Here is a 243,166-nt window from a genome sequence, read left to right as displayed (position 1 = left end):
CATACTTAGTCCTCCCCTCCCTCAGCCACGCTCCTCCAACCCCATCTGAAACCCCTATTGTAAACGTGCCAGGTTTGGGGTCAAGGGTCTTGTTGTATGAAGCCTAGTTGCCTGCCCCATTTCCCATTTGAACAACCCGCTGAGTTTAATTAGGGTCTCTTGCATGTGCACGTTTGTGAGGTTCTATTGAATCATGGCCAACTTCCCATTCTTTACACCCCCAAAGAAAACCGACTCCTCCTTCCCCCTAAAGAAGTATAAGTCACTCCTCAGCTAGGGTTAGAGCACTAACCCCTACACCATGCATTCTGGAATACTGAAGCACTCCCCCTTGAGAAGCTTTAGTGGAGACAAACACAGCTGCTGGGTTTTCCTGAGTGCAAAGCCCTTGTCTTGTGTAGAAAAGAGGTTTTCACAGTACTCCTCTCCAGCTTCCACCTCTTAAATTGTTTCAACGTCATTTTACAGCATGCCTCTGAATGGTGATGGTGATGGTGATGGTGTGTGTGCATGTGTGCACGCACGCACGTCATCTCATTTGGAACCAAACACTCAACACTTTTTCTCAACCATTTGACAAGTAAATGATTCAACGTATTAACCACTCCCCATGCCAAGAAGCTTCTCTGACCAATGGGAAAGCAGTACTAATCTTTCGACATATACATACGTATTTGGGAGGCAGTTTGACAACATGTCCATTTAGAAAAATGACAGTAGCATGTTTCTCCATGGGCCTCTTTATGCCACAGTGTGGTCTTAGCACTAGAAATATGGCACCCACATGAATTACATTCTGGGAAGAGGCCAAATACCCAACCAGAATGTGCTTGGTTATTGTCATAGCAATAGTGCCATGATTGTATCTGTGGCCACATCATCTGCAGCAGGTCAGCAATAAAGTATGTAGAATGCATAGTTAATCAGAACACTGATGCCTACTTTCTCCCAGCACTATGTATAACACCACCCTGCACCAAAAAAGCTAGGTAGCACAGAGGAAGTTTGCTCGTCAGTTTCAGCTGATCTCTATGTGCTAAGACCAAAAGGTGGTGTCTTCAACAGCAGGGTCTTACCATCTACTATTGGTGTGCAACCAAGAGAATTAGTACTAGCCTGTATTGTTTTAGAAGCCTGGGGCCTCCCTGACTAAAGATGCACAGGAAGTATCTCACAGCGGGGACTTGAATTTTTCTGTGATAACCCACGAATGTGGAAGCAGCATGAGAACACCATACAGGTGTTCTCTAATGTGAGTCTTCCTGTTTGCTGTCTTTTTAAGGCTTGGGATCTTCCTCTTGGGCGTTGAAACCTTTCCAGAGTCCCAGATTATATCCAACTTAATGGTTCAGTTACCTAGACACCCACCATGCTGCATTTGCTTGTTGACTCCTCCAGGACCAGACCTAGGATGGTCTGTGAATCTGCAGGCAATACTGACATTTCTTTATGAAGTCTAGAAATTAGTGAAACATGACTGGAATGAATACCTTGTGTAGAGAATAATTCCTGCTGGGATCCTCAAGTGCAGCCAGGGGTGGCAAGCATTGCCCTAGCCATTCCTGCATGAGAATAGTGAGTCCTCACCCATTTCCACAAGTCAACACTCAACAAGTGGATCTTACATGGAAGCCATACTGATGACCATTCCATCACTACAGTGCATGGCTTTTTTTTAAACCACTGGTTCCATGGATATCTGTGGCTAGATGAGTGCAGGAAATTGATCTGTAGGTGTCCTCTTTGTATATGCTTAGATTCCATCCCACCCCTGCTCCAGAAACCCTTTCTTTAAACTTCTCCATTTCTGTTCTTCCCTATTGTACACCCCCCCCCCCTGCTGCTTGCTGGTCTGGCCTAAGTGAAGACAGGGGTTATATCTTTTCCCATCAGAGCTGGCCCTGGAGACACAGACACCCCCCAACACCCCACCTTCCCCCCCCACAGCCAACATGCTGCAGGCCAGTGCATAGTTTTATAGTTTTAAGAGAGGTTGCTCTATTTGTACAGGACTGGCCTGAGTGTCCCAGAACATCCCTTGTACATTCTCCTAGATAAACAGACCAGGAGGAAAGAAAGCATTCTGATTTCCAGTGTTTCCTAGAGCATCACTCACTTTAATGAGTGTACACAGGGTTTGATAAGGCTCAGCGCTGAAGAGAATTGAGGTCAATCATGAGGTTCAGAGTTTGCATCTCAAGCACCCACACGGTAGGTCACAATACTCTGTACCCTAGTTCTAGGGTATCTAACTCCCTCTGGTGACCTCAGCTGTCACCAGAAATGCACATACCTAAATGAAGGACAAACACTCACACTCATAAAATAAAGCAAGGAAAATAGAAACCTGTAAGCACAGGACTCTTGAAACTTGTACCGGTGCTTATGGGTCTTGCTAGGTGTGCTCAGTCTTGAGGAAGGTCCATCATTCTGCATTTCCCAGCATGGGGGACTGGCAGAGCAAGTCCAGGATGACAAACTGTAGAGTTGCAGTTCTAGTTGAAACTTAAGACAATTGTGGACCACAAGGCAGCAAGAGAGTGGGGAACATGGAATTTTTTAACCAAGTGCATATGGACTTTTTCCTCAGCCATCAGCTCTCCCTGATTTTCACCAGACAAACCACAGTGACACTTTTTTTGTATGCACTGCATGAGGCTTCCAGGTAGACTCTGGGGTGGCAAACAGAGGGTCTGATGAAGAAAATGGGAGACAGGAAGTCACTGCCATTCTTGCTATAGTTTATTGTCCTGAAGCACAGCCCTCTCAGGCCTAGCACTTATTAAGCTGAAGATGAATTGTGTTTATAAACACATGACCTTGGCTTAGGTCATTCTTAAATGAAGAATTTAAGCAGTATTTGAAGGCTCTAAGCTCATCATGGGATGAGGAAATTCAGTGATGAGGGAGGAACAAATGTCCTGGGTTTCCTGAAGTTTTAGGACTGAACAGTAGCTAATGTCTTCTCCTTTGTTTTCACTGACGTCCAAGGCAATTTAGGTAATTCATTCAAAAGACAAAAAGAAAAAGCTTGCTGGGTTTGCTGGTTCACACCTGAGTTCCCTGTACTGGAGAAGAGAGGCAGTAATGTACCATGGCTTTTAGCCTGTTTGGAATCCATAGTGGGAACTTATCTCAAATAACGGCATTCGAGAGAGGAGGGGGGGCACCTCCTGAGATGCTGTTGCTTGTCCATCAAAAAGTGCAAAGAACCACTCATGTGCTGTCCTTAATACAGGTGACCATGGGGCTGTTTCTCCTCCCTGCTGCTGCTGCTGCTGCTGCTGTTTTCTTGTTAGCATGGTAAGTGACATTAGTAGTCTCTGAGAGGTGGAGGGTACTGATATTTCTAAATAGACACTTAGTCAACCTTATTTTTGAGGTAGAATCTCTATATAAGGCAGTCTAGCAACAGATATTTGGTGATTCTCCTGCCTCAGCTTCCCTCAGCTTTGAATGACAGTGATATTGACGATCTGTTTAGGTCAGAGCTAGATATTTAGGTTGCTGACATTCTGGAGTAGCAAGGAGCCACAAACATCACTGTGGCTACCAAAAACCAAAAGACACTGGCTAAGTCGGGGAAGGTACAGGTGACTATGAACAACTCATTGCAGCTTGCAAGCCAGGGTCAGTGCTCTTATCTCTCTGGCCACTTCTCCTTTACTGGTTGACAGAGCCTTAGAGGGAACAGTGGTATGAAGTTCTCCACAGACTGACTGGACCCACCTGAGGAGACAGAGGTCCTCAGGTAGCTGGGAGAAGTAACATGCCTATCATTAATTCTTGAGTGCCTGGCCCCCATCTACCCGAGGTATCTTCATGCATCTGCCTCAACCTGTGATATGGATTGCTAAGCAGCAGTAGCAGGCTGTAACACTGGCCAGGGGTTGTGCTGTTGGCATTCCAGGGTCCCCAAGCCTTCTCATCTAGAGATTTCTGAGAGTGAGAACATGACTGAGTAAGTGTTGGGGTCCCACACATTGTGATGGGAGCCCAAAACAAGGAAGAAGCCACAGATCCCACAGTTTTCATGAAGTGACAACTGGGCCTATTTTTTCCTGGGGACAAGGGGCAGTTTCTCAGGCATAAGAGAACACAGTGGAGGAATAGCTCATACCCATTACAAAAAAGCCTGTTTAAATGTTTGTATATCTACATGTATGTTCATCCCCAGGGACGACTTTTACATTTGTGTGTGACACGTGAATGTGTATCTTTATGAGTGTAAGGATGTACTTGAAGTTGTGAGCATTATTCATGTGTGCTAGGGCATGTGTGTTCATATTCATGTGTGCTTTTGTGTATGGATATCTATGGGCGCACGCGCACGCGTGTGTGTGTGTGTGTGTGTGTGTGTATGTGTGTGAACATATTTCTTTATAGGTGCCTCTTTTCAGGTCAGAGGACGTGTTTGGAGTTGGTTCTCTTCATCTGTCTTTACATGGACTCATTTCCTCAGGCTGGAAAAGCAAGTGCCTCTATACATAAACAAATGTCCTGGACTTGAACACCAATGTAGGGATGGGGAGGATTAGCCGATTAGAGGAAAGTGTAAAATATTCCATCCTCTGATCCGTCTTCTCATCAATCCTCGATACACTAATTCATTGCTACATTTTTTTTTTTTTTTTTTTTTTTTTTTTTACCAATTCTTGTATTCGTTCCCAGGACCATCAGTCTGTGCCCCTGTACCCTCACCACACCCAATAGATTGACACTCCTATGGAGTCTTCCCAAGAGCCAGTTATCAATGGCTCTACTGCTGCCCGGGGGATCTCTAACCATAGGACAAAAGGTACTAGTGCCAGAGAAAGGAGAGCAGAGTGCAGGCTGCACTCGGAGGTGGGAAGGCCCTGAGCCCTGCCTCCTGCTTCCTTGTGAACCAGGAAGTCAGAGAATGATCTGGAGTCAATTCTCTCCTACTACCAATTAGGGTCCAGGGAGGGAATTAGAACTCATCTTCCCAGACTCAGGTGTATAAGACCCTTGTTTGATTGCAGACTTCCACATGCCAGCTCCACCCTTTCCTGCCCTCACTCAGCCTTGTAGACCAGGGTACAACACCTCTTCACCATGGCCTTTCAAGGGTCTCTTCTTCATCTGCTTTGTCCCTGAAGGTCCACCCTGGCCATCTTCCTGTAGCTTAAAAAGATGGGACAGGTGTAAAACCTCTTGACCATAACCCGAGCTTGCCACTCCTCCCTCTACCTTGTTCCGTTGTTCAGAGTGGTGGTGTGTACATATAGTTCCATGCAGATGGCATCATCCACTGCCAACATATTGCTAGGAGATCTGTTAGAAGAGTGGTATTTGTGCAAAGCACATGAGTTCCCTGTTTTCTATATGCCATTGAGTCTTATGAAATTACAATTCTTACTGTGAAGCAATATTGCCTGAGAGTTAGCAATCAGTGATTTAGTTTATTTTTCATTATTCAGCAATTGACCTGCTTCACAGTTTTGGAATTTAACTTTACACCCTGTATGCACCTATCCCTGTCTATAATTCAATGGTTTCCAGGCACATCTTGATTTCTGCCTTAAGATACAGGCTTTAAGAAGTCCGTGTGTTAAATTTATAATTCATGAGACAGTGTTTAATAAAAGTAAGATGGTGACATGAATAGAAAATCACACAACAGCATCAAACACTGTTTTTCCAGGTATTCTCTGAACAAAATACATGTTATGGTGTCAGGTTTGGGGGCATTAGGTAAAGTCACCACCTGGATGTGCAGTTCAGAGATGAGGCCAATTTGATCTAATGCATTCTCAACACCAGGATAAAGGGATACAGTTCCATCTCATACATCTTTCTGATTGCTTACTTTGGTGTAGTGTGATTCTAAAATTGATCTTTCCATCTGAGAATGTCTTCATAATTATTTTCTGTTATGAAATTCTTCTTACTCTTCAGGGCTAAGGTGATATCCAGGGAAAACACTCTGATATCTTTCACAAATACCTGCTTTTCTTCAGTACTCCGCTGTTCTGAGTCTCCATCTCTACCACACACTTAAGATGCCCACCTATGCAGTGCTCAGTTTGGATACATCTGCCTAAATCCCTGAGGTGACCCACCCTGTGCTATCGGGTCCTCTGTAGACAGACATCAGGAGATGAAGTATTTTAAAGACTCCTCACATGTCTGCCTTCTGTTTGTTCTCTCATTTCCCATTTCTTTTTGACATACTATTACTGAGAGCACTTGAAATTCTTTTGAAGAAAAGTCTACTGCAATGGAAGGTGCAAGCATTTACACAACTGTATCAAGTATGTAATAAGCATCATTATTTTGGAGTCATTATTATATAGAAGATAAAAGCAAGTAGGAAGAGATATCAGTGATTTTCACTGTCAGTCATTCCCGTTGCTAGAGAGGGTATCCTCCTTGTTAAAGAAATTAAAGTTAGACCAGGTGTGGTCACATGCACCTTTAGTCCCAGCGCTTGGGAGACAGAGACAGGTGGATCTCTGTGAGTTCTGACCAAACTGGTCTACAAAAGGAGTTCCAGGATAACCAAGACTGTTACACAAAGAAACTCTGTCCCCAAAACAAAACAAAACCCAGCCAAACAAAGAAATTGAAGCTAAAATCTATTAGTATTAAAATTGAATTTGAAAGCTCACTTGAACTCAGCAATTCAAATATGTACTTTTAGGAGTTCTTTCTACTGAAATGGCTCAGAATTGACATCATTCCAGTAGTCATCAACACCCCAACTCAGCAGCATTCTTTCTTAGTGTCTCCTAAAGTAGAGAACAACATGGAGAAGGGGCCAATTTTAGGTTTACTTCTTCCAGCCATTCTATGTTAAAGGATCCCAGGTCTGTATGTTCACTTCTGCTGTCCATTGGTAACTCTTAAGAAGAGAATTTTTGTCATTGACAACTTCTATGCTTTCCACACCCGTATTTCCGTGTTTCCTCTGCTAAGAACTGCTACAGGTATTGAATTTTTACTATATCAGACACTATGTTTCTCAGATACCAAAGGGAACTTCTCTGATTCAGTTTCCCAGTCCACAGCATAAAGTGGAGAGTATTTCATTATAGCAATCTCACAGCACTGTCACCTAAGCACTCGCGAGGTAGAAGACTGGGACATTTCTCCCTAATCACAGAGTTTATCAGGGAACAACCAAACAACCAAACAGAATCCTTGCAGGGATTTGAGAAATATTGGAAGTTAAACAGAGGATTTGAGGCCTGAAGAAAGCAAATTCACACATTGCTGGTGAAATACACATGCACTGTAGTCCCACTTTTCAGGACAAACTTCTTGACCCCAGAAGTTCAAGGCCATCCTAGGAAACAGAGAGCTGTTTGCTCATATATCAAGGAAAGGAGAGGACAAGATTGGATGAGTAAGTCAGTGGCAGTTTGGAGAGAGGAGAGAAGAAGGAGAGGAAATAGGATGATGACAAGAAAGGAAAGAAGAAAAGAAAGAAATGTCTCCCCTCTACTGATGTAGGTGTAGACCACAGATTTCCTCAAACCTGAAACATGCTTTTTCATATTTATTCTCATTTAACTCCCCTGGCTGTGTAAGAGGCACTTCATATCTTCAATAAACTTTTAAGTTGTTCAACAATTGCACCTATTCATATACTGTCTGTCCCCACTCTCTTTCAAAGTGAAAGAGAGAGAGGGGGGGAGGGAAAGAAAATTTAATATGGGGTTTTAAAGAGTTTTCTAGATACACTCCTATGAGATATTTTTTCTTTGTTATAGGAATTCAAGACTGATTTCTGTGTTTTATAAAGGTTCTCTTTCAAAACACAGGCCATTCCGACACAGGCCTGTGCAAGGCTTGTAGATTTGCCTGGAAAGATCATTCTGGAGAACAGAAATCAAGTTGCTGTAGATGTTGAACTTAACTTCATGTTCCTCCCTTTGGTGCCTGGCAGGTAGCTACATGGAGCACCAAAGACTCAAACAGATAAATCAGTCATGACAAAAGAAATAATCTTAGTTAAAACTAATAAGAAAGAGAATTATAGTCATTTATCTTTATATTAGATCCATTATTACAGCAAAGATCTTCTGTGAGTGAAAATGGTCAAGGTGTGCATGTGAATAAAGAGTTCATGACCCACGGTGTTGCTGAGGTAAAGATGTAGAAACAGACCTTATATTTGCTAAAAAGATCCTGAAGAAAATATCAGATGAAATATACCACTCTCCTTGTTTGCTATAGTAAAACTATATGCATATATATGCTCCATTATATATTTAGCTGAGCTCCATGACTTATTTGTCCTTTTGGGGACCATTTCTCTTTAAGTATTATTTTTAACATTTAAGTCAAAGATGTTTTTTGGTAGGATTTAGTAGATATTGCAAAAAATAAAAGTAAACTACATTTCATAGGCTTTGTTTAATGACACTTTTACATAAAATAAATTTTTTTCAATAATTTTTCTTTTTAAAGAATATTTCTTTAAAGGTCAAATCATGATACTTTGACAAATAAAATATTGCCCTCCAATTTTTGCCTTGGTTTATTGAATAATAAATAATAAGTGACATCAGAGATTACACTGTCTGCCACGTCTCATACCTGACACATTACAAAGGTCAGATTTAAAGGAGCCTGGCGATGCCCAATGCCAAGGATCTGGTCTCTATATATGTCAGGAACACAGCACATCCGGGTGTTTTGCAGAGGGCTGAGGCTATATTGGAAAAGCATGTGGGAAAGGGTGTTTAAAGGGAAAACTAATGAAAAATCTAATGATGAAAACAATGATAAAGAATAATGAATAATAGAGGGAAGTTGTTCTGGGCCATGGATTGTGAACATGTAATGATTATCACACCATCCCAGAGTTTTTAGCAGTGAATTTAACTGACTTAGCCTCTTTTATTTACATGCTTTCTGCAAAGTAATATCTAATTTCCATTGGAATTGAAGGCCATGGAAGATGGTCCATTTTAACTTTGATTTTACCCTGAGGTTGCTTACCAATAATTGATCTTTGTTTCACTATGCTAGCTTTGGAAAAGGAAAAGGCCTTTCTTCATTTCAAAGGAAAAACTAATCTCATTATTTAAGGGTCCTTTGAGTTTCATGTTGAGCACTCAAGAGTGACTCATTTCTAATTCAAGTTAATACTGTACTTGTCTAGAGGCTAAAAAGCTAAGAGAGAGATACTTCCTCTCTGTGGACTGTGTGACAGATATCTCCACATGTTAATTAAAGTAGAATAGAATCACTTGCCATATAACTTACCATTTGAGAGTTGGTTCTACTGCTGAAGTGCAAGCCAAGTCTAGTAAATTAACTGTCAACTTTGACACCCTGTCAGTTTGGCATCCAAACTTATTTCTTTTATCCATATGATTTAACTACTGGCTTTTATATGATCATGGCCATGGCAAAATACAAAATGCATCCAAATGGAACTAAGGAGTCATGTAGATAACAACATTTGAAAATGTAGCTGAACGTTTTCCTGTGTCCTCCTGGTCCACAGCTGCTCAGACCCAAGTAAACACACAGAGGCCTATATTAATTAAAACTGCATGGCTATTAGCTCAGGCTTACCATTGACTAGCTCTTACACTTAACTCAGCCCATTTTTGTTAATCTATATGTTGCCATGTGTTCCATGGCTTTACCTGTGTGTCATAACATGCTGCTCCCTGGACAACAGGCTGGTGTCTCCCCATCAGCCTTCCTCTTCCCAGAATTCTCCTTGTCTGCTTATCCTGCCTATAATTCCTACCTGGCTACTGGCCAATCAGTATTTTATTTATCAACCACTCAGAGCAACACATTCACAGCATACAGAGCAATATCACCCATCATGAAAATTCCATTCTCCTCTAAGACTCAAGGTTGTCTGTTATCCATGGGCCTTGCAAAAGCAAGAAGTTTGAGCCATAGGCCATGGTCATGCAATTTGTAATTGATATAAGCCTCTATATATTTACTTGGGTCTGAGCAGCTGCAGGACCACATAGGACAAGGAATTTTATAAGTGGCTGTGGGCCCTTGATGCTGGGCAAGACCAGGAAAACTTCCAACTATAGCCTGGGAACTCAGCGTGTATATTATATAAAGTTAAAAGAAAAGGTGGGATCTGGGCGGTGGTGGCACACACCTTTAATCCCAGCACTTGGGAGGCAGAGGCATGTGGATCTCTGTGAGTTTGAGGCCAGCCTGTGCTACAGAGTGAGTTCCAGGAAAGGTGCAAAGCTACACAGTGAAACCCTGTCTCAAAAAAACCAAAAAAAAAAAAAAAAAAAAAAAACCAACAAAAAAGGAGATGGGTTTATTAAATACAGCTGAACAAGGAGGTTTGTCATCTCATCTCTGTAGGAGAACAGTCTCAGGATGCAGTCAGTAAGAAGAGGAAGCTACACTTGGTATTTTGTGTACATTCTATTAGACTCTGTACTTGGATCACTGGGAGGTCATTCCATTTTACCTAGCCTGACCTGGGGAAGGCTTTCTCATTTCAATGAGTCTGAGACTCTGATGTCCTTGACATGCCACGCTCATGCCAGCAGTAGAAAGTTACTCAGGATCTCATCTACTCTCCTGTTGATTATAAGCAGCATTGATCAGGAGGGATGAACATCAGAAAAATCTGCCTGGGTTTGCATACCTTGGGAAATTTTGAAAAATCACAAGTCTAGAAGCCTAGGGAAGGCTCCCAGTCCTGTTTAGTCTTTTGGCATTGCAACACCATGTTATCACTCATACTTGCAAACCATACAGTTGAGTTATAAAACAAAATCTCAAATACAAAATCATAATGGTTTAAGTATGTTTGTAATTTTGTGTTGTGTCGTGTTCAGTGCTGTCTTGGGGTAAATGGATGCTGCTGGCTGCCAGGAGGATTCACTTTTAATGTCCTTCCAATTTTCAATATTCCTGCAAGACTTTAATATTTTGTTAAGTTGTAAGCATATGTTTTGCAAGACATAGCAACTGTGCCAGAAAACCAAGTTAAAAAAATGGTTGGTTTATGACTAAGAGATAATGAATTGATACCTGCTAGAAAAAAAAAATCCCTGAATATTTATAAACTCAAATTATGTAAAGTATATTACTCATCTATGTTACTTTAAATAAAATAATACTATAAAATTAATGACCTTTGACAATATTTAGATTTCCCTAATGGCTAGGGAGTATGTTGGTACCTTTATAATAACGCTTGTACACACGTCATGTATCATTTTAGGCGAATGTGTGTACATGACATAAGCACATATCATGTAATTTGTATTGGACAGTGGGGTGAGAGAAAGATTTCTGCCATTTCAGAGTGTGGAATATAATCAATGAATGCAATCCTCATAAAAATATTCCCATCCAATTCTTTAAAATTGATCTCTGGGAATGACTTGGGGTTAAGACTTTACTCTTTTTTGCAGAAGATGCATATTTGATAGCCAACACTTGTTATTGATTGTAGTATTAAGGCAACTCCATGTACTTAAAAGGGAGGTTTATTTTGTGGGGTAACTTACAAGTAAAGGGATAAGTTACAGGGTCCAGAAAAGGTGTAGTGCAGTCCAGCTATGTTCTCTGGAAAACTCTGCTCAGTTTACCTCCAGCATCCAAAATCTAGGAACCAAGAGAGCTGGCACATCCAGATCTCAGGTCTTAAGGGCTCCTGTCTCGGCTCTGCCTTGTAGGCATGACAGTTACCAAAGGCTCAATGGGTGTAGTACTTCCAGGTCAAAGCTGGAACAGCTACCCACTACAACCCGTGTCTGGCTGCTCACAATAGCTTTTAACTCCAGCCTTTGACATTTGCCCTGTGTCCCCTTGGTGTTTTGTGTATTAATTCTTTAGTTTAAAATCTCAAATGTATTGCAGCACTTTGGAGCAGCATGCCTTACTTGAGGCTGCACTTTTTTTTGTATGAAATATATCACTACTCCAGTCATTTCCACATGCTCATTGTTTAAGTATAGAGTTTTAGAAAATGTTGTGTGGTTTGGAAAAACACAAATAGACCAACTTCATGTTTTATTCCTTTATTATTTTCACTATCATGGTTTCCTTGTTGCAGTATCTTGTTATTTTATATAATTTTTAAATTTTTATTCTTTTATTTTCCATATAGGTTTTACTCACATCCTCTTTCTGGATTCTTCTCATTCCTTCTATATTTTACTAATCATCTGAGCAAAATGCCACATAGGAAGTAGAAAATGTCCCTATTGAGAACTCTCCTGCAGTCAGGGCTTCCTTGCAGGACATAGTCTCCTCCTGGACCTTGTTAGGACTTTCTTTTTAATGCAGGGATTGAGAGCTGTGGCGAAGGAGTAACTGCCTGGGGTGTTGATGCCAGCGACCGGGCACATGCAGCTGGAAAGGTGTGGGGACTTCTCTCTAGAGTTCAGAGAGTCCTGAGAGTTTTCACAATGAGTTTGTGGAGAAAGCAAAAGGATTTCTTTCCTCTACCAAGAAATTCATACTGCTGAGTGATGAGAGAAATCTTTGGTGGCCAGAGGTTCATGTAAGAGAGCTGACCCTGAGAGAGACAGGGATCCTACAGGCTATAGAAAGCCTTTCTGAGCTCTGTGGTAATTGTAGTCTGGCTTTTTGGTCCTGACAATACTTGTGCACATGGACTTGCTCTGAATTGTGTCCTCTTGAAGGATTTGGTCCTTTGCTTCACTTCCATGTTAATCTGCAAACTTTCTGACATTAGAACTTTTTTCTTAAAAATTTAAAACTATATTATTTATATGTGCTGGGTGGTTTTTTGTCAGTTTGACACAAGCTACAGTCACCTGACAGGAGGGAACCTTGACTGGAAAACTTCCTTCATAAGATCAGGCTGTGGACAAGCCTTCAGAGCATTTTCCTAACTAGTGATTGATGAGGGAGGGCTCAGCCGATGCCCTCCCTGTTCTGGTGATCCTGGGTTAAGGAAACATGCTGAGCAAGCCCTGTGAGCTAGCCAGTAAGTAGAGTTCCTCCCTGGATTCTGTATCAGCTACAGCCTCCAGGTTCCTGCCCTGTTTGAGTTTCTGCCCTGACTTCCTTCAGTGATGAACAGAGATGTGGAAGCATAACCCAAATAAAGCGTTTCCTCTCCTAGTTGTTTTGGTTATAGCATTTCATCACTGCAATATTAAAAATAACTGCAACAATATGTTTATTTTGTACTCACCTGTGTGTGCACATAGCATGTGTGTTGTCCCATGATATGAGGGTGCAATTCACAGGACAAATGTGGTTCTTTGCATCCACCATGAAGGTCCTGGGGATTGAAATCAGGTAATCAGACTTGGCGGCAGGCACCTTTACTCAGCAAGCCATCGCACCAGGTCCAGACAATTTTTAAACTATGTTTTTTTTTTGTACTTGGAAGACTTTATTCCCATCTTCACCTCTTCATCACAGACTTTTTATTTTATACCTTGTCTTAGTTAGAGTTAATATTGTTAAGATGGAACACGATTGCCAAAAGCAAATGGGGTAGGAAAGGACTTATGTGGCTTATACTTCTGCATTACTGTTCATCATCAAAAGAAGTCAGGACAGGGAATCAAGCAGGGTGGGAACCTAGAGATAGAAGCTGATGCAGAGGCCATGGAGAGGTGCTGCTTACTGGTTTGCTCTTTATTATGGCTTGCTCAGCTATCTCTTATAGAACCCAGGACCATCAGCATAGGGTGGAACCACCCACAATGAGATGGGCCACCCACAATTAATCACTAATTAAAAAGATGTTTTACAGGTTTGCTTACAGCCCATTCTTATACCAACACTTTCTCAACTGAGGTCCCATCCTCTCCAGTGACTCTAGTTTGTGTAAAGTTGACATAAAACCAGCCAGCCCATACCTCTACCATGAGTGTATGGTCTCTGAGTCTGTTCTGGCTTATCCCAGCCAACAATCATGGAAAGAGGACAGAGTGGAAGCTCTTTGAGTGTTGACTCTAGGCTAACCAATGGTAACATGATATAAATGTGAACAGATAGGAAGTGGAAATAACGTACTGTTTTTGATAATTTTACATGATTGCATTACCAAGTTGTGGAAACAAGGAAGGCTGAAAAATAAAACAATTCTATTTCTCTTTGCATTAGGTATGGAAACTGACCTTCAAAGTATAAAGTGTTAGAACTTTTTGTATAAGAGTAAACTAAGAATTTAAGGATTATTAAACAATTGAAAGATGAGTGAAGACATATTTTCCACAGCCCACACATGGTCACATGGATGTACATTTTTCCTGAAAGGGCAAACTTGTCAAGATTTTAGACAGAACATTCTGTGACTTAGCATCTGAAAACATGACCTTTACACTGCATTATTAAACATAGAATATATTCCTGAAAACAAAGCTATTATCCTGTTCAATTTCCAAGTTCACATGCTTGGAGATGCCATGCATTCGTGTCTTCTGAGGAAATGAGGAGGCTTAAGATATTTCCATAGAGCATGTTTAAAAATCCATATTTGTTAAAAAAAAAAAACAACAGCAATCCAGAAGGCCAGTAAAGGTGATCAAATACACTTGTGCACCTCGGAGGCTTATATATTAAAGCAATTATCAGCTAATTACTACCATTGTGGACTGCAGAGGTAATATGTCTGCATAATCTTTGACAATACACACACACACACACACACAATATTTGTTGCTTGTTGAAACCATCTGCATTTCTTTTTATACATTTTTATTATTTGTTTTATAAAATGATAATCTATCACTTATCCCTTCCTTTTCCTCCCTCCAAACTCTCTCATCTATCTCCCTTTGCTCTCTTTCAAATTCATGGCCTAGTTTTTCGTTAATTGTTATTACAAGTATTTATGCATATGTATATACATATAGATTCCTAAATAAAACTTGTTCAGTCTGTGTAACATTACTTATATGTATATTTTCACACTAACCTTTTGATATTAGATAACCAAGTCATAATACTCATTCCAGGAAAGACTATTTCTCCCACTCTCAGCATCTCTTAGTTACCTGCAGTTCTTTGTGTGGAGTTCAGGACTCACAGCTTATTTTTAATGAGCCAACCTAGTAGAAACCTTTGAAAGAATCACTTTTTCTGACTAAAATGGTATGTTCATTCATAAATTTGTTTTCATGAAGCAAGAGACATAGCTGCTATAGAAATAAAACATGAGTTCCTAATTACCAGAAATACATTTTGTATATATGCCTTAAACAGCTTCAGAAATATGGGAGAGAGTTATGTTGTAAACAATGTACACTAGGAGAGACTAGAATTAGCATATGAAAAGTAATTATAGTAAAGGACAGCTGATTAAATTCTAAAAGCAAATTCAAATGGGAACATGGTAGTAAGACTCAAAGGAGGTGACACAGAGAGACACATGCCAGACATCGAGACAGAGGGATGATAGAAAATGAATAACAAATGCTAGAAGTGTCATTTACAGATAGAAGGTAGATAGAGATAGATTATAGATAATAGGTAGGCTGTAGATGAAAGGTAGGTGACTCTAGATCATGTATAGAAGATAAATACCAGGCTAGACAGATGGTTCAACAGTTAAGAGCACTGGCTACCTTTCCAAAAGTCCTGGGTTCAATTCCCAACAACCACATGGTATGGTTCACAACCATCTGTAATGAGATCTGGTGCCTGCTTCTGGTGTGCAGGCATGCATACAGGCAGAACACTGTATACATAATAATAAATTAATAAATTTTAAAAAAGAAGATAGATATTAGTAGATGGTAAATTATAGATGACAGATATAAGATATAGATAAATAGATAGATAAACCATTTAGCTTAATTTTCACGGTAGTTTTTAACAGGAAAAAGCTTTAATAAAACACAAAAGATTGTGATACATCAAGGCAAGTCCTTGAGGACAGATCCTGAGTTTAGTTCTGAGACCACAGGAAATTTGCAAAAAATTGTTGTAAAATGAGGCGACTGTGTTTCTGACATGCCAGTAATATTTTTCTTGAATAATGCAAAATTGTGAAATATAATGCTTAGAACAGCCCAGACAAAGCTCTTAGTTCAATCTCTAGTGATGCAAAAGAAACATAGTCTTCAATGTGTGTTCATTTATGACAATTGTAATTCATGACTGTATGAAGGTGAATTCATGACTGTATGAAGGTGTATGAAGGTGAAAGGTCATAGCTAGGTTGAGTGAGGACAGAAAATTGATCAAAGATTGTATTCCACATGAATTACAGCTCTAACTTGTGAATGTACTTGTCTGTTTTTCATTTCAGCCTCCTGAGTTTCTGATGAAACCTGTAGCTAGAAACCCTTTGACTAATGACTTTTGCTGGCTAATACTGTTTGTATAGAGGTAATTTCCATGAAAAAGGGATGCATTTTACTTGAGAAAGAAAAGCACAAAACACAACTTTTTTTAGCTTCTGATGTTAGGAATCATTTCCAGATATATATGTAGATCAAAGGAGAGAAAACACAGGGTCACATATTTTATGTCAAAAAGGTGTAATAGTACATCTAGAAACTTGATGGGATTTCAAATATTTAATGAAGATTCTTATCATTGAATTGCAGAAACTTGATGTTAGGATTTGAACATGACTGAGGTCCCCATTTACCTCGAGTACTACATAGAACCCACTCAGAGACCACCAGCTGGCTGATCTACCATTTGTTCTTAAATTCATCATTACCATACCACCTCTAATATAGCAAAGCAAAATGAATTTCCATCACCCAGATATGTAATCCTTTACACTAATTTTGCTGGTGTGTGCACATGTCCAGTAATACAATATTTCCCTACAAGAAACCTTACAGTATAATCTTCATCTCCTTAAAAAGGATCATCAGTTATAATATTTATATTTATTTAATTTTGTCCTCACATGACATATGTGTAATTGCTCTCTTTCCTTTGTAAATTAATTATATGGTTTATGAAAACTTCAGCGAGTTTTTCAGCAGGAAATTCTTTTTTGCATTTTATATTCATATATTATAAAGAGCATTCTAAATTTAATTTTCCACATATTAGCCCAGTCATGTTCCCCACTCATCTTATTTACAAATAGCTGCATTTAGCTTGTTTGCATTATGTATATATATAAGTGTGTTCTCATCTCATTGTGCTTTAATTTAAATTTTAATTGTTTTATTATGGTGAAAGGCTATAACAATTTAGGTATTCATAACTTACTGTGCTTAAAGCATATCTCCTCTTCTAGAAAAATTTACATAATCAAAAATCATACAGTTCGTACTAAGGAATAATAAACTACTAAGGAAATAATAATACTTTATGAATGAATGGTTTCTTCCAATGAGAAGATAACTAAGTAAGAATACTTTAGCTCCAACTCTGCCTGTTGTTTACTTGAATTCTTATGCATCCATGGGTTGGAAAGACTGATAGCATATCCAGCACTGGGGAGGACAAGTAATGGAGAAAGAAGAACTATTAGTTCTTGATAATGCCAGTTGACATAGTTCAAACTCTAAATCACATTTATAGATTTTTAAGACAATATTAATTAATGGGTGATCAATAATAAATGTACTTGGGAATTCACTTTTCTTATTCCAGCTGGCACACCGTACCATCCACTCAGTCAAATACTGCAGGTGGTAATGTCAGTCTGACATTGCTCAGGTCAAATTCAAGTTCATAAAGACCCTTGTTTCAAACAGCCATCTTGTAAACAATGCCATTGTCCTCTTTATATGTTGCCTTATTCATCTCAATAATCATGTCATTTCATCCTACATTACTAATTGTCTTGTTTCACTTGCTTACCCTCAATGTTCTTGTTTGTCTATGATTGCATAGATTGAAATGTACAATGTGCACACATATACAAAAACACAAATGCACATGCACACTGTATACTCATGAAGTCATACAGATAAATACATAAGCATATTACTAATGCATAAATATTTATACATATATACAGATAAATGTGCAAACATGAATATATACATATATATGCATGTACATACAGAAGCATACATATGTACACGACTCAGAAAATAGGCAAAGTCACATACACAAATATAGGTGTCTTCACTGGTATATATACAAAAATGCAATCATATACATATGCTTACACACAAACACATATACACATTCACACAAAAAATATACATGATCTATACTGTACACACACAAGAATGCACGCACATACACATACATACACAATACACAAATATACACATAAAAACACATGCATAAATTTACAAAAAAACTCATATAGAACAAACTCATATGTACAATTACACACACATACACAAGCACACACAAATGCACACTTAACACACATATACATGCACACACATACAGATATAAATACACACAAATACATACATATGTACAATGCACACATACACATGAACATACATATATGCATACCTAAATACACATACATGTAAATAAACACAGAACACATACATATACAATGCATGCATACACAGGCACACACATACACACATGCACATGCACACTTGCAAACGTACATATACACCTGCACACACAGATTGAACTAGCTGCTGAAGCCAGGCTGATGACCATGCCCCTGTCCTCACTGACTTTGATGCTTTATCTTTGCAATAGTTTATTTTCCCTCCTCACTCAACTGTGAGTCTGTTAAATACTGCTTTCAGAGGAAGATGGGTTCATGGTTGTGTGAAATCACCACTCCGTTTCCTGATCTTTGGGTCAGTAATGATCTTGCTGGAGACTAGCAGAATGTGTCCTGTCATCTTTAGCGTTTTGGCCTCCTCCACACGAATATTATGTATTTATGCCATTCCATCTTCGAGAGGGACTCACATCCCAATCACATGTGAAAGGAGGACTTATCCCTTATACACTCAATGGCAGAATTATTAAAGTGAGGTTGTCTTTTTTTTTGTTGTTGTTGTTGCTTTCTGTTTGATGGAATGTGTGTAAATGCTCATGAGAGATTATCATTACTGGTAAGCCTGGATGTTTAGCAGCTCAGTTTTAGCTCACAGACTGTTAAGACTAAACCTCTCTAGGAGTAAAGTGAACAGATGCCACAGCTCATTTGCATGAAGATGAGAGGATTCTGAGTGAAGTGAAGTGGTAATTAGGTCCATGGAAAGGAATCAGCAAAGTGATGGTGCCTCCCAGTTTATGCTTGAACTTGCTGAGCACCTGACAATTGTCAATGCATCTTTTTCTTTTTCATGGGAACTCCTGGGTCTTCACAGCCTTTGGGCATCTGGAGAAAATACATAGTATTTTCAGTTCTTGGGGGTGCAGACTGTTCTCTGAACAGTAAGCAGATTATTAATGAATATATTAACTTGATGTTCTTTGCAAATATTTATTTAAAGGCTTAAGGGGATATGAAAAACAAGGCCTTTATAAGTTGAAATGAGTCTTGCTACCTATGCAAAAGTCTATTTGAACCCATTGTTTATCTTCTGTGTTATCTTTCACAGAAGCATGGTGTGAGAAGAAAGGGACTGTTGTGTAATTAATTGAGATATTTAAAAGGGAATTTTCATGTGATAAAAGCCTGGAGTTACATATCAAGTGTTACCTTAGGAAGATCTTCAACTTTCCATCAAAATTATAATTTCAGAGAGATGTTTGAATATTACATTTCCCATTGCACACTGAAGAACAGAGTCAAAGAGTTTCAATTTTACACAAGTAAATCTACAAAATATGTTAAAATTCCAGCATTAGAGATCCACATTGCCCAATATGTGTGAACAATAATTCCACCAGTAACATATGTGCACACCAAATTGTGAACAAAGCGCCCTTCCCTTTACACATTCTAGTCAGAAATGAGGAAAAATATATGCCTAAGGAGAATCACCTTGGTAAAGACACCAATTTGAGAATGATTCATGAAGGAGCATGCACACATCCCACCCCATCCCCCACTCTTGCCAGTTAGAAATGCAGTTAACAGTCTACTGCTTGTGACTGTGTCAGAGTGGAGGGAGAGCTTGTGGGACTGACTCTGTAGTCCAGGTGTAACGTGTCATGTGGGACTGAATTAGAGGACCCCCGTGCTTTGGCAGTGGGGAATTTCTAACACATGGAGACCTGCCCCTGTCAGCAGTGACTGTGTTAAGAAAGTAAGTGTGACAGTTTGGTTTCTCTTATCTCATTAAGAGAGTGTTTGAGATTTACTAAAGAAGATATTTCTACCATCTAAGATCTCCAATGCTTCAGGGTTGAATTACAAAACTGGGAATAGTGTTACTGGAAAAGGATCAAAGGGTAGCTGTGGTGGTAATCTAATTGTACTGAATTATTATTTTGATTGTATGTTAATAAATAAAGTTGTCTGGGAGTCAGAGCTATTAGAGCCATAGCAAGAGTGTGGCGGTGGTGGCACACGCCTTTAATCCCATAGATATCTGTGTGTTCAGGGTCAGAGCTATTAGAGCCATAGCAAGAGTGTGGTGGTGGTGGCACACGCCTTTAATCCCATAAGATCTCTGTGTGTTCAGGATACAGCCAGCATTGGAGACATATGCCTTTAAGACCTAGGGGGCTGTACATTCAGACAGTGACGAGGCAGTCATGTGTTTGGGTTTACAACCAATGAGAAGGCAGAACAACATACTTTAAAAAAACGAACCGACAGGAAGTAGGTCTCTTTTCGCGAAGCTGGGACAGCAGGAGGAAGGGTGAGATTTTAGCTCTGAGCTCTGACTTCTCGGCTTTCTCTTTAAAAAAAAAAAAAAAGTCTGCAGGAAACCATGACCATGCTTAACAGCAACTTTGAAATCTTCAAAAGGACTATGGTAAAACCATTAAGCTGATTAACACCACGGAAAGATCTGCTTTGGACTACAAACTGGTTAGGACAATTCTGAGATGGCTAGCTGAGATGAACCAGCCTGACAGACTACTCGAACAAGGACTTGAAACAAGCCCTGAACTTTCCTATTATGCAGAGACTGGACAAACGATACAGGACTTGATGATTAACCCCCAAATTTTCTTTTCAAGATTCCCTAAAGATATCTTCACCCCTAGAAAGCAAAAAGAAAAAAAGAATATAGATATGAGATAGATCATCGAATCTACTCTGAGAAAAAAGATAAAGAAATAATAGGATAAATAGGTAGATCACTGAATCTACACTGAAGAAAAAGGGGAAGATATAAAAATGACAAAAGGTAGACTACTGAATCTATTATGAAAAGAAAGAAGAGAAAATATGGATATGATAAGGTAAAAAGGGAGATTATGGAATCTACTTTTAAAAAGGAACTACTTGTTTTAAATAAGATAAGTAATGAAAATTTTTTGGTCTGAGTTTATCAGATGTTACTGGACTGGACATTGTTAATATATATAATGGAGTTTTTTATCTGAAAAATGTTAATGGACTAGACATCATTAATGTAATTTTGGCTGTATATATTGTATATACTTATTAGATAGTTTTTCTTGTATTAGTTATAAGCTTTTTTAATTTTAGACAGAAAGAGTGGAGATGTGGTGGTATTGTGTTCACCAAAATATTGTGTACCTTAATAAACTTACCTGGGGTCAGAGAACAGACAAGCCACTAGTTAGTCAGTGATAGCATACGCCTTTAATCCTAGCATTCCAGAGATAGAAATCCCTCTGGATCTCTGTGAGTTCAAGGCCACATTGGAAATAGCCAAGCATGGTGACACACACCTTTAATCCCAGAAAGCCAGCCTTTAATCCCAGGGTGTGGTGGTAGAAAGTAGAAAGATATATAAGGCATGAGGACCAGAAACTAGAGGCTTTTGGCTGGTTAAGCATTTGGCCTGGTTAAGCTTTCAGGCTATGGAGCAACACAGTTCAGCTGAGATTCATTCTGGATGAGGACTCAGAGGCTTCCAGTCTGAGGAAACAGGACCAGCTGAGGAACTGGTGAGGTGAGATAGCTGTGGCTTATTCTGTCTCTCTGATCTACCAGCATGGACCCCAATAACTCGCCTCGGGTTTGATTTTATTAATAAGAACCTTTAAGAATCCTGCAACAGGTAGCAATTAGATATGTAAGAATACAGAAATGGACCTTGAGAGGGAAGGCTAGACAGCTCTCAACAGACCTCTCTGGAACAGCAGAACTTAACCTGATTTATTAACTTATTTTTCATGGTGGAAATTGAAGCTAAGATCCAGTGCATGTATTTTAAAACATATTTATTTTTTTGAAAACTTACTACAAAATATTTTGATCATATTCACTCTCTATTATCTCAACTCCTTCAAGAGCTCCTTCAACCTCCCTACCGTCTCAACTTCATATTCTTTCTTCATTTTGTATAATAAGTTTTCTAGGCCATTTAGTAGTCCTGCATACTCATGGTAATGAGGCACTCCAGAGCAGCACCGTAGATTTACCAGAAGCCACACCATTAAAGGAATCTGACTTTCTCCCTCCCATTACCTATCCATTGTACATTTGAGCAACGCTTGATACTCACAACCCAAACTCATGAACTTTCTTTTCAGACTTCACTATGACTGTACATAAATCAACATTAATTTTATGACTTGTCTATTCTTCAAATTCAGACAACATTTTCTATTTGTAGGGCACCTACAGCCCAGTCAGTCTTTATTAATTGAATGTAATTCACCAAGTCCAGGATGGCCTACCTTTGTATCAAAACACACATCTCTTCTACTTCATGAAATATCCTTCTACTGTTCCTTTATTTGTTTCTTTTTCCTGTTGTTGAATTAAATTTATTTCTTAACCAAAGACATCAGATATTTTCTGTGGCTCTAATACATATGGAAAGCTTCTTTCCCTTTGCTCAATTTCATACTATCTTTATATTTTGGTTTATATTTTATATGAATTTCTTTTATTTTGTCATGTTTAAGGTCTTTTTTGTATATAAATAAAAGAGTTTCTGGCATGTAATACTACTGAGTAAATGGATAAATTTTCAGAATTGATATAATTGCCATAGAAAAATGATGAAAGCAATCTACATATCAGCCCAAACTAAGGTACTCTCTGCCTTTTTTGTCTTAATATTCCTGCCTACACCTTTTGTTAAAACACCACAAAAAAAGACTACATGGAGATATGTCTCCTCTCCATGTCAAACTCTTTCAGTGAACCACAGAAAGAGGAGAGGAAAAGTGCAGGACGATATTTTCAAAGCAAGATGAAATGAGTTACAGCTTCAGAATCACAGCCTAGATATTCACTGCTGAGACTGATGAGACTGTTTAGAATAGGCAAGAAGAGGCCTGATTCTTCAGGACTTTAGAATGCTACAAACCTATAGTCAGAAACAAAGTCACTTGAGAATGCTTACACTAGAAATTCTCCTATTCATTGTGCTCAACTATGTGAGCAATTATTCTTATTAAATTATGAACTTAATTCAACTTGTGAGCCCTAACTCTGGCAAGACATCCAGCCAGGTAGAGCCACCTTTCCCTTTTTCCCTTCTTCTTCTTCTTCTTCTTCTTCTTCTTCTTCTTCTTCTTCTTCTTCTTCTTCTTCTTCTTCTTCTTCTTCTTCTTCTTCTTCTCCTCCTCCTCCTCCTCCTCCTCCTCCTCCTCCTCCTCCTCCTCCTCCTCCTCCTCCTTCTTCTTCTCCCTCCTCCTCCTCCTCCTCCTCCTCCTCCTCCTCCTCCTCCTCCTTTTGTAGATCAGGCTGGTTTCACACTCACAGAGATCTATCTGTCTCTGAGTGCTGGAATTAAAGGAGTGGCCCATCACACCTGGCTTCAAGTAGAGCCTTCTTATCACTATTCCAGGAGTGTAGTTTTTCTTATTAACATCTAGAATTAAGTAAGCTCTTGAACAAGATAAGCCCCATGTCCAGTATCATGATTGTGAGATTCTTGTGCCAGTTGCAACTCTTCACACTTCATTTGACTGAATTTCTAACTCTTTAATTATTTTTATCCTTCTCTATCCATATTTCTACTGTCTTTACTTCATATACAACTGGATTTTATTTCCATTTCTTTCTGAATGTTGTGTATGTCTTTAGAACAATATCTTTCTACTTAAACTAGATATGTTTGAGGGAAATCTCCAATTTAAGAGAGTTCAAATCTCTTGCAAATCACCATCTCTTTCACCATTTCATTCATTTTTTTGATTTCCCATATGATTGTATAACTGTGCCAAGATTTCAAGTACTCCTGATACTATTTCTAAAGATGCCCAAACTTGTTGAGATCCCATGGGAGACATTCTATTCTCACAGCGTGTGTAAATCACATGGACAGCCTGTCTCCAAGAAGACATTACTTTGTTGTATGACACAGTTCACCAGACCTTCAGATTGGAGATTATTAGCAAGTAGCAGGTTAGCCACTAAAATTGTCTCTTGGTTCAGCAAGCATTTACTATACATAGAAAATGTTGTTCTTTATAATACTTTATATTAACCTGATGTCAGGTAGTTATGGACTATTTCCTGTGTATTAGTGATTTCTTACATGTTTATCTGTGTATCACAAGCATGCATGGTGGCCTCTGAGTCCAGAATAGGTTGTCAAATCCCTGGCAACTTATTACCTGTCATGTGTGTGCTGGGAATCAAACACAAGTAACCTTCAGGAGCAGCGAGTAATTTTAAATTTTGAATCCATCTTTGACTCTCTTGAGTCTTATTTTGAATCCATCTCTTCAGCTCTAGTCATTGATTGATTTATTTATTTTTTATTTTCTTATTTTTTTAAGTCATTGATTTTTTTAAAAGAACTTATTTTAAACCTAGGCCATTGCCAAGATAATAAGTTGCCCTCCACAAACTGATAGCAAGTTCCCATTGCTGAAGACAATACCTATACATGAAGAGGTTGAGCTGGTGGCTACATAGAATCTGCTCACCACCATGTTCTAGTGTCTTTGACATGGAAGCATACTCTGTAGGCTACCAAAAGAGAAACAACCTAACCACCAAATCTTTGATCTACAAGGATATACATATACATGCTGGTAAAATATACTAGGGCAATGGTGGCACAAACTCTGTGAGAATAACCAACTGATGTCTGATTTGACTTAAAGCCCACTCTGTGAGAGAGCACCCATACCAGACATTGCTTGTGACCAAGAAACAGACTAGATAGCTCAGAGAACTAAGAAAGAACCAAATGTTATTTCTCTAAAAAAAAAGTAACAATAAAATGACTAAAATGACACCTAATGATATTTTACTATACTCCTAAATCAGTGCCTTATTCAGTCATCATCAGAGAAGCAGATGGAAACAGATGCAGAGACCCCCCAGTCAGACATTTTACACACACACACACACACACACACACACACACACACACACACACACACATATTGGAACACACAGCTTTAAATGAGATGTCTCCATCAACTTTCCCCACCTCAGAATTCAGGGAACCCCACAAGAGAGGAATCAGAAGGAACAGGGGTAACAGAAGGTATGGAGAACACCAAGAAAACAAGGCCCTCTAAAACAACTGAGAAAATCTTGTATGAACTCACAGTCTGAAGCAAGAAAGCACAGTGTAGATGTAACCAACCATCTTATTAAATAAGAAACACAGAACCAAAGCAAAGTAGAAAGCCAAGAGGTCAGAGCTAAGAGCTAAAACCTTACCCTTCCTCCGGCGGTGGTCCTACCTCTCCAAACCAGAGCTACTTCCTGTGTTAAAGTCTTTATATAGAGTTTCTGTTCTGCCTTCTCATTGGTTGTAAACCCAACCACATGACCTCCTCGTCACGGCCTGTCTGTATAGACCTCCAGGTTTTCTATGATTGGTATTGAGATTAAAGGCATGTGTATCCAGTACTGGCTGTATCCCTGAACACACAGAGACTTACCTAGCTCTGCCTACCAAGTGCTGGGATTACAAGCATACGCCACCACTGCCCTGCTTTCCCATGGCTTGCTAATAGCTCTGACCCCCGGGCAACTTTATTTATTAACTAACAAATAACATTTTAATACAAATAAAATGTCACCATAGCACAGGGCCTACATGCACCAGGTCTTCTGTATATACACTATAGCTTTCGTTTCATACTTTATGGAATTCATGAATGTGAAAATGAATGGGTCTCTGATTCTTGTGCCTTCTCTTTTATTTTTCTGTTGGCTTGGACTATCCAACTTCAGTATGATTTTTTTCATCTTATTATATTTTATTTTGTTATGTTTTTTGGTATCTCCTAGAAGCCTGTTCTTTTCTAAAGAGAGACAGAATGGGAATGGATCTAGGTGAGAGAGAAGGCAGGAAGTAACTGGAACACGTAGAGGGAGGAGAAATTGTATTCAGATTATATTGCATGAGAAAAGAATCAGTGTATAAGAAAAGGGAAAACTCAATACATTTTAAAAAGAATATAAAGAAAATGTGGTTATGAATTTGAGTAGGAGCAAGGTAAGTAAACATTGGATGAGTTTGAGGGAGGAGAAGAAAAGAGATGTTTCATTTTTTTGCTTTTTGGCTGTTTTTGGGGGACCTGCCACCCAGCTCCCAAATAAATCACACACAGAGGCTTATTATTACTTATAAATGTCTAGCCTTAGCTTAGCTTGTTTCTTGCCAGCTTCCCTTAACTTAGCCTATCTACTTTTTGCCTCTGGACTTTTCCCATTCTCTTACTTCTGTAAATCTTACTCTTACTCTGTGGCTTGCTGTGTCATCATCCAGCTGGCTGCTGGAGTCCTCCTCCTTCTCTGGCTACTTCTTTTTTCTCCTTCCCAGATTTCTCCTTCTATATAGTCTCTCTGCCTGCTAGCCCTGCCTATACTATCTCCTGCCTTGACATTGGCTGTTCAGTTCTTTATCAGATCATCAGATATTTTATCTAGTCAAAGTAACACAGCTTCACAGAGTTAAACAAATGCACCATAAACAAAAGTAGCACACCTTAAAATAATATTCCCCAACAGGGATAAAACCTATAAAGATAAATAAGAATAATAAAATAATTTATTTTAAATCTTCTCATTCCCTTCTCAGGGATCTATGTTGTCTATGAAAGTTTGTACATAGACAGTTGATGTTTGTGAGTTTTACCTTTCAGACATACCAGATATCTATCAGAATTTTACAATTTAGAGCTAATACATTGTACTTTAAAGGTGTTCTGACCACTGAAGAGCTGTAGTTTCTAAAAGATGAGCAACAATCAAGCAAGGGAGAACAAAGCCTTCCCCTTAAAGCATATCAAAATGGGTACTTTCAAGGGGGTGGTGGGACTAGAGACAATGTCTCTGCATTTCTGGATTTCCTGGAGATGACTGTGTAGATCAAGCTGGCCTCTAGCTACTGAGATCTTCTTGACTCTGCCTTCAGACTGCTAGGGTTAAAGTTGCACATCACTATGCCCTGCTACTGGTTTTGAGACTGTACAATCTCTAGTTTAATGTTCTATTTCTGTCCTACTGTAACCATGTAAACATGGTTGAATAAGCATGAAATGAGTGCCTTTTTGATGAGAGTGTGGATTGGTTTTGAACAGAAGTTTAGAGTCACTGACATACAGAGTTTGCTCCTATAAACACTTTCTCAAGCAACACTAATGTTTGTTTAGATTACTCTAGACAGTGCATGTCTGATTCTAGTCCATCCTTACCACAACTTCCTGTCTCAAATAAATACCACACAAGTATAAAATATTCTGAAAAAACAAGACTCAATATGGTTATTCCACAATAGCTCTGCGGTTGTGCTGTGGATCTAACAGAATGACCTCCCAACTGGAAACAAAGTATTTCAGGGGGAGAAACTGATCAGTGAACATGGGCTCTCATTCTCATCTTAGCCTCAAACCTCACAAGAAAACAAAAGCAGTTTTGGTCAGTCAAACATAAAACCCTCCATGAAGCCTGTGGGTTTTTTTTTTAATTGATTGCTTTCCAATAAGTCTGATTCATTGTGTGTTGAGATGAGGAAACTACAACCTCAATTAGCCCAGCTCACCCCTTCAACCCAACAGGCAATTAAAGAAAGACAACAAGCACTTTGGTATACAGTTTGTTGTAAAGGGCAAGACTTTGAATTTTCTCTTAACTCACCAGACAGATATTGGAAGTTTTAAAAAAAATAAGAAAAGGTAAAGAATAAAGGAGAGATGCAAATATGCATTCAAAATAATAATCTCAATGTATGTTTTAATGGGAAAGTTTCCATATACTAACAGAAAATGATAACAAATTCATATATAACTTGTCATAAGTAGAAGTTATATATAAATGTGCCACAAAATAAGAATATAAATATAAAACTGAAATTGTCAATTAAACATCATCAAATTACCAAACCAGGGATTAGTAAGCATTTAGGAACAAAACAAAAAATTAAGCTTATAAATATGAAAAATATATCTGAGTGAACATGCATTATGTAATATTTCTCCAATTTGGAAATGCTGAAACAAAGGACAGATGATGATAATTACAAGCTGAGAAGAAAGAAAATTAGAAAAAAATGAACTCAGTAGTATGGAAACCCTACAGACAATCAATGCAGAACATGAAATGAACTTAAACCCAGAACGGGTTTACACATGCAGAAGGTCTGATTTGTATCCCTGACTTTGATGCTGTTTTTGTTCTGCCCACTGCCCTCAGCAGTGTTCACCTCTACTGCCTTGCATGCTCAGGCTGTGGTGAGAAAAACCCATAGCCTGGGTGACTTGAGAGCAAACACTTATTTCTCCAGGTTCTGGAGGTTTTTGAAGTCTAAGATCAAGTTACCCGCAGACATAGTGCCCGGCGAGCTATCCAGGTTTCTTATGCCTTCTCAGAAACAGGCATGGGAGGGATTACGATGTTTTCTTATTGGGGTATGACCTTCTCATGAGGGCTCTAGCCTCATGACCAGATTATCTTGACAAAAGCCCCACTTTCTAGTATTTGAGTACTGTGAAAGAGGATTTTATTTGTATTTATCAGGGAGATGTGAACAAAAACGTTTTCTTCCAAAATAAGGCATCAAGGATACATTTAAGAAACAATTCTAGGCAAGTTCAACTTGGTGAAACAGTGAGTCTGTGGGGGTGCTTTACAGAGGCATTATTTACAGAGAATGGCTGAGGGGTTTCTTGCAGAGCATGGATGAGGCAATATTCTATTTTTTATTTTTATTTTTTACATATGTCACATCCTAACCTCGGTTTCCCTTTTCTCCACTTCTCCAAGCTCCTTTACCTCCCTCTGCCCAGATCCACTCCTCTTCTGTTTTTCTCAAAAAAAAAGAAAGAAAAACAGGATTCTCAGGGATAGCAACTGAAGATGGCATAACAAATTACAGTAAGGCTAGGCACAAACATATCAAGGCTGATTGAGGTGACCCAGCAGGAGGAAAAGGGTCCCAAGAGCAGACAAAAACACCAGAGATAAGCTCCCCCCTTTCACTGTTAGGGGCACCACAAGAACACCAAGCTATAAAACAATAATGTATATGCAAAGGACCTAGCTCAGACCCATATAGGGTCTGTGATTGGTGATTGTCACATCAATCTCTGTCAACCCCTATGAATTCTGCTCAGATGACTCTGGGTTGGTGTCCCCAACTTCTCTAGTTCCTAGAATCTTTCCGGGTGAGGTGTTCTTTATAGGAAAAATGGTTGAAAAATGGGTGCTTCACCAGAAATCCCACTAGAGTACTTGGCAGCTGCATCATTGGAATGAGTGCCCAGTCAACTGTCAACCTTCTCCATATTCTATTGTCTCTCTCATGACCACTTTCATATAGTAGGATACATGAAAATGGGGTGGAGAAAGGGAGAGGCTGGAAGTTCATGGTATATTCCTTGCTAATAGGTCTGGTCTTTGGTGGTGTTGTGTGTGTTAACTCAACTGTTGTGATTTCAAGATTCCAATAAGCATGGCATGTCTGAAGGAAAGGGTTCCACAATAAAATGCTTTAGCATAGTTTTTGGGAGAATATAATTTCATATCATAACATTGTATAATATCAAGTTCTATGAGGAAAACTATTAAAAACCTGTATATCTAATGTTAATGCTATGTAGTTAGTATGTGTTTAAAAGTAAGTCTTGTTTGTTTAGGTACTGATGAGGTTAAAGCATAAATTCTCTTATAATCTATGGAACACAGAAAAGGGAACTAATAGATGGATAAATAGATGCCTACTAGAAAGACATGATTTGGAAGGGTTTTTTTCTAAGTAAGACAAAAGCTGTGTTTAGCCCCACAGCTTTCCATTTCCTTAACAGCTAAAACAAAGACAGAAGAGGAGAGATTGAGGCTGTTACAGAGCAAAGATCAAAGGATGCATTGAAGGAGGCTGTGAGAAAGGAGAGCTTATACAAAAGAACTGAAGGACATTCTAAGTCTAGAAATGGTATAGATGGATTGAAGATGCCCATGAGGCAGTAGTGCTGGTGTTTAATGAATTCTGCAGAGGTTTTATGGCCAATAAGAGTGTGAATTACCATGCCAAACAACTGACCAAAACAAAGTGAAACTAATTCAGGAGGTTTTTAGCAGATACTCTTTCATGAACATATTTGGTTGCTGGATGTGAAGAGATAGTACCCAATCCTGACAAGGGAAGCAGTTCTGGCACAGGATAATATGAATGAAACCTTCTCAGGGTCTTAAAATCAGTCAGTCATACAAACAGAATGCATAGAGGGTGAAGTGAAAAGAGCCTCATTTATTTACATAGAAAATAGAACGTTACTCACTCAGACCTGGTGGATAGGGGGTAGAGTAACTGAAATGTAATCTTTGTGGAATTCCAGTGTTATCCTTTATGATATACAGAGTTTTGAAGGGAAATGATGATGATAACTCTTGATAAGATCATTTTACTGTCAGTGAATTACACTTAGAAAATAGATATGTAATAGTTGCATTCCTCATCACTGTAAGAAAATATCCAACTAAAAGTAAATTAAAGAAAGTAGAGATTATTTTGGCTCTCAGAGAAAGGTTCCAGCAGGGAAGTCATGGTGACAGGAGGGTATGAGGTAGAAGTTGATCACATTCCTCCATAATCAGGTAGTAGAAAGAGATAAATTGTTCAGCTCAGTGACCATGTTTTATTTTCCAAGGATCCATGAATGGTGCTACCCAAGGACACTATCCCATGAATGGTGCTGCCCACATTACAGGTGGGTCTTCCCACCTTTGTTAAGCTAATCAAGATAAGCCCTCCCAAGCATGTTAGAGACTAGTTTACTTTACACAATCCCTCCCAAGCATGCTAGAGACTAACTTACCTTAGACAACCCCTCCCAAGCATGGTGGAGACCAGCCAACTTTAGATAATCTACTTTATAAATGTCAGATCCCTTGGGATTAGAGTAATGTATCTTTCTAGCACTCAAAAGGAATTCTAGGAAGCAAAACAAAGTCCTCTGCATGAGTAGTAAATAATCTTGATGATTGAGCCGTCTCTGCATTTTATTTTATATAAATATAAATATATTTTTTACTGAGATTAAATATATTTTAAATAAAACATAATGAGTGTAAGAGCCTGCACTTACTTACTGAGCCAAGATCACCTGGATATAGCCTCAAGGAATGAAATCAGGCCAGGTTGGAGAGACCACAGTAAAGCTGAGGCTGTGACAATTTTTTGAGAGAAACCAGACTTTTTATACCTTTATCAGAAACAGAATATAATGGCAATTGCCAGGATCAATACAATTGTGGCTGCCAGGACACAGTGAAGTTTGCAAATCATACAGGGTACAGAAGATTACTGTCTAAGACCAATTGTCCTGTGAAGCCTTAGTGTTTCCTTGACCACTAAGGGAACATACAGAGAAACACCAAGTGAATGCTTCACTGCCTGGGGGAATGCATCAGTCCCTCAGGATCTGGAAGTCACATTGTGCCCAAAATCCACGGACTCTAACCTGAAAAACCTATGATGGATGCCTCTCAAGGTAGCTAGGGCAAGCCAACTACATGATTCCCTGAAAATGATGGTATAGGTAGACTATAGAAAATACATGTTCTGCTGGGTGGTGGTGGCACACACCTTTAATCCCAGCACTTGGGAGGTAGAGCCAGGTGGACCTCTGTGAGTTCAGGGCCAGCCTGGTCTACAGAGCGAGATCTAGGACAGGCACCAAAACTAAACAGAGAAACCCTGTCTCAAACAAACAACAAACAAACAAACAAACAAACAAAGCTAGTCAGCTGATGGATGCACTGGGTGGGTGAGTCTTTGGAAAGTATCCAGTAAAGGACCAGAGAGAAACAAGTTGTGAAATCAGCAAACATGATCTATTGAGTAAGTATCTTTATTATAGCTACATTATGCACCAGAATGTTATAATCAGTAAAGCCTTCTGTTGGTCAGCAGTAGGAGACCATTTTATGATTTCTGAGGCTGTAGTGAGGAAGGTGTGAATTACAAATCACAGTTGCTTAGAAACACCAGGCAAAGCCCATACACTCTAGTGAAGATAAATACAATAATTCAATAATAATGACTGGAGATGGCTATGGCGTATTTCATTCCTGTGTAGTTTTTTACAAGACATAATTTGACTATACTTTTGGAATCACACTGTTCAACTTATTTCAATGTTTAGCATTTCTTACATTTCTAGTGCAATGTAAGAAATGTTCTTTGATTACTTTGCAGATTGACAGTTACTGCTCAGTATGTATTAACTGTAATTAAATCAATAAAATGTTTCATGACAGACATAACATTGCACATTATCTCATTAAAAGACACTCATAAAGACCATGACCTCTCTTGTGGTCTTTACTGGCAGCTTTCAAGACCTATTCTTCTTTATTTACTTTTACTAAACCTCTGGGCTCACTCAAAAGAAACCCAGAGTCAAGGTATCAAGTCTTTGGGACTGGTGGGACACAGGAAGGAATCAACTGTTAGTCCTACTTTCGAACCACAGTGAAACCTAGAGTTTCCCAAATGACCTCCAAGTGCCTTCCATCACACTTCTTGTTGTTTTAGTATAAATGTGATCCCATGGGCATCATGGCAGATGCTAGTAATTCTAGCACTGATAAGGCTGAGGCAGGAGAATTTTGAGTTTAGGCTGTCATGGGCTACAAAGCAAGACACTATCAAAACAAGCAAACAAAAGACAAGAGGACTAATATAGAAAATACTTCCAAGAAAAGAATCTGACATATGATGTATATGCTTAGAAAAAAATAGGATCTCCCAACCATGTGTTTTAACCTTTCTATTTTTGTTCCTTGATTTGATTTGAAGTCAGATTTGTGGCTACTCTAGACCTGATAGCTTCAATTGCACTCTGAGATCTGGATTTCTCTCTGCTGACATGACTCAAGCTCAGGTTTAACTGAGTATGCTCTTGCCCCTTGCTTTCTCAAAGTGGTAATGCTTTTCATTCCTTCTATTGTGAGTCCTTTATACACACAGCTGGAATGATCTCATTCCCAGATCACTGTCTCCCAGTCTTTCTTGGCACTGTCTTCTAGCACCCATGATTCCGCCCTCCCCAGTCCTCTCTCAGATTGAGGTAATTTGGCAACCCCGGTGTCTCATCCTCTGCCTTAGACTTACTCTTTCAATACACTGAGTGTGTCTCTCTCCAGTGCTTGCTTGTTCTACTTTTGAGTGAGAATCAGTTATACGACCAGTTGCTTGTGGATGGGGATCATCTCCATGTTCTTATGCATATGGTGCAGGCACTGAACCACTGAGCTATATTCTTGGTTTTCTTGTATGTTAATGCTTTAGATAGGCAGTCTAGTTATGCTACCCAGACTGGCCTTGTGGTTGTGATACTCTGTCTGTAGCCTAGCTAGTGGCTGGAAATACAGACATGGGCTATTGTACACAGTTCACTCAGGAAGGTTTTAATCAGAGATATTATTATCTCTTAAGCAATGTTTGTTATGCATGTTCTTTTAGTCTCACATTAACAGGTCAAATATGATTATCAATAACTGCCCATCCTTTGCTAATTGTTATATAAATTTTGATACCAGAAATACATGGTCATTAAAATGAAATGTGTTCCAGTCTTTAAGAATTAGCAGGCCATTAAGTTGCAGTAATTATGTATCCACAGAATTAAATTGAACCAAGGTTATTTATAGGTGAATGATAATAGACTTGGAATCAACATAACAATCCACACACTAAGAAGAGCTGTTCATGCTTGAAAGAAGTAAAAATTATGTTTGAGGACATAAGAGGATACAAAGATTTATTTGGCTGTTGTTTCCAGGCAGATTTGAAGCCACTCAAAATGCTCAGGCATGGAAACACTTTTCCTACTTAACTATTCTTCCAACTAAGGAAAAAGAAGTGGTTCTTGAGAGACTGAGAAGCTAAGTAGAAATCTTAAGTTACATCAGAGAATAAAAAATATTCTTTCATTACTCTCTGGAGATAAAATAAAACTTGGAGTTGCACTCCTGGTATTTTAAATAGGATTAGCGATAAATGGTTAAGGCTTTCTATTAGAGCCTAAAATAATCCACACAAGAAGTGAAAGTAGTGGAAATATACCACTGCCATTATTATGTATAATATATGTATATCAACATCTATTAATGTGAATATACATTAATAGAAAACACTCCTAATCTGGTTCTTGACAGAAAAAAGAATCAGAATTATCATGTGTCTATAAAGGCAGGAAGAAGCCAGATCTAGTTTTTTTTTTTAAATCTACAGATTACTACAAACCATAAGCAGAAGCTTGAAGTTTTACATAGCAGGAGAAAGTATGCATGAACAACTAGTAAAGTAGGATCAGTTCTAAAGTCTTTTCTCAAAGCAACTGAAGTACCCCAAAAGCCACAAAGCTAAGCTGAGTCAACACAGAAGAATAACTTGTTTGAAGTGCATTGAAGGTGAACAACAGTGCCTGCCCATCACCTGACTAGCACTGATTCTGTATGGAGAGGAACGGGCTTCTCCAAACAGTCCTCTGAGGAGAGGAAGAAAACCCAGCAATGTGTCTAACAACATAGGAAGGTGGAGACATGTGCATTTATTTCTATAGCCTCAGGTTCTATATCAGTTTGAAACTGACTTGTTCACAACACTGAGAAATTAGCTGCAATTGATAAATAGAAGAATTAATTATCATTCTCTCATGGCAAGGGGAAATGTAGAAACACAGGTCAACCAGTCAGCCTCAGTCATGAACCAAGAATCTTTACAAATACTTTGGGAAACTGAACAGCTGATTTTGAAGACTTTGAATAAGAGATGCCTGTTATTATAGGGCTATGGAGAAGGAAAAAAATATCCAAGTTTGTAAAGATTCTGTGTTAAATCAGTCAAAATTTAGATGCCTACTAATTTTCTGAAAAATTAAAAAAGATACAAGAAGCAAAAGATTACTAATTTTAAAAGGAAAGTGGAGAATATAATATGGCATGTGTGGCAAGTTTATATTGAAGTTCAGAATACAATATTCCAAGAGATAGTTGAGTTATTCTAGCATGTTAATGCACATGCAATTGAGGTTTCATAGGAAAAAGACAAATAAAGGAGAAAAGCTAAATATAAATCTGAATCTTCCAGTTTTCTAACATTAATAGAGGGCCTTAATGCAGATATTCAGAAAGATAAGCAAATGCATCTGGCCTACAGACAGAACATTTTCATGTAATAGTACAAGTGCAAAAGCAGAAAGAAAATAAAAACCTTGAGAGTACACAGAAAAGAAAAAAAAAACCCACACAAACAAGGAACTACCAGTGGATATGTATATTTCAACAGTGACAGAAGCCAGAAATAATACAGAATCATTAAATAAAATGAAATAAGATAATAAATAAGTGGACATTATAAAAATCATTCTGTTCATTTAAATGCAGTTTTCTATATGTAGAATTTTACAAAGAAGTCATCAGATAAAGTAAAAAACTGAATCTTTTTATGTTATTTGAAGGTAATTACATAAAATCTACTCTCATAGAAAACCAGATGATGTAATGGAATGATTCTAAAACATTTTAATAAAAATTAATATAAATATTTCACAAAATATTAATTGTGGAAAGTTTCCAAAATCTCATGGTATAAGACACTTGACCCCAATACTTGGAGAAGTGAGATTTAAAAATAAATATTCTCAAATACGCATATAACTATAAATTCCTTTATAAAAATTTGAAAAGTGAAACACTGATATAAAGAATAAATCAACATCATTAGAAAAATTTTCTTTCAAAGACAGAAACACAGCTTGTCCTCACATTAACTCATGCAATTTAGACTGTTGCTTTAAGGAAACATGATCATTTCAGCAGGTTTTTGCAGAGCTAGTGAGTAAACTAAACTTTCTTATGATACACTCTCAGCAGAGTTGAACTTGAGGAAAATATGCCTCTTTCAAGCAAATTCAAGAACAAAATCACCCTATCAGAGTGAAACAAAAGAACCCAACACACCCGACTGAAGTCACAGAGACTCTGGCCCATTGTAAAGTGCACATAGGTAAGAAGCAATGAATGTGAAGTGTGAATGCCCCTCAGCACCAGGTCTACTCTGGAAGCAGAGAAAAGGGGAAGAATGCCAGAAATGAAAGTTATGGATGGTGAAGCTGCTTCAAAAACAAAACAATAAAAAATTAGCAAGGTGGTTTACAATAAGATCTCTTCAGAAGAAATTTATTTGATATGAGCAAAACAATAGCTATGCAAAGCATATTTACAAATTGGTTCATTTATTTTTGTGCACTTGAGAAATGTGTAGAAAATAGAGCAGCTACACCGAAAAGAGAAAAATGAGAAAAAGAATATAGAACAGAGCTGAGCGGTGGTGGTGTACACCTTTAATCCCAGCACTCAGGAGGCAGAGCCAGGTGGATCTCTGTGAGTTTGAGGCCAGCCTGGTCTACAAAGTGAGATCCAGGGCAAGCACCAAAACTACACAAAGAAACCCTGTCTTGAAAACAAACAAACAAACAAACAAAAAAAAAAAGAAGAACAGGTCGATGAATGGAGGGGTGAATCACTTACAGAATGGAAAATTGAATTTTAAAATCAGGCCAATAGCCCTCAGGTGAACTTTATGTAACTTAGAATCTCAGATAGAGATAAGATTTCATAGTTATTGAAGACTGAGACATTTATACATAATATCAAAGGGCAACATGTAGATAACATACCAAAGCTAAACAGTGTGTTGGTCCCTGACAATCAGTTGTGAAGATCACTGTAAGTGTAGCATATCCATGCCCTTGACACAATGAGTGATAAATTCAAAATACCAGGAATAATGTCACTCTCAAGGGATGCACCATTCTGTTAATATGGGATGTTTTCGTGCAGTGAAGGAAGGATTCTCTTTATAGGAACCTGGATGAATTAGCTATCGATATAGGACAAATATTCACCAAAACTAATCCAAGAAAAATTATATATTAAAATATCCTACATCAGAAAATTTAAAATCCTCAAGTGTGTTTTTATAGATCAATGTATAAGATAGAATCATCATAAAAGTGAGATCAATCAATAAATAATGATGCTGTGCCCACACACTTAAGGGGTGGGTGTGCACACAGTTTGGTCAGCAGATTGCAGAAAGGAATGTGGGAGAAGAGTGCTTTTGTAATTTTACAAAGACAGAGGAACATCAGTGTGCACTTGTGCAGGGATGGGGCCCAGTAGGTTCTGTATCTCATTACTTTTCCTTCATTCATTTCTATCTTCCTCTCTCCACAACAGCAGAGATATTCTTGTAATGCCCTTCTCAGAAAGCCCTAAACTTTTAATTAGGCATGATCTGGCTGGCTTATTTCACCAGTGGAGGAAACCACTTTCAGGGATCCAAAAATACTTACCACACACATCTGAATTCCTTATGCCAAATTCCTGCGAAACATTAGATCCAAATTTTGTCCCCTTTTAATTCAAACTGCTTGTGAATGCGAGAGCTTTTGACCTCTGAGAGCAGTGGGTGAGACAGGCATTGATTCAGGGTAAGGGTTTTTATTTTTATTATTTTTATTATTTCATTGATTAACTGCTTGATTGAGTTTTGAGACAGGGTCTAATTAGCCCAAATTATTCTCAAGCTAGCTGTGTGGCTGTTATGCCCAGACCATGACTCCAAAGAGAGCACTGAAGACCGAGGATGTCCAGAATGCAACAGCAAGGTTTATTCTGTAGATACAAGCCTAGGCAGGGAACTCTTTCCTACACCCAATACAGTGAGGCAGAGAGGAGTTGCTCTTTCTTTTTAAAGGTAAAAACCACAAGCCCTTCAGGGCAGTTGCGGGGGTTGGGGGTTTGGCACGGTTGCAACTCAGATTGGTTTATTTTTATTTTTGAAGGTCTCTGTTCTCTTTTAATTGGTGAGGGTATGTAACTTTTGACTTTACTGGTTAGGGGTTATAATTATCATTTTGGGGGAGTCCAGGACAAGTCCTGGGCTTTGTTCTTGAGCTACCATAGGGGCAGGCTGGCCTAGCATGTTCACATTGACCCATGCACGCAGCTCTAAGTTGGTGAGGGGTCCTAGACAGTAAACAACGGGTTGAACCTTGAACAGTCAGGGTACGTGCAGAAAGGGAGCTACTGCAAGGACTATGTCTTTTGTTCATGGCCTTCCCAGAAACTGCTTGCTTAAGCCTCGGGAAACTGAGGCCTAATCTTGAGAGAAGACTGAGCAGCCTGTTATGGCATCTGCTTGGTCATTTCATAGCCAAGGGTGAACTAGATAGAGCTTTGATTCTCTTGACTCCACATCCTGGGTGCCTGGATGATAGGTGTGCAACACCACAATTGGACTGAGAGTTTGTATGTTGGGCGAGAAACATGTACATGGCCCCTGCCATGTAAGGTGTGAGGGACTAAAACCCCTGCTTCATTTCCTGGTAGGGAGAGGGACAGCCCAAGAAGAAATAACATCTTCCACAGAGAAAGTCAGCATGGACTGGTTCTGCTAGGGCATGAATTTGTGTTTTTCACAGCAGATCTGAATAGTTGCTGATGTCAGAGCCCTGAATCCAAAGGTAAGGAGAGTGAATTTGTGCTTGGGGACTGTTTCTCATCACCTGTTAGGAGAGCTAGTCCTCTACAGTCTTCAGTGGAGGCTGTCAGTTCCTTTAGCTCCTGTCACTTCTGTTGCCATGGTAACAACTCAGATCTCCCACTGTTAAGTTCACCTGGGAAAAGGTAACACTTTAAACTTTTCTGACACAACTTGGAGCTCTGGTTGTACCGTCATAGTAGGAAGTCTGGTAAACCAGTAGGAATCATGTTGTAGGGCAATTAAAAACACCAATGCTTAACTGAAATTTTCTCATATAAGATTCTGCCTTCAGGGTTGTGTGTTGACAGTTTTCCAGTATGTGAAATTTGGGCATCATTGCAGTTCACTAACATGGTCTGACTCAATAAGCACTTTGTGTGACTATGGAAAAGTGATATACTGAATTGTTCAATTCATATCCAAAGAACTGACCTGAACACTCACCCAAGGAACTTGTGAGGCAATGGTCCCTGGGAATGTATGCATCCACACAGGCAAACTGAGTTTAGTTGGCAGTAAGGGCACCGTCAGCAGCAAGCATGAGTTCCTAGTGAAAGTAAAATCTGCAGTGACTTTTCCCACCATGACTACACTAAGATTCTGAGGGTGCTGGAAAGGGAAGTTGTAAGAGATGATCAAAACCCCCTTTGACTTTCAGAGTAGCTGTGGACAGGGTGGTTGAAGTAAAAACTGGAAAGGTAGGTAGAACTCATTTAATCATATTTTATATCAGCACTCAAGTAATTTAATAATAATAACAACAACAACAATGACAATCATAATAATCGAGCCACTTAGGATGGCTCATACACATAATCTAACACTTGAGGACTGTCTGGTCTACATGGTAAAGCCCTGTCTCAAACAACAGCAGCAGTAAAGCTGAGTGTGATAATTTTATAAGTTAACTTGTGAAAAGGTACTGAGAAATTGTCTAGAGCAGATTATGCTGTGGACCCGTCAATGGGGATAATCTTGATTATTAGTTGATCTACCTGACTCTCTACAATGGGCCCTGAACTAAGAGTGAAGAAAAACAACCAAGAACAACAAGCAGGCAGCATGGGTGCCTGTGTTTCCAGTGCCCTTGATTGTGTGTGTGTTGACACTGACTCCTGAGTTTCTACTGGGCCTTACCTGAAGTGACAGACGAGAACCTGGAACCCCTTTTACCTCTAAAGTTGGTCTTGTCCAGTGTTTCATCACAACAGAAATGAAACTAGAACAACGAATTGTGTTCTTTGCATAGGATCTATTATCAGAGCTAGATATGAATATCAATAACTATTGCTGATGTTGACACAAGCTACCTATCCTAATATGATTCTTGTTCACAATCCTACATGTGCATATTATACACATTGCACAAGTATACATTACAGATATGCACGCATGCATTACATATTACCAGCTATGCGTCCTGTGCTCCATCTTTAACTGATTTCTCCTCTAAGCAGTGTGTTGACCCATGAAGTCATACACTGTCTTAAGCACTGCTTTCATGGGTATTTAGCCCATTATTTCTTAGATTTAGCTTGTGTATTCTGATATTTGTCCCATTTTTTTCATCAGTGATCTCTACTTCCCATCGCCTTTTCCTAGTTCATGTCTGGATGGGATTACTCTGTGTGAACTTCTTTATCTGATAGTCATGTATCTACTTCTGATCAGTATCTCACAAGGTCACCTAGGCATTTTACTAAAACTCAAATAGGATTATACTATGTGCCTGTTTAATATTCCATGCTCCTTCATCTCTATTTTTATCAACTTCTAAGCTCCAAAGTCTACGACTTAAATGACACCATACCTAGGAAGACTAAGATGTGTAAACCAAATGAAAAATCTGGGTAAATTTGTAGTGAGGCTAGAGCTTCCTACCTCAGAATGTTGAGCTATGACCCACTTCCCTGTTCCTGACCTCAAATGTGAGGTGTCTCTCTGATTTCTAAGAACCTACACAGCTGATTTTGAAAAATCTCATTGTCATAACAAAGACAGAGTGTCCTGGGATGACCTTAGGCTATGAGAGTGGGACATTTGTCCTTTACATCATGAGAGAATGTCATTGCTGTGTAATTGTTTTTCTCTCTCTGAGACTCAGGGGGGCTTTTGTGAGACTCACAAAATGCAAAAGACTTGTGAGGAGCCTGCCTGCGGTTTTACAAATGTTACCACTATAGGAAGGAAGACTCTTGAGTGGAGTTGTCTGCATGCTGAACAGGAGAGTGCAGTTGAGTGAAATGAGGATGTGACTGCTCCAAGGTGTGGTTGAGAATGTTTTTATTGTAGATATGAGGGAGAGTACAGCCAGAGGCATCTGGAAGAGTCTAGAGCAGGGAGAGAAAGTAATAGACTGAATGTGGTCATGAGAGGAGAGGGAGACTGGGAGAGTGAGATAGGAAAAGAAGAGCAAGGGAGCAAAGAGAGGGGACCAGGAGCCAAGAACAGAGGCCAAGAGAGTGAGAAGAACCAAGAGAACAAAGAGAATGTGTGGCTGAAATGGGAGTTTTTTTGTAGGAACCAGAAGCTGGAGGAAGGGAAGCGAAGTTCAGGGCTGGAGAGGTTTAGAGTAGGGACAGAGGACAGGGGTGGGAAATGCTGAGAGGAGCCAGGACTCTGTAACAGGTACTTGTGATGCTCAGAGATCCTGGCTGCTGGTGTGCATCTTGGTAGATTGATTGGGCACCACAGTTAGCCATTTGTCTTGAATTTCTTTGGGACCTGATAGTAGTAATGCATATTCCATGAGTTGCAACCATACTGGAGTGGCCTTTCCCTAATGCTGCTATCCAGGTCACCAAGGTCCTGCCATATTCTCAGTAAGTACATTGGCTCATCCAGCTTGGCTTGGATTAGATGGTGTCCTAGGCCTGCCATTATCTCTTCCTTCTGGGAATAACAGAATAAATTCCCTAGGAAAATATTCACAGAGCCATTACTTTAAAGAAAGGGCATGAAATAACAGCATAGTTCTGTAAGAACGGCTCTGAATCTATATGCACCAGATTTTCAAAAGCAATGAAAAAATAAAATGTTTCCCACAGAAAATTTGCAAAGAATTGAATTGAATTGTTAATAAATTAAAAATTGATTAGTAATCACAACTTTTTGAGGCTCTGGAAAATGTGATTTTTTCCTGTGAACTATCTTTTCTTCATTTGCCCTTCTGGAAAATTATTTTGTGTTTAAGTACAAGAGATTGAAATTTTCATTCTAGAGACATGTGTTCTCAATCATCTGAATATTATGTGGTAGTTCAAGTTGCTAGAAATATCACTAGGAATTCTTTCATTTTAAATAAGATTTGAATTGTATTGAGTCACAGAAACACTTTTAAAAAATTAGATCAACATAGCATGGTAGAGGGAAGAAGTTCAGAGGAGAGCATCCACTAGCCCTCACAACAGGGAAGCTCACTATTTCAATATGTCCATCAGGAGCTCAGTTCTCTGCTTCTCTAAGGAAGGGTTCAATCTCTGTTGAAAGACTTTCATGTCAGTACAACTTCTTCTCAGGACAATAGCCTTCCTGATTAATCCGAATCATCAGGTTTGTGACCCTGCTAGGAATTTTTAGATATCTTCACTTTTGTCAAATAACATAAAACACAAGAGCAATAATGTCCCATTGTTTTGGTGGGTCCAGGTGGCCATCCAAAGGAGGAAATGTCGAAGGCATTTATCAACAGGACAGGTGTCATAGAAGCCATTCAGAATTCTGTCTGTAGAAGGGCCGGGAGGAGCTCCCACTGCTGCTCTGCTCACCAGTACCTGAGGAGACACATGAACCCAAGGGTAGGCTTGGAAAAGTGAGTCCTTGGCCTTATGCATCTGCACATCCTTTACATCTTAGATGGTGTGTTGTTCTGAATGAAAGAAATAGATTCATCAATAAGAGAAGAATACTCTTGTTTTCAGTGGAGAAAAGAAACTAGCTAGCAAACATACATATATTACTAAGTATTTGAAATAAACACCTACGTGGGGACTTACTTGTTTAAAAGCATGAGGGAGCATTGGAATAAAATTTATTAAATCAAAACAAATAGCAAATGACTTGCAAAACAAATGGTTTTGTTGGCTGGAAAAACACATTACATTTTGGTGTTATTTATTGTACTGAAGAAAAGAATATGTAAACGATTACCTAGAAATATATGTGGATTACTGAAGATTTCTTACATGCACAAAAGATGGTCAAAATCAACATAAATTTTACTTCATTTTCATATAGCTGGCAGTTTGTGTTAAAGGAGATTGATGTTTTGTTATTATTCCAACTACAGTATATGTTTTTCATACACCTGTTATTAAGCGATACCAGCAGTATAGACACTAAACACATGAACAACTATAATTTGCTATTTCATGTCATTATTTTTAATGAGATAAGTGAAAAGACTTTGCATGACACATAACAGCTGCTAAACAGTAAATGAAACCAAGTGGGTAACTGTCACCTTTACTTACTAACATGAACTGTGCAAAATCTTAGCCTTCAAGTAATATTCTCTGATCAGAAATATGGGATACAATTATTTTTACCCTTTATCAATACCAATTCACTATTGCTTATTGGTGTGAAAGGAGGGAGGTGAGGAAAAGGAGAGAGAAAAAGAGAGAGAGAGAGAGAGAGAGAGAGAGTGAGAGAAAGAGAAACAGAGAGAGAAACAGAGAGAAAGAGAGAGAGAAAGAGAGAGAGAGAGAGAGAGAGAGAGAGAGAGGGGAGAGAGAGAGAGAGAGAGAGAGAGAGAGAGAGAGAGAGAGAGAGAGAGAGAGAGAGAGAGAGAGAAGAAAATGTTGGTTCAGGATATAAGCGAATCCTATATCATGTATGTGCATAGGAACTCAAACACCTACTGAAAAAATCAGGACCTGTGCCTTTTCCTCTGAACCAGTGGTGTACATTTATTTATAGTATTAGGTTATAGTTTGATCTATGAGCAAACAACATTAGTGATCATTTACATGTTTGCTACCCCCATAGTTATCTAAATGCTTGTAGGATAAGTGGTATCTTCCCCTGGAGTGTGAGTTCTGACTAAAGCCTCTTAGACTCCTTCTGGCCATGAAGGTATTCCTACTGAACAACCTTCTCGCATCACATGTTAGTACTAGCTGTCTTTCTGTTGGTGCAATTAATTTTGAATTTGGGGACTTTCTTGAGGAATCTAATGTTATATCTTTGAAATTTTAAATATTTCCTGGATGTTAAATACTCTGACATGTTTTCATATTGAGGAATTTTTATCTATGAGTATTTCCATTTGCTGGGATTATTTTGTGCTTTTTATCTTCAATAATACTTCTTATGAAAATAAATGTAGGACAAAATTAACAGAATTTGAAAGTGAAAGTAAATATTGGCACTACTTAGATGTCATGAGGGAACCTTTAGTGTTGGATGGATACACTCATAGCAAAGTGTAAGGTTTTATGTGCATGGAATAAAACACATAATCTTGTACTCTACATAAAATAATCATGAATATAAATGATTATAGGCTCCAGTGGTTACCATTCCAACTATGTCCACACGAGGTTTGCTGGTTCACTGGTGGGTAACTAAGCAGAAACAAAAAGACTTGGAAGTGGGTTGGGAACACACCCTCTGTAGCCATTTCCAGCTCAAATGATAGACATTAAAGGGGTAGAGATGATAATGAAATGGCTTGATGGTTGGGTTTTTAATAACATGAGAGTTTATGATGTTACCATGTGACCATCCAGAGCTACTCTGTCAATAAAATAGTCATTCTATTTATTCTATATAATTAAAACTAAACTAAGGTATTGGAAACATTTTTAAAAATTTAAGGTGGCTTTTGGTAATCTTAAGTTATTTTCTAAAGCCTATTTTCCATGCCATCTCATTTCCATCATTTCTCCCGAACAGTTCCTTAGGACCTCAGGACTTCTTTGATGTTAATGTGTCTTTATGAGCAATTGTTTTGTTAATTCCGTCTCTGGTTTTAGTTTTAGAGTTCTTATTATAACAGATGGATGATGATTTCTTGAATTCCTTTGGCTTGTACTTGTTATAACTTCGTGAATTTCTGACTTGACTTATTTTCTCTATTTTTGAAAAATCTATGTATGTCCTCAACTGCTCCCTGCCCCCCTTTGCTTTCTGTTAGGACAACCCAATGCCTGGAGAAGACCTTTGCCATCAGACTGTAGTCCTTTAATAGTTTCTTGCACATTTCACCTCCTCATTTGTTAACTATTTGTGATCATCTGACTTATTTTACAGTGCACTGTCTTATTCTTTATAAATATTCTGTTTAAAGATTCATTTTGGTTTCTTTTTTCACTTAACATACTCGGTATATTTTTTTAAGTATTAGTTTACTTATTAAGAAATGACTTCCATTCTCTTTACGAAATTCTAAGTTCTACCATTTATTTTCTTCACATTTTACAATTCGTATTTTAATGTTCATTTCTGAAAACTGCAGAGACTGGTTCATCTGTGGCTAGGTTTCTACCATCTTTTCTCTTGTCATTCAACTTATTATTGTGTCTGGGAGTTTCTAATTGAAAAGAAAGTAGGATTTGTAAATATGGAAGACTGTGTCTGAGGAGATGGCTCAGTGGATAAAATGCTTGCCATGCCTCATGAGGGCCTGAGTTCAAATCCCTAGAACCCATAGAAAGGCAGTGCATGATGGGAGTCAGAGACAGGAGAATCCCCTGAAGCTTTGGGCCAGTGAGCCTGATGTCCAAAAATAATGACTATATAATTTAGTCAATTCTTACTGCACTGAATGGTTGAACTCTCCCAATAAGTATTCACCTTGAACCAGCATAAAAGTTAAACTTTTATGTTTACATATACACATTTGTGTTTCTATATAAACTTATAAATCATAACTGTATGCATCTCTACATTTGACATTAAATTATTTTTCTGACCTATACCTGATCTTCTAAATGAGTTATTTCTAGCCCCAATACATTACAATAAATGAAAAAAAATTTATTTCACTCACCTAGTTACCTCAGAAAACTGGGACAATTGACTTAATAGCCTTTTTCCATGGTTTGCTACTGTGTCTAGTGAATTAGACTATTGAGTTCAAACTATGAACCTTGAAAAGAGCAGATGATGACTAGAAATTCCTCATTGCCCATAACCATGTAGGGTTTGATGTTCCAGCACATCAAAAGCTAGAAGTATAATCTTAATGAAAAATATTCATTCTACATGGAAATGTATCTCATTAAAATTAGAGCACACTTAAATATTTAAGAGGTGTTTATGAAAATTTACATACATGTTCAAAGCAAATTTTAACAGTATTAAAGCAAATAAGATTATTTTGCCATTGCTTATCTTGTTCTGTTTTCCCATAAAAAATTCCACTCTGCCAGATATTCAGTTGTTAATTAGGATATCACAGCAATGTGGCTTGTGGCCAGACATTAGGTAACTTTTTCATTTAATTGTAAACATTCATTACATTGTATAGAGTAAATAAAATTGTACCATGTTGGAAAATAAGTGCCATTAATTAAAATAATCATTCTGTGTTAATTGGAAAATCTCTTTCTAGGCTATGAAGTAAGGGATTTGCCTACATAATTTTAGTTTGACCTCACAATTACCCTGATCTATGAGGAACTATTTCCTCAGAGTTGCCACTACAGAAGCAAGGAGATTAACTAATTTGCTCAAAATTAATAGCGTTTTGTTTTGTTTTTACTCACTGAGTGGGTTTTCAGGACAGGGTCTCAAGTAGGAGAGGCTGGCCTTGAACTCTGGAATCTCCTTATGTGCTTTTGATTAAACAGGTGTGCCACCTTGCTGGTTGCTTATTATTAACAGCAGTCAGACTTACAAATTAAATAAAAAGATCAGTCTTAGCCTCTCCCATAACTTGAGTATACCTTAGACAACTTCTGGCTGTGGCTGCAGGCTTTCCAAACAGATGAAAAGCAGAAAATATCACACTTTCTTTATGAAACTTGTAGGTGTGATTCTGTTCTTTGCTTTTGTGACATGCATGTTCATGTTTTTTTTCAGGAAGTTTCACACTTAGAGCTGCCTTCCTCAAGGCACAGCATCCTCCTGTGTGGACCAGGCTGTGAAATTGAATCAGACAGAAGATGATGCTTCTGAAAGTCTCAGTGAGAAGTGAGCAGTTGATGGCTACATGCTGTAATTTGTGTTTTGAAGGTAAATGTTGTGTAAAAGAATTCGATTGGGATATGAACTTGTATTTTCCTTTTTCTCTACGTTATAGACAAACATTTGCTCTACAAGGTACAGATGTAGAGCAGTGTGTGTGTGTGTGTGTGTGTGTGTGTGTATGAGTGTATTCAAAACTCTCAAATACACTGTGTAAGTCTATTGGTTCACATTAACAACACCTCTACTTCCATTCAACCATCTAACTCTAAACACACACACACACACACACACACACACACACACACACACCACTCACATACATCAAATAGCTAGCGGATAATAATATATAATTTTTTCCTCTGTAAGATGTTATTTTGGATGCTGAAAACATTGGTAGAATTAATGTCTGTGCTTTATGAGGGGGGTAGTAGCTGTATTCTTCATATCAACAACACCTTCCCTACCACAACTAAATATGTCTCACAGGAGTTAGTTTTGCCTTTATATACTCACACATTTATTCACTATGACAGGAACCTAATAGGAAAATCTTAAAGAGGTGGTGACTTTACTTTTAGTTCAGCATTTGGGGAATGTAAATTTGAGGCATGGTTCTGTGTTTGAGAGACTACATTATGTGATGCATTGTAGCAGAGCTATGTGGCAGGATAAGCTACTCATCTCATGTCAACCAGAAAGATAAGAGAGAGAGAGAGAGAGAGAAGATATACACCTGCAGGACAAATCCCCAGTGACCCACTTCCTCCAACTAGACACTTCTAAAGTTGCAACCCCAGCTACCTGTCCTAATCATGAGCCTATTAGATATCCTTCATATTTAAACTCAGTAAGCTTCTTAGTAAACCTCAAGACATAATAATGAAGAGTAAAGAAAACTGCTACAATTTTTGTAAGCTCAAAATGAAAATTCACTTTGTGTCCAATTAAAGAGATCCAAGGCTATGACTAGAGTCCATGGTAACTTGGAAAACAAAAATTGCATCTAATCAATACAGTATGTTTATTATTATTAATTAAATTATTCTGTGTTCATTTAAATAATAAGATGCCAAATTTTTCATTTCCATTTAAATTATTGTTTTAAGGAATTCTCATTGTCAAATGTTTCACTGACTACATCTGAGTGAAATAATTCAAATTTGATTTAAATCTAATAGTGAAAATTAATATTACCAGTTCTCCTAAAATATTAAATAAATAAAAAATTTATTATGTCCTGTATTCTATTTCACAGTTGTCATGGTTTTATGAATCACACATGCTAATGATTATGACAACAGAACTCTGAGGGACAGCTTCTAATACTGATATTTGTAATTGGAGCAATGTAAGTTTACTTGTCCCAGTGGGAAAATATTCAATGTGGAGATGCAATATTATTTTTTATTTTCCTCAGATCTACACCTACTACTTGCCTTTCTGATCATTCCATGCCAAATATTTCTTCCAAACTCTCATTTCTTGTCCCAAATGTGTACTTCATTTTGAAGGATAGTATGTGTTTTCAGACTGTTTCCAGAGAAGACTGAAAAGTTGCAAAAGGTTCTATACAGGTATAATGAACCATCCTCTGAGCTTAAGAACCTCTGTTGTCACCAGAACAGCTGTGACTACTTCAAGATACCCCTGTGGTTGACTGCGGAAGTTCCCTTATAGGGCAACAGTTGGCCAAGGTCATTGGGCCCTCCCCCTGATATTCTTCCTTCTGCACCTCCTGGTCATTTGTCATTCTGCCCTGATTGCATGTGCCTCATGATCTTGGGAGGTGCTACACTATAAAGACTGGAAGAGTTACTGGGGGGTGGGGGGAGTCTTCATCTATGCAGCTATGGGGAAGTCATCTTCTATGCTGGGGGTAAGACTTTTTATTGTTATTGCTGCTTTGGTGTCCATGTTATTGAAAGTTATCCCTTGTCTATGATCTGCAAGTAAACCAATCAACTCATTGTCTACCCAGGTTGGACTTTGCTAGAATTATACTTGGGTTTGTTGGTGGAGCCCTATGAGTAGTGGCTTGCTTATGTCTTCCTACAGATCAAGATCCTTAAACAACTGGACACTGGGGCTGGCTCTCTCTCTCTCTCTCTCTCTCTCTCTCTCTCTCTCTCTCTCTCTCTCTCTCTCTCTCTTTGGTTTTTCGAGACAGGGTTTCTCTGTGTAGCTTTGCGCCTTTCCTGGAGCTCACTTGGTAGCCCAGGCTGGCCTCAAACCCACAGAGATCCACCTGGCTCTGCCTCCCGAGTGCTGGGATTAAAGGCATGCGTGGGGCTCTCTTTTTGTCTTTTAAAATAATTAGATACAAAGCCAGATATTAGTTTCTTATTTCTGGATCTCATTCTTTATATCTGAAATTGATAGTCCACAAGAGTTTCTCCCTGACATTTTGTATATATTTAAAGTACAATGTTCTATTGTGTTGCCATAGCTAGAGGAAATTCTTGCTATTAATTTGTTTATTTTGTAACTCAGAACTTTAGCTGTGCCCAGGTAGAAATCTGAACATTGTATGAGGAATAAATTTCTTAGCCATATGATCCACCCTTCATCTAGAAAGAAATAACACTTATTTTAAGAGAGAATTGCCCTGACTTTAAGGATTTAATATTGGCACATAAAAATAAGTCAGTCATTTGGATTAAGGGAAAACATTTCAAGGCCAGTTTTTACTGGAGAAAGTGGGAGAAGAGGTAACAGCTGTCAACACTAGGGGAAATCATGTGATAGTGTAGAGGATGGGTGGCGTTCAGTGACATATGTATATATATATATATATATATATATATATATATACATATATATATGTATATATATATATATGTATATAAAACACTTCAATGTGTGATTGTATTACCCTCTGTAATGGTGATCACATTAACTAAAACTTGCTAAGACAATAGGAACATAGCAAAGAAAGTCATATATAATCTTAAATACAGCAGAAATTGTGTTAACATAAAAATATGAGACAATCATCATGCTGGTAATAGAGAGATCTCATAGTTTTCCTCTTAGATTTTCTGGTCTCCAAGTCAAAAGTGGAATGCAACACTTTAACATGTTTGGAAGGAAAGCTAACACCATGGACCTCAATTTTTTGATATGTTCTGCTTACATGCCAGGAAAGCAATATACCAAGGACTTCTCATTTGATTTCACATCCCCAGCTTTACTCTGGAGGTTGAGGACATGGTGTAAAGAAAATAAAGCAATCTTTGGCTCATGAAGTCTACTTTGCACATTTAATATTAAGACATAAAGCAATTATGGGGAAATACAACATGAAGCTTGGCCAGTTGACTAACTTGGTTTAGGATGGAAAAGATTCCAAGAGTGACCATGTAAGTAGAGATGGTAAGAAGGACCACCCACTGGGCTCTCCACTTCTCTGTGCAGATCAACATGGGATTGGTTCTGAACTGAAAGTGACACCTTGCTAGATTGTGTCCTTTTCACAACTTTACAGATCTAAGGGAGAAACATATTTACTCTACTTTAAAGAGGAAAATAGCTTCAAACCTTAGTATTGGGGAGAATCTATTGCTTTTATGGTTCTAAAAAGTTCACATATGATAATAGTGTTAATATTATATTCTATGTCTTGTGTTTGAATGCACACTTCTGCTATAAAAATTAAGAAAAATAACAAATGTATGGGAGTTGCCAAGACCACAAAATGTACCAAAGAAACTTTGAACTCAGAAGGTTAGACTGACATCATGTATCATTCTTCTTGAAACAACTGACCCCCTCACTGTGTGGTAGGAGTACTTCAGAATCCGTGTTTCCTGTGGTCCCTCCATTGTATTTCTGTTGATAGTGTTTTCTTAGGCTCAGCTTTCCTCACTCTAATCTTCTTCCTCATCTTTAACTCTCACCAATAATGTGCATTTTTCCACCCAAGGATTGCACCCCTGCCAATTTGTTTCCTGTATTTCCAGGGAGAAATTTTTTTCTGTGATAATGGAGACATTATACATCTGCACGTTGAAAGAGCCACAATTCTAATTTTACTTTTGTGTGATTATTTGTTTAAACCATATTGTAAATTGCACATGGAGAGAAAAGTCTTTTGCCTCTGTAGAATATTCTTCTGTGTTTTTATACTCAAAACAGCATTTAGTCCCATGTTTTCCAATCAGTTTCTTTGTCTAAATATATTTCCTTATCACACAGGGAGGTGAAATATATCAGTTAAATAGATTGGATTCATTATAGTCTTTTCTATTATAATGTTTAGATCATAATTGTCAGTCTAACATATATCATGCAGTCAGCATTTGCAAAATGACAAGATTTAGAAATTCTCAAAATGTGTATTAGCATCTACAGACTCCACGAACATTCACATTTCCCTGCTATTACAAAACCCAGCCTATAAAGAACCTATAAATGCAGATCTGCTGAGGAATAAAGTTGACATATCTTTTTTTTCAATAATCACTCTAAACTTTGTTTTCCTCAGGGAACACTTTTGCTCAAAATACTTGTGCAAAGGCATGAACATAATCTTGACTCATAATGACATGTGAGTTAGGACCAGAGGCTGGTCAGCCTGCTGAGGGATCATCTTGTGGAACCAATGTCTCTAGTCTGTGTACCAGCTAAGGACAGAGTTAGAACCCAGAACACCTTAACCCTTACCTCTTGGAGTGACATCCAGTTTCCCACTGTAGCCTCATTGTCTCAATGTCTTCCTTGATGAATTCAGAGAAACATATGGAGATTGAATCACAGACTGAAAAATTAACAAGCAAATATTTGCCCATGATGGGTCCCTTATCAAGTTGTGTATGTTACTGTCCTTACTCTAACAAAATCTGACCAAAGAGACTTAAGAAAGGAAGCACTTATTTTGCCTTATAGGTACAATGAGGGTGCAGTCCATCATGGTAGGAAAGTCTTGACAGGAACAGGAAGAAGCTAGTTAGTAACAATGCATGTAGAGTGAGAATGTGGGAGAGATGAATCTCGGCACTCAGTTTTCTTTGTCTTTTTCATTTATTTCTGTACTTCTGACAATTGGATGCTCCTACCAATAGTTAATGTGAGTCTTGTCACCTCAAGAAGCCCAATTTAGAAAAGTCCCATAGATGTGCCCAGTGGTTCTTCCCCTAGCTTATTCTAGATCCTGTCAAATTAGCCATGACTGTGACTGCTGGCTTTGCCATATGTGGTAATAAGCCCTGCATGCTGAGGCCCACATGAAATGACAGTGCTGCATAGAGTTAGCTAGTCTTTAAAGAACATTTTTACCCGTTCAGCTTTGTCCTTTTCCAGGGGTGGTAATCACGAGTGTGGCTCCAAATTGGTTACTCAGCCTAAAACATTTTTTTATTATTTCTAATCTTGGTTCCAGTTTCTTCTTATGTTGATGGAGAAGTTGCCTGTCTTTTCTCCAGTGCTTTGAATCTTTGTGTAGAGTATATAGCCATGCAACTATTCTGAATATTATCTTGGGGTCTTCTTGGACATCCTGTAGAAACAAAAAAATACTCCATAGGCAAAAAAAGAGCCTCAAAACAGCTGCATAAAGGGATAGGGGAGCCAATGCCTAGAGCTCATAGGAAGCCAGAGAATTCAGGAATGAGTTTTCAAATCATTATCTACCTTTAGTTGACTGAAGAACAGAGGCAGAAGCCTCATTAAGATTGTGAGTAAAATTTGATGATAAGTAAAGCTGCACAAAGAGGAATCATCTTGGGTCTCCACCAGTCATCTGAGTTTCTAAAACTGGATGATCAGACTTGCTTAAGTAACAATTCTTATTTTTGCTTTAACTGTGTTACTGAGTATTTTAGTTTTAATGTAATAAATTTAGTGGGTATTTTGGTCTGCATATCCCCTGACATTAATATATTATAAACTAATAACTAAATTGAGCTGATGATACTGTAGATGCAAGCTTTGGAGTTAGTGTATTTCTCAAAGTGACCAGGAAGATGTACTTTGACGCATTGATCTCATGAGGATCCAACTACATGGAGCTTGCTAGCTTCCAAGTGCTGGGCACATGTTTATGTACAGGAGAAGTTACTAAAATAGAGACTGTGTCTGCATTTGCTCACTTGCCCTTGTTAGACCTGACAATGGGCACTGTAGATATCACATACAGATAAATAATTAGGGATGATTAAGATTAGTAAATGAATGCCAATTCATTTTTTGCTTTAAAGTTTTTGGCAAGACTAACAGTATTTAGGTATTTATTTCACTTTACTGTATTTTTGTTGAGGCGCCATTATTTGTTTTTCTTTATTGAAAATAGATTTTTTATACAATATATTCTGATTATGGTTTCCCTCCCCAACTTCTTCTAGCTTCTCCCCACTTCTCCAACCACCCAAATCCACACCTTTTCTTGCTATCTCTCATTAGGAAATAAACAGGCATTTAGGAGAGAGGGAGGGGAGAGAGAGAGAGAGAGAGAGAGAGAGAGAGAGAGAGAGAGAGAGAGAAGAAGAAGAAGAAGAAGAAGAAGAAGAAGAAGAAGAAGAAGAAGAAGAAGAAGAAGAAGAAGAAGAAGAAGAAGAAAACAAAATAAACAAACAGGAAAAAAGAGCCAAAGGAAAAGCACAAGAAACACATATACATGCAGAAATACACCTATTTGCACACACAGACATCCCATACAAACACAAAACCAGAAACTATAAACAAAAACAGAAAAAACACCCATATAAAACATTATGAGACAAAAAATAAAATAAAAAACCCTCCAAATACCACTGAGTTCATTTTCTGTTGGCCATCTACTTCTGGGCATGGGACCTACTCTTTTTTTTTCTTCTTCATTTTTCTTTATTAAGAAATTTTCCACTCACTCTACATACCACCCACAGATTCCCCCCTCCTCCCTCCTCTCACCCTCCCTCCTAAGCCACCCCACGTCCCCCAAATCAAGGTCTCCCATGGGGAGTCAGCTGAGCCTGGCACGAGGCTAGGCAGGTCCAAGCCCCTCCCCACGGCTCCAAGGCTGCGCAGGGCCATGGGACCTACTCTTAACTATAGTTTGTATACCCAGTGAGACTCCCTTGGAGAAAACTAATTTTTCTTTTTGAGTAATTATCATCTTCTGGGTTGGGGATGGGGGGCTTGTGCCATTTCCTCTCACAGTGTTCAGGACCTGTGTACGCTGTCACAGCCACTGTGAGTTTATATGTACATCAGTTCTGTTGTGTCTACAAAGTTTTATTTCCTTAGTGTCCTCCATTCCCATTGGCTCTTACAATCTTCCCACCTCTTCTTCCTCAGTTTATTGAGTCCCAAGGAAAGAGACTTGATGGAGACATCACATTTAGGACTGAGTGTTCCGAAGTCTCTTACTGTCTGCACATTGTTCAACTGTGGATCGCTGTATTTATTCCCATCTACTGCAGAGGGAGCTTCTCTAATGATGGCTGAGGATGACAGTGATTTGAGTACAGCAGAATGTCATTAGGAGTCATTTTATTGCTGCACTCTTTTAATAAAAAATGATATTTGGTTTTCCCCTAGATCTATGGCCAATCTGGTCTCAAAGAGCAATAATTTAGAGATGTGTTGAAAGTGGAAATTTATAAATTCATGAGTAAAGGGTTAGTCTTCTCAAAAAAATTTTAGTGTTCTCTTTGTTGCCTGAGTGACATGAAGCTTTTAAGAAATCACATGGAGCTGCACTCAACTTTCTCTGAGTTGCAATTTTAAGGGTGACAGAATCTGAGGACTGAGTTGAGATGTCAATGGATGTTCTGTCAAATCTTATAGGACTTATTTAACTAAGATCTACTGAGCTTAGGATCATACTGTAAAATTTTCATTAGAACAGTAGAAATATTTCCCAACCCTTACCTGAACATACGCTATTCATTTAAAGATACTATTACTAATCTATCTTACTAGAGAAGATACTATATTAGTACATTGGCAAATTGATTTTCCTGAAAAATTATCTAAAGATTTTTTTCACTGTGATGAACTGTTATTGTCTTCTATTTCCAGAATCTTTGGGGAATGTTGTTTCTTCCATGAGAAAACTGCTTAGAATTGAACTCAGGAATTATAGTCAGCCTGGCATAGCTCTGGAGTGAAGCAGATATGAGTTAACATTTTCCTATGAACACTGCTTCCCCAAGGGAAGAATATTTGTCAGGTCATAACTGATTTAGAATTTGGATGACAGTCTGAACTGACTAAAAAATGTTGCTTCTAGGGATGTTTCAGACTAATTTATAGTGAACAAAAATTCAGGTAATTATGTGTTTTAACTTACCACTGTGATGGCATACCGTTTTCTGTTAAAAGTATGTGTTGATTATAAAACAATCAGGTTTAACATTGTAAACATTTGGAGTGTCACCCATGTCATTTCAACATTGTAGCCACTTGAATGAGAGAGTCAAAATTCTTGTAAACCTATCTCTAACTTGCACATACATCCTCACATGTATTCATTTTATTTTAGGAATATATATATATATATATATATATATATATATATATATATATATATATATATCTGTGAGAAACATTTTTTTTAAAGCCTACAGCACCCGGTATTCCCAGGCGGTCTCCCATCCAAGTACTAACCAGGCCCGACCCTGCTTAGCTTCCGAGATCAGACAAGATCAGACGCGTTCAGAGTGGTATGGCTGTAGACGAGAAACATTTTTTTAACTTGATGTCTTTTGTATAATTTTCACGTGTTAAACCATGCAAATCTACTGCAAGTATTTTAATTGAATCCTGGTGGATTTGTAAAATCAATTCCTATTAATAAACACTCTGCTTATGGATGTGTCTCCTATGAACTTATGTCAATCAATAGTTGTATTTCCAAAGCTGATCTAAACCTTGGATTGATAAAATTAAGTCATTTCAGAACAATGGTATGTGAAGATGTATAATTTGTAAGTTAATATTTCCCCATGTGTTTTGTTTGCTCATTTCATATTTGAAATTCATTTCATATGTATAGACAGACAACCATTTCTGGTGGACCATTTACTCATTTTCCTTGGGGAATATTCTAAAGCTGAATCAGCCCTTAGCTATCATTTGATATTTCTGTTGAAAATTCTAAAATGATACTTAAGAAATGTAATCATAAATATGAAATCCCTAACAAAATTAGCATTTGCTAATTTTAAGTTTCTTTTTCCAAGGATTGTTTTAAAATGACTAGTTGCCCTTTTAATTTTAAAGTCATTTTGTGTCTCTTGGCATGAGATATTATTTTATAAAGCATAATGTTGTTACTGGCATTTGATAGTTAATATGTAATATTAACTATCTCTCTATATATAATAATCTATTGATTACTGTAACCCCCATGAAGGTATGTTTCATGCAAACCTTGTCCACATTGAAATGAAGTGTATGTCTCTCAGAAACTATTCTAAATCTTTTCTCTTCAAAACATTATATTCTACAGTCACTGGAATGTTTTTGTCTAAGTCATGATGATATGCACTTAGGAGTCTACCATTGATTGTGTGTGAATCATGAGACCAGACTTAGTATAAACACTTGGAAGAGCACTTCTCAGCTTCAGGTTTCACTTAACTGTACCCTTCAATTCTTATCTCTGACTGTGGTCTAATTGAGCATCCAAAATCAATACCTGGGAAAACTATACAGCAATTTTACATATTGATACACTTAAGATGTATAATTTTAGGGATTTATTTTGAGCTAGGTGAGGTCTTAAAAATGGAACTCCATGAATAGCATCAGGGTGTTCACACAGGAGGAAGAACCAAAGTTAGCCTGTGTGCTCCATCTCACCCTGACACACCCTACACCATCTAATGACACAGCAAGGCCCTCACTTCAGGTTGACAAGTACTGGCACAATGTGCTTGAATTCACAGGTTCAGAAATAAGTCAAATTTCTGAGTTTCATAAATCCCCTGTTTTCTAGGAATTTGGACTAAGACATCACTAACACTATTAAATATTGAGATTTCAATAACAATTACTACAGAAATAAAGACTGATAAAAATAATTACAAAGAACCTATATAACAGCACCCATAAAAATTTATTACATATTCGTTACACTTTAATGACCTTCCCACCTAAATTGCATGGGAACATAAGATGCCATCCATTATTCTGTTACATAAACTTTCTACCAGGAACTCTTTATTTACCTTATGGCACCATTTATCCTGCAGTTATTAATGTCTAATATAGTAAACTTACCTCTTTTATAGGTGTTATGAGAAAGTATCCCTTTATTGTCTATTGATGAGCTCATTATTTCTCAACACCTGGAAGCCTCCTTTCTCCTTCTTCATGGCAATTGTTCCAATTCTATTTTATGCACAGTGCCTTACCACTTTAGCAGAATTTGTTCCCATGGTCCACTTGTATCTTTCATTGGACATTTTAACTTGACCCATAGTATATTTTTAAATTATCATGCATAATGGCCATACATTGTGCAAGAGTGTGCGCATGTTTGCTTTTGTGTGTGTGTGTGTGTGTGTGTGTGTGTGTGTGTGTATTCCATCCCATTCAGGAAATTTAATTCTCATTTTCAGGGCAGAAGTGAGTATATTTAAAATGTGCAAGGAAGCCCTGATACCCTCTAAGGAATGCTCCTCACGACCATGACACTCCTGTGATTAACATGTGACATTTTCCTAGCACCTCCTTGTACATGTGAGCAGGTTACTGGCCTTCTGGGCTATCTTTTCCCACCTCACTCAGTTACTGGCAAAATGAGCACAGACTGTGTTCACCATCTTTACTGAGTTAATGAAGAATTTCAGTCCCCTGCCTCCCAGTTCTTGTCTATAAGTCAGATTTACTAGGTGCTCAGGAGGTACTGTGGTCAGTGGGAAACCAAGGAATACTACCATTTCTGTCTCAGATTCTATGCATGTATCCCAAGAGAAAATCCTGTTCAAATCACCATGACATTTATGATCTAGCCTTAATTACTACCTGCTTTTTATGTTTTATTTTATTCATGTCCAGTAAAAGAGACACACCCTATTTTAGAAAGAGAAGTAGAATTATTAGATTTGTTGCAGAATGAAAGGGAGACAGCCCAGTAATGAATATATGTCCCTGGTGATTTTTGCAAAGTATGATATAACACAATTTATCCTACTAGTTAAACCATGTCTCTCTAGGCAAGCTAAACAAAGTGAAGAACTTCACAGCACTCTATATTAAGGATCAGACTTGAGGCCAGCAGCTATAGAAAATATCTGTTTGTAGATAAGACTTGTCCGGGAAAGTCTTCAGGTCAGCTATGGAATTTAAAGAATGAGCCAAGGAGAGAGTCATCTTTTATTCTTTGTGTATATCCCCCTGACACACAATGGTGGGGACAGACTGAGAATCTGCAGAATATGTTCTTAAACTACTGGACAATTGGAGGTTCCAGAAGTCACAGATTTGTTTTGTTTTTCAAAATAAAGCATTTGGAATTCCTTAATGAGACTTCAGTCTCACTGCTGGGGAAGATTTCTGAAGGCTCTTGTCTTCATTTTCAGGATTCCATGTTTTTTGTCCTACACAGTTGTCTAATTTCTATAATGAAGAATGAGTTTCCAAAGGTGAAGCTGCTTCTGCCAATATTAATCTTGGAATCGAAGACCTTTTAAAAATGTTGGACTTGGCCAGTATCTGTTTTGTTTGAGCATACAGCACAAATATAATCTCTTAAAAATCTGGGTTTCATAAATTTCATGGTGCCACAGTCCTGCCAAAGCCTAGGTTCAGGTTCTGAGACTGGGAAGAGGTATTGGCATGAAGAAATGAATTGTCCAACCACCAGATGAGTTTCACACAAGTGGCCAGCCTCGCATAGCTCCAGCTGTCTTTACGCATCAAAACAAGCATGTTTTTCCATACTAACAAACAAGTTTTTCCCATCCTCCAATGTTAACCTCTGACAAAAACAAATATGTTAAATATGTCTTCTTCCAATTTTCACATCAAAAACATCTTCAAACCCCAAACAACACTTATCATTTTGCTAGCTTGGCCAAATATCAAGCTAGGTACATCTTGTTTTTACAAAACTAAAAGGTGGTAAACATAGGCATACACTTTCAAGAATAATAATATTGTTCAAAATTTACAAAAGCATGTTTACAAAAACAGAGGTGAATTGCCCCTGATCCTGTCAGCACTGAATCAGGAGAGTTACCAGGGTCTGGAATAACAGCTGGCATCCCCAAAGAAGAAACCCGAGAAGCATCCGCTCCCAAAGTATTTTAGGGGAACATATTCAAGAAAAAAATGGGTTTCCAGTAGTGATCACATCTGTCCCATGTGTGATGGACAAAGTGATACTAGAAACCACCAAAAGAATAGTCAACATTATGAGAAAAAGAGGGTGTAGGCCCTGCAGTCCCAGCAACATTCTGTGCTGGCCTGAAGTCCACGGGTTGTTGCCTAGTAAGACTGTCCCTGTGGGCTTTGCCCCATCTGGAGACCCACTGGACAAGCATTCATATGCTGGTCTGAAACTAGGCTGCATGGCTCCCAACCACATGGTTTTCTCCACTGAGTAAAACACATATTCACAAATCTGAGTATTTGATCAAGGTAATTCAAGATGTCTTTTTTGAAGTTCTCAGTCGTATCATTTAAGAGAGAAGATAGCAAGATATAGTATTTATGAGCATCAGATGGAGTCATTTCCATGTGTGGCACCTGTATAAATCTAAGGTGGTACATATCATTATGAGGCGGTGTTCTTTTCATACAGTATATTAGACCTATTTTTCATGATTGCACTCTACTATTATAGTTTACAGGTTATTCAGAAATGTTGACATGAACACAAGACAAATTCTTTTAAATCACTAAAGATATGACACATTTTCAATTATCAGTTATCTTAGTAACTTACTTTTCACTTTGTTATAGACAATTAGAATTTCAGGAGCATTTTCAATAGTTTGCATATCTTGTTTGTTGTTAATAGGGAGGACAGGTATCATTTCCATACCTTTATTTCCTTCCTTTGAACACTTTCAGTACAAGAATTTCTAGAAAAGTGGGCCTGGAGAGATCACCAGTGCTTAATTTACCATCCTGAAGACCAGAGTTTAGATCCTAGCACCCGGGAAATAAGCAAACAATGTTACTCTAAGGCACAATGAGACGAGAACATCTGAGGCTTGGTCACTTTCCACTAGCCAAGAAAAAACAGCTCTAGATTCAGGGGGAGACCCTGCTTGGGAGAAGCAAGTGGAGTGTGGGAGAAGAAAATACCAGAAGCCTGCACACACAGGCATAGAAAACACATGAACACACACTCACATGGACATACACATAAATAAATATGTAAATGATTCGTTAAAAGATAATTACTAAAAAAAGTATGAGTAACAATTTTTGAGGAAACTCTACATTATTTTATACTAATTAACATTGGCACCGACAGTTTACAATACTTTTTAAGACTCTTCAGCCAAAAAAAGTTTGCTTTTTTTTTTTTTTTTTAAATTTTTGATTGAATTAGTGCTAGTCATTCTTGGAGCATGGTGTTATTTATTGTGGCTTTTATTTACATTTCTCTTTTGGTTAAGGATACTGAATAAGGAAATTTTGGTATCATGTGTTTCCTGTATAAAAATAACTATGCAAGTCATTTGTTTTCTAAATGGATTTTAAAGAATTTTTCTGTGGTGATATTTTATTTGTGCTTTAATAAATTTTGCCTGGATATCAGAGGAAAGCCAGCCACTATATTAGACATGGAGGTCAAGTAATGGTAGCACATGCCTTTAATAATATCACTTGGGAAGAAGGCATCTGTCTGGATATTTGTGAGTTCAAGGCTACACCGGGAACAGAGCCAGGCATGGTGGCACATGCCTTTAATTTCAACACTATTTAACCATGAAGTCTGGAGGTCTGTACAGACAGACAGGAAGTGACAGAACTGGGCAGAAAGAGGAAGGAAGTGATGTAGCTGGATGGAAAGAGTAAATCAGAACAGCAAGGCATATAGGTATGGGTAGACAGGAAGTAGCTTTTTGGAAACTGCGGAGTTGGTGAGGTGAGGTTGGCTGGTGGCTCTTCCTATTCCTCTAATCTCTATCAGCCTTTAACCCCAATTTCTGGCTCCGTGTTTTTTACTTAATAAGACCATTTAGAAATTTGTCCACATTTTTGTTAATTTATTACTTCAGTTTTTTTTAAAATTACCCCATATTAACTCATCAGATCTGTAAATTGCAAACGCTTTTATCCGTTTTGTAGGCTGTCTCCTTGCCCATTACTGTCCCCTGAGCTATGCAAATGTTTTTTACTTAATTATAATCATATTTATCAAATTTTGCCTTTTCTTGCCTAGAATTTCTAGGTTTTTTTTTATTACAAATCTTCCTTTTCAATCAAATATGGATCATTTTCTCTAAATTTTTTTTGCAGTAGATGGGGAGTAGAGGGAGCAGATGGGGGAGGTTTTCTTCAGTGAGCACAAAGTTACAGTTAGAAGGATTAAGTTTGTTCTTTGAGTGTAGTGTGTTGTAGCTGAGCCATCAAGATGGAACTGTGCACTTCAACATATCTGGAGAGTGGTTCTTTTAAAGATATTTTTGAGTTTTAATTGTGTGTATAGGTGTAGGTATATATGTATGTGAGTGCAGGTATCCTCAGAGTTCAGAAGAGGATCTTAAATCCTGTGGAACTGGAGTTTCATGCAGCCCTGAGCTACCAAATGTGGATTTGGGGAACCAGGTCGCCTGGAAGAGCACCAAAGCTGTTAACCATTGATCCATCCTCAAGCTCCACACAGTGGGTTGTGAACATTCGAGAACACAGAAATGATAAATTGAGGTGAAAGATCTAATAAATAATCTGATTTTTCTCTTTATATGGCTTATACGTATATGTGAACCTCATACTGCATTTCATAAATATTTGTACTGTGTGTCAATTAAAATAAGATTCATTTAGGAAGAAATGCCCATATACTTAGCAAGGGCCACACCCATACACAAAAGTGCATGGTCCTTTCCCAGCAGTCATCAGCTGTTTCTCAGGAAGGGGTTGGGACTTGTGAGCCTTGCCCCCTTCCATGCTGCAATGTTGACTGGCTTGATGTTGCACAGGAATTAGGAGAAGAACAGCAGCTGCCCATTGTCCAGGTAAGAAGTGGTCTTGTCATGTCCAGAAGATACTGTTTTACCTTGGACGTCCCTGACCTTTGACTCCTACCATCCTTCCATCCCCACTTACCATTCATCTTTCAACTTATTGCCACAAACTGGTGGAACCAATTGGAAATAATTGTAATACGGGCTACTTTTGCAGAGATACTCCATCTAGTATATGGGCAACACTGAGTGGACTCTGTGGATTTAAAACAAAGAAAAGAGACCCTAAAATTGGGTGTGGAGGGAAGTGTAAGAATGTAGCAAGTAGATGTGGAAGATGTTAGAGGATAAATAGGTGAATATGACCAAAATATATGATGTATATATATATATATATATATATATATATATAAAATATACAAAGAATTAATAAAATATATATTTTTAAAAGAAAAAAAGAAATGCAAAGTGGATTACCAATTAAATCCATGACCACCCCTCCTGTTCTTCCTGGGTGTTTCAATGATTTATGGTTTTTTTATATTAAAATTAAAACACATTTAGACATGTTTGAATTCATGAGAAAATCTGAGCTCAGAGAGAAATCATCTCTTCCAACTTTAAATTTTCTTTTGTAGCTTCCATTTTCATGCTTTCATTCAGGCTTGGAATTTTTTTCCTTAAAGAAATTTATTCATATTATAACATGTAATAGATGCACTAATTTGATTTTTCTGTAGTAACATTTATGTATTCCAGTGTTGCTATATTTATAGTTAAAAAATCACGAAATTTCAATCCTAGCTGGGGCTTGGAATTTCATCCTCTCATGTGCCTGTGTCTTGATCAGGAAGATGGAAGCATCTCTTGTCTTGGAAGTACTGAGAAGGATGCTGCTCTGTCTTTACCTCTTCCCCTCAGCCAAGCTTGTATTTGCTGGCTCAGGGGACATGGTTCTAGAGCCTCTTTTGCCTTCATCCTGCTAGTCACTCTCTTGTGGTCTAGGAATAGAATTTGTCTGTATAGAAAATCCAGGAATCTGCCCTGCTTTGGGTGTGAATGGGCAAGTTGTCAAAAGTTCATTTTGTCCCTCAGTCCTGCCATTTCTGTAGTGGAATTACAGCAGCAAACATTTTGATCTCTATCTGCCTCCATCCCTCTCAAATTGTCATCCCTCAAATTTCCCACTGAATTCTTCCAAAAATCACAAAATTCCTCATAGTTATTTGTCATTGTATGTCTAACATTCACTTTGAAATGATCCTGTCTTTGTAGCATTTTATAATAAACCAAAATGTTGGGAAGTATGGCTGTTAAGGGGCTTTAGAGGAGACAGACATGAAGGGGTGAAGTAGCCCACTTGTCCACAAGGGTGGTAGATAGCAGGGCAGAGGTCAAAGTCTAGGTCTGGCAATATAAAGCCATGCTGCAGGAATCTGAAGACTCCTAGAGTGCATTTGGGTTATTGAACTGAAGAGATGGCACATTAACCCTGGGAAATGAACAGGCAGCCTTAATTCTGCAGGTGGCAAATGTCAAGACTTTGACATTTTGCCATTATTGAGATCTCTTGCCTCGAGGGATTAAGGGCCCTGCATCTCTCTAGACCAAGGACACTCATGCAAATGGTCCACTAAAAATGAATCAGGAAACTTTCCCCTATGTGTTCACAGGAAATTTGAAGAAATTGAAGTAGCAATGTGTGCACAATAAGAGCTCTGGCTGTCTGAGCAGCTAAGAGTCCTTCACAGCTGTAATTAGTTTTTAATATTCTTCCTCCTTTGTTGTTTGCCTGGCTTGTTCCCTATTAGCAGCTCTTTAGCCAACATTAGAGAGACCTGGAAATGGCAGGGAGAAACTCCCATCCATTCTGGTAAAAGTACTCCCAGAATGATTTCAAAGACTCTGTCATTATGCTCCCATGGTGCTATACCTACCATAATAATCAAAAGGGTTCTAACACCTATTTTCAAGAGAGAAATTAGGCTAAAGTTAAACACTGGTGGAATTACATTTTATCTTGAATCCCTGGAATACAAATGTTTAGTAATGATTTTCTCTTTAGTAAAGACCACATTAATCAATGCATAATTCAAAGAAGGTCATAGGAAAATTAATTAGTTATAGATATCAGGAAGTGTATACAGAGATAAAAGTTATTAGGATTGATTAATTACACAAAGCCACATTTGTTTCATTTTGCCTCAGACTTGTGTTATTCATTGCTTAAGGCTTACAGATGTGCATTCATCAGGGCAGCTGTGCAGAGCATTGCTAAGTAAATATGTCAGAGCACAATGTCTAAAAGTAAGTTGAAAGCCTGACTCAGTTGTAAGGAAAGTTTCTAAGTACTACTGTCATGGGGGAATGTGTGGTAGTTTGAATAAGAAACATCATCTGTAGCCTCAGATATATGGACACTTAGTCCTCAGTTGGTGGCACAGCTGTTGGAGGTTTAGGTGGTGAAGGGTTGCTGGAGGAAGAATGTCAGTGGAAAAGGTCTTTGAGATTAGAAGCCTGGCACTCCTCCCAGTTCACTATATATTTGCAGTCTAAGATGTGAGATTTCAGCTTCCTGTTCTTGCTACAATGCCTGCTGCTTGCTGCCATTCTTCCTGGCAAAGGTGGACTCGCCCTCTGGAACCTTAAGTCAAAATAAATGCTTTCTTTTATACATTGTTTATTTTTGTGGTGTTTTACCACACAAAAGAAAGGTGATGCCAGGCTTGCCTTTAATCCCAGCACTCGGGAGGCAGAGCCAAGCAGATCTCTGTGCGTTGGAGGCTAGCCTGGTCTACAGAAGGAGATCCAGAACAGGCATCAAAACTATACAGAGAAACCATGTCTTGAAAAAAACAAACAAAAAAAAAAGAAAGAAAGAAAAGAAAAGTGACAATTACCAGGGGAGGGAATCAGTCTTTTGGGGAGATGTATCAGCTGTCATATTGGCAGGGACACAATATAGCCAGGTAGGAAGGGACCAGATGGTAAAGTGTGGCATAAAGGCTCAGCTGAAATTCATGAAATGAGCTAAAACCCTAAAGGTCAGGATAAAATGGTCAGTTGTACCTTAGACAAAGCAGAACCTTGGGCACAGAATGTCATTCTCATGTCTTCCTTCCCACTCATTTACTCCCACCCACATTTGACCCTCCACTCATCACCATTGCTGTGCTTTCCATCCTTCCTCTTCATTATTGCCATGTGCCTATCACAGCTGGGCTAGACCATGCCCAGTACTAACAGGATTTCTGCCCCATGGGGGCTTGGGGAGCTTAAAGCATGTAGCTCCATGCTTTCTTTTATAAAACATTGAAAAATAATAACATTTTCTCTGGTGAGTATGAAAAGAATTAGGCATTTGAATTGGGAATGAGACTTCATTATAAATAGTTGATTAAAAGAAATGAGCCACTGTAGAATAATGGAGACTTCCTTGAATCATAATCAATGTCCTTAGTTACATAAACTTTACACCACTCAGTTGTTCTCTCAGCTCCCCAGTACACACTGAATGAGGTTGGAAGTACGTTCTATTTCAGAGACAGTGAAGGGCTTCACCCCAACTACCACTTTGACTTTGACCTTAGGAAACCGAATAGTCCAGGTATCATGCGTAACAGTTTGGATTTGTTTTGATCTACCAGGACTGTGACAATTACATAGCAGCACTGCACCTTAACGTGAGGCTGTGCTGCAGGTTGAAAACCGTGAAGCTGGTGCTCCATGTGGCTGCACCATTCTTCTGATAATGTCTGAGGATCTGGATTGCTGGGTGTCCTCAGCAGGGCTTGGTGGAGTTTCAGTCAGTCTTTTTATGTCTGTTGGTTTGTTTGAAAATACTTTTCTTTGTAAGGAGGACACACACAAGACCATATTCTTGAGATTCTTAGTGTGTTTTTTTCCTGACAAGATATTACTTAATCCCCCTTCCCTATTTAGTTTTGATCTTTAAGAAATAAACAGTCTCTACTAGGGACATTGGAACAGAGCCAAACTTGGTGAGGACATTTGGGACAGAGCAACAAAGGGTAAAAAGATATCAGTCTGAGGAAAGACTCATGCTCTAGGCCTTCAGCAGGGGCGTGGACAGGAGGAGCTGGGACCATGGAAGGGGTGGACAGCAGCCACAGGGAAAGTGTAACAGATGAGAGCACCTCCTGCAAGCTCATGAGGCAGCCAACAGTGACTGTGGGAACAAGTGTCACCAGGGTGAAGAAAGATGAAAGGATTAAGTTCTGATAATAATATCCTATGTTTACAGAAATGTGAACTTCAAGTTAATGAATCCACATTATCAAAACTTGATTCCCTTAAGAGTGGAGAATTACTCATTGACATGGTAATTCAAGTGCCAACATGATAGTTTGACAATGAAAACATGAACAAATAACTTAAAAACACACAGAATTATCTTCCTACATTTGAAAATAAAATAAGTACATTAAAATATTCCTCGTTGTCTCTAAAGGAATGTTGTTGAATACAGAAGGCAGTGTTTTGCATCAGAGCAGTTTGAGCACATTGTGGAAGTGTTGGGGGAGGCAAGAATTAGATAATTGCAAGAGATACTTGTGCATGTTTAAAGCTGCTTGGGCAACAGCATTTGCAAAGGCTAGGGACTCTGAGTTATTGTTAGACATATGCATGTAGCTGGTCTGAACATAAGATCCTGAAAGAGTTTCTTACCTAGATTATCTGACAGTGACACATTACATATTATACTACTCTCTCAGTAGCTGCAGGTGTGTGTGTGTGTGTGTGTGTGTGTGTGTGTGTGTGTGTGTATGTGTGTGTATGTGTGTGTGTGTTTGCATGTGTTTATGCATGTGTATATGTGTATATGTATTTGTGCATGTTTGTATGTATATGTGTGTATGTATGGGTGTGTGTGAGTTTGTGTACACCTGTTGAGGTCAGAAGACTTAGAACCCTAACATTGTTCCTCTAGAAAATCAGCATGTACTCTTGAATGCTGAGCCATCTCTTTAGCTAAAAATTTTTAAAACTTGAGTGTTCAGTTTGTTGAATTTTGATTCTTGATTTTATTATTATTTTATTTTATTTTACAATACTATTCAGTTCTACATAACAGCCACACATTCCCTTGTTCTCTCCCTTCCTGACCCCCTCCCCTTCCCCCCAGCCCAACCCCCATTCTCCCCTTCTCCAGAGCAAGGCCTTCCCCGAGGACTGAGATGGACCTGATAGACTCAGTCCAGGCAGGTCCAGTATCCTCCTCCCAGATTGAGACAAGCGTCCCTGCATAAGTCCCAGGTTTCAAACAGCTAACTCATGCAATGAGCCCAGGATCTGGTCCCACTGCCTAGATGCCTCCCAAACAGATCAAGCCAATCAACTGTCTCACCTATTCAGAGGGCCTGATCCAGTTGGGGGCCCCTCAGCCTTTGGTTCATAGTTCATGTGTTAACATTCGTTCGGCTATTTGTCCCTGTGCTTTATCCAACCTTGGTTTCAACAATTCTCGCTCATATAAACCCTTCTCTTTCTCCCTAATTAGACTCCCGGCGCTCCACCCGGGGCCTAGCCGTGGATGTCTGCATCCAGATTCCTCAGTCCTTGGATGGGGTTTCTGGCACAACTATCAGGGTGTTTGGCCATCCCATCACCAGAGTAGGTCAGTCCCGGTTGTCTCTCGGCCATTGCCAGCAGTCATTTGTGGGGGTATGTTTGTGGATTTCTGTGGGCCTCTTTAGCACTTTGTTTTTTTCCTTTTCTCGTGTGGTCTTCATTTATCATGGTCTCCTATTCCTTGTTCTCCCTCTCTGTTCTTGATCCAGCTGGGATCTCCTGCTCTCTTTCCCTTGACCCTCGTCCTTCATTGCTCCCACTCATGTCCAGGTTGTTTATGTAGATCTCAGCCATTTCTCCATCATTGGGCAATCCTCATGTCTTTCTTGGGGTCCTGTTTTCCAGGTAACCTAACTGGTGATGTGAGTAGCAGTCCAGTCATCCTTGTTCCACATCTAGTATCCTCTTATGAGTGAGTAATACCATATTTGTTTTTCTGAGTCTGGGTTACCTCACTCAGGATGATTTTTTCTAGATTCATCCATTTGCCTGCAAACCTCATGATGTCATTGTTTTGCTCTGCTGAGTAGTATTCCATTGTGTATATGTGCCACAATTTATTTATCCATTCTTCAGTTGAAGGGCATCTAGGTTGTTTCCAGGTTTTGGCTATTACAAACAATGCTGATATGAACATAGCTGAGCAAGTGCTCTTGTGGTATGATTGAGCATTTCTTGGGTATATGCCCAAGAGTGGTATAGCTGGATCTTGGGGGAGATTGATTCCCAATTTTCTAAGAAAGCGCCATATTGATTTCCAAAGTGGTTGTACAAGCTTGCATTCCCACCAGCAGTGGAGGAGAGTTCCCCTAGTTCCACATCCTCTCCAGCATAAAGTGTCTTCAGTGTTTTGATCTTAGCCATTCTGACAGGCATAAGGTGGTATCTCAGAGTTGCTTTGATTTGCATTTCCCTGATGATTAGGGATGTTGAGCAATTAAATGACTTTCAGCCATTTGAGTTTCCTCTGTTGAGAATTCTCTGTTTAGTTCTATAGCCCATTTCTTAATTGGACTGTTGGTCATTTTGATGTCTAATTTCTTGAGTTTCTTATATATTCTGGATATCAGTCCTCTGTCAAATGTGGGATTGGTGAAGATCTTTTCCCATTCTGTAGGCTGTCGCTTTGCCTTGTTGACCGTATCCTTTGCTCTACAAAAGCTTCTCTGTTTCAAGAGGTCCCATTGATTGATTGTTTCTCTCAGTGTCTGTGCTACTGGTGTTATATTTAGGAAGTGATCTCCTATGCCAATGCGTTCAAGACTACTTCCTACTTTCTCTTCTAGCAGGTTCAGAGTAGCTGGATTTATGTTGAGGTCCTTGATCCACTTGGACTTAAGTTTTGTGCACGGTGACAGATATGGATCTATTTGCAGCCTTCTACACGTTGATATCCAGTTATGCCGGCACCATTTGTTGAAGATGCTTTCTTTTTTCCATTGTACAGTTTTGGCTTCTTTGTCAAAAATTATATGTCCATAGGTGTGTGGGTTAATGTCAGGGTCTTCAATTCAATTCCATTGGTCCACATGTCGGTTTTTATGCCAATACCAAGCTATTTTTATTACTGTAGCTCTATAGTAGAGCTTGAAGTAAGGGATTGTGATGCCTCCAGTTGTTTTATTGTACAGGATTCTTTTGGCTATCCTGGGTTTTTTGTTTTTCCATATGAAGTTGAGTATTATTCTTTCCAGGTCTGTGAAGAATTGTGTTCGTATTTTGATGGGGATTGCATTGAATCTATAGATTGCTTTTAGTAAAATTGCCATTTTTACTATGTTGGTCCTGCCTATCCATGAGCATGGGAGATCATTCCATTTTCTGACATCTTCTTCAATTTCTTTTTTCAGGGACTTAAAGTTCTTGTCATATAGGTCTTTCACTTGTTTGGTTAGTGTTACTTCAAGGTATTTTATGTCGTTTGTGGCTATTGTAAAGGGTGATGTATCTCTGATTTCCTTCTCAGCTTCTTTGTCCATTGTATATAGGAGGGCTACTGATTTTTTTGAGTTGATCTTGTATCCTGCTATGTTGCTGAAGGTGTTTATAAGCTTTATCAGTTCCTGGGTGGAATCTTTGGGGTCACTCAAGTATACTATCATATCATCTGCAAATAGGGAAAGCTTGACTTCTTCCTTTCCAATTTGTATCCCCTTAATCTCCTTATGTTGTCTTATTGCTCTGGCTAGAACTTCAAGTACTATATTGAATAAGTATGGGGAGAGCAGACAGCCTTGCCTCGTTCCTGATTTTAGTGGAATTGCTTTGAGATTTTCTCCATTTAATTTGATGTTGGCTGTTGGCTTGCTGTAAATTGCCTTTATTATGTTTAGGTATGTTCCCTGTATTCCTGATCGCTCCAAGACTTTTATCATGAAGGGGTGTTGGATTTTGTCAAATGCCTTTTCTGCATCTAGTGAGATGATCATGTGGTTTTTTTCTTTGAGTTTGTTTATATGGTGTATTACATTGATGGACTTTCATATGTTGAACCACCCTTGCATCCCTGGATTGAAGCTTACTTGATCATGGTGGATAATTGTTCTGATGTGTTCTAGGAGTCTGTTTGCCAGTATTTTATTGAGTATTTTTGCATCAATGTTGATGAGGGAGATCGGTCCGTAGTTCTCTTTCTTTGTTCTATCCTTGTTTGGTTTAGGAATCAGGGTAATTGTACCCTCATAGAAGGAGTTTGGTAATGTTCCTTCTGTTTCTATTATGTGGAACAATTTAGAGAGTATTGGTGTTAACTCTTCTTTGAAGATCTGGTAGAATTCTGCACTGAAACCATCTGGTCCTGGGCTTTTTTTGTTTGGGAGACGTTTAATGACTGTTTCTATTTCCTTAGGGGTTATCGGACTATTTAAATAGTTTATCTGGTCTTGATTTAACTTAGGTATGTGGTACCTATCCAGAAAATTGTCCATTTCTATTAGGTTTTCCAGTTTTGTGGAGTAGAGCTTTTTGAAATATGACCTGTGGATTTCCTCAATGTCTGTTGTTATGTCCCCCTTTTCATTTCTGATTTTGTTGATTTGGATTCTCTCTCTCTGTCTTTTGGTTAGTTTGGATAAGGGCTTGTCTATCTTGTTGATTTTCTCAAAGAACCAACTCTTTGTTTCATTAATTTTTTTGTATTATTCTCTTAGTTTCTAATTTATTAATTTCACCTCTCACTTTGATAATTTCCTGGCATCCATTCTTCCTGGGAGACTTTGCTTCTTCTTGTTCTAGAGCTTTCAGGTGTGCTGTTAAGTCACTAGTGTGGGATTTCTCCAACTTCTTTATGTGGGCATTTAGTGCTATGAATTTCCCTCTTAGCATTGCTTTCATAGTGTCCCATAAATTTGGTATGTGGTGTCTTCATTTTCTTTGATCTCTAGGAAATCTTTAATTTCTTTCTTTATTTCTTCCTTAACCCATTGTTGATTCAGTTGAGCATTATTCGGGTTCCATGCGATTATAGGTTTTCTGTAGTTTTTGTTGTTGTTGAACTTTAACTTTAAACCATGGTGGTCTGATAGAACACAGGAGGTTATTCCAATTGTTTTTTATCTGTTGAGATTTGCTTATGTGGCCAAGTATGTCATCGATTTTAGAGAAAGTTCCATGGGGTGCTGAGAAGAAGGTATATTCTTTTTTGTTACGATGGAATGTTCTGTAGATATCTATTAGGTCCATTTGTGTCATGACATAAGTTAAGTCCTTTATTTCTCTGTTAAGTGTTGATTTGGGAGATCTGTCCAGTGGTGAAAGTGGGGTGTTGAGATTTCCCACTATTAATGTGTGGGGTTTTATATGTGGGTTAAGCTTTAGTAATGTTTCTTTTACATATGTCGGTACCCTTGTGTTTGGGGCATAAATGTTCAGAATTGAAACTTCATCTTGGTGGATCTTTCCTGTGATGAGTATGTAATTCCCTTCTTGATTTCTTTTGATTGACTTTAGTTTGAAGTCTATATTGTTGGATATTAGGATGGCTACACCTGCTTGTTTCTTAAGACCGTTTGATTGGAAAGTCTTTTTCCAGCCTTTTTTTCAAGTATGAATAGATTTCATAAATGATATTCCCCAAATAAGAGAAATTCCATAATAGAGAACAGTTAAAGCTGGTAATAACCCCCACACATATCATGAAATGTGTCTTTGGTGTGCTCTTTAGTATGGACCAATGCTGGATTCTTCTGGTAAATCAGAAATCCAAGTGAAACATGACACTTGAAAGTAGGTTTCAAGGGTCATCAAGGTTTTTCTGGTCTTTGCTCACTTTGGTTTTCTCTCTGAGATAAGCCAGTTGTCATTAGACACATCAATGATCCCTAGGAAGAGGCAATGCTGTGACCATCTGTGTCCCACCATCTATATCCTGCAAATGTCCATCTTGATATGATATGCAAGACCAATCCAGCCCTTTAGATGACTGAAACCTTGCCAAACGTCTTAACTGCAAAGACATAGGGAATTGAAACCTAGAACCATTCCAAGGTCTTACACCAAAATTTCTGTATGATATTGTGTGACTTTATCTTGGGAGACATGAACAAATGCCTATCCACCAAAGATACAGCACCAGTCATAGACCAGAGAAATAATTTGACAGAACTTCAACTTAGTAAGCAGTCTCACAAGTATGCAGTGAACCATTTATGTGGGTGAGAGATTGCTTATAGGTGGCTTTCTGCATGACCCCAAAGCAGCTGTGTCCCTAGAAAGTCCACTCAGCATTGGTGGCCACTCAGAAAAATTCATCTCTGGATCTTCGTCCTTTACAACCATAAACAGGGGCTTTGAGAATCTTGTAATTTTATGTACTTTCTAAGACTTTAAGTATCAATGGCATCTGGAGTCTTATGAGCCTCTTACAACTTTCCATGATGGAATGTGTCAAGTGGGAAGAAACAGCTACACAATGTATTCTACAAGTATTCTTATTGCTGTTTATAAGAGCAGTGTGCAGAGAAGATGATCAATACAAGTCTTGAAAGGGGAACTATTTAACAAGTTCCAGAAACCACAAAAGAACTACATTAAATTAGTAGATTGCAATGGTTTGAATAGCAATGACCCTATAGGCTGATATATTTGAATATTTAGTCACCAAAAAGTGGCATTATTTGAAAGGATTAGAATGATTAGGAGATGTGGCCCTGTAGGAGGAAGCATGTTCCTGGAGGTGGGCTTTGAGGTTTCAAAAACCCATGCCAGCCCAGACTGTCTCTCTCTCCCTCTCCCTCTTCCTCTCCCTCTCCCTCTCCCTCTCCCTCTCCCTCTCCCCCTCCCTCTCTCCCTCTCCCTCTCCCCCTCCCCCTCTCCCTCTCCCCCTCCCCCTCTCCCTTTCCCTCTCTCCCTTCCTCTCTCTCTCTCTCTCTCCCTCTCTCTCTCTCTCTCTCTCTCTCTCTCTCTCTCTCTCTCTCTCTCCACCTAAGGATCAGTATGTATCTTTCAGCTACTGCTCCAGCACCTGGCTGCCTGCCACCATGTTCTCTGGCCTGATAATAATGGACTCACCCTCTGAAATTGTAAGCCCCCAATTAAATGCTTTCCATGGTAAGAGTTTCCTTGGTCATAGAGTCTCATCATAGCAATAGAACAGTGACTTAGACAATAATAAAGATTAATTATACATGAAGACAGTTATATTGACAGATTGTCCTCAGTTAAGTATATAGTTTACAGCAGATTTTAAAAATCTTATAAACAGCTGCAGAGTTATTTCTCCATATTAGCAACGTGTCAATTTCTGAAAGAGCTGGATACTTTTGTGAGATTTAGAGTCAGCCCTCCATGATTGATAATGCTCATTTACTCAAGGCAGGATTGCATAATTACAGTTTTAGAGAGCTATTTTGTGCAAACGGAAACAGGCTGGAAAGTTTTCCCAGGATGCATTTTGAGAGTAGATTCTATCAAGGCTCAGTGGATCAGGTTAGAGAGCAACTGGCATGGTGCTGCTGTTCTTGAAGGAAGGAGAGAAGGGAGAATGATGTTTGATGCCTGAGCTTTGTGGGACCTCCATAGTTTAGAGTTCCACTGTAATGACTGTAATGGTTATATCAAGAACTGCCAATGGGGGTATCATAGAATGTTAAAAGTCCATCCTTTATTTGTCCTTTCAAAGTGACCATGAGATTCATTATTAAAGGAGCACGTGTACAAAGCTGGGATGAAGCAGGTTATCATGGACATGAAACCAGGCCAGGGTGGCTGCTTGAAGTAATGACATAATGACCTGGCATTACCCTAGAGATGTTGGGCCTTTATCTCTAGGCTAGCCTCAGACTCTCTAGGAAGCTAAAGATGATTTGAACTCCTGACTTTACCTCTGAATTTTTGCTAAGATTAGGTGTTGTGATTTTAGGATATTATATTATATCTTGTCTACCTAAAATGGTCCCTTTTTATTAAAATAAAAATATGAGTACACAGCTCAGAGAAATTCTTATACATTAAAAATTAAGGGTTAAAAATGAGAATTATTTCTTTACAGAATATGAATGCTTCATCAAATAATAAATAAGTCATTTGATGGGTATTTTCCTCAGTTGATTTCCTTTTTCCTCTCTTCATACATGAGAGAAACTTACCCTGGAACACTTTAAATCTATCAGAAGTCTCCACAGAGCCTCTTAGACAAGTTCAGTACATTGATACATAATGTATTAAACTTTCAACATTTAACAAATTTCATACAATTTAGGAATAATTGTGCTTGAAATGTGTATCTATGCATGAATGCATTGCACAGTTGAGAATAAAATTCTTGTTTACTGAAGCTACACAACATGCAACCTGAACGAAGCAGAGTTGGATATGGAAAGTCATTGTTGCTGTTGTTGTATGTGTATGTATATATATATGTGTGTTCCTGAGTATATGGATTTATGTATTTACACCATGTACACATAGGAGGCAGTTATGGGTGGCCATGTGGGTGCTGTCTCTACAAGAGCAGCCAGAGCTCTTAAACACTGAATCATTCCTCCATTCCATAGCCAATATTAATGCAGGCTTAGAATAATTCTCCAAGGCAGGTTTTACTCTGGTAAAATTTACATTGACAAAATCTTCTAGGGACAGGTCTATGGCTTTTGTCACATGTAGATAGATAAATCCTCCCACAAAAAAGATGTAAAATTACCCCCGCCCACCAAAAAACGTTAACTTTTAGTCATTTTAAACCAACATAACCCCTCTTTTTTTCCTAAAAGTCATTGGTCTGAGTTTTTTTTTAATTTCAGTGACTCAGCATTTTCTAGAATGTGCTACATATGCTATCACATTATGTAGCTCTTGGATTTTCTTTCTCTCACTAAAACAATAAGTAACTCTTTAGGTGTGCTTTGTATATTTCTGTGTGTAGTCCATTTCACTGTGTAGTAGTTCTGTTTAAAGGCAATATCTCAATATATATACTTGAATACCAGAATTATGAAAAACATGGATACATAATGTATTAAACTTTCGACATTTAACAAATTTCATACAATTTAGGAATAATTGTGCTTGAAATGTGTATCTATGCATGAATGCATTGCACAGCTGAGAGTAAGAATCTGAATGGAACTTTAAATATTTTCCTGCTTCCTTCTGTCTCATGGCATCCTGAAGCAATGCCCATTTGCATTCTGACTCTACAAAGAAGATTTGTATTAAGAATTTGCATAATAAAATTATCCTATTATTATTATTATTATTATTGGAAGTCCAGCATCTTCCTTTCAAAGGAATTACTTTTAAATTATCAATGTTGTTATATATGTATGTACATATGCATATATGTGTCTGGCATAAGTATTCAATATCACTGTTTTCATTGCAACAATCCTTAGTATTGCATTTGCCCATCAGCTTCCTCTAAAACACATAGTTAGTTCATTTTGACAGTTTCACACAACAATGATGTTGAGAATATTGCATGCATACATAGACATGTGCACTGCATTTCACTTGCTTAAATATGCTTCAAAGTGCATTGTCTCTGCCATATAATACAATATGACTTTCATGAACCTAGTTGTTTCTCAAAGTGTTCCGATGATTTTGTATACCCTCATGAATCTTGGAATTGTCATAGTTGCATGCCCTTGACAAAGCCAGATGTGATGACAGTTTTTATCTTTATCCATTGTAATAATTGTGTAGAAATACATTGTCATGGCTTGAATTTACATTAAGCTGATGACTGACAGTTTCTACATGCGTTTCTTTTTTGCTATCCCTGAAACTTCTTTTGCTAAGTATGTATATAAACCACTCAGTTTAGCATTTCTTAACTGGATTGTTTTCTTATTTTAATAATGATATATTACAGTTTTATGTTTCCATGTTGACTAATTTCCACTATATCCAACCAGTCTCATTTAACCCTTCTTATAATATAAAAATACTGCTGTGAATTCTTGAAAACAAATAAGTGTGGCTCCACTGTATTTACACAAATGCTTATTAATTCTATGAGTTTTAGCTTTAGTTTCTGCTATTGTATTAAAACATGTTTTTCAGTTTGCAATATTTCTGATCAGGAACAACTATTTCACTTTATGTAAGTCTGAAAACTTCTAATAAAGTACCTGAGAATGTAGCCTCTTACTTTTTCACTGTTTTGTTTTATGGTTTTCATTATTTATTTGGCTCTTGGGAGTCAATTATCTTTTTAAAAATAATTAAAAGTGTAAAAATATATTACATAGATGCTGCTAAAATTATAGTGGAGTTATGTGCTAATTATATATTGTAAAATGAAAAGCATCCCAAATTGAAAATGCTTTTCTTTCCTATCAAGTTAGAGCTGAGCCTAACCTTACTCATATTTGCTAACAGAATTTACAGCATCCAACAATGGGGCCAAGTGGAACACAGAAAAATAGTTCATAGATACACAGACACTGGCATCTGGGGACATGCTGGGGTCCAGAACACAGAGCAGAATATCCAGACTGCCCTGGAAAGACATTCTACTGTGGGATACAGGCTAACTCTTCCTGTGAATACCTGTCATGCCTTGAGCTTGGAGCCACTGCCCTGCCCAGAATCCAGAAGCAATCCCCACTTCCTTCTCCAAACCCAACTGCTCCTCATTGTCCACCAAGAATCCCAGAGTGACACTCACTGCTCCACACTCACATCCGAGTATCCTTTACAGCCTCAACCCCAGACTCTGAATATACACCTCACTGTTTCCTCACATGTATTTCTTATTTCTATAGCACTTGGAAAGAAAATAATCAAAATTCAGTATGAAGGATAATTTTACTGAATGCAACTTGCTTTTAGACTATAACACCAAAAACATTGGACAGTTTTATAATCAGGTACCTTTGCACACATGTTAAACTTGGTCATTGTTGAAGTAATACACTTATTTGTGTGCATCTAATTATCTTGTATCATCAGTCCTTTTCCTGGAATCTCTTTTATACTGTGCATTCTAAAAATCCATGATCTTTGCTTATATTTAGTTACTCAATCAATTAATTAATTTACCCTTTGAGACAGCATCTCATATAGCTCAAGCCCAGGATGGCCTCAAAGTCCCATGGCTGGAAACAGCCTAGAACTTCCAATCTTCCTGCCTCTATACAAGTCTGGACACCTTGAACTTTCACCCTGATTTATTTGGTCTTTTTAGAAAAGTTCCTTTTTTTTCATTTGTAAAATATATCTCCTCTTGATACATTAATTTCTGCTATATATCTCATTATTTCAATACTTTCTAGTTAACCATTTTATGGTAAAATAGATATAATACACACTCTCATTTTCTGTTCTTTCTCTCTTTTTGAGCACTTCCTTATGAACACTGAATCTTAATCAATCCCATCTGCACTTGTCCCCACATCCTCCTTTGGGCCTCTCCTCTCCCTTACAAATTCATGACTCCTTTTTTCACACACACACACACACACACACACACACACACACACACACACACACACTTACACATACAGTCATGCACACATCTACATGTATGTATGTATATACAATCTCCTGAGTTCATTTAGCGTTGTGCTTGTGCATATGAGATTAAAGCAGACCACATGGGATTGGATAATTTAGTAAGGAGACAGTCCCTGAAGAAAACTGATTCTCCCACTCTCAGTAGCATTGAACTTCCTATATCTCTTTCATCATTCACTATTTTATCTGAATAGCTTCATCTAAGTCTAAGTTAGTCTTTATGCAGGGATCTCTATACTGGATGTGTTAACTATGTTAGTGTCGAGTTGAAACAGCTATGAAAAGAATCCACAGGAGACAGAAAGTAATTAAATACAAAGAGAAAAGCACAAATTAAACAGGAAGAAAGAACAACTAATCCAAGTGCTGTGGAAGAATATCAGGTTACTGTGCGGAGTATTTTGGGCTCTGCATCCACTGGTTTGGCATCCTCAGATTCAACTACCTAGATTCAACATATTTGAAATGCTAATTTGCACTGAATGAAAGCAAGGAGTTTTTCTCACCATTCTTAACTGCAGAGCAAAGCATCTGTGTTGTGAAAGGGTGATCTACATGTGACTGACACACACAAGGGGACATGCACAGGGAAGAGCAGTGTCATCATGTACGGAGATTTGAGTGTGCACAGGGTTTGCTGTTCTGGAGACAAACACCCCCAGATTCAGAGTGGCAAGTCAAGAGCACTTATGTTGCATGTATTGTTTGAAACTTTCCATCTTTGCTTTGGTCATATTTGACAATTGGAAGTTTTGTCTAGGGACACCTTAAACAGGTTCTCCTCTCTTTCCTCACAGAGCTGTTGCAGCTCCATGCCCATCAGGGGACTGGATATCGCTCTAGAGTTTTGTTCTGATGTTTGTGTACTGCTTTTACTGGTGGCTTTTTAGTATTTTACTTTTTTCACTTCTTTAGTTCTGCAGTTTCTATTACTTTCTCATCCCTTCAATCAATTTAATAGTTTTGAAAATCCACTGCTCTATAATTTTCTACACCTCTTCAAATTCATCCTTCTTTTTCAGAAAAACACTTTTCACTTGATATTTTCAAAAACTAACCATAATTATTTTAAAAGCGTATCTAACAGTTACAGCATCTGAAGTAGCTCCCAATATGTCTGTTTATTGTTTAGTGTCAGACCATGACCCAGTGTTTGACACAAACTGTGTAAGAATGGCCTGAAACACTGGTTAACACTCTACACACTGAAAAATCTGTGTTAGGTTTTAGTGCCTATATTAATTACTTTTCTTTCTTGTAATAAAATGCCATGAAAAAAAGCAGCTCAGGGAAGAAACAGTCTATTCTGGTTTACAATTTCAAAGGGGACACTGTCCACCAAGTAGGGAAGGCCTGGCAGCTGGAGCCCTGAGCATGCCTAGCAATCAGAAAACACACTGATCACATTTCATCCATACATAGGAACCAAGAGACAGAATAGGAATTGTCAGGTTATAAAACCACAAAGCACAACCCAGTTATGTCCTTCATCAAGGCTCTATTTTCAAGTGGTTACAGAATCTTTTCAAACAGCACCACCAGCTAGGGACCAAAGTGTTCAAACAAGCCAGCCTGAAGGGGGAATTCTCATTCACACCACAACAGTGTGTCCTTCTTAGGTGACCAAGAGAACTTAGAGCTAGAAACAAATCAAGACATTCCAATTTGTAATTCTTGAATTCATTCCAATCTCATAATTCACTTCTAAAATTGATTTCAGAATCTTCATATGGCAGAATGATTTGTAATGTTAGTCACATTCATAGCATTTTCTACTGACTTCTCATGATGGCTCAGTCATTACATCTCCATTAAATGATTATTCCTTTAGAGCTCAAATAATTCCTTTAGAGCTCTCTGAAAATAGTACTATCAGTGGGAAAGAAAATAATTAACAATTTTCATTACCTCTTTATTTTTTGTCTTTTCATAATTCTGCATTTTTATAGGCCAAACAATACCAAGAGGCCAGTCATGAATATTTGTAATTCCAAGGGGGAAATTATCTATGTATATATGTGTGTATGTATGTATGTGTGTATGTACATATTTGTCTGTCTGTCTTCTATTTATCTGTTTATCTCTCTCTCTCTATCTATCTACACATCTATATATCTACATATCTATCTACTTCTAAGTATTTAAAACTTACTAATGAAGCTATGCCCTTATTCTGCTGAGTTTCTATTCACAGTCTTTGAGTTATTTTCTGGAAATCAGTTCATGTTCAAAGGTTTTCTGAGGTAAAACTCATAGCCTGCTAGTTCCTATGCAGTTAAGATTTGCTAAAGGATGAATGCTAGAACCTTCCATAAAATGCTAAAATATGAGTGATGAGACTTACTGAAGAAAATGTGACTGGCAATCAGGTTTTCACTATTTTTTTCACAAAGTTTTAAACTCAGCATTTTCTGGAAAATCTAATTACTTCTGAAAATTATGGAAGATGGCAGTGCATGGCTGATCAAACAGGATTCATCTCAATAAGGCAGTTCTCAGAAGGAGTATATACTTATATGGACTTTCATTTAGTCAAGTGGCTGTAGGTATTCAGCTAGATAGTTTTACAATGCTGTAGATAAAAGATGAAATACATTCAGGGTAAGATATGTTGATCACTGTCTTATATATTTTTACAATTTTCAAATATTCCCTCTACAATTGCTTTCTCAAACTGCTCACAGTTACAGAGGATTAAACTGAAAGTAGAATTGTGGCATATATTATATATACTAACTGCCTTGAAATAAAATTTTGTGCCAACCATTGTCTCTAAAATTATAATAAACCTCGTGGTTTTTATGACAGAAAGGATTTGGAAGAGTCTGGAGAACTATATTGACATTGGGTATGGTGACTTCATACCTTGGTCTTCATATTCAAGTTAGCTTTGCTGTCTGTATTTCTGAAATAGACAATACGACTGCAATAGACCTCATATGGAGTCATTCTGCACCCATGTTTGAAAGACCAAGGATACTGAATATTCTTTATTTCACCATTCATTCAAAGCTTAGGGTCTCAGCTTTGAAATCAGACAATATGTAACTCATAGCTTCACCCAGGCATGAAAGCCTCACCCTTGTGTGTCCCTGTGTTTAGTTTTTGAAATCAGTGAATTAACCCTTGAACATGGTGTCTTCAAAGACATCAAGTTCAAACTCCTCATTCTAGGTACAAATAAAATCAATATTAGAATTATTTGGATATTTATTGGTGCCATTTAATTAATTAATAGTAAACTAACAAGTTCAATATACTTACTCCCAACATAATTATTAAATACAGTCTTATTATGTATCTCTCTCATGTCAGATTCCATCTCCTCCTAAACTGTTCTGTCACAAAGAAGTGACCTGCTGCCAGTAAACAGCACCAGTTTTTGTCAAATTTGAAGAGCAGAATTTTAATACTAAGCAGTAACAAGGTATTAGGAATTCATGAGTGCTGTCTTTGTCCAAATTTTTTCACAGTGAAGAACTGTCATGGTCTGACAGCTGAGGAAATGCTTTTCCTTTAAGTTAAGTTTTGATACCATGTACACTTTCATGCTGGTAATTCCACAAACTATGCAGAAAATGAGCTATTGCCTTTACTCATAAAACAGTGCTGTAGAGCAAAGGTATTCTGATGCTCATTGACCTTGATATGGATGTCTTCATAAAGTTGCTATAAGTTTGATAAGGAGTGGTTGATTTTTTTCTAATTTCCTTATTTCTTGTACTCTATTCTTGCATGAACCATATATTAACAAAAATCTAAACCCACAAAATATACAAATTAGGTATACAATAGTGACTCATACCTTTAATCTCAGTGCTAGGGAGATAAAGACAGGCAGATCTCTGTGAATTTGAGGCCAGCCCGGACTATAGAGTTCCAGGACAGGTAGGACTACACAGAGAAACCCTGTCTTGAATAACAAACATACAAACAAACAAACAAACAAACCACAAACAAAGCAAAACAACAGAAAAGATATAGCAAGAACATAAAATAAAATGGCAATCTTGCCAATTTCATTATTTTTATACAGAAAACCCACCATACAGTACAAGAAATGCCCTAGCTATATTTTAAGTGCAATCAAGAGTTGTAAACACAGAAGTAAACATGTTACATCATCTCCAGAGAAGCCACTTGGGTCCTTCTCTCATCACCGACCTCCTGTAGGGGCCCATGTGACTCAGGGCCAATTCATGACTGATTGGCAGGCATGAAGTTCACCTCCCATACGGAGAGCCTGGAGGTCAGCTGTAGGTGGTGGGAAGTAACCCTGTTATCCACAGTGGAGGATTCTGGATCTTGTAGTGTGGTGTGGTGGCCATGATTATCTGCATTCCAGGCTTTATTCATCCACCATCTGAGTCCAGTGAACTGGGACACTCCAGAAATGGTCACAGTGGGAAGGACATCATGGGAGCACACAAACTGTGCTACTTATAGGAAGGTGTAGTCTCCCAGCCCACCATCACTTGTCCTTCAGAGGTGGACTTTGAGTCTCACCTTTCCAGTGCCTTCAGCCAAAGGCCTACCCACAGCCTACAGGATAAAAGAGTGCCACTGTATTTTACTTCAACACTGTGGGAGATGACTACTCGATGTAAATAAAGTAACAGAACATATAGATGCTGTTGCTGAACATGGCTGGATCCAGAGAAGGCTCTTCTCTAAATGCACATATGAATTTATAATGGGATAATTTCAAACAAAAGCCAAGTTGAAAACAAAACAAAGTAAACAGGTTATAACCATTGCTTTCAACTGATGGGCTTTGTACTGAACACCCTGAGAACAGAAAGGAAGAAATGGTACTTGACCTGATCCTTGAAGAATGTGCACATAAATGTAAGGCCAACATGTAAGATATGAGATTATTTTATTCTGAACTATTTAGATAAATTGCCACTTCCGACAGAAAGTGCTCCCTGTGCACCTACCTAAACATATAAAGGTGAAAAAAATGCTACCATCTACAGCAAATTCCTTCACTTGAACACTGGGTACATGTGGTTTTATTCTATTTTAATTATCATTCTTTAATCTTTCTGAAGGACATTTGCAGTAGCATGCAAGGTTATTTATGTATATCTCTTGTTAAAGAGAATTTGAGCCCTGCTTTCATAAAGCTTGAATTCCACAATATGGATCTCCTGTAGAAAAAAATATGTAGAGTTATCTAAATGAGGCATCTAACCCATGATTTTTTATTAGTTGCAGAGCTGTTTAACATTCCTCTCCACCAGTAAAAATAAACCGCACAAATTTCATGATCACCACTAATTGTTCTTCTATAGGACTCAAGTTTAGGGCCCAGTACCCATGTAAGGCAGCTCATGAGCACCAGTTCCAGGGAATCCAATGCCCTCTTCTGTCATCCATGGGCACCTGCATACACATTGCAAACACATACACACACAAATAAAAATAGATTATTTTAAAAGAGGATTCTTAACCACAATAACAAAACCCTGGCAGTTGGCTTCACATGGTCTGTGTATCATTTTCTGTAGAATGGAATTGTTAGTATAAGAGGTGTGGAAAGGGGAGGTCCATGGAATTTACATTTGTCCTGAAATGGTGATTAGACTTCATGTATAATAAATGACTATAAAAGTTTTGCATTTTATCATATATGGTATGCGATGGAAATATCTGATACACAATAGGGATTCAGTTTAAGAAACAAGGTGTAAATGGAACTAAGATTAATGCAGTGCACAATTCTGACAGTGGGGGGGGTCTTCCTTGATGGATATGAACAGGCAGGCTGCCTCCCCATTACTGATACAATGCTGTATGTGGTAACTAGCTCCTAAAGGACCAGAAGAAATGTTGGGAAACCTGGATATAGATTATGTTAGAAACCTGGTGTGGATTTGACATGCCTCTTTTTAGTATAATCTTCAACACAACATTTATCCTCAAGTTTATATCTATTTCAACAACACATTAATTCTGAGTAATGTTGCTCCATGAATATATTAGATTCCAGAATGGGAAAACACTAGATCACGCAAGCAGTTGTCCAATTTTAACACCCGGTCAGTTTTTAGAGATTGTTATTCAGTGATGCTTAACAAGCACTCCCACTGAGCTGAGCACACCAATTAGTTTCTGAACCTTTTCAGTATTTTGCTGAAGTTCTATCCCAGAATGAAAAGATTGATTTATTACCAATTTTTCAATAAACAACTCACAAACAATAAAATGAGAATATAATTGAAGAAATTTAACTAAGATTAAGAAGCTGCCAGGTGGGCTGGAGAGAAGGCTCAGAGGTTAAGAGCACTGGCTGCTCTTCCAGAGGTCCTAAGTTGAATCTCCAGCAACCACATGATGGCTCACAACCATCTACAAAGATATCTTGTGTCCTCTTTTGTTATGCAAGCATACATGCAGGCAAAATACTGTATACATAATAAATAAAAAAAATCTTTAAAAAAACTCACTAGAAGCTCACTCTATTACAGACACTAACTTGAGGCTTGCACATATCCCATTGACTATGATATTGTTATCTACTCAAAAGGATGGTATAGTAGGGATAAGAAGATATGTCATTTAAAGACAAAAATGGTAACAATGTAAGTATGATGCTGTGTGCTTAGAAATGTTGACATGTGGTTTAATCTCTAGAGCAGGAAAGGGTCTGTAATATAGAGGGAAGAATATGAGCTGGGTATAAGAAAGGGTTTAATTTCAATGAGTTTACAGAGGACACAATTAAGCTTATATCCCCGAACAGGCTAGATCAAGCTGAGATCACTTTTCTCAGATACTTTATTTTTAATGCTGATACAGCTGAAGGTCCAATGAGCTATGAACCTCATCCAAAATCTTATTAGCATGCTGAGAGAGATTGTGGATCACTACCCAATCCTGTTCATGGATTAATAAACTTTGCATTGCATAATTTTACACCCCTGAGTGTGAGGGAGGAATGCTTACATTTGTGGCATTTTTTCCTTTTTATTAACTATTTAAAACTCTACATTTATTCTTGTTCTGTTCTCCCCCACTCCGTGTAATCCTGTCAAGAAATGGAAACTCCTTTATTTTTAATAAAAGTTACCATTGGAAGAAACACATGGTTAATTCTACCCAGGCTAGAGAGAGAAAGGACATTTTGTGTGGATGCATTTGGTAATGTTTTTATTCCTGATGGGAAGATAAATACAATGGATCAAATCAAGTTCAACAAAAGAAAGATGGCAGAACCATAAAAACACACAAGTAAAGATGTGTTGCAAATGTTTGGATTATACAATTTGGGTTTTCTAGGAATGTTAAATGTCTATGGGAAAGATACTCAGAACAGGCGATTGGAGCCCCTGTGTATGAAGATCCTAACTGATGCTGAGACCCTCTAGTAAGGGTGCAGCCACTCAGACAATCTAGTTTATACTCAATAAAGTTAATTGATTGTGGATGTTAATAACATTAAGAAAACACCTTCACAGAAACATGTACATTTTTTTTTAACTGTTCACCATTTGGCTTACAAAATGGCCCTCACATGTTACAGAAGTCATGCTGATGCAAATTCTCTTGAGCTGTGGGAGGTCAGCTGTCATCCTGCAACCATTGGGTTGATTAAAAAATGGCATATTGAAGATCTAGGGAATAAATACAGGAAGAATTTGTACCTTTGGGGACAGGGTTCAGTCACTGACACATTAATCTTCATCTACTTTATGGGTGTATTTACATGTTTCTGTGCTCATGAGTGTACTGTATGCGTGCTTGACCAGAGGCAGGAGACCAACCTCAGCTCTTGTTCTTAAGGAACTACAAAAGCAAATAGTATTTGAGTGAGGGTCTCTAAATAGCTGGAGTTCACTAAATTGGCTAGAATGGTTTCCCAAATGAGACACTGTGATCTGTCTGTCCCTGTCTACCAGTGCTGAGTTTAACATCTTTTTTTTTTAAGATTTATTTATTTATTATGTATACATTGTTCTGTCTGTACGTATCCCCACAGGCCGGAAGAGGGCACCAGATCTCATTACAGATGGTTGTGAGCCACCATGTGGTTGCTGGGAATTGAACTCAGGACCTTTGGAAGAGCAGGCAGTGCTCTTAACCTCTGAGCCATCTCTCCAGTCCGAGTTTAACATCTTTTACCTACATGCCTGGCTATTGTTTTTTTAATGTAGGCTCTGGTTGACTGAACTCAGGGCCTCATACTTACAAGTTCTTCTCTACCATCCCAGATTCTCTAAGTCCTTTTATAGAGTAAAAATAATTTCTTTAGTCAAGAGACCCTGGTGCTATTAAAACCTGGTGCTTCATGCAGTGAACAGAGTTCACTTACAACCCATTCTAGGTCACCCAGCACAAGCAATTATAAAAAGTTTTAAACTAGAAACACTAGTAAAATTACTATGATTTCACATTTATTTTTTTACCCATGAACATTGCTAAGAGCTATACCAGGAGAGAAATTGGCATATGTATCATTTAAAAATTTGACTCAACAAAGTACTCTTGTCATAATTGGCTTGATATCAGGAAACAGCATACTTTTCAGCACATTATTCCATTAGTGTTCATTGATTTGAGGTCTCTCATTAAATACAAAACTCTGCCTTGGGAACATCTTAATTAGCTAAGTCCAAAGCACTGCTAACAGTATGTGGGCAAAACTTGACATTTAAATGCAAAAGTTGGATCTACAGATGAGAGAAAGGAAGATGTAGTGTTTCTCTTTCTGTGTTTGTGTTACCTCACTCAATGATTGTTTGCAGCTCCATCCATTTACCTGAAAAATTTTCATTTTAATTTTCCCTTATAGCTAAATAAAATTATATTGTGTATATGAATTATATTTTTATTACTCATTCACCAGATAATGGACATTTAGGCTACCTCCATTTCCTACATATTGCTAATAGAGCAGCAATGAACATGGATGAGTGTTGCATGAATCTTAAAATGGTCTTTTAATAAAGAACCCCAAACCAGATATTGGGGTACATGCTGAAAGATCAGAGAGACAGAGGAACAAGCCACTGTCACATCTTACCTCTAGGACTCCTCAGCCTGAAAAGCCTTCAGTTCCTGTCTCCTCATGCCTTATATACCTTTTTCTGCCCAGCCATCACTTTTTCTAGTGCTGGGATTAATGGTGGGTATGCTTCCCAAATATTGGGATTAACAATGTGTGCCACCACTGCCTGGCTCTGTTCCTCTCCTAGGCTGAGTCAATCTCATGTAGCCCAGGGTGGATTTGAATTCACAGAGATCCAGACAGATCTCTGCCTCCTGAGTGCTATGATTAAAGGCATGTACCATCACTGCCTAGCCTCTTTTTAATCTAGTGGCTTGTTCTGTTCTCTGATCTTTAGGCAAATTTATTAGGGTACACAATATATTACCACAGATGAGTAGGTATCTCTGCACTAGGATAGAGTCCCATAAACAGTACATGAAGGTTCTTATTTCCCACATCCTTGTCAGGATTTGTTGTCATTTGTTTTCTTAATCTTAGCTATTCTGATGAGGGTAAATGAAATCCCAAAATATTTTCATTCCTAATGTCTATGGATATTGACATGGATTGCACTACACCTATAAGTTTCTTTTGATCGGGTGGCCAATTTCACAGTATTTCACTCTACCAATCTATTAGCATGGAGAATTCTTTCAATTTTCAGTATTCCTCCATTTCTTTCTTTAGAGAATTAAAGTTTTCATTGTAGAAGTCTACATTTACTTCATTTAGTTTGTTCTAGTGTTTTTGTTGGTTTAAAACTATTGTGAATGGAAATGTTACTCTGATTTCATTTATCCCATGTTTGTTTTTGGTATATTGAAGAGCTATTGATTTTTGTATGTTGATTTTATATTCAGCCACTTAGCTGAACGTGTAGATCAGTCTTTGATGTTTTATGGAAGAGTTTTGGAAATTCTTATAGAACTTACTTTTAATAGCATCCTCTAGACCAAAGAAGCATGACCCTATTCTTCCCTGCTTGTCCTTTGTTTCTGTGCACTCTAACAAGAAAAGGAAAAAACAGAACCAAGAGCTGGCTTGAATTACAGTGTGGTAAACCAATGAGCTTGCAGGAAATTACAAGCCTGTCTCTGTCTCCTGAGTGCTAGGATTAAAGATATGTGTATCACCACTCTATCATACACTTTATCATATAATGTATCATACACATTAAATTCCAATGATTTAATCACAACGGCTATCATTCTAATTTGTTTATCTGATTTCATTTATCCCATGTTTGTTTTAACATTTAGAATACATTAATTTCTATTTTTCTTAGATACATAAGAACAGTCATTATTCCAGTGGATTCATTTTTCTATGTTGTATTTACACTGAAAACATACATAAGTTGAAATTCCCATAAACATATCTGTATTTCAGCCATCAGCCAGTAATTTTAGGAGAAAAATAAAGTTAATAGTGCTAATACAATTATTTATTTAGTTTTATTTTCTGTGTCAGTCAAGCTGCTGCCTGAATCTACCTGTCCTGCTACGATGTATGAACAGACAAAGTTGTGAGAACTAAGGTCCTGAACCGCATGCTGTCAAAGGTAACGCTGTTCCTTTCACTATATCTCATCTTAGATGATCTCTAGGAGATGAAATCACCACACATCAACCAAAATCATTTAGATTTATGTTTTAAAGTGCAGGTTTATAGGGCATCAGCTTCCCAATACTGACTCATGTGTGCTATTATTTTATCATGTGGTTTGTGGGGATTATCATTCAATTGAGATGGGATTTATCTACATGTGTGCAGAAGGACACCAGTGTCTATCACTGAGGGATTCTCCAGTGTTTCTATAGATGTTTTCTTGGTTTGCTTGTTTGTTTGTTTTCTCTTTGCTTTTCCTTGATGGGCAGAGTCTACTTCTTGGCAACAGAGAATGATTTGTTTGTTCATTATTTATTTTATTCTTATTTACATTGTGAATCACTGAGCTAAGTGTCAAAGCAAAAAAATATCTCAAGCAGCAAATTATTCAGGGAGTAAAACTAGCATCCAAAAATAACATAATGTGATAGATAAAATAAATATAATAAAAATAGTAGGTGCTTTGGAAACAGAGGGGAAGCCAGTGGGCTGTGTTTGAGATGGCCAGATTCCAGACAGCAGAGTACAACTTGCCCTTTTGCTACATGTACAAGGGAGGCCAGTTTTCTGGCCCAAAGCCAACATTTGCTTCATAAAGTCCACATTCATGTTCCAAAAATCATTTATTTCCTAGGCACTGTAACAATTCTCCGATTACTGAAGTCTTGTAGATGAAAGCCAAGTCATCACTGGATTGTGTTCTTAAATAATTTAGCAGATCCTCATCTGACCAATCAAGTTGTGAGCAGCACCTTTCCTCTGATAAGGAAATCAATGAGTCCCTGGTAGCTGGTATAGGGTAGAGTTTCCACAGCAGAGCACATGGTAGGAGACTTCACAGAGAAGGAGATTCAGATAACTAAGCATGGCCATCCTGAGCTGCCAAGTGATAAATGGTCCATGAAGGTGTGAATTCGCAGCCTGGAACCCCCATCTAGGAAAGCAATGCCTATGACCTGACTGTGCCATGTGCCAGGCAGTGCTTAGCTATCAGAGACTCTATTGAAAACCAACAGCAACAATAGACCTCCAAAATGCAGAAAATAAAGAACAGAAAGACAGCTTTGGATTTTAGTGGTAAGACCAGGTTGTAAAGGCACCTCTAGTGATGGCATGCACTGCTCAGCTTCAAACTTTTAAAGAAGCAGAAATATTGAGGGAAATGTTGAAAGGACTGGGGCAGTCTCTAAACCAATTTAGAAATCACAGGTGACAGAACCTATTCTGATTTATTATGATATCAAGTTTCCCTTGATGCCCAAACCAGAGAAAGATAATACTCTAACACTGTCAACTAATATTCTATATATACTTAGATGCGAACACTCTTTCTAAGGGAATCCAGTTATATTTAAATTCAATGGTGTGTTGGGAGTCCCTGCTGGTCAGAGGTTGCAATCTACCATGGCCTGGCAGTTTTCTCCAAGATCAGCCACATGAAGGACTGACTACCTCCCCAGCAAGGCTGCCTGCTCTCTACCTATCCTTATCTTGAGGATATCATCTGTAGACCCGGATGCCTGATTTATCTCATGGATTACCCTTGACATGTTCTCTGCAAACATTTTTTTCCACTGCTGACCACATGGTAATTAAGTAACATGCTCTTAACTACTTTTACAGGGTTGTGCTGCCATTAACCCAGCATTATTATAGATAGGATCCTGCCACTTAATGCAAATTGGGGTTTGTTCCCAGGCTTCTCAATATTATATATTTCCTATACTCTGGAATAAAGTTGTGTTGTCTCACTGAAGTCATCTTCTGAAGGGCTATCACAGCTGTCTAAATCTTGCTTCCTGCTTCTTCTCCCTCTACCCTCATGGATCCATGGTCAACGATCCCAAGCAAGGAGACCCACAATTGTACATCATGACTAGGGACATTTTATTCAGAGAAAACTAGGTTGAGAGTTGGAGGTGGTGGCCTTTAATCCCAGCACTCAGGAGGCAGAGGCAGGCAGATCTCTGTGAGTTTGAGGCCAGCCTGATCTACAGAGTGAGTTCTAGGAAAGGCGCAAAGTTACACAGAAACTGTGTCTCAAAAAACAAAACAAAACAATCAAACAAACAAAAAAAACCAAGGTTGATTTAACTGATAAAAATCATTATTTCACTATGAGTTTAAACAAGCTCTTCCTCATGTGTGCATGCTCATCTAGACATCAGTATTGTACATAATTTAGGAACAATGACCGTGACTATTAAATGAGCAAAGGATCTAAAAATGTAGCTTTCCTGGATTTAGGATGAGCCCATGTTCAGTGACTGGTATTACTAGAGAAGAGAAGATGAAAGCGACTTAAACACAGAGATGTACATGGAACATGATCAGTTGTGTCCACTCTTCATACACTTCACAAAGCAGTTCAAACAGAAGGGTTCTGCACTTGAAAAAGGGGTGCAGACAGGATGGCTTCTATAAGCCTGGTGACACCAGGAACTTCCAGGAGCTAGAGTCTCCCCCCAAATGATTAGAAGGATATATCCCCCTAAATACACTGACTTCAGAATTCCAGACTCCAGGAAAGTGCTCTAATAACACATTGACTTCAGACCTCAGGCTTCCAGATCTACAGGAAAATAACATTTTTTTTTGTGTGTGTGTTAAGACACTTGATTGTCCTGGGTACAGCTTCAGCTACAATAACACAATAGAAAACAAAACAATCATTGAAATACATTCAGAAGATTAATAAATGGATCACACATCTATAATAAAAAAACACCCAGAAAATAAGAAAAAACAGAAGTTTCTCAATATATGATTAGTATCTTTAAACAAACAAAAACCCTAATAGCTTCTATGAAATTTAATACTGAAACAATAGAAATAGAAAAACATTTCCCCCAATGTCATGGAAATTGTTATACATCTTTTTTTTCCAGTGTATTCCATTGTATGCATTAATTTTGAAGAATTAAAATGTTTTACTTACATATTTAACATTGTCTCTGTTAAGGTAAAATTATAATTATCTAGATAACATACATATCTAAGTGAAGTTATATATTATTCTAATAAAATCATTTAATTCTAATGAATTCACAATACAAAAACCATTACACATTTTAAGGAAGCCAGTCAAATACTTACCCACTTCCAAACTCTACACATATCAGTTAAATTCCTTAGGGTTGGAATGGCCATTCTGAAGTCATGGAGCTTCACTTAGGGATTTATACTTTCACAATCAACTATAGTTTTATTCATTCTTTATTTTTATGGTTCTTGTTATTCCAATATTAAAAAAGCTCTATTCCCTTATTCAAAAAACAACACAACAAAAAACTATGATGGATTTGAAACTAGAAGAATAATAGCTTTGTAACCTCTTTCACAACTCATCTTTCATTTGGCCAACATTATTAATATTTGAGATAAGTGAATTTATTTATGTCACAAAAGCATTACATGCATTACATGCTTTACCATTGTTTTGAGGTATCTCCTGTAGCTCCAGGAAGCATTTAAAAACATTTGCATACAGGTTTTCATACTGCTATCACAGGCTTTCTCGTTTTATAGATACCCTTAGCAACTCAATATGCACAATATAAAATATTTACACAACATTATTTGTGAGGTACTATATTAAAGTAATTAAATTAGCAAGGGGTATTTAACAGCTCTAAAGATTAGCAATTGACATGACTTTGGGAACTGGTGAGGCACAGACTATAATTACTGTTAGGAATAGGAAATAGTTATGGTCCCTTTGGAGAACAATTTTATAACACATACTAACAGCTATAAGAACTTTTATGGCCTTAGGGCTATGAAATCTAAGCAGGACTATACAGTCTAAAGAAATTATTATGCATATACTTTTATTCTTTCACAAAAAAGGAAATCAGTTATATAATATTATACTGTTTTTTTATACTAGAAATAACCTGGAGAGAAACTGTAGGTCTCATGTTCTTGTTTACTGATGCATATGATGGTTTTTAAATGCTCAAATATTATATAGTTATAAAATATCAAAACTCTATGGACTCTGTTAATGACCAGAAAAGAATGATGAAGTAATTTGTGAATAGGCATATTAGTAATACTATGAATGCTTTGACTTTAAGGAGGAAGATGAGGGTGGGTTAGGGAGCAATATAAAAAATTCACCTACCATGTGCAAGATCATGGGTTCATTCCTGGGTGCCTTGTGTAATATGAAAGAGTCCAACAGTTTAGAGCCATTCTTGAACATTTCCAGATTCATGGGCAGAAGACCTTGCAGAATGTGCATTGGAGTAGTCTTTTCTTTAAAATCATGTGCAATCACTTATGGATTCATTAAAAGTAACAGAAATAACCACAGACTCTTGATACATAAATAAGGGTATAGGTGCTATTATTGATCAACAATATGATACAAGAAGATGAATGCTTTGTGCTTTAAAAATAAAGAAGTCAGAGGATGATTCTCTCTGCCATTCTAGGGCTTCTGTCAGCAGCCTCTATTTCTTATGCTCCACACCTCAAAAGCTTTATGCATGAGGTTTGCCTAAAATATTTTTCTCTATATGGGGAAGTTTTATGGTTAGTGCAAAATGGACAATGGCCCACTGAGTCCTCTGCACAAAAGGTTGAACTTTTAGCTATTATTTTTGTTTTTACTCAGTTAAAAGGACTCCTCTTTAATCTTTACATGGACTCTCAACATGTGGTTAGGTTGTTCCCTCATATTGAAACTGCACCCTTACCCGCTGAAGGTACTACTATTTTTACTTTACTACATAAGCTAAGGAACCAAGTTTGTAAAAGAAATCCCCATTTCTTTGTGGGTCATGTCAGAGCCCATTCCACCTTGCATGGACCTATTCATGATGGCAATCATATCTCTGATCTTCACACCAAGTAACTTGTTCTTAGGGCTATAGAAATAGCTAAGGCAAGCCATAATCTACACCATCAAAATGACTCGGTTTTAAGATATCAGTTTAAATTATCTGTAATTAGAGTTTGTGATACTTGTCCTGCTCATCTTTATAGCCTCCCTCTGGAAGTAATTCCTAGGGAGATATGCCACAACGACTTTTGGCAAATGAATGCCACCCATTTTCCTTCATTTGGAAAGATGTCTTCTGTACATGGATGTGTTGACACTTATTCTCATATCATTGTTGTTTCTGCCCATATGGGAGAGAGGCCTATAAAGACATTAGACAACGTTTGTTTTTTTAGCTTTTCATACATTGACGTACCAAGAGCATTAAAGACAGAAAATGTTCCTGCTTATCCATCAAAAACCTTCAAATCTTTTTGCAATACTTCTCACTCTCCTACACCACAGGCATTCCTTATAACCCCCAGGGTTAGGCCATTGTAGAAAGGTCCCATCAAACATTAAAAATTCAAATTATAAAATTACAAGAAGGGGAATTCAAATATAGCTCTCCCCATCATCTTTTGCCACATGCCATGTTCGTGATTAATCACTTAAATATTGATGTTAAAGGTCAAACTCTGATGCTTTGTCACTGGGGCTTGGAAAATGAAACAAACAAACAAACAAACAACAACAACAACAAAAACAAAAACATTGGTTAAGTGGGAAGATCTATTGACAGGAAGAGGGTATGCTTGTGTTTTCCCACAGGATACTCATTCACCCATTTGGATTCCAGACCTCCTCATGGTAAACTTCCCCCAGCCAACATTTTAACCTTCCCGGTTCCGGCTTTTGCCACCCTCTTATGAAGAAGCCTCTCTACAAAATAGTACACTGCACACAGCTACTCAGCTGCCCAGCCAGCATGATCCCTCTGTATCACAGCTTGTTCCATAACTCCAACGTCTCAATCTGAGAGGTCGAATTCCTAGGAACCTTCACTCTGCATGGCCTCCAACCTGGGGCCAACTAAAAAATGTCGCTGACCGTGCTCGGGGTATGGTACGACAACAAGCACTTCCTCCACCAGCAGACAGCCTTTTCATCGCTATGCTTGCGATCATCGCTGCTCAGGTACTGTTTTTCCTCTAACGTCCGGCTGCCGATCCTTACTGGGCATTATGTTCCTCACCCTCCTTTTTTTCATCCAACTACATGGGACTTTCAAAAGATAAAAGTTGTTACTAACAATACTAAGCTTATGAGAGGAGAAGGCAGTGTCTTTATTTTGCAAAAACCTTTTACTCTGTGGAAAATAGTTCAGATCTAGTAATCAGGATCTCAGACTCACCTCCCACAGATTCACCACCCTGTAAAGATTCAAAAATATTAGAAACCATGTGGGATCATGTAAGCAGGACTTCTGGGTTTACTCCCTGGTTCTTCTGTGGATTTCCAAAAAAGGATATTTATTTCTCACCACAAAAGACAAGTTTATAAGTATTTGAATAATCCTTTTCCAATCCAGTTTATAATTATAGACTCTATTTGAACCATAACAAAATATTTTTAACCTGAATGATTCTTTTATACCTAAATCTATAATCATTGACAAATGGTGTTCATCTGTCTGGGCCTGCTCCTGTATTCCTTGCTGGAGGAACTAATAATAATCAGTTTTCATTGATTATTGGTAAGAACCAACTTTGTTCGCTTAAAAAGTCCTACCTATAAAGATCCAGAGATTTATGGTGTACATGCCTGTGTTCTTACTCCTTTTGCTCTTCTGAAAGAGGGCCCTTTGGTAGGATTAATATCACTTTTGCCCGAGGGTATTCCTGTTGTTTCTTGTGAAAAATGTATTATTGCTAATTGTATTGTTGCATCCAAAAGTCCAATGTCCCCCAAAGACCACCAAGAGACCAATCTGAATGCAAAATCAGAGTCTTTAATTTGAGAGTTTAAACTTGGGCCCCTTGTCCATTTGTCAGAGCAGTGGAATGAGCGGGACTCCAAGCAGTAGCAGGATAGGATTTTTACAGTGGTTAGGTGTAGATGTAACCAACTGTCTTATTAAATAAGAAACACAGAACCAATATAAAAGAGAAAGCCAAGAGGTCAGAGCTCAGAGCTAAAATCTTAGCCTTCCTCCTGTGAGCTCCTAGCTTCCCGAAAGAGAGCTACTTCCTGTGTTTTTTGTCTTTTCATAGCCTTTTTTGTTCTGCCTTCTCATTGGTTGTAAACCCAAACACGTGACTGCCTTGTCACTGCCTGTAAGTACAGCCCTCCAGGTCTTAAAGGCATATGTCTCCAATGCTGACTGTATTCCTGAACACACAGAGATCTACCTAGCTCTTCTACCAAGTGCTGGGATTAAAGGCATGTGCCACCACCGCCACACTCTTGCTATGGCTCTAATAGCTCTGACCCCTGGGCAACTTTATTTATTAACATACAATCAAAATCACATTTCAGTACAATTAGAATACCACCACAGTTAGGGTCGGGGGTCTAGGATAATTCCAACTCTATATAGTTACTAGCTCAGGATTGGTGTTTACTTCAGGTTAAAGATACTTGGTTTGAACTGATTGGAGAGTTGCAGCAGCAAGGAAATTGCCATATCCTTTAGCAGTTTATGTCCTAGCATCTATGTCACCAGTATACCCATTTCCTCTGATAGTTAGACATCCCATTTTTATCTGCAGGAAACTCATTCCCCCTGACAGTTATGGTATACAATCTATAACAGCAGAGAACATCCCACAGGACATTCCTGGTGCTTTGTTTATTATGCCAGTTATACTTTATCATATCCTTTAGGTTATGGCAGGAAATGTCTGAAACTCATTTTTGTATAGTTCCTAATTGTCTGGGTCTAGGGGCAAAGGGGCAACACACCCTCTGGTGGGTTTTTTAGAATAATTTGTCCAAGGGCCTGCTGCCCCCTGTCTGACCCTTCTCTAAGATGGCTGCAACCCTGTCATCCTCTCAGTATAAATTCTTATGATCCCAATACTTATATTGTAACCAGACAGCCTTCATATGTACTTTTGTTAGTTAATCTTAGCTAATAATGATTTTGGTGTTCATGGCATAGAACAACTCACTAACGCTCTTAGTAGGCCTAAACAATTTATTGCTGTTTTAATTTTGGGCATCAATGCACTCATTAGTATTATAGGATCTGTTGCTACATCTACCTTAGTACAACAGGAACATGGTCCTGACCATGTTAATCAACTAGCTAAAAACATATCTCTGTGTTATTTATTAAGCAGCACTGTTTACTGAGAAGCCACAAGGCTCAAAAACAAAACAAAACAAAACCCTGAGATCCAGGATAGAGGGTTGGGGATTTAGCTCAGTGGTAGAGCATTTGCCTAGCAAGCGCAAGGCCCTGGGTTCGGTTCTCAACTCCAGAAAAACAAAATTAAAAAAAAAAGAAAAGAGATCCAGTATAGGCACCAAAACTACACAGAGAAACCCTGTCTCAAAAAACAAAACAAAACAAAACAAAACAAAAGACCAAAACCAAACCAAAACAAAACCCACTATAAGAGCTTATTAAGGGAAGGGAAGAGGAAAGGTGTGTATAGGCCTAAGGAATGACCATGCAGGAAGAGAGAGAAGGAATAAGTGTAAGCCACTTTTATAGGTCCCCCCTCCCTGCCGCCCCACTCATGCATATGGGCTTCCATAGCTACGCCATGTATGTGCATAGATTATGTGATCATGCAGCACATGGATTGCATAGGTTCCAAGGCCCTAGGTTGACTAAACATCTTGCCTGGCTACTGGACAGCGCATGTGCAGTCATGTAGCTGGGGGAGTAGCTAAGAATTCTAGCACTTTGGACTTAGTTACACAAGAACAGATAGATAAAAAGCTTGAAGATAGGGTTAATTCTCTGGAGGAAGCAGTCTTGTTCACAGGAAATCAAATTCAAAACATCAAGGTTAGCCTTCCCACCTCTTGCCATTCATATTTTAAATAGACTTGTGTCACTCCTCTTCCCTATAACTCTTCAGGAATTACACGGCTTCAAGTCCAGGCTTTGGGGCGTACAGAATAATTCTAATTTCTTCATGGATTTACAGCCCGTATGTTGTCAAATGATTGCAACTAGTCAGGCTAAGTTACAATCTCTCTCAGCTTCTCTGGTGGTGGAAAGATTTATAAATTCCTTGAATTCCTTTATGACAGGAGAAACCTTCTGATCATTTATTATCAATCTGGGCATTATCCTAGCCCTTGTGCTCATTCTTGTCTTCCTCCTCCCAATCATCCTCCAAAGACTGACAAGCTCTATTAGATCTCTTCAATGGGATTCCCAGACTTCTAAATTAAAGAGTAAAAAGGGGGAGATGGCATGGACAGCATGGCGAACATTGCTGCTTGACAAAGTTCCAGCATTTCAATATTGCAGACCACACTTTTCCAGCATTTTTTTACTTTTATTTTTAATGATTCTCACTACTAATGCCTTTCCTTTTAAGAAATTTTGTGGGGACTTTTGTAAAGGATAAAAATGTGTACAATGTTAGCTCCTCTAAATTAAATAATTCTTCAGAAAAAAATTCTTGCCACAACAAAACTAAGAATTCTGTTGTGCCTTCCTAATTACACCAAGAAAAGGAATGTTTCAGATTTACTAGACACACCTGATCCCAAGGATGAAATGCCTACAGTTCAGATCCAGAGCCTGAGTCCATTAAAGGCAAAAGTTCAGTTTATAAATACAGAATGGTACAGTATAATGAGAAAATAAGCCTGAAACCCCCTGCTGAAGAAAATCTCCAGCATGCTTCCATTCCCTACCTCTGTGAAATCAGATTTCATCTCTACCTCAGTGAAGTCACAAACATCTGAAGGCAATCCCCCATCTCTGTGAAGTCAGAGACTTCTTCCATTCCCACCTCTGTGAAGTTACAGACCTCTGCTTCCCATTGTCATCTCTGTGAAGTCATAGACTTCTCTTCTCTCCCCATCTCTATGAAGATGTAGATCTCAACTTCGATTTCCCATCTCTGTGATATCATAAAATTCTGCTTCCATTCCCATAATTCTCTGAAGTCATAGACTTCTGCTTCCATTCCCACATTTCTCTGAAGTCATAGACTTGTGCTACACTCCCCTATCTCCCCCTATCTCTGTGAAATCATTAATTTCTGCTTCCAAATCCCATCTCTGTGAAGTCATAGACTTCTTCCATCCCCACCTCTATGAAGTCACAGACACCTGCTTCCCTCCTCCATTTCTGTCAAATCATAGACCTCTGTTCCATCCTCATCTGTGTGAAGTCATAGACCTCTGCACCCATCCCTCATCTCTGGGAAGTCACAGACACTTGCCTTCATCCCCCATCTCTGTTTCCATCTGTTTCATTTTCAGCTTTAGGGTTAAAAAAATGCAGCAAATTGCTTTTTGGTGAGACATTCACTCTATTTTGTAGACATTATCTCACCAATAGATGTTTCAGCAGGTGAAAAAGTCCAGGGAACAATTTATGCCTATCTTTAAAGGGTGAAGAGGTTAAATGACTCATTTATGGAACTGAAAGCAGAGCTTCAGCATCTACAACAGGCTCTGTGCATAAGAGCATCAGCCAAATGTCTTCCAGAAAGTCAGTGAGCTAAAGGCTATTGAAATTTTGTCAGACATGAGTTTTTAGAGACGTCATTTATTGTAAAGTAAGAACTCGGAGATGAAGGGCACTGAAGATAGTTTATTCAAGGTACAGAACATGTGCGTTCCTTTGAGACATGATTCTGTAACAAGAAACTAAAACTGACTTTCAGCTTTCAGTTTCAGGGGATTGTCTATACAGGCATGTATAGAAGTGTTTGTTGTGTTTAGCATGATTTATAATAGGCATTTTCACAGGCCAGTCTGTGAAAATGGATTGGGACAAGTTCAGAGGTATTTTGTGATGGTTTCATAAAGCCCAACAGTGTCGGCTTTGTTCAAAAGGAATTGAATTTTGAGTCTTTGATCCTGCTTCTGTGAGTAGTGTATAAAAACCAAAAAAAATCCATTCCAAGTGAAGAAATCCTTTGTGGGGAGATCACTCCATCTTTGTCAGATGATAACTTCATCTTTTCTCAAAGTATTCTAATTATTTCCCCCTGTATTTATTAGTTTTTATGTAGGTCTATGTGTTTTTGTATGTCGATGTGTGTGCGTGTTTCCATGTACATACCATGGCATGCGTGTGGTGGCAGAAGAAAAGTGAGGAGAGTAAGCTTTCTCTTTCTACAGTGGGGGATCGAGGGATCAATGGAATTCATTGGGCTTGGCAACAAGAACCTTTGAGTGCTAAGATATCCCAAAGCCTCATCAAAGTATAGTTTATACCTTTTCTTAAGAATCTAGTCATCTGATTTTATTATATTTTGATGGTTAATTGTTGACCTATATTTCTCCGAGTACAGATGGCATTCCAACTTGTGCTCAGTTCCCCATGATCACCCAGTGTCCTAGGTGAGCTCCCTTACTCCCCATTAGCTCTCTTGGGCACATTCTCTTTTGTCTACACTAGCTCCCTTCCCCGACCAGGCAAAGGCTCTCTTGACATCTGCTTTCTCTTCTGTCTTCCATGGTTTTCAAGAGACAGTCACAATAGTTATTACCTCAGCACATGTGTATTTTCCTGTCTCCAGAAAAAGCCTTTTTAATCTGTTTTTCACATTTCTACAAACCTACCTTCCTCCTTGGCTTTATTCATCTTAAGTGAAATTGTTATTATTTGACACAATGCACATAAATTTAATTTGCTTCATTCATTGTCTCTCTCCCCCCTGTATCATGTCCCTTTGTACCGCTCTATTCATCAGAAAGAATATTCAATACAGGTTGAGGCATCATTAAGTGAGTGAAGGTAAACTGCTTTTACTATTAGTAGAATTATTGAAAAATTAAAAAAAAATACTGTTCAGAATTTAACAACTTATCTTCATGGAAAACTCCCATTATCTTATAAGCCCATAGAAAATCTTTCATGTGTTTCATCCATAAGCCAAACTATGTGAAACTATCTATAACTGATTGACTTTGAAGTATGAAAACTTTGGTTTAACCTCAGTGCAAAAGTGATCATAGGAAGAAAAATGGACAACTATCTAGAAAATATTTTATGGATAAAAACATTATTTTGTGACTTATTGTGTGCTGACTTTTTCCACATGTGAATGTCTGATATTTCAGAGTATGGTTACCTAGTTATGAAATTAAAATCAAAAGTGGGTTTATCCTGTCTTCCAGTTAACCAAAACCTCAGTGACACAGCCATGCCTGGCAGATGCAGGCTGAGACCTGGCTCATGGACCTCTCAGCACATCATCCTAGGCTCATCTGTGCATTTAGATAGTTCTGGAAAGAGAACAACTAACATTTTTTTTGTTTGTTTCCTAGAGAAAAAAATACCAAATTTACTAAAAGTTTTAAAATATTGTGTTGCTTCATCTTTTTTGATAACATCTCCACACAGATCTTTTGAATAGTCTTCTAGGAAAATTTAACTCTTACATATTATTAAAACTAACTCCCACATTTTTTTTAAGGAGTAAAGTGAAGAAAACTAGACAGAAAAACAAACTTTCAGTGTTACCCCTGACCTGATAATAGCACATTTTAAAATGTGGTAAATTTAAACTTACTAAACTCTCTGGTACGCATTTTCCCACTAAGCACTTGGTCCTCTTTATCTTATTCAGTTGACATCACTCATTATCCTTTCTGTGACAGCCACACACTGATGATGCTTAAGGACCCAGAGTGAGATCGCCTGCTCATGTAATAATTGGTGAAGATTTTTAAGGCTTCAGTGCTACTTTAAACTTCTGCTTTTTATTTTATTTTTGATATCCAGCCCGCCTCCATCTACCACGACCTTCTCTGTTCCTGCCTCTAGATTGTCATGAATCCTTGCTCCAGATTCTGTCCCTGGGGATGTTTTCTAAGTTCTGCATATTCTGAGGAGCATATCTCACTGCTTGCTGTAGATGTCCAATGAGTTAGCTCCAGTCACCTTGAATATCAGTTGACACCATAATGTCCCCCATAGTTTAGAATCCATTTCCTGTTTCTCCTTTCTGAAGATAGTTTTATCCCCAGTATACGGTGTCCAGTCAGAATCTAATGGCACATGCACCTGTGGGAGGGGATGGGATTCTAATTAAGACTCATAGAATGTTTGAATTGCAATATCTTTTTGTTTTGTTTTGTTTTTTGTTTTTCGAGACAGGGTTTCTTTATATAACTTTGGCGCCTTTCCTGAAACTCACTCTGTAGCCCAGGCTGGCTTCAAACTCAAGAGATCCGCCTTCCTCTGCCTCCCAAGTGCTGTGATTAACACGGCATGAGTCACCACTGCCTGGCGAACTGCAATATCTTAAGGCCACTCTTCAGCTATGTTTTTATTGAATTAATGGGATTATTTCTGAAATTTTCGGGATGCTGGCTTCCATGAATCATCCGTGTGATAGTTGACAACTTTCATTTATCTCAATGGTTGTGCAATTAGTTCTCAGCAGAGGAGGAAGTACGAACTCCCACATGACCATGCAGCCCAGCTCCGGGGAGACTTAATAAAAAAACCCTTGCTGTGCCTTAGTTGGTTCAGTGTTTCCTCTACTCATCAGTGTGACTTGGCCCCTCCATTTGTATCACATGTGTCTCCTGAGACACAGTGGTCCAGGCACCTTTTCTGACCTCTCCACACACTCAGTCTGGTTGATACAGTCATCTAAAATTAGTTGTTCAAACAATGGAGGAAAATGCTCTTACTAGATGCAGAAATGACACTATTAATGAGAGCCTACTGTCTGCACTAAGGGATGCACACAGATGTTGTTCCTTTAATCCTTCTAAGAGAGCAAAAGTAAAAATCTTCAGCCTATTTTGGAGATGAAAAACTGGGTTCAGGGGAATTTGGAGTAATTGGACTCTAAAGTGATCAGATGTAAGGACTGTATGCAGAACACCAGGTCCCAGTACAGCTCCCCTGGAGGGATTTCACTATTTATTCTCTCCTCTTATAACAAAATTTATTGGTGCGTTTTTCCTTTGTTCTTTTTATTAGCATATATTATATTGACTATACAAAGCAATGTTTTCACTATGACATGTGCTTATCTACGGAATATTCACATTGTTCACATTGACCCCAATTGACCTCTTGATCCCCCAGGCACTTCTGTCCGTCCTCTTCCTCTTCTTCATCTTCCTCATTTTCTTTCTCTTTCCAGAAATGGACTTTTCTACTTTCACGAATTTTAAGAATCTATATTAAGTGTATGAACAAAAGCTGGAATATTTGTATTTTATAAAACATACAATTTTTATACACAGGCTTTCAGGATTATTTCAGTTATAAGAGAATTGAACATCCTTATATGTTAGTTCAAATTAAGGAGGATATCTCCCAGTGACCATCGTCACAGGAAAGCTTCTTTAGGCTAAGCTCATCCCCCATGTCTCATGGACAGCAAGGTGGGGACATGAAGGAGGATCATGCAGACATCCTCAGGTACTTCTCCAGGATGTGCCCACATCGTCAGTGTTTTGCAGAAAGGAAAAACCTTTGACAACCCTCACAGGTATAATTTTTTCCTTCGTGATTAGTTTTGATTTGTTTTTCATGTGAAATTTACCATTTAAAAAAATGTCTGTGTCATAATAGTTAATGATTACTTTTTTCAGCATAAATCATACTTTATTCCATAATGCTTTTTAATCATTATTCTGATGTTCTAAACTAAGTCAGGTTTATAATACATACCTTGTTTTATAATAAGCCTTTGTAAGCCTCAGAGCACAATTCAGCCATGTAATAAAAGAGATGTTGCTGTGTGGAAGTCATTTTTTCCTAGCATTAACAAGCTGCATCTTCTCTAAGTAGCAGTCCTGATTAACAAATGCCTCCCAACTTATCTATAATGAGCTTCTGTTATAATTTCTCACCTTTAGAAATCATGTGTCAGTCTCTAGGAGGCTCACACCTGCCTCATTTGAGAGGAGCCGGCTGGTTCACCTTTCCTGACAGTCATTTACACTGCCTAGCAGCAATCAGCCCATCATCAGTGTTATCGGTGCTTTGGGTTTTTTCAAGGTCAACAGCAACGTCACATGATTCAGGATGGGATGTAGCTTCATGATTTCCATCCATGCCACAGTTTGTGACTTCCAAATGATGTGACAATAACATGTTTACCGTGTTATTTTAAGTGATTGTAATTTGTCATAATGGTGAGTACCATTTACCAAGCACATACTATGGGCTGAATGGAATCTTTATCACATTAACAAACTAATGATCCTCACAAGCCATGTGATTGCACTAGGGTCAGGTTCAAGTCACATCCGCGGACAAAAGGAAGCACAGGACAATGAGCTGAGCTGCCCAGGCCTGCATTTCCCTCTGGAATGTATTCAGGGGCCTCCACACAGAGTAGTTCTGCCCTAAATCCCAGGGCCAAGCACTGGAAATCTCCCTTTGAGTTGTGAGCTAATGATGTCATAGAGACTCACAAAACACCAACTATTACTGCAGCTGTTTGTTCCCTCCCACAACTTGACATTAAGACCCTGCTGCTGAAGACAGCACGCACTCCGGACACAAACACAGAGGAATTGAACTTGAAGTGACATGTGTCACACTTTGATTCATGCTTTAACATATATTAGGGTGCAGTGAAGATGGCATGCGTATAAAAACGTAGAGATGAGCCTAGGTTGCATCAGATGAATTTGTGTAGGGCTGTGTAACCCGCATGCTTTATTGCTTAACAACAAAAGTTTCTTCCCTCTGCAACTTTCTGACATCTTTCAAATCTGAAGCCTGAAAGAAAGAAAGAAGGAAAGAAAGAAAGAAAGAAAGAAAGAAAGAAAGAAAGAAAGAAAGAAAGAAAGAAAGAAAGAAAGGAAGGAAGGAAGGAAGAATGAAGGAAGGAAGGAAGGAAGGAAGGAAGGAAGGAAGGAAGGAAGAATGAAGGAAGGAAGGAAGGAAGGAAGGAAGGAAGGAAGGAAGGAAGGAAGAAGGAAGGAAAAGAAGAGAAAGAAAAGGACAGTAGGGTTTATTTTAGCTTATAGTTCTAGAAGGGATACAGTTGATCATGGCAGGGAAGGAATGGTAGCAGGAACATGAGGCTGTCTGGTGGTCAGGAAGCAGAGTGATCACATTTCATCCATATACAGGAAGTAAAGGGTGAGAATAGGAACTGGGGTCAAGTCAGGTTCTTTGATCTAGAGCTCACCTTTTGCAGGTTCCTTTCTCCCTCCCCTTTTGTTAAAAATAGATTCTTTTATCATACAATATTTTCTGATTACAGTCCCCCATCTCTCTACTGTTCCCACTTCCTCTCTACCTCCCCTCCCCTCTGGATCCACTCCCTTTCTGTTTCTCATTAGAAAAGAACAGGATTCTAAGAGATAGCAACCAAACATAACAAAATAAAAAAAACCAAGAAAAAACAAAAGCCATCACACTGAGTTTAGACGAGGCAAACCAACAGAAGGAAAAGAGCCCCAAGGGAAGACACAAGAATCAGAAATCAACTTGTTCACACACCCAGGAGTCCCATAGAAATACTGAACAAAACCCATAATATATAGACAGAGGACCTGGTACAGTGTCAGCCTTATAACTGCTGCTTCAGTCTCTGAGTTCATATGAGCCTTGCTCTGTTGATTTAGTTGGTTTTGCTGTCCTGGTGTCCTCCATCCCCTCTGGCTCTTGCATACATTGCCTCCTCTTCTGTAGGGTTCCCTGAGCTCTGAGAGGACGGAATTCATGGAGACATCCAGTTTAGACATATGTGTTCCAAGGACTCTCTCTCTATGTAATGTCTGGCTATGGGTCTCTATAGTTGTTTCCATCTGCCATAGGGGAAAGCTTTCTGATAAGGGCAGAATAAGCCACATAACTATTCATATAGCAAAATATCATTATAAGTCATTTTATTGTTATGTTTATTTATTTTTTTTAGACCAGTAGTGTTTGGTTTTACCCTAGGTTTCTGAGTTGATGGTTTTTGGTCATCCAAATTGTATCCTGTATAGGTACCATATCATTGAGTGGACCTTAAATCAAATCGGGCATGATACCATTTTTGAGCAGTCTACTCAAAGGTAAAATGCACCCACACAAATTCAAACAAAATGGTCTCCAAAGGCTCAGTGTGTCTGCGGATCCCTGTATCCAAATTAAACACTCAATAACACATTGTAGACTCAACCCTAATCTGAATCACTTTCATTCTTGAGGAGAGGTTCATGTAACAGCTGTACTGAGACAGGAACATGGAGACACAGCTCCTACATACTTCTGTTTGTTGTGCACATATTTAGACATATTTATGTCTGCTGGTAGAAAACACAGAGATGGAAAAGATAGAATTTCTGTGGAAAGTTTGTTAAAATTTCTGCTCCAGAAAAATTGAGCTCCTTAGAGGAACTATTAGATTAACTAGCAGCTGTACATTCCTGGGCTTTCTCCAGCCTGGTTTAATGACATCGTTACCAGGCAATAGCATGTCAGAGTCAAATCCTCTTGTCAAATCTTCCCACCTTGGGAAGTAATACAAATCCGTTTCTCTGTTGAGATCATTTTTGTTTGCCCCTAAGTTAACAGAGATAACTATTTTCTAGAACTCAACCCACTTACCATTTTAATAGCCCATTAGTGTCCCCGTGAACAGCCATGAGGATTGATGGGGTGGCATTTCTGAGCCACAGTAAGCTTGTAAAATGAGAAGATTTGTATAAATGAAAGCCAGTAATTCTAACACTGCAAAGGTTCCCATTTGGATTTCCATTTGTGCTCACAGAATGATCCTGCAGGCCTTGCAAAACTCCCATAGCATTGTCTTTTCCTACCTTACTACAATGTGCACAGTAGCAATTTGAAACCACAAAGCATCTCAGGAAATCTATGTCAACACCTGAAACAGAGACTTATACATGAACCCTAAAGTGGTAGGTAAGCCATGGCTGTATATGATGCTAGTGAAATGTATGCTTTTATAGGAACATGAAACTAAGAAGGGAGAATACAGTGGCCATTTGCCTGTCAACTTGATTGCGTTGAGAAATACTTGGGAAATTGGTAAGGTACTCTGGGTGTTCTTGGGAGGGCTCTGCATATAGATGGTAAATTCAGTTGTACTCTGAATGTGGTCAGTGCCATTCAACAGCTTGAACTCAGATGGACCAAAAGAGGAATAGGAGGAGCCCATTAGCTCATAACATTTTCCTGCTGCCATGAGGAGAGATATTCTCTTTCACCACAGGCCTAAGGACAATGATCCAGGCAGCCATGCACCAAATAAATCTTTCTCCATTTAAATTATTTCCTTTGGGCCGGGCGGTGGTGGCGCACGCCTTTAATCCCAGCACTCGGGAGGCAGAGGCAGGCAGATCTCTGTGAGTTCGAGGCCAGCCTGGTCTACCAAATGAGTCCCAGGAAAGGCGCAAAGCTACACAGAGAAACCCTGTCTCGAAAAACCAAAAAAAAAAAAAAAAAAATTATTTCCTTCATGTACTTGTGAAAGCAACAAAATTGTGAGCTGTACATGGACACTGGACAGGACACACAGCTGCACATCAGGGACATTTTGTTTAGGATCCACATGCCTCATCCCACCAAGCCCTACTGAAAATCTTTGTCAATTTTGAACTTAAAGTGTCATATTTCATATGAACTAAAATAAACTGCACAGAGCTGATTTTCTTCTCATAAATAATACAATATAAACAATATAATATATAATTGACTCTCTATTCGGTGTTTTAGTTCCAAGAACACCTACAAATACCACAACCTAAAGTTGTTTATGGTGTAGAATTTGCATATGTCTTATGTACTTCATCCTATAGGCTTTCATTCATTTCTGTTGATATTGAAACCTAATCAATGAAACTGTTTGCAAATGCAGTATTGCTTAGGGCATAAAAACAAGAAAAATAATCTGCAAATGTTTAGACTCTCTTATTTTAGATATTTTCAATTCATTATTGGCATGTCTCATGGATATAAAACGCATGTACACACAGAGCTAAATGTATTCCCTGATAAACTTTAAAATACATTTTTTATGAGTTTTCAGGGTTTTCTCATAAGGAGAGAGTATTGAGTTACATAGATTGAAGTGTGTCTTTCCCAAATCCATGAATATCTGACTCCAGTGAAATTGCATTGGTAAGAAGGTAATCAGGAATTAGTTAGGGTAAACTGAGGTCAGAAGGGTGGAGCCTTGTTCTCATGAGGCTAATATTGAGTTTTTCTCTGCCTCCACTACTTAAAGGCAAAAGTAGAAGTAGGTAATTGCATTCCAGCCAGGAAGGGAGTTCTCATAATAAATAAAACTCTACCAGAATCATAGCATGCAGTTTCCATTCTTTTATAATAAAATTAATTGACTCTGCCAGGCACATCAGTGTGAAGCTTTATTCTTAGAAACTCTGGAGAAGCGGAGACAGTGAGATAACTTAAACACAGGGGCTCCAGACTAGTTTGGGAAACAATGTGAGGCAGGCTCAAGGAATCCAACTGCTGTAAATCCAAGTTATTGGAACTGTGATCTGTGAGATGTTCTTCATGTGTACTTAAAATAGTTTCATTTACCTTCATAGCTACAGACAAAACATACCACAGAAAGAGAATACACAGGGGACCTTGAGCAAAACATAAACATCAGAAAACATAATGCAGATGGAGGATTGGTAAACAGTGGATTAAAGTGCTAGGTGTTTTCCTGTGTTTCCAGTTAGTATTTATCAAATGAGTCCCATGCAGAGTATGACAGCTTTGGGTAAGTCACTTCTGCAATGTTGCCATAGTTACCACTGGTGCAATAATTTCTGATGTCTTTGCAGACAGAAAAAAACACTGCACAGATTGGAAGAATTGAACTGATGATATATCTTTAAGTTTTTAAAATAGTCTTCTTGACTAAAGGAAGTTCTGGAAGTCTGGAAGTCTCTGTAGGATCATACTGTCCTCTATAAAGCTTCTCTGATAAGTGCACCTGCCAGTGCTGTTTGGCTCCTGAACTAGTGATGTCTTCAAGCCAACATTAATGGCAACTTTAAATACATGCCATAGCATAGGTTTCTCAAGTATTTGAAATATACTTAAAGTAAAGACAACTGTTTTAATACAATGATCAAACGCTGAAGGTTTTGCTAGGGCATTCAGCATTAGCCAAGTCTTCCAGACCACAGCAACCCACTAGGTAACTTGAGGGATCAAGCCAAATAATTGTTTGACAGAAGCAAAGAAAACTGAGAGTCAGCAAAAGCTTATTAGGAAGTAGACCTTTTGGCTTTAAAGTCTTCAATCCCAGTTGTCTCCTATGAAGTAAACATAAGGGGACTGTAGACAAATTTCTAAATGGTCTTATTAATAAAAAACATGGAGACAGATATAGGAGTGAAAACCTGACCCAGAGATCAGAGGAATAGGAACAGCCACATGCTAACCTCACCTCACCAACTCCACAGCTTCCAAAGGTGAGACTTCCTGTCTACCCATGCCTCTCTCTGTCCAACTACATCACTTCTTCTTCCTGCCCAGCTTTGTCACTTCCTGTCTGTCTGTACAGACCTCCAGACCCCCATGGCTAACTAGTATTGGAATTTAAGGTATGTACCACTACACCTGGCTCTGTTCCCTAGTGTGGCCTTAAACTCACAGAGATCCAGACAGATAGATCCCTGCCTGCCAAGTCATAGGATTAAAGGTGTGTGCTACCATTGCCTGACTTCTATATAGTGGCTGACTTTTCCCTCAGATCTCCAGGCAAGTTTTATTTTATTGGGAGACACAGTATATTGGGGGACACAATACATCACCACACATCAGCTTGATTTCTGTATATTCAGTGAGAGATATATGTGTTGTCTTCAGCAATAAGTCCTTGCTGTAGTTTGTGGAGTGAAACCTGCAGCCTTGGCAACAGCTTGGGTTGTTTGGGGGCTTCCATGGGACCCCTAGGGCCAACAACTCAATTAGATGCAACTCAGTCTTGGTACTGGAAGATTTATTTGGTTATTAGAAAAGGCTGTAGGGGTTCTATCCTCCCCATTATTTAGTGATTTTATTTATCTAACCTTCATATACATATACATATACATATACATATACATATACATATACATATACATATACATATACGTGTGTGTGTGTGTGTGTGTGTGTGTGTATTTATATATAAGCTTATACTGTACTAGGTTTCCATACTACCCCTCAACTGGTCCTTAATTTTAGCTGTGTCTCCCTGTATTCCCTCCTCAGTTACTTCTCTCCCCCGCTCCAGACTTTATCTTCCCGTTCTAGCATCCCATCCATTTATATATATATATTCTATTTTCATTTCCTAACATGATCTCTGTGTAACCCCCCAAAAACACACATGCACACAGTCCCTTACTCTATGCTTAATCTCAATGGCTTTACAGATTGTAGCTTGGTTATCAGTGACTTAACAGAAAATATCTACATAGAAGTGAATAAAACCATACTTGTATTTCCGAGTCTGAATTACCTCACTTACAATTATTTCTTTTTTTAGTTCCATCTGCTTACCTATGAATTTCATGATTTCATTTTTTAAACAACTGAGTAATATTCCATCCTCTAAATGCACCACATTTTCTTTATCCATTCTTCTGTTGAGGGAAATCTATGTTGTTTCCAATTTCTGGCTATTATGACTAGAGCAGCAATTAACTTGAACCACCACATTGATATCCATTGTGGCTGTAAGGCTTGTATACTCTTACCAGCAAATGAAGAGTGCTCCTCTTGCTTTAAATCCTCCCCAGCATGAGCTGTCACTTCTTCTGTTGATCTTAGCCATTTTGACAGGTTAATTGGACAGGTAAAGATGAAATCACAAAGTAGTTTTGATTACCATTTCACTGGTGGCTAAAAATGTAGAGCATTTCATTAAGTGTTTCTCAGCCAATTGAGATTCATCTATTGAGAATTTTCCCCATTAAAAAAAATTATTTACTTTACATCCTGGCTGCAGTTTACCCTGTCTCCTCTCCTCCTAGTCCTTCCTCCTACCACTCTACTCCCACCCCCAAATTCACTTCTCCCCTGTTTCTGTTCAGAGAAGGGCAGGTCTCTCATGAATATCAACAAAATATGGCATATCAAGTTGCAGTAAGACTAAGCACCTTCACATGTATTAAGGCTGGGAGAGACTACCCAGTATGAGGAGTAGGGTTCCAAAAGCCAGTAAAAGAGTCAGAACTCTACCTCATTCTAGAATTCATATATCCTGTAAATGCCTTTATTAATTTTAAAATTCAAATTTTAAAATTGTTTTAACAAATAAAACAAATCTTAATCCCAAAGAGACACATTTGGAGATCTGTTAGTGATGATAAAGTGAGAGAAATAATTTCTTTTTCCACTGGTCTTCAGCTTACATGTCCTGTTTCATTTGTTGCATCCTGTGAGATACTCATCTCACAGGTTAAGAAATAAGAGGACACTTTAGAACAGATACACAATTTTAGAATTATTGACTCCTTCTCTAAACCCAGAAAAATATACAGAACCTAGTGTTTCCTGCATGAATGAACAGTGATAACTTGTGAGAATTAGAGCAGAAGAGATCGCAGTGTGGAGCCAAGAGTTGCCCCTATGGCCTTTCGTAATTGCAAGTCTCACCTGTCATCAATGGGTTTCTTCTGCAGCACAAGATTGTTGTCAGAGTTCAGAGAACACGTGACTGTGGGTGCCCATCTTCAAGTGGGTATGTACCACAACACACACTGAGGCTCTGAGAGCCCAGGTATATCTTGGACTCTGTAGAATATATGGTGTAAAATTACTTATCGAGGAAGAAGTGAATTTGAAAATGGAGTGTTTTGAGAAGGGGACATTGTGGGGACACAAGAAGAGTTGCAAGGAAGAGAAAATTCAATGGCCTAATGTATAAAAATCCTCAAAAAAAATTAAAAAACACACACTGTGGTGGATGTGTGCTAACTCCTGCTGTGGCCAGTCATCTCTTTTAAAATCTGACGTTGGCTGGGTAACAAAGCTCAGCAGGAAGAGCGTCTTGACACACAAGCCTGATGATCTTTGCTTGATCCTCAGAACTCAAGGTGGAAGAAGAGACCCCACCAAGTTGTCCTCCAGTTTCCACACACACCCCCACACACATCATCCACACAGAACAATAATAAATAAAATATTATTTAAATTTGATACCTTTCTCAATCATACTTTCTGAATTTTGCATTATAATTGATACTTTTAAAAAATGTATCTGTAAAACACAGTAACAGTAACCATCAGTGGCCACAAAGGAGCATGTCTGATGTCTCTGCTGTATCAAATGGCGTAAAAATATCTTAAAAAAATTTTTTTGGGGGTGAAAAATACTCATTTTATAAAGAATAAACAGATGGAAATTCACTTAATTTAATTGAAGAGAATTTTTAGACTTAATTATGTGATTCTTGTGAACAAGAGGGTAGATATTTGCAGTTAGTATAAGAAAAGGTATATTTTATTATGCTGAAGGTCATCACATAAATTTCTAACTAGTGTCCTGAGCCTCCCTTCCCAAGGCTGCTCACCTGTGTGACGTATCTTAGTTGAAGGTCAGGTCCGGCCTCTAACAGTGTCTTTGAGGGCCAGGATCCTGGGGGAGACTCTACAGATGCAGGGCAGATCAAGGTGGGATCTCTCCAGATGTGCAGAGCAGAGCGTTGTATGTTGCTTATACATTTTTCAGGGCATCATGGGGTTCTGGGCCTGTGTCTGGTTATCTTGAATGAGTGATGTTGCTGGGTTCTGGTTATCAGGTGCAGACTTGGGTATACTAGAGTTCCTGACTAAGCTATTTTTACTTGTCCAAAAGGCATTTTTTTACTATGCTCACTACAATGATATTATTTAATTTTATTTTATGAGAAAATACTTATTATTCATCATATATCAGAACAATATTTTACTATTTCCCATGTTAAATAAGAATTATGTACTTTAAAATAAAATGTGAAATAATGTTTCCATATCAAAAAATACCTTATAAAGTTCCCTGAGAGTGAGGTGTACACATCATGATTTTCTTTTTTCCTTTTTTCTCCTCCTCCTTTTCCATTATTTTGTATGTCCCTGTGTGTGTGTGTGCGCGTGCACACGCACATGTGCTGAGTAATTAACAGAACACTGATGTAAGTGAGGCTTTGTTTCATTTTCAAGGACAAGGCCCACATACAGCACTAAGCAGTTGAGTGAGTAATGGTGACAAATGCTGGAGACTAGTCACATGACACTTTATGCTCCACCTGATAACTTTCAGTAAGACAGAGACATCCTGGAAAACTGTACAATGTCAGATAAATTATAGCGCTAATGTAAATTTCCCTAACTTTTATAAAAATATTTTTTTATTCCAAGGATTCAGCACTTTTAAAGTCTGATCCATAAAAGATTAAACTAAATAATAAAACCCACAGAAGACAACAGTTATCTCTATGGCTATTGATCCTAAAAAATATTGGATTAGAATAATATTCTAAAGGTTGGAGAGACAGTGATTAAGGTTAAGATAAAGGTTTTGAAATATTTTTAGCTATTTTTCTCATAGGTGAAAGAAAAAGAGAGACAGAGATACACACAGAGAGAAAGAGAGCCAGAGAGGGAGAGAGGAGGCAGAGTTAAGACAGAGAATGAGAATGAGATGTGAAGTGACATTTGAATTAACCAAATTGAAGTAATATGAAATGAAAGAAAACAAGATCAGAAATTGAGTATTACTGATGATTTTTTACTCTTATTTTAGAAAAAAAATCAGTGATGCTTCAAAAAGATATATAGATGGACCCGGCAGACCTAAGGCAGAGTCCATTCTAGTGTCATGTCTTCTGTGTCCGGGTCCCATTGAGCATCACCAAAAGTAGGTAATCTTTGTGCATGGTTATCTCAAAGCAAGGAAACAGATATAAAGGAAAAACAAGGGGGCAGACAAAGAAGAGGGACGAGATAATCACGCCCTGGACGTGCACAGGGTGAAGAATCATTGAAAGCTCATGTCGGAGAAGGAACTCGCCTCATTAAACTCACACTCTAAAGCTGTCCTAGCTTCCCATGCAGCTGTGCTACACTTGCTGAGGAGGCAAAGATGTCAGATGCTTTAAAAATCTTTTTAAAAACCATCACCCCAGGACTCCCTTTCACCAAGCAAGATATAAAACACTTGACTTATGCCTTGCAAACCTGACTCACATCCAACTGGTGTCTTCAGAGCCCAACTTACTCCATAAGAGAAGAAATAGATGGCCAATACAACACCAGTGTTTGAAGCTGGACAGGGAATGCCAGTGGTGGAAGCAGTTTGCAGTCCATTGCTGTTTTGCCTGCAGCATTCCTGGGGTCAGAGTTTCCAACGGTGCTTGGTGGATATTAACAGAAAAGTCCTCTTTCAAGGGCATTGGTTATGAGCATCTGTTTTGAAAAGGAAAAAATGACTGGGGGCCACAAAACCTGCACAGCACATTCATAATGCACATATATATTAACTCATGTTATCCTCCAACAAAAACGGAAATTAGAGTTAGGAGACTATTAGTGTCAACTCTGTCTACCTGACTGAAGCTCATATGCTCCTTACATATATCCCACTGTTGAGAAGTAGAACTTGTACCTTAGACAGTAAGAACCCACTTCAACACTCCAAGCACATGTAATTATATACTCTTCTAAAATAATGTAATCAGAAGCCTTCAGATGCACTCATTCATACAGGAAATTATTCTATTTTTTGAACTGTTAAAGAGGTGGCTATGGTTCTGCACTCTGAAATTTTTTTTTTAATTAGAGGGTAAAGAATTTTGACTTTTCTATATTCCATGTTTATAAATGGTGGTGAGAACATCCATATATATATATATATATATATATATATATATATATATATATATATATATACACATGTACTATTGGCTTGATAAACTGCAGGTGATAAATGATGCTGAGAGCATATGTATGTGTATATGTACATGTATATATGTGTACTGTGCTGTGGGATGGTCTGTATGTCAAATGCTCTGATTGGTCAATAAATAAAACACTGATTGGCCAGTGGCCAGGCAGGAAGTATAGGTGGGACTAACACAGAGGAGAATTGAGAGAACAGGAATGTGGGAAGAGATACTGCGAGCCGCTGCCATGACAAGCAGCATGTGAAGATGCCGGTAAGCCACGAGCCACGTGGCAAGATATAGATTTATAGAAATGGATTAATTTAAGCTATAAGAACAGTTGGCAAGAATCCTGCCAAGGCCATGCAGTTTGTAAGCAATATAAGTCTCTGTGTTTACTTGGTTGGGTCTGAGCGGCTATGAGACTGGTGGGTGACAAAGATTTGTCCTGACTGTGGGCCAGGCAGGAAAACTCTAGCTACAGTACTGTTGGGTTGATAAGCTGCAGTGATGGGCTCCCATTACACATTCCACCTCTGTCCATAGCATGGTGTGATGTCTAGTCACATGACTGTGCCCTGTGGATCCCCAGCAAACAAAATTGAAACAGAGCTTGCGTAGTGCTTTCAGGTTGGGGTTTACTCCCTTGGAAAGTGTCTGGAATTTAAGAAATCCATGCAGGATTGACCTTGAGTCAAGGAATCTCTGTTAGACAGCACCTACATGAGAGTGAGAGCACTCTGGGTGTTCCCTCATCATACTCTTAGAAACTACAGCTGCAGCTGGACCTGGAACACTGAGAGCAGAGTTACACACTCAGAGAAATGCATGACGGTTCCTTAAACCGTTACATTTCATGGTGGTTTATTGCATGACATGAGTTATTACTCAAATGTGTTGTTTGACTTTTAAAAACAACCTTGTGACTTGTCTTAGTCAGCAACAGTGAACCAGCTTCCCTACAGTCAGAGCCAATAGCCTGACCAATCTTTGTCAGCATGCACATAACATTCTTAATAGATAAATGCCACAAAACCAATAAACTCTCTTCTGTGCATTTATGCAAAAGCTGTATTAATTTGCTCCCCATAACAAATTGTAGCCCTTGAAAACGGATTTAAAAAAGACTTCTTACAATAAATTGAATAATTTAAATGATAATACATCAAAATTTAATAATAGCTATTTTCAGTTCAAATGCAGAACATCTAAGTGAAAATAGAGCTTTGATGTCTCCCTTCATCAGGTTGATTCTGAGGCAATCCACCTATGGACTCAGTCTGTCTGCCTGTCTATCTGTCTTTCCATCTATCTATCATCTATCTGTCTACTTCTCTCTGTGCCCCCCATCCCTCCCTCAAACTCACACTTGCAGATCTCTTGCAGATTCTATATCACTTATTTGAAGTCATCATTATCTGCTGTGCCTAAAAATTGTAAAGATTTATAGTAAAACCAAGAATAAATTTTATCTGTTGTTGATCTTTTCTAAGCACTATGTTCTTTTCTTGTTTGTCTTTGTTTGCTATTGACATTCCCCTCCCCTCTACTCCACTTCCTTCCCCTCCACTCCTCTCTCCTCCCCTCAACTCTCCTCCCCTCCACTCCCCTTTACTCTACTCCCTTCTCCTCCACTCTGCTCTCCTCCCTTCCACTCCATTCCCCCATCTCTTCCCTTCCCTCCCTCCCCTCCTCCTTTCCTCCCTTCTCCTCTCTTTTTCCCCCTCTCCCCCTCCTCTTTTTCTGTTTTAGAGACCGACCGGCTTTCCTGTAGTTCAGGCTGGCCTCCAACTCACTATCTATGCAGCCCAAGCTGAGTTTGAACTCCTGGTCCTCCTACCTCCACCTGAACGAATGTCAGTTTGTTTGAGCAGGCTTGGCACACAGGAGAGTTAAAGACAGGATAATGCTATCTTCTCAGTTTGCCTCCTGCACATCTTAGGAAGAAGTAGTTGTAGGGCCCAGATTGAGGTAGGGTACAAAGTGTGAATATATTTAGTCACAGCTCCATCATCACACCAGGTTATATTCACAGTCTTGTACTGGTCTTTTAAATTAAATTTATTTTTAATTTTGTAGATGTGTACTGCAATTACATAATTTACACCTTCATCTCTTTCTTCCAACACTCTCATGTCATCTTCTACCCCAATCCCGTGCTCAATCTCAAATGCACTGCCTCTTTTTCCTATACACACACACACACACACACACACACACACACACACACACACAAATGAATATATAAATATACCCTGCTGGGTCCACTTAATGTTTCTGTCATAAATGTGTGTGTGTGTGTGTGTGTGTGTGTGTGTACAGATACAGACACAGATACAAAATCAATATATCAATATCTCTATCTCTATCCATCTATGTATGTATGTATGTATGTATGTATGTATGTATCTATCTATCTATCTATCTATCTATCTATCTATCTATCTATCTATAAATATGTGTTAGATAACCAATTAGGATGCTCATGCCTGGGGTAGACAGACTAATTCTTCTCTCAGTAGCCATTTACTATCTGTATGATTTCATCTAAAAGTGAGATTCTAAGTGACTTTTAGTTCTGTTAAATTGACATTAAAATTAACCAAAATAACCACCTATCCAACAACTATTAGAGCTCTCTTTAATGTCCCATAATTCCTTCTGCTCAAATTTAGTGCAAGTAGTTTACAATGCCATCAAACTTGATTTGAGACTTTCAAGACCCCTTCTTTTTTCCTTATAAAATATTTTTTAAAATTTATTCTTCGCTTACATTACATCTTGAATGCAGTTTCTCCCACCCACTTCCCTTCTCCCCCATACCCATCCCTCCTCTGTTTCCCTTCAAAAAGAGCAGGCTACCCAGGGATATCAACTGAACACAGCATAACAAGTTACAGTAAGATTAAGCACAAGCCCGCATATCAAGGCTGGAAGAGGCAACCCAGTAGGAGGAAAAGGGTCCCAAGAACAGGTAAAGGAGTCAGAGACATTCCCACTCCCACTGTTAGGAGTCCCACAGGAACACCAAGCTATACAACTGTAACATATATGCAGAGGACCTAGCTCAGACCCATGCAGGCTCAGTGATTGACACTTCAGTCTCTGTGAGCCCCTATAAGCCCTGCTTAGTTGATTCTGCCTGCCATGGCCTCCTGCTGTCCTTGGCCCCTCTGGCTCCTATAATCCTTACTCCCCCTCTTCTGAGGGCCTCCTCAAGCTCTGCCTACTGTGGGTCTGTGCATCTGCTCCCATCAGTTGCTAGAGGAAGCCTCTCTGATGATGATTGGGCTAGGCCATGGATCTGTGAGTACAGCAGAATATCATTAGGAATCACTTCATTGACTTTTCTTTTTTTCTGGGGGGTGAGGTGGGCAGGCAGTTGTGTTTGGTTCTGGTTCCTGGCCACCCAGGCAATGTCAGGCATGGGCTCTCTCTCATGGTGTGGGCCTCAAGCTGGAGCAGTCATTGGTTGGTCACTCCTACTAGTTCTATGCAACAATTACCCTGGTACATCAAAGTTTCAAAATGAAGTGTGCATATCTAATGGCCAATTTAAACTATTAGAGGGATTTTTACTTTTCACTCAATCTGTAAGAAAAGTTTGTTATGTGTTGTATGATGAACCCTGAAACAAAAGGAAAGGTAGAGCATAGCCACTCATTAAGAAGACACAGCTGGGCACTAAAATGATGCAGCCATACACTAATAGGATTGCTGTCAGTAATATAATCTTCCACAGTTACATGCCTTGGAGCTTTGGGAAATATGGAAGGGTATTTGCTCCATGCACACAGCTCATTCTGCAGTGGGCAATATTGAATGTCACTGCATCCTCAACAGCCGAAGGAGATAGCAAGGGAAAACAAAATACCAGTTTTTAAAATCCTAAAAACAAAATACGTTTGTTGTAATAGAACAATTAAAAAATTAAGTTAATTAAAAGAGAGCCTACAAAGTAAGCTTTATGAAGTTAAGAATCACAGTGTTTTGCCTCTCAGATACCTAACACATTGCTTACACACAGTCAGTGCAATATTTTATATCATAATTCTGATAATTATTATATGAGAGACTATGATGTTTGCTCACCTATGTGGTGGTCAATTAAATAGAACTACTTTCTATTTCTATGCATGCATTTTTTGCATGTGTTTGTGTGTGGGTGTACAGATGTGTATGTTTGTTGGCATGTGTGTGGCACATATGTGTCTGTGCAAGTATATGGATGCAAATGCTTATGGGAGATGTCAGCAGTCTTCCTTAGTCATTCATCACCTCATCCACTGAGGTGTAGTCCCCCTGAAGCCAGCGCTCACAGATGTGGGTTCCTCAAAGTAGCCATTCTGCTCTGTTGGTCTTCTGTGTTGCTTGACCTTCACACTGGAATTTTAAGAGGGATTTTTGTCCTTTGACTTTAATTGATTCTAGCATCCAGGCTCCAGTCCTTGCATGATAAGAGCTTTATTTACTGAGCTACTCCCCTACCTCCCAGTCTGCACATCTTTATTAATGGAATTATTCATACCTACTTTTATACAAAACCTACTGTGTCTGAAAAAAATATATACTAATGTGAAACATTCTAAAACCTTATTATATACCATATGGTTTAAAGAAAGCACTGTTTCTCATGTAACTTAGTTACATTGACTTATGAGTTATGCTGGTGCTCTTGGATATAAAGCTAGTATCTTGCTATATTCATTGAGGATGCATCCAAATCATCAGTTAGAAATGAGACACACCTGACAAACATCTACAGACAGTGGGATAGCTCCTAGAATATAATGGGGATTGGGAGAGAAAGCTTGTATACAAAGTGTACAATATTATCATAGAAGAAAAACAAGTTGGCACAGAACCCTACATTTATGCACCAAGGCTAAGATTTAATAGACAGTGACTATGAGATTATTGTCTGAGGATGTAAGCTTATTGTTCGGTAGTTGTAGTGACAAGCACCTCCACTCTCAGCATATGGAAGCAGAGGAAGTACTTCATTGAACATTCCTGGCCACCATAGTGTATGGAGTGTCAGCCTTGCTATACTGTGAGAACTTGTCTCAAAACTAACAGACAAAAAAGAAAAAGAAAGAAAGAAAGAAGAAGAAAGGAAGAATGAGAGAAGGAATGAAGAATGAAGGAAGGCAGGAAAGAAGGAAGGAAGGAAAGAATGAAGGAAGGAAGGAAGAAAGGAAGGAAGGCAGAAAGGAAGGAGGGAAGGAAGGGAGGAAAGGAAAGGAAAAAAGAAGTTCCAGGCACAATCTCTTTTTCTCACATATGAAAATTATAGAAAAGTGTGCTTAAGTAATATTAAGTAGACACTAATATTTTCATATCAGAGAGTCTATGGTCAAGGAAAAGAAAATAATAAACACATTTTACTATTTATGAATTTATTTATTTATTTATATTACATTCTGGCTGCAGTTTCTCCTTCCTTCTCTCCACCAGCCCCTACCCCAGCCCCTCTGTTCCCACCCCCAATCCACCTCTCCTCCATTTCTGTTTAGGAAAGGGTAGGTCTCCCATGAGTATCAACAAAATATGGCAAATCAAGTTGCAGTAGTACTAAACACCTCCTCTTGTATTAAGAGTGAGCAAGGTGACCCAGTATGAGCAGTAAGATCTCAAAAGCCAGTAAAAGAGTCAGAGAGGGCCACTGCTCCCATTATTAGGAGTCCCATAAGAAGACCAATGTATATAATGTTAATATATGCAGTGTGCCTAGATCAGACCCATGCAGGCTCCCTGGTTGTCAGTTCAGTCTCTGTGAGCCCCTATGAGCCCAGGTTAGTTGATTCTGTGAGTTTTATTGTGGTGTCCTTGACCCCTCTGGCTCCTACGGTCCTTTCTTCCCCTCTTCTGCAGCATTCCCTGAGCTCTAGCTAATGTTTAGCTGTGGATCTGTATCTGTTTCCATCAACTGCTCAATGAAGCCTCTCTGATGACAACTGGGCTAGGCACCAATCTATGAGTATGGCAGAAAATCACTAGATATCATTACATTGACATTTTTCCCTTTAGTCATGTTTGCTTCTATTCTAGGTCTCTGGGTCATCCAGCCTCTGAGTTCCAATGTTCCAGGTGGTCTCAGGGTTGGGCTTACTCTCCAGGCATGGGTTTAAGGATAGACCAGACATTGGTTGGCCACTCCATCAATTTCTAGGCCACCCTTACCTCAGCACATCCATAGGCAGGATAGACTGTAGGTTGAAGGTTATGTGACTGGGTTGGTTTCCCACTCCCTTCACTTGAAGTCTTGCCTGGTCACAGGAGATGGCCAGTTCAGGCTATCTGCTATTTCTAGGAGTCATGGTTGGGGCTATCCTTGTAGATTCCTGGAAGATTCCGTTGTGTCAGGTTTTTATTCTGACCCTGAAATGCCCCCCCCCCATTTCTAGTAGTCTCTTTCAATACTCTTCCCCTTCCTCTCTGCCCCTCCCCACCTGATCACTCATATTCTCATTCCCACCCACCTGCAGTCTACTCACAAAAACCCACAGAGATGCAGATGTCACCCCTTAAACCCTCCTTGTTACCTAGTCTCTGTGTCTGTAGATTGTGGCATATTTATCCTTTATTTTATAGCTAATATCCACTTATGAGTAAGTACATACCTTATTTGTCTTTCTTGATCTGGGTTACCTCACTCAGGATGATCTTTTCTAGTTCATCCATTATAAGGAAAATTCATTTTCCTTTTTAAAGTATTCTCTTTCTCCCTTTTCTGAAGTAGCAAATAGCTCCACAATTTAAAGGCAGAAATCTTAGGTTCTGTTGTTAGAGGTCACAATGGGATCACTGGGATGTGCAAAGAGCTTGGGTCCTGAGCCCTGGGTGTGCACCCTGATGGTTGTGGCATTCAGGTATAAGAGGTTCATTGTCCTTAGCACTAGGACTCAGACTTTTAAAACTAATTCCTATATCAAGTGTCTGGACAACACTTTTGAAAATGTTTAGAAGTGAAGTTAACTTAATGGTCCAGTGACCATATGGAATCTACACACTCCCTGGTACACAATGGCTTACCGTGAGTCTTCTCTTACTTTGTTATTATTGTCTGTATTATTTCTCCAAAGAAGATAGGAACTGAAAGAGGAAAGGAAGGAGGGAGGGGAATCTGTAATCAGGCTGGGGAAAATTAATTAATCAATTAATAAAAGGAAAAAGAAAAAAGAACATCCATGAAGTGTCTAAGGTAATAAAACACACAGAGGAACAACATGCTTCTTTTCTGTCTCCAAAGTCCAATTCTCTTGTTTCTTTTCTATTTATCCAGCTTCTCCTTTGCATTTGATATGAGTTTGGCAGTCAATCCTCCATGCATCCATTTCACTCTGCTCTGATGCCTTCAGTACAACCGCACTGTAATAAGGTCCAATCAGAATTCCAAACTTACACAGGGAATCTGGGATTCACAAGAAAAGGCTCTATCCATTGGTAAATTTAGTAAGTTAGTATCTTATGAGAGTTGACTATTTCCCCTGAGCAAGCCTGTGTGATAGTGAAGCCAAAGGTGACAAATCAGACTGGACACCGGGACTGTTCTCAGAGAGCCAAGGAGAACAAACAACATTAAAAATCATCAAATGCATTTTAACATTCAACTGCTACAATACGAAAAACTTAAAAAAAAATAGTAGTTCAACCAAAGACCAGAGCGAAAAGGATATCTGATTTGACGTGGATGGCACTTTTATAGTTAATGTTTTATGCACATAGAGATCCAAACTTTCATTAAATCATCTGTGAGTAATCCTTACTAAAACTATACAGAACAGTACATATTAAAATGTGTGTTTATTTTTCTTTTACTTCAGTTCTCCTCTTCATAATATATAACTTCTTTCTCTGGTACTTCAGGTTGAATCATCTACTTTATTTATTTATTTATTTATTTATTTATTTATTTATTTATTTATTAACTGAGCTGATTTCATTATTCAGCTTAGGTATTTTAAAAACAAATTTCATTAGTAATTTGTATTGTCTCAAATTACCCCATTAAGTAAAACTATTTTGTCTCACAGGCAAGATGTCATTTTGTCTCATTGAAGCTGTCAACAGTCATGGCATACAAGGTTGCATTTTCCTTTTATTTTGAGTTTTCTTATTTTTTTATGATTCTTAATTTGTATTCTATACAAGCTTTGACTGGTTATTAATTCTATGCTTTTATTTGAGGATTTCCTTGTGTTTGTTTCTTCATATTGTCTCAGTTGTCATAGTCTATATTTCAGTTGTGGAAAATACACTCATAATTTCTGTGTTGAGTACAAAAAAGGGAAATATGTCATTTTACAGGTGTCCTGGTTATTAGTGATTTATTTATTTTTTCTTGCTGGGTGGATGGACAATCAAAGCCTGGCCCCAAGCTATTATTGACACTAGAAATACAGCTTCCATGTCAGAGGGAATAATAGAACATAAGTGACTATGGCCTGGCAACACAGATTCATGTTATTCTAATTACCATGTTCTGATGTGGTAAAAGCTTCATGACACTTTTTATAATACCAGGGCAAAGGCAATCATAAACCAAGAAACATTCCAGATATATTGGTGGAACCATCAGTTAACCAATTTACAGCAAAGGGAAAATTTCTGGTATCAGTCTTAGCTGGTATTTGATTATATTCTTAGCTTCTGGGTTGCAGGGAGGTAGCAGAGAGTTTGTAAACTCTGGAAGAGTGTCTTTGAAGGGCAAGGATTTTAGGTCATTCACAGAGGTAGTCCATTAATAACTATTTAGGGGAGACTAAAACAGTCCATGATAATTTGGTTCTGGACCTGAAGTAGTCCCTCTCCACAATCATTGAGCTGATCAGCATTGTGGTAAGTTTAGTGTAGGTGTGGCTTCTTTTTTCTGAAAATTCCAGTTCATACTTTGCATCTTTGCTTTATAATTTTGTGTAAATCATTTCCTCACACAACAAAAGAAAGGTAAATTTTAATGTTGTTTAAAAGGATTTTGCAAGCTTCTCATTTCAAATGCTTCAAAACACACAGAAATTTGGAATCCCTGCACTAAGACATCATGGAAGTCTGTCTTTTGTCTAAATTAATTTATGTTATGTCTCTTTGTGGAACCACTGTTGAGATATGTAAACATAGAATACTAAGGGTCCATGAACCAAGTCTGGTCATCTGCCACAGAGTACAGTGGTCTGTGTACATGTGATGATGCAAAAAAGAAACTGAATCATAATCTCCTGCTGTACTGACAAGGACATGAAACAAGGACAGGGCATAAAGTTCCCTGCATGTGACTATGCAGCTCAGCTATATTGGGCTATATCCCACACTAGCATCTGTCTGCAGACAGTTGAAGGCATCCCACAGATCAAAGACAAGATCATGTCAAAACCACAGCTGGTGTTACAGCATCTCAATGAAGTTTCACCTATCTTCACACCTCAGCATTTATAAGATTTCTCTCCAAATTGACAGTCACTTGACAATGAGGCCAAATCATTCAAGTGGAAAATTTCTTAGATTTAATATTCAATACTGGTCCAGAAGGATTAAGATGACAAAGAATGTTGTATTTTTAGTATTTTCCAGTATCAACTTTTTCCTGACATGCCATTCAAAAACTTTAAGAAGACTGAAGTCATTTTTATTTTTATAATATATCCAAACATGGGTTCATTATTAAAATGTGTGTTGTCATAGAGCTCATATGTTTCCTCTTACGAGGCTATGAATTCCTTGTTTTAGTGAATGACAGAAATGTATAGTACATTTAAATGATGTGAATGTTATCTAAGATAATTAATTCCCTATTTATAATCCTATAGAAGAATATTGAATATTCTAATATAACAATAAGGAATATAAACCTGCTAGGACTGTATTTATATCTCTGATGGACGAGCTGTAGGTTTTTCTTAGACATATGAATTTCTATTCAGATCTATACTTAAAAGATACAATTTCTTGTCTCTTCAGAAAACCATAAATAATATTTATTCTGTAGAAAAGTGAAGGTTGTTAACATACCCTGAAGGTTCTAGATGTTTCACTAGAGAGTGTGAAACAAGTACTGCCTGAAATAGCCTATTGGCTAAGTGAATGATTCCCAGATAACCGAGGTTACAGTGAGAATTATTTCAATTAAATTTAGGAAGTCTGAACAGAATGTCAATGAGTGATCTTCAGCACACAGGAATGCTTCACATCAGGGATTCCTAAGTCAGAGTCCTGTGTAAATATCAGGAGACCTGTAAATTTGTATATAACTTCTTTGTTTCAGTAACCTAAATATTTAGTTTTCTCCACAAAGACGCATATAGCAAATGCTGTGACTGAATTACAGTTCTTGGGATTTAGTTCTCAATATAGATCAGAGAAATTTTCCCTTAAAATGTGATGTTTTTGAAGTTTTCTCTAAAGATCTTTTACATGTTAGCAACTTGAAATAACAATAGTGAATATATCTGGTTTATATCTTATTTAAACTGTTTGATGATGAGCTTATCTCAAAAGTTTTAATTTTGTATTTTATGTTGCTTTTTTCTCTGAGAAGAATCATTAGGCTTCATCAAACTGAGAAGAGTGATCTACTTACTGCACAGCACATACTTAAGATGTGTTGTTCTCAAATGTTCTCAAAACTGTCCCTTTGGTCACTCATCACACTGGCAGGCCCTGTCTCCTTGACTTCCAGTGTATGGCTCAATACAGTCTTCTTTTAGGCTCTCTTCTATTGCTTTGGAGCTTTCCCATATATCAGAATACTATGTCAGTCCTGTGCGAGGTTAAGGTTGGAGCTAGTGTCAGTCTGTGTCAGCTGCAGGGACCTGATTTATTAGGAGCCTTGAGCACTGAAGCATTTTAGTATCTTGTCCTGAAAATAGCTATACTTAAAATGTATGTTTATATAAATAAAGAAGATTATGATATTTATAAATGTTATTTCATGTGGGTTTAATAATATAATCAATTATACTGTCCTACTTTACAGGATAAAATTTAAATTTTTTTCAAATAATCATATGATGTTTTAAATATTGCATTTTATTGACAAAAACATGGTAACAAGCTCCTGTTTCTTTCAACTCACTGAGAAAGCTAAGCAACAGTAGACCAGAGAGGTGACTCTGTATTTAAAAACACATCCTGCCCTTGATCCATGTGTGTCAGCTCCTAACTGTCTATAACTTCAGCTGCCAGGGAATCCTATGCCTGTGGCCTCCTCAAGTACCTGTATATACACATTAACACACACACACACACACACACACACACACACACACACACACACACACACACAAATACACCCTGAAAATTTAAAGAAAAGAAACCAAGAATGCACTTTCCTTAACACATTTACTAAAATTTTTATTGAGTACCTGCTCTGAAAAAAAATCCCTTTTTAGGGTCAAGACATATAGCAGAAAATTAGGCACACAGTGCTTCAGGGAGGAGATGGAATGTATGGACAAGGAAGCATTTTAAAATACAGATAGGTAAAGATGATTGGTTGTAGAAGGTGTCGTTCCAAAAGAAACCTAAATGATTTGCACACTTGACATAGCTGGAGAAATTTTTTGTAGAGCCGAATTTACATTAAATATCTTGAGTTTGGCTATTGCCTCTTTGTACAATATAGTTCTTATACAACAAGAGAAAAATGTTTCTAGGTACCTAAATAAATGCATACATCGTCAGAGAACTGCTGAAAGGCTTAGGCGGTTATCTGGAGGGAGTGGAAGTAATGTCAGAAGAGTGAAGGAGCCCGAGCTCATATTAAACTCATCAAACTGCACTCAGGGTGAAATGGAGTTATATAGCATTGGTTAATTTAGGAGATTCTAATGCAAAACAAGTTAAATAATGACACGTGAATTCATTAGGTTTTAAAATTGCTGATATTCCAATTTCATTTTTAATGACACAGAAACTGATTTGAAAGTATTGGTTATTTTTTTTAATTGAAGCTCATTGTTCTGTGAGAAGATAGTACCACAAATTTCTGTAATGACACAAGAATTACTATTTTTTTCTACAACAAAGAAAATATGCCCTTGAAATGCCCTTTAGGTGTGATGTGGTTTAATGAACATACATGATTGTCTATTCTCCACAGGCTAAGTAAACTGAACATGGTGACTCAGGCCTGCAAAGCACACACCTTGCTGGAGGTTGAGAATGAAGGTGGGAATCCAAACAGCTTGGAGGTCATTTGACATCCTGAACCTTGGTGGTTTGGGACAGATTAGTTTAAAGATGAATGATACAGTTTGAGATGTTTGACATCATAGTCTGGGGCATGGGTAAATGCTTCATGATATATTTGAAGGATGCTCAAACCAGAAACATTTGTGGAGACATGATTCTCAAACTTCCTCTAAACGAAGAGCATTCTATGTCAAAAAAAAAAAATGAGTAGTTTATACATCAGCTCCGGAACAGAATGACATTTTTATCAGTGTTTAGATTTCTGACCCATGCTACCTGAGGACTGAAGGCTTAAAAAATGTCTCACTTCTTTTCAGTGGAAGTGATTCTTGCAGCTATTATATCTGACAGGAAGAGTAACTCTGAGACTACTAGCTTTAGAACTTCAGACAATGCTTGACAAAAATACTGAGCAGCATCTTCAGCTAGCTTTTGCTCACAGGTTCTGATGCCAATGCTGCTGTAATTGCATTATGATGGGCAAATTCCTTATAGTGAGCTGGAGACCCTGCCTCAAGGAAGACTGCACCACTCTCCCTGCACACAACATCCACAGCCCTCCTTGAAGTGTGTCATCCTGTCCACACAACACAGCATTGCAGCATGTGTTGTCGTCAATACACCATAGGTTTGAATGTTGAATAGCAGATTCAAGATATCCAAGGGGCCAGAACTAGGAGACAGAAAAGTACCCTAGAGAAGAAGACAAATGCTCTGGTCATCCTTTATTAGAATTACCAGGATAGTTTATAAAGTCACAATCAGCATCAGAGTGCAGACCTGAAAATTCTTTACAATTCTTTTTTTTTTAAGATTTATTTATTACATATACAGTGTTCTGCCTGCATGTATCCTTGCAGTCCGATGAGGGCACCAGATGTCATTACAGATGGTTGTGAGCCACCATGTAATTGCAGGGAATTGAACTCAGGACCTCTGGAACAGCAGCCACTGCTCTTAACCCCTGAGCCATCTCTCCAGCACCTCTTTACAATTCTTGTGTCCTCAACTCTGACACTTCCTTGAAAGTTTTCTTAATTATTTGAACTAAGAAGTAGGCAATTTTTTGCTGCTTAGCCCAATTGTCATCAGAGATGGTTTCACCCAGCAACGGATGGACACAGATGCAGAGACTCACAGACAAACATTAGGCAGACCTCAGGAAATCCTTTGGAAAAAAGGGAGGAAAGATTGTGGGAGCCAGAGGAGTCAAGGACACCACAAGAAAACCCACAGAATCAACTAATATGGGCTCACAGGGGCTCACAGAGACTGAACCACCAACCAGGTAGCTTGCATGGGACTGACCTAGGCCCTGCATATATGTCAGAGTTGTCTAGCTTGGTCTTCTTGTGTGACTCCTAACAGCAGGAGCAGGGGCTGTCTCTAACTATGTTACTTGCTTTTGGAACTCTTTCCTCCTACAGGGTTGCCATGTCTATCTTTAATAGGACAGGGAGCATAATGCTGCCTGGGGTACCAGCCTCTAGGAAGCACACAAGGCACGAAGGGAAAATCCAGTGTTGGCCTGTACTGGACTTTTCTATCTGAGGGAGTTAGGAAAAAGGCACTCACCCATTCTCTTGATAGTTCTCTTCTTTATTCATCAACCTCTTCTGATGGATTGACTGTGCTGGATTTGGCTGCCTTTACTTTGGGTGAACAGCCATACAAAAGTGTATTTACAGATTGTTGCATGAAGAATTTCCTCATACCAAGGTCCCTAACCTTAATTTACATGCCTTACTGAAGGGGACCATCACTTGCTCCCTTGACTCTAATCCTTCATTCAGCATTGTGTGCAATACACAATAATATAAAAGCCCCAGGTGTGCCTGAAGTGTCTTGTGACCAAGGTTATGGGATGGCCAAAAGGCACCCTCAGCAAAAACAATCATTGTTTTCTACAAGGAATCTTCAAAGTCAAGGTACTTCTTAAAAACATGTGTCCATCCTAATCTCTATACCATACAGTGATTTTGCTAAATTCCCACAGAGTACAGGTGACATGACTTTCATCTCCCTACATGATTTTTTTAAAAAACAAGTCATCCCAATACCCCATATATACATCTAAGTAACTTATTGTGGGTCAGCAGAAAATGAGCAGAAAGAAAGCATCTTTTCATAGCCAACTTCCTTGCTGGCAGGCCACATACCAAGGCTACCAAGAAAAAATTTTACTGTCTATCTTGAAAGTTAATCTTACAAGGAATCCTAAAGGAATCACAAACCTAAACTTTTGTACATAAAAGACAAACAGTCAGCTGTACTTTAGATTCTCAGGATGCATACTTGTTTATCAATAGCCTCTTATCAGGAGGTCAGGGGGCAGGAATGGGTACAAGGAGTTGTTTATCACCTTTGATCAACAACCAACCTTAACATTAGACACTTTGTATTTTTAACCTTAGTCATCTATCCTTATAGACATTTATAAACAAAATACATTGTTTTCTGTATTTTTTGAAGTTATTGTCAAAACATCTGATCTAACCTGAAGTTATTACAAGGCTTTGTTTCAACCAAATGACGTACACTGAGACCTGTAACTGTGTCTTTTTAGCATTAAGAGAATTGGGGCCATCCTGGTTTTCAGAGAATTCAATTGTTCTCCTAATCATTGACCTGAGTTGTGATTTAAATATATATATTTATATCCTTGTTTATACTTTTATTCATCAAGGCTTTATATAAGATGTAGATGTAACCAATCATCTTATTAAAATAAGAAACATAGAACCAATGAAAAAGAGAAAGCCGAGAGGTCAGAGCTCAGAGCTAAAATCTTACCTCCTGCAGTGCTCCTAGCTTCCCCGAAAGAAAGCTACTTCCTGTTTGTCTGTCTTTAAATAGTCTTTCTGTTCTGCCTTCTCATTGGTTGTAAACCCAACCACATGACTGCCTTGTCACTGCCTGTAAGTACCACCCTCCAGGTCTTAAATGTGTATGTCTCCAATGCTGGCTGTATCCCTGAACACACAGAGATCTACCTAGCTCTTCTACCAAGTGCTGGGATTAAGGGCATGCGCTGTTGCTGCTGCCGCCGCCGCCGCCGCCACCACCGCCGCCAACGCCGCCGCCACGCTCTTGCTATGGCTCTAATAGCTCTAACCCCTGGGCAACTTTATTTATTAACATACAATGAAAATCACATTTCAGTACAAATAAAATAACACCATAATAAGCTAATATTATCAACTGGACAGTACAGATTAGGGAGGAAGTCATCTTCATGATAATTCACAGGTAATTGGATGTTTCCATAAGATAAACACATTGTCTTTCAGGCAGTGGAGAATTTCCCCACACCCAATTCAACTATGCCAGATATCAGAGAGAGATAGCACCAGTAAACATGTAAAGGCACAGCAGAAGCAAAAGACATTCTGGGGTCTGTGGTCTCAGGGACCTTGCCTACCCAAGAATTATCCACCAGGGGGTTGCCTCCTGGTAGACCAACACCCTGAACCTCAATTGTCACCTGCTGTCCCCACCCCACCCGACCCCCGACATGGCTACTGGCAGAGTTGCCTAGTCTTACTGCAAATTGATATACCATGGTTGGCTGGTATACATGGGAAGCCTGCTCTTTTCTGGAGAAAGGAGGAGGAGTGTATGGGGGTGGGTGGGAGAGGGGAGGTTGGGAAGATAAAATGGGAGTAGAGGAGAGAGGGAGGGGAAACTGATCAGGCTGGAAAAAAATTAATTAATTAAAAGGTAAGCAATTTGGTCAGTTACATAAGGGGAAAATAAAATAATTAGACTTTGTTTACTATGAAAGTGTCTTTTAAACGAAAGAATTATGTATTTATTGAGCATTCAACATCAGAAAGTACCAAGTCAATGAATTGGCTATTGTCTATGACTTTATCATTTACCTTGAGTATTTATTCTTTCTCAATGTCATTTGGTAGATCTCAATACCATTGTTTTAGATGCACTGGGAAATCTAGTTGACCTGGTCACAGTGAAAAGCAACTAGTGGTAGACTAGCATGCTTTGTTGTTAATTTACATGTTGTATTATGAGTAGGATCTCTCATCTCCCATCAAACCAGTAATTTTTCTACAGTTGAAAGCCTACATCTGTTTGATGTAATTTGTGTTTCTCCACACACTTCTATGTACACATAATAAATAACTATTGAAGATAAAGTACTGGATTACCTAGGGCTGTAAGTCTTCAAGAGATGACTCACATTCTATATTACAAAGGCTTCTCTTCCCCTTTCCATTTAATTTTGGTCTTGAGTAACTATTCCACCTTTGACTGGTACAAAGCAATTCTCCGTTAATGATAATTTATTTTCAGGGATTCTTATTTGTTTTTTTTTTTAATTTTATGCTATTTCTGTGGAATGATGGGGATCAGGTTTTATTTGAATATTTTATTAAACATAAACTCAGTTGCTACTATCTTGTCAAGAAAAAAAATAAGCCAATTTCTTGTAGTTGATTTTTTTCCCCTCAAATCATCAAACTGTACCTTGTGAGTCTGAAGTGGTGGCTCAGTGGTTAAAAGCAAGTATTTCTGTTTCAGAGGATTCAAATTTGGTTCCCAGAACCCAGGTCAGGGGGCTCATAATTGCTTGTAACTGCAGTTCCAAGGTGTGTGATATCCTTTTCTTTACTTCGCCTGTGTAAAATTTTATATATGTGTATAAACTACCACTTCATTCCCCCATATATATATGAACTAAAATATTGAGTTAAATTAAGAATATGTACCTTTCTATTTATAAATAAAATTTATATAATCCCAGCATTGAAAGAGAATCAACATTGGACTCCAAAGGGCATCATATTTTAAATATCTTATTTTGTATCATAATTTAAAATCTGGCAATGTGAACTTAAGAGGGTACTTAAGTATTCATGGTGCTTACATTTTGTCATCTGTAAAAATTGTCTTTACATCATGAAATTGAGCTAAGGACAAATGTGATGCCACACAAAACACTGCTGCTATTAACCTCTTGCCAGAATAAGGGGGTATGAAGTCCCCTGGGAATTAAAATTAAATCTGCCCAAGGCTTTCTAACCAATGGAAAATAAGTCTCAAAAACAAACGAAGGAAATTTGGTGCACATCTAGTAAGGAACTAAAGATTCAGGGAAGGCAGTCTTGGCTCTAATCCCAATGTTTGTTCATTCTTCCTTTTCCAAAGTCCCAGCTACATGGGTCCAATTCTGCTTACATTAATGTGTCATGCTTCAACTCTGTTAATGCAACACTAGCTACCAAGAAGCTTCCAGGCACTGTGGAAAATAATGATGTGCATTTCCAGTATAGCATGTGCCTACCTATTTACCAGTTCCAGAATGGAAAAAAAGAGAATATCTTTTCAAAGAAAAAGGGAGTGAGTCACAGTGAACTGGGTATAAAGTACACTGAAGACAAGGGCCCTGTCAGGTCACCCTGCATTTCTCCTCAGCTTTGCATTAAAAAGGAAAAATATGAAAATTACTGAACGGTTGGAAAGCTAATTAACTCATTTTTTTTACAAAAGCCTTTTTATCACATTACTTTTTGTATAATTCTAAAAGTGTAGCTGGCAAGATTTCAGCAACTCGTTTCTTTAAAATGCAGATTGGCCCTGCATCCTTTAGACCGTGGACACTGAAAATAGGCCATGGCACCTGCCGTGCAGACAGGAGAGCAGCTCTAGCTCTGGAGAGATCTGACTGTTGCTGTGTTTGAGTGTTTCCACACATGCTGACTTCCAAAACCAAAAGAAGCAATTTGTTCATTGAGTGCCATTGGCAAAGTGCCCGGTAATTGGTCTTTCTGTTTTTAAAATATTGTTACTTTTATGTGGGCACATGCCACATGTGCATGTAGATATCAGAGGACAACTAAGTGAAGTCAATTCTCCTTCCACCTTTAAGTGGATTCCAGAGTTTGAACTTGGATGCTCAGGAATGTATGTTGAGTGTCTTTATCCCTGTGAGACATATAAGCTGGCCCTAGTGGCTTTTTTAAAATTTATTAGTATATTCCTTAAAGTAGCATTACTGAAAATTTATAACATGTGTGGAGCAGCTACCCACCAACCCCTAGACTTTTCTTGAGTGAAAGTAGCAGGAAATATTAGATAGAGGGATTTAGATTGTGGAGATAAACAGATAGAACATACAGAATAGCCTCTAGAGGGCCTGGAACTTATTCCAATGGGCCCTGACTGTCTGCCCTTGGGTATTTATAGAAACACCAAGGGGTGGAGCAAAAGACCTACCCCCAGCACAGCCAAGTGCAGACCATCTCAGATACCTGCACTCAGGCCCATGGTCCAATCATCCCCTCTATGCAGACCTGCTGGGTAAAGTGACTAGGAACCTGAAAATGGGCTTTCATAAACATGCCTAAGTCATTCACTTTGAATTCCATTATGTATAAATTTGTCATTGGTTCGTGAATATTCCTGAGATATTAAGTAATAATTAAATATGAATTTCTAGAATGATGTACAAAAATAAAGCTGAATTTAGTTTGAACATGTGTTCAGTGCAAATTTCCATTTTCCTATCTTATGTCTTCAATCTTTAAGAAAGCAGGATTTGTACATTGAATTTCTATATTTTGGACTTTTGAATTGTGAATAAAACAATGGATCAGCAATTCTGCAAAACAGAACTGCACAGATTAAAAACAGCAAAAAAGCAATCACATTCATCTTCTTCTGCTTCATTAATTACCTCACTTGCAGTAACTTCTTCATAATTTTGAACATCAGATACAATACACATTTTAGTCTGTGTATTGTATGATGAAATCTGTGGCAGGGGTCTTAAATAATATAAATTTATTTCTGTTGTTCCTAATACCTGGGAAAAGCAAGATTAATTCAGTATGCAGAGGGACCTGATCTGTGCTACAAGCTGGCACTTTGAGCCTAAACCCACTGTGCCAGAGGAAGAAGGGCTGTCTTTATATGGAAGGCAGGAAGAAAAGCTTAGATGCTGTGTGAGCTATTTTCTATAAAACATTCATTGTGTCCTAAAAACTTCACTTCCTAATATGACCACATCCTTAAAATTTGGCTTATGAATTTTGAAATGGATACAAACTTTAATCTTTAAATCTTTGAATATATATATATATATATATATATATATATATATATATATATATATATATATATATATATATATATATATATTTCAGATTTTTAATGACTGTTGAAGATGTTTTCTTTTTTCCATTGTACACTTTTGGCTTCTTTGTCAAAAATCATATGTTCATAGGTGTGCAGATTAATGTCAGCATCTTCAGTTCGATTCCATTGGTCTGTGAAGAATAGTGTTGGTAATTTGATGGGGATTGCATTGAATCTGTAGATTGCTTTTGGTAAGATTGGCGTTTTTACTATGTTAATGCTGCCTATCTATGAGCATTGGAGATCTTTCCATATTCTGACATCTTCTTCAATTTCTTTTTTCAGGGACTTAAAATTCTTGTCATATAGATCCTCCACTTGCTTAGTTAGTGTTACCCCAAAGTATTTAATATCATTTGTGTTTATTGGAAAGGGTGATGTATCTCTGATTTCCTTCTCAGACTGTTTGTCAATTGTATATAGGAGGGCTACTGATTTTTTGAATTGATCTTGTATCTTGCTATGTTGGTGAAGGTGTTTATAAGCTGTATCAGTTCCTTGGTTAAATCTCTGGGGTCACTCAAGTATACTATCATGCCATCTACAAATAGGGAAAGCTTGAATTCTTACTTTCCAACTTGTATCCCCTTAATCTCCTTATGTTGTCTTACTGCTCTGGCTAGAACTTCAAGTACTATATTGAATAAGTATGGGGAGAGAGGACAGCCTTGCCTTGTTCCTGATTTTAGTGGAATTGCTTTGAGTTTCTCTCCATTTAATATGATGTTGGCTGTTGACTTGCTGTAAATAGCCTTTATTATGTTTAGGTATTTTCCCTGTATTCCTGATCTCTCCAAGACCTTTATCATGAAGGGATGTTGGATTTTGTCAAATGCCTTTTCTGCATCTAGTGAGATGATCATGTGTTTTTTTCTTTGTGTTTGTTTATATGTTGTATTACATTGACGGACTTTCGTATTTTGAACCACCCTTGCATCCCTGGGATGAAGCCTACTTGATCATGGTGGATAATTGTTTTGATGTGTTCTTGGAGTCTGTTTGCCAGTATTTTATTGAGTATTTTTGCATCAATGTTCATGAGGGAGATTGGTCTGTAGTTCTCTTTCTTTGTTGTATCCTTGTTAGGTTTAGGAATCAGGGTAATTGTAGCCTCATAGAAGGAGTTTGGTAATGTTCCTTCTGTTTCTATTGTATGGAACAATTTAAAGAATATTGGTATTAACTCTTCTTTGAAGATCTGGTAGAATTTTGTGCTGAAACTGTCTGGTGCTGTGCTTTTTTTTTGCGGTTGGGAGATTTTTAATGACTGATTCTATTTCCTTAGAGGTTATTTGACTATTTAAATAGTTTATCTGGTCTTGATTTAACTTAGATATGTGGTACCTATCCAGAAAATTATCCATTTCTTTTAGCTTTTCCAGTTTTGTGGAGTAGAGGTTTTTGAAGTATGACCTGATGATTCTGTGGATTTCTTCAATGTCTGTTGTTATGTCCCCCTTTTCATTTCTAATTTTGTTAATTTGGATGCTCTCTCTCTGTCTTTCAGTTAGTTTGGATAAGAACTTGCCTATCTTGTTTATTTTCTCAAAGAACCAACTCTTTGTTTCATTAATTTTTTGTATTGTTCTCTTTGTTTCTATTTTATTGATTTCAGTTCTCAATTTGATAATTTCCTGGCGTCTATTCTTCCTGGGAGACTTTGCTTCTTCTTGTTCTAGAGCTTTTAAGTATGCTGTTAAGTCACTAGTGTGAGATTTCTCCAACATCTATATATGGGCCTTTAGTACTGTGAATTTCCCTCTTAGCACTGCTTTCATAGTGTCCCATAAGTTTGGGTATGTGGTGTCTTCATTTTTGTTGATGTCTAGGAAGTCTTAATTTCTTTCTTTATTTCTTCCTTAACCCATTGGTGATTTAGTTGAGCATTATTCAGTTTCCATGAGATTATAGGTTTTCTGTAGTTTTTGTTGTTGTTGAAATCTACCTTTAAACCATGGTAGTCTGATAGAATGCAGGAGGTTATTCCAATTTTTTTGTATCTATTGCGATTTGCTTTGTGGCCAAGTATGTGGTAGATTTTAGAGAAGGTTCCATGGGGTCTTTTTTGTTAGGATGGAATGTTCTATAGATATTAAGTCCATTTGAGTCATAACATCAATTAAGTTCTTTATTTCTCTGTTAAGTTTTGATTTGGAGGTTTTATATGTGGTTTAAGCTTTAATAATGTTTCTTTTGCATATGTGGGTGCCCTTGTGTTTGGGGCATAAATGTTCAGATTTGAAACTTCATCTTGGTGGATCTTTCCTGTGATGAGGATGTAATGCCCTTCTTGATCTCTTTTGATTGATTTTAGATTAAGGTATATTTTGCTGGATATTAGGATGGCTACACCCACTTGCTTCTTAAGACCATTTGATTGGAAAGTCTTTTCCCAGCCTTTTATTCTTAGGTAGTGTCTGACTTTGAATTTTAGATGTGTTTCTTTTATGCAGCAGAAAGATGGGTCCTGCTTTCATATCCATTTTGTAAGCCTGTATCTTTTTATAAGTGAATTAAGGCCATTGATATTAATGGATATTATTGACCAGTGATTGTTCATTCCTGTTATTTTTTGGTGATAGTGTGTGTGTGTACTTCTCTTCTTTGGGGTTTACTGCTGTGGCTTTATCTATTGCCTGTGTTTTCGAGGGTGTGTCTGACTTCCTTAGGTTGGAATTTTCCTTCTAGTGCTTTCTGTAGGGCTGGGTTTGTGGATCAGTATTGTTTAAATCTGGCTTTGACTTGGAATGTCTTGTTCACTCCATCTATGATGATTGAACGTTTTGCTGGGTATATTAGTCTAGGCTGGCATCCATGGTCTCTTAGTGTCTGCATTACATCAGTCTAGGTCCTTCTGGCTTTCAAAGTCTCCATTGAGAAATCGGGTGTTATCCTGATGGGTTTGCCTTTATAGGTCACTTGGCCTTTTTCCTTTGCTGCTCTTAATATTCTTTCTTTATTCTGTACGTTTAGTTGTTTAATTATTATGGGACAAGAGGACAGTTTTGGGGGGTCTAATCTGTTTGGTATTCTAAAGGCTTCTTGTATCTTCATAGGCATTTTCTTCTTTCAGTTGGGAAAGTTTTCTTCTATGATCTTGTTGAATATATTTTCTGTGCCTTTGAGTTGGTGTTCTTCTCCTTCCTCTATCCTTATTATTTGTAAGTTTGGTCTTTTCATGGTGTCCCAAATATCTTGGACATTTTGGGTCATGACTTTGTTTGCTTTAGTGTTTTCTTTGACTGATGAATCTATTTCTTCTACCATATCTTCAGCGCCAGAGATCCTCTCTTCCATCTCTTGCATTCTGTTGGTTATACTTGCATCTGAAGTTCCCGATCATTTACTCAGATTTTCTATTTCCAGCATTCCCTCTGTTTGTGTTCTTCATTTTTTTCTATTTCCCTTTTCAGGTCTGGGACTGTTTCCTTCATCTGTTTCATTGCTTTTTTTCATGATTTTTTTTCAGGGATTTATTGTTTTCTTCTGCTTTATTTGTCCCTTCCTCTAGTTTTTTATAGAGTTCTTCCCATTTTTTGTTTGTCTTTTCCTCGATTTCATTTTTGATTTCTTCTATATAAGCCTCTACCCTTTTTATGATGTTATTCATAAGGTTGCTTTCTTCTGCTTCTTCCATTTTGTGATGTTCAGGTCTAGCTGTTGGAGGAGGGCTAGGTTCTGGTGATGCTGTATTGCTCTTTATTTTGTTGTATGTACTTCTGCCTTGATGTCTGCCCATCTCCTTGTGGATTAGTTCATGGTCTTTTCAGTGCTCTTGGTCCAGACAGAGCTGACAGATTCAGGAAGCCTCCCTTCATTCCAGATGGAAGCTCTGGGCCAGATGGGAGCTGGGGACTGGTCTCTTAAGTCTCAGGAAGTGGCTGGGGTCTCAGGAGGATGAGTGTGAGGGCAGGGCATGGAGATTATAGGGTCTGCCTGGGGTTTTGGCAAAGGTGAACCTTCCCTCAGGGCCCACCTGATGGCCAGAACCTGGGGCCAAGTTGGTCAAGTCTTTCCCCGAATGGCTGATGCTCAGGGATGGGACCTAGGGGCAGGCCTCTCTGGGTATGAACCCAGGCACTCATATCTTGTCCAGATGGGAGCTCTGGGGCAGCATCAGAGCTGGAAGCTGGTCTCTGAGTCTCAGAAAGTGGCTGGAGTCTCAGGCAGTTGGGTGTGGTGGCAGAGCATGGAGTTTGCAGGGTCTGCTGGGGGTCTTGGAGAAGGGGAACCTTCCCAGTGTGTGTGTGTGGGTCCCTACCTGATGGCCAGAACCTGGGGCCAAGTTGGGCAGGTCTTCCCCGGAGTGGCTGGTGCCCAGGGATGGGACCTAGGGGCAGGCCTCTCTGGGTATCTATTTATTTATTTATTTGCATATTTTTTGTCTCTGTGTACATTTGCACACCAGAAGAGTGTGTCTGATCCCATGGGACTATAGTTACACAAGGTTGTGAGCTTCCATATGGACACTGGGGATTGAATTTAGGATCTCTAGAAAAGCAGACAGTGCTCTTAAGCACTGAGACATCTCTCTAGTGTCCTAAAACAAATTTTTAACATTTTTTTGAGCCCCAGGTTCTATGTGGGTTACTAATGTCAAACTTGGAATATTACCCTGATAAATGCTACAAAGGACATCATAGGCCATATTTAAAAATAGAAGGCAGCTCCTCTCATTCTTAACCTCCACTGGAAAAGAACAGATACAGTTTTTGTAGAAAGTTAGCATCCAGTTTAAAAAGAGCCATAGTAACGACATACTGCTCCCAGTGATACTTGCAGCGGGTAGAAGTGTGAGCTGTCATTTCTGCACCAGAACAATCAGCTCTGGGATAAAACACTTGCTTAAGAACAGCAGAAAATGGGTAGCACGGCCTGTCCACCATCACGTCTTAAAACACATTCAAGTGGAGTTAAAAGGACTGAAAACTGCACTTTCTCCATCAAATGTTTCTTTAGTTCCTGGAAGACTTGTCTCAAGTAGAATCTCTGTTACATAGTGGTCAAAATAGTCATGAGAGTACCAGTTGATGCAATTTCTAGGTTTTGTGAACAGCATGGTCAATCTCATAACTCCTAACCTTATTCCTTCTGCCCAGTTATTTGCAAATACATGACAAGGGTGGAAAGTCTCTAGCAACACGTCAGCAATGACCAGGAGCTATAACTAGAGAGATACAAATGGCTTTCAGTTTTTCAAAAATAGTAAATGGATTAGAAGTCTTGATGCTAACTACATATATGCTTCACTTTGTGATGGCTGATGAGGTGAGAGGCATGATTCAAAGTATAATTAGGTATGGGAAAAAATGTGGGAAAATAGGAAAATTCTATTTCATGAACTCTATACATTTTGTTACAAGGTGGTAATTTTTTTTAAGCAAGAGGAAATTGGCTTTTCTTATCTTATCTCAAGATTCATAATCTTCCATCAGTTGGTGTTTTAAAAACACATTACACACTGTTTTGTAGATAGATATTTATTTTTTCAAAGTCACATAATCACTGTTTAGAAGAAAATTGGTTGCGTACATTTTAGTTTAGATGGAGTTGATTAACTTTGCCACATCGTGTTGTACTAATATTTCCCTAAACAATCTGTTCTCTGGGAATCCCAGATACATGGGTTCTCATAGACCTAAATTAAATACACAGTGGGGTTTTGGGGACTTTGGGATGTTTTTCTTGTTTAATATGTATACAAAAAAGAACTCAGTAAGTCACATTGGTAGATAAAAATGACAAAGTAAGTCACTATGTCTCAAGGCTCATTATGCATTTTGTGCACACAGATACTATGAACTTTTTCCTGAATTTAAGGAATGTGGAGATTTTATTATTTTAAATATTTTAAACAATATTCAATTTTTAAAAGTAGACAGAGTAAGGGAAACTGCAATCATCCAGGCAAGATGCATTCAGGTAAACGTTACTGAAGAATGGAAGTGTCCTTGAGATGAAGAAATATTTTAAGACATTAATAATGAAAACATAATTCAATTTTTCCAAAGCTGAGTTCCCACCTTTTATTAAGTGCTCCCAAAGGTAAACAACAACTCTCTTTGGCATGAATGGAAATTTTTGCTCTATTGTGATAGCCTGCATGGAGGTAGCAATGTCCACATTTTTTCTCCTAACATAATTCATTCAGGCTGTCTCACAGGTAGCTCCCATGATATCTTGTGCCCAAATCTTTGTTGAGGGGACACATAACCACATCCCTAGATATGATTGAATTAGCAATTAACATTAGCACTATTCATACCCAGATACTGTCCAAACCATGTTTGGGTTAAAACAATGAAAAAAAATCAATGTGAACATTCTAGCTCACTTTAGTTATGTTGGCTTTAAGACTGGCTATTCTAATTTTTTTCAGTTAGCTTTGTCGGAATTGTACCAAGTTTGTTTACCAAGTTAGAAAAATTTCAATTGATTGACTTTTATTTTTGCTTAGATGCAGCAGCCAGCCTTAAACTGACTCAAGCCATGATAATGACTTTGCTGCTTCATGTTGGAGGATGAAAGACACACAGTTTCTCATCTCATGTTATTGAATACCAATACATCATGTAATCATAAGTTTGTGTGAACAGAGCAAAAAATCAAACCTTTTCAAATTCTACTCACAGAGAATCTTCCTCTATAAACACTAGTTTTATTAAGATTAAGTCATGCTGAGTTTGTAGAATAGTCAAGCCCTTATGTATTTTTAAAATATCCCTTTGCATGGTGCATACTGTCTGACTTGATCACATTTGTATTTTATTTTATTTCTTCTCTTTTGGAAAAGATGTCACTTTTCCTTCAGTTTGAAAAGGCAGCTGGTGGCAGTGTGTTCTGAGCACCATCAACATGTTGTAGAACATTTATTTTCCTCTAAATTTACCATCAATATGTTTTAGAACAAATCTGTGAGAATTTATTTTGAAAATAGTTAAGACATAATCATCAAGTAGAATTCTTTTGAATGAGAGTGGGACCTCTAAGAAACAGAAGAGAAGAGAATTTTATATAAGAGCTTGATATTTTTTCATAAATCATATCAAACAAAGTTTCATAACAATAGTTGTATTGCCAGTCATTGGAGTGACTTTTATCAAAACTATTTTTCTAATAAGTATGTATGAAAACATTCTATGCAATTTATAGTTATTTATTTTTTGAGCATATGAGTGTTTTGTCTGCACGTATATTTGTGTACCACATCTGTGCCTGGTTCCAGTAGAGGCCAGAAGAAGGTATTGAATTCCCTGGAACTGGAGTTATATGTTATAGGCCACCATATGACCAGGTCCTTTGTAAGAGCAGAAAGTATTCTTTGCCTCTCAGCCATCTATCTAGCCTCTCTTATAAATTATAAACACCTTATCTCAAATTTACCTCTGTTTGGCTTATGCTTAGAATTGACCAAATGCTATTTATACAAAACTGTGTGATTCAAGTGTAAGATAGTCCTTGTTGCTTTCATGAAATGTTCTTTCTTTGGAAAAAGCAAAGATCAAATCCACCAGCTTCAGGACCAAATCGAGTCTTAATTTGTTCATCTACCTCATCTTTGGATGGAGTTCAGAGGAGTTGAAAGTTGAAAGAGGGTAGACACTGATCAGTGAGACCATTAGATGTTCGCCTATATTTCACTGTGATGGGACTCATGGAGATCCATTTAGTTCAAAGAATGAGACTTGGGTACTGCTCTAGGAATATAGGTCCAGGGCAGCTTTACAGCCAGTGGGGAGCTCAATAATGTGGTCATTCCAGAATTCTGTGGACTATGTCAGAACCCAGCACCTATTACAGATGTGCTGTCATCCACCAGATAGAAGCCAAGCCTGGATCCCTACAGTAAGGTGGTTAGCCAGACTATCCGAAATAACCATGGAATGCCACATTCAATGAGAGATCCTGCCTCAGGAAATCAAGTGGAGAACTCATGAGGAATATATGCAACATCAATATCTGGTCTCTACATGCCCACATGTGTATGCACTCACACTCATGAGAACACACATACACATAGGCACGCAAACCAAACATACGCATACTCACATACACAACTTCACTAGTTTACAAAAGTATTTAAATTCACAAATTGAAATTAAATGCAAGCTCTTATGTTAGTGATGGTGTCACCAGGCAGATTGACATCCAACGAACAGGCTGGCAACCCAGCGATTCTTTCTATTTATATTCTATATCTTCAAATGACTTTCATACTATCAGAGGCAATCGTCATATTGACATGGTGTTGTAGAATGTATGGGAACTCATAATTTGCATTCACTCTTGAGTTGAGGTGTTCTGACTCTGTATCGCCAGTAACTAAGGAGGCCGTGATTATTTTATCACTGCATAATTGAGGAACTGGGGACCTGGGAGGTGAAATGTATTCTGACAGGTAAAATGGAAAGTTCTGAGAAATATATATGAAGTAAGAATTTAAAATGAGGGGCATATTCATAAGTACTCTCATTCCCTTCTTAATAATTACGCACTGTCAGGAAATTACCTCCCACAGGATCTCTAAGGCATATGAATTATATCCTGCATCTCATCTCCAAAGCTTATTTTCAATATGTCATTTTAATACTGAGTTGAAGAAGTTTAGAATTTAGTGTGGGAATTAGTCACTAAAATCTGTTCACAGTGACATTTTGACCCCAGGATTCACACAATACTTTTGAGTTTAAGAGAAGACAGGATAAGGGTTGAAACTGACACCAACAGAAGAATGTAACTGAGATAATTCTGCACTTCAGTAAGCTTTTAAACAAAGGTTTATATTGCCTTTTTAAAAGTGACCACTTCAATTAAATTCATTAGGGAATTCTGGAGAACTACATAGATATAGACATTGCCTTGCAATCTCAAGTAACCAGTCCTGTGTGCTACACACATACAAGAGAACACTGTGGAAAATATTACAGTTGAGGTTAGAGAAAGATGCATTTGAAGAGAAATCAAAAATGAAGATATTGTGGCTGTGCTTTTTAATAAGGCATATTCAGGAAACATCCTGGGAAACTTGCTATCTGTATACATTATTATAGAATAGGAATGAACATATACCTATCCACTCATACACACACAAAGGAGTGGAGATTAAAAGTCTAATAAAATAATTGGTTTAATAAATTTTGATAAAGTAATTATATTTAAAAACCTGGATACATCATAGTACAATTGGTTTAAACTACATTAGTCATAAAATAGAGGCCAATGGTACAGTTTACCAACCGCAAGAATAAACTTTCTCCTTAGCTTATAAATCACAGTTCAATGTATGTATCCACATGCCAAAGGTCAAATGAGATCATGTTGGACAAACTGAAAGATGGGTACAGTGTATGAACAAGAGAAGCACTAGAGGGACCGTGGCAGAAAGTGAAGTAGAAACTGCCCTAAATAGTAAACCAGCAGAGCATACGTTATCATTATGTAGAACTTTACACCGCAGTAAGAGAGAAAATCCCTTGTTCTTGTTGATCCAGGCAGCACTCATAGGAACAACACACAGAAGTGTCTGGTGAAATATTTAAATACCGGTTATTGCAATGAGGTAGATAGATTAATAGAAAGCATAAAAACTTGGAACTAGAAAGTTAATTCAATGGTTGCAGAGGACCACCCCTGTCCAGTTCCCAGTACTGGGAACTCACAATTTTCCGTAACTCCAGTTCTTGGCGAGTAACACCCTGTTCCTGACTCCTCAGGCACTGTGTGCACATGCACATACCCACACACAGACACTGAGACAGAAGGCAAACAGACAGAGACATACACACACACACAAATCTAAAGATTTATTAAAACTTATTAAAAATGTGAAATCACACATGAGAAATACAAACTAATAAATAATAACATCAAAAGTAATAAGATATCTCTTGTTACATTGCTTCTTTATCTGGATTATTCCAAAATGGATTTAAATGATTTATGGAGCCCTCAGTTTCTCCTTCTGCTTGATTTTGTGAGACTTGTGCTCATGGTTATTGTAAATTGTTGGCTGACATGTGCTCTTCTTGTGGTCACTTAAATAAGTTCATTGTATCCTCCACAATCAAGGCTTGTTTCTAGTGCTTAAGTACCTTCTTGACATTTCTCACACCTCCAAATTTGTCTCAACACCCTTCTCCTATGAAGAAAAAAAATGCACTCAGTAAAAGTGTTTTCATCACATAATGAGGGAATCTACCTCCCTTTGTGATGTCCTGAAATAATTTTCACTGTAAAGGCAATGAATGGTCTAATCCAATTGGATACAGAAGGGGAAATGCACTATTTGGCTTCATATCAAGTATTATTTCTTGCCAGAAAACCTGGCCAATACCAGAGCCCATGTAGCTTTCACTAGATATATGCTTTTGTCAATGGAAGCAACCTGTCTAATGTCTCACCTCTTTTGTCATTGTTTACTACTGAATTTCTCAAGCCTGCTGGGGTTTTAAGTATATTTGAAGCCATTCTATAACTATGTCAGAACTCTTGGTAGTTTTCCTATAATAGGAGAACAAACTCTGGGGAGTTGGTTTCATTTAAAACAGCAGTCAGTCTTTACAGGATACAGATTAAAGTCCATTTTCATAAGACAAAAATGAAGAGCACACATTGTTCATACTGTACTTCACTGATAAGTAACCTCAGAATGGATTGTAAATACTTCTCCTGAAAGCCCCCTTTCCTCTCCCTCTCCTCTAGACATATAGGACAGACATAATTGGATTTCATCATTCACCAGGTGATAACTAAAACATTTTTTAGGACATTTTGCTTACACTTTCTTTGTAAAAACACAGAATGACATCCAGACAAAATTGCCTGCACACTATTGTGGATAAAGAGACTGTACTCCAATGGACAGTCATTAGAACAAGTTCAGCCATCATGTCTGTGTAGATGTAACAGTCTTATTAAATATGAAACACAGAGCCAAACACAGAGTTAAAAGCCCAAGAGGTCAGAGCAGTAGCTAAGAGCTGAGACTTAAAACTTCCTTCTTACCCTTCACTGCAGCTGCCGTCCTTCCTTTGAGAAAGAAACCTACTTCCTGTGTATCTGTCTTTTTATTGACTTTCTCTTCTGCCTTCTCATTGGTTGTAAAACCAACCACATGACCTCCTGGTCACTGCCTGTCTATACAGACCTGAAGGAAGGTCTTCTATGGTTGGTATTGAGATTAAAGGCGTATGTCTCCATGCTGGTGGTGTCCTTGAACACACAGAGATCTGCCTGTCATGTAATCGGGATTAAGGGCGTGTGCTACCACTGCCAGACTTCTGCTATGGCTTGTTATTAGCTCTGACCCCCAGGTAACTTTATTTATTAACATACAACTAAAATCGTATTTCAGCACAAATAAAATATCACCATATGTCTGTCTGTGTAGGCAATATCATTTGATACATCTTTAAAGCTCAATGCATACTATGCCAAAGGTGACAGCATTCATTAAAACACAGCTTTGAACATATTTTCTTCCTGTCTCTAAAATGAACAATTGCATTTTGACACAGTCTATTGCTTATAGTGGACTTATAGTTATCATAAATATATGACTAAAGAAAATAACTCCCAAATGTCAACTGTAGATATGTTTCACAGGCATTACCAATAGCTAAGTGGACAGTTATTCTGTTAAAATTTAACACTAAGAGTTTTAGTAACCTAAATCTGGAGTAATCTTCTAGGGTTAATGAAGAGGAATGCTACTTGTTGACAGTGGATGGACACACAGTATGGCCAGCACAGTCCAGTGCATTCGCCAGGAGCTCTTTGTTTATCTGTCAAGCACTCACCAGGGACATTGCAGAACACTAACAATTTTCTAGAATGACCCTTAATGAATTCTGGCAGATGTTTGTTTTTAATTAAACCCTATCACACTCTGGGTAGCAGATGCCCAGATGTCTTTAGGGATTACATGGGACAGGAATACAGTTTACAATTATTCTGTTACTTTTATTACAGGTGATGTTGCTTCCCTCAGAGCACAGCATGCTCTGTTGATGCTGCTACATCTGACCTCAGCATTCTCAACAGCTGTCAACACTTATATCCTGTTTTAAAAATGGAAACAGATTCTGAAAACTTAAGTGATCTGGAACAGCAGCTACTCTTGAGCTACTATGCTTCTTATTAAATTAATGAAAGGGATCAATTAAACAGATGGCAGAGAAGAGATCCTTGCACTTTTAGTGACTATTGGATTGAGTTCTATTTTACAATATCATCTAATTTCAACTCCCTTGAAACAAGAAGATTGAGAGCTCAGTTAGCCCTTGTCCAAGTTCTTGAAAAGCTGAAGGCACAGCCAGACTGAACCAGGTAGTCCTTCCTGTTTCCTTTTGAAGACTCATCTCTACCACCAGGAATCACTTGTGGCTTTATTAACAGAGGACTCTGAAGGTAAATTAAAAATCAGATACCTGTGTTTGTGATAAGGAAAGTTAGAGATAATTGAAATTACAGATAGGCAAGTGTTTGATTTATACTGTTTAGTCTACAAAGGCAGCTTGCTTTGGGCATTCTAAGGACATGTGTGATACCTCTACCAGAGTGCATCACAGTCTCCATCCTGAGACTAGAACAGGGTCTTCTTTCCACATCAGATTTGAAGACCTGAATCCCTCAACCTATTTTTTCAAAGGACAAGTGATTAGATAGACACATACCTCTGTGTCTATAAAATTAGAATCTAGACACAGGGTGTCCTCGTTTTGTTTCAGAAGCATATTAGGGGAAGAAATGTGTTTATCTGGCTTACAAGTCCTGATCACAGTCTATCATCAGGAGAAATCAAGGCAGAAACTCAGCAGGAGCAGAGGCAGTGGCCATGATGGAACACTGCTTCCTGGCTTGCTCTCCAAGTCTTTCTGAGCTTGCTGTTATATAGCACCCGGCACCACCTGTCCAGGGGTGGTACCACCCACAGTAGGCTGGCTCCTTCCATATTGATCCTTAATCAAGAATATGCTAAGCAGACATGCCCAAGGCACAATCTGATGGAAGTAATTCCTTAATTGAGATTCTCTTTTGTCAGGTATATCTAGGTTCTGGTCAAGTTGACAAAGACTAACCACTACACGGAATTTCTGTTATGGCAGTTCATATAAATCTTCTCCTATAAACCCTGGAGAAGGCTTGCAATCAAAGGTGCAGGACTGTAAGCATTGCTATTCTTCACGCCTTTATTGAGAGGGCCCACGGGCAAAGTGAGAGACAATCCACCCATCATTAAAGACGTAGATTGTCTTTTTACTTCTATCATATAAATTACTGAGAAAAAAATGATGGAGAAACATGAAAACTTACACACAGCCCCTTACTCCGCAATTAGTCAAAATCTGATCTGCAGATTAGTAATCTTTCACATGTCAGAAAACAGATATTTTTTCCTAGAAATAAGTTAGACACACCATTTTCAAATATAATGTCAAATACAACTCCAGCAAAATATGAAAAGTTATACCACTTCCAACATTTTGTGGGAAAATATGAATTAGCTAAACTTTCTGTGCTGTTATTATTTACAAGAAATGGAATAAAATGTTAGGATTTTGTAAAGTAGTTTTTCCATATACAACTAAGAAAAAAATAAACTGAGCTGATAAATATGGAAACTTAGGGCTGGAGAGATGGCTCAGAGGTTAAGAACACTGACTGGTCTTCCAGAGGTCCTGAGTTCAATTCCCAGCACCCAGATGGTGGCTCACAACCATCTGTAATGAGATCTGGCTCCCTCTTCTGGCCTGCAGTGATACATGCAAACAGAACACTGTATACATAATACATAAATAAAAAAATGGAAACTTAATCTTGGTTCTAATTTCTACCTCTGCAAAATACAAAGCTTCAACTTTATAGTAAAATGTCAGGTTCATCTTTCAGTCAGTTTAAGCTCACGTTATTGATGGTGCATTTCTTTCCACCTGCACTTTCATTTTAACTACCACTGAAAGTGAAATGAGAAAAATATCCCAATGAAAATCATGCAGACTGCCAGCCCCAGTCACATCTGCATAAACCTACAGGAAATGTATGTTCACACCCTGAAACACATGAAATGTGGTGTCTTAAATTTTAGCAGGAATCTTGATGAATTTTATATATTCTATAGGTGTCAGAGATACCTGATGTGCTTTTAGCAAATTAACACACAGAGAAATGTGAAATTCTGGCTTTAAGTCCGTAGAAATCACCTGTTCAGCTTGAACAGAGGTGAAGGTGGGAAGTGAGGATGTTTTCTATCTCTGACCTTGCATGCAGTGTGGATGGTTGTCTCCCATCTCTGAATATGGCTGTTCATCAACAGGGCAGATGAAGAAATGCTCTGTTTTATGGCAGTGGCTCCAGGGAGTGCTTAGAGAGGAAATATATACACACTTATATGCAAATATATTTACATGAAAAAATATAGCAGGTGGCCAGGGCCACTAACACCCTCTTTTGTGTCCTGACATTGGTAACTACATCTTATTCTTTGAGGATATCAATGTCTAATGACAAAACCCAAATATATTTGAAATTTTTAAAAAGTAGCTTCTTCATGGTATAAAATGATTAGAAACATTGAAATAAAATCTAATGTCAGTTTACCAATAAAAATATTATATTTTTTCTATTATTTCTGTCCCTCTAGAATAAAGGAAAAAGCAAATCAAAGATTTGTGCAACCAATAGTTTCTGTCACAGAATTTCATCTGCATCAGGTAGCTCAAGAGTGAAAGATACTAAAATAGCCTGAAGTGTTGACATGTATTTTAATTGGGTTCTGTGCGATCATTTGACATATGATTCCCAAGTGAAAACCTAAGCAAACTGAGGTTTCCATTTACATCTCTTACCTTTTTATATAGGGCAGTTGCAGAGTTTAAAAACTTACCAATGCATTATTATAAAGTAAGAACTTAACACGTACTGCAGAAAGGAATTCATCTGTCCTTATTTGCAAAGCACAGTATCTTCCTAATGTAAACCATTCTGGAAATGCAACTTGTTATAAAATAATATGAAATTATAAAATTAAAATTAGACAGGTCATTAAGAGCTGCATGTCATTCCAAGGATGTACAATGCTGAATAATGCATTATTTATTTAGCATATCTGCACTCCCTAAGAACCAAGCAAATTGTTGAGCTCTATCTAATTAAATCAACTGAGGAGGTTCAGCAATACTCTACTGTATACTTAGATTAAGCGACTGTCTCATTGAATTAAATAGAATGCATCTATCCCAGATACTTTCTCAGCCAACTTGTTTGATACACCATCTTGTGTGGAAGGAAAACGAATCTCCCTTGGATAGGCATCAGCAAAGCATTATGATCTTGCCTTAACTAGCTGATCTAGAAGTCTGTAACACCAACCATAAGTTGTGCTGGACTGTAACAAAGCCTGATTCAAGTTTTCTCTCATTGAGCTGACCACCCTTGCACAGCTAGATAGAAGAGCTGTATGAATTGTGCTTCTACACATTAAGAAGTATTCAAGCATCAAGATCAGCAGATATGTTATTTCTTACATTATACAAATATAATAAGATTGAAAGGAATTGGCCTGTCGTGATCCCTTTAGCTACTGTAAATATACATCTGCTCAAAAAGTATTATACAAATATGTGAAAATATTTATTTATTAGATCACCGATAGTTTCCTGATTATTATCAAATATCCTGGGAGACAAATGCCACTTGTTTCAGGTCATTTCTGAGAATGTTTAGTATGAACAGAGTAAATGTGAACTTGTAGCTGTAATTTAGAATCTGTTAAGATATACAGAGTTGCTGACTAAAAGAAAAGTGGTGGCAGCTACATAGAGGGTGAAGCAGTTAGGAGCTCTTGTTGCTTTTTCAGAGGTCTAGGGTTCAGTTCCCGGTACCTGTGCAGCACACCTCACAACCATCCACAACTCCAGCTCTTTACTGGCCTCTATGGGCACTTCTCTCTCTCTCTCTCTCTCTCTCTCTCTCTCTCTCTCTCTCTCTCTCACATACACACACACACACACACAACATTCACATAAATAAGTACTAAAGTAATTTTTAAAGAACAAAATTGTACTTTAATGCTAGAGATGAGTAAAGAGGATGACAGGGCTGTAAATTTCAACACATTTTAAATACCCATCATTGTTTAATGGCATCTTTTAAAAGTGAAACATTAATAAGTGTTTTCTTCATTTTTGAGGAAATCACTGTATGTTGATTTTCTAGCTGCCAAACCCCTAAGAGACAAGTAATTTTCCTTTGAGTCTGTTGTCTTCAGTTGGGATATAATCAGCTAACTTAATTACAGGTGGTTACTACTTGATCTTTATCATATTTAATAATATATCATGAATTTCATATTAAACAGCTAGAAGGGATCAACACCCATCATTATATATATTTTCAGGAATAGGTGATAGTTATGCAAAGTGATCAAATGATGAACCTGTATTTGGAAATATTATTTAATTTACAAAATTAAACCTTTTCTTGGGTTATTGTACAGAAATCTGTTTCCATATTCCCAAATTACAAGGCAGGAAGGAATCAGTCAGCATTGTGCTCTTAGATGTTATTCCATACCCCAAATACACCTTCTGCTACACCGGTGTTGTGCATCTCACCTATTTTTAACATTCCACAATGGTTTTTGGCAGTTATACTGCAGTTCAGTCAAGTAAAGTAAGCAAGCATGTCGTCAAAACATTCATCAAGTTTCCACTAGGATGGTAAACTAAAATGGAGAGGCTCCTCATCTGCTGTTACAACTGAGCACACGAATAAAGCTTTCTCTATAATCAACCTGTCTGTGGGTAGACATGTTTGACGTCCATCAGCCTCACAGAAGGTTGCTCACTGTGTCACTTTCTGTGGGCTCTGTTGTCTGTCTGAGCTTTTCATGTGACCAAGGCTAGACAAATAGAAATGCTCTGGGTTTATGGTCTATAAACTTAGGTTTAAATCCAAACTCTTCTCTTCTTTATGTGTATTCCATATAGGTTTCAGTGGCCTCAAAAGCTGTTCTCCCATTTGTATAATTATACAGTTGATTTGTCTATGCTAGTGAGCTGTTCAAAAAGTGTTGTATTTTTTAGCCCCTGTTTGTGAACAAGCCTGCTTAGGTTTTAGATAGCCAGCTATTGATGCTCTATGAGAAGTGTGAGAAAGGGATTTAAGAATGTATATTAATATTGGAAAGTAACTCTGGAGGCAAAACTCCTGGGATCTAGCTTTTTCTTATATTCTGCAAAGGGAAGGGAACTAGAATCTGTAGAAGCTGTAACCATAGTGACTATTAAGGAATGTTTACAGAGCACCTCTCAATATAGACTCATAGAAACATCAAAGTACAAAATCCTTGTTTCACCAGGATGTCACTCTCTGAACCCTGAAATTCTTTCTTCCAAATTTTAGTTCATGTGTTGAAAACAGAATCACTATTTTAATTACCATGTATTTGGCTTATTCTTTTCAGTGGACACCATTAATAATTAATAATAACACACTAAGCTAACCCTACTGGACACAATATTGAATACAATCAGGTAATCTGAAAATTAAGAAAAATAATCTCTATCCACAGAAAGAGTCCATCAATAATTACTTTAATAAGTGAAGGAATCAAATAATAAAAGGAGATCGAGCATGCAGATGAGTGTTTCCAGGGAATTCAATATAAATGAACCAAACTGATACTGTTCTACTACTCAGGGGGCCAAGTTTCAAATCCATTCTTTTTCCCTGTGCCCACTATGAAGTGAGATTATACCTGATAAATAACCAAGGCAACCGGCTAACATCACGATAAGGTATGTAAAATTACAAAAGTTCACATCACAGCCCTTGCCTTTGGCCTATTTCATTGTTATTCTGGACAAGCATTGGTTACCTGAACTTTGGGTAGAATTAGTGCAGCTGCTTTGTGGGCACAGATGAGTGTGCACAGAGGATGCACTGCTTCTAGAGTCTGCTTTGCCAAAACCTGTTCCACATTTTAACACTTGAAATGTCCATGACTGAGCAGGCCTTCTTTGGTTGGATTGCTAGGAATGTTGCTTTACACAGAGATAGGAGTCTTCTTTCTATAAAGGCAGAATCGATCAGTGATGATAAAATAATAAAAAGGTTTTATTTATAGCTGGCATTCATTTCCTTTCAATGGATGTTTGGCTTTAGTGTCAGCTCCACAGAATTCTGTGAGGCACATAGCTGTGTCCACCATAGCATCTGGCATAGCCTCCACTAACATAAGATACTTCCTAATATCAGGCCAAATATATGACAGAAACATGATTTGAGTCACTTCCTTCCTCAGAACCTTACCAAGGTGACTTCTCTGTAGTAATATCTTAAAATTGTTCTCCAAGATGTTTCTTAGAAGTTGAACAATTGTTTTGACTGAATCATTTCACCTGGAGAAAAAGCATAGGCATTGAAAGAATTTCAAGAAGTAAGTGAGAAATGTCTTGGCTTGTTTAACTCCAAAGGATTGTTAAGAAAAATATAAATATTTTTTTGTGATTCTAGGACAACAGAGGCAGAATAAACCAAGGAAGGCATTGCTACAAAAATTAACTAATGGCAAAGATAACCCTTGTTTTAAGGGAAATGGGAACCATTTATTTTGAACTGTGCTCTGTCATTTTATAGACAGTAGAATTTGTGAAGAATGATATCACATAGGGTGTTTAGCTGAGTAAGTTTCTAAGTATGGGACGTCCACCGTCTTCTGTCCATCACTTCACAGTGAAGCATCATCTTCTTAGAGTCATCTAATGTGGATTACATTATCAGATCTCCTCTGATACTCTGGCCTAGACTCAGCTTTCCTGGGTCTTTGTAGAATTTGGACATCCCTAACTCCATAGTATTTAAGCTAGTTCCTTATAAGCAAACCTTGATATATGATTGTATGCATGTCCATACGCATCTGTTTGGAAGTGTGGTATTTGCATCTCTTAGCTCATTCAGGCTATAAGAAATTACCATAGTCAATGACACTCAAAAGCAAAATGAACTTGCTTCCTACCACCCTGGAGAGAAGGTTACTCATCAAGGTGCTGGCAGATTTGGTGTTTGGTGACAGCCTCTGTCCTGTGTCATAGAGGACTGCTTTTTACTTGTGTTCTTGTGTCAAAATGGAGAGGGAGAGTTCTGGCTTCTCTTTTGTAGACACCATTGATGTGAAATATGTATAACACTCCTGAATCTCTGAAGATAATATATATCATCTTTAAAATCAGGGAAATACTACACCAGGAAGGGTTTTAACAGTTACCTGGGCCCCCTTGTCCTCAGTGTCATCATGGCATCAGGTCTTCTCTATATGGAAAAATCAGACCTCACCTCCATCTCGATTCATTTAGTAGCATAGTAGAAAGCAGAATATGCCACACTGAACCATGACTACAAGAGAAAATATGGTAAGGCACCTAAAGTTTGCCAGGTGTCCCTAGTGATTATTTGAGGTGCAAGGCATTTAAAAGAGAAAACAGCAACAACAACAACTCAGAGACATTTTCTCTGGCCTACCTTTATCTTCCCAATTGTATGTCCTACAGGAAGGGCACAATTCCCTGAAATTTGCCCTGGAGTTTCATCTTTCAGAAAAAAGAACTTATCAAAGGTGCAGGGAAGAGGATCCATTCATCCACAATCTGTCTTCTCTCCTGCAACACCCATCCCCTTTTTGCTCTGGGATTAAGACCACATACAAACTCACAAATCTTCAGACTTTGTGGGCATTGAACCCTTTTCCTATGGTCCACTAGTGCTTTTGATATTGAATCTAGCTTGTGTGTATGTGCTTTTTCCTGACAAGTCTGTTGCCAGTGTATTTCTTTGATTAGCCTACAAAACTCAGAAGGGAAAGCAATCGGCTCTCACCAACAATTGCACTTTTGCCCCCGAGATGCCTGTATATACAACATCTTTTATTACCTAATCCCTGTTTAAGGTGCCACATCAGCAGCTCATAAACTACTATTCGGGCATGATAAAATGTGCTTAGAAATACCACAGCAGGCAGGGCTTGAATTTACACTGTGACACAGCAAGGCCATTGTTTGCAGACAGCATTCTCTATAATGAGCTCACGGCTTCTAATTTTTGACTCTCAGATCACAACACAAGGGGTTATATTTCTGAGAAGTATTTTTTTATCTTACGGTTTCCAGGCATAACACAAGAAGCTTAATAAAATTTGAATTTCATGTAAATAATGAGATCTATTCAAGTACACAATATGACACAATGGCAGCAGTGTCTACCATATGAAATTTTTAAAGCTGAACTTTCAAGTGTAAGTGTGTAGCTGGAGGTTTTTTTTTTTTTTTTTTTTTTTTGGTGGAGACTTGAGCTGTTGGGTGCCAATTTTAGCTGGAGATTTTTGGTCCTGCCTGGTCCACCGTCAGGACAAATCTCTCTCACCCGCCAGTCCCACAGCTGCTCAAACCCAACCAAGTAAACATACAGAGACTTATATTGCTTATAAACTGTATGGCTGTGGCAGGCTTCTTGTTAACAGTTTTTATATCTTAAATTAACTGATTTTTTTTATTAATCTATACTTTGCCACATGGCTCGTGGCTTACTGGTACCTTACATCTTTCTTGTCATGGTGGCACCTGGCAGTGTCTCTGTCTCAGCCTTTTACTTTCCAGAATTCTCTTCTCTGATTGTCCCACCTATACTTCCTGCCTGGGCCAATCAGAATTTTATTTATACAGAGTGATTCCACAGCAAAAGTGGCTAGCTATCATATATTTTCTTTTGTTAAAACAACATCTCATCGCCTTCTACATTATCATTATTGGGATCTGCCATCTCTGTAAGGCATATGTCCATCTGCAGTGTGCCAGCCCACAGTAATTGTTACAGCATACACAAGCCCCATGTAAGCTCAAGCAATACTAAATAAGTGCACATTAAGTCCCATGCCTAGCTGAGTATTGCAATTGATAGCTTCTGGGAGACAGATGATGCTCTTTAAGATTGTTGTTCTTGGTAAATTGACCACACTTCAGTGAAGGCTGCATGAAGAGGAATATGCAGGCAATTCAAACTGGACTTGATTTGTGAGGGGCAAAAGTAGTTTCAATGTTCACTGAGCAATAAATGAGAGTTGGTTCTGGAAGAATTTCAGGGAGTGCTGAATGTAACCAAAACATATTGGACAAAATTCTCCAAGAACTTAAAAGAAAAATATTTAATAATAAATTGCCTACGAGTAAATACATTATAAAAAATATATGTAACTACTTGTGTATGCTGTTACAATTACTGTTAGTTCATATATACAGCTTCCTTGTGTCTGGATGGTAATGTTCTTGTGTATTCATCCATAATCACTGGCTCACAGAGTCTTTCTCCTTGTTTCTTTCACAGTGATCACTGAAATTTGGGATATAGATGTCCCACTTATGGACTTAGCATTCTACAAATTCTTATGCTCTGCACCTTTGACCATTGTGGGTCTTTGTGTTAAGCACTAAAGCAAAGTGAAGCTTTTCTGATGAGGGTTGAGACCTGCATTATTCTCTCAGTCATTAACAGTCAGTTTAATACTATCTCTGTTTATCAGAATAGCAATAGTAAGTCTTCCACGAGGGTCTATGATCTATGTACGCTCAGGTTTGTGACCCAACATTGCTGCCAAATATGATTTTATCTTGTGAAGTGTTACATAAATGCAATTATAAGTGGTTGGTTAGTCCTGTGATGTTTTTGCCATTATACATCAATGACCATTTCGTGTAAAACTGGCAATTGTACTTTACAGGGTTAAGAGGTGGGTAAGATAAGAGACTACTTTTCACAATTGATAGTATGCATATCATCTTGAGCACTATGAAAGCTACTCAGTAGGAATGAGGCTTGCAAATCAGCATCAGCTTGAAATCTCCATGTTCTATGACTCAAGTATGTGGTGTCTTCAGTAATAGCATCTTGTAGTCAAGCTATGAATGGTAACCTGGAGTATTGGTAATAGATTTAATATTGCAAGCTGATGGGGCTCACTGGCAACATCTTCTAAGATGCAACCCACTCCTGGAACTGGGCATTTTTAATTGTTAGGTTTTGGTGTCTAGTAAGGCACTGCCACCTATTACAGGATAACTCCATTTTAACTCTATCTATCTATCTATCTATCTATCTATCTATCTATCTATCTATCTATCTCTTCATATATATATGTGTATATGTATACATATACATACCCATATATGTATATGTATACATACACACACACACACACACACACACATATATATATATATATATATATATATATATATATATATATATATATATCCATAGTTGTATTTTCTTAGAGAAGCCATATTATAAGATGATTTTCATAGAGGTGAGAGGAGTGAACAAGAGAAATTGCTATTGTATCATGGAATCAAAAGAAAAGCAAACAAGATAGCAACAGGTTCTGTTCAAAGTCATAAAAACTGTCACACAGAAAGGTGACATGCAGGAGTTGCTTGTGTGAATGGTTGGATTGACACTATCAGGCTTGAGTCCAGGCTTGTTACTCCATTTACACAGAGGGAATTTCTGTTTCATTTCCTGAAGATCAGACTGCTGACTCTACATAATGGTCCATGGTAATTCTCCATTGAAAATCCAAAGAGAAACAGTTAACACACACAAGCACACACACACACACACACACACACACACACACACACACACACACACACCACACACACACACACATTGGAAAAATACCAGTTTGGGTGGGTTGTTAGCAAGTATCTGAATTCATAATATTATGGTATGGACTACTGCTGTGGGATGTTCTGTATGTCAAATGTGTTGCTCTGATTGGTTAATAAATAAAACAGTGATTGGTCAATAGCCAGGAAGGAAGTATAGGTGGGACAAGTAGAGAAGAGAATTCTGGGAGGTGGAAGGCTGAGGCAGAGAGACACTGCCAGCTGCCGCCATGACAAGTGGGACGTAAGGTACCTGTAAGCCACGAGCCACGTGGCAACTTATAGACTAATAGATATGGGTTAATTTAAGACAGAAGAACTAGATAACAAGAAGCCTGCTGCGGCCATACAGTTTGTAAGCAATATAAGTCTCTTTGTGTTTGCTTGGTTAGGTTTGAGTGGCTGTGGGACTGGCAGGTGAGAGAGATTTGTCCTGACTGTGGGCCAGGCAGGACTGGAGAAAAACTCTAGCAACAGATTACATAGGTGGAAACGGAGTCTGCAGGTGGATTTCAGATGAGCAGGGACAGAGGCTATGTATGCATAGTCAATTTAAAACAGAGAGGGTCTACGGTGTGTGGACAATATGCAGAAAGAAATTTTCACAAGTTCACATAAAGAGCCAATTTCAGCACAGTTTACTATACATTATGGTAGGATCATAGTATAAACATTGATTAACTTGAAAGCTTTACATATTGAATGCAGCATAGTACAGAGAGAGAAGCCAGGAGCAGAGACAGAGAGAAGACACGACTTGAAAAAGTCTTGTTTATTGCTGGACACTTTGCCAAGCTCCAGCCGGGGTTGCGAAGCCTGGCAAGAGCCCAGTGGTTTTGCTGAGCTGAGAACAAAGAACAAGTTTCTATGAAAGTCAAGGAGACAAGAGATTTCAGTGACAATACCACACAGAAGGGAGCAGCATGGGAAGAGACACAGAGGCCACTGGGGCTCTCCCTATTCACAGAGCTGAGGAATGATGTGGGCGTTAGTGGAGAAAGCTGCCTAAGCCCAAGAAAGAGATCCTGGTGAACCCTGTCACTATTCAAATAAACGGATCAGTGCATAAATGACTTCTGGTCCCCTGCTGAGAAAAAGACTCACAATTCATGAAGCCTTACACGGAGGTTTCCGGAGGCCACTGATCAGTGTGGTGGAAAAATTAGTCTTAAACTAGTGGTTCCTTTTATCACATTTAAATGTCAGCCTCCAAGAGATCAAACTATCAATTGAAAAATAACTGTTGTTTTTATCAAATATTCAAGAACATTTAGAGAGAGAAAAAATTCAGCATCAAAGAACATAAAATTTATGGTTGCTTTTGGCAGACAATTATTGTCTGCTTGCAAAGAAACAAGGAGAGAAAGATTTAATAAACAGAAACAAACTGAGAAAAGGCACAGACGGATGATAGATTTAATTAATGATGTCACATAATTGTTATTACTAAACACGGAGATACATTTGTCTAGTGTATTGTTTAAGAAGGCTGACGAGAACCTGGTCATGCTGATTAAAGAATACAGAAAATATCTCAAATAGTCTAACTCAAACTTCTAGAGATGGAAAAACTAGAATTATCTGAAATAGAAAAGAAGATGAGATGGACAAAGTGTCAGCTTTTCTTTAGAAGAGGGTATCATGGGAGGTCTTCCAAGATCTAACAAGGTAACTGATGTAATTTGCTGGAAGCCTGTGACACAAAGGTCTCCATCCTTACCATGCAGTCTCAGCATAGGTACACTGCCACATTTTTTCCTTTGACTAGTCCATTATAACATTAATTTTTAATTTGTCTGTATACACATGGGTATAGATAACTCTGTTAGGTGAACAAGGAGGTCAGAAGGGATTGTTTGGACCCCTGGGGCAGGAGGTACTGCTGTTGTAACACACCAGACATGGGTGTTGGGAACCAAATTCAAATCCTCTGGAAGAGCAGTTTATGTTCTTAATCACTGAGCCATTGCTCCACCCCCTTTTCTTAACATGATAGAATAAATAAATTTTAATCATTATTTAATACTTTTCTTCAGTTAAAATATGTACTCAGTTTCAGATTCGCTGGTGTAAATATAAATTATTGTTTTCTACAAAGGCACATACACAAACATACAGTTTGAGGTTATTATATTTAAGTAGTATTGTGGTTATCATATGCCTAAAAATAATTTGACTGAATATTAAGTGATTGGAATAATGACTTTAAATCAATTATATCAGTTTTAATTCATTTAGAGTTAATTGCATCTATGTAGTAAAATTTCATTATTCATTGCATTACAGTAAAATATTATTTACCACTAAAAATAAACCATATTTTCACTTAAATAGGGCCTTCCCATAAATCAGTGCTCCTTTTTTATTTTTAACCCATCAAGTCCAATTTGTACTGCCCATATATTCTTGGCTGTGTGGACTTCCTTCCACTGGAGCAGACGACCCTCCAGAGGCTGCAATTGTGAAGAAAACTGACTCCCTCTTTCAGCAGCTATCAGTTGCCAATAATTCCCCAGCCAGAGGTGGGGCATATTGTAAGAGCCAAAGACCTTGTATGGCTATAAGTAAACAGTGTTTTCCGGACACATCATGGAAGTTGCACATATTTACTCACAGTGATTTTAACAGCATGCACCAGACCTGTGCAAGCTCATGCCAAACAAAACCCCACCACGGAGGGCGTTAAACTCAAAATAGTATTTCCTAATATTGTCATTATAGAACTATTTCGTGAAAAATCAAACATTTTTTTGGAATTTTTCCCTCTTCAGTCAGGAAGATTGACAGATACAATTGCATATTTAATATAATCAGAAATAATTTTAACTTTGATTCTGCCTCCAGAAAATTAAGAAAACATGCATTCTAAATTAAAATAATCATGCATATCAAAAAGGTTTGCTTTATTGGACCATTGGTTCCACTTTTTCCTTTGTATGTTGTCGTGAAAGCTTGTGTTCTGATGAAATTAATATCTTGGAAAAATTAATATTTTCAATACTATAAAATAGAAGTAGGATGGAAAGATGGCTCAGCAGTTAATATCACTTATAGCTCTCTAAGTGGACCTTAGGTTTTGATCGTCAAAACACAAATTCCAGGTTCAGGGAATCGGACACACTCTTCTGGCCTCAGCAGGTACAGGTCTACACATGACACACACAAACACATACTATCTATAGGAACTAATGTTTTAACAAATGGTAGGAGTGATTTTTCATATGCTTTCTGTAAGCCAGTTGTGATGGCAAATGCCAGGAATCACAACACTCATGAGACTGAGACAGGAGGATTGGTGTGAGTTGAGGCCATGTTGTCCAACATAGTAAGTACAAGCCAGCCTGGGTTACATAATGAGATGTTGTGTGGAGGGACACACACGCACACATACACACAGACACACAGACACACACACATACAGAGAGAGAGAGGGGGGGGGAGTGGGGAGAGAGGAAAAAGGAGAGTTGTGGGTGTACAGAGAGAAACACAGAGGTCAACATGTCGGAGTTTGTTCTCTCCCAGCATGTGGGTCCTGTGGACCAAACTAAGGTCATCAGTCTTGGCAACAGATGGATTTACCTGCTGGGTCATCATTGAGTGTTTATATGAAAATAACTCAATACATATGGAAGCTCTAAAAATGTATTTTACAAAGTTGTTTCTAAATTTAATTAAGCTGTCTGAAAACATAGTTCAAATTAAGCAAATTGGTATTTTAATTTTTTTTAGTGCTTTCAAGATTATTAAGGACAATTTTGTATGTGACATGAGAAAGTATTTTTTAAATCAATATATCCAGTATCTATCAACATATCCATATCTTTTTGTTCATTCACTACAAATGTCATTTGTTCCAAAATAATATCTGCATTAAGGACAAATTAAAACAAAGAAATAAAAATCCTTAAATTCCTCTATGGAGAATGAGCGTGGTTTTAAAAGTAGAGAACAGTGAGATGTCTTTGTGGTGACTCATATCTATCCTCATCTCTGTCAGCTCACTAGTCTATATAGTTCCTTCAGACCTGACACTGATTTATGATAATGCAGGAAATGACATCATCATGATCACTCTTTAAACTGGCAGGACTTTTGGACATTTTCCCTATAGTAGAGATCAGTGTTCACGAGAAGCATCATATAACAGTTTTAGACTCTGAAAAATGGATGCTTCCTGTTTGGCAAAGAAAATGAAAAGACTGTTTTTTTTTTCCCAAGGTCATTTTAACATTCTGAAGTTTCTTTTAAAAGAATGTTAAATCCTAATGTTCTTCATTAAATGAAGATAAATGTTTGTAGTGCATGGGAACATCTGCAGATATTAACTGTGTTGCACAAACTCAAGAAGAGAAGGACTAGCACACACAAGGTGACATATCGACGGGTGTATAATGGGTTTTTCTCCATTAATGATGCTGACTGAACCCAAGTCAGACAAGATTTCTTGGGAGCAATGGTCCAGGTTTAAATAAATAAATAAATAAATAAATAAATAAATAAATAAATAATAAATAAATAAGGAGTAAGAACTGAAGAGAAAAAATTAACCAGGAGATGTTTCCCAGTATGATTATTACATGGATGAGAGAAACACAGTAGGGCGAGCTGAACCCTAACTACAGGTCAGAATGGTGTGGAGGACTGCTAATGTAAAAGCTGAAGATCTAGAAGGAACAAGAAAGAAGGAGTGAGGAGAACATAGGAGAGAACATTGCTTCTTAGACAGAGCCTCCCAGAGTATGATCAAGAGACTCAGAAAACCCTACTGTAAGCATCCACAACATTCTCCCAGTTTAGTATAACAAGAAAATTATACTAAAAGTATAACCAGCTAGTTTAGTTAAACCAGAAAGACACTGTATTTTGGAAGTGTTGTGTGTTCTGGCATCTAAGACAGGATAGGAACTGAATGTCATCAGTTAATACAGATAATTTGTCTTTTTCAAAAAATATGTTTTAAGTATTCATAGCTCTAGAAAATGATCCCTGATGGATATAGTGAATGCTGTATTTTCCTCCTGAGGAAGCCATGCCTAATCTGCAAACTGCTTCTTATTCCAGATGCATAAGGCTTGATCATAGACACACAGTACTTCATTGGAAGAAGCAAACACACTGGGTGATGTGAAGCTGATGTCTGTTCTGTTTGCTCTGAGACCGCAGAGAGTATAAGGTAAGTCTATGCCTTCCTCCATTTCACACTAGCTTTGGAAGAAAACTTGATCCAAGCATTAAATTGCTGTTTTAATCTGTTACAAGATAGAAATGAAAACAATCATATTAAGTATCATGTGCCTTAGGTGAACTTTAATTGCTTCTATTATGTTTTAAAATGTGAAGTGATTATTTCAACTGATCAAGAAGACAGATAAAAAGAAAAAGAAAACTACATTCCTAAGAACATCTTGTTATCAAAAGGGACCTTAAGTGATATGTTTGTGTCTTCTGAATATAGGAATAAGTCTTCCTGGCAAGGCTCTGAGAACACTGCAGAATCTATAGGGGAGTGACTAGTGTCCATACATACATGTGAAGCAATGTGCCACAGCCTTATTGTATGATTATAACTGGGGTTAGGAACTCAAATCCCCCTGAGATTATTTCAAAGAGGTTAAATTTGAACAGTTTCTAAAATCTGATTTATTTCTTTGAGAATAAATGTAGACTGAGGTACAAAAAGAAAGAAGAATGGCGCACAACAATGCAGGATTTCCTAGTAATGCAAAACAAGGCCATAGTGTGGCTGCTTACCATCAAATGTCCCAGGACTAGACTCAGAGATCACTTCTAAAAAATAGCTACAGGTTTCAGCTTGAGCCAAAATTCCCTATTGCTGGCAGAAGTCCATTATTTTCCAAACTTACTAAAAATACAACAATCTGCAGGAGGAGTGGGACCCTCGCTGAAAGAAATCAGGTAGAACATAGTTACACAGAGGAATCTTCAGGTGCACAGCCTCTTCTCACTCAGACCCATTGGAGAAACCCCCAGGTTGCTTTCTATTGAACTTCCTGACTCATCCATTTGTGAGTTAAGTTCTGGCTGCCAGTAATGACAGTTTGGGAAGTGTAGGCTCTCTATGCTGCACAAACAGCCACCTGACCCTGTAGATAAGATGGTGCATGCAATGGCTAGGATATCTGTAACCACAGTTGACACTTGTCATTAAGAAACAGTATTGCCAGTTCCGGCTGTCTCCCGATCATTGCCAGCCATCTATTATAGGGGTATCTTTGTGGATTTCTGTGGGCCTCTCTAGCACTTTGTTTCTTCCTTTTCTCATGTGGTCTTCATTTACCATGGTCTCCTATTCCTTGTTCTCCCTCTCTGTTCTGGATCCAGCTGGGATGTCCCGCTCCCACAGGCTCTCTTTCCCTCGACCCTCGCCCTTCATTACTACCACTCATGTCCAGGTTGTTCATGTAGATCTCAGCCATTTCTTCGTCATTGGGCGATCTCTGTGTCTTTCTTGGTGTCCTGTTTTCCAGATAGCCTTCCAGTCATCCTTGTTCCACATCTATTATCCTCTGGTGATGGGATGGCCAAACACCCTAATAGAACATGAAAATACTCACATTTACCATATGGACATAAATGACAGAAGAGAAAGCAATCTCTAACAGTCACTTTGAATGACCATCAGTGAGCTGAAACTGGCATAGAACAAAAGAATCCAATTTACTGTTACTCAGTAAATCGTCTACAAGAATTCTTTTTAATAAGTAACCCTGTGTGTTATTCATTGCATTAGCCATGGTGAATAAGATTTGCAATCAAACAATGCACCAAATGCCTCAGATATTTAGACTGATCATCCTCTATTTCTTCACTGAAAATAAAGTAATTATTTTAAAAGCTATCAATTAAGAAATGTGGATACAATTTCCTCTTTGCTCTGTTTCTGTTTGATAAATATCACAATCCTTATAACAATGTATGTGGTGCACATATCTCTTTTTATAAAGAAGCATAATGTCACAGGAGAATCAAGAGTGTGCTTGGGTTCAAGGTTACAATACTAACAAGTTCAATGTGTAAATATTCCGCTCATGTATATAAAATAAGTTTATGCTCAGTTGAGTTCTTATTCTTCAGTATTTATTACAAATTAACACCAGTACAAATTCACTGATAATACACTTGTGACTTAAGGCACATTTTCACTTATGAGTAACTCCATAGCATCTTTTGAATCTCATTTATACCTTCAAGTAAGAAATATAAGGTGACACAAAGTTATTCCTGTAGAGCTACCATTTCAAGGCTGTAGAACACATCACAAAAGACAGATCCAAGCCATAAGCTAACACCCCATAATCAAACCAGCTGCAGAGAGCTCTGCAGGAACACTTGCTACACATCAAAAGAGGGAGAAGGAAAGGGGGAAGGAAGAAAGAGGGAGGAAAAGAGAGAGAAGGGAGATTTCAGTCAACCACAACATATACCATGGTAATCCCATTAGAGGGTAATGGAACTGAAAACTTCCTACGTTTGACTGAAGTCTTTGTGGTACAGATAGAGAACCATGTATTATATTTGTGATTGTGTTTGTTATGCATGTAAATCTGCTGTGGTTCAGATCTTATAAGTTAGGTATACTCCACAGTCCTTGACAATAATAATAAGCAACAATGTTACTTGTGTGGGTCACTGGAAACACCAAAGCCAGCAGAATAATGATCCACATGAGGCAAGAAAGAAATCCTAGCCGGGCGGTGGTGGAGCACGCCTTTAATCCTAGCATTTGAGAGGCAGAAGCAGGCGGGTCTCTGTGAGTTCGAGGCCAGCCTGGGCTACCAAGTGAGCTCCAGGAAAGGCGCCGCAAAGCTACGCAGAGAAACCCTGTCTCGAAAAACAAACAAACAAACAAACAAACAAACAAAACCAACCAAACAAACAAAAAGAAATCCTTTTCAACACAACTCAGTTGCCAGTGTTGGCTTAAATTTCAGGAGTCTGACACTGGGCATTTTAAATTTTAGGCATTAAAGTACAGTACAATTTTGGAAAAAAAGTTTCTTGGTAACAATTTTCTCAATCTCATGTGTACAATAAAGCTTAAGACATGATTACATCAAAACTCTTTTTGCAAAGTACATGTGACCTCTTCCATAAGAATGGGTTCTATAGCTTAAGAGCCCCGAGGATGATCTGGTGTAGTCTTATGATTGTGTAGGTCACTAAACTACAAAGCACATGTGACTGTTCCCTAAGTATAGGTTCTATTGACTGAGGAAAAAAAAGCTCAAGATAAAGGTCTAGAGAGGGAAGAACCTGGGGTAAACATAATAGTCTGGGGGATTTGAGTGTGGCATGGCCACTCAGATAGCACAGATCACCTGGCAATTAACAACATCCACTCCCAGCCTTCTGCATAAAAAACAGATATATAGCTCCTCTATTGAGAAGATAACTCTGAATATTTAACATACTGGGTTTTCTAGTACAAACAGTTACTCATGTGCTCTGTATGAATTATTACATTATTAGCTTTTAGTCTTTCTTTAGTTATGATGTTTACTGTAATAATTACAGGTTTATGTGAGAGTCATATGAGCACCAGCCTTATGGATCCTGTCTATAGATTGAAATTTTCACTTGTATTTGCTTTAATTTTATATTATTTCATTTCCTGTATATCTAGAAGCAATTTGTGACAGGATATATATCATATAGTCATGTAAATATATATTTGGTGTTTGGCATGTTGTACCATACAGGACTAAACAGAAAATCTCTATAATGCTTCCACAGTAATCACCTTACATTTAATTTCCTAGATAATATTAATAATTGAGTGGTAATCACTTGTGTATATAATCTGAGTGTGCAAGCATTTTGTTGAGAATTGAAGAGAACAAGTGAGAAAGAAAGAGAAGTTCCTCTAAATCAAAGTGAACCAAAAATAATCATTTTCTAGTGTCATTGAAAGAAATGGCAGAATAATATTGTAAAGGAAATTGCTCTTATTAAACATAGTTATACTTTTCTCAGTAAAAAGAAAACTTTCAAAAAGTTATATTGCCATTATACAAGATTTATAAAAAATGGAAATGGATATTTTTGTGTGATACCAACACAGAGAGTTTGATTAGACTATACAACTGAGATTCTGTGGATGGTGGCAGGTTGAGTGGCCAATCTCACCAAAAAATTGACAATATTAATTTTGTATTGTTTTCCAAACAGTTCAAAATTGTTTCTTTCAGTTGTAAGTTTTACTATATCATTTTTTTCATGTATCTTGGTCCAAGATTTCAAGTTCCAGCATTTATTCTAGAAGATGATTTCTATTCTCACACAAGACATGTGGATGCTACTTGGGGTATATAGCGAGATGCTTTGTATTTGATTAAAATTAATAATCTTTTATGCTGAATTTCATTGTGAGATACATTTATACCTCACTACTGCAAATCCTCAGAGGAGAATTCCAATCATTACAACAGTTCCTTGAGTGAAGTTTGTGGTGCTATTTACTGCTTAGCACTGTCTTCAGAAAAAGGAGAAATAGATACTACTAAACACAAAATTTACTTATTTCATGCACTACAATTTAAATATTACTTGGTGCCAATGTGTATGCAAAGTATGGTAGGAGAGATTTTTATTTCTGATCTATCTTGATGCAAATGCCTTATTATGCACATAATTTATATCAAATCAAGGAAGAATACAAATCAAAGTTTGTATTTCCTTGCATTATAGTGATGCTGTGTGTTGTTAATTTGAGTCTGGGAGGCAACTGTTGACAAAACACTTTAAGAATTTACTGCCAGCTGCTTTCAAAGATGGCATGTGTGAATATAGTATGTAACTTAACTAGATTATACATGTACATAAAGTTTAAAATTGAATAAATTTATATTTGCAGAAAGTTAACACAGCATATATTTATAATTAACTTTAAAATGAGAATTGATAAATAACTACTTTTCCTAATTTGTATACAAAGAAGAGTTATGTACCTTATTGCTAATTTCAAACATTAAATTCTGAATTGTTCAATAAGTTGTATGCATTAAATTTTCCCAAAGAACATCAGTGTAGGATCCTAAAGCCATGAATCTACAATCAGTTTCAAAATAATCATCTTCCTGGCAGGTGCAATCCTGATGTCACTCTCTCAAAGATAAAAGTGACTCATAAGGAATTCAAAGATGATTGTATTGGGGTTTAGTCTGTGCAAGTATCTATCCTAGTAATAATCTCTTTCCAAATTTGGCTGTCCAACTATTGAAATAGTAGAATCAAGAATTTGTGATTTCCCTCAACCCTCTAGTGGAAACTGAGCGACTGTCTCTGGACCTCTTTGTCCCGCGTCCCAATGAGGCTTCAGTGGATTAATTCCCTTTTTCGGTGTTTCATTTTGCCTCTTCTTGTCTTATGGAAGAAGGGTGGCTGAGCCTGGTTCAATAGGGTGGTCAGATCCTAGGTACTGACAGGAACGGATCTGGTAACAGCTGCTGGGAGGAAGGACATGGAAGAAGAGGGGAGATTTTCCCATTTCAAAAATGACTTTCATTGATTGAAGTAAAAATGATGGTCTGTGGAGTACACGATGAGGGATCCTGGAATACAGAGAGGTGGGTCAGGAGCCAAGGGCCTTTCCTTCTGCTAGCTTTTTATTAAGAAGCCCAAAATTGCCATCTTTCTAGGGTGACATGGAGCTAGAGTGTGAAATCTGAACTTTGTACTTTCAGGAAGACCAAGGAAGAATATTAACCTCAGTGCTATTTGCTTTAACCTTGCAGTCAGCAGGAGTTACTCTGGGTGCTGTGGAGCACAGTATATATATAGTATTTATATATATATATATATATATATGTGGTATTTATATATATATGGTATTTATATATATGGTATTTATTGTCTTCCATTTACCATTTAGTTTTATGTTCAGAGAGGAAAAATGACAGTCTTGACTGCATTTTGACTACTTTTCTGTTCTGCAGGTTTGGATCAGGAAGGCACAGCTCATTGTGTTTGTTGCCATTAGTTTACCCATTCCTGTTTGCAGCCAGTATAAAACTGATACATTTTAACCTTGTGGTCTTGTTGATACTGAAATGCTACTCTAGGTTTAATTTTATCTATCCATGGAGGCCAGCTTGAAAACAAGTTATGAACATGGTAAAGATTTTTTATTACTTTGCTTAGAAATGGTCTCTGTGTTGGGTTGAATGAAAATAGCCCCTGTAAGCTCATAGGAAGTGTCACTACTAAAAGGTGTATCCTTGTTGGAGTAGGTGTGGCCTTGTTGAAGGAAATGTGTCACTGGTGGTACACTTTGAGGTTTCACATGCTCTAGCTAGACCCAGTGTCTCTATTCCTGCTTCCTGCTGATCCAGATATAGAGCTCTCAGCTACCTCTTCAGGACCATGTCTCCCTGCATGCTGCCATGTCCTGTAATGATGATAATGAATTAAACCTCTGAACTGTAATACAGCTCCAGTTTTCCTTTATAAGAGTTTGTATGTTTACGGTGTCTCTTTTCATGGCAATAGAAACCCTAAGACAGAGTTGCTACCAGAGACTGGGGTATTGTTGAATAGGCCTGACCATGGTATTATTTGGAGGAATGTGAACTTTGGGACTTTGAATTAGGAAAGCAGATGAATGCTTTAAGTGGGACTAAATGAGTCACACTAGTAGGGTCATGGAAGACAGTAGTGCTGGGGTGAGTTGAACTGTGGGGTTTGGTTCAAGAGGTCTCAGGGGAGGAGAATACTAATTTGTGGCCTAGACAAAATTATTGTGATATTTTGGTGAAGAATGTGACTACTTTCTGTTCTTGTTAAAAATATCTGCCTGAGCCTAAATTAAAGAGCTATGGATTAAAAGCTTTGTCAGAGGAGATTTCAAGACAGCCTGAATGTCTTGCTTGGTTGTTAGTGGCCACGCTTATACAGATCTATAATGAAATAGAGCAAGCTAAGCAAGTAAAAATACAAAATGTACAGTATGAGGAGAAAAGGAGCACCAGGAAGTATAAACAGATTAAAGAAAAACCTTATGCTACATGGAGTGAATGGAGTAGTTATTTCGGAGAAAGATCCCAGCTAACTAAGCTTCCAACTTGTGAAAATAAATTTAAGAAAAGGTTAGGGAAAGGCCTGGTGGTACAGACCTTTAATCCCAGCACTCAGAATTCAGAGGCAGCAGATCTCAGAGTTTGAGGCCAGCCTCGTCTACTGAATGAGTTCCAGAGCAGCTAGGCTTAGACAATAAAGGAAACCATTGAAAACAGAAAGCTGGTGTGCTTGAATTAAGGGATTGTGTTCCAGCCCTACCAAGCAGCAGAACTTAGCAGTTTTGGTCATGTGATTCTGGCTTTAGAGTCCAGGATAGAGGAAAGGGGTTATAGGATCTCTGTCCATGCCTAAGGAAAGCAACTGAGGATATGAGTCAAGGGTGTTCTGAATGGAGGCCTAGAAAGGTCATTGTATGAAGCTGTGGAGTTGATGCCTGGATTGTCTTGGAGACTTCAAGATGTTGGGGATGCCAGAGCTGTGGGATACCTCCATAGGAAACCTGATAACATGAAGTAGAACCAGCCCAAGAGAAAAAGATGCCTGTTGCAGTTGACAAAACTGAAAGGAGTTGGAGATCATAAGAGAGTTTTGACATCAGACACGGAGATGCAGAGTTTGGAGTTTGCCAACCTTGCTTTTGTCCAGCATCTCCTTGTTATGCTTCCTGTCCTCTCTTTTGGAATGATAATATATATAATCTGTGCCATTATATGTTAGAAGTATGTGATCTGTCTTTTTCATTTTGATTTTTACAAGGGATTACAGTTAGGAAATTACATGAGTCTCGGAAGAGACTTTGAACTTTGGATTTTTAAACAGAGCTGATACTATTATAGGCTGTTGGGACTTTCAAAGTTGTACTAAATGCGTTTTGCATTATGATATGGTTACATGCCTATGCGGGGCAGGATATGGAATATGGTGATTTGAATGAAAATGGCCCCCATGAGATCATAGGCAGTGGCACTATTAGGAGGTGTGGCCATGTTGGAGGAAGTGTAGTAATGAGGGTGTGCTTTAAGGTTTCAGATGTTCAAGCTACACCCAGTGTCACTGTCTCTTTTTCTCTTTGTCTGTCTCTGTCTCTCTGCTGACTGCCAATCCAGATGTAGAGTTCTCAGCTCCTTCTCCAGCACCATGTCTGCCTGCATGTTGTCATACTTCCCACCATGCTGATAATGGACTAAACATCTGAACTGTAAGTAAGTCCCCAATTAAGTGTTTTCCTTGATAAGAATTCCCATGGTCACGGTGTCTCTTCACAGCAATAGAAACTCTAGGAAAGTCTCTTTATAATATTATTATATCTTATTTGCATACTTACCAAGTTATTACAGAAGAGAAATCATTTAATTTTTCTCAGGAGTAGACATGTTGATTTTCATGTTTCAAATGGTACCTAGGATGTGAGTAGCTACAGAGGGCCAGAATATTTTTAGTACCCTTCTTTTCTGCCTAGAATTCCCTGAAAGGGTAGCAGTGATCACAATATTGTAACATAAGGAGCTCACAGAGTTTGGGGTGTTTAGGGTGGTTAACATGAAAGTAGAAGTATTCTCTTTGGCACCTCCACAGTGACTGTTTCCTTGGTTGGGCAACTATCTAAGGGAGAGTGATGCATTTTGAGTTCTCTACTTTTCAGAAACTTTATCAAGCTTTGGATTTTGTGACAAGTAGCCAGAGGCTTAGACTATTTGGACAACAATGAGAATTTTTATTTTTATTTATAAAGAAGAAAGATCCAGTGATTTTAAAATTATTGCATTCTCTGTGAATCTGAATGTCAGTAGATCACGGATACAGCTAGGGTGCTCTTCAATCCATTCATGGAGTATGGAAGTGTTTTGAATAATTACTTTCTTTAAACAGCTGATACATAATTAGTACCATTCAAGACTCATAGAGGAGCTATGATTTATACAAAGCATTTGATCTTGGTCCCTCAAGCACAATTTTTCTCCTGGTTGAAAATATGAGGTGTGAACCTGTTGTGATGTTCAAATATCTCTTTCCAATGCCCCAAATATTCCCACTGATAGTGCTTTATAAAAGATAAGTCTGTGGAATGGAAATTGTAAGTGACATCCTCAGTGCTATGATGTTCAGGTTTGAATCTCTTGAATCTAGGTGCAAGTTACTCACAAATCAGGCTCATTTTTAAACACTGTATTTTACATTATTGCCCAGATTTTTTTCATTGGATGCTTGGTCAGGTCACCTGCAGAATGTGATCCTGCAGAGGCTCAGAAAACAAAGCTACAATGCTCACACTATTTAGATGCAGGAGTAATATAAATACCTACAATGCCTCATGAGCAAGATTATGTCAAGTGGTTGTATTAATTGTCAATAACAGACTAAATTTCCTGGAGAAAGGTCCTCAATGTGGGAAAGATTTGGTCCAATAAGAATTAGAAGGCATGATGGTATATGTTAGTCCACAATGGTAAGAGCTCAGGGCAACAGCTTCTTACATGTTGGTGGGTCAGGGCAGGTACAGAATCAGAGTGTTCTGTCCCATAACCATGAGTTCCAGGTGAAGATCTCATGTTCCAAAATTTCGAAAGTTTCCACAAACAGTGCCACCAGTTGGAGATTAGATATTCAAACACAAGAGCCTGCAGTCGTGATTTTATATTCACACCACAACTGTGGCCAGTTGCAAGAAGACAGCAATCTCAAAAGGACACTTTAGAGCAGTGTTTTGAGATTTCAATTAGAGAGGAAAAAGAGAGCAGAGTGAATAGTATAGGAAGAGCTGGTTGAATAACTTCCCATGGCTCTATACTCTAGGGATTGTCCCTCATTTAAAGGAATCTGGCCCTTGGAGATCAAAGCTGAAGAACATGCCTTCCAGTGAGTTATCTGCCTGTCAGTGGTTTCTTCCTGGATGAGCTCTTGGCAGTCTCTCCAGCCTAGAGGCACACAGTGTCTTCTAAGGGAGAAATGTGCTTTTCATTTAGCTTGTGCCATTTTTATAACCAAAGTATCATTATATATAATGAATTTCATTCACTCATATGTGATGTGAATATTGATCAAATGTGTATATGCAGGACTTCCAATCAGCTCTCAGCCTTTATTCATCTTCAAGGCAAAAATACAATCACCTTCCTACTGCCTTAATTCTTCACTCACTACTGTTTTCAATGTATAAAAAACTATTGGCTTATTCACCTATTTCCCAACATGGATCCATGGTGCAGAATCTGGTCACAATGACACAAATGGAGAAGGCAGAGTTTTTTCACCTTCTTAAGCAGAACACACACATATATACAGAGCATGTACACACACACACACACACACACACACACACACACACACACACACTTCCTTCTCCTTATTAATCTTGTTACAGATTTTCTTCCTCAACTATGTCTGAAATTTCTGTCATGAGAGAACTGTTTCCTGCAGAGAATATTTGTGGAGATTGTAGCCACTTAGCAGGGAACATGAGCACAGATATATTAAGCTAATACATTTCTAAAAACTTTACTTTGTGGGGAAAAGGCATAGATGAAACTGTGTAGTGAATGGGCCATCAGTTTTCCAAGAGCCTGTGCAGAGTGACAGGATTAATCCTGAGAGCCATGAGCATCCTTGCTGGATGGGAGGCTCAGAAACCCACTGTGCCTTCAGGACTTAGTCACAGTTGCTGTTTAGGGCAGTCTACACCTGTTCCCAAAGGGTGTACATTATTATGGTCCTTATTAACTCCAGTGGACCCACAGGCAGGCTGCCTGCCAAGCATTGGAGTCATAATTTACATGTGCTTTAGACAGCTCTTTATCACGTAACTTCTGAGTTTAAGAAGAAGAGATTTTATAGTAGTTCTGACATTCATTGGATTGCTGGGTTTAATGGAGTGGGTAACTTTTTTTTGTCTTGTTTTTAGAAACTTTGTTTTAGATTAATCTTTTTAGTCTCTTACCACTAGGGCTTTTTGCATTGTTTGGTTTTCCAAAAACTTGCTTGCCAAATAACTTATCATTGAAAGAGACCATCTGAAATTGATCTCTATTTAAGACCTCTATGTGAAGTCTTATTGCTTTGTGTTCTTAAAGTGGCTCTAAATAGATTAAGAACTTAAACTCACACAGGGGCAATGTGGAGGGAGATGGATAGAGGAACCTCTACTATATATACACAATATAAGTATAAATTTGATGAAGTTGCTGTGTTTCCTATCAATGAAGCAATGAAAGTTCACAATATATTTCATTTATGTCATGAAGTAGTTTAAATAAGTAGTTTAAAATCACTACCCACATGAGTAACAAGTGGTTTATGAATGGTTATTTTCTCTGTCTCTGTTGTCTTTCTGTGCCTCTGTCTGGCTCTGTTTCTTTCTCTCCTCCTCCTCTTTTGTTTCTGTTTAGTTTTACATTTCATATATATATATATATATATATATATATATATATATATATATATGTGTGTGTGTGTGTGTGTATATATATACATACATATGCATATGTATATATCCTTTGTCCTCTAACTCTGCCTTGGAGAGCCAGCCTCCAAGGCAGCACTCTGGGCTCCAAGAAAAATACAGAGTGTTGGTAAAGCTGTGATTTTTCTATCTGAGGGCGAGGGAAAAATGATAACACTCACACATTCTCTTGATGGTTCCTTTATTCTCCTTCATTCTCTCTTTCTCATTGTTTATATATCCCAACAAAATCAGGCAATATAAAAGCCATAAAAAGGTTACATTCCATAGGTAAAGGCATGAGTTGAAGTAGAGTCATCTCAAAAACTCTCATGCAATATATCTAAGCAGCCTTTCATGTGTAAGCAAGGAGCATATTTTCTCAGCCAACACTTTTACTGACAGACTGTAAATTTTAGTTATAAAGAAGGAATCAATTACTTTATTATCTATCTTGAGAGGAAATATTATAAGGACTTATAAAGAAATTGTAACGTAAATTGCTGAAGAGCCCAAGAAAATGAGAAAATTGCATACTTGCAACCTATCTGAGTATATAGCTACTTCCCCCCTGCATTCTTTCAAGTAGGGACATTAAAGCAACTCATGACCATGTAAACATTTTACACTAAAACTCTACAATCAGAAATCATAAATTCTGAATTCTCTTTAAACCCTAGAGTTGACTGTTGAGTACTGAGTTTCAGAAAAATGATGGTAGGGATATCATAGATTCTCTAGTTCATGTTTGGGTACCTTATATCTTTTAGTATAAGCTCATTTGGCACTTTCAACAATGCTTTAAATCTCAAAATATCTTTTCTGTTTGGTGTGTAGCTCCTGACTATCAAAGAAAAACCTATAGCCCTGTTTTTGGGGCTATAGAGTCAAATTATTTTCTGTAACCCTTACTAGACAGAATTATTTGCACAAACTGAGGTCAGGAATGAATATAAAGAATTAATCATTTGCCAGCTAGCAATAATTGTGGTGTTTTGTATTTATGACATAGCTAAACAGCTCAGTTTGCCCTTGTGGAATAAAGATTGATTTTCTGGGAATGTTTATCTTAAAGACCATTAGCAAGCCCTCTGGTCTAATCTCAAGCTATTTTGAAGTTTAGTTCTACTTAATTGTGCAAAAGAAACCCGTGCCTGGCTTCTGGACTCAAATGTTTTCCTGAATCATAAATCTAAGCTGTGATATAGAGCAGCTCCTTAGTCGGCCTAACTATAAAACATATCCTAGTATTTATTTTTATTCACCAAAACTTTGTATCAATTAGACAATAAAGCTGAAGTAGGAAACATCTTCATGACAATCCACAGATAAAAATGCCCAGAATATTGGAATGTATTCATGAGATAAACACACTACAATACAGGCAGTGGGGAACTCTCCAGATCCATAAACATCATATTGGATACCAGGTAAAGATTGTAACAGCAAACATGTGAAGGTATCACAGAAAAAAAAAGATGTTCTGGATTCTGTAGACTTGTGGCCTTGCTTAACAAGGTAAATAGCCATCAGAGAGTTTTTCTTCTTGTGAACTAACACCTAGAACCTTAATTGCCACTTTCTGTTCCTGTGACAGGGCTATCAGCACTTCCCTTAATTCCCTAATTCTGTCAAGGAGAAGAAGACACAGAAGACTGCCTCATACATCAGTACTTCCCAATTGTGAGTACAAAAGTACTTGCCATCTCTCAAAACCTAGAAATAACCAACTGATTGTGGCTTATACCTGTGCCAATCCAAGAAAAGATGCTTGTTCTGTGAGTTTCACGCCTTGGAAATTAGAGAATTGTTCAGAAGAACTCTTGTAAGGAAAGAAATATATATCCTTGAAGATCACCACAAGCTTGTCCAAATACTTGAAAACCTTTCATGATGGAGCTCTTTAGGTGTGCACAAAGCAAGAGCTTTTTCCTAAAGACAAATATGCAGTTATTAGAATAAACTCTTTTGACTTAGTTAAAATAATTTTAGGTACATAGTCTCTACACTATGTTCTCATACATTCTGGGGAAGCATCCATTCTCCACTCACTCACAAGAATTGGAACTTTGAAGAATTACTTTGAGTAAGAGATAAAATTAGAAGAGCTGGAAATACACCAGAAAATGTGCCTTTGACTCAAGGCTAGAACACTGGTGACTGCTTGTACTCAGAGACAGATGATGTGGAATGGATTGACTCTGTACAGAGAAAGAAATAGAAGTGTGTCACAGGGAGATCAGTTTGCTTACATGAATCCAACCTAAGGTGAGAAGCCCCAGCTCTTCTTGAATAAAAAGGAGTTCCTCCTCGTTCTCAGCATAACAATAATCAGGCTTTCCATTCTGCACAGGGATTATAATATGAGTGACATGATATTCTTCCCTTACCTGACAAGAGAAAACAACTTGTTACAATTCCCTGGCACTGTCAATCCCACTCTCTCACAGCACAAGTAAGTGGAGCCCCCACCCCAGTGAATGACTCTCATCCTTCTCTCTCACCTCAGTGTTTCTCCACTTTTACTGCTCCAGTGCTTTGCTGTGCTGGAGACAGCATGTGAAAAGCCTGACGTGTTGCCAGTGGAATCTGTGCTGGAGATACCAGAGAATGAGGACATCAATCCCTCTGGGCCTGCCCCACCAGATATTCTACTAAGACTGCCTTCTGTGGGCCAGCGAGAAAACAACCCTTGTTTTCACCCATCCAGCTGTTACTGGTTCTTATAATCCTCCTCCTCTACTTGCTCTCTATGGTTTTCTTTCTCTCACTTTCGGTGGTTTCCATGAAATGAGAAATGATATTGAAATTGTGTCAATGGCAGGAGTTAAAGCTGTTATACAGGTCATGGGGGAAATCCAGAAGGCTGGTGGCAGAAAACTGTAGATGGAGTGACATATAGATAGGATAAAAGACAAGAGTTGTCCAGAACTAGTTAGAAGACAACTTGGTGAATTACAGAGAGATGAAGAAGGACTTAAGCTGACAGGAAGCTGGCAGTCTGGTACTTTAAACCATTGCTTGTACTTCTGTGCTTTCTGAGAAACTGCAAGTAGATGGCCTCTGGGTTGATTACCTCAGATGGTCTGATAATTATTAATCTGCAAAAGAATAAGCTGGTATGCTTTGGCTTTCTTCCTTGGAACTTCTATGTGCAATCAAAGGGCACGGGGTACACTTTGCTGATTTACAAAAAGAACTTTTGAAACTATCGTGGAGAACTCAATCACCTGTTGACTTTTCTCACCCCCTATTTCCTTGTATTATTACAATAAAAGACTGGGGTTGAGTCAGATCAGGAAAAGGAAGAGAAAACGCACATCTCCAGATCTCACAAGACTTGTCAGCTTGACCAACTCCTGTGTTCCAGTTTTTTCTTGTGCCTGCCAGACATTCCTGCCCTTTGAGACCCTCAAAACTGCTGAGGCTGGTCCCCGGCATTGCTGGGTACTCTATGAAGGCAGAGATGATAAGATGAACCTGATATGATGTCCCTCTTAGTACATCCTGGCCTAGGTTCTTCCCTGCAGCAGCCAGTAGGTCTGCTCTGGGGTCTTGAGGTATTTAATTTATTATTCCAAGGCTTACCACAGAATAGGTGGTCAGACCAGGCCACAGAAGGAATTGAGTCCTCCTCCTTTTAGAATTAGTCAATATGCCTGTCTCCATGTCTCATAGCTGACATTCTGCTTGCCAGCCTGCCTGCTTTTACTTCAATATCTCACTTTGTATATGAGCCAGGTTTGAACTTGTAGGAAGCCTCCAGCCCCAGTTTGCCATGACTGGGGTTACAGGCATTAGCCACCACTAGAATGAAAATTTCTAATTATAGCATTGAAGCAAATTGTTCAATTCAAGGGACTTTGAAAAGCAACCAAATGCAAACTCATCAAATTCAAGGTGGCCAGGCCTTGCCATCCATGGTTCCTTCTGTGGAGTGATATGTATGGACACAGCCCCTGGATATGTTTTCTGGGAGTCATGGGAAGCCAAGGGGGAAGAAACGGTCTCAGATCAAGGAGTCTTCATATCTTTACCAGTACCCCGCATAAGACTCCACATGTTTCTAGTCCTTTTTTGGTATTGTTCTTTGCAGAAAGCAGGAACTGATCCCATAAATCCTCTGGAAGGACCACAGGGTGGAGGCCTTAGGAGTTCAGAACTGCAATGGAAAGGAGAAAGAAGTCTGAGGTTACAGGGCCTGGTGTCCCTGAGCAGAACTCAGCCTGACAGCCTAGAGAAAAAACATGAAGTCATCAGCATTCCCTCCAGCAGCACATTCCTCACTTTCAGGACCCATGATGGAACCACAAAGCAGGCAGGGATTTTCTTCTCCAATTTCTGGCCACAGGTGAGTGGGAGCTGTGAGAGTGGACTTTACCAGCTTGAGTGGATGGAACAACATATTTCTAGGTGTGATTATGAGTTGGTTGTAAAAAAAAAATTTCCATGTGAGTTCACAGACTCAGTGGGCAAAGTCTCCTTTCAACTCAGGTAGGTAACATGAAGGCACATGGGAGATAAACAAGACAAACAGGCAGAGAAAATGTAAACTTCCGCTGTGTCTCTCTGGATATAAACAAATTTTCTTTATCAGTGGTTCATATGTCCAGGTCTGCTGGCTTCTAGACTCTCAAGTCTGGACTTACGTTTCCCTGGGTTCTCATGGGTTTGAGACTGAGTCTCTAAAAAGTAGCTCCATTGGTCTGTGCCTTTCAGACATAGACTGACTCAAATTATTAATATTCCAGAGCTTCCATATTGAAGAAAGACTGTTGTGATCATGTTCAGCCATGTAGACCACTGTATTCAAGAGCTCTGAGACCAAGAGAAACCCTATCAAATTTTAATAGGTTGCAGACAGGATAGAAATGTACAGAGACTTATCTCAAGGTCATAATACCACAGCTTGTCTCTAATAGGGCATGTTGTAAGGATTGGTAAGATCCTTGAGACCCCAGAATTGCAGGGCAATCCATATAAACATACCACCTGGAGAAGCTGCAGCCCAAGACTCGAACTGTGAGTGAAGATGGTACGGAAATCTGTCCTGGGCAGATTTCTTGACTTATCTTGAACCAGTAAGCCCTTTCCTAATTATTTCTCCAAGCCCAGTAGGAACTGAACAGCATCCTCCTGCTCCTTCATTATATTATTTGGATGTGTAGATTGCTGAGTTCAGAAGGCTCAAAGCTGGCAAAGGCTGACTCTCTTGCTTGTATCTGGAATTGTGTAAATTGTGGACTGCACAGGGTCATGGCTGGGGAAAGCCAATTCTCTCACCTGTGCCTACTTGAGACAGAGCACTGCAATTTGGCTTGCAGCTCCTCCTCATTCAAGAGGAGATTTTGACTCTTGCAAGGCAAGACAAGAATCAACCAATGCTTTAGAAACATCAGAAAAGCCAGGCCTGGTGATGTACACTTGGAATTTCAGTATTTGCTTGCTGAGGTGGCAGGATCTCAAGTCAAGTCTATTCAAGCTGTAAAAGTAGATGTTACAAATGAAACAAACAACATAAACCAAATGAGATGAGATACTTGAGAACCTTTTTTTCAGAAATATTTGTGTATTTTTCCTTTAAAATCCTTTATATATGAATTGTGAGTGTGTTTGCACAAGTCCATGATATGTGTTTGTTTGTCAGAATGTGCACGCTGCTGTGTGAACAAGGATGCACAGGTGCTTCAGCACATCTGCAGATGTGACCTGACTGCCTGGAGTGCTGATCTTTCCTGGCCCCTTTGGTCCAACAGAATCTCTTCTGTGCTTCTGTGTCTGCCCAGCTAGCTGTGCTGTGAGAAACCAGGTCTTCTCCTGTCTCCCTGTCCCACCTCACCTGAAGAGAACCTTGAATGTAGAGGTGGCCAACACACCCCATTGTCACGTGCTTTCTGGAGATTCCTTCTCAGGTTCTGACCCTGTCATTGCTAGTGCTTCACCCACAGAGTCATCATCTCCCTGGCCCTAATTGAGGATTTCCTGTGAGAGTCTACCAAATGCTGAAAACATTATCTCATGCACCCAAAATTCTGTTGCCCTCACATCTCTCCATTATGTCCTAAGATTATCTAAGAGTCCAACTTTCATAAAGTAACAATGCACAGCACATTCCTTACGATGGGAGGTGATTCAGTATTTTCTTAATGTGCTTCTTCAAATCTCTACAGAGCTCAGAAAAGATGAGGATCTGAATTCAAACAAGTTTTGAGGAAACTTGTCTGGTTAAACTAAGTTAAAGTTATTTTGACAAGACAGTCAGATGGCAGGAAGGAACGAGACAACACTCATCACAGGAGGTTCTGTTACCACAGCAAAGTGGATCCGTGGAAGCAAACGGCCGAGGACGTGGACAAGGGGAAGGAACATTCTCTGTTGCTCAGTGCTCTAGACCTCAGACACCTGTGCACCAGCACCACCTTACTTTACTGGAGAGCTGGAGTCTGTTTTGTGTGGCTGACCCAGAGGCAATGGAAAACACTTATACACAGGTCATTTCCAAGTCATGGACCTGTGGTGACTCACCTGGGCTTCTCATCATTTTCGTCTCCCCACAGGGAGTGTCTTCTGAAGTTGTGGAGGTTATTTCCTCAAAGCATCCCTGTGGGCCACACACCACTCGTTTCACAGGTGTGCTTCCTCCTGAATGTTCTTCAGCCTTTGTAGCTGTTGATGTCAGCCTGGGGTTCACCTCTCCACCATACACAAGTCTATGCAGAAGAGAGATGAATTTGGGCAAGTCTGGGGAGTTTTGTCCGAGATTTCTTATATCTTCCTAGAATACCTTGTTTCTTGCCTCTTCCTCTTTTCTTTTCTTCTACAGAAAGAGAAACAGATTTAGGCTAATTCTTCAAATCCCAGAAGAAAAGACTTTACCAGCAAAGAGATGAACAATGTGTAGGTCTGTTTAGGTCTGACATCTCAGCATAAGGTCCATGTTCACCTTCATAACACTGGTGTTATGGAAAACAGCCACTTAGACAGTTCCTATATAGCCATCTTCAGTAACCACTAAGACTCAATATTCTCAGCACCATATTGCACTTTGCATGTGTGTGTGTGTGTGTGTGTGTGTGTGTGTGTGTGTGTGTGATAAAGTGCTTGTCTGGATAAAGTGCACACGTGTGTTCAAGTGAGTGTGGAGCCTATCCATTGCATCACAGACTAGTGAGCTCCAGTCTTACACTATGTTGCTGACTCAGATGCAATGGAGACCACTTATGTACAAGTCTTTGCCAAGTCATCTACCTGTGGTGACTCATCTGGGCTTCTCACCATCTTAGTCTCACCACAATGAGTGTCTGCTGATGATGTGGTGGGGGTTATTTTTTCAAAGGCTTCCTGTGGGCCACACACCACTAGTGGTTTAATAGATGTGCTTCCTCCTGAACATTCTTTAGCCTTTTTTAATGCCAATGTCAGGTTGGGTCCCACCCCTCCACTCCTGTCTTTATCACTGCCATCCACTTGCCTGTTTAGAAGGAAGCACCATTTTCCAAATGCTGTGGAGTTTTGGAGGATATTTCTTATATCCTCCCTGAAGGGCTTGTTCTTTGCCTCTTCCTCTTCTGTCTTATTCTACAGAAAGAGAACAGGATTCAGGCTAATACTTAAAATCTCATAAGAAAAAGCCTTGTCAGCAAAGAGATGAACAAAGCATAGTTCTGTTCGGGTCTGACATCTTAGCATTGCATTCATTCTCACCTTCATAACCCTGGTACTATAGAAAACAACGACCACCCCCTTACTCAGTTGCTGTATAGCTGTCTTCCATATGAACTATATCTCAGTCTTCTTTACATGTGTAAGAGTGTGTGTGTGTATGTGTGTGTTGGCTTGTATGGGTGCAAGAGCATGTGTGCTTAAGTGAGTGTAGAGCCTGTTCATTGGATCATAGACTCACTGAAACAGCACAACACAGTCCCAGGACATTGGCTGACCAGGTGACACACAATCTTCCAGCCTCCATGCTCACACACCGACTTTATCTGCCAGGTAGCCTTCATGCTCCTTGGTATACTGCTTTCGGTGTTTGCTCTTCAGGTTCTCAGCTCTTCTGTAAACCATATTTACAGTCTGCAGTACAAAACCCCAAAATAGAGAATTATAATAATTCTAATGTCAGAAAAGAGGAAAGAAAACAAGTGGGGAGAGGCAGCAGTATCTCATGCATGACTTGAACCCCACTCCCTGACATCCCTCTACTCTGTACTGCTATGCTGAGGCTACATCAGTTCCCATCTTACCCAGGATTATGATCTGTGGCTTTTCTCTAAGTAGCTCCCAGCTTCTCTGAAGATATTAGGTAAGCCACATAGACAATGAAGACACACCCTGCAGATTTTAGAGCTTTTTTCAGGGGCAAGATAGTTTCAATATTCTGGGAGATTTCTGAGGTTCTTCACAAGGGGTCTAAAGGAGTAGAGCAGAGTGACTAAGATGTACAGAAAAGTTCCAAATGTCTAATTGAGGTCCTGAGGAAATTTGATCTCTGCATGCAGGGTCTCAGGAATTCCTGTAGTGAGAAGAGGCACACCCTGAAATCCCACAACCCTTTTCCTCCCAGTATTCAGAGAAAGACCCTCACTCTTCTATCAGCTGGTACATTCAGCAAACATCAGCTATCCAGAAGTATAGCTAAGCTGCCATGGTGCATGATTGTCAACCCAGCACTTTTGAGGCAGCAGATAGAGTTTGTGGATCCACAGAAACTTGAGAAAATGGACAATCCTCCTGAATTTCAAAACAGGAAACAGACAGTGGTCTCTTTCTTCCATTCCCAATAACCATATGGATCTTTGCTCATACAGCACCTTAGTGTATTGTTTCACAACATCACCTCAGAGAGCATTAAATAATGACAGGAGAAACTGAGGATGCTCAGAGCTAGGGGAGCTATGCTGTGGAAACTTAGAGAGATGCTGCACCCAGGAAGTCTACTAACCTGCTTCAACCCTCACATCAGGCCAAGAATCAGGAAAGATTCACAATTGTATCAGAAACTTTTCTTGAGTGGAGGGTGTGATCAGAAACTGAGCGTGACAAACTGATGTCTGGGAGGACACATGAGTGCCCTAGTAAGAATAATTTGTCTTTGGAAGGGAGAGGAAATGAGAGGGATATTTACTATGATCTCAGGAGACTGCCTTCATCGTGCAGAATACCAACAGTGGAAAACAAACAAACAAACAAAAACCCCATGTTCTAGGCATTATACAACTTGGGAAATGTAAACTGTGGTACCTGGGCTTATCTCTAAACCTGAGCTTTCTCTTCCTCTATGGAACAGGAAGGTGATGTACCTAACCAGCACACACAGTCTTCTGAAGATCAACGGAGTCATGCCCAGAGAACTCCTCTCCAGTGCCTGAGCTCCTTTGAGTCACATGCATACATCTCCTTAGGTTCTGTTGAACCAAACTCAGGGCTAGGTATGACTGGTGGGACCTTTACTATCTTTCCCTTCCTCAAACACACAACGTTCTTGTCATTGAGACTATAGGAGCCATTCCCTGGGGACAGCTCTGCAATCTTGTATTTATTCTGCCTACCCAAGTATGGTGAACAGCCCAGGGACTGTATTGAGCAACTCCAATTGAAGATGGTCCATAGTCCTCTGGTAACTGTGTAGCTACAGGAAAGGCTAACCTCTTTTCTATACCAATCAACAGACTACAGGATGAAGGGAAGTGGTGTCTGTGTTCTGACACCAACAGCTATACACCTACAACTGGCTGCCTGGGCAGAGATAGTGCAGTTAAAACATCAAGGCAGACACATCCTGTTTACCCTGCCAACTCTTTTGTCTAAAAGCTGGGCCCTGTGGGCACATGCTCAAGAACTCTCCTACTCATGAAATCTCTTATTTGTGATACCACCACCATTGTTCCTCATGTTTTTGAATAGTAAGGAAAAGCACATGTGTGAGCTGCCAGAAATCTGATTAAAAGATGACTTTGTCAAGTTCCATAAGGTCAACAAGGGTGAGAATCATGAAGAAAAGGACAGGATGAGTGAGGAATCAGTGATGGGAAAGAAGATGGAAAGTGCAGGTTGTCTCTTTAAAATTTTGTAGCTGGAGTTTTCTCTCCAGGCCCTGCCAAGCCCCGGCAGTTCAACAGCCCACTTATAAAATAAACACACAGATGCATATATTGCTTACAAACTGTATGACTGTGGCAGGCTTCTTGTTAGCTGTTCTTATTTCTTAAATTAACCCATTTCTAATAATCTGTGAGTTGTCACGTGGCTTGTGACTTACTGGTACCTTACATCTTGCTTGTCATGGCGGCAGCTGGCAGCTCTCTCTCCCTGCCTTCCTGTTCCCTCAATTCTCCTCTCCGTTAGTCCCACCCATACATACTCCCTGTCTGGCTACTGGCCAATCAGTGTTTTATTTATACAGAGTGATATCCACAGCACTTCCCCTTTTCTTCTTTTTTTCAAAAAGGGAGGTTTTAACTTTAACATAGTAAAATTACAAATAACAAAACAATTATCAAGAAATAGAGTTATTCTAATATTAAAGAAGATATCGTATCTATCTTGTATTTGTGAGTTTAAGGTTTTATATCTAATTATTTTTTATCATAACTAAGGAAAATGAACAAGGGAATCCATGGCTGATATGTAAAATTAAATTAAATTATAAAATAAAAAAATATGATATATCATAAATGCTTCTGTGAGTCTTTGTTCTTGCAAGGCTGCTTCCATTTTTACCACATTGTTCTCCAGTTTGATTTAAGATTCCCAGGAAAGTTTGTTAGTGATGTCAATATTCTGCCCAAGGAGCTTAAAAACTGAAACTGCTCTTGGGTTGGGGGAATTACATCATTATGTCTGTGGATGGCATTACTGTTCTAAGACAGAAAAGAGAAAATGGGGAACATCAAACCCATGTCCTGCTATCCTGTTATGCTGTCATCCTGCCTTTCCAGCAGTCTAGAACATTGTGTGTATTTGTGTGTGTGTATGTGTGTGTGTGTGTGTGAGAGAGAGAGAGAGAGAGAGAGAGAGAGAAAGAGAGAGAGATCTTTCCCTAAAGAAATCAGAGCAAACAAAACACCATATTGATGATTCAGCTCAACAAATTTAGTGAATAAACCCAGCTTAGCATCCACTTACTATGGTAGTTACATGGTAGAGTAGAGATTAGGAGATGTGCAGCGCCTGAAAACCCTGTGAAGGAGCTCTTAGGTAACATTTAACTTAAGGAACAGACCTGACACTTTGAGATTAGCATTAGAAGACTCTACACAGCTATGAGTGGTTGTGCACACATCAGAGGGTTGTAAATAAGCATTAACCCAGCAGTTACCACATAGGCTTCTCTCGATATTACCAGCAGTTAAAAAGCACCCAATTAGACAGCACCCAAGCTTAGAGGAAACTCTACTTATGCCTTCCACAATGCAATCCCAGCTAGAAGCAAAAGGATTTGTGATAGGGTGCCCTCAGTCATTTAATTAGAATCTATGACACTTAAGTCTTCAAGAGCAATTTAGTGACATTGAACAAGTAAAATTCAGTACTGATATTTAAAGATTCCAGGAACTAAGGATGAGAAGCTGCAGAAGGAAATAAACCTTTGAGAACTGTGAACTCCATTGCACAAGCCTTTCTTGAACCTTTTATAGGGAGTCAGGGTGTTTGAGACTTTGAAAGCCAGAAGGACCTGGACAGATGTAATGCAGACAAAGAGACCATGGATGTCAGCCCAGACTAATATACCCATCAAAACTTTCAATCATCATAGACGGAAGGAACAAGACATTCGAAGACAAAGCCAGATTTAAACAATACCTATCCACAAACCCAGCCCTACAGAAAGCACTAGAAGCAAAATTTCAACCAAAGGAAGTCAGATACACACTCGAAAACACAGGCAATAGATAAAACCACAACAGTAAACCCCAAAGAAGGGAAGTACACACACACTACCACCAAAAATAACAGGGATGAAGAATCACTGGTCATTAATATCCCTTAATATCAACCGACTTAATTCACCTATAAAAAGACATAGACTTAGAGAATGAATACAAAAGCAGGACCCATCTTTCTGCTGCATACAAGAAACACATCTCAAATTCAAAGACAGACACTACCTAAGAATAAAAGGCTGGGAAAAGACTTTCTAATCAAATGGTCTTAAGAAACAAGCAGGGGTAGCCATCCTGATATCCAACAAAATAGACTTCAAACTAAAATCAATCAAAAGAGATCAAGAAGGTCATTACATACTCATCACAGGAAAGATCCACCAAGATGAAGTTTGAATTCTACCATTTAAGCCCCAAACACAAGGGCACCCACATATGTAAAAGATACATTACTAAAGCTTAAACCACATATAAAACCCCACACATTAATAGTGGGAGATCTCAACACCCCACTTTCACCACTGGACAGATCTCACAAATCGAAACTTAACAGAGAAATAAAGGACTTAACTGATGTCATGACCCAATTAGACCTAATAGATATCTACAGAACATTCCATCCTAACAAGAAAGAATATACCTTCTTTTCAGCACCCCATGGAACTTTCTCTAAAATTGAACACATACTTAGCCACAAAGCAAATCTCAACAGATACAAAACAATTAGAATAACCTCCTGTGTTCTATCAGACCACCATGGTTTAAAGTTAGATTTCAACAACAACAAAAACTACAGAAAACCTACAATCTCATGGAAACTGAATAATGCTCAACTGAATCACCAATGGGTTAAGGAAGAAATAAAGAAAGAAATTGAAGACTTCCTAGAGATCAACGAAAATGAAGACACCACATACCCAAACTTATGGGACACTATGAAATCAGGGCTAAGAGGGAAATTCATAGCAATAAAAGCCCACATAAAGAAGTTGGAGAAATCCCACACTAGTGACTTAACAGCACACCTGAAAGCTCTAGAACAAGAAGAAGCAAAGTCTCCCAGGAAGAATAGATGCCAGGAAATTATCAAAGTGAGAGGTGAAATTAATAAATTAGAAACTAAGAGAATAATATAAAAAATTGAAACAAAGAGTTGGTTCTTTGAGAAAATCAACAAGATAGACAAGCCCTTATCCAAACTAACCAAAAGACAGAGAAAGAGAATCCAAATCAACAAAATCAGAAATGAAAAGGGGGTCATAACAACAGACATTGAGGAAATCCAGAAAATTATCAGGTCATATTTCAAAAACCTCTACTCCACAAAACTGGAAAACCTAAAAGAAATGGACATTTTTCTGGATAGGTACCACATACCTAAGTTAAATCAAGACCAGATAAACTATTTAAACAGTCCAATAACCCCTAAGGAAATAGAAACAGTCATTAAAATCTCCCAACCAAAAAAAGCCCAGGACCAGATGGTTTCAGCGCAGAATTCTACCAGATCTACAAAGAAGAGTTAATACCAATACTCTCTAAATTGTTCCACATAATAGAAACAGAAGGAACATTACCAAACTCCTTCTATGAGGCTACAATTACCCTGATTCCTAAACCAAACAAGGATGCAACAAAGAAAGAGAACTACAGACCGATCTCCCTCATGAACATTGATGCAAAAATACTCAATAAAATACTGGCAAACAGACTCCAAGAACACATCAGAACAACTATCCACCATGATCAAGTAGGCTTCATCCCAGGGATGCAAGGGTGGTTCAACATACGAAAGTCCATCAATGTAAAACACCATATAAACAAACTCAAAGAAAAAAACCACATGATCATCTCACTAGATGCAGAAAAGGCATTTGACAAAATCCAACACCCCTTCATGATAAAAGTCTTGGAGTGATCAGGCATACAGGGAACATACCTAAACATAATAAAGGCAATATATAGCAAACCAACAGCCAACATCAAATTAAATGGAGAGAAACTCAAAGCAATTCCACTAAAATCAGGAACGAGGCAAGGCTGTCCACTCTCCCCATACTTATTCAATATAGTACTTGAAGTTCTAGCCAGAGCAATAAGACAACATAAGGAGATTAAGGGGATACAAATTGGAAAGGAAGAAGGCAAGCTTTCCCTATTTGCAGATGACATGATAGTATACTTGAGTGACCGCAAAGATTCCACCCAGGAATTGATAAAGCTTATAAACACCTTCAGCAATATAGCAGGATACAAGATCAACTCAAAAAAATCAGGAGCCCTCCTATATACAATGGACAAAGAAGCTGAGAAGGCAATTAGAGATACATCACCCTTTACAATAGCCAAAAATGACATAAAATACCTTGGGGTAACACTAACCAAGCAAGTGAAGGACCTATATGACAAGAACTTTAAGTCCCTGAAAAAAGAAATTGAAGAAGATGTCAGAAAATGGAAAGATCTCCCATGCTCATGGATAGGCAGGGTTAACATAGTAAAAATGGCAATCTTACCAAAAGCAATTTACAGATTCAATGCAATCCCCATCAAAAATACCAACACAATTCTTCACAGACCTGAAAAGAATAATACTCAACTTCATATGGAAAAACAAAAAACCCAGGATAGCTAAAAGAAACCTGTACAATAAAACAACTTCTGGAGGCATCACAATCCCTGACTTCAAGCTCTACTATAGAGTTACAGTAATAAAAACAGCTTGGTATTGGCATAAAAACCGACATGTGGACCAATGGAATCAAATTGAAGACCCTGACGTTAACCCACACACCTATGGACATATAATTTTGACAAAGAAGCCAAAAGTATACAATGGAAAAAAGAAAGCATCTTCAACAAATGGTGCTGGCATAACTGGATATCAGCATGTAGAAGGCTGCAAATAGATCGAAATCTGTCACCGTGCACAAAATTTAAGACCAAGTGGATCAAAGACCTCAACATAAATCCAGCTACTCTGAACCTGCTAGAAGAGAAAGTAGGAAGTAGGCTTCAACGCATTGGCATAGGAGATCACTTCCTAAATATAACACCAGTAGCGCAGACACTGAGAAAAACAATCAATCAATGGGACCTCTTGAAACTGAGAAGCTTTTGTAGAGCAAAGGATATGGTCAACAAGGCAAAGCGACAGCCTACAGAATGGGAAAAGATCTTCACCAACCCCACATGTGACAGAGGACTGATATCCAGAATATATAAGGAACTCAAGAAATTAGACATCAAAACGACCAACAGTCCAATTGAGAAATGGGCTTTAGAACTAAACAGAGAATTCTCAACAGAGGAAACCCAAATGACTGAAAGACATTTAAGGAATTGCTCAACATCCCTAATCATCAGGGAAATGCAAATCAAAACAACTCTGAGATACCACCTTATGCCTGTCAGAGTGGCTAAGATCAAAAACACTGAAGACACTTTATGCTGGAGAGGTTGTGGAACTAGAGGAACTCTCCTCCACTGCTGGTGGGAATGCAAGCTTGTACAACCACTTTGGAAATCAATATGGCACTTTCTTAGAAAATTGGGAATCAATCTCCCCCAAGATCCAGCTATACCACTCCTGGGCATATACCCAAGAAATGCTCAATCATACCACAAGAGCACTTGCTCAGCTATGTTCATATCAGCATTGTTTGTAATAGCCAAAACCTGGAAACAACCTAGATGCCCTTCAACTGAAGAATGGATAAATAAATTGTGGCACATATACACAATGGAATACTACTCAGCAGAGAAAAACAATGACATCATGAGGTTTGCAGGCAAATGGATGGATCTAGAGAAAATCATCCTGAGTGAGGTAACCCAGACTCAGAAAGACAAATATGGTATGTACTCACTCATAGGAAGATGCTAGATGTGGAACAAGGATGACTGGTCTGCTACTCACATCACCAGTGAGGCTACCTGGAAAACGGGACCCCAAAAAAGACACGGAGAAATGGATGAGATCTACATGAACAGCCTGGTCATGAGTGGCAACAATGAAGAGCAACGGTCGAGGGAAATAGAGTGGGAGATCCTTGCTGGATCAAGAAAAGAGAGGGAGAACAAGGAATAGGAGACCATGGTAAATGAAGACCACATGAGAAGGGGAGGAAGCAGAGAGCTAGGGAGGCCCACGGAGATCCACAAAGATACCCCTACAAAAGACTGCTGGCAATGGTTGAGAGACGACAGGAACTGACCTACTATGGTGATGGGATGACCAGACACCCTGATAGTTGTGCCATAAACCCCATCCAAGGACTGAGGAATCTGGATGCAGACATCCATGGCTGGGCTCCTGGTGGAGCACTGGGAGTCTAATTAGTGAGAAGGAATAGGGTTTATATGAACGAGAATTGTTGAAGCCAAGGTTGGATAAAGCACAGGGACAAATAACCAAATGAATGGAAGCACAGGATCTATGAACCAAAGGCTGAGGGGCCTCCAACTGGATCAGGCCCCCTGAATGGGTGAGACAGTCATTTGGCTTGATCTGTTTGGGAGGCAGCTGTGCGTTGGTGCTGGGTCCTGGGCTCGTTGTATGAGTTGGCTATTTGAATCCTGGGACTTATGCAGGGACGCTTGGCTTGGTCTGGGAGGGGGGGACTGGACCTGCCTGGACTGAGTCTACCAGGTCGACCCTGGTCCTCGGGGGAGACCTTGATCTGGAGGAGGTGGGAATGGGGGGTGTGCTGGGGGCAGGGGGAGAGGGGCGAGAGGGGGAGAACAGGGGAATCTGTGGCTGTTATGTTGAACTGAATGGTGTTGTAAAATAAATAAAAAAAAATAAAATAAATTAGAAACTAAAAAAAAAACTGGGATTAAATCAATTATTTTCAAGAATTTACAGTGGAGATCAATTCAAGATGGCAATGGCTGTTGGCATCCCCAAGCCCATGGAGCAGCTCCAAGGAGCCTGAGAGACTCAAGGAGGCTCAGAGTAGGGATGATGCAGCAGAGGATGAGTCAGAGAGTGCCAGGTAACGCAGAAACATTTAAAAAAGGTAGGTCTTATGGGACCTTTTAAAAGTGTTCTCCTGAAATTGAAAAAAAGATGGCAGAGCAGAGTTCCATGCATGAGCCAGAGAGATGTGGACCTAGAGCTGTTGAAGCTCACACTAATGGGGATGGAGAATGCTTCATTTTCTAGATTGGGCCACCTCAAAATTCTCCCAGGGACTGTGCTGTAGCTGGGGGCCATGTTGGTGTCCATAGTCCATGCTGCCACCAGAAACCATGTTGAAGTCAATGAGCTCTGCTTCCACTAGCTGTTCTGGGAAAGGAAGCTTCTTTTGCAGTGGTATCTACGACTGCAGACTCAAACTAACAAAAGTCACCTGTACACAGTTGGGCAATAAATTATTTTGTTACCTGAGTTAATATTTGAAAAGAGACCTTGGTGATTGGTGAAAATGTGATTTATTCTTTAATTAAGACCTCTAAACAGCATGTTCTGATTTGAACCATATCAGAATTCATCAATATAAAGAAAAAATGTTACATAATATCTCAGGATTTTTTTGAAAGCCTGGGAATCTATCAAAGAGATTGTCATTTGTGAGGTAAATCTCCACCACTGAGCTATATCCTCCAACATTCTCCATACTCTTATTTTTTTGTTTTTATTTTTTACTTTAAAATTTTCACATTTTATTAAGGTATATTCTTTTCTCATCTAATATACCCTGATTGTAGTTTCCCCTCCCTCTACTCCTCCACATTCCTCCCAACCCCCCCTACTCCTGATCCACTCCTTTTCTGTTCCTTATTAGAAAAGGACAGGTTTCTAAGAGGTAACAAACAATAATAAAATATAAGATACAACAAAAAAAATAACATTGAAACTGGACAAGAAAAACCAACAGAAGTAAAATAGCCCAAGAGAAATTACAAGAACCTGAAACACACCTGTTCACACACTCAGGAATTCCATAAAAATATTAAACTGAAAGTTAGAATATGTTTGCAGAGGACCTGGTGCAGTCCAGAGTAGGTCCTGTGACTGCTGCTTCAGTCTATGTGAGTTCATATGATCTTTGCTCAGTTGACTTAGGTAGCTTTGTTTTCCTGGTGTCCTATGTCCCCTCTGGATCTTATGCTTTCTTTATCCTCTTCTTTAGGGTTCTCTGAGCTCTGAGGGGAGAGATTTGGTGTAGAAAAACCATTTAGAGCCGTGTGTTTCACAGTCTCTGTGCATAACCGTCTGGCTGTGGGTATCTGTATTTGTTCCCATCTGCTGCAGGAGGAAGCTTCTCTGATGATGGCTGAATTATGCTTATTATCCATTCTTTATTGTCATATAAATATGTAACAATGCACAGCTGATATTTTCATAGTACTCATAGTTCCATTTCACTGGAAAACATCCTTGAATTTCTAAGCCGTCTTGGTTCATGGAAGACTATTTAGCTCATGGCTTATCATTTTTTTTATAATTGAAATGTTACCTTCTATTTTTCTTTCTAGAATAATTTTATATTATTTTTGTTCATCAGAAAGCTTCTCCAATCTTTTTCAGTGCTTTCATTCTGTGAAATCTTTCAAAGTAAATAAGTTCCCTCCTCTATCTTCATGTCAATCATCTGCTGATATCTCAGTGCTAATGAGATGCAATGAGTAGGACTGGGGTTTGGTCTCATCTCCATCATTCTATCTCTTAGAATAATTTGGAATATGATATGTAATGACCACATGGCCTGACTTACCTATCTGGGCAGGGGGTCTCAACATGTGTCACATCATTTTTGTAGTGCTCCATATCTGGGGCATCTGGCCCTTGACTATCTTCAGTCTCTTAATATTTCTTGGAGTAGAGATCCTGTGTCCTTCTGATAGTTCTGTGATGTATGTACTTACCCCTCCCCCTGTCCTTTCCCCTGGAAAATTAAGCCTGATCTTGCCCCACCTTTCAACACTTTCAGATCTGGTCTGTTAAGATACCTGCTGCAGGATCCCAGTCATAAAACCTCTACATCTTTGTCCTCTCATGTTATTTGAAAACAAACAAACATAATGATCTTGGCTAAAAAGGTATTGTTTCTGTTTTGTCACTTTTCAAATCATTCCTCCTTCTGGTTGCTACCCAGTTCTCTATCATGCATAGTAAATATCCATCAGTGAGATATGTTCATGATAACATGGACTCAGTATGTCAGTTTCACATGCTCTAAAAACTGCAAATTTCATTCCCCCTACTGCAATCTGTTCTCTATATACCCTGTACCAGTGTATACTGTGGGCACTCTCGCTGTCTCAATGCACCAGTTGTTTACTACAGTGTAGCAACACAAAGCCAATGTTCCCTTTTTGTTCTAATAAAGAAGCTTTAGGATTCTGTTTTTATTTTGTTTTGTTGTCATTCTAACAAAACACAGTTAAAACCCTGGCATTTGGATTAAATCACTGACCATCTTGGACCTTGAATCTGCACAGCAGCTTATACTGAATCAAACCAGCACTTTAGTGCATACGTTCCTCAAATGCATTGGCATAGAGATTCTCATTCTTGTCATTTCAGCAATTCTGACTAAGTGGATAGAAGCCCTCCTATTGAGAAACTGTAGAGTGGTTTGCCTTAAGGACACCTGACCATAGATACTAGCTGGATTCAAAAGGTAAGTGAGAATAGAATGATTTTACTGAACATGTGGGAAGAGCTGAGGGAACTGGAGTTATTATCAAAGAGCATGCTGGTTATGGAGATTTTACAGAAGGAGAAAAGTATCAAGATATAAGAGTTCCTATGGAAACAGAGTATTCTTGTCAGCAATGAAACATATTCTTCTCTTAAACTCATAGGACACAAAATAATCTCAGTTTGTGATATTCACACAGAAAATCATTATTTAATTGATAATGTATTAATAAGAAGCAAAGAGGTGGGCTACAGGTGATTCGGTGGCCAAGAGCATGGTTGGCTCTTGAGCAGGACCTGAGTTCATATCCCAGCACCCACATCTGGAGGCTCTCAACCACCTCTAACCTCAGCTCCTGAGAATCCAATGTCCTATTCTGACCACAGACACTGTATTCATGTGTATGTGTTAACAGATATATAGATATATACATAATTACAGAAAAAAGGAATCTCAAAGAAGCAAAGGCATTGCAGATCATGATCCATTGTTGTAGTCATAAGAATACAAAAGTCATGGGTCTGATCTTGGCATTTTCATGCATCTGTCCCACTAACTCTCCCATAATTCATTCTTAGTGGGTTTATGTTAATTTTAAAAATTCAAGATAGCATAAAGAATATATTTTTGTGTGTTTTTCAAGAAGTGGTGTGAGCTCCTTCTCAGCACAGCACTCAATCCTTTAATGGATGGTGTACTCACCAGACTCCTTTGTTGAATGAATTGAGACTGGCCCTGTAACATAGAGATAAAAGGATGGAAAGTTACCAGGAAGAAGAGTCCTACATGTTCAAAGTGCCCTCTGTACAGAGAATGCTCTCAGGCTATCAGGAAACCCTGGTTTCAGATTTAAGGAAATAAACATTAATTACACGTGAGCTGTTGTAGGTGGGGGTTTTGTTGACTTTCAATAGCTATACAGCATATGTCTAAAATATAAGGCAATATACCACTAAAATATAAACATAAATGCTAAATGTACCTCTGGAGGAATAATTTTTTAGCTAAAGTTTTCAATTTCCATATACTAAAAATATTTCATCTTAAGGTCTGGGAGGGGGGAATGGACCTGCCTAGACTGAGTCTACCAGGTCAACCCCGGTCCTCGGGGGAGACCTTGATCTGGAGGAGGTGGGAATGGGGGGTGGGCTGGGGGGAGGGGTGGGCGAGAGGGGGAGAACAGGGGATTCTGTGGCTATTATGTTGAACTGAATGGTGTTGTAAAATAATAATAACAATAATAATAAAAAAACCAAAAAAAAATAATAATAAAATGTAAAAAATAAATAAATAAATAAATAAATAAATAAATAAATAAAAATTATTTTTTTAAATAAAAAAAAAAGAAACAAAATATAGAAGTGAGAAGAAAGGAGAAAAGTCATTATATGTGCAGAAAAAAGGCCTAATGGAAGGGGGGTAACAGATAATAATGCTTTTAGTTACACTTACACCATTGCAACATTTTCTTTGAGACACTCATAAATGCATGAAATGATAACATCTTGTTTTCCTTACTGTTTTGATGTAATGTATTCTTTATGCCATTCTATTCCAAAATACTGTGTCACAGGTCAGAGATATGAGAGCTTTTTTTCAAGGTGGCTAAATAATAATATTGAAAAATTTATATTGCTCAAACTTTTTTTTTCCAGAATGCAAAAGCAAGGTTTATCTGTTACAAGTCATGACAGGGAACTCATCTCAAGCCATCTCAAGTGAGGCAGGGAAGAGTTACTCTTTCTTGGGGAAATTAGTTTTTATAGGCAAAACCCATAAAATTTTTTAGAGGGGAGGGGGTTAGTACAGGTCCATCCTTGATTGGTCCAATTTTTCCCGGGCCTGGACTTTATCTTATTCTAGCTTGTCTGTTTGCCTTGTCAGGAGTTTTACAACTCTTCTCTGGGGTCAGGTCGTGTTATCTCAGGAGAGGGGTATCTCATGGTTAATTGGTTACCATCAGACATCCTGACTCTGTTCTTTTGAGTTCCTGGATTGAAAGCTTCTTGGTCTGCACTCAGATATTATCCTTCTCAGAATTCTGATAGTACTGATGGCTAGGCTAGCTCTAACTTTGTCAGTGTGGCAGCATCAGACAACCAGATCCTTCTGCAAGGATATAACTAGCTTGTTAGCTCACTTTTAGGATAAAAAAAAAAACTTCTAAGCTTTGACGATCTCAAAAAAATGATTTAAGATAAAATATGTTTCAGATTTCTCTCCTGTTCCATGGTCTAGAGCTAAACATTTAGGAGCCCTGATGAGCTGGTAGAGCAATGACTACTTATTGTTCAGTTACAAGCTCAACATTTTGAATTTGTTTTAGATGTCATCTAAATATATGTAAATATAAACTTAAAAGTGCTTCTCATCAGGCCAAAAATCTCTGTCCAATTTATACCTCACTTTCTGGACAGAAGGAAAATGCACAAGCTTTTAACCCAAATCTGTAGTTCTTGTTGAGACTCAAAGGTATGAGTCCACTTCTACTGTTTTACAGGTACCCATTACCTGCTTTGTTTACAATATGGATTTCAGTACGGATTGGTAATACTAATGTATCTAAAACTTTTATGTCATTTTGTAAGTAGGCCTCAAAGGATCAAAAGAGTCATAAAACCTAGACCCACTTCACAGAAGTCAAAAGAACCCCAGATAAGTATTCCTAAAGATGATATTTTCCTCTCTCATGGTTTTGGGACTAGTGCTTTTCCCATTACTAAGGATATGGACCTAAGGGGTTCCAAATAAGTTCATAAATTTTAACTTTTGTTTCTAGTTTAAATTTGTCTCAACAGATCTCCACTTGGCTGGCAGTCACCTCCAAGCTTCAGTTGCTGACTACACTGCTCCAGACTACTGTGAGCTCCGGACTTGCTAAAAGCTGACGCAGACCAGCCCAGCTAAAATGATTCTTCCTTTGTCGCTATGGGGTCAGGCAGCTACTTGCTTCTGACAAATGCCCCTTGCCCAGTCTTTGACCAGCTTTTCCGCTTTCTGCCTTGCGCCCGACAACTGCGCCCCAGTGCCAGCTCGAAGCAGTTCCAGAAGAAAATACATCGTCGATGTTCCCTCTTCAGATAAGGCTAAAATGCTGGGTCAAAAAAGCTCCCTAACATAGAGGCAAGTCTAATAGGGCCCACTGTGATCCTCATTATCTTACTCAGGCCCTATATCCTTATCAGACTAGTACAATTTATAAAACAGAGGATAGGCAGCATATAACTCATGGTACAACGGGGTTATACACAAGTCAGGACCACCGAATACGTCTCACGCTCAAACTTTTTAAGGAACTGGAAGATGTTGGGCTTATTTGGAATGAAAGGTTGTTGGATGAAATATTCTCAGAAGCTATGGTTTCTTCTGTGACTATATGCTACTTAGGTCCAGGTGCATGGTGGGAGACCTCCTTAAAATATTCAAGGATGGTACCATTCAATGTGAATTGCAAATGACGATGCTCAGCTAATGTTGTCCCTTGAGTTGGGATTGGTGTTAATAGCTCCCAAATCATTTCTAGACCCTGTAGATAATTTGAAAATACCCCTGCTATCATTTGCCAGAGATCACTTATTTAAACATTTGCAGTCATGTCAGGTTCATGAAATATATTGCCACATTTAAGCTTCCCTTCAATTGGGCTTTATGTGGTTACATATGGTTTATTTTCTGCCTAACAAATTCTATATATTTTATTCTGAACTTATTGATAAAATAAACAGTCTTAATATGACTTTGGGAACCATAGTATACTTTTCTCATTAAGTTATCAGAACACAGAGATAGAAACTTAAAGAAGTTTACATTTAAATTCTAAATTTCAATTTTCTGCCATCGAAGATCAGAACAAAAGGCATGCATGTTGGCTCATACACATAATCTTAGCACTTAGGAATCTGAGGCATAAGGATTATTATGAGTCTGAGGCCAATATATGCCATAGAGTGAATTCTAAGCCAACATAACATAGAATGTGACTTTTCTCAAATGTAAATAAACAAATAAATAAAATAAATTACAAATAAAAGTAGAACATTAATGCTTTTTCTTTGAGTTTTTTTTTTATTGTTGCACATTTTGGGGGAAAATCAGTTTTGGAGATAAGGAACTATTTGTTCTAAGACTTCTACCTCAACAGTTTTTAAAATCTACATAGACTTTTCACTCTTAAAGTCCTATATCCCTTCACATTTAGTTATGTCCTATTCCTGGGGCAGGAAATCAGAGAGGAAGCTGGACCTCCACATGTCAGGCTCTCAATGCACGGAGGAGGAAGATACTAGCAATTCTTGGTTCAATTTTCCTATCCCTTACTCTCGACACACATTTGAACTCCTCTGGTCTTAAGTCCCAGTATATGGCAGCCTTTGACTCTCTGGACTTTATTTTATATTAATTTATATTTTTTCTTTATCTTTCTTTTTATTGAAAATAGATTTTATTTTCTCACACAATATGTCCTAATCATAGTTTTCCCTCTCTCCATTCTTCCCATTTCTTCTCTACCTCCCCTCCTATCTGGATCCACCTCTTGTCTCTTATTAAAAAAACCAACAGGCATCCAAGGGATAATAATAAAATAAAGTATAATAAGATAAAACAAAACTAACACATTTAAATAGAGAAACATACAAAATAAACAGAAGGAAGATAGATCAAGTAAAGGCACAAGAACCAGATGCAGATGTAGATATCCACTTGTTCTCAAACTCAGGAATAACACAAAATACAAAACAGAAGTTGTATGCACCAAGGTCCTGTGGGGAAAAAGAGAGAAAAAAGATTTATAAATAAAATGAAGTTAAAATATGAAGTAAGATAAAGTTTATTTGTTTGTTTTTTTAAGAGGAAAAACACTGACATAACATTATGGGACAAGGAGCCTCTAATGATGAGGCTGAACTCTTATTCTGTTGGCTATATATTGACAGGCATGCAGCCTACCCTTAGGAGCAGTGTATTTCCCCAGTGAGAATCTTTTGGATGCTGTGGGATATTGTTTTTGTACACTGGTTTAATAAAATGCTGATTGGCCAAGAGCCAGGCAGGAAGTATAGGTGGGGCAAGTAGACGAGGAAAATTCTGGGAAGAAGAAGGGCTGAGTCAGGAGTCACCAGCCAGACACAGAGGAAGCAAGATGACAAGGCAAAACTGAGAAAAGGTACCAAGCCATGTGGCAAAACAAAAATAAGAATTATGGGTTAATTTAAGTGTAAGAGCTTGCCAGTAACAAGTCTGAGCTAACGGCCATACAGTTTGTAATTAATACAGGCCTCTGTGTGTTTACTTGTGTCTAACTGGCTGTGGACTGGGCGGGACACAGGAAAACTTCCAATTACAATTGGTGCCCAACATGGGACAAGATTTTCCACCTAAAACCTTAGAGAACTTAAGAGATTTTAAAATGGAGCTAAAAACAGCTTCATAGTTGTGTCTCAGGCAAGCCATGAGGTACAGCATGGCAGATTCCCATCAAGTTACACAGAGATGTCTCTAAGTCATGTAGTGCACTGTGTGGTAGATTTAGCTTTTGCTAGCACAAACAAAAAAAGAAGAGGTTTCTGGGCTACATGCTGCTTTGATAGAGGCACAGACCCACTGCTTCCCAGAGTCAGTGGACAGCCTGGTCCAAGAGCTGGTTGTGAATTATCTCCACCATGTTGAAAAGCTGAGATGGGTGGAGTCAGCAGCCAAGGCTGCAGCTTCAGTACTAGCCACTGCAGTTTAAAGCAATAGATTCACAATAAGGCAGATTCAGATGTAATAAGACTTTAAATGGTTTACAGTGTATGTAAAAATGTATGTAGTCTTGGAAGAGAGAAGAAAATGAATATAAACAGTTATATAAAGAAAGAAGTGGTTTCACAAAACAAAGTCTTTAAAGAAACAGTAAAAGTAATATAAAAAATAAGCCAGGCAAAGATGGAAATCACAAACAGAGTCTAGATTATATTGTCTTTGGGATTTTTAACTGCAGAGAAATATTTGATTGTAAAAGCTGCTGAGTTAAATCAATGTGTATATTTTAAAGGTATCTTGATTTCAAAATTTATGTCTAATGATATATTGTTTTTGAAAGAGGTTCTGCTTTTGTTTCCACAGAAGATGAGAACCTGTGGATTGCTTCAAGGCTAATATGGTTTGGTCAAGGAAGACGCCCCTGAGAGGTCTCCAGATGATGATCCAACATCCAGAACAGCTTCAAGGCAACAGGTTCAGAGAATACAGTGTCACAGACTATTCTAGTTAGAACTTGACCATAAATCTTAATTTTCTTAGGATCCTCATAAAACTACTAGCACCTCCTATGAGCAGGAAGTAGCCTAGAAAACTATGCCCACATTCCAAAAAAATGGATATTAGATGTTTGTCATTGTTTAGGTTGTTGATTACAAATTGTTATTGGTCATAGTCAATTTCTTTCTAAAATAAGAAAGGGGGTATGATATAGAAATATAGGATATAGATATGATAGGATGAAAGAGTAGATTGTTGACTACTTTTAAAGAGCAACAACTTGTTTAAAAATGTTTTACATTGCTATGGATTTTAGTTTATTGATACAAATTCAATTTTGTTATACTCTATGCATAAACTAAACTCTTGTTTAAAGTATTTTGTTTGTGCAACTCATTTGAAATTATAGTATATAGTTGAGAAATACAGATTAGTAATTAGTCATCTATGATAATCAAATTTATAGTCATGTTAGTTAAGTTTTCTAGGTATACATAGATATACTTCACTTAGGTAGGTAATCTTCAAACACTTCAAAAACCTACATAATATGTCATTTAAAATATTTTAAGAAGTTTGACTTTCTGGACATTGAGACATGTCTGCTTCTGGCCACACCAATCTACTTCAAAGAAGATAATGGGCATTGAAGAAAATCATTATGGAGTTTGCTTTCTTTGTCACAAAAATTAACAACTGGGCAAAAAAAATCCCTTTGCATTAACTGACTGAATATATGTTGTATAAACTGGACATGCAGGACCCATAGGAAGATGACCACTGAAATTTACAAGGTGAGATGGTCCTTCAGGTTCCTGCTTTGCAGAAGAAACTGCCAGACACAGAGAGAAACAGGACACAGAGAGAAGCAACTAAGAAACTCTAGGCCTATAGTCTGAAGAAAGATGCCCCAACATTGCAGAGGAACTTTGAATGACTGTACAGGCAGGCAGCTGTCTCTGTCATTTCCAGAATTTTTAGAAGTTGCTTACAATGGTACTTCCTATTTACTTAGGTAATATATCTTTCTGAGGTCTTTGATATAGTTGAAGTCTAGATATAATTTTCCTTGGCTATGATAAAAGATAAATTGGATATGAAACTTTAGACTCACAAAAATAGGATAGATGATAGAATATTTTTTTTAATTTTGCCAAATACAAATAGACTAGATATTGTAACTGTAATTCTTTTTATTTATTTATTTTTATTTTTTATTTTATTTTATTTTACAATACCATTCAGTTCTACATATAAGCCACGGGTTCCCCTATTCTCCCCCCTCCCACACCTTCCCCTTATCCCCAGCCCACACCCAATTCTTACCTCCTCCAGGGCAAATCCTCCCCCAAGGACTGCGATCAACCTGGTAGACTCAGTACAGGCAGGTCCAGTCATAACTGTAATTCTTGCTTGATAACTTTTCTATTATATGTAATTTTACTATGTTAAAATTAAAACTTTTCTTTTTGATTACACAGAGAAGGGGAAATGCGGTGGAATATTGCTCTTGTGCACTGGTTTAATAAAATGTTGATTGGCCAAGAGCCAGGCAGAAATTATAGGTGGGGCAAGCAAATGAGGAGAATTCTGGGAGAAGGAAGGGCTGAGTCAGGAGTCACCAACCAGACACAGAGGAAGCAAGATGACATGGCAGAACTGAGAAAAGGTACCAAGCCACATGGCAAAACAAAAATAAGAATTATGGGTTAATTTAAGTGTAAGAGCTTGTCAGTGATAAGTCTGAGCTAATGGCCATAGAGTTCATAATTAATATAAGCCTCTGTGTATTTATTTGGATTTGAGTGGCTGCAGACCAGGTGGGACCCAGGGAAGCCCCCAACTACACTTGGAGAAAATCAAATTTTCACTTGCAAGTAGTTATCAATTGGAAATAGCTTCCAGTTTATGGATAGGATTATGTGTCCAAATTTCTTTTCAGGTCTAGGACCCAATTTGGTGTAGACTCATGCAGGCCCTGTGCATGCTGCACAGTCCTCGTGAAATTCAATTGTGCCTCAATATTCTTGATCTAGAGAACCTGTACTCTTGGTTTTCTCCATCTATTCTGGGTCCCACACTCTATCTGCCTCCTCTTTCACAACACCCCCTGTGGTCTGAGGGGAAGGATTTGATAGAGACATCTGTTCTAGGCTAAGCATTCTAAGTTCTCTCATTTTCTGCATAGGGTAGAGCTCTGCACCTAAACCTATTGTCCACTGGGGAAAAGTCTTCTTGATGACTGAGCAGTTATCTATGAGTATGTCGTAGATATGCCGTAGATATCTTTGAGTATGCCATACTCTGAGTATGTGGAATATCATTAGGAGGTTTTTCTTGCTATGTTTTGTTTCATTTGGAAAGGTGTTATTGGGTTTCATACTAGATCTCTGACCTTTCTAGTCTCAGGTTCGTGCTTATCTAACCAGTGTCCAGTATGTGTTCTATATCATGGTGTGGGCCTTAAGTCCAATAAGATATTGGTTGTTTACTCCCACAAGATTTGTAGCACCATTGCACTAAGTATATTTTGTTGGCAGGACACCATTGTAGATCAAGGGGTTCATGGCTACGTTCCTGTTTACGTTTCTCCTTTGGTGTTACTGTTTATGTTTCTCCTTTGGTAGAGTACCTCCCTGTACAAAAGATGCTAGACTATAGGTGTGAAGGCTGTATGTAGGCACCAGTTTGACTTCTCTATGTTCATGCTCAATGAATTGTTGGTGTTCTTTTTAACAGTTGAGGTCTTGCTGTCAGTTTGTGCATGACAACCTATAGCCCTGGCCATAACCTCAGTTATTTGGAGATTCACAAGAACCCCTTTGGCCAGCAGCTCAACTAGATGTAACCCAATCCTGCTAATGAAAGCTTCATTTGGTGACAAGAGATGTCCAGTTGGAGCTCTGTTTCCCCAGTATTTGGTGATTTCATGTAGATCATCTTCACATATGTATATATTTTAGAAATCTTTTTCTCTGTCAGATTTCTAATCTACCCATTCAGATGGCTCTTAGTTTAAGCTGTCTCTCTATGTATTTCCTCCCCATCCTCTTCCCTCCTCCTCTCCATGATCCTCCACTTCTAGTCCCCCCTTACCTATCCATAACTGTTCTATTTCCCTTTCCTAGAGAGATCTACCTGTGCTCAGTCCTTTACAACAGACCTTTGTAGTTAAATGGATTTTTGCTTGGTTATGATTATGATAGCCTTAACAGCTAATATTTACATATAAACTAGTATATACCATATTTGTCTTTCTAGGTGTGGTATACTTCACTAAAGATGAGGTTTTTTTAATAAATATTTTTATTTTATAATTTACTTTTATTTATCAGCCATGATTCCCCTGTCCTCCCTCCTTTCACACCCCAACCTTCCCCCCTCCAATCCACCTCCCATCCCCACCTCCTCCAAAGCAAGGTCTCCCATGGTGAGTAAGCTCAGCCTGGTAGATTCAGTTGAGGCAGGTCCAGTCTCCACCTCCCTGCACCGAGGCTAAGCAAAGTGTCTCAGCATAGGCCCTAGGTTCCAAAAAGCTGGCTGCTGCACTGACGACAGGTCCTGGTCCGACTCCCTGGGGGCTTCCTAAACAGTTCCAAGTTCATCAGCTGTCTCACTTATCCAGAGGGCCTGGTCCAGTTTCATGGGGGCTCCTCACAGTTTATGTGTTTCTACTAGTTTGGCTATTTGTCCCTGTGCTTTATCCAATCATAGTCTCGATATCTTTTACTCATATAATCCCTCCTCTCTCTCACCAATTGGACTCCTGGAGCTCCACCTGTAGTAGTCTTGGCTGTGGTGGCTCTTCACAGCAGTAAAACAGTATCTATGATGTTCACCAAGGACATCATCTGTGCATAAAAATACATTTTTATCTGTTGAAATATGAAAATCATGTGTCAATAATAAATGACTTTATTAATGACCACTTGTGCGAAACACGTGACACTCTTCCTGAACTAAGGGTCTAGGACTAGAAATTGTCATGTCTGAGTTGTGTGCTTTAAGCTGCACAGATTGCAGCCATGTAGGCCTGCTCTAGTCTTCCTGCAGGTGTCCAACTCTCACTTTTTAAACATAGCTTCTGGGAAACCTATTGGCTTTCATCTGCTTTATGACATCATTCCTCCCTCAACCAATCAGCACCAGATGGAGTCTTGAGGTTGCCATGCGTGACCAACTGTACCTCAGTGCTGAGCATCTTTGATCCTGCACAGACGTGATTTTTTTACTGCGAAACCTAACAACCCGATCTCTAACATCTTTATCCAGACCCTAATCCTATTTTGGTCCCCATTCCTTTATCCATATCCTACTCCTGTTTTGTCCCCATCCCTTTACCCAGATCCTACTCCTGTTTTGTCCCCATCCCTTTACCCAGATCCTACTCCTGTTTTGTCCCCACCCCTTTACCCAGATCCTACTCCTGTTTTGTTCCCATCCCTTTACCCAGATCCTACTCCTGTTCTGTTCCTGACTTGAAGATGTCAGGTAGGAAAAGAAACTTTAATGTTTATTTAATTGGGCAGCTCACTAAATTGGGAAGCATCAAAACAATGTGGAATAAAGGGGAAAGTGCTGAACAACAGGTTGGTGCCCTATCGTGGTCTTGGCTCTGACATTTCCTAGGGTTGAGATTTGGACAGAGTATTTCCTCATCCTCTCACTGAATGTTCCTTCACCTTCCTTGGTGAGATAACAGGCTGGCAGGGCTCAGGGATCTCTGAGATGTTGAGTCTTTAGGAGCAAAACACAGAGAAGAAAGTCAGAGTTTCTGGGACTGTTTCAGCTGAAGCAGAGAGAGATCTGGGTATGTAATGAGGAGAACCGAGGGCCAAGATACTTCCCTTTACACAGTTTTCCACAATGATACTTCACAGTTGGTGCTGGTCAACATTAGTGGTGAAATATGAGGGGACTCGAGAATGTATCTGGCAGTGTTCCATTAGCAGCTGAGAATAGCTGACCTTTTCTGGCTAGGCAGATGTCCCTCCCTCTTCTGTGGCTGCACATGTGTCTTCCCTGAAGCAGTCGAGGAGAGGAAAGTCTGCTTTCCCTGCTAAAGCAGGACTGTTTGTTACAGTGAATGACAGTGTTCTCTATCTCTGTGCTCTCTCTGGCACCTGCACACTGGGACAATGTCCTCACCCATGTTTGGTACAGTTTACAGATAGCTGTACAACCCTGGCCCACACTCCACACAAACTCCTAAAGTGTTTAGTCAGATCATGGTGCCATACCCCTGTAATCTCAGCCCTTGGAAGACAGAGGCAGGAGAATCAAGGAGACCATGCCAGTCTCTAGCTGCACAGTGACTTGGGTGTTAAAGACCATTCCTGAAGAAATAAAGTAAAACCAATGGAGTTTTAAAAATTAGCATTCCCAATGTTTGGAGTCTTCGGTCTAGTTAAAAGAGAACTAGAGAGGAGGAAGAATCACAGGGCAGGGAGGCTGAAGCTATTGGAAGAGCACTTTGGGGCTTTTTACAAAAAGAACAGGCCAACTGGACCTGGAGACAGTCAAGAAAATAGAAAAATGCAGTGGTGGGGGAGAAAATAGAATGGAGGAAGGAGTGAGCATGGAACTTGGAGGTGTTAACCATGGTAACAAAGGATTTATGGGACTGAATGCAGAAGGGAGCCAAAAGACTTCATTGAATCATAAATTTCTCTGGTGATTGAGTAATTTGCTTAGCACAGGGCAAACAGTGATGGATTTAGTGAACATGTAGGTTAGTAGACCAGGAAGTCAACTGAGGATGGGAAAATGTGTGACTAGGAGGGCCAGTGTATCAGGAAAGATAACTTTTGTGTTTGTTTTTTCTTGGCTGATTTCTTGAATACTGGTGATGCTCAACAATTATGAAAATGAACTGAGTGGTAGTGCACGCCTTTAATCCCAGCACTTGGGAGGTAGAGGCAGGTGGATCTCTGTGAGTTTGAGTCCAGCCTGCTCTACAGAGCAAGATTCAGGACAGGCTCCAAAACTACACAGAGAAACCCTGTCTTTAAAGAAAAAATATGAAAATGAGCATGCTATAGATACATCGTAACAATTCTGAGCTGAGTGTCTGGGCTCATGAGTGAAATCTCAGCACCTAGGTGGCTGAAGCTGGAGGATTGATGCCGGTTGTTGGCAAAATTAGGATAAATGGTGACTCTCAAGCCAGCTTCAGTCACAAAGAAAATTATTCCTGAAAAAAAAAAAAGAAAATAGAATTCTTTCTGCACACACTGCTAGCTCGGTTAGAAAGGATTGAGAGACAGTACTGGGTCCTTTATTTCTCTGACCTCTGGAGAACACATGAATTGTCGAATGTGTGGCGGAGTCTATGCACCTTCAGGATCAGCTTTCAAATTGAAGCTGCTTCTTCATCTTCACAGTCATTGTCTTCACTACAGGACAGACTTGCAGATCGTAAGGAATCATAGAACTACAAAGAAAAGATAGGAGCCAACTATCTGCTCCTCTAATTTATTTGCTCTTTTTTCCAAGAAGTCTTTGACTAGGGTACCAGTGTAGCTTTATGACATCACTCTACCTCTTAGCCATTCAGTATCTGAATGGTCTTACTGTCCTTATGATGCTGACAAACAATTTTCCCCAGTGTCCAGTATCTCTGATCCTGGACATGTGGGTTTTCTGTTTCTGAATCCAGACAGTGTTTTTGTTATCTGATTCTTATAACTGTGTTCCTATTATTTTCCCAACAATGTCTGGTAAGGAAAGAAATTGAAACGTTTCTTTCATTCAATTTTCCCATACATTTTGAGAAGTCCAGACAGTGTGGAATCATGGGTAGAATATTGAACTAGAAGCTGGTGTCCTGACTAGAATCTTACCCCTGATATATGTGGGGTTATGATTTTGGACAGAGCATTTTCTCTCTCACTAAATGGATCTTTACATTCCACAGTGGAATCTGACAGACTGGGCTCTGAACTCACTGAGGTGCTAAGTGTTTATGAGCTCAGTATCGATAAAGTACTCAGATAGTTCCTGAGAGCATTTCCACAGAAGCAGGGAAAGAGCCAGGTGTATAGACGGACACACTCAGAGCCAAGATGCTCCGTTACAGCAGCAGCAACCCTCCATCAGTTTTCCAAATTAGCATTTCCATGTTAGTGCTGTTGAGCAGTAGTGTTGGGATGTGAGGGGAACTGGTGGCTACTCATCCATGAGCAGGGTTGCCTTGGTGAAGCTGGCTGGATAGGCATCTGTGTCCTACCTAGAGATCAGTGAGCAACCCTTCTAGACCTGAGGAACACAGTTAGGACAGGACCTCCAGGGTAGAGAATTGGGGCTGTGTTTTAAGTCTAGGGCACATTAGCAACTGTGTCTCCTGCTGTGGTCCCCAAAGAAAATCTCTAAAAGTAGTTTCAGGGACAGGACTTGGGAGTTGAGATAGCTGAGTAACTACTAGTTCATGGCTAGCACCCTCTGTTGCATAATGAGTTCCTGGAGAGCATTCCCTAAATATAAATCCCTGTAGAGTTTTAGGGGAATATTTTCTATTCATTGTACATGTTTTCTAACATAATATTTTTATTGATTATTTGGCAATTTTATATAATGCACCTGATCAAAATAGCTTCCCATTCCTCCCAGGGGCATTCTCCCACCCTGTGCCTGTCCAAAAGAAGGAAAAAAGTACATAAGTTCTAAATTTTGTTTTTCATATAGTCATTGGATCATGGTGAATGTCTCATTGGCCGGCCCTTTTAAAATAACTGAGTCCTTCCCCACACTCAATAGCCACATCTCCTGCTGGAAGACATCAACTGAAAAGAGCTGTATTTCAGCATCTTTATTACAATTTAAGGACTCCTTCAGTGTCTTACTGTCTAGACTGCTTCCCTTTTTATTTGAAGGTGGGAAAAGGCTTCTGTGATGTGTTTCTCATTCTTAATTATGAGTCTACAGTCATTGTTACCACTGCAAAAAGAAGCTTCCTTGCCTGGAATTGCCAGTGGCAGCAAGGCTCATTGACTTCCACATGGTTTCTGGTGGTAGCATGGACTATGGACACTAACATGGCCCCCAACTAGAGCACAGTCCCTGGAGGCCTTTTGAGGAAACCCAATCCAGAAAACGAACCATTTTCCATCTCCATTAGTGTGAACTTCAGCAGCTATAGGTTCACTTCTCTCTGGCCCATGTATAGAATCTGCTCTCTTCTTCTTCTTCTTCTTCTTCTTCTTCTTCTTCTTCTTCTTCTTCTTCTTCTTCTTCTTCTTCTTCTTCTCCTTCAATTTCATGAGACCACTTCTTAAAAGCATCTCCCCATAGGACCTGCAATATTTTAGTTGTTTCTGAGATTCTCTGCTCTCTCAGATTCATCCTCTGCTGCCCTATCTCCAATCTGACCCTCCTTGGGTCTCTCAGACTCCTTAGAACTGCTCCATGGGGCTGTGGATGCCAGAAGCCCCTGCCATCTTGAATTGATCTCCTTTGGAAACTCTTAAAAAATTTATTTAATCCTAGTTTTTAAGTTAAAATAGAATTCAGGTTGTGACTACTATCTCAGCCAGGAAATTGCAGGATTAAAGCCTGAATCTCCCTGGCCATAGTGGTCAGTGAGTTGGTAATATGTAAATTAACATAAACTAACATTGATTATTGGAGAAGCAAAGTAGCTCCTTTCCTAACTACTTGTATCTGGTAACAGGTGATATTCTCAAACCCTGGCTCACAGACCATCAGAGCTGTCCAGGTATTAAAGGACCTTTCATTGCTGGAGCTCCGAAGGAGGTAAGTCTCATTGCTGCTGAAAAGAGAGGTCATTTGTATGCAATCATATGGAGGAAATGTAAAAGCCTGGTGCCCTTTTCTGTGTTTAAACTAGTGAACCTCACTTTTTTTTCTCCCTGGTGGACATGTCTTACATCAGAAGTGTGATCACAGAAAGCAAGTCAATACTGTGAGCAGTTTGTCTCTAGAATTCATTATACTTCTGCTCTCAAAGACACAGACTCCCTAGAAAAGGTTCAAGAAGGGCTTGTGCAATGCTGTGGTCCCCGGAGCTCACAGTTCCCAAAGGGTTTTTTTCTTCTTCCGTTATTCTGAGCCTTAGTCCCTGAAATCCTTAAATAGCAGGAACTGAGTTTTCCTTGGCCATTGTCTCACAAAGGCTCTTGAAGACTTGAGTATCATAGATACTAATTAAATCACTTTGGGCACCCCATCACAAATCCTTTTGCTTCTAGCTGAGATTACATTGTGGAAGGTATGAGTAGAGTTTCCTCCAAGCTTGGGTGCTCTCTATTGCCTTGGTAACATCAGAAGAAGCCCGCGTGGTAACTGCTGGGTTTATGCTTAAGCACAATCCTCTGATGTGTACACAACCACTCACAGCTACGTATGTCTTCTAGTGCAAATCTCAACAAAGAGGTGGTAGGTAAGGTCTGTTCCTTAAGTTAAATGCTACCCAAGAGCTCCTTCACATTGTTTTCAAAGGACACAGACATCCCTATTTCCAACTCTTTACTACTGTAGTAAGAGGATCCTAGGCTGGGTTTGTTCATACATTTATTGAGCTGAATCACCAATGTGGTGTTTTATTTTACATTAGGGAGATGTGTGTGTGTGTGTGTGTGTGTGTGTGTGTGTGTGTGTGCGCGCGCGCGCGCACATGTCTATGTGTTCTAGACTGCTAGAATGGCAGGATGGCAGGAGATGCATTTTGATGTTCCCCATCTTCTCTTTTTCTTAGGTCAGGAGCACCATCCGCAGACATAAAGATGTCACTCTCCTGACCCAAGAGCAGTTCCAACTTTTAAGCTCTCTTGAGCAGAATATTTACATCAATAATAAAATTCCCTGGAAATCTTACCTTGAGCTGAAGACCTATCAGTTAAAAGCAGAAGACCTGCTAAATGAAGGCCTCACAGAGGAAGCGCTTGTGATGTATCACAAATTTTCAACGTGAGAACCTGCATTTTCCACCTCCTTTCCCATGACTGATCCCTCACTCATCCTGTCATCCTCTTCATGCTTCCTACTCTTGTTGACCTTATGGAACTTGTCAAAGTCATCTTTTAATCAGATTTCTGGCAGATCTCACACATGCTTTTCCTTACTGTTCAAAGACATGAGGACCAAAGTTGGTGGTATCACATATAAGGGATTTCATGAGTAGGAGAGTTCTTAAGCTTGTGCCCACATGGCCCAGCCTTTAGACAAAAGAGTTGACAGGTGAATAGAATGTGTCTGTATTGGTGAGTGTTTTGACTGCTTTATCTCTACCCAGGCAGCCAGTCATAGGCTTATTGCTGTGTGTGGCAGAGCCAGATTCCTCTTCTCTACATCCTGTAGCCTATTGATTGGTATAGGAAAGAGGTTAGCCTTTCCTGTAGCTACACAGCCACCAGAGGACTGGGCTGTGGACCACCTAGTGTTGGAGTGGCTCAGCAGAATCCCTGAGCTGTTCACCATACTTGGGTTGGCAGAATAAGATTGCAGAGCTGTCCCCAGGGAATGACTCCTATAGTCTCAACGACAAGAACATTGTGTGTTTGAGGAAAGGTAAGGGTAAATGTCTCACCAGTCATAACTAGCCCTGAGATCACCAGAGTAGGTCAGCTCAGGCACTCTCTTGACCATTTCCAGTAGTCTATAGTGGAGGAATCTTTGTGGATTTCTGGGATCTCTCTAGCATTCTGCTTCTTCCTTTTCCCACAGGGTCTATTTATCATGGTATCTCTTTACTTGTTCTCACACTGTGTTCTTGGTCCAGCTGGGACCTCCTGCTCCCCTAACCTCTCTTTCCCTTGACCCTTGCCCTCCATTACCCCCCCACACTCCAGTTTGTTCATGTAGATCTCATCCATTTCTCTGTCATTGGGCGATCCCTGTGTCTTTCTTAGGGTCCTGTTTTCTAGGTAGCCTCCCTGGAGTTGTGAGTTGCAGTCTGGTTATCCTTTGCTTTATATCTAGTATCCACTTATGAGTGAATACATACCATGTTTGTCTTTCTGAGTCTGAGTTACCTCACTCAGGATGATGTTTTCTAGTTCTATCCATTTGCCTGCAAGCCTCATGATGTCATTGTTTTTCTCTGTTGAGTAATACTCCATTATGTATATGTACCACATTTTATTTATCCACACTTCAGTTGAAAGGCATCTAGGTTTTTTTCCAGGTTCTGGCTATTACAAATAATTCTGCTATGAACATAGTTGAGTATGTGTCCTTGTGGTATGATTGAGGATTCCTTGGGTATATGCCCAAGAGTGGTATGGCTGGGTCTTGAGGGAGGTTGATTCCCAATTTTCTAAGAAAGCGCCATATTGATTTCCAAAGTGGTTGTACCAGCATTCCCACCAGCAGTGTAGGAGTGTTCCCCTTGCTCTACATCCTCTCCAACATAAGCTGTCTTCAGTGTTTTTGATCATAGCCATTCTGACAGGTGTAAGGTGGTATCTCAGAGTCATTTTGATTTGCATTTCCCTGATGATTAAGAATTTTGAACAATTCCTTAAATGTCTTTCAGCCATTTGAGCTTCTTCTTTTGAGAATTCTCTGTTTAGCACTATAGCCCATTTTTTAATTGGACTCTTGGTTATTTTGATGCCTAATTTCTTGAGTTCTTTATTTGTTCTTGATATCAGCCCTCTGTCAGATGTGAGGTTGGTGAAGATCTTTTCCCATTCTGTAGGCTGTTATTTTGTCTTGTTGACCATGTCCTTTGCCCTACAAAAGCTTCTCAGTTTCAAGAGGTCCCATTGATTGTTTCTCAGTGTCTGTGCTACTGGTGTTGTATTTAGGATGTGACCTCCAGTGCCAATATGTTCAAGACTACTTCCTACTTTCTTCTTTTAGGTTCAGAGTAACTGGATATATGTTGAGGTCTTTGATCCACTTTGACTAAAGTTTTGTGCACGGTTGACAGATATGGATCTATTTGCAGTCTTTTACATGTTGACATTCAGTTATGCCAACACCATTTGTTGAAGATGCTTTCTTTTTTTCCCCATTGTACAGTTTTTGCTTCTTTGTTGAAAATCAAATGTTCATAAGTGTGTGGATTAATGTCAGGGTCTTCAGTTTAGTTCCATAGTCCACATGTCTGTTTTTATGCCAATATCAAGCTGTTTTTATTATTGTAGCTCTATAGTAGATCTTGAAGTCAGGGATTGTGATGCCTCCAGAGGTTGTTTTATACTTCTTGATAGCTGATGTTTGTTGAATGTACCAGTAGATAGAAGAGTGAGGATCTTTCTCTCTCCTGGCACTGGAGGATAAGGGGATGTGGGATTTCAGGGTGTGCTTTTACTCAGTCCAGGAACTTCTCAAACCCTGAATTTCATCAGGGCCTCATTTGATACTTGGAACTTTTTGTACATTTTAGTCTCTCTGCTCTATTCCTTTAGACTCTTTGTGGAGAAACTCACAAAAGACCCACAATATCAGAAGTGTCTTTCAGCTCGAATAAGATCCAAAATCAACAAGGTGAGTCTTCATTGTCTATGTGACTGATCTAAAATCTCCATAACAGCAGTGAACTACTTAGAGAAAAGCAACAGATCATGACCCTGGGTAGGAGGGGAGCTGATTCTGCCTCAGCATAGCAGTACAGAGGAGAGGGATGGCAGGAAATGGGGTTCAAGTCATGCATGAGATACTGCTGCCTCTCCCCACTTGTTTTCTTATTCTCTTTTCTGACATTAGAACTGTTCAAATTTTCCATTTCTGTTTTGTATTGCAGACTATAAATAACGTTGTTGATAAAGCTGAGAACCTAAAATTCACATTCCGAAGACGACATCCTAAGGAGGGTGAAGGCTACCTGGCAGATAAGGTCAGTGTGTGAGCATGGAGGAAGGAGGATTGTGTGTCATTTGGTCAGCCTGTGTTCTGGGATTGTGTTGTGTTGTTTCAGTGAGTCTATGATCTAATGGATAGGCCCCATACTCACTTGAACACACATGCACTTTATCCAGACAAGCCAACACACATACATACATACATACACACACACACACACACACACACACACACACACACACACACACACACACACACAAAGTGCAGTAGGGCACTGAGAATATTGAGACTTCATTGTTACTGAAGATGGCTTTACAGGAACTGACTAAGGTGGTGGTAGCTGTTCTCCATAGACCTGGTGCTCCATGGGCCCTATGCTGAGATGTCAGACCTAAACAGACTACCTACACTTTTTTCATCTCTTTGCTGGTAAGGCTTTTTCTTCTGGCATTTGAAGATGTAACTTAAATCTGTTTTTCTTTCTGTAGAAGAAAAGAAGAGCAGAAGATGCAAAAATCAAGGCATTTGGGGAGGATAAAAAAAATCATGGGAAAAACTTCCCAAACTTCCCCAAATTCCGTGCTCTTCTGCACAGATTTGTGCATCGTGGAAAGGTGGGGCCCAGCATGACATCAACAACAAAGGCTGAAGAACCTTCAAGAGGAAGCACACCTGGGAAACAAGTGGTGTGTGGCCCACAGGGAGTGTTTGAGGAGATAACACCCATCACTTCATCAGACACTCCCTGTGGGGAGACTAAAATGATGAGAAGCCCAGGTGAGTCACCACAGGTCCATGACTTGGAAATGACTTGTATATAAGTGTTTCCCTGCATCTGGGTCAGCCACACAAAACAGACTCCAGCTTTCCAGTAAAGTAAGGCAGTGCTGGTGCACAGGTGTCTGAGGTCTAGAGCACTGAGCGACAGAGAATGTTCCTTCCCCTTGTCCACGTCCTCGGCCGTTTGCTTCCACGGATCCACTTTGCTGTGGTAACAGAACCTCGTGTAATGAGTGTTGTCTCATTCCTTCCTGCCATCTGTCTTGTCAAAATAACTTTTAACTTAGTTTACCCAGACAAGTTTCCTCAAAACTTGTTTGAATTCAGATCCTCATCTTTTCTGAGCTCTGTAGAGATTTGAAGAAGCACATTAAGAAAATACTGAATCATCTTCCATCATAAGGAATGTGCTGTGCATTGTTACTTTATGAAAGTTGGACTCTTAGATAATCTTAGGACATAATGGAGAGATGTGAGGGCAACAGAATTTTGGGTGCATGAGATTATGTTTTCAGCATTTGGTAGACTCTCACAGGAAATCCTCAATTAGGGCCAGGGAGATGATGACTCTGTGGGTGAAGCGCTGGCAGTGACAGGGTCAGAACCTGAGATGGAATCTCCAGAAAGCACGTGACAATGGGGTGTGTTGGCCACCTATACATTCAAGGTTCTCTTCAGGTGAGGTGGGACAGGGAGACAGGAGAAGACCTGGTTTCTCACAGCACAGCTAGCTGGGCAGACACAGAAGCACAGAAGAGATTCTGTTGGACCAAAGGGGCCAGGGAAGTTCAGAACTCCAGGCAGTCAGGTCACATCTGCAGATGTGCTGAAGCACCTGTGCATCCTTGCTCACACATCAGCGTGCACATTCTGACAAACAAACACATATCATGGACTTGTGCAAACACACTCACAATTCATACATAAAGGTTTTTAAATGGGAAATTCACAAATATAGCAGAAAAATGTTCTCAAATATTCAGCTAATTTGTTTCATTTTTTATTTTTTAATTTTAATTTTTATAATTTGGCTTAAAACCTGAATAGGCCTGACTTGAGATCCTGCCACCTCAGCAAGCAAATGCTGAAATTCCAAGTGTGCATCACCAAGGCTGGCTTTTCAGATGTTTTTAAAGTATTGGTTGATTCTTGTCTTGCCTTGGAAGAGTCAAAATCTCTTCTTGAATGAGGAGGAGCTGCAAGCCAAATTGCAATGCTCTGTCTCAGTTAAGCACAGGCGAGTCAGCCTTTCCCAGCTGTGAGCCTGTGCAGTCAGCAATTCACACATTTCCAGATGCAAGTGAGTGTCTACCTTTGCAAGCCCTGAGCCTGTGCACTCAGCAATCCACACATTTCTAGATGCAAATAAGAGAGTCTACCTTTGCAAGCCCTGAGCCTGTGTACTCAGCAATCCACACATTTCTAGATGCAAATAAGAGAGTCTACCTTTGCAAGACCTGAGCCTGTGCACTCAGCAATCCACACATTTCCAGATGCAAATAAGAAGCCTTTCCCAGCTGTGAGCTTGTGTACTCAACAATCTACACATCTGTATAATATAATGAAGAAGCAGGGGTAAGCTGCTCAGTTCCTATTGGACTGTAAAAACAACCAGGAGAGGGATGACTGGTTCCAGCTAAGTGGAGCCATCTGTCCTTGGGACTTTGATGGGCTAAGTGTACCATCTTCACTCACATTTGGATTTGAGGCTGCAACTTCTCTAGGTGGTATGTGCCACGGGTGATCCTGTAGTTCCAGGGTCTCAAGGGTTTCCTCCATCCCTACAACATGCCCTATTAGTGACAGTCTGTGATGGTATGACCTTGAGAAAATCTCTGTGTATGCTTTCATGCAACTGCAACCTCTTGAAATCTGGTGGGATTTGTTGTGGCCTCACAGCTCTTGGGGGAAATGGTCTACATGACTGAGGATGTTCACAACAGGCTTTCTTCAAGTGGAAATTCTGTAAAATACTTGTAGTTTGTCTCAGCCTAAGTCTGAAAGGTACAGACCATGGAAGCCACTTTCATGAGACTCAGTCTCAAGACCCATGAGGACCCAGGGAATCGTTAAGTCCAGACCTGAGAGTCCAGTGGCCAGCAGACCTGGAGATCTGAACCACAGATAAAGAAGACATGTCTGTCCCAGGAGGGACTCAGCAGAAGTTTACATTTCTCTGTCTGTTTGTCCTGTTTAGTCTCCATGTTACCCACCAGAGTTGAGAGGACCCTTAGCCCACTGAGTCTGTGAATCTACACAGAAATTTCTATGCAACCAACTCATGGTCACACCCAGAAATATGTTGTTCCATCCACTGACAGTAAAGACCATGCTCACAACTACCACTCAGCTGTGGCCAGAGCTTGGAGAAGAAACTCCCTGCCTATTTTGTGGTTCCATCATGGGGAGGGGGGCTGCTAGAGAGAATACCAATGACTTTGTGTTTTTCCTCCAGGCTACCAGACTGAGTTCTGCTCAGGGACACCAGGCCCTGTAACCTCAGACTTCTTTCTCCTTTCCATTGCAGTTCTGAACTCCAAAGGCCTCCACCCTGTGGTCCTTCCAGAGGATTTATGGGAGCAGTTCCTGCTTTCTGCAAAGAACAATACCCAAAAAGGAATAGAAACATGTGGAGTCTTATGCGGGATACTGGTAAAGATATGAAGACTCCTTGATCTGAGACCGTTTCTTCCCCCTTGGCTTCCCATGACTCCCAGAAAACATATCCAGGGGCTGTGTCCATACATATCACTCCACAGAAGGAACCATGGATGACAAGTCCTGGCCACCTGGAATTTGATGATTTTGCAACTGGTTGCTTTTCAGAGTCCCTTGAAATTGAACAATTTGCTTCAGTGCTATAGTTACAAATTTTCACTCTAGTGGTGGCTATGCCTGTAACCTCAGTCATTGGCAAACTGAGACTGGAGGCTTCCTATAAGTTTAAACCTGGTTCACACACAGAGTGAGTCACTGAAGTAAAAGCAGGCAAGCTGCCATGTAGAATGTCTGGTGTGAGGCATGGAGACAGGCATATTGACTAATTCTAAAAGGAGGAGGATTCAATTCCTTTTGTAGTCTGGTCTGATCACCTACTCTGTGGTAAGCCTTGGAATATAAATAAAACACTTCAAGACCCTCAGTCAGATCTATTGGCTGCTACAGGGAAGACCCTAGTCCCAGGATGTGCTAGGAGGGACATGTCAGGTTCATCTTATCCTCTGTGCCTTCATACAGTACCCAGCAAAGCACTGGAGCAGTGTTTCAGGTGGAGAAACACTGAGGTGAGGGAGAAGCATGAGAGTCATTCACTGGGGTGGGGCTTTACTTACTTGTGTTATGAGAGAGTGGGATTGACAGTGCCAGGGAATTATAACAAGTTGTTTTCTCTTGTCAGGTAGAGGAAGAATATCAAGTTACACACATCATAATTCCTATGCAGAATGGAGAGCCTGACTTTTGTTACACTGAGAACGAGGAGGAACTCATTTTTGTTCAAGAGGAGCTGGGGCTTCTCACCTTAGGTTGGATTCATGTAAGCACACTCACCTCTCTGTGGCAGGGTCCTTTTCTAAGCACACTGCCTATTTCTTTCTCATCACAGAATCAATCCTTTCCAGATCATCTTTCTCTGAGCACAAGCAGTCACTAGTGTTCCATCCTTGAGTCAAAGGCACATTTCCTGGTGTATTTCCAGCTCTTCTAATTTTATCTCTTACACAAAGCAGTTCTTAAAAGTTCCAATACCTTGTGAATAGATGAATAAAGGTAGCTTCCCTAGGATGTATGAGAACATGGTGTAGAGACCACGTCCCTAAAAGCTGTATATAAAAACTGGACATATTTTAATGTCAAGATAATTCATTCTAATGATTGCATTTTGTCTTTATGGAGAAGAACTTGCTTTGTGCACACCAAAAGAGCACCTGCACACAAGATTTTCAAGTAGTTGGCCATGCTGTGTAGGCTTGTGTTGATCTTGAAGGAAATATAGTTCCTTCCCTAGAGAGTTCTTCCGAATGAATCTCTCATTTTCATGGCTTCATACTCACAGAACATGCTGTTCCTCTTAGAATGGGACAGGTATAAGCCGCAATCAGTTGGCTATTCCTAGGTTTTTCGAGATCACAAGTACTTTTGTACTCATAGCTTGGGAAGTGCTGATATGTGAGGCAGTCTCCTGTATCTTCATGCTTCAGTTGCATAAATTCTTAATGCTTTGCCTAACAATAATATACCATGGGAGATGGAAATTTGTCCTTTGGTGCCTGGAGATCATACAGAAAATGAGCACCAGTTTCGATGAGGCAGAGTCCATTCTATTCTTTAGGAGATAAATATAGGGCACTGTGGGTTTCATGGAAAGAGGAGTCTCACTCGAGGTGACTTATAATGACTTACAAAGAAGCCCAAGGAGAGTTCCATGGGGAAGGGTTCTTGCATCGGTGAGCAGTCCTGTCCATTGGGATTTGTGGTTGATATTAGAAAAGGATGTCAGATTTGTGTTGACATGACCCTTCAGAACCATGCACTCCATTGTCTGGTGTGGGAAGAAAGAACAGACCTGCTTTTGAGTAAAGGGAGAACTCCCTGGGTGTTTTGGGCAGAACAATGACACGATCAAAGCCAGGCTCAGAAGGTAAAGTGAAGGAGTTACAAGGCTGGTAACAGCGGGGAGGTCAGTTAACGTTTGGGGCCTGCTCACTTCCAATGATGATGAGAGGGTGATGGCCATGTGCACAGGAATGTGGGGTTTCAGAGATCCAGGGGCTGAGGAATAGGGGTTGTCAAGTCTGTGATAGGGCAGGCTTGGAGTTGGACCCATGGGGATGGAATAAGCATGAGTGGGGCATCTAGAGGAAGACAGACTTTGGAAGTGGGGTTCAGTCCTACCTTGGGGAATTTAAGGCACTTGTGAGATATCACATCTGTGGGACCTTGGCTGGCAGTTGGAAGGAGGTTTTGGGAAGCCAAGTGAAGGCAGGGGAGGAAACTGTGACTTCTGAATGGAGCCGGCCCAGAAAACCTGGTAAATAAGGAGTGTTGACAGCAAGAGAAATGATTGGCTGACAGCTGAGGAGGAGATCTAATGAGGAGAGCAGGAACCCAGTGGGGGATGACAGAGACACAAGGCTGCAGGAGAAATGGTTATGGGGTTCACAGAAGACACACAGCGGGGACAGTGGGGGAATGAGTTCAGCATGTGACCCAGGGACAGACTCCAGCAGAAGAGGATCCAGATCTCATGCTGGAGCTGGAGCTCTTTGAGGATGTTGGCTAATGACTTTTAGGCCTTGGTGGGCAGAGACTGCAAGGTTTAAAGAAGCCATGGAAAGCTCGGTGTACTGGCAGTTCTGGAAGCCTAGCCTTCAGGAAGGTGGGCTTGCTGGATGGTGACTTTGGCACCAACCTGTGCTACACAGCCAGACTGTGACATGAAAACAATGTCATTTGATGAATTTATGGCTATTGTGGAGTTTGTCAGGACTGTCATATTGAGGATCACATCTATCTAGGCCAAGATTCTAGGGGAAAGGGAGAGAGATGAGGCTGCTTTTTGCAGAGTTGGGTTAACAGAGTATGGACATGTACAAGAATTGGGAAATGGTTTCATCATGGCTTTGTCTAGTTGTTTTTTGTTTCCTTCATTTTAGTTTTTTCTTTGACTTTTAGTTTTACAAGTGTTTGATATTTTAAAATATAGCTTACTTGTAGTGTACATGTATGAACACCATAGTTTAATGACTCCTTGAGGAAACAGGAATTTGCAGAGAGCCTGGTCCAGCTTTCCAAATTTCTTCCTCTGAGATTGATCTTCCTCTTGCTCTAACTATCTCTATTTTGATCTCTATAGAGTTAATCTAAGTGTGCCCCCTCCATGCTATCAGTACTTCATATCTGCTTATGTCCTGAAATGCAATGGATAGATACGTGACTTTTACATCCGGCTTTCTTGGCCTAACATCTGCAAGGTTCCTCCCCACTCTGGCATGCAGTTGTTTGATGTGTGTTTACACCTGGTGAGCAAGTAAAAGAGGGAAGGAAAGGGAAGAGGGGTAAGATAATGTGACAGTAGTGTGTACAGTACCACACCCGAAGGACAGAAGGGCCTTGTCTTCACATAGGGAGAAATCACATAGGGAGGTCTCAGAGGCAGGATTGAAGGCAGGGAGCTTAAGACCCTGAGAGACTGCTGAACTGATGTTTGAAATAGTCATGGGAACTCTGGGTGAAGATAGAATCAGAGTCTGCTGTTAGCAGGAGGGAAGCAGAGGTAAGTTAGATCCTGAAGGACAAAACTTGGAATGGTTACTCTTTAGGCAGTCAGTATAACTAGGCATGGATGAATAAAGGGATCTTGTCCTCAGGGAGGAAACAGCTTAGAAGTAATTTGGAGAGCTTCAACTTATATGGAACTTTATGGATCAGGAAGACAAAAGAGATAATTCCTTCTTCCTTCTCCACCTAGCAGACTGGAGTGTTTTCCCGGCATGATTTCGGCATTCATGGTGGGAACCAGGTGTTGAAGCTCCTCAGGACTGCTTTCCTTTGTGGATCAGGCATGGGGCTCACTGGGAATTCTTGGCTTCTTTTGTCTTCTCAGACCCATCCAACCCAGACAGCCTTCTTGTCGAGTGTGGATTTACACACTCATTATTGTTACCAGAAGATGTTGCCGGAATCCATTGCAGTGGTGTGTGCACCCAAATATAAACAGTGAGTATGTAGGATTCAGGTCTGGAAGGTACAAGAGCAAAATGCTCCATGGCTCAGAACACTGTGAAAGTGAAGTAATATCCAGAGTGTCTTAAGTGATTGCTATGAAAGCCTCTCTTTAAGGTGCACATTCTAATTAATACGAGCTGCTCTTAAAAGATGTGCTGACACCACTGCTGGTTCCATCCTCAAGAAGTGACCTCAAGAGCCAGAGGTTAAAGAAATTCCACACTGGACACTGCATAGAGTGTCATCTCTTATCATTCCCAATGTCATGTTAATCTGAGTTCCTCAGCAGAGCTAATGTTGGGAAAGCAATGAATCATCTTGTTTTCTTTTGTAATAAGTTTTTGTACCCTGGATTTTGTCTCACAGGGGCTATTGGACCCTGGTTTCAGTACACCCCCAACTTGCTCCTCACAATGATTGTCCTAACAGACCTACCTTTTTGTTTGATTCTTCTTCTTTCTCATTTCTACTGTTGAGTTCCTTTGCATCATTAGGCCAAGAAAGGGATCCAGAGAGAGTGAGACAGAGAGGGCGATACACATACAGGGGTAAGAAGAAGGGGAGGAAGGAGCAGGAGGACAAGAAAAGGATGAGGAGGAGAAGAAAGAGAGGGGGAGGGAGGGTGATTGAGACTGTGACAAAGAAGACAAGGTCTAACAGGACAAAGACGGTGATGACTAGGATAGGAGGAGAAGTTCCACATGGTCTATGAGGGAGGAAGAATTGTGCAGAGGAGAGACAGGAGGAGAGGAGGTGAGAAGGAGAGAGAGGAGGAGGAGCGAGGTTATAGAAAGGAGAGAGGAAGAGGAGGAAAAGAAGGGGGACAAGAGGAGAGAAAGATGGAGAGGAGAGAGGAGAAGGAGACTGGGGGGATATTTGCTTGACTGATTTTACTTTTTCTCATTTCAGAGTCGGAATTTTTACACTAACATCTTATGGATTAAAAGAAATATCATTGTGCCCCCAAAGAGGATTCCATCCTCATAAGCAGGACTCAGCTCTCTTCTGTGTATGTATCTGTGTACAAGAAATCAAGGCCATATTCCCAGCCAGGACATAGAGCTGATATGGTTGAACATCCTTTTGATCCTCACGGAAGGTCAACCTCATCACTTTCCTTCATAGGAATCCATAATAACCATGTACCTAGGAAGCAGAGGGCTGTGGATATCAGTTTCTCATATTTGCAACCTGGTCATTTACTGTCTTTGAGGGTGCTGGCCATCTGGACCATTTTTCCTGATAACTGGGGATACTAATACTATGTACTTTGCAGGCCATTGATAGGATAAAGGAAGGGGACTGGGGTGGACTTAGGGATAGAGTGTGTCCTCAGCATACTTGATGCCCTGGATTCCATGCCCAGTAACATGGAGGAAAGAAATAACCAACAAAGTATGGAATCCATTAGCTTATTCAAGGTTTATTACTTATTAATTTCTTCTTCATCAATGTCAGTTACTAGGTTTCAGTAGATGATAAGAATGCCAAGGAAAAAGCCATGTAAGATAGATAAATTAAGCACATTTCATTCTGAAGTTTTGTGCTCACCTGCCTAGGGAGTATTTTTTTTTCTCCCAGTTTGTATCTGTGATAACAACACATAGTTTGATCAGGCCTCAGGGCCTCAGATCAGCCTCAGATCAATGAGATTCTGGCACTTTACTTCACATTAGCCTGGACTTTTTCATCCACTTTGATTCAGAAGAAATGCAGCAACATAGTGAAAAGACCAGAACCCAGTCCTATAAAATATATGAGTGAGGGATACAGCCACAGAGATTGAAGGAAGGCTAAGATCCTGAGATCAGAGTGCTAATTCCAAGTGGTAGAACTCTGTGTGTGCTTTCTATGTATCATAATAAATGTGTGTGTGTATTTATATATAGTTTGCATTATACTAACAGTAAAATAAGACCTAATGAAACTTCAGCTCTCTTTAAAAAATATATATAGATATATATTTCATTATTTTTATTTCTTTAACTTCCTTGTGTAGTCTTTTAAAAGTAGACCCTGTTTTGACTTTAATTCTCTCTCCATTTGGATTTGCACATGAGTTTAGTGCCTGTGTGGTTAGAAGAAGTTGGCAGATGCCCTCGATGTGGAGTCAAGTCATTGCTTACTGCCCACTTCCCTGCAAGAGAAGTGGGTGTTGTTAAACAGTGTACCATACTCCAGTCCCTGTTTTCTAGTCTCATGGATCAAGCCAGGTTTTCAGTTGACTGTGGGGAAGATCTTTCTAAAAAAGATCTGTTAAAAAACACATAGCTCTATCTTAGAAGATAAAATGATTAGGTGCTAGGATGTTGAAAGATGTTGTACAATTAAAAAAATGTCTAAAACACAAGTTCTCAAGTTCCCAGTTGGCAAGATCTCCTCCAAACCTAACCATGGTGAAGCACATCTATAGCACCAGCACTTGGGTAGCTGCTGCAGGAGATCACAAGTTTGAGGACAGCTGAGGCTACATAGCCAGGCTTTCAGATTGATAAATCCTTATGACTTTGTATGCCAAGTGTGAGTATCTCCTTGAGGACTATTAGGTCACCTTTACCATCTGATTGACATCATGACTCCAATACTGCACTGAACTTCCTGGTCCCTTTTAATAAAGGAATGTTTCACAAGTGACTCTGGAAAATAGATGCAAAGATACACGGGGAGACACTGACTCCAACCATGTGGAGAACTTGGTGGGAATGTTGGGTGCCAGATCTTTTGACATTGCTTCTATTGACTTCAGGATTTCAGTGCTAGGATGAGAACTATGTAACTTCAGTGAGCTTCTCAAATCAGAGGTTTATTGCTGGGGATGAAGTTCGGTTGGGAGAGTGCTCCTCTTTCAAGCACCAGACCCTGGACTCATTTCCCAGCACTATTGAAATCTGCCATGGTGGTGTTTGCCTATAATCTAGCACTTTGGAGCTAGTAGCAGGAGGGTAATTTCAGGATCTCTCTGGCATACCTAGGTTATGTGCTCTAGCCTGGGTCACATGAAGCTCTCTTTTGGTATAATATAAAAGGTATAAGCTGTTTCAAAACAGGAGTTATCCATGCCTTAACCACATTTTCTTTTCTCCAATTGCAGAACTGCAGTCATGTCACCATCCAAAACAGCCGGGTGACTGTCACAGATTTGCGATGAGTTAAATCCCATACGCCTACATCAGTGGGAGTGTGTGTGTGTGTGTGTGTGTGTGTGTGTGTGTGTGTGTGTGTGTATTTTGTGTATATGTGAGTGAATGTAGGATGTTGTATGTGTATATGTATATGTGTTCTACGTATGTTGTGTATGTTACATCTTTTTCATGTATGTTACATCTTTGTCACGTGTGTACAACAGTGTGTATGAATGGCACACTGTACTCATTCACAGAGCCCAGAGGAAGACACTGATGTGTGCTCTATTAATGAATTAGAATAGTCATTCATAATGACTAGAAATTGATTTTATTATATAGTTTACTTGTTATTAGTTTTAGATGATATTTTCTGGCCAGGATCCAGTATAGGTGTAAGGGCCCCATGCACACACTTGCTGCTTGCCTCACCTGCCTCATGGAGCCTAGAGGACAGGTTGTAATGCCAACACTCACTAACCAACTGAAGGATGAAGGTCTCTATTGATCCCAGACATCAGTCTACATGTCTCACTTTGCTTGAAGGCTTCTTTGACAGACAAACGACTTTTTGAAGATATATAGCACACAACTTGAAACTAACTGATAATGACATAATTTAAAGAGAAATTTCTGACTCAGATGAGTCATTGCTTTTTGAGTGGCTGTATGCCATGATGAGGCATAACAACAATGTACAATTTCACATAGAATTTGGAATTCCTGATGCAGACTACATGGTGTCTCCCTGGGTGAGATGTTGCACTATAGTCTGGCACATGGAAACTGGGAAAAAATGCCAGAGTTTAAAAGAGAATATTCTATTAATGGGGATTCTCTGCTGGGCTACAAGAAGAATCTTTGGGCATCACATGTTAGGCTTAAACTCTTTATTCATTGATCTTTTGACTTTTGGTGATGAGTGATTTTGAAGCTCCAGGGCATCTCGTAAGGAATAAGGACCTCTGGAACAAAGTGGACCACTTCACAAGCCTAGAAAGGCAAGAGAAGATGAGTGCAGCTCTGTGGAATGTGTCATAGTTGTCTAATGTAAAACAGCACCAGCTAGCCCTCCTCCCCTCCTCATAGATGATCCAGTCTGACAACCATGTTGCCCTGAAGACCGTCTTCCTGAGTGACCACTCTGGCTAGGAAACACAGCACAATACAACTCTGAAGGATGTTTGGACAAGAGAGAGAAGTCTACTCACCTAAAAAGCTTGTTTTGAAGTATGTAAAGTTCCCTAGCTGTGATGAACTCACCACTGAGGCTAATGCTTACAGCAAACTGCAAACAAAAATGTTGTCCTGCACAAGGGATGCCTGGACAAATTCACTGCCAGTGACAGACTGGCTAAAGCAGCTCACCATGAACTGTGCTCGGGCACACATTCTCTGCTCATGTTGGCCCTGTCTAGAAATTCCATAAATTTCACAGAAACTTGCATTTTCTTTATATAAATGTATTTTGAAACAGATTTTGTAGTTTCTTAAAATTGCTATTTAGTTCTATAATTAAAGTTGAGTTTTGTGTCAAGCGCTTGAGTCTTCCTTCTGATCAGGAGTCACATAATCATGTTAAGTGAGAGGTGTGATTGCCAGCTAATAGGATTAGTAGATACTGGTGGGCAACCTTGTCCTAGTTGATTATTTCTCCTTTATTTCCTTTTTCTTTCTTATTTACTGTGACTGTATCTCAGTGTGAAGCAATCTCTAGTCTGAAATTCACCTTATAGTCCAGGCTGACCTGGAACTTACAAAAACTCACCTACTTCTGCTTCCCAAGGGTTGGGATTAAACATTTCATTGCTGTGTTTTAAATTTTATCATTTGACATTGTCCTGTATGTCTATAATCGATCTTGATCATACTTAGTCCTCCCCTCCCTCAGCCACGCTCCTCCAACCCCATCTGAAACCCCTATTGTAAACGTGCCAGGTTTGGGGTCAAGGGTCTTGTTGTATGAAGCCTAGTTGCCTGCCCCATTTCCCATTTGAACAACCCGCTGAGTTTAATCAGGGTCTCTTGCATGTGCACGTTTATGAGGTTCTATTGAATCATGGCCAACTTCCCATTCTTTACACCCCCAAAGAAAAACGACTCCTCCTTCCCCCTAAAGAAGTATGAATCACTCCTCAGCTAGGGTTAGAGCACTAACCCCTACACCATGCATTCTGGAATACTGAAGCACTCCCCCTTGAGAAGCTTTAGTGGAGACAAACACAGCTGCTGGGTTTTCCTGAGTGCAAAGCCCTTGTCTTGTGTAGAAAAGAGGTTTTCACAGTACTCCTCTCCAGCTTCCACCTCTTAAATTGTTTCAGCGTCATTTTACACCATGCCTCTGAATGGTGATGGTGATGGTGATGGTGTGTGTGCATGTGTGCACGCGCGCACGTCATCTCATTTGGAACCAAACACTCAACACTTTTTCTCAACCATTTGACAAGTAAATGATTCAACGTATTAACCACTCCCCACGCCAAGAAGCTTCTCTGACCAATGGAAAAGCAGTACTAATCTTTCGACATATACATACGTATTTGGGAGGCATTTTGACAACATGTCCATTTAGAAAAATGACAGTAGCATGTTTCTCCATGGGCCTCTTTATGCCACAGTGTGGTCTTAGCACTAGAAATATGGCACCCACATGAATTACATTCTGGGAAGAGGCCAAATACCCAACCAGAATGTGCTTGGTTACTGTCATAGCAATAGTGCCATGATTGTATCTGTGGCCACATCATCTGCAGCAGGTCAGCAGTAAAGTATGTAGAATGCATAGTTAATCAGAACACTGATGCCTACTTTCTCCCAGCACTATGTATAACACCACCCTGCACCAAAAAAGCTAGGTAGCACAGAGGAAGTTTGCTCGTCAGTTTCAGCTGATTTCTCTATGTGCTAAGACCAAAAGGTGGTGTCTTCAACAGCAGGGTCTTACCATCTGCTATTGGTGTGCAACCAAGAGAATTAGTACTAGCCTGTATTGTTTTAGAAGCCTGGGGCCTCCCTGACTAAAGATGCAAGGAAGTATCTCACAGCGGGGACTTGAATTTTTCTGTGATAACCCACGAATGTGGAAGCAGCATGAGAACACCATACAGGTGTTCTCTAATGTGAGTCTTCCTGTTTGCTGTCTTTTTAAGGCTTGGGATCTTCTTCTTGGGCGTTGAAACCTTTCCAGAGTCCCAGATTACATCCAACTTAATGGTTCAGTTACCTAGACACCCACCCTGCTGCATTTGCTTGTTGATTCCTCCAGGACCAGACCTATGATGGTCTGTGAATCTGCAGCCAATACTGAACATTTCTTTATGAAGTCTAGAAATTAGTGAAACATGACAGGAGTGAATATCTTGTGTACAGAATAATTCCTGCTGGGATCCTCAAGTGCAGCCAGGGGTGACAAGCATTGCCCTAGCCATTCCTGCATGAGAATAGTGAGTCCTCACCCATTTCCACAAGTCAACACTCAACAAGTGGATCTTACATGGAAGCCATACTGATGACCATTCCATCACTACAGTGCATGGCTTTTTTTTAAAACCACTGGTTCCATGGATATCTGTGGCTAGATGAGTGCAGGAAATTGATCTGTAGGTGTCCTCTTTGTATATGCTTAGATTCCATCCCACCCCTGCTCCAGAAACCCTTTCTTTAAACTTCTCCATTTCTGTTCTTCCCTATTGTACACCCGCCCCCCTCCCCCCCCCCTGCTGCTTGCTGGTCTGGCCTAAGTGAAGACAGGGGTTATATCTTTTCCCATCAGAGCTGGCCCTGGAGACACAGACACCCCCCCCCAACACCCCACCTTACCCCCCCCCACAGCCAACATGCTGCAGGCCAGTGCATAGTTTTATAGTTTTAAGAGAGGTTGCTCTATTTGTACAGGACTGGCCTGAGTGTCCCAGACCATCCCTTGTACATTCTCCTAGATAAACAGACCAGGAGGAAAGAAAGCATTCTGATTTCCAGTGTTTCCTAGAGCATCACTCACTTTAATGAGTGTACACAGGGTTTGATAAGGCTCAGCGCTGAAGAGAATTGAGCTCAATCATGAGGTTCAGAGTTTGCATCTCAAGCACCCACACAGTAGGTCACAATATTCTGTACCCTAGTTCTAGGGTATCTAACTCCCTCTGGTGACCTCAGCTGTCACCAGAAATGCACATACCTAAATGAAGGACAAACACTCACACTCATAAAATAAAGCAAGGAAAATAGAAACCTGTAAGCACAGGACTCTTGAAACTTGTACTGGTGCTAATGGGTCTTGCTAGGTGTGCTCAGTCTTGAGGAAGGTCCATCATTCTGCATTTCCCAGCATGGGGGGACTGGCAGAGCAAGTCCAGGATGACAAACTGTAGAGTTGCAGTTCTAGTTGAAGCTTAAGACAATTGTGGACCACAAGGCAGCAAGAGAGTGGGGAACATGGAATTTTTTAACCAAGTGCATATGGACTTTTTCCTCAGCCATCAGCTCTCCCTGATTTTCACCAAACCACAGTGACACTTTTTTTGTATGCACTGCATGAGGCTTCCAGGTAGACTCTGGGGTGGCAAACAGAGGGTCTGATGAAGAAAATGGGAGACAGGAAGTCACTGCCATTCTTGCTATAGTTTATTGTCCTGAAGCACAGCCCTCTCAGGCCTAGCACTTATTAGGCTGAAGATGAATTGTGTTTATAAACACATGACCTTGGCTTAGGTAAATGAAGAATTTAAGCAGTATTTGAAGGCTCTAAGCTCATCATGGGATGAGGGAATTCAGCGATGAGGGAGGAACAAATGTCCTGGGTTTCCTGAAGTTTTAGGACTGAACAGTGGCTAATGTCTTCTCCTTTGTTTTCATTGACATCCAAGGCAATTTAGGTAATTCATTCAGAAGACAAAAAGAAAAAGCTTGCTGGGTTTGCTGGTTCACACCTGAGTTCCCTGTACTGGAGAAGAGAGGCAGTAATGTACCATGACTTTTAGCCTGTTTGGAATCCATAGTGGGAACTTATCTCAAATAACGTCATTCGAGAGGAGGGGGGCACCTCCTGAGATGCTGTTGCTTGTCCATCAAAAAGTGCAAAGAACCGCTCAGGTGCTGTCCTTAATACAGGTGACCATGGGGCTGTTTCTCCTCCATGCTGCTGCTGCTGCTGCTGCTACTTTCTTGTTAGCATGGAAAGTGACATTAGTAGTCTCTGAGAGGTGGGGGGTACTGATATTTATAAATAGACACTTAGTCAACCTTATTTTTGAGGTAGAATCTCTATATAAGGCAGTCTAGCCACAGATATTTGGTGATTCTCCTGCCTCAGCTTCCCTCAGCTTTGAATGACAGTGATATTGACGATCTGTTTAGGTCAGAGCTAGAGATTTAGGTTGCTGACATTCTGGAGTAGCAAGGAGCCACAAACATCACTGTGGCTACCAAAAGCCAAAAGACACTGGCTAAGTCGGGGAAGGTACAGGTGACTATGAACAACTCATTGCAGCTTGCAAGCCAGGGTCAGTGCTCCTATCTCTCTGGCCACTTCTCCTTTAATGGTTGACAGAGCCTTAGAGGGAACAGTGGTATGAAGTTCTCCACAGACTGACTGGACCCACCTGAGGAGACAGAGGTCCTCAGGTAGCTGGGAGAAGTACCATGCCTATCATTAATTCTTGAGTGCCTGGCCCCCATCTGCCCTGAGGTATCTTCATGCATCTGCCTCAATCTGTGATATCGATAGCTAAGCAGCAGTAGCAGGCTGTATCACTGGCCAGGGGTTGTGCTGTTGGCATTCCAGGGTCCCCAAGCCTTCTCATCTAGAGATTTCTGAGAGTAAGAACATGACTGAATAAGTGTTGGGGTCCCACACATTGTGATGGGAGCCCAAAACAAGGAAGAAGCCATAGATCCCACAATTTTCATGAAGTGACAACCGGGCCTATTTTTTTCTGGGGACAAGGGGCAGTTTCTCAGGCACAAGAGATCACAGTGGAGGATTAGCTCATACCCATTACAAAAAAGCCTGTTTAAATGTGTGTATATCTACATGTATGTTCATCCCCAGGGGCGATTTTTACATTTGTGTGTGACACGTGAATGTGTATCTTTATGAGTGTAAGGATGTACTTGAAGTTGTGAGCATTATTTATGTGTGCTTGGGCATGTGTGTTCATATTCATGTGTGCTTTTGTGTATGGATTTCTATGGGCTTGGGAGTGTGTGTGTGTGTGTGTGTGTGTGTGTGTGTGTGTGTGTGTGAACATATTTCTTTATAGGTGCCTCTTTTCAGGTCAGAGGACATGTTTGGAGTTGGTTCTCTTCATCCATCTTTACATGGGCTCAGGAGTTGATCTCATGTCCTTAGGCTGGGAAACCAAGTGCCTCTATACTTAACAAATGTCCTGGACTTGAACACCAATGTAGGGATAGGGAGGATTAGCCGATTAGAGGAAAGTGTAAAATATTCCATCCTCTGACCAGTCTTCTCATCAATCCTTGGTACTCTAATTCAGTGCTACATTTTTATTTTTAAACAATTCTTTTTTTTTTTTTTTTTTTTTTTTTTTTTTGGTTTTTTTCGAGACAGGGTTTCTCTGTGTAGCTTTGCGCCTTTCCTGGGACTCACTTGGTAGTCCAGGCTGGCCTCGAACTCACAGAGATCCACCTGGCTCTGCCTCCCGAGTGCTGGGATTAAAGGCGTGCGCCACCACCGCCCGGCTTAAACAATTCTTGTGTTCATTCCCAGGACCATCAGTCTGTGCCCCTGTACCCTCACCACACCCAATAGACTGACACTCCCATGGAGTCTTCCCAAGAGCCAGTTATCAATGGCTCTACTGCTGCCCTGGGAATCTCTAACCATAGGACAAAAGGTACTAGTGCCAGAGAGAGGAGAGCAGAGTGCAGGCTGCACTCGGGAGATGGGAAGGCCCTGAGCCCTGCCTCCTGCTCCCTTGTGAACCAGGAAGTAGGAGAATGATCTGGAGTCAATTCTCTCCTACTACCAAGTAGGGTCCAGGGAGGGAATTAGGACTCATCTTCCCAGACTCAGGTGTATAAGGCCCTTGTTTGATTGCAGACTTCCACATGCCAGCTCCACCCTTTCCTACCCTCACTCTGCCTTGTGGACCAATGTGCAACACCTCTTCACCATGGCCTTTCAAGGGTCTCTTCTTTATCCACTTTGTCCCTGAAGGTCCACCCTGGCCATCTTCCTGTAGCTTAAGGAGATGTGACAGGTGTAAAACCTCTTGACCATAACCTGAGCTTGCCACTCCTCCCTCTACCTTGTTCCATTGTTCAGAGTGGTGGTGTGTACATATAGTTCCATGCAGATGGCATCCTCGACTGCCAACATATTGCTAGGAGATCTGTTAGAAGAGTGGTATTTGTGCAAAGCACAGGAGTTCCCTGTTTTCTATATGCCATTGAGTCTTATGGAATTACAATTCTTACTGTGAATCATTATTGCCTGAGAGTTAGCAATCAGTGATTTAGTTTATTTTTCATTATTCAGCAATTGACCTGCTTCATAGTTTTGGAATTTAACTTTACACCCTGTATACACCTATCCCTGTTTATAATTCAATGGTTTCCAGGCACACCTTGATTTCTGCCTTAAGACACAGGCTTTAAGAAGTCTGTGTGTTAAATTTATAATTCATGAGACAGTGTTTAATAAAAGTAAGATGGTGACATGAATAGAAAATCACACAACAGCATCAAACACTGTTTTTCCAAGTATTCTCTGAACAAAATACATGCTATGGTGTCAGGTTTGGGGCATTAGGTAAAGTCACCACCTGGATGTGCAGTTCAGAGATGAGGCCAATTTGATCTAATGCATTCTCAACACCAGGATAAAGGGATACAGTTCCATCTCATACATCTTTCTGATTGCTTACTTTGGTGTAGTGTGATTCTAAAATTGATCTTTCCATCTGAGAATGTCTTCATAATTATTTTCTGTTATGAATTTCTTCTCACTTTTCAGGGCTAAGGTGATATCCAGGGAAAACACTCTGATATCTTTCACAAATACCTGCTTTTCTTCAGTACTCTGCTGTTTCGAGTCTCCATCTCTACCACACACTTAAGGTGCGCACCTGTGCAGTGCTCAGTTTGGATACATCTGCCTAAATCCTTGAGGTGACCCACCCTGCACCATCAGGTCCTCTGTAGACAGACATCAGGAGATGAAGTATTTTAAAGACTCCTCACATGTCTGCCTTCTGTTTGTTCTCTCCTTTCTCATTTCTTTTTGACATACTATTAGCGAGAGCACTTGAAATTCTTTTGAAGAAAAGTCTACTGCAACGGAAGGTGAAAGCATTTACACAACTGTATCAAGTATGTAATAAGCATCATTATTTTGGAGTCATTTTTATATAGAAGATGAAAGCAAGTAGGAAGAGATATCAGTGATTTTCACTGTCAGTCATTCCCTTTGCTACAGAGGGTATCCTCCTTGTTAAAGAAATTAAAGTTAGACCAGGTGTGGTCGCATGCACCTTTAGTCCCAGCACTTGGGAGACAGAGACAGGTGGATCTCTGTGAGTTCTGACCAAACTGGTCTACAAAAGGAGTTCCAGGATAACCAAGACTGTTACACAAAGAAACCCTGTCCCCAAAACAAAACAAAACCCAACAAAACAAAGAAATTGAAGCTAAAATCTATATAGTATTAAAATTGAATTAGAAAGCTCACTTGAACTCAGCAATTCAAATATGTACTTTTAGGAGTTCTTTCTACTGAAATAGCTCAGAATTGACATCATTCCAGTAGTCATCAACACCCCAACTCAGCAGCATTCTTTCTTAGTGTCTCCTAAAGTAGAGAACAACATGGAGAAGGGGCCAATTTTAGGTTTACTTCTTCCAGCCATTCTATGTCAAAGGATCCCAGGTCTGTATGTTCACTTCTGCTGTCCATTGGAAACTCTTAAGAAGAGAATTTTTGTCATTGACAACTTTTATGCTTTCCACACCCGTATTTCCGTGTTTCCTCTGCCAAGAACTGCTACAGGTATTGAATTTTTACTTTATCAGACACTATGTTACTCAGATACCAAAGGGAACTTCTCTGATTCAGTTTCCTAGTCCACAGCATAGAGTGGAGAGTATTTCATTATAGAAATCTCACAGCACTGTCACGTGTGAGGTAGAAGACTGGGACATTTCTCCCTAGACCACACTTGAGTATGGAATCACAGAGTTTATCAGGGAACAACCAAACAACCAAACAGAACCCTTGCAGGGATTTGAGAAACACTGGAAGTTAAACAGAGGATTTGAGGCCTGGAGAAAGCAAATTCACACATTGCTGGTGAAATACACATGCACTGTAGTCCCACTTTTCAGGACAAACTTCTTGAGCCCAGAAGTTCAAGGCCATCCTAGGAAACAGAGAGCTGCTTGCTCATATATCAAGAAAAGGAGAGGACAAGATTGGATGAGTAAGTCAGTGGCAGTTTGGAGAGAGGAGAGAAGGAGAGGAAATAGGATGATGACAAGAAAGGAAAGAAGAAAAGAAAGAAATGTCTCCTCTCTACTGATGTAGGTGTAGACCACAGATTTCCTCAAACCTGAAACATGCTTTTTCATATTTATTCTCATTTAACTCCCCTGGCTATGTAAGAGGAACTTCATATCTTCAATAAACTTTTAAGTTGTTCAACAATTGCACCTATTCATATACTGTCTGTCCCCACTCTCTTTCAAAGTGAAAGAGAGAGAGAGGGGGAGGGAAAGAAAATTTAATATGGGGTTTTAAAGAGTTTTCTAGATACACTCCTATGAGATATTTTTTCTCTGTTATAGGAATTCAAGACTGATTTCTGTGTTTTATAAAGGTTCTCTTTCAAAACACAAGCCATTCTGACACAGGCCTGTGCAAAGGCTTGTAGATTTGCCTGGAAAGATCATTCTGGAGAACAGAAAATAAGTTGCTGTAGATGTTGAACTTAACTTCATGTTCCTCCCTTTGATGCCTGGCAGGTAGCTACATGGAGCACCAAAGACTCAAACAGATAAATCAGTCATGACAAAAGAAATAATCTTAGTTAAAACTAATAAGAAAGAGAATTATAGTCATTTATCTTCATATTAGATCCATTATTACAGCAAATATCTTCTGTGAGTGAAAATGGTCAAGGTGTGCATGTGAATAAAGAGTTCATGACCCACAGTGTTGCTGAGGTAGATGTAGAAACAGACCTTATATTTGCTAAAAAGATCCTGAAGAAAATATCAGATGAAATATACCACTCTCCTTGTTTGCTATAGTAAAACTATATGCATATATATGCTCCATTATATATTTAGCTGAGCTCCATGACTTATTTGTCCTTTTGGGGACCATTTCTCTTTAAGTATTATTTTTAACATTTAAGTCAAAGATGTTTTTTGGTAGGATTTAGTAGATATTGCAAAAATAAAAGTAAACTACATTTCATAGGCTTTTTTTAATGACACTTTCACATAAAATAAATTTTTTTCAATAATTTTTCTTTTTAAAGAATATTTCTTTAAAGGTCAAATCATGATACTTTGACAAATAAAATATTGCCCTCCAATTTTTGCCTTGGTTTATTGAATAATAAATAATAAGTGACATCAGAGATTACAGTGTCTGCCACGTCTCATACCTGACACATTACAAAGGTGAGATTTAAAGGAGCCCGGCGATGCCCAATGCCAAGTATCTGGTCTCTATATATGTCAGGAACACAGCGCATCCAGGTGTTTTGCAGAGGGCTGAGGCTATATTGGAAAAGCATGTGGGAAAGGGTGTTTAAAGGGAAAACTAATGAAAAATCTAATGATGAAAACAATGATAAAGAATAATGAGGGGCTGGAGAGATGGCTCAGAGGTTAAGAGCACTGACTGCTCTTCCAGAGGTCCTGAGTTCAATTCCCAGCAACCACATGGTGGCTCACAATCATCTGTAACAAGATCTGGTGCTCTCTTCTGGCCTGCAGTCATACATGCTGTATACATAATAAATAAATAAATCTTTAAAAAAAAAGAATAATGAATAATAGAGGGAAGTTGTTCTGGGCCATGGATTGTGAACATGTAATGATTATCACACCATCCCAGAGTTTTTAGCAGTGAATTTAACTGACTTAGCCTCTTCTATTTACTATGCTTTCTACAAAGTAATATCTAATTTCCATTGGAATTGAAGGCCATGGAAGATGGTCCATTTTAACTTTGATTTTACCCTGAGGTTGCTTAACAATAATTGATCTTTGTTTCACTATGCTAGCTTTGGAAAAGGAAAAGGCCTTTCTTCATTTCAAAGGAAAAACTTATCTCATTATTTAAGGGTCCTTTGAGTTTCATGTTGAGCACTCAAGAGTGACTCATTTCTAATTCAAGTTAATACTGTACTTGTCTAGAGGCTAAAAAGCTAAGAGAGAGATACTTCCTCTCTGTGGACTGTGTGACAGATATCTCCACATGTTAATTAAAGTAGAACAGAATCACCATATAACTTACCATTTGAGAGTTGGTTCTACTGCTGAAGTGCAAGCCAAGTCTAGTAGATTAACTGTCAACTTTGACACCCTGTCAGTTTGGCATCCAAACTTATTTCTTTTATCCATATGATTTAACTACTGGCTTTTATATGATCATGGCCATGGCAAAATACAAAATACATCCAAATGGAACTAAGGAGTCATGCAGATAACAACATTTGAAAATGTAGCTGAACGTTTTCCTGTGTCCTCCTGGTCCACAGCTGCTCAGACCCAAGTAAACACACAGAGACCTATATTAATTAAAACTGCATGGCCATTAGCTCAGGCTTACCATTGACTAGCTCTTACACTTAATTCAGCCCATTTTTGTTAATCTATATGTTGCCATGTGTTCCATGGCTTTACCTGTGTGTCATAACATGCTGCTCCCTGGACAACAGGCTGGTGTCTCCCCATCAGCCTTCCTCTTCCCAGAATTCCCCTTGTCTGCTTATCCTGCCTATAATTCCTGCCTGGCTACTGGCCAATCAGCATTTTATTTATCAACCACTCAGAGCAACACATTCATAGCATACAGAGCAATATCACCAATCATGAAAATTCCATTCTCCTCTAAGACTCAAGGTTGTCTGTTATCCATGGGCCTTGCAAAAGCAAGAAGTTTGAGCCATAGGCCATGCTTATGCAATTTGTAATTGATATAAGCCTCTATATATTTACTTGGGTCTGAGCAGCTGCAGGACCACACAGGACAAGGAATTTTATAAGTGGCTGTGGGCCCTTGATGCTGGGCAAGACCAGGAAAACTTCCAACTATAGCCTGGGAACTCAGTGTGTATATTATATAAATTTAAAAGAAAAGGTGGGATCTGGGCGGTGGTGGCACACACCTTTAATCCTAGCACTTGGGAGGCAAAGGCAGGTGGATCTCTGTGAGTTTGAGGCCAGTCTGGGCTACAGAGTGAGTTCCAGGAAAGGTGCAAAGCTACACAGAGAAACCCTGTCTCAAAAACAACACCACCAAAAAAAAAAAAAAAACCAACAAAAAAGGAGATGGGTTTATTAAATACAGCTGAACAAGGAGGTTTGTCATCTCATCTCTGTAGGAGAACAGTCTCAGGATGCAGTCAGTAAGAAGAGGAAGCTACACTTGGTATTTTGTGTACATTCTATTAGACTCTGTACTTGGATCACTGGGAGGTCATTCCATTTTACCTAGCCTGACCTGGGGAAGGCTTTCCCATTTCAATGAGTCTGAGACTCTGATGTCCTTGACATGCCACGCTCATGCCAGCAATAGAAAGTTACTCAGGATCTCATCTACTCTCCTGTTGAGTATAAGCAGCATTGATCAGGAGGGATGAACATCAGAAAAATCTGCCTGGGTTTGCATACTTTGGGAAATTTTGAAAAATCACAAGTCTAGAAGCCTAGGGAAGGCTCCCAGTCCTGTTTAGTCTTTTGACATTGCAACACCATGTTATCACTCATACTTGCAAACCATACAGTTGAGTTATAAAACAAAATCACAAATACAAAATCATAATGTTTTAAGTATGTTTGTAATTTTGTGTTGTGTCGTGTTCAGTGCTGTCTTGGGGTAAATGGATGCTGCTGGCTTCCAGGAGGATTCACTTTTAATGTCCTTCCAATTTTCAATATTCCTGCAAGACTTTAATATTTTGCTAAGTTGTAAGCATATGTTTTGCAAGACATAGCAACTGTGCCAGAAAACCAAGTAAAAAAAATGGTTGGTTTATGACTAAGAGATAATGAATTGATACCTGCTAGAAAAAAAAATCCCTGAATATTTATAAACTCAAATTATGTAAAGTATATTACTCATCTATGTTACTTTAAATAAAATAATACTATAAAATTAATGACATTTAACAATATTTAGATTTCCCTAATGGCTAGGGAGTATGTTGGTACCTTTATAGTAACGCTTGTACACACGTCATGTATCATTTTAGGCGAATGTGTGTACATGACATAAGCACATATCATGTAATTTGTATTGGACAGTGGGGTGAGAGAAAGATTTCTGCCATTTCAGAGTGTGGAATATAATCAATGAATGCAATCCTCATAAAAATATTCCCATCCAATTCTTTAAAATTGATCTCTGGGAATGACTTGGGGTTAAGACTTTACTCTTTTTTGCAGAAGATGCATATTTGATAGCCAACACTTGTTATTGGTTGTAGTATCAAGGCAACTCTATGTACTTAAAAGGGAGTTTTATTTTGTGGGGTAACTTACAAGTAAAGGGATAAGTTACAGGGTCCAGAAAAGGTGTAGTGCCGTCCAGCTGTGTTTTCTAGAAAACTCTGCTCAGTTTACCTCCAGCATCCAAAATCTAGGAACCAAGAGAGCTGGCACATCCAGATCTCAGGTCTTAAGGGCTCCTGTCTCGGCTCTGCCTTGTAGGCATGACAGTTACCAAAGGCTCAATGGGTGTAGTACTTCCAGGTCAAAGCTGGAACAGCTACCCACTACAACCCGTGTCTGGCTGCTCACAATAGCTTTTAACTCCAGCCTTTGACATTTGCCCTGTGTCCCCTTGGTGTTTTGTGTATTAATTCTTTAGTTTAAAATCTCAAATGTATTGCAGCACTTTGGAGCAGCATGCCTTACTTGAGGCTGCATTTTTTTTTGTATGAAATATATCACTAATCCAGTCATTTCCACAGGCACATTGTTTAAGTATAGAGTTTTAGAAAATGTTGTGTGGTTTGGAAAAACACAAATAGACCAACTTCATGTTTTATTCCTTTATTATTTTCACTATCATGCTTTCCTTGTTGCAGTATCTTGTTATTTTATATAATTTTTAAATTTTTATTCTTTTATTTTCCATATAGGTTTTACTCACATCCTCTTTCTGGATTCTTCTCATTCCTTCTATATTTTACTAATCATCTGAGCAAAATGCCACATAGGAAGTAGAAAATGTCCCTATTGAGAACTCTCCTGCAGTCAGGGCTTCCTTGCAGGACATATTCTCCTCCTGCACCTTGTTAGGACTTTCATTTTAATGCAGGGATTGAGAGCTGTGGTGGAGGAGCAACTGCCTGGGGTGTTGATGACAGCGACCAGGCACATGCAGCTGGAAAGGTGTGGGAACTTCTCTCTAGAGTTCAGAGAGTCCTGAGAGTTTTACAATGAGTTTGTGGAGAAAGCAAAAGGATTTCTTTCCTCTACCAAGAAATTCGTACTGCTGAGTGATGAGAGAAATCTTTGGTGGCCAGAGGTTCATATAAGAGAGCTGACCCTGAGAGAAACAGGGATCCTATAGGCTACAGAAAGCCTTTCTGAGCTCTGTGGTAATTGTAGTCTGGCTTTTTGGTCCTGACAATACTTGTGCACATGGACTTGCTCTGAATTGTGTCCTCTTGAAGGATTTGGTCCTTTGCTTCACTTCCATGTTAATCTGCAAACTTTCTGACATTAGAACTTTTTTCTTAAAAATTTAAAACTATATTATTTATATGCACTGGGTGGTTTTATGTCAGTTTGACACAAGCTACAGTCACCTGACAGGAGGGAACCTTGACTGGAAAACTTCCTTCATAAGATCAGGCTGTAGACAAGCCTTCAGAGCATTTTCCTAACTAGTGATTGATGAAGGAGGGCTCAGCCGATGCCCTCCCTGTTCTGGTGATCCTGGGTTAAGGAAACATGCTGAGCAAGCCCTGTGAGCTAGCCAGTAAGTAGATTTCCTCCCTGGATTCTGTATCAGTTACTGCCTCCAGGTTCCTGCCCTGTTTGAGTTTCTGCCCTGACTTCCTTCAGTGACGAACAGAGATATGGAAGCATAAGCCAAATAAAGCGTTTCCTCTCCTAGTTGTTGTGGTCATAGCATTTCATCACTGCAATATTAAACATAACTGCAACAATATGTTTATTTTGTACTCACCTGTGTGTGCACATAAGCATGTGTGTTGTCCCATGATATGAGGGTGCAATTCACAGGACAAATGTGGTTCTTTCCATCCACCATGAGGGTCCTGGGGATTGAATTCAGGTAATCAGACTTGGCAGCAGGCACCTTTACTCAGCAAGCCATCGCACCAGGTCCAGACAATTTTTAAACAATTTTTTTTTTGTACTTGGAAGACTTTATTCCCATCTTCACCTCTTCATCACAGACTTTTTATATTTTATACCTTGTCTTAGTTAGAGTTAATGTTGTTAGAATGGAACACGATTGCCAAAAGCAAATGGGGTAGGAAAGGACTTATGTGGCTTATACTTCTGCATTACTGTTCATCATCAAAAGAAGTCAGGACAGGGAATCAAGCAGGGTGGGAACCTAGAGATAGAAGCTGATGCAGAGGCCATGGAGAGGTGCTGCTTACTGGTTTGCTCTTTATTATGGCTTGCTCAGCTATCTCTTATAGAACCCAGGACCATCAGCATAGGGTGGAACCACCCACAATGAGATGGGCCACCCACAATTAATCACTAATTAAAAAGATGTTTTACAGGTTTGCTTACAGCCCATTCTCATACCAACACTTTCTCAACTGAGGTCCCATCCTCTCCAGTGACTCTAGTTTGTGTAAAGTTGACATAAAACCAGCCAGCCCATACCTCTACCATGAGTGTATGGTCTCTGAGTCTGTTCTGGCTTATCCCAGCCAACAATCATGGAAAGAGGACAGAGTGGAAGCTCTTTGAGTGTTGACTCTAGGCTAACCAATGGTAACATGATATAAATGTGAACAGATAGGAAGTGGAAATAACGTACTGTTTTTGATAATTTTACATGATTGCATTACCAAGTTGTGGAAACAAGGAAGGCTGAAAAATAAAACAATTCTATTTCTCTTTGCATTAGGTATGGAAACTGACCTTCAAAGTATAAAGTGTTAGAACTTTTTGTATAAGAGTAAACTAAGAATTTAAGGATTATTAAACAATTGAAAGATGAGTGAAGACATATTTTCCACAGCCCACACATGGTCACATGGATGTACATTTTTCCTGAAAGGGCAAACTTGTCAAGATTTTAGACAGAACATTCTGTGACTCAGCATCTGAAAACATGACCTTTACACTGCATTATTAAGCATAGAATATATTCCTGAAAACAAAGCTATTATCCTGTTCAGTTTCCAAGTTCACATGCTTGGAGATGCCATGCATTCATGTCTTCTGAGGAAATGAGGAGGCTTAAGATATTTCCATAGAGCATGTTTAAAAATCCATATTTGTTAAAAAAAAAAAACAGCAATCCAGAAGGCCAGTAAAGGTGATCAAATACACTTGTGCACCTCGGAGGCTTATATATTAAAGCAATTATCAGCTAATTACTACCATTGTGGACTGCAGAGGTAATATGTCTGCATAACCTTTGACAATACACACACACACACACACACACACACACACACAATATTTGTTGCTTGTTGAAACCATCTGCATTTCTTTTTATACATTTTTATTATTTGTTTTATAAAATGATAATTTTTATAACTCCAAACTCTCTCATCTATCTCCCTTTGCTCTCTTTCAAATTCATGGCCTAGTTTTTCGTTAATTGTTATTACAAGTATTTATGCATATGTATATACATATAGATTCCTAAATAAAACTTGTTCAGTCTGTGTAACATTACTTATACGTATATTTTCGCACTAACCTTTTGATATTAGATAACCAATTCATAATACTCATTCCAGGAAAGACTATTTCTCCCACTCTCAGCATCTCTTAGTTACCTGCAGTTCTTTGTGTGGAGTTCAGGACTCACAGCTTATTTTTAATGAGCCAACCTAGTAGAAATCTTTGAAAGAATCACTTTTTCTGACTAAAATGGTATGTTCCTTCATAAATTTGTTTTCATGAAGCAAGAGACATAGCTGCTATAGAAATAAAACATGAGTTCCTAATTACCAGAAATACATTTTGTATATATGCCTTAAACAGCTTCAGAAATATGGGAGAGAGTTATGTTGTAAACAATGTACACTAGGAGAGACTAGAATTAGCATATGAAAAGTAATTATAGTAAAGGACAGCTGATTAAATTCTAAAAGCGGGCTGGAGAGATGGCTCAGAGGTTAAGAGCACCAACTGCTCTTCCAGAGGTCCTGAGTTCAATTCCCAGCAACCACATGGTGGCTCACAACCATCTGTAATGAGATCTGGCGCCCTCTTCTGTATACATAATAAATAAATCTTTAAAAAAAAAAACAAACTACTTGTTAAAAAAAAAAAAAAAAAATTCTAAAAGCAAATTCAAATGAGAACATGGTAGTAAGACTCAAAGGAGGTGACACAGAGAGACACATGCCAGGCATCGAGACAGAATGATGATAGAAAATGAATAACAAATGCTAGAAGTGTCATTTACAGATAGAAGGTAGATAGAGATAGATTATAGATAATAGGTAGGCTGTAGATGAAAGGTAGGTGACTCTAGATCATGTATAGAAGATAAATACCAGGCTAGACAGATGGTTCAACAGTTAAGAGCACTGGCTACCTTTCCAAAAGTCCTGGGTTCAATTCCCAACAACTACATGGTATGGTTCACAACCATCTGTAATGAGATCTGGTGCCTGCATCTGGTATGCAGGCATGCATACAGGCAGAACACTGTATACATAATAATAAATTAATAAATTTTAAAAAAGAAGATAGATATTAGTAGATGGTAAATTATAGATGACAGATATAAGATATAGATAAATAGATAGATAAACCATTTAGCTTAATTTTCACGGTAGTTTTTAACAGGAAAAAGCTTTAATAAAACACAAAAGATTGTGATACATCAAGGCAAGTCCTCGAGGACAGATCCTGAGTTTAGTTCTGAGACCACAGGAAATTTGCAAAAAATTGTTGTAAAATGAGGCGACTGTGTTTCTGACATGCCAGTAATATTTTTCTTGAATAATGCAAAATTGTGAAATATAATGCTTAGAACAGCCCGGACAAAGCTCTTAGTTCAATCTCTAGTGATGCAAAAGAAACATAGTCTTCAATGTGTTTTCATTTATGACAATTGTAATTCATGACTGTATGAAGGTGAATTCATGACTGTATGAAGGTGAATTCATGACTGTATGAAGGTGTATGAAGGTGAAAGGTCATAGCTAGGTTGAGTGAGGACAGCAAATTGATCAAAGATTGTATTCCACATGAATTACAGCTCTAACTTGTGAATGTACTTTTCTGTTTTTCATTTCAGCCTCCTGAGTTTCTGATGAAACCTGTAGCTAGAAACCCTTTGACTAATGACTTTTGCTGGCTAATACTGTTTGTATAGAGGTAATTTCCATGAAAAAGGGATGCATTTTACTTGAGAAAGAAAAGCACAAAACACAACTTTTTTAGCTTCTGATGTTAGGAATCATTTCCAGATATATACGTAGATCAAAGGAGAGAAAACACAAGGGTCACATATTTTATGTCAAAAAGGTGTAATAGTACATCTAGAAACTTGATGGGATTTCAAATATTTAATGAAGATTCTTATCATTGAATTGCAGAAACTTGATGTTAGGATTTGAACATGACTGAGGTCCCCATTTACCTCGAGTACTACATAGAACCCTCTCAGAGACCACCAGCTGGCTGATCTACCATTTGTTCTTAAATTCATCATTACCATACCACCTCTAATATAGCAAAGCAAAATGAATTTCCATCACCCAGATATGTAATCCTTTACACTAATTTTGCTGGTGTGTGCACATGTCCAGTAATACAATATTTCCCTACAAGAAACCTTACAATACAATCTTCATCTCCTTAAAAAGGATCATCAGTTATAATATTTATATTTATTTAATTTTATCCTCACATGACATATGTGTAATTGCTCTCTTTCCTTTGTAAATTAATTATATGGTTAATGAAAACTTCAGCGAGTTTTTCAGCAGGAAATTCTTTTTTGCATTTTATATTCATATATTATAAAGAGCATTCTAAATTTAATTTTCCACATATTAGCCCAGTCATGTTCCCCACTCATCTTATTTACTGTGTTTAGGTGCAATTTTATATCATCTGGAGATTTGTGTCCATTTGTGAAACAATGATTATAAACCCATTTTTGTAGGATTAATGAGAAAAGCTAAATTAATGATGGATAATCATTCCTTCCTCATATGGGGAGATTACTGGTCAGTACCAGCTCTGCTCATAATTAAATGAAGATGCTGTCTGGAGAAGGTGGCCATAGGAAATATGTTATAGGAGGAACAATTCAGAGCCTGGGTGCTGTCATTTGAACAAAGTAGGATAAGGTATCTTATCAGCATTTCTTATGTAGCCTGTGGCAGTGTATAGAGAACCAAACATGAGGATTTTCTTATTGATAATAATATTTCAAGCACATCCTAGCAGGGATGATTCTGAATTTTAGATATTACATTTCTTATGCTACTGAAGGCAGTATATTCTATATGCCTATTTTATGTGTGGATGTCTAGTCAATGGCTCAGACTTATTACTAACTAGGTCTTAAAACTTAAACTAACCCATTTCTATTAATCTATATATTGCCACGTGACTGTGGTGTTACTGATCTGCTGGCATCTTGTTCCTTGGGCAGCTGGATGGCATCTGTCCCTGACTCTGCCCTTTTCCCTGTATCTCTGCTTGGATTTTCTACCTGGCTCCTATCCTGCCTTGCCATAGGCCATAGCAACTTTATCTATTAACCAATGGAAGCAACACATATTCACAGCATACAGAAAGACATCCCACATCAGAGAATAGTTTTGCATGATCCACTGGGAAAATCTGTTGTTCTTGGCTGATCTTTCTGACTCAATCACATGCGTACTCCTTGTCATTATTTTTAACACATGTCTAAGATTTTTTTTTTAAATCTAACTCATTTATTAACTAGGAAACCAATGGGATGAGGAAACTATCTTCTAGAATATTTTGAAGAACTTGGCTTATTTGGTGCTTTTCTTTAAGCAGATTTATAACTTCTAGATACAAGACTGTTTTATGTCTTTTAGGGCAAAAGTCTTAAATTCCAGGGTCATCTTTGCTGTTAGAACTCATTTGCATGGTAGCAAAGGTGTAACATTCCTAGCTCTCAGAGTCTCAGCTTTCCTCAGCCAGTACCACAGACCCAAGTCTAGCAATACTAGCTTGCTAAAGGAAATGATCATCTTTCCCTGGTCCTGCTGAATTAAGATACAGAGGACACCGAGAGGCTTTGTTGTCACATTGTCTGAAAGAATTCCAGATTGTAGATAAACAAGCTTAAAGCCTCTGTTTTTTTCTTACACTCATCCTGTTGGTAGATTTTCTCCATGACATTTTGATCAACTGTTTAAGATGATGAAGGAATGTTTTCCAGACTGTCATGATGATGAGTAATGTTATGAAGAAGTGGAAGCAGTTCACATTTGACTTTGACTTGGCAAACAGTTGTGAGAAGCTGCACCATCCTCATGTGGCATCATTGATGGTTTATTTATTTATTTATTTATTTATTTATTTATTTATTTATTTATTTATTTATTTTTTATGAACCTCAAAGTGATGGATCAGTTTCTAAGTCTATGGAGAACAGATAAAAAGAGGCAGAAATGGAAAGTCACACAGTTAGAAAAAAGAAGACCAACTGTATAGGGATTCAAGAACATGGGCCTGCTCTCGTGCCGTGAAGCATGAGAAAGGGGCGTTCTGGGTCTAACCTGGCAATGTAAAAAGCCCCTGTTTCTCATTGTTTGTCATCACAGAAGAAAACTTACTTCAAACGTAAATATGGTGCCATTGGAGCTTTACCCTGATTTGTTATTTCACTATCTGTTTATATAAACTGACATTTGTCTCTGTAGTTTATATATGATACCTGTGAAAGGTTGGGAGCTGTAATGAATTCTCATTTTTGATTTAATAATTCAATAAATCATATTTAATAATAAAAATAAGAGCCAATCCATGTACATTGAATGCAGTTATGATGTATATTAGCTAAGAAACC

The 243,166-nt window shown here is 38.9% G+C and overlaps 1 protein-coding gene, 1 long non-coding RNA gene and 1 other non-coding gene across 5 annotated transcripts; 1 reads left to right on the top strand and 2 right to left on the bottom strand.

Moving 5' to 3' along the window:
- Nucleotides 1-17,868: 17,868 nt before the first annotated feature.
- LOC143272026 (uncharacterized) lies at nt 17,869-19,621 on the bottom strand. Its single transcript, XR_013049402.1, has 2 exons — nt 19,517-19,621; nt 17,869-19,192 (listed from the first exon to the last, which is right to left on the bottom strand). It is a non-coding gene; the product is annotated as an uncharacterized LOC143272026 (long non-coding RNA).
- A 292-nt stretch (nt 19,622-19,913) lies between these two features.
- On the top strand, nt 19,914-223,264 carry LOC143266973 (STAM-binding protein-like). 3 transcript variants are annotated; one of them, XM_076543070.1, is made up of 25 exons: nt 19,914-20,066; nt 36,209-36,341; nt 38,732-38,865; nt 46,914-47,066; nt 48,277-48,369; nt 88,107-88,197; nt 145,342-145,779; nt 161,148-161,259; nt 169,229-169,320; nt 174,155-174,240; nt 189,301-189,439; nt 191,977-192,073; nt 194,683-195,217; nt 198,200-198,310; nt 199,816-200,003; nt 207,003-207,085; nt 208,047-208,258; nt 210,706-210,784; nt 211,041-211,133; nt 211,588-211,876; nt 214,407-214,531; nt 215,277-215,414; nt 218,484-218,596; nt 219,515-219,614; nt 221,697-223,264. In XM_076543070.1, the coding sequence occupies exons 14-25, from the start codon at nt 198,234-198,236 to the stop codon at nt 221,751-221,753; spliced, it is 1,554 nt and encodes a 517-aa protein (XP_076399185.1). In that variant the 5' UTR covers nt 19,914-20,066; nt 36,209-36,341; nt 38,732-38,865; nt 46,914-47,066; nt 48,277-48,369; nt 88,107-88,197; nt 145,342-145,779; nt 161,148-161,259; nt 169,229-169,320; nt 174,155-174,240; nt 189,301-189,439; nt 191,977-192,073; nt 194,683-195,217; nt 198,200-198,233; the 3' UTR covers nt 221,754-223,264. The 3 variants fall into 3 exon arrangements, 2 of the variants coding, with proteins under 2 accessions (XP_076399185.1, XP_076399189.1); XR_013041825.1 differs by lacking the exons at nt 19,914-20,066; nt 36,209-36,341; nt 38,732-38,865; ... (10 more) ...; nt 198,200-198,310; nt 199,816-200,003 and adding an exon at nt 202,524-202,825 and having other exon boundaries at nt 221,697-222,728; nt 222,817-223,264; XM_076543074.1 differs by lacking the exons at nt 19,914-20,066; nt 36,209-36,341; nt 38,732-38,865; ... (10 more) ...; nt 198,200-198,310; nt 199,816-200,003 and adding an exon at nt 202,524-202,825.
- On the bottom strand, nt 55,559-55,677 carry LOC143271457 (5S ribosomal RNA). The gene has a single exon (XR_013048678.1). It is a non-coding gene; the product is annotated as a 5S ribosomal RNA (ribosomal RNA).
- Nucleotides 223,265-243,166: the final 19,902 nt, after the last annotated feature.

This window comes from Peromyscus maniculatus, chromosome 1, assembly GCF_049852395.1.
Source record: "Peromyscus maniculatus bairdii isolate BWxNUB_F1_BW_parent chromosome 1, HU_Pman_BW_mat_3.1, whole genome shotgun sequence".
NCBI classification, from domain to species: domain Eukaryota; kingdom Metazoa; phylum Chordata; class Mammalia; order Rodentia; family Cricetidae; genus Peromyscus; species Peromyscus maniculatus.
The sequence above is the reverse complement of the archived record's forward strand: the minus strand, read 5'-3'. Positions and strand labels throughout refer to the sequence as shown.

Excerpts from the sequence above, each read along its gene's own strand:
- LOC143266973 (XM_076543070.1), top strand. The coding sequence starts at position 198,234 with ATGGTTTGGTCAAGGAAGACGCCCCTGAGAGGTCTCCAGATGATGATC. Across the intron at positions 208,259-210,705 it reads ATGTATCACAAATTTTCAAC|ACTCTTTGTGGAGAAACTCA; the intron begins GTGAGAACCTGC and ends CTATTCCTTTAG. Across the intron at positions 215,415-218,483 it reads TCACCTTAGGTTGGATTCAT|ACCCATCCAACCCAGACAGC; the intron begins GTAAGCACACTC and ends TTGTCTTCTCAG.